Source organism: Corvus cornix, chromosome 1, assembly GCF_000738735.6.
Source record: "Corvus cornix cornix isolate S_Up_H32 chromosome 1, ASM73873v5, whole genome shotgun sequence".
NCBI classification, from domain to species: Eukaryota; Metazoa; Chordata; class Aves; order Passeriformes; family Corvidae; genus Corvus; species Corvus cornix.
In genome coordinates, this window is record NC_046332.1 from 2,565,099 (window position 1) to 2,853,456 (window position 288,358).

Genomic DNA, 288,358 nt, shown 5'->3' on the forward strand with positions numbered 1-288,358 from the left:
GCAGGAAGTCATTCTCACAAGTACCATTTGTCATACCCCAAGCTCTAAAATAGTCTTGAAACCTCTCAAGACATGAAAAAGGGAGAAATGAAGCAATACTATGAGACAAAATTTTCAAAGAAACAGCAAATGCTTAAAAATGGAAAGTCAGATATATCCATAACTTCAGTGAAATTCTCTATATCAACATTATTTAACATTGCAGCCTCAAATGCTAAATAACTGTTTACAAAACCTGGTGAAAAAACCCAAACCAAACCATCCCATCATCCTATATATGAGAAATGCTTTCTTCAAAATCTGTGCATAAAAAAGATATTTGCCATAATTTAGAGGAACTGAAAAAAAAGTATTCCAGAAAAAGTGATTCCTCTTAAAGTAAATTAGGCTGGGAATTTCCTAATTTTTTAATCTTCCTGTAAACTACAGAAATGAATATTCTCTCCCTGCATCAGGAAAGCTTTTCTTGTTTTTCAGTTTTCTCAGCAAGGTCTTGTACGGAGACATCTTTTTGAAATGAAGTTATACAATTAAATTTAAGGGGTAAGCATTCAAAAATTTTGTATTATAGAAATCTGGGAATTGAAATCACTGGAGAAGACCTGGCATAATTTTAAAAGTAAAAGAGTTCCTGCAGCTCGGTTTTGTAGGTGGAATAATCTCTTATTAGCCAATTAAACAAACGACTGATATTGAGTGCACAAGGTACAAGCTCCTTTTTCACTGATGAGGGAAATACTTTATCACCCAATTGATTGTGACTGAATGGATGAGGTTGTGCATTGAGCAACTGCTAAAAGGAGGAAAGATGATTACACCACTTGAACCAGGCTCCATTTGCAAAAATCAATTCTACCACGAGAAAAAAATATTTGTAGCTTTTTTATCCTGGTGAAGGATTGATGCTTAATATTGCAGAAAGCATCCAGCCCCTGGCTGGCACTCAGAAAATATGCTACATTTGCTTAAGCTGTTGTGCCATTACAATATTGCATGTAAACAGAAACAAATTATGCACATTAATTTCTTAGAGGTGAGAAATTATAACACAGGATGATGATTACTCTGCTAATGTGTATTTTTTTATTAGCCATGTCAGAACATACTCACAAGTGATAGCAGCAGGTAAAAATATTTTGTGTACCTAAAATGCAAGGCTGCTAAAGGCAGTACATCTCCCTGTTTAAGCTGGTTTTGGAGTCTACTATAAGAAAATTTTCCGGTTATACAATTTGTGGGCAGGAATTGTGGCCTTGCTTGGTAAGATTTCAGTGTTTTCTTTAGTGTTACACTCACTATTCAGTATTTTATCCTGCAGTAAATGCAAGATAAATATATTTTTGTTACAGTTAAGGGGCAGGGTGTTAAAATCATCTTGCATGGTGATTGAAAAGTCAGTTAATTAGGGTAGTCTGAACTCCTGTGCTTTGAAACCACTTGTTACTGACTAAATCAGCACTAAAGTGTAATCAAATCAAAATTTTCAAGCCCCAAGCTATTAAGTGAACAAACACTGCAAATAGTGCTGGACCCTGCACTGTGCTTTTGCTCATTCACCTGTCAGATAATCGGAAGAGTAATCACACCTTTTCAGTCTCTTCAAAACAAGCAAACGGAACTCTCTCAGGCAGCAAACATACAGAGCATTTCCCCTCCTTTCTGGCTGAACACTAAGCAGTATCTTCTTCACAGACTTCTTGAAACAGTAGGGGAGTTTCTGGTGTGTTAAAAGGCAGTAGCCAGCCTTGGACTGGCTCACCTTTTCCCCTTCCAAATAGTTTTGATCCACCTCTAACCCCACCCCAGCACTCAGGAGTGTGGATATCTCTAAGCTCTCCTCCTCCAGATGTAACAGCCAGACTGGGTTTTCCTTCCCTGCTTCCCCAAAAATAAAACCCAAGGTTGTTTCCTAAGTACCAGCAGGGATAACTCTCCCTTCTCCCACCTCTGGAGCTTAGAGCAACAAATAGAAGAGACAGAAAACCAAGTGGGATAAAGAGAAAGGCCAGGAATACCTGGGGTGAGAAGATTTTTTATTTCTTGTAGGGAAAAACTGCTAACACAGTCAACAAACGTAATAGTTGTTTTCTACTGTGGGCAAGTTAAATGTGTTTAACTCTGAAGCACTTTATAGTCATGTGTGTTTAGTATATTTGAACTGGAAGGTGCTATTATACTTGGCCATAATACAAAAGTAAATTTGAACTTTTTTAATTCCGTAAAACAGCTTGAGCTATTAATACTGGTCTTTATGGACCCCAGCAGAGGTGTGGAAATCTCATCAGGAATGTAAATGTCAGGTAGGACACTTAAAAATCTCATTATGGAGAAGAACCCAAGTAGCAAAAGTGACATAAATTACTGCCCAACCCAAGTATTGCAGAAGAGAAATCCTGCAGAGCTTTATTATGTGGTTTGATTGGAAGGACAATTACTACCAGCTTTATCTTGATATAATGAAGATTAAATGCACATTTAACTAGATTTGTGCTTAAACTGACTGACTAAAAAGAAAGTAAGGTAGAGAAAGGTAATAAGTCTCTTTAAATATTGAATAAATCTCTTAGGGCAATAAAACACTTTGTAGGAGTTTTGTGTACTTTAATGGTTTACCTGTTAATGGTAATGCTTCAGATTGACGTGTGGTATAAAATGACATAGATATGTCTATTTCAGATCTGAAATTTAGGTTACTCAGCAATAATTCCTTTCCTAATATAAAGTTAGCCATTAATTCCATTGGTCTCCATATTTTTGGTTGTCCAATACTGCCCTTGACTTTGTGATGGAGAAGATGGGCTCTACCTGGCAAGAGCATGAACCAATGTCAGGTGAGAGTCACAATGTATTGTCACTGTGCAGAGAGTTGGGCTGGGACCATGGCCCATCTTTAAGTGATTTCAAAGCCAAATTTGAAGAAATTAGATATTGGTGTTGGAAGATGAACACTCATGACCTGCTGCTGTAGTGATGGAGCTTGGATGGTTTGGCAGGAGGAAAGATAAAATTAGGAATTCACAGAGGGTATGAATTCAACACAGACAAAACTGCTTTTGACTGCTCTGTACCTTTCAGCTTTGTCCTTGCTCTGTCTTTCTCTCTTTTCACACCTTTCCCCATCACCATTTCCCCATTAAGGAATCTTTGGAGTACAGTAGGATTGGCCCTTTGCTTTGATGTAAACAAAATGAAACTGGACTGCTTGCAGGTGATCAGTTTTGATTATTTTGATTTCTCTTTATTTAAAACACATCCAGAACTCTGATCATGTCAGAGACTGATCAGAATAAGGGGCTTTATTTACCCCACCATATCAAGAGTAGCCACAAGGCGATAAGGAAGAACCTACCCAGATTCAAGATTTCTGCCTAATAGAGGCATAAATATCCAGGAAGAATCTTTGCACCTTCAGCAGCTGAGCTGCTTTGTACAATCAATGGCATGTACTTATTTTTTTGATTTTAAGCTGGTGACAGAAAATCTGTCCAAACAAGGCATAATGGATATGTTTGGTGGAGGATGTTGTGTTTGGTTTTGTGCTTGTTTTTTTTTTGTGTGTGTGAGTGTGTGGTGTTGTTTTTGTGGGTTTTTTAGGAAAGAAAGCAGAACCACCCAGAGATGTAAGTAATGAAAGTACTGGGTTGAGTTTGTTATACCCGTAAAGCATAAATTAGTCTGGATTTAGCTTTAAATCTCCATTGGATTTGCTCATTCACTGCTGTCCATATAAACCCATCACATTGTTTAGCACAATTAGGCTTGATTGTTTAAACAGTCTGGACTGAAATAGCATTAATTAGCTATGTCATGCTATTATTCATTGTCCATAAACTTGCTGTTGCTATTCAGATCATGCTTGGATTTACTGGCAGAGCAGAACCTGGAAAAACATAGCAGACAGTAGACTTTATAAAGCTGTTTTATTTTTTTTTCTTATTCTGTTTTCTGAGGGAGGACATATTGCAATGTTAGGAAAAGATCTTTAAACCTAAAATGGAGAGAGAATTGGAGATGGGACCTCGTTTTATCTATTTTTGTTAATACGTAGCTTCACAATCAGGAAGCCTTCCTATTTTTCCTTGTTCAATAGTCCATATTAAAATTTCAAAACTGACTTTCTGGGTGCACAGAGTTGGCCTTTGCCTTTTCCAAAGATCCCAATCCAGCAATTTACAGACACAAGATTTATGTTCCTTCTCACAGATGTTTTGTTTGCCTTGCTTTTACATTCACTTTTTTTTTTAACACTTGTAATGAGCACATGTACTCAGGCAACACAAAATAAATTAAGATTTAACCAGTTCATTTGAAGCAACACAAAGTCAAGCACAGAGGAATAAGTGCGCCATGCTTCAGGTTCCTTTAGAAAAACCAAAGCTGAACAAAACCACCAGCATTTATATTTGCTTACACACACAAGTGCCTGTTTGTTTACAGTATGCTTTTTTTTTTTTCTTTTTAAACTTAAATGAAAGGTAATTTTCTAGTAGTAAAACCCAAGCATTATCAGATCCCTACCCTCATCTAATGGCAACATCTCTTTGTGGATGGAGCACCAGCTCGCTCCTTTGGTGTGAGCAATTACTGTCATAAGCCATAAATCTGCCTCAAGAAGTGACAGTTTAAGCTCAGGATCCTTAATGCTGGCTCTCTTAGAATAATGGTTGCTTAACATAACACTTGGAGCATTACCCATGTGGCTCAAAAAGAGGGTTTTGAGTGAAAAAAATTGTTCGTCTTCCAGATGAGTCTTTGGCATTATGCTGCATATAAACTGCGTTTATTTCACTCAGTACTGAAACTTCAACTGAGCTCACATCAGGATTTCACTTAAAGACACCAAGAAGACAGGAAAGAAGGAATGTCTGTAGTTTAAGACTGTCTTCTCCTCTCTCACAATGTTTTCATATAGAAAATCCCCAGCCAACAATGGAGAGGCATAATGGCAAAGAGTTAATTCCTCCTTTAAGGAATGAGCCTTCTGCATTTGCTGGGAAAGCCTTCTTGTGTTGATACACTTAAAGAATATGTTCATTTATGCTGGAATTCTCTAATATTTCACTGTGGGGGGACAAAAATTCAAAAGACCCCTATCAAAAATTAGGCATTGTTGAGAAACTTCATCAGTCCTTATGCAGATGGTGCAGTGAGGGCAGATGGAGTGTTTACTGCTCTTTTTTTTTTTGTCAGAACTCTGACATTATTGAGTCCTGTGGAAATTTCCAGCTGACTGGTTGTCATAGTCCTCAAATTCTAGTCCCAGTTTATTTTTTGACTTTCTGATAAGCTTGGCAACCTTCACTGTCCTTCCCTAATCACACAGGAGAAATATTGGCCTCTTGAGTAGCTGGTAGAATTAATGCCTGATGATTTCACGATTAATGTAATCTTTATGCAGCAATTTCCACTGTTGTCCAATATCCACAATGAATCTCTTCACAGCAGCCATGAAATGTTTTAGAGAAATTGTAACTTAGTGGAGAACATGAGATACACATCTAATCAGAACTTTCTGAATGTAAATCATATTCATGCAACGGAGGGAGATTTTATTGGTAGGAGAAGTCAATAACACTAACGAGGGAAAATTCATTCTGTTGAATTTTAGTACTTTCAATGTGCCCAATTTTTGCTGGGTGCTCTTAGGCTGCCTTTTTAATTTAGATTTCCAGACACATCTAAACCACATCCTGGATGCAAAGCCTGCCACAGCTATATATAATTTTAAATCAGAAAAATCCCTCACAACCATAAAGTGCTACATGGATATACTTTTTAAAATTTCCTTTCAATACTATTGACAACCAAGTAAGTCTCAGCAAATGTGGTTTAGTCAATAACTCCTACTGGCATTACTGGTATGATTTAGAAGAGAGAGTGAGTACCCTACCAGACATAATAACTGTGTTAGGAAGGATGCTATTTGTCACACTGGACTTTGCCTGCCAGCACAGCAGGAGATGACAAGGCAGCTTGCCTGATTTGGGGATTTTTGATTTTTTTCTTTTTCTCTGGTTTTTCTAAGTCTAGTTCTACTGAAGGCAGTGGAAACACTCTGCTCTTCACATAGTCTTCACTCATGTAACCTTGCACAATTGTCTGTTTTATTTCTGTATCTAGGACTTATTTTCATTCAAGAATCCCAGAAAATATTGTAAAATCCCTAGAATTTGAACTCATTTTTAAGGGAAACCCTCCAGCACCTCAAAATCCTTCAAAGCCTGTAATTAGTATTTGAATTACACGAAGCAACATCTCAGAAGGAGATTTTTGAAAATCTGGATGAGGACAAGGCTCAAAAATTGTAAGCTTGTGTTAAGGCTGATAACAAGAATGTGTTATTTTCTCCTCTCCACAGTCATCCCTGCTGGTTTGGTGTGGATTAGCTTCTCCAGGCTGGCATATAAATCCACAGCTTCATCTCATGGAGCGTTAATTTTTTTATATCTCTTGGATAATTTAAAATTAGAATCCTGAACTTTGTGCTCAAAGTCTTTTCTCGCGTTTGTACTTTTAGATTCCAAATCAACCACAAAAAAAAATCACCACAAACTCTTGCTTTGGTGAATCATCTTTTATCACCTTGATGTTGGAATATAGGATGGGTGAGATATACAATGGATGAGCTGCCATCATTTCTACAGCTGAACGTCAGTAGGACGGAGAATTTCCTGCCTCAAGGTCTCAGCATAAGCTAAAAAAGAAATTTCCTTTAAAGTCACAGAAGAGTTGGAGCAGTATAAACAGTGAGGCTGCCAATTCATTGCTCTTGACTCCTGTCAGGAATCTGAGTGAGCTTGGTACTTGATTTTGACATGGATGTTTATTTTACACCACAAGGTTTGCTTTTTCCAATCATACTTCTCCTCAGGGTTTATTTAGTTTTGCCAATACTAACAAAACTATTTGTGTGGTACCTGCTGAAATATTACTGAAGACATCTAGCAAGTCATTCTACACCCTCTTCTTAACGTATTTTTAACTCTACTGCATAAACAGTTAACTTATTCCTGAAGTAACTGCCTTCCAAATCCCAAGCCACTTAAGCATTCCCTGATTATGTATTTGCTGGATGTCACTTGTTAAATTCTGTTTTCTCAACATTATTAGAGCAAAATGCTCTGGCTATCAGAACATAGTGGTGTTTCATGTACTGCAGTCATCCTACACTTGTCTGGGCCTTTCATCCTTCTGGCACTGCTTTTCCTAGTCAAAATGTTGTTTGAAGGCAGTCATTTGCTAAATATTTCGTCTGGTGATTGCTCTTTGGGGTGGGTGTGTGAGTGGATTGATAACTGGCCACTAACTTTAACATATTTGAGGACTCCTGAGATGGACAAGCCGAATGTTCTTTCAGTTTGATAAAGCAGAAAGACTAGCTCAGTGCTGAGCCTCTCTGCATGCTCTTTCTGCTTTAGGGTACTCTAAATTTACCAGATCTGCAAAGTAATCTCATTTTGAGCTTAATATTCTTAACAGTTTATATTCTCTCTTCTTTCTTTTCTTCTGGCTATCATTGATCAGTGCTGAAAATTCCTGCAGACCCTTGTGTGCTTCAGCGTTTTTCTGCCATGACTGTTATTATGCATTGTGTTTTCCAGGGACAGATTTCACATGGTTTTGGTGAATCAATGTTTTCTGCCAAATTTCATGAGTGTTTGGCAAAGTGACAGTATTAATTGAAAAAACCTGCTGGTAGTTCAAGCCTGTTTATGTAAACAGGGGGCATTTTTTGTTTCCAACCATATATGTCATTTCACTGTGGGATTTTAGCTCCTGGCCACTTGAAAGCTCTCATTCTGAATGTCAGGTAAGTCTTTCTTCAGGAAGAATATTATTCTCATTCCAGGTGAAATCATTAACTTGAAACAGGCCAGCTGAAGTTATCCCCCTTCTCAAAAAGACTCCTTTTGATTCTTTTATTTGGAAGGAATCTCTGAGAAAGTATAGTAGGCAAGTTTTCCCTAGAGGTGGAATATCCCAGGAAAACGAAATAGGTGAGGAGATACATAATTTTTCATCACCAGTCTTATACAGGGATTTCCAAATCTTTGTATTTGCATTCCTGGATCATCTGCTCAGAGGACAAATGCGGGTCTATAAAATATTTTAGGCTTAAGTGATTTATGAGCTGTATGATACCAAATTGTAGGTGAAATTCACTTGAGTGAGTGAAAATGAAGTCTATCTTTAAGCTGATGAACAGAATTCTATTCTGCTGTAAAGCTGTGCTGTTTTTTTCTTTTTTTCTAATGGATAAAATATTTAATTCAGGTTTGAAAACATCAGAAGGCTGTTTATTGTGAGGAGCCCTGATCTTCACACAAGAATATTTAACTGAGAGCCTGTGTAAGTACTGTTGTACCTCCTTTGCTGCAAGGGTGAATTCTCATCTGTTAGGATCTGATGTGTTTTTGGGGACAGATGTTCAGTTCCAATGTGGTTTCTCACAATCACAACCTGGATGAGCCCAGAACATCCTTTTTTACCTGCTTTGGCTCTGATAACCTCCAGGCCCTGATGCTTGGACTCTGCCCTCCAGCTGAGCTGACTTTCTTGCAGTGAGCTGCAACATTTAGCTCCAAGCCACCTGGTCAGAATATTTTAATTAGCACTGAAAAGCTATTTCTAGCTCAGGGCAGGCTTCTAATTTAAAGTAGGCCTGCTGGTTTCGATGGGACATGGAAAACACTGAAGTCCTGCATCAATCCAGTCAGTCCAGATATCAACAAGGAGGTTCCAGCCGGGACTCAGGATAATTAGGCCACATATTTATGTGGTGGTGGTTTGTTTTCTTTTCTTTTCTCTTGCCAATACTTGAGCTAGATGTCTTCAATTTATCCATGTGAGGACGCATTTGCTGCACTCATGCTGCTGACTGTGGTGTAGACGTAGCCCGTGTCTCGTTTTGCAAGGGAAATAGGCAAGTTTTCCTGGCATAAATGGGATAAAAAAGCTAATGGCTGCATCTACTGTTGTTCATTATTTTCATCATTTTGCTGCTGCTCTTAGGGAACATGTCAGCATTTCTTCATAAACATCTCTGTAAAAAATGTGTGCTGACAAACATCACGTTATACTGCAAGTACACATCAGATTTCTGAGTGGGTTTTTATGGTTTTGGGGTGGGTTGGGGGTTTGTTTTGGCTTTGTTTGTTTTTTGGGTTTTTTGTTTGTTTTTGTTTTTGTTTGCTTGGTTCTGGTTTGGTTTGGGTTTTTTGGGTTTTTGTTTTTTCCATGGCTGCAGGATTTTTTCTGAGTGACATTACTCGCTGATCTCTATCCTTGCTTTTTTCTAATTTTACTTGTTGGCCTTTGCTTTAGAAGTAAATCAATCTGCACAGATTTGTTTTGGATATAAATAGTGGGGGTTTCTGGTAAAAAACGCTACTGGTTGTGAACTCAGGTACTCAAAAGGAAAGAAACACAGAGCTGGTATTTTGGCAATTTTATTTGATGGAACTAAATGTGAATACGAACTTTACTAAGACAAAAGCAAGACCACAAGGCTTGACTTGTTTGTATGAAATCCCTTTTTGTGGATAAATTCTCAAAAATTCGATCCTTTTTAATTAAGCTGCAACTTGGCAATTGAAAGGGGGAAAAAATGGTTTGGACTAAATTGATTAAAAACTTAGACAGGGTTCTTATGGAATTTTCCATGAATTTAAACCTCTTGATGTATTTGAGTCAAGTCATTATGTGCCACATTGACAATTTATACCAGCTGACTTTAAGGGTACTTCATTAGTGTAATGCCAGTGAGAATTTTCCACTTACTGAAAACCTAATGAATGCAGGAGATTTAACAACCTTTGAATCCCCATTAATCTAAAACATGAAGAATCAAAAATAACAATGAAATTTTCACTTATAATGCAATTGATCATGTTAGTGATCCACATAGGCTAGAATCCTTATATCCTTTTTTGATATCTTAGAAACAGTTAATGAAGGAAATACATATGCAATGTATTCCTTGCAGTTAGTAACTACTAGTTATGGCACATCTACTAAAATTAATCCTAAAAACAACAGCAAATTTATCTAAAATGAAATCTAGCTCTTCAGTACATCAGTCATTCAGATGAGTTTTACATGAGTCTGAATAAAATTTTGCTTTATAGAGGCCATGTGTCTTTTATGCAGTGCTAGTAGTAAGTTGTTTTTCCTGGAAAATGTGAATGGATTCAGAGTTTTTGTCTTATTGCTGCCTCTAGTAATGAATTGTTTGTTAATGGGAGCAGTTGGAAGACTTCTCAAACTGAAATTCTTAAGATGGAAGTTTCCTTGTAACATTTCTAGATAAATGATCTGATTCTGGTCTCATACTTTTTATCCTTGAGTGATTCCAATGCTGCTGCTTTGGTTTTTATGCCATCCAAAGTCATGACTTGGCTCATTGGGAAACCGAATACTTAAATATTCAGATAATTAGTACTAGCTGAACATTATTTGGGGGTAATATTCATAATTTTAATGTTTATATCCAATTAATTAAACTCTATTAAGAGTCATGATGACGGCAGGAGTAGTATTAGTCCTGTTACGTTAAGAATCTGCATCCAGTTTTAAAGCCAAGTTTGAAATTAATTCCTGTCTGCAACTTTTTGAGCAGTCAGACTGAGTTAAGATGGTTGAATAAACCCACAAATGTCAGTAAGCAATGATAGCTTACCATAATTTCTAAAAAGCCCCTAATATTGCCAAAAAGGAAAGTCATGTGCTGTGGTCACAGAAATCACAGAAATCAGTGCACTCTTCTAAAAGCCTCTAAAGTTTCTCTGCAGCTCTCACACTACAGCTCCATGAATATGTAATCAATTTTTCATTAACATAAATCTTTATGTATGATGATGTCAAATGAGTGAACGTTTCAGCACAAAAATTTTAAGCATTTTGGAAGGAGAGTGATTTTAAAAGGGATGGCAGAGACAGGAATCTCAGCCTCCACTCTATGCTCCATTAATCTTAGGCAGTAAAATAATATAAATATAGTGACAGGGAGAGCCAGATTTGGATTTCTGTTCCATGAAGGAATATTGAGAGGCTTCCATTGTTTTCTGTCATAAGCTAGGCTAAAATGTTGAAAATTTTGACTCTTAATTACGTTTCTAGGATATTGTATGGGCTTAAGATTTGTAGCACTACTGATTTTTATATATATATATATGTGTGTGTGTGTGCACACTTCTAAAAAATAATTAGACTTTTAAGGAGTGATTCAGCTGTCAAATCACACTGATCTGACATTTCTTTAGCAGCATTCAGGTGCTGCTCTGGAAGTGTGGGGGCCCTCAACCGTGTGTGCTGTCCCAATATACATCTTGGGATCATCTAAAATAGCATTAAATGCATCTATTTCGGCAGCTGAATGCCATTGTTGTAATCACATGCACAACACAGTTATCATTTCTATTGCTTTGCTTTTTTATCTTGTGGAAAGAATAAATTTTCAAGTCGTAAAATTAATTCTATGAAGAGCTTAATGAAGTAGAGCATTTAATTATTTAACTCAGTTGCTTTCACTTAGTTTGCTACAGAAAATTTCTTAATTTTTAGTAGTTCTTTGTAGTGCTTTAGATACTTCCAGTGGCAGACGGGATACCAAGTTAGGTGGTTTAAATTGCTGGGAATGTTAATACAACCAGTAGTTCAAGAAATTAAGTTCAGCCACAACAAATTGAGGAAAACTCTTGCTTAATTGTTTTCAGATATAAATTTTAGTGCTGTAGAAATGATACTCTGCACTGAGCAGGTAAGACACACAGATGTTTAGCTCCAAATAAGCAGGAAAATGAGGATGTTTGTGAAGAAAACTAACACTGAAAATTAGTAAAATAACTAAAATGCAATATGTGAAAAAGATCTAGCAGAGCTGTGGTCCTACAAAGAAGCAAGTGCAATAAACCATGAGGAAACCCAAGGAAGAAGAAAATTAAGGACTGGTTCTCCCCTGCAAGGAAGAGAAATGTTGACAGAAGGTGTGACAGCACAGGATGAGTCAGCAGTTATCAGTCATGAATCAAGGTTTTTTTCTAAAAGTTTGTGCACTGGTTTCCCCAATTTTCATAGTAAAAGCATTAAAATCAGAATGCAGTAAATGCAGAGCAAGTAAATATAGGGGTGTGTATATTTTCTCTCACATGGAGAACTCAAGAGGGGGAACAGAGTGTGAATATATTTTGTTGAGCATTACTGACAGAAGCTGAGCCAGCCAAAGCCAATAAATTTAACATGCAAATAGAGGCTCTCATGAATCAGCCCAGTGTCCTGTTTGCCAGTGTAGGGGAAATACAGTATGAGAGACATAGGAAATCAATTCAACTGGCACACCTTAAACACTCTGAGATTCTAAAGGTCAGACCAGTCTGGGTTTTCTGCATTCACTTCTGCTACAGTCCTCCCAGATGAGGTTGTCTTAAAAAAGGAGGAAATTCCTTAAGCTTTTACGATTTTAGTTTTGTAATTCTGCAAGTCATGGCAGCTCAACAAATAACTTTTTGTTCAGAAGGAAGTGATGCAATTATTTTTACAAAGAGGAATCTTAGTATGGGCAAAGGTATCTAGAAAGGAAAATTATGCTGTGCTAGAACAGAAAGCATAAGAAATATGATGTTAGCTTCCAGTTCACATATGAGACTGGTTCCATAATGGAAAATCCCAGAAACATTGAGTGGAAGGGACCTGTGCCAGTCCAGCCATATGCTCAGTTCAGGACTGTCACCAATGGGCAGACTAGCTCAGCTGTGGCTTTGTCTAGCTGAGCCTCAAAAACACCTGAGGAGGTTCCAACATCTTTCTGGACAGAAAAATGAAGAAAAAAGTTTGCCCATAAATCAAGCTGAAGGCAGGTGATGAGCTGCTCCTCATCAGCCATTTCTTTGTGTAGATCTGAGAGAACATGGACAGCTAAAAGTGATCATTTATTTATCCTGTTAAGTTTTCACAGATATGCAGATCCATATTATGTTGCTGAAGAGATGCATTATTTTGACACAACCCTGCCTCTTCACTGGGTGATTTATGCACAGCAGTAAAAGGCACTGTCAATAAGCCACAGGTACAATTTGGATGAGTAGGGGAAATTTTGGTAGAGAGTAATCCTTTATGCACTAAACTGCTATTTTTCAAAAGGGATTATTTTCATACATAGCTATGGGCTGCACAGAGTAGATGTCAATATACAGAAGAGAAATATGCCCATTTGCTTAAAAAATGTGACTTTACTTGTACCTTTCATCTGGGCAACAGACCTGAAGGGGCCAAGTACAGCAGGGTATGTTCCATATTGCAGCGCTGCTGGATCACTTCCCTCTTTTTCAGTGGTGAAGTTATCTGGGTGACTGAACACGTGCTGAGAGTGTAGCACTAAGACTTTAGTGATTGATGCTGCTGGGAAAAAGCAAAATGTGTCAGTTTTTTCCACACCTGGTGCAAAATAGATGCAGCATGAGTGCCTCTACAGAAACTTCTTGAGGACTTTAAAAATGTGAGGGGTAGAATAGGAACATGGATGCTGCAGTGTAACATAGCAAATATTTTTCAATCATATGATTCCTTTTCTCTCTTGGCCTGAGTGCTTGTTTCTGTTTGCTGTTTCTGAATGCTGTGGGATTTTGTTGCAGAACAAGCAAGTTCATTTAAATGGTGGTTAATATTTCTAAATAGTTGATTACAGGTTTTAAGATCTACGTGGATGCTGATTTCGCACCATTCATATAAGATGTGTGCAGTAAAAATGTGAAGCAAAATGTTTCCATGAGAGTAAAGCAGAGCTGTCAGAGCAAATTGATAAAGTTGGGGTTTCCCGTTGTGCACACTCTGCCCTGCTTTACTTTTGTAAACTTGTAAAAATACTTATTCAGGTGTGGATTCTGATGTTCACTAGAACAGAAACCATCTAATTTCCATAGGATTAGGATGATACACAAAGCAGAAAGAGACCAAATTATCACCAAGGAATTCAAATTCATGACTTGAGCCTTCTGTGCCATCACATCTTGCAAACACTACCAAGCAAACTACGGTAATATTTTGTAGCACGCACCCTAACCAGTCTTGTTAAGGTCTGGATAAAATAATCACCATAAAGTTATTTGTAAGTTTTCTCACATTTCTGAGTTTTTCAATACTCTCAAGACAGTTGTAGGAGGCCAGGAGAATTACTGAGTTATTAATGTTGTTAACAGCAACAGACACCACAATCAACAACAATAAAACCCCCTCATGTCCGTGGAGGATAGAAAATATTAATTCTGCTTTCTTGAGCATTTCTCTAATGTTTGTGAGTATCACAGGACATACAAAAATGGGAATGCTCTACATTCTCTTGCCTTGTATTAGTCAAGCCATCCTCAGCCTGGAGATCAAAACTGAGGTAAAGTACAGAAGCTGCTATTTGAACTGTATTTGGGTGGGGGTTTTTTATAGCTATGTTTTCAAACATTCAAGTCATAAGTGTATTTTGGAATTCCATTTTCAGTGTTTCTGGAGTTCCCTGTTTACAGTCCAAGTTATCCCTTGGTGCTTGCAATAGGAAGGGAAATTTTGTAAATATGAGGGTATTCCCACATCCCTGACTGCTTGCTGACTGAAGTATTTTTTAAAAAAATCTATTTTATGCAGTTAAAACTGGTGTCATTTTTACAGAATTGCTACTCTAGACTAGTTTGAAAGTTGCAATCTATCACTGGAGTAATATTCCCAAGTTGCTTTGTATTTGTTAATAGGATTTTATAGAAGTGAATACTTAGAGCTCAGCTCTGTGTTTGCTTCAGGTTGGACTAAAAGTCTCACATGAAAGGAAATGGATCTTCTCATGTTTTTTGGGGAGAAAAAAATGCATGTTTTTGCTTCATCTGGTTGCACTTAAGTTCATTAAGCTGAAAAAGAAATCTGTCAAAGAGAGTCATGTGTAGCTTTGTTTGTTTATTTGTCTTTTTCCCAAAAATGCCTGTAGCAGGAGTTTGTGTTCATCTGCAACTCTCTCCAAACTGGGGTCTCTCTAAAAAAGTGTGCAGAAGTTTTGTTATTTCTTTCTTGGTTTTAGTTCTTAAGGTTTTGCAACGTTATTTCTGTTTGAATAGCTGAATAGCAAAGCAGAAAGTCAGCCCTTTACAGCATGTAATCAAGCTTTTTATTAGCTGAGCATTTTTCATTAGTATAGGGAAAAAAATTTGCTTCTTTTGTGTGATGTTTTGAGAGTAAATACAGTGAATACATTTCTTTCATTATTCCAGGTAGATTTTTGAGGAACCAACACTTTAAGCAGAGATTTGCCTTTCTTTGGGAAGGGTATGGATGATGTATAACAGAAAATTAGAGGTGATCTCTAATGCAAGGGACATAACCAAAATCACATTTTCATTGCACATCCCTGCAGAAGTCTGTGTGTGACAATTTCTGACAATCAGTGCAAATCAAGCACCGTGCACCACGCTGAGCCTGGAATCAGCATTCACCACACAACCCTCAGGAGAGAAATAGGTGGTGCTGGTGGGGATGGAAACTGATGTGGATGAAAACTCTGAAAAGTAGAAAAATAGATCCCCTGACGACAAAATCACACCTGGTGTTAAAGCCTAGGCTCTGAATAAGTAATGATTATTGTCTGCTGTGTATAAAAATAGCCAACACAAATAGCAGAGCTTAGCAGTGCTAATTTAATAGCTGACTGTGCTTACGGGTGTTCAGTGGAGCAGAGAGAATAATCTGGCTAGAGTAGTGTATCGAGTTATTTTAGTCCCTCTTTTCTACTTCTGGAATCACCACAAACAGATCACAATTTCCTGGAGTTCATCTCTTCAAATATCTTTTATTAACAGCTTTTCCCAGATACAATTGGCTGGGTTGATTGATCATGAATATTCTCAATTCGAACCACCGTGCATACTTGTGGTTAATCAGATAACTCACATTTTATCATTTTTGTTGACTGGCTGGGTAAATTCACAACAGCTCTTGGGGAGCTGAACCCAGCCATATGTAAAAGGAAGCAAATGTACAAAAACCCACGTGCATCTAAAGTATGGTATTTACCAAAACATATCTGTGTTATTTACTTTCAAATTAAAGAGAAAAGGGTCTTCATTAAGAGTGGAATGAGACTTGCAACTTCATGAAAAGTTTTATTTTGTTATTGCAGATGTACGTTCTAGTGGGTAGTGTGTATGGTGTGTTTCCTTCACAATTTAAGGTGAGATAAGACTCATCCACTGCCTTTTCAATGTTGGAAGGAAATGTCATACTGAAAAGGCATAGAAGATTTAAATATTGTACCTTTAAAATGTGAAATGGTAACCAGGTGATGCCTGGTTATAGCACACCAAAATATGACCTTACAGATCATTTTAATGCCCTCATATGTTTTATGTATGGTCTGTATCACAGAGGAGCAAGACTTTTATTTATATTTATTTTGTGCCAGGGCTTGGGCGCCAATGGGGAAGCCTGGGAGGTGTTATCCTGTTGCAGATCCAATGTACCTCAAGTGTCTTTAACTTGCATAAAATTACTGCTGAATTTTGTCTCTTGAAGCTGCTACTTCAAAACTCATCAGATTCTATGATTCTACAGGTTATCCCATGGTCATGCTTTCATTTGTGGCTGCTGGAAGAAAATAAAGATGAAATAAGAAGTGAAAATAATATTGGAACATAGCTGGTATTTATTGCCTCATTTAAAGTTTTTCCAAATCTTTCTACATCTGGAACTTGCTGGTGATTTATGCTTACAAAAAACAGGAGTCAAATTAACAATGGTTTGGAAATAATAAATGAAAAGGATGCTTGAAAGAAGAAACGATCAGAATTTAAATACTAATTTATAAAACTGGAAATACTCACTCTGAAATGAAGCTAAACATCTTTTTCAGGGAGTAATTTTTTTATTGATGGTCTTTACTTACGCTTTTCTCCCTTTACTTTCCCTTCCTCCTTTTAAAAACAACAAAAAAACCCAACCCAACAAAATATAGCAAAAGAGCAGATGCATTTGCTGATCCAATTTGCTGAGGAGGTAACTGTCAGCCCAGCAGGAAAGAACAAGCAGGAGAGAATTCCTCTGCTGGCTTAAAGTTGTTCATGAGCCTTTCTCCCAGATCCATGGAACCACAGCTCTACCCCTCTGACATGAGGTAGCATAAGAAAGAGCACCATCAAATGAGTAATTGGGACAAAAATTGAATTTTTATACCCAGAGGTGCTAAGCATTTTCATCATTTAGTTATTCACTGACAAATACCTGCATTCCATGCTGCCTAATCCCAGGCTGCTTTTATTTGCATGTTTAAACTTGAACATAACATTTACTTTGCTGCAGAGATAAAAATTTACCCCAAAATAGATCTTCAGTTCCAATTATGGCAAGTGTGTCTTGAAAACCCATCTAATCAGGGCCTTCACTGCTTGGAGATGTAGTACTTCAACTTTATCTTGTTTATATGGAAAATGGTTTTCAAAATCTGGGTAACAAGGCACAGACACAGCTGACTTTGTTGTAACAGAAATGAAATGAAGGAGTCTCCAGATTTTTTTCTCTGTACCAAAGGTACTGTTTGACATAAATAATAAAATCCTGAGTTAAATAACAACAGAATTATTGCATGGTCTAAAATATAACCAGAGGTGTAGGAAAGCCTCTGTCTCAGTGAGCTCAGTTATATTCATGCATCATCTTTTTTTTCAGGTGTCCTCCAGTCTGTAGTTCCAGCTGGGTCTCCTTCAGCCAAATCTGCTCGGACCTTGAGGAGTGAACTGAAAAATGCTCTCTCCATTCCTATCCATCTCAACTGGAAATGCTTAAAACCTGTTTTATTCAGCAAAACTTGCTCTCTCTTTCACCCCTAGGAGGAGCATGTTTTCTAAGGATGGGTCTTTGATGATATAACTTATCTCCTGGGTTTGGAGAGACTTTTACTTTATTTACATAGCTTTCCTTGAAAGCAGAAACACATCCAGGGCTAGGTAGGTGCCTTTCTAAGTGAGTTCTGCAGAGGTAGATATTTGGTACAACTGGTCCTGGCAGGGTTTTTTTCTCCCTCAATCTTCTTTCCTTCTCCTTTACACACTTCTAAAATGTCCTCTACTTCACAGGTACTAAATAACTTTAACTTTACTCAGCAAAGTCCCAGCTTGTATCTCTCAGCTTTGTCTTGGCTCCTTCGACTTACATTTACCTCTGAATCTGTTGTGTTTATTAAAGACCAGAACCAACCTGCCTGATTTTCTGAACTGCACCTGTTGGCTTTATAAACCTTTTACTTCTATCTTCGAATGTGTTGAAGCAGTGAATTTATCCAGCAGAATTTGTGTCTGATTCATGTACTCTTCTTCTTCAGGAAGATAACATCAAGGTTAAAGACACATCTTTAAAACTTAATTACAAGTATCAGGAGGAAGACAGAGCGATCCTGTCTTTCATCTTGCCGAGCCATAGGTAAGATGTGATATATGACAAATATTGAAGCCAGAGCCACAGTTCACAGAGGAAGATTTAAACACTGTAGGGTGATGTATATACGAATGACTGTTTTCTAGAACCACAGGGGTGATTTATGAGGTCTATGATTTCTAAAATAAGAAATGAGAATGTTTCGTGGAAAGCTGTCTTCACTCCTCTAAATGAGTGACAAATGGAATAAGCCAGAGAGGTCCCCTGTCATCGCAGGTATGGGCTTGCCTGAACTTTTGCTCTGTGGGCATTCAAAAAAATTCCCAAACCCCTTCAATATTCTCTTAGAGTGCTTTATGTTACACTAGTTACATCACTACTGTTTAATTTTCCTGAGTTGAGAGCTTGTTGGTGAAGTCCTAAACCAGTGTTTCATTATATTTTCTAATTATCTATGTAGATAGCTGTTATTTGGCTAAAAAAAATAATTTCGGTGTATGTGGAGGAATAACATTAATAGCAAAAAAAATAACTGCTTTTTAGAAAAAGTTAGTAAATTTCCAGATTGGCTTAAGTGAATTAGGAAAAAAAATCTGAAAATAGAGCTTTGACTCGTTTTGCTTGATCTGAAATGATCAGTTCATCCAGCTTCATAGACTTTTTATAATTTGACCTTGAGGGAAAGAGCTTTCATTCCTGATAGAAACTAATTGTATATGTGGTGTTCAAACCATAGTGTTGAAATTAAATTAGTACAGCACAGGAGGGGATCATGCAAGGAAAAACACACTGTCTTAATGGGCTATAAACCTGAGTGAAGCACTGTTTTCAAACCAATGAAATAGCTATAAAGTCATCTTTGCTCTTTATGATTCAAATATACCCCTGAAAGTTATAATTTATACCTTAAATAGAAAACCCATAGAGACTGAAAAACTGCATGGTTCAGTAACATGACAATAAGCCCTCAGTTGAGTTAAGCTTTTTACCAAATATTTATGCTGAGAGTTGACATGAAAAGTTTTCTGTATGTTCTTTGAAGGAAAGTCAGGTTTCATTATATTAGCACGAGTCTCTGAACTGTGCTTCTCTTTCTTGGGAGCACGTGTTTTAAATTGATGCAGTTTCCATCTCCCTTTTTTTGCAGCACGCTTCTTCACTTTCTCAGTGTACACAGAGATCTGATCTCAGCTTGTTTGCTCTGAAGATAATGTAAGTTTTGCCAATGACTTTGACAAAGAAAAGCACTTTGCCCAGTAATTGCTTGTAATATGCAGATATAACTATCTCTAATAATACGTGCTGCATTGCAAAAATGGAAGGAACGAGAAGTGTAAAGCAAAAATGCTGAAGAACTCTGGGGCCTCACTACACCTCCCTTTTATACTAGTGAGCTCTAGCAATGTAAAGCACTCTTGAAATGGTGTCATTATGAATTTGGGTCACTTCAAGGTTGCTTTACACAATGTAAAGAAGCCTTTGTGTATCAGGGGAGTGGTGTTTGGCTATTGTCTTTGAACCCTCTTCTGTAAAGAGCAATGTGGTATTGAAGAGTGCTCCAGAGAAAGAAACTCAACACAGAAGCCCTTGTGACTGTGAATCTGTTCTGTATTCTTACATGTGGCTGGGATAGTCTGTGGTAGGGTGCAGTGAGCACCATCACCACATCCCACTGTATTTGAGCTGGATATCATCCTGGACAGTGCTCAAAGTCAGCTGAAAATAAGCACTGGCTGAGATGTTCATAAACCACTGGCAAGAGTTTGTAAACTGAAATTATTTTTTGTTAAAACCCATCAACGAGTATGAAAGCCTTCACTAGTTTAGGTGTGGGAGTAAGAACCTAAACTGATATGCCCTTTTTGCATTTTCCTTCCTTTGTTTTGGAAATATTACTCAGCAGACTGAAAGATGGTGAAGCTTTAAATGTTTCTGAAAACAAATTTACCTGTGCAGGGTGAATGTAGCTTTCTAGAAATGCTGAAATATCAGTTCTGATACCCTGCCTTCGAAGACATTTAGAAAGACACAAGAATTACCCCTGCTGCCACTACTGGGATACACATTTAGTGAGAATTCACACCTCACACAGCCATTTAAAGCCACATTTCTGAGTCTACTTGTTAAGTGGAAAAGTCTCAGCTTTTATTTAACCAAACTTCTGTCTGCAGAGGTAGAATTGTAAGTGTTAAATCAAACTGAAGGCAAGGAAAACAAACTTCTTATCTTGGCTTTTGTGTAGTTTAGTGAAGAAGGGAATTTGCTCACCACTGAAATGTTTGGATGCCCTGTTTTACTTAGGTAACATGGATTTGTTTTCTGAGAGTAAGAAAGCACAAAAAGTAAAAGAAAGAGCTTAAGGCATGACTTTAGATATCCACATTCACTCACAGCCACTTTTTAAAATAAATAAATCAAATCAGGATCCTCTTCTGCCCTGTAGTGAAATTCTGATGTTGCAAATGTATTTAAGAAAGAGATTTGAATAAGCTTTGCTTATCAAAAAAGCCCTGATCCTGCAAATTCTTGTGAATGGACAATCACCTGATCCTCTTGGGTTTCTTATAGCTGAATAAACTGAGTAAAAAAGGCTTAAAAAATGTAGTTTTTTAACTGTATACATTTCCATTCCTTTGGGTTTTGTAGCTGAGGGGATTTGTACAGAGATTTTGATGAAAACTGTAAAATATTTACTATTAACATACAATTTCTAACAGAAAAAATGTTACTGAAGTAAGAACTGTACCGGCTCACACCTCTGGATTCTCATTTCTAGTTTATTTCATGTCAACAGCACAAAATGGATTTGGCAGCTTTGTTTAACGTTCACACCTCTGGAACTGCTGCTGTGGCTCTTTCCAGCAGGCTCTGGAGTTACGCTCCAGTGGAATTAAAGGAATTTCATTTGCTTCTATCTTTGGCAACTGAACAAGGGAGTTGATAAGAGAAACTCTCTCCCAATTGTCTCCCAGCTCAGTAGTGATACAGGACAGTGTCTGTGAGGTGCTTCTGTGAATCAGGAAATGATTGAATAGATTATACTTGTCTGCATTAGAGAAAAATTAAACAACTGCATTAAAAAAAAATTCATAGAATTATACAGGATCTACTGGACAAAAATTCAATTCCATTTATGTGTTGTAATTGTCAGTTTACAGTGGAAGGACTGCTTGTTAGCAGTGACTAATAACTATACAAAAGAAATTTGGCAAATACAATGACATTTACTTTCTCTGTATTCAGTTGCTACTTCTCTAAAATCAAGGATTATTTTTTGGTTTACAGATGGAAAAGCATTGTTGTCAGTAACCAAATCATAAACATCAAATGTCACATTTTGAAAAGCCAGAAAAATCATGCATTCTTTGTTTCAAACTGAAGGTTTTCTTAACTTTCACACTGCTGCAAACTGTTGTTAACTCCAGTGGGATCTGAACGTATATTTTTGCTGTTGGTTCCTGTTTCAGAGTGTTTGAAGTGAACTGTGATCAGTGTTCATGTTGAGAGGAAAGTTGGCTGGAAGTGAGGATGTGACTGAACCACTGCATTTTCAGACCAAGTTGGGGGTTTTTCCATGGAAAGTACTGGAAGTCTGTAATATTTAATTACATGTAAGAAATATTTTCACTTTTTCATCAGATAAGGACTACTGTGAAACCATTTAGAGGCTTGAAAACTAAGATTGGCATTTTACAAAAAATATCTTTTAAGAAACATTTGGCAAACCCCCAGTCCTATTCCTTAAAAAACAAATGAACTACAAATATTGGGTTTGATGCAAATTGACAAATCACTTCAGCTGATCTGAGCATGAATATTGGTGTGGACAAACAGCTTGGCTGGATAAAAATAAAAATGTGCATATTTTCAATTTAAAATGAGATCTAGAGAATACAGATACCCTCCAGACTGAAGTGCACTAGCTGAAATTTGAAACACATTTATGGAAAAATGCAAATATTTTGCGCATGAATTATAATGTGGCTGCAACCCTGTTGTTTATAGCTGAGAAGGAAGATACACGATATACCCAAAGTGAAAACACTTGTGAGTTAACAGCAAATTTTTCTTCATTCTGCAAAAATATTACATAGATCCTGACAGTCCTTGAGTTTCCAATCCATGCCCAGAGCCCTTGGTCCAATTCAGGTTTCACTGGTCTGTTTTACCATGAGCAAGGGCCATGCAAAACGTCCCTTCCAACAAAGATTTCCATTGTATGGCTTCAGCCCAAGGGTAATGAATTGCAGCACCAAAAGCATGACCATGATTGGTGATGATTTTAGGAGGATCAAATCAATAGTACTTGAATTTAAAGGTGGGTTTGATATAGCAGAGAATTCGAGCCCTGTTATTTTACACAGTTAATTCTGAATTAGTTGAAGCCTTAGGGTGGTAGCACTTTGTTGGAGACCCACAAATAGCAATGCACAAAGAGTGGTTTTCTCCTTTTAGTTCAAACGCTGCTCTTGGCTAGAAATCTTAAAAAGAACAGCTCTACACTTTTAACACTGTATTTTGATTTTTTTTTTTTGGTTATGATCTGAGGGTAATCTGACATCTAGATTGGCTTCACACTTTTCTACAGGCAATCTGTGACAAGAGAGGAAACTGAGGAGATGGGAGCATTATCTAAATGATATGAGGAGAAGCAGCAAGACATCCTAATAAACCACATTTATCCATGTCAGAGCAGTAGCATTTACAATTGGCACAATGTTAACTCAGTCTCAGAGTGTAACTCAGCACATATTTTGCCTCTTTTCTAGAAGGAACAGAAAATCCTCACCAGCATTAATTTAGTTACAGCACTTTAGGAACTTTTAGGCAGGGAGACATGTCCAGAACTTGGTGAGAGTCCTCAAAAGGGAAGTATTCATGACAGTTGCAATTCTTTTTATATAATCCCATTATTTGAGAGGTTGCTGGAAACGTTTTCCCTTAAAGAGGAAAAACTGTAGTCACTTTCCCTTGCAGATGGGAGGTATCAGGGAAGCAGCTTTACCCATGGAAAGGGAATAGTTTTGCTGCAAGGAGTAACATAAATCAGATGCATCTTCAAAATTAATTCCACTACAATTTTTTTTTTTTTTTTGCCACTAGTTTCAGAATCTAGGGAAAACAGCACATAAATAAATGAAAATGTGGCTGCTTTTTACCTTAGGGATATAGAATGGATTAATTTAATTTAATTAGATGAATGTGCTGCTTAAGTGGAAAACATTTCCTTGGTGGAGTAAACACACAACAAGGCTGAACTTCTGAAACTTTGTTAAAGTCCAAGTTAAGCTCCCTCAAATAAGTTTCCATATGATTCCTTTAGAAAGAAGAAGAGGAAAAAAACCCCAACAAAACATATTATTCCTGATCAGAAGTGAAGGGATTTTTCCTAATTGTATAGAGCTGTTAACCTGTCACATCTTTTTGTTTTCAAGTTCAGAATGTATTCAGTTTTAGAATTTACTTTTTTCCCCATCACAGTCATATCAACTGTTTACTGTCCTTCTTTCCAGTAAAGACATGCAAGATGGTGATGAGTGTCAATATTTACCATGACTTCAAGTTTTTCAGACAGGAGAAAATGCTATCACAATATCTGTTATGCCCAGTTCATAAAAGTAGTAGTTTTTCACGAAAGCATATGGGAAAAAATGTGAATATAACAACAAAGACATTGCTTTCAGTATGTATGGGACCTTCCTCTTTGCAAAACCTAATTATTTCTTATTTCTGAAGTTAAGGCATCATCCAGAATAAGAGTCCCAGATTGGCTGTAACTGTGTGTAATTGTGATTTAAAGTTTCGAGTTCTTTTAGTACTAATGAAAAACAAATGACAAAAGAAGTTGTGTTCTCCCACACACACACATAAAGATTTTATCTCTGCAAGAAGCATTAGGGTGATTTTTCATTCTCTTACCTACTTTACATGTTTGATTTGTTTATGTAGTTGATTCTGGCTGCTTGAAACCAGCTCTAAAAGAAACTCACTGTGTTCTACCTTCCCTGTTAAATCTGGCACGGGGGATGGAATCAGTGCTGGGAAAGATTATTTCTTGCAGGAATAATGAAGCAATAGGAACATTGCTGCCTCTTTTTTTTCCTCACTTAAAGTGGATTTGGATATACCCAGTGGTTTGAAAAAATCATACTCTGAAATGTCCCATGAGGAATTACATGCTTATTCTTGGATTTATTTGAAAATACAAGCTCAAGTTCATAAATTCAGTCTGTGGATAAGAAATCTCATCAAAAGGGGAGTAATTCCACTCAGGGCAGCAGGAACTGTCCACCCCGACTCACTGCAGGTAACAGGAGTTACAAAAGAGAAAGGACAGAGAGAGATTCAAACGTACAATTTAGGGGTATTGATGGTACTGCCTGCTCAGGAAGAAGTTTTGAAACCTTTCTCTGAGAATCATTTCAGGTGTAATATTTCTTGATAGATTATTCACTGTATTAGTCACAGTCTCACTCCTGTTCCTGTGCCCATTATTTAATTTCTCTTGCCCCTTTTTTTTTTCTTTGGTTCTCTGAACAGGTTTCTCTTGGACTTCACTGTTCTAGTCAGAGACCATTTATGTTCAGAATAATTATATTATTCTATAAATTTATTTTAAATCACACCTGCCAAATCCCTGCCAGCTGGGTTTCAGGGTTTATAGTTAGTTATCTGAATCCACCTGAGGCTTTGCAGACCTTCATCTAAGACCTTATTGTGTTACTAAAAGTTACTTTTAAATTGATTATCACAGAATAATTAGCACTGCCACTGTGGGAATGCACATCTCATCTGTACTTCTGGCCAAAATGTCTTGACATAGCCACAAGTTTTAAATCTGAAATCAGTTATTGACCAGCTCTGTGTGACTTAAACTTGCTGCCCTGTGAACCCCTCACCAGTGTTGTTAGTTCATCATTATTCTAAGCTGCATGACTTGTGTGTGATAGGATTGGCCTGTGGTATCAGAAATAGCAACTAAACAACATTGTGATAACCTTTTCAAATGGGCTCATTTGGATTCACAGAGGAAAGAGCACCACTGCAGACACACTGCATCTCACATGGCTGGTGCTTTTCTGGCTGAGCCAAACAAATTATCAAAATAAACCATTTATCATACTTTCCTCAAAAATTCCAAGTGTTTTTTTGTATTTTTTCAAGTTCAACTTCTTGAAGTAAATTTATATTTAAAAAAAATGGTTGCTGGAAAAAAGTCTGGAAAATCATGTTCATATTTCCAGAGGTTACAAAACCCAGAGAGACGTGTTGCAAGCTTCCACTTTTATTTATGAAAATTTAAAAATTAGCTAAGGAGAATGTAGAACTTTTGGAAGGTGTCACTGTGGTTTAGGGAGGAACAAACCTCACAGTTGCCCAAAGCAGACAAGAAATTTTGCAAATTTGCTTCAAAAAAAAGTGGAATAGTAACACATAAAAGGTGTTTGACTTCTCTGTCTCAGAACAAACTGACATTTTCATCCTTCACAGTCTTCCTTGTTGGTATTATTTGGGTTAAGGCTATTTTAGGACAAGAAAGTTCCTTAACTACTCTCTTCCCTCTCCACATGGTGTGAAGATGTCAGAGCTAGTAAAAAATGTGGTGGCTCTCTGGCAGGCTCTAGGTGTAACATGTAAAATATGTGACATAATTATCTATATAGTATCTCCTAAGTCTATCTGCTTTCTAATTTCTCTCTTGGCAGTTCCTGATGTAATTTTGAGCAGTGGTGTAAGGAGTATAATCACCTTGGGGTCAGGGAAAATGTGCATTTGAGTGACTAAATGCCCCAATTGGGTCAGGACTTTATTTGGCTTCCCTGTCTGATCTATCCCGCGGTACACAAAGGCAAATGAGGGTCATTTGGTCACTCAGGGATCTTCAGTCCTGGTGGGAGGTGCTTGGCAGGAGCCCTAAGGGCGTATTTGGCTTCACTGGCATGGCCAAAAGGGTGGTGGCTGCCCTTGAATCAGCCTGGTTTCACAGGTACTCTGTCCATCTGTGTGAAGCAGGAAACAAAGCACTCTGCTTCCCAGTGTTCTGGACACAACAACAAACTCAGCTTTAAACAGACAAAAATTCAATCAATGTGTTTATGAAAAGACCGAAACAGCCATGATTAGAATTTAGAAGGTTAAAAAGGGTTTAGCCTCTGTTTAATCAGAAATGTATTTACCAATTTCTCTGCAAAGCAGTATGCAATCAAAATATTTCATCATTCTTGTCAGCTTGATGGGTTCTGTCATGTTGCTGATGAACAGTGACAAAACAAACCTCAGCTCCCTTAGAGACTCGGTGCATTTGAGCTTTTGCCTGCTTGAAAGGGCTAGGAGGACAAATCATATGGATCTTCTTCTAAACCTGGTTGCTGTGTCTCATAAAAAATATCTGTATCCTAATATACAAATGCGATAACTTGAGTTGCAGCTGATGGGAATTGCCACAGATGCACTGGCAAAGACAGCTGTGGGCCCAAGGCTTCAATTTTAACAGTGGATCCTGCCTTCATTGAACATAAAGTAACATATCTCTAGTTATCATTACATCTGCATCCAGACAGAAGATGCCCAGCTTTATGGCCACGTTTCAGAACATGAGAATTCCTTATTTCCCTTGGGGGCGTTGCAGAGGAAAGAGGAGACCCCAGACCAGGTGCTGCCTTGGAATAGGCCTGGCAGAGCATGCCAGGTTCCTATAGAAGAGTGAGAGTCAGCCTCGATCACCTGGCTGCTCACAGCCACATCCTCTAAAGCTGCAGCAGCCTCTGCAAAGCTTGGCAAGCAGCTCCTGCTTTTTTTGATGCTCTGGAGAAGCTGGGAGCCCTGATGGCCTCATGCAGCTGGGCTTCCCGAGAAAACCTGGGATCTGTGGAAGGTGAGCTGTGCAGCTCTGTCACCTCACTGTGCTGTCCTCTGTGTGAGTCAGTTCTATCTCCATGTAAGCACCTTTTCACCTCATGCCCTGCTAAGGAGATGGACATTGCAGTAACAGTGAATTGGGACTGCCAAGCTCTGTCACTTGCTTAAGGCAGGCAACTCCTTCGCCTAACAAAGCTTTCTACTGCAATCAAATGAAACAGGGAATTAAATGGCCAAGCAGTTTGTTAGCAAGTCAGGAGCAAACATGACATCTCTGCTTTATTCTAGAGAAGTTAATCCTGCTCAGAACTGCTATTCTACTGAGAAGCAGATCAGAAGAATAAGTGCAGCTGGTGGTTTGTTACCTGCCTGTGTTCTCTGGGAAATGTCACAGACACAAAGAAACAGGAGAGGGACATTGCAGGAGCATGAAGGAGAGGGAGAAGAAGCAGAGGACCTGATAACTGGAAACTAAAGAGCCTGGCAACTGCAGATAAGCAGATGCTTATTACTTAATCTGGTAAGAAGTATCATGAAACAGGTAGTGGGGCTAACATGCTACAGAATGTATTTAATGTGTCCTTTTTTGGTTTTCTTCTCATTCCTCTTTGGAGCTTGGAGTTATGTTTTTCCTGTTGGTATGGGAATGCAGTGGCTTAAGTGCACTGGTCCTACAAAGCTTCCAGGCTTTGCAGTTAGTGGGTTCTGTAACATCTGCAAATGAAACTGAAGGCACAAATGTTGTTTTTTCGGATGCAGAGGTATATGCTGAGCTACGACTTTTCAGTCAAAAGAATGGTCCTTGTTGAACAGATCTCAAGGAAGAAATTCCACTAATTTCTACAAACCTGACTTTTTTCAGGACAGCTGCAATGAGAACTGAAAAAGAAATATTTGTGCCATAGAATATTTTAAAAAACGTCTCTTATATTTGCTGTCCTTTAATAAATATAGTGATAACAATAGAAAAGCTTGATGTAATTATACTTGATCCTGTTCAAAGCTTCTTTCTGTTGACAGAAACATGAAGGACTTGGTAGCTATAAGAATGCAGAGGTTTAGAAGAGAAAGATTCTTTAAAAGACTCCAAAGGGGGAAAAATAAATGAATAAAAAGGAAGACACATTACGGATTTTAACCACAGAAGACACACTGGAGTATTCAGCCCCAGGAAATTCAAAGAAGGGGGGATTTACTGCAAATTTAAGAACAATGTGGTTACACTGTAGTTTGTATCTTGTGGCATTCAAGAAACATGGTTAGAAATTGTGTTTTCTGTGCTTAACGAGGAAAAAAGTTTTCTTTGTGCTTTGTAATGTTGAAAGCATTAAGATCCATAAACAACAGCATAGTTTAATCAAGTTTTACCATTAACTCCTAGAATTATTCCAGAAGTTCCCAGCATTCTGGCAGCGTTTCCCCTCTGTCATCTGCACCTACAATCCTCAATTCTCATCTGATGCTCACAAGGAGTCACCACAGAGGTTGCCATTTTCCTGATCACAGTTCTGCACTGGTGAAACTGCTTTTTAGTATGAACCAGTTTTAGCTACAGACTTTTGATACCAACATCATCACTGCCCTAAAGTAGATCTGGGATGGTATCTTTTAAACTTCTTGCAATCTTAAAGTCGTCCGTGTTTCTGCCTTTTATGGTTTTACTGTAAAGCAAATTTATGTTTCATGTACAACACATTTTATTCCTAAACAGTGGGTTCTCAAACTATCCACATTCTGAGGTCTGTAGTTTAGTTTAGTGCTGCTTTCATTTGTTCAGTTGCCTTTGTCATGCAGCATCTCTAGTGAGCACCTCTTCTGGAACCTTCTCAGGTCACTTGGAAACTTTGTTTGCACCACTGTCAAAAGCTCTGAGATTAAAGAAATGTCATTTCACTGGTGAAGTGTTGAGAAGTGTCCAAGATGCTGATGATAGTCTGTATTTTACTGATTTTTCTTTTGGGAGAGAAATTTACATTTATAAGTAAGGAATAAGAATGCTGGGGAACTCACTTAAGGCTTTGACGTGCAGCATTTGTGGAACATCCCTGTTTCAAGGTTTGAAAAAAGTCCGCTCTGAATTCTTTATCAAAGTTCTGACAGTCCATGTAAAATGCTTTGCATCTCTTTCTTGGTTACATGATTGGGTATTTTACATTTACATGTAAAACACATTTTCACAAGTGTGAAACTTTCCTAAAGAATCTGTCTACCAAAACAAACATATTATAGGGAAAAAAATAAAAATTTTGTACTTCTAGTAGAAAGGGTTTCTTTTTCACCTCAGTGTTTGCTTTATTATATCTCTGTTCTGGAGCAGGTGTTCCAAGAAGGTTTAATTCTTTGCTAAATGAGAATAGTAGTTTTTATCTGTCCAACCATAGCTTTAATTTTGCTGTGAGCACTGTAGTTAAATGCTTCTTAAATGTTTTCATTTAGAGAGCAATTTAAATATTATTGTTAGCAATTAGCAATTGCTTTTTGTTCTAAAAAGTATTATTCTTTGCATTCCTTTTTTTGAAGCAGTGAATACGAGATGATGATTTTGGACATGACCAAGAACTTGTATTTTATACTCAGGGTCAGAATAAGTTTGCTTTTGTGTTAATTCTGGGGTAGTTTCTTGGCTGGAGATATGAAAATAAGTATGATATTGAGATATAGGAACAAAGGTTTCTAAATCAGATTACTTTAGCATATGTATTCTTTTAATATTAGATGGAAAATATTTGAAAACCTTATTATCCAAAATACACAGAGACAGTCTGGATGCCTTCATTGCATCAAGTCCTTATATCTATGTCAGTGCATCCAGGAACTCCTTCCTTCCCAAATCAGCTTCCAGCATCAGAACAAAGCAGCAAATGCCTTCCCTCTCATCTTTGTTCTTGCCCCCACTGGTTTTAATAATGTCTGTCTGACATGCCAACAATCAGGCACATGCTCTGCCGCTGTTGTTGTCTCATCTCAGCTGCCTGAGAATGGCTTGAGAGGGATGAGGGGTGGAATTGCACATCAAGGGTCTCTTTTGTTGGTGGAGCAACCAGGAGAGCGTTTCCAATTTGCAGTTTGGCACTGGCACTTCAGAAGCACCACGGATGTTTGATACCCACTTGGTTGCCCGCCACTAAACTTGGGGATCAATCACTGTGTTGTGACAGGATGCAGAAGGGAAAAAAACCCACAAATCACACATGCACATAAAACAAACAAAAAAAAGGAAAGGAAAAAAGCAGGAAAACCCTGATTTTATTTTGAAGATAGTAGGACATCTCACAGATTGAGAATTTTATTGCAAATGGTGGAGGAGGAGCAAGTGTGCCTGTGAGTGTGAACATATACATCTGTATTTCTCTTTCATAATATCTCACAGACAAAATATTTCCTAATTTGATTCCACTGACAGTTTTTGAGTTAAACCAGGGATTGCACCGAGCCATTCTTAGGGAACTATTTCCAAGTTAGTCCAGGACTTCTTGTGGCAGGTCTGCATTCTTCTTAATCACTTGCAGTCAGTCAGATTGTAATTTGTCTTTGTCTTCAGCCCTGCAGAGTTTGGGCCTGAAATTTTTTCTGCTTCAAGGATCAAAGAGTGTTTTCCCTGTGTGTGTCAGGCACACTTATGGAATGCTCTCGTATGTTTATTTAGCTCCATAATTATTCCATATTAACAAAAGCAGATTGTTTCAGGAATGTTTTTCAGAAGAGCCTGTTTGAAATCAGGCTTTGTTGGAATTATGGCACCTCCAGTTCTGCAATTTTCCTTTGGAAATAGATTGTAGGAATTCACTAGAAAATCTATAACAACCCCATTCAGGGATGAATGGCTTATTCTGCTTCTTATCTTGTTAATCAATATTGTTAACTAGCTGTGATGGACATAATTAAGGGAATGACCCTAGCCCCTCCTAATTAGAGATAATTGCCTTGTTCAGTCACATTCACTCTCCAAAATATAAGCGTGTGAGCATAAATGTCATAATTTATTTTAGACTCTGCTGTGAGCATTATGCATTCTGTTTTCTTGTTAACAACTCATTTTAATTCTCGCTCACCCAGCAAAGTTGAAAGCCTTAAAGGGGCCCTCTTACCTCCCTGAGCTGGATGGCCAAATAACACATTATTATATTGCACACTTCCAGTCAGGGGGGTAAAATGAGGAGGGTAAAACCAGAATTCCACTACTTGGCTCTGGCTTCAATCCATTGCCCAACAGCTTCTCAAGATGTTGTCTGATGAGAAATGTCTGAGCTTGAAGTTAAATGGTGCTTGCATCAGAAAAAACCTGGATTTTGGTATGCATTTCATGTATCCTTTTATCAGCTTTATTATTTGTTATGCTTTTGCTGAGCTTCCTTGAAGAAGAACAAAAGGGTACACTTACTATGCAGCTATTTCATGAAAGCTATTTAAAATAACATTTGAGGAGGAAAAAACAAATCAAAATGAATAAAAGCCTGGCAAACATACGATGAAACGGAATGAATATCAGAGCTATTAAATTAATAAGCTTGCAAAGAATTATTTATGGTATCTCAATGGAACTTTAGAAATTGATAGTGACTTCTCCAAATTAATTGAGTACCTTTGTTGTATTTCAGGAATACAGACTCAAACTTGCTGTGCCTGTTCCTTGTGGGGAAAATTGTTCCACCTGCCAAGAACCTCAGGAGTTTCCTCTGATCTTCATCTTCTCAAGGTAAACAGTGGAGGTGTTGACTCAGGATGGCATTCATTCAGCAAAGCTGTGCACTCTGGGATTGTCTGCAGACAGTTGTCCTTGCTGTCACAAGCTGCCATTAAAAGAGTGTTTGAAGCAATAGCCTGAAACAGATTTGACCTCTCCGTGGCCAAATCTGCAGAACTGCAGACTGAGGCTTTGGTTTTAAGGACTGACAAACTTAGGATGGGCTCAACCTCCTGCCAGCTCGAAGGCCAGAGGTGTTACTCCTGTGAGGAGCATCTCACGTGCTTGGGGCTGGGGGACATCCCTCAGCTGTGTCCCCAGAGCCCAGTGACTTGCAGAGAAGCACAGGATCAGGCACATCTGCACAGAAGCTGATAGGACGGGAGGGGCAGATGGAATGAATGGTCATGGAGCCTCCAGGCACAGATTTCTTGGATATTACCTTTGCTGTATTGACTAATAGTCACTCGTGCAAGTCAGATGGAGATACAGGGGTCCACTTCTCCAAAAAAAAGGGTGTCTTCAGATCAGAGCTGTCTCCTCAGAGTTAGCTGGCTGCTTCCTGGTGGCTTTGAGTTGTGGTGAGTGGCTGAAATTCCAGTCCTTTTTGCTATGGCTGGGACATCTCCCTGAGGGCCCACATTTCACCATTAAAAGTACATCTGCTAATTCTTCCAGGATAAACATTTCTGTATGACACTAGTTTGCCCCAGATTTACTAAATTTGGTTATTTCTGTTATAGCTTCTTGTGCAGGAATGACAACTGGAGTGACCCACTGAGAAGTGAACAAGAAAGATAAAGGAGTACTGACAGAAACAATCCTACACCTGATGTTTCACTCTGCTACCCCATTTCTCTTCCCTCTTTCTTGCTTCTCCTTTTCCCTGATCAAGTTTCTCCTGGAGTTTAATTTTATTTCAGTGAGATCTTTTTTCTTCTCTTCAGAAAAATTCTCCTGTGTTACAAATTTTGTCCAAGCCATGTTTTCCAAGTCTCTAGCATCTGCACATCAAATTTTACAGTAAAATAAAAATCCCATGTATAGTCTGCTGAAGGTTTTAACTTTGTAGTAGTTCATTTTAAGGGTCCTTCTCTTGTAGTGTTCAGCTTGCAACTGGTGTAATTTTGCAGAGAACCAGGCTCCCCTAATGTGAACTTTAAACATGATATGGGATGAGAGCTCCTGATTTCCAGAAAACATTTAATGATATGTAAAAGAAGCAATAGATTGGACTGAATAATAGCACAGGAACAACCAGTTCTGCATCAAATCTTTCTTGCAAATCTACTTCTGCAAGTTGATGCTCTATTCTGCCATTTGCTGCAAATGTTGTTTGCCAGCACCCGGCATTAGCTCATGGTAAGCAGTAAAAATCTCTTGTTTATCAAGCTGGTTTTTTCCCCTCATTTTCCCACTTAGAACGATGATAGCTTAGCTAGAAATAGTAAAATTTCCAATCAGGATTTCAAAGTTTTGCTTCTTTGATTGGCAGTTGTCACCTGAAAGTTGTTTCCCACCACACAGTGAGCAGGGCCATCTCCCCATGTCCTTCCTGCTTAACTGCAGAACCTTGTGGAACCCTGCTAGAGATCACTATCATAGCTTTGGGCCTCATTCCTTTCTTCTGAGGTATTACCAAAGCAGTATTTTCCCTTTTCATATTGTCTATGTTGGCATTTTTGTTTCCATTGAAATGTTCCTAACTTGAGCTTCTGAGAGGAGCAAGTGTTTCATCTGCTTGGGGTTGTTCTCAGCAAGGGTGAAAGACCCAGTAATTTTTTGGACTGAAAGAGGCAGAGAATGAGTATTTCCTGATCCAGTTTCTATCTGTACATTAGGCTTCGTTTCTCTTGAATTCCTTGCATATCTTATTGGGTTAATACCAAGGACTTTATGGCTCAGGACTGTATTCTCATAGAGCTTTAGAGGACATTGTTCTTGGCTGGTATTTTCAGACACCACTATAATTCAAAAATAAAAACAAAAAAGGAAAGGAAAAAAAGGATAAGATTATATGTGGTGTTTATATTCATGTTTGTACCTGTAGGGATGTGTTGTTGGGGAGGTTTGGTGAAATGATAAAAAGGTTATGAAAGGCAGTTAATCCATCCTGCGAAATCAGGAACTTCTAACAGCACCAATTTAATTCTGGGAGTGCAATGAAAAGGGCCAGGATGATGTAAAGGTAGCACAAAAAAAGGAATTGAAAAATTATAATGGAAAAATCTATATTTCAAGCACTGTCAGGAATATATTTTTGCATGGAGAGTATTCAGTGAATGATCTGCAATAAAACTGAGTGAGACACAGAAACAACACAGAGATGTTTGTGTCACTCTGCAACTTCCACTGGAGATAAATATGAAATACACTCGTATTTCTTGGGAGATCTATTTTAAGCCTTCCTCCTTCCAATGCACCCTTAGTTTTGCAGTGGATTTGTAACGAATTTCTTGTTTCTGATGAAGTCATGTTCATCTTTTCAATCCATGAAATGGCTTCAGAGTTCTGTCCTCACTATTTAAATGGTTACCTTAAACCAAGAGCCCACAGTTCCCAAAATATATGTTGAGAGACAAGAGTCCTGATTTCTCTCAGTCAAATCTCTTTATCCCCTATTTTCTGTTACACAAAGAAAACCATCTGTCACGTTGTCATTAAACTTATTTTTCTATTAACCACAAAGTAGAAAAATGTCTGGTAAATTGAAGTTGCCTCAGTCTTTAACTGGGTTTATTCTTTGTTTAAGTAATTGGACTTGGTGATCTTAAAGGTACTTTCCAACCTTAATGGTTCTGTGAGTGCTGGGAGGTGGTGAGGGTTTATATTTTCTCATTATTAATATGCTTTTATTTGAATGCACAAAGAATTGACTGGAAAGAAGCACTGGAAAATATATTAAGCAAAACCACAAGGCTTCTGAAATGCAGAAACCCACTGTCAAAACTACCAACACATCTCCTCAGTTTGAAACACCAAAGTCACACTCCTGGCATCAAATTTTACATCACCTGCCTTGAATTTGACATCCTATGTCTCTTTAGGAAACTTAAAATATTACATTTCTTGGTACAGACTGGAACTCAATGTTATTTAGTTACAGTTGTTCTGATTAGCTGCAAAAAAAAAAAAAAAAAAAAAAGAAAAAGAAAAAGAAAAAACTGATTGGAACATATTATTTTCCTAAATTGGATTTTCCATTCAGGCTAAGGAGGATCAGGTCCAGAAATGAGTCACAGATCAAAGATAGCTTTGCATCTCTTATTTTTCAGGGCTTTATAAAGTTCTTTAGTGGGAAGAAATTAGGATAATTTTCAGCACATGGAAGAGCGAGGAGATTAAAGATCAGGAAAAAAAATCTTTCCATCCTATCTTTCATGGTTATCTGATATCAGTTCAGTAATACCAGTATTTTCTTTTTCATTTCAGAGCCTATAAAAAATTAATTTAAAAAAACCCAACAGAAATGGCCAGGTGAACTCAAGTGAGACTTGATATTTACACTAAAGATTGAAAGTCCAAAATGAAGAGCTGTGTAAGGTAGTAAATGGTATCCATGATTCGTTGCCCAAAATAACACCTTGCAAAGGAGATGATATCTGAGATCCCCCAGAGATAAAAGGAAAATCTTCTGTGATATGATTGGCCTCTGCCCCTAGAAAACAGCGTGATTTATAAAATACTTTTTGCATTAAGGCAAGTGATGGAAGAATCAGGTGAGACAGTGGTGAGGCTTTACGATAGAAATCTTATTTTCTGTCCTGACTTTTAAGATTAAGCCTCAAATTTTGTAACACTTGTGTCACAGCACCACATAACAACTTTCAGAGGAAACTGAGTAGTTGGCAATGCAGAAGGCAAGCTGAATTCCCTTCTGAGGATATGCAGAAGTCATTGGGGTGTCTGCAAGCTGATAGACACAGTGAGGAGAGTCTCCAGAATGAAGTATTAGTTTAAAACCTTACATTGACTGCATCATATTCTTTAAGATTCACAGATTTTTTTCAGCATTTGGAGGAAAAAAATCACAAATGAGATAATCGTCCCGCAATTATTGATAGAATGGGATGCTCAGCAGTAGCAAAACTAATCTGGAATTCAAGTCAGGGGAAGGGAAAGTCATTAGCTATGCTGTGTAAAGCAGACATATACAATCAATGCGTGAATGTCACGTTTGTCAGGCCAAAGTGATGGGAAAAGACTTCTACTAAAAGAGAGAAAATTGAACACATCTATAACAGTGCAAGATAGTTCATATCCTGTTGTAATTGCAGTGCACTTCAAGCAGAATGAGAATAGCAAGGCGGGGGGGGGGGGGGAAGGGGGGAAACCTCTCCTGAGCTTTAGAGCAGCCCTGGAATGTGTGACAAAGGTAAAGGGTTTGGGGAAGGTGATGTTGGGAAGAAACCTGAGGCCGAGCAAAAAGATCAGGAACGTGGTGGGGGGTGGGCGGGGAGGGGGAAAGCAAAAAAACAAAGCTGAGTTGAGCTGTAGGCAGGCAGGGAGAAAGTAACTGCAGAAGAACCCCAGATGGTGCCAGGGAGAACTGATGGTTCTGTTCCTTCTGTCTGTTAGAATGTGTCAAGTGTGCAAGATCAAAGTGCACATGGTGATTTGATGGCAAACAGAGACATGTTAAAAAATGAAGCTACTGTGGGAGTTTGGATATGCATTACTGATAGGCGTGTATTGGGTAAGATATTTAAATGTTGCTTATTTAGGTACTGCTGCTCGGTCTGGTGGTGCGAGGTGAATGATGTGCCACCAAGGGCAATCCTTCATGGAAAAAGCTGAAAAAAACCAAAATTGAAAATGGAAATAATATTACCTCATTACCAAGCCAGGAATCCCACATTTATTTCAGGCTGTGTCAGGTAAAATGTCCAAAAGCTTCTGAGCATGCACACAAGAAGGAAAGTTTAAAGGTGTGAAATAGTTATTGCTCGGATTCCCGAGGTACTCTAGGTGCTATAGTCTTAGTCAAAGATCCCATAATGCAGTAATAATAACGATGATAAATAAAAATTGTGAATTAAAACTCCAAAGCACTAGATCACTGCATATAAGGCAAGGGAAATAGCAGGTGCAGACTTGCCAGCTCTGTGCAGTACTTTGTGAGGGGACAGAGGTGGGGACAGTTTGCTCCAATGCTACCTTTAAGGCTGCTGTTCTCCCCCATCTCTGGGGCTGCTGTGGGTTAATGTAGATGCTAAAGGAGCTGAGAAGTGGTGCCAGAGAGAAGACAAGATGCCTGCATTTTGGCAGTCAGCTGGAGAAAACCTCTCCTTTTCATCTCACAGGGTACTCCAGAAACACAGGCAGCGGCTTCTGTGTGTTAAGGGATTGAAACAGTAAATTTTACAGCACAATTCATCAGTGGCGTCAGTCAGATTTGAGAGAGAGAGCAGGTTTTAGCAAAGCTGCACAGATTGCTGTAGCTGAGGTCAACAGCAAGCTCCTGGTGCTTTTAAAAATTGATTTTACTGAAATCTTACTCAATTTTCTTAGTAATAAAGGCCTCCAAGGATTTAAACTGCTGTAAGCAAGAGCAATGTTTGGCCCTGTTCTCTAAGTAGGTGTGGCTTAGCTCCATTACAACTCCAACTCAAATAATAAGATCCTTTAAAAATGGAGGGCCCTTCCTAATATTTGAGTGAGCAATTTTTTGTTTTCTCTTGTAAAAGTTGGGAGGTCATAAGCTTAAAACCCTAAAGTCTTCAAGAAACCTATTTACCTCCTTGGCAAAAAGGGTAAAATGAAATCAGACAGCGTATGTGGAAGGAATATAAATATATTTGCTTATCTGACAAGCCCAGTGCACACCACTTAATAAAAAAACCGTGAAAAACACAAAACCAACAAGAAACTTGGCAAAATCAGCATGGTTTGGTTATTTAATTGTAGACAAAACATTTGAGACTGTATAAAATAATAGAAAATTCTGTCTTTATTATTCTAGAGCTCACAAGAATCTTTTACAGTCATCTTAAGGAAAGCTGAAGGGAAGGTGGCCCAGCATGTATAGGTCTGAAATTGATATAACAGCAAATTCTTTAGAAGTAGGTGATGTTATAACTTGGATTTTAATTAAAAAAAAAAAAAGGTAAAAAAAATCCAAACCCAACCCAAAACAAACCAAACCCAAATACCCCAACAAACAAACAAAACTCCCAACCAACCCAACAATCAGGACCCTCTCTTCTGTCCCTTCTGGGTCACAGATCTCAGGCTTTTGCCCTTTTCTGGAGGTGTTTGCAAGGTTCTCCATCCTTAAGCAGAGATGGAGGTTCCATTCCTCCTTCCCCTTTCTGTGATTTATCTCAGGAGTTTTTACTTCTGTAAATGCTGCAGTTTTTGTTCTCTCCTGGGCAATGGTAATAATTCACTCAGCTTCCATCTTAAAGCAAAGTATTATTTGAAACAAAGTCCCATTGAAGGGAGCACCTCCATAAACCCAGCAGAGTACACTGTTTGCATAGATTGGGTTTCAGTAAAACCTTCCTTTCCACAAGGCCCTGAATTTTTTTCATTTTATGTAAGGCTCTCATTTTATGTCATTTTTGATGAGTGTCCTCTTTTCTCTAGAAATGGTCCTCGATTCTAATGGGTTTTGGATTTTTAGTTTTGCAGCTTGGCATGCCATTAGTGTAAGTTCAGCTTAGGAACTGAATGGGGACTATTTTCTACTAATTGTCTCCAGCTTTTCCAATAGTTTGGTGGTTTTTTTGGTTTTATTTTATTACAGTTCTTCTTCTCTATGCGTTTTCTACAGCTGCATTTTGAGCTAGAACCTTGCATTCATTTAGGAAAATCCTGCAACTCTTTGTAATAAATTTCCCCCACCATACTGTACAAATTATTTTATTGTTATTTCTTTCTTTTCATCCTGCTGCTACTTCCCAGTTCCAAAGCTGATGCATCCAAAGGAAATGATTGAGTACTGACTGGTTTATTTCTCTCATTAAAGTCTCTAGAGAGATGACTAATTTCAATGCTGGGAAACCTTTTCCAGGAACTTTAGTTTGGTAATACAAATGACAGAGGCTTTCTCCATTTCTGGTACCAAAAAAGTAACTCACACATTCTTCCAGGTTTTGGTGACAGCTCAAAGAAATGAGGGAATCTCTTTAAGCAAATGTTGAAGCCAACAGTCCCTTTAAATGAACTGTCTCATAAAAAATAACCCTGATGAATAAAGGGGTTTTAAAGATTGAAAATTTAGTGCAGACAAACCAAAACTGCTATTGCAGTGGGAAAAACTTTTTTTCATGTTCAAGAAAACAAGAAATCTTTGTAATACATTCTCCTGACATAGACAGCACATCTCCAGCTCAGAATAAGGAATGTTTGCATTTCCTTTGGTGAGTTAGAAAGGCCAGGGAGCTCCATCCTTCACTACAGAGCTGCAACTGGCCACAAGACTGGGGAGGAAAGAATAAAATATCATAAAATATCCTATTTAATGGATAAGGGCTGCTTGACCCAAGGTTGACAGACTGTCCTGCTATGGGCCATTTGGACTGGGAGAATACTAATGATGTATAATTATTTATTGCACGTGTTTTCTAATAATTATAAAGAATAATATTTAGATAGTGCTAGCTTAGCCTTCTGCAGAAACTGCAATTCTTCATTGCCCAAGTGGCCATGGAGATTAATAAAAAGCTACCTCGTGCTTTCTGGCAAAGTAATTAACTCATTATAATCAAGAAGAAAACACTGGAAGACTGGAGAGCTTCTCAGCACGCACAGGGTGAGCTGGGGTGATGGGTCAGGAGGATGGGGACTTTGTTCACAGAGCCTGAAGTCATCCAGCAGCACAGGTGTGACTGCTGAGAATGTGTTCTGCACCCAGCTGAGGGGTGAGTGCACCCAGCTGGCTGCAGCTGGGGAGAAGGATGGTTTGGGGAGCTGTAATTAGGGGCTACCTTGGCCCCTAATTATTATGTTGGGAGGCTGAGAAATGTTGGTACAAACTGGGCATGTGAGGAACTCGCCCATGGAGGAACTTCTGAAGGACCTGTGTACCCTGACAAATCCTGAGCTTATGTAGCTCCTAATTATTACCTATGATGCTGTTCTCAGTTTCCAAGTTAATTAATTTCCCCCCAAAGTCCCGAACGAAGCAGCTTTTGAAGCAAACAGGAACTCTCTGTCCACATGCAGGCATTAGAGTTGGGAACAAGCCTTTGGTAAAAGGCTGTCACCTTTTGCATTCTGATTTTCCTCTTGGGTGGTGGCATTCAGTTGGGAATTAGTAACCATATGTACAGCATGCAATCAAATATAAATCTTGCCATTATGAGCAAAGGTATGAAATTATTTCATGCTTTGATGCTGATGTGAAGTTGAGGGCTCTAAGATAATTCCACTTTATGGTCTTTTTCCCATCTTAGTCTATCCCCTGATGCTTCCTTGGATGTGGACAGAAGTCATGGTGCCAGTTCCATGAGACAGAAGAGGAGAAAACTTTGATTACCAGGGAGGAGGTGAGGTGATTTGAGAAAAAACAGCAAATGACCAGGAAATATAAAAGTACCTCAATCATTTGTGGAACCTCAGGTTTTCTTTACTGTAGCAAAAAAAAAAAAAAAAAAGATAGTCCACTGTTGAATGCAAAAAGTTCCCTGTGGAAATGAAACTGTTAAGGAGTTCTCACATGTTGTGAACACAGACTCCTCAGATTATTTGCATTCTGCTGTTTAAAATTGCAGCTGGCCATGAGTGTTCCTCTCTGTTTTTTAGCTGGCAAAAATAGACGACCTATTTTGCTGTCAGTGCTCAAGCCTGGCTCTGCAAAGAGGAGGGAATTCTTCCAATCCAGCTCAGCCAGATTACGGAATTTTGCCTGTGTGCTCTCCAAGTGCATTCCCTAGATTGGATGATGATCCCTGGCATTAGAAGTACTGTCATACTTATTTTAAAATGTGCCTGCCTATTTTTTGTCCAACACTGCCTTGCACTATCTTCTGGAAAAAAAAAAAAAAGTCAGTTAGTTGAAACACATGAGAATAAATAATTTCTTTTCTTGGTTGTCTTTTTTTTTTCTTATAACAGAAATTTCTGAACATTCTTTGTGACCGGCAAGAAGAAAAATAAACGAAACCAACTTATCATTATGCACCTTATTGGAGGTCTGCCAGTATCTCCATAATACAGTCTGGTTTTACTGGATTCATGGATTTCTACTGTAAGTGCTCCATCCTAAAGCTAAAATTTGGCAAGCTCTTTCATGATAGCAATACTCTCTCCTGCACATAAATGTTGCTTTTCTCTGAAAACTGGCAGTAATGCTGGTGAAGCTTTTCTTTTATGGCTTCTATAGATTTTTGTTTACAGATAGGTAAATTCAGTCTAAGTGCTTGGACTGTCACCTTTTTATTGCATATTTAACAAATTATTCAGACTTTATGGGGGAAACTTGCAGCTAAACTGAATTTGCATTTTGCTTTTCTACTCTTTTCCATCTCCGTGCTTTTTTCATTATGGGATTGGCGTGCACTTGCTTCATAATTACAAGTTCAGCTTTGTTGCTGCTTGAAGCTGAGTTTCTTACACTGTCTCGTTAATCCATTTTTCTGGATTTTCACATAATTATTATGTAAGTATTGATTGGAAAGGGCTATAGCTTAGCTTTAGATGACTTATTTAAAGTAACTTTTCACACTTCATTATCTTTTGTTTTTATTGCATCCTGCCTTTTACTCTTCCCCATCCTGCATTTCCTCATCTGCTTGCATTTTCAGGGTGACACTGTGCATTAGGAGACCTTTGAGTAATGCTGTAAAACCTCTCACAAAGAATATTTAAACCTAGTAAATCTACTTGGTGGCTCCTTTTTCCTCCTTGGTCACCATCTCCAAGACTCGCCCATGTCAGACTTAGGATGAATTCAAGCAGAAATGCTTCCATTTATAATATTTTCTACCTGAGCACTAGTTAATATTAAAACAGATGCATATAGATATGTATTATATATTCTCAGGTGGTTATTTGGAGGCCTAACTGATCACGGAACAATTTTAAAAAGCTGTCCCTGGTATGATTTATGTGGAAAAGTTCTGTCACAGCAGGTCTGTGTGAAGTTTGTGGTGTGTATCCACATCACAAACAAGAACCTTCATAAATAAATCCCAGAAACGGAGGGGGAAATGTTCTCACGCCTCCCAACAATCCTATGGAGGCACAGGCGAGGCATCACTTGGGGAGCATTGTTCTGCCTCCTTCCTGAATAAATGGGGGATTGTCCAGCCACCTTTCTTTATGAGTAGTGAACCTGTCATTAATTCTTTTTGTTTGTTTTTTAAGCAAAATACTTTAAATCTCTAAGATTAGAAGTTTCGTGCCATTCAATTAATTAAACGACACCACTCAAGAGCCATAAACATTAAAAAGCTTCTTGGAAGCAGGCTGTGGCCCAGTCTATTGGATAAATTGATTGATTACTTCTGTGGCTATTCCTAATAATCTGTAGCATTTTTTCATTAGGCAGAAAGTTGTGTTCCTATTTAGTATGCAAACGTGGGATTAGGAGCATTCTGCCCATGTGTTATGATTTCTTTTTTCCATTATACAATCACAGAATGTGTCACCTCCCTGTTTACAAAAGAAAAATGTAAGAGATAAAATTTGTGTTTAGTAAGGATTTTGATCTCCAATATATTAAAGAAATTAAAGCCCAGGCTTGGCAGAAAATCATAAATCATAGTTATGTGTTTCTCCAGAAGCATTTTATGGATGCTAGGGCAAAGATATTACCATGTGCACTCTGGTTATGTAGAAATGCCACTAGAGGCTATTTTCTTTCTTCAAAGGTGCCCTTTAAGCTCACAGAAAATTACTCTTAATAGAGTAAACACGCAATTTGCACAAAACTAACACAACGTGCGTCACAGAGAAAAAAGCCTAGTGAGAAATTTGTAACGAATTTAATCTTTCTTTCCTGCTGAGAATTTTCCCAGGTTGTTTTTTAGTTTTTAATAAGTTCTTTATTTCAAATTTTTCCAAGTATTTCTCCTATTCATTTTTTAGCTTGAGAGGTTTTCTTTTTTAGAAGTCTGACACTAAAATTTCCATTATATGGATTGTGTTGTTTAATATTCTTTTCTTCCTGGATGAGTTCACTGGTGCTGAGATATTTACAAATTCAGACAGAGATTGCAGTGAGGAACCTCAAAAACTCCTTTCTTTGGAAATATTTTTTTTCCACTAACTGAAAACAGAAGTTTGTTAGGTTTTGAGTTGACTGTTGTCTTCGCTCTTCCCCACCCCCTAGCCCCCAGATGTGTCATCTTTCTTCACCCTTTTAATTGCACCTTTTTCTCCACCCTTTTTCTTTACCCTTTTTCTTTCACCTTTTTCTCACACTGTAAAAAAAAATACCTACCTGAAATCAGGAAAGAAAGATGTGTCTTCAGAGAGACCAGAAATAGTAGTCCTGTAAACTCAGTAGGGTTTTAAAGATGTATCTCTGCTGTATGAAAGAACTCAATGAAAACAGTGGTGTATTCTAAAAAAGCTGAGGAAAATGTTGGCAAAAATCCCCTTCGAACAAAAGCAAAATAGTTTTTATTACTAGGGAAAATTATATTTTGGAGAAATCAGGGTATATTTCTGGCCTTTTTGCTGTGGAAAAGCATCTTTGTCTAATGAATGGAAAGGTGTAGTGAAATGAGCCTTGAGAAACACAAAGGAGGCCAGGAGACATTTTTTTCTGAGCCATACACTGTCAACTGCATGACCAGACCACGCTGCTCCTCCCTCTGCCCCTGGAGGTTTCCTGCTGAAGAGCTCTGGGCATCTTTTCGTTCTTTTGGAAGTTTGACCACAGAGGAAATAGTGTAGATGGTAAATATGAGGGAAAGGAAGGGTTGGAGACATGAAACAAATGGTATTAAATTTTCATGATTCCTTAATTTGGTTGATTGAATAATCAAGCCTGGAAACAGGAAAGATTAATGTCTTCATATTAATTTTTAGTGCTTATGTCCTCCACTGTGCTCTCCTGAAGCAGGAACCTGTCTGACTTCTCACGGGCTTCTCTCTCCTTTGCTTTGGCTTCCATACATTTCCAATCCCTCCAGTGCAGTGTAGACCTGGCAGAGTTAAACCAGATGTTTGGGGTGTGCAGGAGAGACCTTGGCACATGTCCTGGCTTGCAACCAGTCCAGCACCTCCTCTTCTGCTGCTGAGGGCAGGAATGCTGCATCACTGCTGAAGAGAGCTGGTGATTCTATACTGTTTGATAAACCTGGGGCTCAGGTGCTGCAGGCAGCAGTTCCCAGCTGTCCTGCTGGCACTGGTGATCCTGAGGACAGAAGGACACTCAGAACAATGAAGAAGGAGGTTGTTCAGATGTTTACCATACTGGTTTGAGAAACACTGGGGCTCAGTTTCTCTGCTGTCACAGATTTGGGATGTTAATTCTGCCACATAGTTCCACATCTGTTGCCAAAGGCTCCTCTCCTCCCATCCTGTTGCTTGCTATTGGTACAGACAGGACATGCATTCAGAGCTAGACTTTGTACTATGAGGATGCACAACTTTGGTTTGGAGTGAAATATTTATTTGACCTCAGTATTATTCAAATATTTTCCCATTTTCCACAGAACCACACTGGGTGGCTCTGGAGACCTGAGACAAGTCACTTGGGAAGAGAGATGTCCATATTCTGCAAAAATGATCTGCAGAAGGGGAAGCACTGCTCTGCAGTGATTCCCCCTGAGAGCAGTGGAATAGCAGCACTGCACGCCTGTTTCTCTGCTCTGTGTTCTGACAGGTACTCAGGGGCCTCTGATGGGCTGCAAGGACTGAAGGAAAGGTGCAGGCCATGAAGAGAACGCTTCTAAAAAATAGTCGTTTTACATGGCAACTTCTAGAGTAGAGCTACACACTCCTACAGAGAGCAGCTCTTGGGTGGAGGCCCCCGCTGCAGTTTGCTTTAGTGATGGCAAAGTCAGTCTGTTCTTTGGGGCCGGAGTTGTGGCCCCGCGTGGTGCAGGCTGGACCAGAGCAGCCAAGAGACGAACGATGTAGTTGGCGTTTCTCTGGCCAGCCAGCTACGGCTGCAGTCTGAAACTCCCAGGTTTTACCGCTACTTTGCCGTCGCCTCCCGCCCAGGAGAGCCCGGTAATTGGACACGACCGGATCGTAGCTGGCTGCAACACCCACCCGAGGCTCCCGAGTTACGTGACTCGTGTCACCCCCTATTGCAGAGCCCCCGCTCCGTGTCACGGGGCATCTCCCGGCGCTGGGGGCGGGCTCGGGGGCATCTCCCGGCGCTGGGGACGGGGTCGGGGGTATTTCACGGTGCTGGGGGCGGGCTCCGAAGCATCTCCGCGGGCCGGGGGCAGGCTCCGCGCTCTGCCCCAGGGGCGGGCGGGGCGGTGCGGTGGGCGGGGCGCGGAGCGGGGCGGGGGCTGCGCGGCGGCGGCGGCGGCGGCGGGGCCGGGCGGGGGCGGCCCCGCCCGGGCGCAGCGCGGAGGCGGGCGCGGGGCATGGTCCCGGCGCCGGGGCCGGTGGCGGCGGCGCGGAGCGGGCGCGGAGCGGTGGCATGCGGCGCGGAGACATGCGGCTGTGCCTGCGCTCTGCCCCGCCGACATGGACCGCCGCCGCCGCCTGCCGCCACCGCCGCCGCTGCTGCTGCTCCTGCTGCTGCTGCTCCGCGCCGCGCTCGGCGCTGCCGGCCGTCTGAGCGCCCGCCCCGGCAACGAAGGTGAGCCGCGGCACGGCCGGGTGACCCGTTTCTTCCTCGTTCTTTCTTTCCGCTATTCACACCTTCTCTATTCTTCTTTTCTTTTTTTTTTTTCCCCCCCCTCGTTATTCTCCCCCGCCTCGCTCCCCGTTAAGGTGGTCCCGTGCGGCAGCGGCTTCTCGCCCCGGGAGCGCAGGGCTCGCCCTGGCACTGCGCGGCCGTGCGGGGGGTGGGTGGGTGGGTGGATGGATGGACGGATGGATGGATGGATGGGTGGACAGCCGCCCCACCCGCCCCCGAGCAAAGTTGGCGGGGGCAGCGCAGCCTGTGCCACCCGCGGCCCTCCACCAGCGATGGGCAGCCAGGAGCCCAGCCCCGGGGCGAGGTGGCACCGGCGGGGACGCGAAGGGGCAGCGCCCCAGCCTCGGCAGGTGCCCGGGGCGAGCCGCCTCTGCCTCAGCCTCCGATGGCCCCGCCGCCTTCACCCCGCTGATAACTCTGAGCTCTTTCGCATGGGCACGGGTGCGTTAGTCGTCCTGTCTTTCAAAACTTTTAATTAATACGAGAAAGAAGCTAGTTCCCCTCCAAAACCTCCTTCTGGTTCCCTAGCGGATTTGTGTCGGATCGTGTCGTTTGTATCGGATGTGCATCAATGTGTTCAAGCCGTGTTGCGTGTGGATGTGGATGTGTGTAAATTTACGGATACAAAGCATGAATGGTTTGTTTTCTTTTGCTGCGTTAATTTTTAAGATGATATTGCTGAAAACCCATGCTAGGTTTCAGGGAAAAAAAGTAATGACAACTGGACTCTGAAAAAGTGATTGAAATACTTGAAAAAAAACCCCTAAAAGACCCCTGTCCTTCTCCTATTAAAAAAAAAAAAAAAAAAAAAAGGAGCTTTTTGCTTGCTCGCACAGTGAAGGCACTCGGCATGACCAGGATGTCCAGTGCAATTATCTTTAGGGATAAAATCCAGAGGCCAAAGGGTTGTGAAGAACTTCTAGCACCCAACAACCATGTAAAACTTGCACCTGCTTGAGTTACATGGCTGTGTAGAGAAGCTCTGAAAGCTGTCAGAGCAATTATTTTTCCGTTAGCAATAATGCTGATGTACTTACTGATATTCTGTGTGCTTGTGCGATAAGGCGGTGAGATAACAACTTTAAATGATTTCTGGAAGGGAAAAAGAAATATAATAAAAAAATAAATAAGGAGAGGTGCAAACTTTAGAAGTCCTGGGTAATCTTTAATCACTTGGTATCATTGCTAGGAAATAATTATAGTACATTATACAAGAAGAGCAATATGTCATCTGTTTGTATGTTTCATGTAAATTTGTTTTTTATGCAGTGCTTTATAGGTTTTTTTTAAATGAGTGTGCTTTCAACAGTCCCTTTTAAGCCTCCAGATAGAAGCTATTTTGTAAATATTATCGTCTCTCAAAAATCATTTTCAGAAATGAAAGCAAGAGTGTGAATAGGGGTTACTGTTGTCTTATTAAGAGCTCTTTGGGAATGGTTGTGGTTCTGTCAGTCAGCGGAGCAGCTCTGCCTCCATGGCGGTGGCAGGCAGACGCATTCTGCAAACTGACACTGACTGTGCCGGAGAGATATGGGAGCATTCCAGTTTGCAAAAAAACCCCACTTTTTGTGTCTTTGTTTCAAGTCGCTGGCGCTGAGAATTGAGAAAGGAGGGAAAATATGGGTATCATACGGAATGCATGTTAAGTACACTTTTTCAAGTCAGCTTTCAGCAAATGCTGCCTGCCTTCTCTCTTTTCAGCTTCAAGAGCTTGTACAAGATGAGCAATATTTGCAGAATTGTTAGTGAAAACAACAGTAAAAATGCAGTCACTGGAGTGTAACCTGATTTTGAGTGGCTTTTTTTTTTTTTCAAAGTATATGTTTTGCTATGCTTTTCAAAAACAGAAATACTGACAGTTTCTTTTAAAAAAAGAGATCAACTTTAAAGGGCTTTAAAATTTTTTTTAACCTCCCATTTAGGAAAGCTCAGTAATTCTTTTATTTATTTACACTATACAGATTGATCATGTGAGTTTAGAAATCTTAATTATTATAATTTGCTGACCCACTAATTTGATGAACAAGTGTTAGCATGCAGCTTTAAATTATGTCAGAAGATGATGTTTTTCTCTATTAAATAATCTTTTTCTAACCACTTCATTTACATTTCTGCTGTTGTTCCCATAAATTTCCTCCCAAAACTAGAGATAGACGTTTCTGCATTTCTCTGGAGTATTTACAAAAGTTTCCTTTTTCCACTACTGAGAATAAAAAAAGATGCGTTTTGGACAGCGTTTGTTAATGTAGGCAGGCAGACAAAAAGTCTACCTTTTTCCCTACGTTTTATATTAAAGCTACTGTTGAAATTCTCCCCATAAGTTGTTTTAGCAAAGGATGGAACTAATTTTTGGTGTGTTTATACAGCTTAATCTAACTTCTAGGGGATGTAAATGTTGCAGTGGGCACGTAACAAGAGTATGGGCAGAGCTATCAGAAAATATTTCCTAAATTTATTTAACTTTAAATAATTATTTCTCTTTTTTTTAAATCCAACTTCACTTAACGTTTGCAATTAATATTAAAGCTGACGACTGTTAGTGGTAATACTGCAATGGAAGTGGATGGGATGAAGGGAGAAAAGGATGAAAGAGGGGCTGAAGACAAACTGCTGGCTTACTGCACTTTGTGGTGTTCAATGCATTCCTTTTTTGTCTTTTTCTTGGAGAGCTCGACATTTTCTTAATTTGCTTCATCCCAGAGAAGTCTCATTTAGAGTTTTTTCTGGATAAAAAGTAAAATTTTTCCCTCAAGTTTGTTTTCAAACTCTCTGCCGTGCTCATGAGAAATCTGCCTGTGTTTTCCCTACGCAATCACAGGAACCCAAGGAGGTTCTCTGAAGCTCAGATTTATCTGTGTTGACTGATAAAAGGTGTGTGCCATTTTCTGCGGGGCAGGAAGGTGTCAGGAAGATTTAACATCCAACTTTTCCAGTTTGGAGTTCACAGACCGAACCCCGTAGGTGCACAGAAACCACAGGTTCTCCTGTTCCGTTCTGTTGGATATTTTCTGCTTGGTGAGGATTGTGTTTCTTTTTTTCTTAGAAGGATGCAATTCTCTTTCTGAATAATTCCTGTGGTATCAAGAAATCGAATGGGGAAATTTACTAATTTCTCCTCAGTCTCTTCTGTAACTATATTGCCTGCCTGGGGGTACCAGCCACCTTAATTTCACTGTTTTATAACCCACAACAGTTAACACTTGACCTAGGTCATTAACAGGATTATCAGCAAATTTGTTTAAGCTTTTACTGACAACCTGAATTGCTTCAATAATATTTTGACTGTGCAGACAGGAAACTTCTTGTAGCCTCTCAATCTAGCATAAAATTAATTTCTTGAGAACACAGCTACCAAAAGATCAATACGGGAAATCTGCTTACAGTACTTGGTTTCAAACAGTGCCTGTTTTGGGTTTACAGTAAGAAGATTCCTATCAGCCTCTCTTTTCAGTCCGTATTGGATTTGGAGATGCAGTTTCATCTTTTGAGCATTGATTACCATCTCAGAGCTTTGCATAACTGCGCAATTAAATGCACCATTTTTATCTGAGCTGGTCTCTGTTAACACTTAAAGTTGCTAAAGACAATTTACTGTGCCTTTGTAGTCGTGACAGCTCTTGGTGTGGTTTTGAAAAATCTGCTGCTTGCACACGGAGCAAAATACTTGCCCAAGTCTTGCATCTGATTTTGGGAAAGGCTGGCAATACTGGGAACTTCTCAATAGAATCAGAAGGGGAAAATGCTTTTTACAAATCTTACTTTGCTCTATGTCATGTATCATTAGGTCAGGGTAAGTCTTCATTTCTCGTGACACAATTCCTGCTGCTGCCCCTGGCTTGCAACTGAGTGTTTATCTGCGGAAGAAGCTAAAAGTGGGTTTGGAAGTCTGAATGTGATACCTTTTAAAATTTAGTTTCAGAAAGCTCAGAGTCATGGGGGACTAGAGGACTGTTTGTCATACAGCTGTGTCTTACTCAAAGCTTCTGTGCTTAACCCTGAGCTGTACAATTAGACAAATAATAAACATGTTTTAAAATTCACACCATGGTGGTTTTAAAACCCGGAGAAGTTGGGTAAATGCATCATTTTCTGACAACATTTTTGATAGTAGGCTCTAACACGTGGAATAACTTATTTTCTTTACTGTTTTTCTCTGGGCTTTTTCTTGACTTACTATTTCAGCATAGCGTATTAAAAAGTAAAATCTCTGAATTGGCTGTAGCAAACTTAAAGCAGGTGTTTGAAACACAGAGATGTGCAAAATACAACGTATTTGCTGCCCAGCGAAGCACTCAGGGCATAGAAATGGGTCAGAAGTCTTCTGTACCCTCAGCTTCAGCAAAGAGGCACCACCAGATGGGCAAGCACAAAACAGATAATAGGCACACCAAGTTTAACAGTTGTTTACACAAAATCTTTGCAAATCAGGAGTGTGTTCTGATTGAACTTTAAATTTTTCATTCCCATCTGGGAGGATGTACAAATTAGTTTTAATTTTTTTTTAATTATTCTCTGCTGGAGTTAGGTAAATTGCTATTAGTTTACTTTTTGATTCTTTTGGAGAATTTGCAAGTTTTCCTCTAGGAAAATGTCTATAATTGCTCTTGTTCTTGTAATCCCCACTTGATGAAAGTTTAGAAATACGGACGCAGGTGTTCATTTTCTTGTTTTCAGAGCTCTGGATTTTATCACCAGTGAGGGTCACTACAGAGCTGTTACCAAATACCACAGTCCTGTTTGTGAAGTTTTATACAGAGCCTGAGTTAGTGCCATAAGGTACCTGTAACTCGTGCAGCTTTGTAGCTGCTCTCTGATTTTTCTGTGAAAGAAAATAAAAGTAAGTAAGTAACTGGAGAGAAATCATGCCCTTATTTTGGTGAATTTCAAAGCTCTGCTCTGTGGAGCTGATATTGAAACCCAGAAGATAATTTTGATACCCTAGGGTGCAAAATGGGATGTTTCTAGAGTTGTTAGATAAATCTCCAGAAGTGGGGCAGAGGGCTTTCCCTAACCCACTGCCTTTCTAAAATGTAATTCCAGCATCCAAAGAGTGCTTTTTCTGGAATGAGACATTTCCTTTCTTTTGCATTGTTAGATTGGTTGAAGCATTGCTGAAAACACATTTGCAAGAAGGAAAAGATTTGCCATAAGAAATTATAGAGTGAAAGAGAATAATTTTTTTGTTTACAAAAGCATCTGACTACTGTTAAATGATCCTTTTTCCTAAATATTTACCACAGTGGGGTAACCCTTATTCCTATAAACATTTTATAGCAGTGGCTTTTTTTTTTTTTAAAAAAACCCCTATATTTAAATGGTTCTAGACAAGAAGTAAAACTTTTAAAAGAAAATAGGTTAATTCAGAAGATTAGATATGAAGTCCCAGGAGTGTAATTTTGGAAACAGAGCATGGTAGCAATTTGTGGGTTTAGGATTGTATTCCCCAGCAGTAGTCTTGTGTTTTTTCGTTTCTTAGGCGCTTGCTAAATCCAAGTGCAAGTACTCATTTTGCAGTGTGAAACAGATGCAAGATTAAAATTCAGTCCGTTAAATGGAAAGTTCCTTTCAAATTTCTGCAGTGAATCAATGAAAGAAATAAAGATGTAGAAGTAAAGATAATCCTGCCTGAAAGGAACCTTGTGATGGTGACAGAAAAGTTCCAGTCTGCAAGAGTGACAGGGAGCCAGAGTGAAACACCAGCACGTAAAGCCTTACATTTGCAGAGATGCTATTAAATCAGACACATTGTAAGCAGAAACGTTTGTACCACTCTCCGTTTTGGTGGTTTTTTGGTTTTTTTTGTTGTTGTTCATTTAACTACCATGTCCTGCTGTTTCAGGCAAAATATGGAGGAAAATCCCATTAATCTGCTGGAAAAATATTGATGAAAGAAGAATAGCGGACCAAACGAACAGTGCTTGAAACTTGCTAGCAATTAAGAGAACAATAGGTTGAATGTTAAGGTTCAGTCAGGGCAGTTTAGTGTAATATAGTGTGGGAATGGTGCTTTTTTTTAATTTCCATCTGGTTTCTCATAATGTTTTTATATCTATATTTGGATAGAAAGATTTGAATGGCATTGGTCTCTCTTTTTTTTTTTTATTTTCTTTTCAAGAGTGACTAAACCTGCTCAAGTATAGCTGCCTCGCATAAGAAGACAGTAATTAAAACCTGAAACTTTTAAATTGGTGACTAGGAATGGAGGGTTTTGTAGAAAATCTAGAATGACAAGTTACTCTTTAAATAAATTCCAATTAAAGCACAAAAATATGTTTTGGTCCGTGGTAGGCTTCCCACAAACTTTGTGCAGTAGCAAATAATAACAAGTGACATGGGATTTCTTAATTTAATTGCGGAGAAGTTAGAAGGCAGCTAGAGGGGGTTTGTTTGACTTTTTTTTGAGAGGCAAGGCTTTTTGAGAGATCCCTTTTGGAGAGGGAGAGAAGGATTAAAGGAAGGGAATAGGTAGGCAGAGATGAAGTGAAAGTTGGATCTGAATATTAAAAAAATCAGACCAAAATCCAAACTGTCTCTGATTAATGGCAAAGTTAGGAACCCAGAATTCAGCCCTGCCAGGGATCTGAACAGCGAGCAAAGCACAAATTAAGAAATTCCTTGCCTTCCTGCAAGTCTGAGCTGTGTTTACATTAGTAAGCATTGTGCCTCTGATTTACCAGTGGTGAATTTGAACAGAGGCTGCAGTTAAGAAAGGGTAGAGGCATTTTTACCATTCCATTTAATCTTGCTCTGACAGTGCTTTCTTTAAAAAAGGGAAAAAAAAAAAAAAAAAAAAAAAAGCAAAGCAAGTTATGTCTGCCCAGCCTTAATGTTCATGGAGAACACTGACTTGAGGCCTTTATATTCAGACAGGTTCTGAGATGGTGAGGGCCTTACCCTGCAAAAACTTTTCTCCCATGCGTGATTGACCTCAGAGAACAAATGTGCTAGCAATGCTTGAGAATTCAGCTTTCCTGGAGTACGTGGTTCCAGCTGTGGAAAATGTTCTGTGCTCACTGAAACTCTCTAAAGAAAACCCAGCTGTAGGGAAAACTCATCAGGTTCTTTATTCCCAGCTTACCTACCCACCCTTCCTCTCATGTCTGTGCCATTTTTTCCTGTCCCTTCCCTCCCAGAAATCAACATTCAGCCAGAAAGGATAGAAGGCAAAGCTCATCTTTTTCTGATTTTGAGGGCTGTGTGTCCAGTCCTTTTTTTACTAGAAGCTGTTTACCATAGAGGGGATACTTTGACCCTGTAGATGCCCAGAAGAAAAGACATGAGAAGAATTAAATGTTTAATGGCATTGCTTTTCCTGAAAGATGGGCTAGAGCTAGATAGAGGGTGTTTAAGAAATTAAAACAGAAGTTTTCCATGCAAACCAAGGAAAGAAACACTGGAGAAGAGGCGTGAGGAACATGGTTAGTTTGTAGAATAGAATGGAAACCTGAGCCCTTTGTGGTAAGGTGGTGGAAGCAGAAGAATAAGAAGATGACAGGGGTATGAAAAAGTGTCTTGTGGGTGGATGGGAATAGAGCAGTCATTCAGTCATTTACCTTTCTTATAAATATTTGTGTTTCTCACATATGGAAATAGTGAAAAAAGATGTTGGTGGGGTTTTGGTTGCAAAGGCAGCAGATGAAGTCGGGGCAATTCCATTTTTCATACAAATAGCTCGGCACACATGTTCTGCATTAATTACCTCCATAAATTCTGTTAACCTGGCAAACAATGAAAATATCATGTTGGTGACATCACTGTACTGGAATATAAAAACGGGTTCAGCATCTTGATTTTCTCAGCATGACATTTGAGGAGATTTCTTCTACTATTGGCATTTTACTCCTGTAGTTTGCACCGTGATGTTGAGTTGTTTGCTCTGTGGGTTTATTTTATCTGTGGGGCAGCCATGTAAGGGCCCAAGCATTCCATGTAAGCTGGAGCTCTTTATTTGTGGAGGTAGAGAAGAAAAGATTGACAAAATTACCAGGGCACTCTTGAGTACGTGGCTTTCCAACTGTAGTACTTCAGGATTCTCAGAATTGTTTTACGATTCTAGACTTCTCTGTTTTAAACTTAGAAAAGCAAAACTCAGCCAAGCCCAACCCAACTCTCTTTATTTTTGTTTGTCTGTGCCCCATGCAAGGAGTTCCTTAAAAGCAAAATTTTATGAGCTGTGGCATGCTGCCAGTTGGTTCACTTGGGGGATATCACAGCCTTTTTAACAAATGAATAGTCATTTCCTGGACTTATGCTCTGGTCCCTGTCTCAAAAATTTCTGTCCTCCAAAGGGGTATTGATCATTTGCTGTGGTTTTTGTTGATTTCAGGACCTTGAATAGGTTTGAACTGCAGTAAAATCTGTGGGAACCTTGGAACTTTTAGTTGTGGGTGTTATGCATGCCCGAGAGTCTCTTCTGTGACACTTTTTGGTGTCTAGAATTCTAGAAACTGAGCGTGTCGTAGTAGGTTTGGAATTCTCAGCTTACCTTAAGTGAACTTGGACACTGTGACTCAACATTTATTTTCCCCTTTAAGTTGCTAAAAGTCTTCCTAAGGAGGATCTTTGTCACGCTCCAAATCTACCAGACCTTCAGAGAGCTCAATTCTGTAAAACCAGTGAATACTGGAAATTACTTTTTTTTTTTTCCCCCAAGGGAATGTAAAAGTTAGATGTGCAGTGTGGTTAAACCTTTCTGAGAAGTGCTTTAGAACTTACTAAAATTATATGAGTAACGTTTTCTGTTGAGTTTTGGCTAGACATTTGGTGCCATTTTATGTGCCTCAGGGTTTGGGCACCCAGTGGGACTGATAAATATGACACATCCTACAAGAGACCCACTTCTGTTCTGGGCTGATAAAAGGCAGGGATTGGCAGGGTTTAGGTAACTGAATCTCATCTGTAGTTTCTGGGGTTTTTTTCCTCTGAGAGGGGAAGAAAACTTGGGTTTTAAAGGGAATTTAAACTCCCGTTCAACACAGTAGCCCCCATTTTGCATTTGCATGTTTAACGTGGTGCCTCAGTGATATCAGATTTAATGCCAGAGTGGTGGAGTGGAATGAGATCTGTAGGATTTGTATGTGAATGTGAGTTCAGCTAAACTCTAATTCAGGTATGCTGAAGCTTTATGCTTCTTGCTTTTTGTAGGAGGTACTGGAGAAGGACCAACTGGAACTGTTTAAAAAAAATGCAAAGAGGTGAAGGCGACACAGTAATTTGGAACCCATTAGGTTAATCCATTTTTAATTTTTATATCCTTGTCTTAATGAAAAGAACTGGCACATATCAACTTACAGGAAATAGCCTAATAAAACCAAAACCTTATTAGGCCCCTTTGATAAACAGTGCATTCCAGCCCACCACCAGTCATATGTTTTTGCATACTTGGAAATTGAGCTTTGTGCCACTTTAACAATATCAAGAGAATGCTCATGTTTCAAAGTAATAAAAAAGAAATAAAAATCTGCTTTGCCCGTGTTCATCACTGAGAGTGGGTGGATCATTGTCCCTTTTCCACAGGCAGGCTCCATACTTAGCAAAAGGAGGAGGACCACTGGAGAGCTTCCACTTAACATCAAGCGCAGGAGATATTTTTATTTATAGGGATTCCTGCACTGCTGATTGCTGTCCTGCATTCCCCCCTTCATGGCAGCCTTTTGAGAGGAACTTGCAGTGAGGTTGCTGCTTTGGCTGCTTCTGCTTCTTATTTTTCAGCTATAGGAAAAGCTGAGGTATCTAAATCTGGCCTCAGATGCTCTTGGGGAGAGTGTTTGATAAGAAAAGTAAAATCTGGGAGGAGGAAAATTAAATTCTTCCTCTTCAAAAGCCACAGGAAGCTGCCATAAAATTAGAATTTGCCAAATCATCCGAATTGATGGTGGAAGCTTTTATGGTCTGCAGAAGCAATAATCTCTAGGGTAACTTAAAATATTTTGCTAGTCTTTTGTCTTTTCATCTGATATTTGTAACAAAATCTCTTAATTTTGGAAAGTTTTTACTGAACGTTGAAATGAAAATAATGAAGGCTTGGTCTTTCCAGTCTTCTCTGAAGATTCCTGTGTTAAGTATTGCAGCAGCTGTTTTTAAATTCATTTTGGTTTTCGCTTGCTTGTTCATCCCTTGCCCCCACCCTGGTGGAGTCCTTCAGTCAGCAGTTTGACCAGAGATTGAACATGACAGTTGCCAAATTTGCACTGTTCTGCACAAAATCATATTTGTATTTACAGCGTCACAGTGCAGGCAAGGAGGGCTGGAAGTGCAGACCTCACAGGGCTGTGTCTCTCTCAGGCCTGCAGCCTGGCTTTGGGCTGCAGCAGAAATCTCAGGTTTGGAGAAGAGTTTTTTGGTAAATGGGCCGAACTCTTGGCATGTGGGTTGGGAAAGTGCTGTAAAGTTCTACTGGCTGTTTATAGATCATTTTCTTCTGAGCAGTGCTGACATCTTCACTCCAGTGTCTGAGGGGAAATGCAGGACCATAAAATCACAGGAGGCTTGACTTTTATTATTGGACAAGCAGCAAATTAGGCTACTTAAAACCAGGCTTCATTGTTGGGCACCCTTTTTTATTTGTTGTTCCTTCCCAAAGGTTTCTTGGTCTGCTTTAGCCATTTTCAGCATGATTTTGGCAACATCAGCATGATAGCTGATCCTAACTGGCAATTAAAATTTCATCAAAGTGCAACTCTGGCGTTGCCCGAGTTCTGCCAGTCTGTCTGTAAGTGTTGGTTCTAACCCCAGAATAATTTAAAGACACAAAGGTGCTCTACTGCCACTGCTGGGGCAGTAGAGAGTTGGGAAGACTCAGGTCTGTGCTCATAGGTGGGTGAAAATACGGGTGGAAGCTCCCTTTGCTGGGAAGGGTTCACCATTCCAAAAATGTACATCAGGCTTTGCGCTGACTCCGCTCTGTCCCACCCCAAAACCAAGTTCTGGCTGACTTCCTGCCGCAGAGTATTTTCTTTGCTGCTTGGGATTATATGGCACTTTTCAATTAGACATTCACCATTTTAGGTTTTTTTTTATGTTGCATAGGAAGTTTAATTTTCCCATTTGTTGGCATTTTTCTAACAACTAACTACAGTGTTTCTAAACTGGCAGTTTGATGCCAAACAGGAAAAGACAACGTGGTGGTGCGAGGTTTTTTTACGCAGTTTTTTTTAATATTAATGGGAAATGTTAATTAGTTGAAGAAAAAATATTTTGTCTATCTTTTGACATTGGCTATTGCTCTGTATTTTCTTTCTAAAGAAGACCATTTGGAAGTGGTTTCCAGTGGTGAAGTTGTTTGTAGGTGGTTCTCTAAATATTGTGAGTTGCAAGATAGTGTCTCCTAGCAGGCTTTCCTCATTTCTTAGGCAAGGAAGGGAATCTCAGAGTGATTCTACCTGGCACAACATTTGTTTGTTTATTTTTTCCTTGGGGGGGGATATTTATACTGCATTCAGTTCATTGTAGCAGTTATTACTCCACGTGTTTCTGGACATGCTGCAGCTTTCAGACTGTGCTCAGGAATCACTTTAGTTTCGGGTTCTTTTCTTTCCCTGACGTTACTCCTGATGGAACATGCTGTTAATGAGCCCTGAACCATCACTCCCCAATCTGGAAGCAGTTTCTGGTAGCACGAGTGCCATGTTCCACCCAAGCCTCCATTCATCTTCTGCTTGGTGCCATGAGAGGCAGAGTGAGGGAGCTTTGTGTTTCACATCCACATCCCTATTCCAGTTCTGGAAAGAGATTCATTTTTTCCCTGGAAATCTACATGGAGGGAGATGATAATTCTTTCTCTTGTGGTTGTGTGTGGGGAAGGCCAGGAGAGTCAGGCAGGAGAGAGCCTCTAGAAAGAGAACTTGTTCTTAATTGGCATTCTGGGGCTGTGCTGGATTGGCAGAAGTACTGCATTGTAGTATGGTGAGCAGGGCTGTTTTACAGGGGGACCGAATCACTGGTTTTCAGAGTCAGAAGTCATGGCTGCTCATCTTAATACCAGTAAATTCTCCCTCAGAATTACCACCAGCTTTAAGTCGAGTTAATTACGTGATGGGAACCAGTTCAGGACACTGAGATTATTAGACAGCACTTTACTTATTTATTTATTTAAAGTTGCCTTATGAGAGCTCCTCTGTGTCTCCTCAGCACAACCAGGAATCCTTTCCAAGGCATTCTGCTGGAAAGAATCAGTAGCAACAAAACTGTTCAGCTTTTTTAAGAGTTAGCCCTGGTAACTGCCAGGTCGACCTCGGAGATTTTTGTAGGAACCAGCTGAGTGATGATCACAGAGTTTTGCAGGAGGAGTTGATACAAGGAGAGCAAATCAGTTGTGTGAGAAGCTCAAAAACTTCGTTCATGTAGTAAATATGTGGCTATAGGCATTTGTAGGATATTTAACGATTGGCTTTCATTTAACTTTAATTGTATGGGGAAAAACAAATGAGGATCACACTGAAAAATGCCTGCCAGTGATGCTCTGACTTAATATATCTTCATGAAACACTTAATGAATTGGTTCACAAAATGAACCCGACCAAATGTTATATTTTGTTACACTAAAGGATCTATCAGAATTGAGAGGAGTTGTAATGAGTTAATGTAGGATAAAGTGCTTGTGTGAAGTTTTACTTTTTTACTTTTTACCTAACCATCCAAATCCATGAAAAAAGAAATAAATGAGACAATGAATTTCTAACCCATTCTTTATGTATTTCTTCAGTCTTGGTGTAGAAAAATGCTATTTTCTCCTCCAGTTTCCAGATTAGTATGTAGTAGTAGGACATACAATGACAAAATGTACTACTGCCTCTCCCCATCATTTTTGTCTAGAGACCAAGACTGCATCTTTGAAGTTCTGCATTAATTGTTTCCTCTCTATTGAGGTGTGCAACTCTCTCTTGAAGTCACAGGGGAAAATGAGTGTCCTAGAAGCTTTTATCAGGGAGAGGGAAATGTTTTTTGTCAGGTTACTACTTGAAAGGAAATATGTTTTTTGCATTTTAGATACTGTTAAAGAACAGCACACATCTGAACCAGAAGCCTCCTGTAGCCAGTGTGAAAGCCTCCCTTGCAAGGATTTCTAAAAGTTAGTGGTTCCAGTCTGAAGGAGATGAGGAAGGTGGAATGAAGGAGAGGAGGTGAAAAATTGTTCTTAACTTGATAGATTTGATCCTGATGATGTCAAGATGCCCCATGGCCGAGGTACCTGCCTGTCATGGGGAACTCTGAATATTTAATTGCCACCCATGTCCTGTTGTGATGCCTGTGAGGGCAAGCTGGACCTGCTGGGCAGGTCTAGAGAGGGGAAACTGCCACCTGGCCGTGGATCCATTGCCTGATAATGTTTTGCAGATGAAACTGGTGAGTTTGGTCTGAAGTCATCAATTTCAGAGTGGCTGCAATCATGCTTTCAAGAAGCTCGTTCTTAAAGAATAAATATGTCACTTAAGTTTACTCCTGAGTGATTTGCCTCAGCCACTTCTTGCCAAGTGATTTACCTCAGGAGCCACACTTCCTTCAGCACCATGCAGTGCAGGTGCACAGCAAACAGATCTGTCTCATCCCGGGAGATCTAGAATCTGTGGGAATTTCTACTAACAAAAATGAGAAGTGCACTTTTTCCTTTTGAGTTTTTATTACTGTTTCCTTTTTACAGATGCAAACCTTGCTGCAGAATAGCCTGCCTAGGGCCCTGTGCACTCAATAAAGGACTGACTGGTTTTTCTTTGTGTACGTGATTGAGGACTTGATTCAGAGCTAAGGAATATGTAGCACTGGATTATGTTCTTTCTGTCAGATTAGTAAAGATATTTTGTTTATTGATGTAGATAAAACAATGCTACTGTTTTCTTTGAAAGGGGAGTATAACTGCAGGGGGAAACATTTTTCCCACAGAGATGGCAGGGCAGCTCATTCATGGCAGTATAGCAGTGCATATATATCCATACAAAACACAAATATGTGTGCACACAAATGTAGAAAACATGTATATTTATGGTTCTTTATGACACAGTCTTATTTATAATCCCGTACACCCGTGTCTCCTTCTGTACATCCTAATTAACAGTAAAAATAATGCCTTCAGAGAGCCCTTTTTTTAATGTGGTGTCCAAAATTAAACATCAGTTAAAAGGAGAATGATGAAATAATACAAATATCTTAGCTGATATTCTCCTTCAGTTTTTTTGCTTCCCATTCTTCTGTTTACTTGGAGCACCAATGCTCAGGCTATCTGATTCTGTGGGCAGTGACAACCCTTTGGGTTAACAAATAGAAATTGAAGCTGCTCAGACTGCTACAGTGGCCACCTCTAACAGATCTGTCATTGTCAGGTGTTAAAATTTCCTAGCATATGGTGAGATTTATTTCATTTCTCATTATCATTAATTTCCATACTGAAGGGGGGAAAAAAAATAAAGGGGGTGTGGGGGCTGGTGAACACACCCAACAAGAGTAAGCCCAGACTGCAGATAATAAATATTACAGTGTTGCCATGTTGCGTATTAATACTTCATTAGTTTATATATATATAGAGGTTTTTTTGGTTTTTTTTTTGTACAGTATTTTGTATAAATTCACCTGTTCTGCTTCATGTTGATAAAGAAATGGTTACTTAGGGAAGTGTGTGATCTAGCACTTGGAGACTGTATGGCCAAGATGAGGAAGAGAATTTATTTTTGTGCTTGTATGAAATAAATAAGTAAATGCCAAAAGAAGAAAATCCTTTAATTTGAACGTATGTATTTATTTTAAATACCTGTTGTGTCTAAAAATAGGTATAAACCCACTGAGATCTGATTGACTGGAAAATGCCTGTCATACTGTTCACAAATAAAATCTTCCTTCTTACAGTGAAAATTATTGCATGGCACAAAAAAAAAGAGGTAACAGCAAGATTAGCAATCAGTTGATGGCCCTCTTTAAAAGTAGGCCTGTCTGAACTTGTAACGTTGTAAACAATTACTTTTGTATCTAATGTGTTACACATGACATTTAGAGAACGGTACTGCAAGACAATCTGAGAACAAATTAGATCAGAAGGAAGAAGGAACTGCAGGAAGGACTTTAATCAGCTTTCATTATTTATTCCTGTATTCTGAGAAAATTATAGATGCCAAATCAAATAAGGCCTTTAATCAAATAATGATTCAAGTATTCAGATCTCACCAGTGCAGTTAGATGCATTGACCCAAATTTCAGGCATCCAAGGGGAAAACGCTATGGTTTGTGCAGCTGATAGAAGAGTTCTGTTCCCACCCCCTGCTGCAATTAATTTAGCCAGTGATCCATTGTTTGTTTTTTGTCACTTTTCTGTTTTTCAGAAGTTCCCCTCTCTGCTGTTCATAGTGTTTTAAGCTAAACAAGACGATCCTTTTCATTTGTCTTGTCATTTTCTTCTGTGCAGCTTCACTGCCAGGCCACCTGAACAAATCAACGGCTCACAGGGTCCTCAGATAAACGCGGCTCTGGGTGTGGGTAGCTGAGGTTAACTGGGCAGAGGCAAACAAAACTCACTCCTCTTCGTTGTGTCTTCTTTTGTAGTTAATCTGCTGGATTCAAAAACAATTCAAGGGGAGCTGGGCTGGATCTCCTACCCGTCACATGGGGTGAGTTCACTAGAGTGTGAAATGGAAAAGTGCTGCTACAGACCAATGTGCTATTTAACCATTGTTTCCTCTTCAGAGGACACTGTGCAGTAATGCTGGGTCTTTGGAGCTGCAAAAATAGTCTGCTCTGAATGTGCAAAATATGGCTTACGTAGCTGTGGGGCCTTCTCTTTAGAACATGTATCCCACTGCAGGTAAACCCCAGGAAGGCCTCGCTCCTCATGGAGAAAAATGAAAGCAAGAGGTGCACTGAACAACAGCAGCAAAAAGTTATCTTTAGGTACTGCTCCTTCTTCTGTCATAAAGTGTATTTCTAAAAGAGATCATGGCTCTGCTTCATGGTATTAGTTGCTAATTTGTTCAGATGGAAGTAGCGGAAGGTGAAAAATGTGTGGACATAAGTGGCTGATGTAAGTACTTGTTTGTAAATTTGTGCTGAATTGTTGCTGAACTGTTCAAATTATGAGGTAAAATATTACTAAAGAAATGTCTAAATAATGTTCTAGTGGTGGTTGCTGGTTTTTTTGTTTGCCATGTATCCAGAGCTAATGAAACGAGGCATTGTATTGGAAGATTTAGAAGTGCAGTCCTGAAGCATCTGTACTTTCCAGTTTGCTAACTCCATCATTTGTACGCAGTTTCTGCCAGCAGCCTCTTTTAAAAAATTTTTTTTATAACATTATATTGATGACTAAATAGTGTGTATCTGTCTAGTGCTGCTGATATGTGTTCACTCCCCACCTTCATGTCCCTGTGGAAAGTGGGTGTGTGTAGGAACATCCCATGGCTCTCCTTCTGCATTACATCGTGCAGATATGCAGGGTGGCTCTTGCATTCTTGCATTCTGTTTCCTCAAACACAAAAAAACCCACCTGGTAAACTGAAACCCCTGTGTCCAGAGCTGCCCTTGCTCTCAGAGAAGGCTGGGCCATCAAGTCTTTGCTTAAAGAAGGCACCTGTGAGACTTTCTTTTGCTGTTCTTTCTTTTTTTTTGTACCTTTGGGCAAGCTGTTAATTCACCTTTATCACTTTTACAGAATCAGTGGTAACAGTGCCTTTGCATCTCTGCCTCATGGGATTCCTTTCCTAATGTTTAAGTTGTGCCTTCTTGATATTAAGCATTATGCAGGTGTTTAGCAGTATTTAAGGATGAAGGTTTGGTTTATTTTTTGAGTTTATGCATGGATTTCTCTCCATGTCTCTGGATAAAATTGTTCCATTCTCATGGGGAAGAAGTGGGAAGAGGGTTCATGTTTCCTCCCAGTGGCTTTTTCTGCTGACTTTTCCCAACAAGAAACGTCTCTAAACAGGATGTCCAAGAGGGAACTCTCCAGCAGTTTCTGGCTCATCAGGGTTGGTTTTTTTTTTGTTTTCACTTGCCTTTTTTTTTTTTTTTTTTTTTGTGAAGCCTTTCTCTCCCAGCTCCCGCTGCTCCTCTGCTTTGCTCTTCTGCTCTGTTCAGCTCCTTGCAGCTGTGCAGATCTGCTGCTCTGATCCCTGCAGCTGTGTCTCCCCTGCCTTGGATGCCTAAAGCAGTTGGTAGGGGATGATGCAGGGTATCATGGGGGCTATAAGTAAAACAGATGTGCTGTATTACCCCACCTAAAAGGGCCCCCAGATCTGTCAAAGCCGATTTTATTGGCTTCTGCAAGTTTTTGTCAGGTAAATCCAGCCCAACTTGTTGTTTGCGTGTGTTTGTACATGGTGTTCCTATTTGCTGCCATATCCATGGATATCGAAGCCAAAGTAAATCATGGAATTTCACTGATGTTCTTACAAGTTAATGAAATTCTTAGTTAAAAATCGCATGGCAGTAAATTAATGTAGATCATATGCTGTGACTGTTTTTGGAAGAGAACTGAAGCTCTAAACTGTAGTCTTCACAATACCCTGAAATTTTAAGCTTGCATATTGAAATATAAATGTAAAGTGTAGAAATAGCAATGTTTATCCTATCCCAATTGGCATTTTGCTGTAAGATGGTGACAACTTGAACATCGTGTGAGAGGCGCCTTCTTCTTACAGCCCTTTTATTTATAGTCAATTAATTAAACCTGGTAAATATGGCTGTGTCTGTCTCTGAGCTAACTAAAATATGAACTTAAACTTCAGTGGAAAAACATTATAATAAAGATGTCACATCATATTGAAAGATTGCTAATAGCAGAGCTGTGATTTACAAGGTAAAGCTGATAGAGCTGCTCTGGAGGCTGTGACTCACAAATGAGAATATTGGTGTTGTGCCAGTTCCTCTCGAGCGTGCAGCAGTGTTCACATAAAATGTCATTACACCGAAGCTGGTGACTTAGAGAGTTTTTAAAAATAATTTAACTGAAGTGTTTAACAAACCTCTTACTAGGTTAATAATTTTGTCCTGTTAATACATGATACTGATTGATTTCTGGCAAAATGACCCAAATCGATTGGCTCTTGTTTCCAGCATTCGAGCATTCTTTATTCCAAGTTGCCCTCGACTTGGGCATATGTAGTAATAGCTTTCCAGCAATTCCTGAATATTCATGTTATGGTTTGTAGCTCATTTGTATTCAGGAGTTTGTGTGATCCACATGAGCACACTGTGATGGCAGTGGTTTAGACTCTGGTGAGTAATATCACCGTGGAAGAATGGGATCTCTCCTTGAACCATCCCACACAGCCACAGCCTTGGCTCTAGGAACACTGATCTGGTCAAGCTCATTAAAGCCCCGTCAGCCCAAAGCGTTGGCCCCTCCAGAAAGCAAGGCACCAGAATTTAAAAAATATAATAGCAGGTTTTGCTGATGCTTGAGCATGATTGGCAGCAGCCACAAGGCCTCTATCCTGTGCCACCATCCCCAGCACCTGCCCAGGCAACCTTTTTGTGTTGCCAATCAGTCAAACAGCAGCACCATTTCTATAGGTTTCATTAAAGGGGAAAGAAAGAAGAGCTACTTAGTCTGTGCAGAGTATATTATTGATATGCTGATTAAGCATAATGCAAATGATCATTAACCGTAATTCACATAAATTACAGCAGCACAGATGTGGGGGTTGGGATAAAGCAAGTCACTTTAATAATATACAATAGAAATGTGATGGATAATTCACACAGGACAAAAGGAGTATAGTCTACAACCTGCTCTGCATATTCATGGAGGGAATTGTATTGGTTTCAGCATCATTTTTTAGGGAGAAAGATGTCTGACTCCTGCTCCATGGTTTTTTTCGGGAAATTTGAAAAAATAAATATATTCGTGACATAATCTCAATCCATCGTTCTGCACTCACCCAGCTTGTGACTCAATCTTTACATGTTTATCAGTCAAATTTATGGACTTGAAATTTTGGGCACAGTTTTTTCATGTAGTCAGTAGAAAAGTAACAGAGAAATCACTCTTATCTTGTTTTGCTTGTAGCTAGAGAAGGGAATGCTGTGGCATTTTTTTACTGTCATGTAAGAGATAATTGTTGAAAAAGAAACCAAACCAAGTCAGGAAAAACAAACCACAGCAGAAACAGCCCTAACAAAAAAAATACCTAACCGCAATGTGTTCTGTACACGGCTAAAGTTAGTAAAATGCAGGCAAAATTTAAAAGACTGATTGGAAAATAAAGATCCTATCTTTGATCTCAAAAGCTTCCTAAATCCCTGAGTTTCTTCACAAATATTGGATTTCTTTGAGAGCTGGCCATAGTCAGCACCTAAACTTTGGGCATGTAGTTTGAAATCTGGTGTGAATAACTTGGCGTTTTCTTGGTGGTAACTTTGGTGGTGATTTGAACAAATCAAGCTCATCATTTCAGTAATGGAAACTGGTTCATGAGTATTAGAGGAAAGAAGGATAGCATTCCCTGCTCCTGTAATAGTTGGTGGTGTGTTGGGCAGGCTAGAGCCTGCCTGACTGAGATTAATGAGAGTTTTTCCATCAACCAAAAATTGGGTTAGAATCAAAAAAAAATCCAAATGAAAGTGAGGAAAATGCCTCCTTTCTTATATTTCAAAAGCCTGAAAGTAGTTTGTCACATTAGCCTGCATCGCTGCCTACCCAGGCTGTTGGCAGCCTCTTTGGCTTCATTTGTTCTGCTTTCAATAGTTGGCTAATGTGTGGCACTGTAAAAACTTTTGGGTCTTTTCTTTTTGTGGGATATCATGGACAGAATGACTGCAGAAGAGCCTGACTTTTATAAGCAGTCCCTTGTGACTAGGTGAAGGTGGAGGAGAATTTGTGCAGAGTGATATCTGGGCTCTGATCAAGGTGCACTCAAATAAATGGCGTTCAAGAATCAGTTTCTCAGGCCACTGTGACTGGAAAGTTTCTCTGTTATGCAGAAGATGTTTTGCAGATTAATAAGTATTTCCACAAGGTTTGTTTTCCTGCAGCTTTGTGTCTTGATGTTAATTGCATCCTGTGCTGTGGAAGGTTTGGGTTTGGTTTTTTTCAGTAGGTCCTCAGTGCTAGTGGATTTCCTTGTGTCGTACTTCAGCCTTCCCTCTCAGCTGCGCACATGAACTTTCCCTTCCTTGCACAAGTCTCATATTTTCACACCACTGCAGAATCTCAGGGCAGCTGAGCTGTCAAAAAACCTTGAAACTGGCCAACAAAAATACAAAAATTTATCAGACACCTCATTTTAGTTTTCTTTTGATGCTGATTGATGTCTTAGCCTGTGTTCGTTTTTTGTCTGACACCAAACTTGACAACTTCTGCTGTATATAAAGTGGGCAGTGTTGCTGAAATCACTAAGTGGTTGTGAAAAGGAGTTTCAAAGTGAGTCCAGTGATATCAAAAAATTGGTATGAGACAAAAACCTGAAACTTAAAGATATCTTTGTAAAACAAAAAATTAAGTCCTTGTTTTAAAAACGAAAACAAACATGCTGTGCTTTATACTTTCTTTTTCCTATCCATTAGCAGTGGAATTTCCTCAGTACTTCTTAAAACAATGTGTTCTGTTAAAATCAAGATTTATCTGTTTTGCCTGAGCTCTGGTGTCCTTACAACCTCATACTGTTACCCTGCCTTCCACGAGTTGTGTATCATGTCTGAAATGCAGGCAGACTATTGTGACGTTTGCAAGTCAAAGGAACCACTTGGGATTCTGGTTTAGCGATTCACAGACTTTGTTTCGTCTTTCAGTGTGTGGCTGATTGGGAAAATAATTTTTTTTTGTTAATCTGCTTATTTTTTTCACTTCAGTAGGTCCTTTTGGGGTGCAGTGAAAGTGTATTTGTTTCATTTGATTCTTTTTTCGAAATAGTGAAAGCATTAAAAAATAAGAGTTTTTATAAGTTTTTCTCTTCATCTCAGTTTTCTGTAATCAAGCCTGCTCTTCCTCATTTTTAGACTTCTTGTTTTCTTTCTGCTAGAATAAAACTCTCTGAATGTATTGCTGTAAAGTGAATGATTTTGCTTTGGAGAGGGACATTTAAAAATCTGCCTGATTTTTGAATTTTTAAAAGTCTCTTCATTCACACTCAAGTCCTTGAATCAGAATGCAATGGTGGTTTCTTCAGTTTGTGGGTACTGCTTTTATACAAAATCTGAATGAGTAAAAAGAAAATTGTTTGTACTCTATTTTTTTCCCCTTTCTGATAGGTATTTCTGGTGACAATATAAAGCTATGAGATAGGCCAGATTAATATATTAATTCTATGAATGTTTTTATATCAACAACTGCTTTTTGAATAAATGTGAGTTTTGTTGATATTTTCAGAAGCAGTGTGTGAGTAGTCAATGACAAATTGTATTTTTGGTGTACTTTAGCTGGCTTTTACTTGTATTTCATCTGTACACTGTTTTTGCTATTTGGATGCATTTAAAAAGGAAGTTTAAATCAAAAAACTTCAGTGGAGTTGACTAAAGAAATAAGAGAAATGCTTTGGGGAAAAAAAAAAAAAACCATTAAGCATATTACTTCAGATTTTTATGCATCCCTGGTCTTGTTAGGAATTGTTACCAGAAAGAAATGCCTTGCTTTTTAAAATGTGGAGCACTGTGATACTCTTAAGACGTGGTTTTTTGATAATTGCAGTCTGCATTGCATTCATTTGAAAAATTCAGTGTGATCATAACGGTGCTGTGTTTTGGTACATTTTTGAAACAGCTTTGAAGTTGATCTAAAGTAGAAACTGTGCTAGTTTCAGTGATTATTATTAAGGGAGGGAGAAAGGCTTTCTCCCCCCCACTTTTTTACTATGTTACTTCAAATGATGAGATTTCTATTAAAAAAAAAAAAAGTTGCAACAACAAGAAAAAGTAAGGCCATGTCTTTATACCACACTTTATAAAAAAATACGTGGACACCCTCCCTGTATTTCATTAGTCTCATCAGTCCTTCTATTTACTGGTAATAAGTTGCTGAAGGTTGGGTATCAGTTTTCTGTGGTTTCAAATAAAAAAGAAAAAAAAAGGAAAGAGCAAGTTTTGGCTTCTATTCCAAGAGTTAAATAAAGATCTTACTTAAAATTGGAAATGCAGATACTTCAGCTTCCAATTTTCCCTTTTAACTTTCAAAGCTTAGAAGCAACATCATTCTCCTCATGGGCAGACTTTTATTTCTGTCAGCATAAATCCAGGCCATTTGTGAGAAGTTCTCTCAAATGGTCTCATCGCCATGAGGTATTTTCCATTTTGTAAGGAAAGGCTCACTTCATAATTTTATTCTTTTGTGCTGAATTTATTTGCATGAACCAGAACAGAGCAAAGTAAATACAGGAACTGTCATGAAATGCAATATTGTTTATCACAGGGGCACACTGCAGTCGGTTTTAAGACTGTTTGTATAACATCAAGTCCACAAGACAAGCAATTCACGTCTCCTGTTAAAATGCCCATAAATGTTTTCTCCTGATAGCTTTGCTGTGGTTCTATTTATGGTCTCAGTAGTTTGGGTAGGTGGTTTATTCTGGAGTTTCTTTCTTATTTCCCCGAATGTCTGTACGTATTCAGTGTGAGATTGTACTTCTAGAAGAGTGTTTTCTATGCTGTAAAGTCCTTTTAAAAGGAACTGGGAAGTGGGCACGAAGGGCACTGATGGCTGTGCAGGGTGAAGGAGCGAGACTCGCAGGTTGTTCCGAGGCAGGAGACACTCGTTGCTCGATTTCCCTCTTCCCCCAGTCTTTCAGAGTTGTTTGTGAAAATAGCCTGAGGACTGTGTTAATTAATTTCCTAATTTCGCCCGCTTTAACTTGCCCGGAGCGGCTCCCAAGGCTCGCTGCGAGCGGGAGCAGCGTCCAGTGCTGGCCCGGGAGGGGTCCCCGGCCAGAGGGACAGCGCCTTCCCTTCCTTCCCCGCCGTGCTCCGGCCACCCTCACCCCAGCCTGGGCATGGCCAGCCCTGGGGACACTGCGGGACGCGCAGGGACGGGCTGCGGCTCGCTCGGAGCCGTGTGTGATGATGATGAGTATGGTGGGAGCATGACCCACCTCGCTGTTCCCCTCCCAGCCGCCCGGCATCCTGCGGAGTGCCCTGCGGGGATGTTGGTGTTGGTGTCCTGCACCAGCGGGAGCGGCGGGGCTCAGCCGGCACAGCGCAGCCCGGCTCGCTCCGAGCGCAGCGTCCCGCCTCCCGTCCCCGCTGCTGCCCTCCCGTCCCCGCTCCTGCTTCCCAAGCCTCATCCCACTTCCCATCCCCGCTCCTGCTTCCCAAGCCCTATCCCGCCTGCCATTCCCGGGGTGTGTCCCGGCAGGTGGCGATGTTCCTGCGGCGGGCGGCGGGATGCTCTCCCGCACCTCCCCGCTCCCGCGTGGACAGGCTCGCCACGATTTAGGCAGCTGCTGTGGGTCCCTTGGGATAAACCATCCGACTCCAGATCACGTCCAGGCCCGGTGTTTCGGTTCTTGGTGCCCTCGGTTTGGTGTTTCACCCCAGCACCTTCTGCTCCAAACTCGTGTTTTGTACTCATGTTCTGCTTTTAATCAGTGGTTGAGCTCAGTGAAGGCTGTGCGGTGCGGAGGGCTCTCTGCACGGTGTGTAGATACCATCTTATACGTAATGAGGTGATGAAATCTCGGCGTTTTACTCTGACATTCGGCCACTGTGTCTGTGGCTTGGTTCTTCCTGCCTAACAGCGATTCCTCGAACTTTATTTCCAGCTGTTGGGTTTCCAGAGGCCCCAAAGGGCAGCTGGGACACGCGGAGTGATTTGATTGCTGGTTGTGTGTTAGCCCGAGGACGTGTGGATGAGTGCTGTGCTGCGATGTGGTTTGTGTGCTCTTGCAGTAGACGAGGAGGGGCAGTCAACACCATCCTTCCTCAAGAGCCTGACAATTGATTTTAGTTGGACTCCAGGGGAAAAAAAAAATGAATTGCTCTGTGTTCGTGTTTTTAAACAAAATAAAAGCCTAACCCCAAAGTGAATCTCTTAAATCTGGAGGAAAGTTTCTGTTTACAGCAGCTGAAACTTAGTTTCTAAATTGGATGTCGACGTTTATATGCTGCACTTTCTGAGTAGAAAGGTAGGAATTAGTATCCTGTATCAGTTGTTTATCTTGGAATGTTAAGGGTAGATTTGGACCACTAATCCTTTAATTAGTGCTTGTTCAGACTTCATTGATATCAACAGAAGCATTATAGTGAATTAAGTTGGTTTAAGTTAATTCTCCCAAAAGTTATGAGTGATGGGAGAGGGCGATAATGTTAGTACTGGTTATGACTCAGGCTGCAGAATGGCATAAATCAGAATCTACTTTTCAATCAGAATCGTCATTAAAATGTTGTGCTGAAATATGCCTTATTTTCAGAGATGTAGATTACCAGGGACATATTAAAATGTTGTTCAGGAGTGTTGCCAGGAGGCCATTTACTCCATCCAGTCTCCTGCTCGGAGCAGGATTATTGCTCAGGTTCTACCAGGTCAGCAGCTCTGGTTTTGGATAGTGGAGTCTGAGGATGGAGATACCACAGCCCTTCCAGGCAGCCTGTTTTAGTGCCACAAAGTCTGCTAGTGGGTAGAATTCTGCCTGATACCTAACGTGAATTTCTCAAGACACATTTTGTGGCTATTTTCTCTTCTTAGACCATCTGCTGTTACTGAGGAGAGTTTGTGTTAACTCCCTTTCAAGTTGTTGCAGTCTGTAATGAGATCATTCCTCAGCTTTTCCTTTTTACAGGACTGAACAATCCTTGTGTCTTTGCAACAGATTTGTCCTCGAAGTTGATATTGAACAATCCTGTTAGGTGTGATGCCATACTCACTGCTATCCTGGCTTCCTTAATGGGAAGGTTAATGTGGAAAACCTCTACTAGGATGGTGGAAAAATATCCAAGAATGGGATGAAGTAAGGATGTAGGTGCTTTATCTATGTAACTGGTTGAGTGTTTCAATCTAGAAACACTTCACAAGCAACACTGCAGTTTAGTTTACATTCCTTTTACAACCCAGGGATTTATGTAAGCTAAATGGGTTCTGGAGGGATTTCTTGAAAAGAAAGGTAACAGCATAGTGTGGCTTATTCCTTCACAGCTCCTAAAAATGAGAAGTTTGGCCTTAAACTAACTTGTGATCAATAGCTCTTGTAAAAGGAGACATGTTTGTCTAAAATCTGAATGTTTTCAAGACCTTTTCCAATCTTAAGAGCTTTTTCAATGATGGCAAAAATTCTTAAGATTGTATTTTCTACCCAGAAGGGAGATTTTGTTTGTTTAAGTTTCAGTAACAGAAATGCTTTTTGGAATTAAGTGTTTTGAGGTTTGCTTTTTTGGGCTGTATTTTTTGTTTTCCTTTTGGTTTTTCTGTGGTTTTGTTTGTTTGTATCTTTGTTTGTTTGTGGGGTTTTTGTTTGTTAAAAAAACCCAAACATTTTCTGTGGGTAAACAGGATACAAAAAAAGAGAGCTGAGTAAACAGTGGCAGCTGAACTGAAGGTGAGAGCTCTGAGTATGGTGACATTCAACATTCGGATCTGTGTGGAGAGGTGTCAGGTGTGAGGGTGAGTGAAGGCTCAAGATTGAAATCTCCAGAAAGCAACCTGGATTTAAATTGCTTATGGGGCTGTTTCTGCTGCCTTCCATCTGGAAGGCTTGGAGCTTCTCTCCCCTGTGACAATAGGGAATAAAGATGCCACAACAACCTTCATGTTCCAGAGAAAAGACAGAACCCTTTGGCTTCTTTGAGAGGGAGAGAGCTTGGGTTAACTCCTGGTTTCCCTGAGACTCTGACTTCGTATTTCAGAGATTGGTTCAGTGACATTTGTGCCTGTCACCTCTTCAAAACTCTGCACCTCTGTAAGCACTCACTCAAAGTCCAAACAAACAGGATTCTCACTTTTCTACTTTTCACAAGAATTAAAATCCCAACCAGAGCTTCAGAAGTTAATTTTCTTCCTGACTGTGCAGTTTGATGCATCATGTGCAGTGCATTCCATCAGACTTAGGGGATGTGTAACCTGGCAAAGCAAACACTGCTACTGGAACTTGAGCGTTTATGTTCCCTGATAGCCTTGTGTTACCTGTTTAACTTTCACTAATATTTCTGTGACACTTTATTAATAAACATAATGTATCCATGGTGGTAATTTAATTTTGCTGTGAAACCTGGTAATAAATGTTTGAACCGCAGAGCATTTCTGGAGAAGTGTTTTAGCCTGAAGAAATGTTTAGAGAAGAAGCCGAGCTGCGCTTCTCCTTATGGCACCGTAATTCAGCAGTGTGTATTCAGAAGTAAATGGTTTTCAGATTAGAACATCCTCTTACAATGAAAACATCCAGAGGGTGAATGTTAATCAGATCTTGTAGAAAAGTGCTGTGTGGATGAAGGACAGGCAGAGGTGATGAGGTAATGCACAAAATAAATGTGCAGCCCAGGTGGAAACTTTCCTTTTACCATGGGATTGATTTGCCAGAACCACAGGACTCCTGAATTCTTACTCCTGTAGACTGGGAACTAACTGAAGTATCTGAAAAATACCCATGTGACTAAAGGCAGGTGTTGGTTTTAAAGCACAGAGGGTAGGATGGGATGGCCAGATCTGGGAACAAACCCCTTATTGAACATCAGCACTGTCACATTTTTAATTTAAATAGTGTTTTAAGAGGAAGTTGGGCATTGTCCGTCTTGTGTGGCAGCAAGCAGAGGGTGGGTTGTGGGCTTCCCCACTCCCGACTTCCTGAAGGGTTTGGGATTTTTGTGTTTAAGTATTGATAAAGGAAATATAACAAGAAATTGAGAGAATGGAAGACATTTTGAAAATAGTAAATGCTGAATGTTGGCATTCTTAAAATTTTAGGAAAATTGACGTATCTTGCCCACTACATTTTGAAAATTCAGTTGTTGCATGTGACTGCACCAGTGCAATGTCTTGATGTAGAAGGTGGAGGGCAGCATTAAACCCATAGAGCTAATTTACTGGGGTAAACCACTATTAATAGAGACACAAAGTGAAAGGTCTGCAATCTGTGTCATACAGGCTGAAATGTGGTGACTTTGAAGACAGACCAGAGAAAATACAAAAAGTTTTACTTGACTCAGAGTTGTGTTTTAATCTGAAGAACGGCAGATTCCTATATAGAAGGTGTGAAAGAGCAATATAATCTGTTATTAAGTATATAATTTGCATTAAATATGTAATTTTTTGTGTTTATGTCCTTTGAAAAACAAAGGATTCAACAGTGGAGCAAGGAAGTGTCAGACCTGAATGTTCGTGGATTCTTGTAATGCTGATGTACAGAAAATTTGCAGGGTTATATCTGCCACCCTATTTTATGTTTACTAAAAAAAGTATATTTAATTGTCTCTGACATGTTTGGAAGTGAACTTTCCTTTAAACCATATGCCTTTTAACTGGTGCATGGTAGAGGTATTTACAAACACCGGCCAAATGTGATGTTGGTTTGTTCAACTTGCTTCCCTGGCTGAGTTCAAGGCAGTGCTGTGACCAAATGTAAACAGCTTTTGTCATGGCCACTTGCAATGTGTTGTGTTTAGGAATCAAGTTCATTTAGTAACTTAGGGCAGGGTTTTATTTCTCTTTTTCTATGCCTTGTTCATATTCAAATTGGAATTGTGCTGAATTTCCGTTGTAACTAAGAGTAAAATTTGACTTCATGTAGGTAATGCTCCTGCACTGAACATAACAAAGAGACAAGTTAATATAAGGGTTTTGTGTTTTGGAGTTTTTTTCCTTCCTCTGGCATCCTAAATGTGAGTAGTGTTTTGTAAATGCATGAACCAAAATGAATATAAATTATATTTTGGCATCACGTCCTGTGCCAGGCATTGTGAGACCAAGTCATGGCTGGAAAGGACAGAGGCGGAGTGAGTGTCTGAAGAGGAATCATTGGTTCAACGTGACTGTAAATGCCTTTGTTGTGAAAACATAATGAGTGCAAAAGTGTAATAAGTAACCACTGATGGCTGGTGTGAGCAATGAATATGGTATTCTGTGCTGCTGGAAAGGTTATGGAATGGCTAATGGCTTTATTAAAATGATAATAAAGTAAGAATGCTAAAAGGTCAAAATAAATAATAAGGATGTATTGTATTATCTGGGAGAGAATGGGCAAATAACAAGAAGAAAAAGTGAAGAATTTTAGAAGTAACCCAGACTAATTTGATTAATGTGGAGTTTGTCTAAAACCAAAATTAGGTTAAAAACATTGTTTCAGTGTGCACAAATCTCTGAAAATGTGTAAACCAGGAGTAATGCAAGAAAGATGATATTGGGCTAGCTGACACTGAGTATGGTTTGGTATTAGGTTTTTTGGTGCCACTTGACATTTTGTGCTCTGAAATGAACAGGGATGTAGGGGAAAACAGGAGATCACAATATAAGAGATAATAGCAAAAGGAGGTGGAACTAAGGAAGAGACCAAGAGGAAATTCAGGAAGGAGAAAAAAAAAAAAGAAAAATGAAGGATGCAATCTTTAAAATACATAATCATGTATGAACAAGCTGCAGACTGAGAAAGAGACACGCATGGTTTATAGGTTAATTCTTTTCCCTCTTGTTTGTTAAACCCAGAAGAGAATCCATGTTTGCTTCATGCTCTGGGGTCTGTAGGACAGCATTGTCCTTTCTCTCCACAGGGCTGTGTTCCTGAAGCAGTGACTCCAACCACAGCAGCATTTGTCCCTTTTTTCTTTTCTTTTTTTCTTTTTAAGTCTCCTTTTCCATGGTTCAGCAGATGCCTTAATGGATAGAATAAATACAGAGTCCTGTTCAAATTAAAGTATAAAGCAAAATTCTAATATTTGAATTAAAATTCAAATATTAAAATTTTATGGGCATAGTAGAAGCTCTCAGTGGTCATTTTTTTTTGTGAAGGTCACACAGCTGCAGAAATTTTTATAGCCATGCACACACTCTTGTCTGATAAAAAGTTAAAAAATAACTCTGCAAAATTATATACATTTAATGCTGTATGCAGCCTATTCTGTGCATTAAAACATTCACACCTATTTCATAACCTTACAGTAGATACTTATTATCTGTGAGTTGCATTAGGTCCTGCCAGTTCAAGGTTTTTTATCAGTCCTGCTATGCAAATCTCGTCTTTTCTTCATGCAAACAAGTTGGTATTTTTTAGTGTTTTCATGCTAATTTTAAAAGACTCATCTAAAAGAAACTTATATTTATTAAACTAGAACTTCTGTTGCTGGTGTATCAGAGCAGCCAAATGCAGTGTATGTAAAATGAGGGAAAGACTGTCATGGAAATCAGATTTTTATATTACTGGGAGTTAAAAAAACCCCAAACAACCGCAAACCAAAGAAGCCTTGCCATTCCCAAAGAAAACAGCCAGTATTGAAAGAATTCAGTTTAATTCAAATGAAGGCTATAGACCAGATCATTGTATTGATACCAAGTTCTTTGTGATTGATGGTACGAGAGTGAATATGAAATTAATTTGATACTCATTGATTTTGTACTGCAGTGTATTGACAACGTGCAGTGTGATATCTGCCTTACAGAACCTGACTGCTTTCTTATTGCTCTTAAAGGTTATTCCTTATTTCTCTACTTCCTGCCTTTTTTATTAACATGAAGAAGTGAACATTCCACCCTTGGCTGTTTTGGGCAACTTGTTTGGTTTCACAGACATGGGATGATTTGGCCTGGACTGCTTTCCTCCTTTTGAGAAATTAAGTCTTCACTAAATCTCTTGCTTCTGAAGTTTTCATAACAAAATAGGATTTAATGGATGACTACATGTATAAAATTTTACTGGGTATGCAGAGTTAAATTCCTCTTCCTTCTACCATTTAATTTTACTTTTTCTATGTCTCCTTTAAGCTCTGTTGCCTTTATTCTACAGCTCTGATTAGTTTCGAATAATTTCTTTGAAAAGTCATCAAACCACATCAATACAATTTATTGTATAAACTTTGGAACTTGGAAAGCATTTGGACATTAGCACAGTGTTCAGGTCAGTCACGGTTTTGATGATATTACCTCTGGAATTGGTGCTGTTAGGCATAGGAAAACTGTTGTAGATATTATTTGGAGCTTTTTGGGTATTTCTCTGATCCACTGAGATGTGCTTTAAGGGGTGGTTGCAAGTAGTAGTCATGTAAATATCCTCAAATATCACTTTTACAGAGAAATAGGAAAAAACACCCCATAATAGTATCTGTCAGAGGTGTAAAGAAAAGTAGTCACATACTACACAAAATCATTTTATGGTTAGAATGTCTTACTAGGAATAAGGGGTGTTATTTCAGACAACAGTTCCAGGGGAGACGTTCAGTCAGTTTTGTCAAGCTTAGAGTCACAGTATTTCTGATCCTGGCGGCTTAATTTGATGAGACAGTGAGTGATGTTCCCTATCACAAGCCTGATCCAATCCTGATTTATGGTAGGAAGATGCAGTAATACATCTCAGTATTTCTTGAGGGAGAAGAAGGAACTGTTGCACATCAGCAATTTGTGGTGAAATGTGATGTAAACTTGAGCAGCTCCAGTCTGAAATGATTCCTTATGCTACAGAATAGTTTTCCTTTAGATTTTTGTCTTAGTAAACGTGGAATAGTTACACTGCCCTTTGTGAGCTCATGCCATGAGGTGTTCCCATGGTGTTCAAGCACATCAAGTACATCCATTGTACTACTTTTTTTGTAGCACTAATATGCTGATTTCAGAGGAACAGCGCTTGTATTCTATGGTTATATCACCGTATTAGCAGAAAAAACGCTTTTTTAAAAACATTGTTAATGAAATCACATTTTCTTCCCAGACAATCACTGAATCTAAGGGGGTGAAATTGTAGTGACAACTAGAATCCTAGCTTAATGAAATTTTCCTGTTGCTTTGATACTAAAAGTAGAGCAGGACAATTTTACAGGTTTGATTATTTTTACAGCTAAGAACTGTCTTCCCTCCACCACCCTTCCGTATTCAACTAAATAGTTGGCTAATATGAAATATTGTTGTTTTCTGAAATGAAATTAATAATCTTTATTGTTTAGTGATAAATAGCAAGAGAAAATGTGTGCATTGCACAGATGCTGTATGTTTCACTGGCATAATCTCTTTGGAAATTAAGAAAAGGAAATGCTAGCTGGGGTTTGGAAGAAAAAGTGAAAGTTTTTTGGGGGTATGAGGAGGTGAATAAGACAGTAATTTTTAATGAGAAAATAGTTTGCTGTTTCCTGACCGTGGTTTGTGCCAGTTGCTGGAATATGAAGTAAAAGTTAACTTTAAACAAATGGTACAAAAAGTAAAATTACTGAGGTATGAGGTTTTCACCTAAGCTTTTAAAATTTGAATTTTGTTTTTTTTTTCTTTTTCTGTAGCATTAAACATGTCTCAAAAATACAGAGAGTCTTCATGTTTGGAGACCAACAATGTGTGTACCTGTTGTTGCTTTACTCCCTGGACTTGATTTTCAGATTTTCTGTGATGTACTTCTGAGCAGAAGTTCTTTAATCTCCCGTTAATATGGTGTGGCACATTCTAAAGTACAAGAGTTGCTCTTTTATTATGGTGGTCTTTGTAAAGAGCAAATTGGGTACCAGGAAAGAGCTTCAGGAGGGAATTTTTGTTGCTTAATTCAAAGTGTTCAAGAAATGCTTCACTATAATCATTAACTCAATTTAAGAGGGTATTGGACCTACAGTTGCAGCAGAGTTTTGTGTAAGATATGTCATTAGACCTCTCCAAAGGTCTGTCAAAAGTGTAACTTGCAGCAAAAAAAAAACCACATATTTGAGTTTTTGTGACAAATTGGGATCATTAATTGTGAGCATTGCGTAAGAGTGTGCCATGGAATTTGCATGGAGTGGAACACTGTGACAGGTGGAAAGCGGGGACATGAAAAGCAAGTTGCAATTTTCAAAAGACACCACACTACTTTAGCAGCTGGAAGTGTAGCTGGAATTGACCCAAGAGAGAGTGACAGTTCAGCAAATACAATCGTTTGAGTTCTGTGCAATTATCTGAGGAGAGAGCTGAAAATGTAGCAAAAATTAAACATTTCAATGGGTGAGTTGGATCATTTTAGAAAGAACTGCATTTTAACTTGGCGGATTACTGTGCTTTTTAAAATGTTATTATGTAACACCTCAACAAAACCATATTTAATTCTTATTTGTGGCATAGCATCTGTAGGCTGTTTATGGCTGATATATTTATATTTATGGCTGATATATTTATCAGCTGTAACAACGTCACATCACATTTTTGAGTTTTAGCATTTTAATTACATGTATTTGACTTGAATTGCTTATGCACCTCCTTTAATGATCAAGTCAATGTGCATTATAAATCAGAGGAAATCACAAAAAAATCATCATTGGTGTTGTGTCTTTTATGACCTGGAGTTTGAGACTAAAATAATTTTTTTCTGTTCTTAAATTTGCATGACCCACCTGTTGCTTCTGTGTCAGGAACAAGTGTGAGCCTCCCTAGAATATTTTTGTCGGAACAAAATAGTTGACATTGTATTTCAATCACTTCCAAAGCTGTTAAAGTTCATGTCATTTGAGAAATTTAGGGACAATGTATTACAGGGGAGGACTGCAGTGTGATAAGAGAGCACAGGGTATTAAAAGAGATGATAAATCTCAAAAAAAGGGAAAGATTTACTGTACTCAGGAACTGCAGCATGGATGGGGAAAAATGAGAACGGAAAATTAGCTCACAGATAAAAAACCCTAAACAGTTGGAGGTCAAACACTGACAAATTTTGCATTTGAGTGGGGTTTTGTCCCTTTGCCCAGTGTTCTCCTGCCCCTGTGCTTCCTGCGCAGGATGAACTCCCCCAGTCCCCTCTTGGGCACTCGGCAGCTACCTTGAGGTCTGGGCCGTGGTTCATAGAGGCAGCAGAGCCACACAGAATTGGAATGCAATTTTCCAGGCATTCCTAGGGAAGAAAATGGCAGTCTGCTGTCCCATTATGAAATAAAACAGCCGGGTGGGGTGAGGGGATAGTCTGCTTATTTGTTTCTTTTCACCCTGAATTATGTGTGTTTCACTGTGTGTAATTGACACCACAGTTCACAGCATCTCTGAATTTGTTCCACTTTGTCATAAATACCTGATACTTCATTGTCCTGTGGTTTTTTGCTTCCTTCTGCAAATGTAGTGAATAGGATTTTATCTTCTTTTTTTTTATCTCTAGATGCTGTTTTGCTCAAAGCAGATGTTTTATGACAAATAATTTAAGGGTGTAACATGGAAGAGACATGAAACAAAGCTGCTTGACTGCAGCATTGTCTGGAAAAAAAATAGAGGCATTGAGGGAAAAAATAATTCAACAGCCTCAGTGGAATCATAGTTGGAAAAATGAGTGTGCTTATTTTGATGAAATTTACTGAGAGAAATTTATTTAAGATGACCATGATGTTATCTACTGTTATACTACTGTTTGTAATATAATCCATTATATTAATTTGTTTCATGGTAAGATTTCATTAGTTTCTAAGCAATATCTGGATGTTGTTTATCTATTAGTTTTAGTTGTTCTGAAAACTTTGCTCGTAACAAGGCTTTCAATTCAAAGTTGTTCATAATAAAAATACTTGTGCTTTGAGGAGCATTTAGCAGTCTATACCTCACATAGAAGGGTTGTGGGGGTGTGTGATGGACAGAAAAGAGCTGAAAGATGAGTTTATGCCTTTGTTTTCTCCTTGTGGAAAATAGAAGTCAAGGAGGTCACTTGAATTCCTGAACTTGTATTAATTCAGTCTTGAAGGACCTGGAGATATCTATTCTAGAGTTATTTATTCTACAAGTAGTAAAGCACTTCCTTACTCCTTATGACCAACACAAGCAGACTGGTAAATAACAGACTTCAGTGGTAGAAGGTCCATAACAGTGAACTGACCGCAGGGAAGTTGGACACAGAATTGAGATGAGAGATTGCTGTCATTTTTTCTTCTCCTGCTGAGGAAACTTAATAAACACCAACTTAGGATGTGTTAGCTTGCTTTGTGTTCTGCCAGAAGTCTGGTGCTGATGCAGAACTGTGTGTGTCAGCTTCAGAGCTGATCATTCTGTGTAAAATTCACTAATGTTTTAGGAATATCTGATTTTAATAGCAGAGCTATTTTGCGACTGACGTTTTAGGAAGCTATCCAGAAGAAAGCTTGAATTCATCTTTTCCTCTGTGTGTTTTCTTTTTAATAACATCTTACATTTTAACTTTTTTTTTTTTTAAATCTCTGCTCTGATATTTTTTTGTTGCCTTGAATAAAGAAAGTATATAAACATATCCTCAGGTTCAAAGGGTTCAGAAGTTAGCTGGTCTGGTTCCTTCATGTCTTGCACTGTTTTTACTGAACAGTGGAATATTTTTGTCCCTGAGAGGTCTGATGTTTGGGTGCCTGAATGGAGGAATTTGTAGATGGTTTTTCATGAATAAGCAGCACTTGTAATTTTTTATTAATATCTCTGGCTACTGTTACACACTTTCTGTTGTCTCAAAATGCAGCATGTGCTGTGCTCCCAAACTGGAGAGTGCTTAGGAATTATATTATCATTGGTACATACACTTGGTTTTTTTATGAGATACATATTTCTTCTGCTGGAAATAGTCAGGGTGGGTTTTCCTTTTTTTTTTCAGCTGCTTTTATTTTAAACCTGTAATTTGAATAGTTAAAGCAGCACAAGAACGTAGGAGGTACATTCATTACAATGAATGGAATAAGGCTCTGCAAAACCATCTACAGCTTCACTTCAGATCCCATTGGAATTAATGAGTTTGCTATCTGTAAAATTAAACAGATACTTCTGCTTTCGGAGGAGCAAGTGTTTTATCAATTTGTTATGGTTGCTGTATGAAATATCAGTGTTGTGAAAGTTCTCTTCTTGCCTTAAGAAGGAGTCAGAACTGTAGTAGGGAAAGTTTTAGCGACTGAAACAGCTTTAGTTTTGGAGGATCAGGATTTACTTTGAGGTTGGGGAGGAGGAATTGTGCTTTTCCTAGAACCTTGTTTGGCAGCGTCTTAAATTGAGGTTGCTGACCTTGTCTCTGAAGTTTTTCCTGTTAGCAAACTTGTTGTCAGGCTGTGAAATACAAAGGCATTGTTAAAAAAGAAGAAACCTTGTTGACATTTTATTGGGAATTTTTAAAGCATCAGAAAACTTTTAATAGGAAGGTTAAATGTGGGCATTGTATTCGGGGGAAAAAAAAAAGCTGTCTTGAACTAATTTAAAGTCCACAATTAGTCGGGATCACAGGTGGCAAGAAGAAGTTTTAATGATAGCCTGGCCCAGGCCTTGAGGTAAATTATGCATAATTATTCATAACTGCTATTTTTGGCTTGCTTGCATTTGTCCTAGACCTCTGCCTGAGGAAACAATTTGAAATAATTAGTGTGCGAGTGCACTGACAATGATGAATGAATCAAATGCATCTGGTGCCAAACATGGATCTTGATAAGAAGCAGATAACTTTGGCAACTGTGGATTTTTTGTTTTTAGATTTCTGAGACTGGGAACAGTTTGTTCTTGTTGTTTTTTTTTTCCAAGTGACATGTTCAACATAGAAAATTACCACTCACTGGGCCATGATCAAAGGGCAGCAAGGAATTCCAGCATTGCGAACACGAAACAGGTCTGCACGCTGTGTGTGTAGCTATTTAGGGCCGAGAAAATGAAGGGGGTAGTAAGGTGGAACATTTTGAAAACTCAGGTCAGCAGAGCCTAAAGTTAATGTTAAAGCAGCAAGATGCATTGCTTATCTTACACAGGTTGGAGGCACGTTTTACGTCAATATTCAGCGGCATAAATACAGCTGTGTGTCATTATTAGAGCAAAGCTGAAGCAGAAACAAAAAGATTGTGTTCAGATTGCTGCATTGTAGCTTAGTTAATGCTTCTGAAGTCTTCAGAGGTGTTTGCTTCTTTCTCTGGCTTGAGTGATCATTTCTATCTATGTAATTCACTTTATATGAGCTTAGGTGCAGGTGGACGTGAGGCTCTTTTGAAATTAGATGTGTTTAATGAAGAGGGGAAAAAGTTGATTTTAAGTAATATGCTCTTATCTTCTGGACTTCTACACATTTTTATCTTGTTGGACTAGTGAACAAATGTTTACTAGTTTTCAACCTGTTCCTAATGAACTGATTAAAACAGAGCATACGATAGTGCTCTGGTCAGTGACTCCATAACTGAGCTGTGAGCAGCAGTCTCTCAATCCAGAGATTATTTGGCTTCTACTCACTACCTTGAAATTATAACATTGTGAGTGAAGTTCTCTGCAACAAATGTGGCTCTAAAGAAAGACTTTTGAGACCAAAATGCAAGATACAAATTTACTGGGAGAGCTGACAAACTGAGAGTTGATTTGTTCCTTCACTTCTGCATATGCTTCAGGTAAAATTGTTACAATGAGGATTTCAATTTTCGAGCTTGTCGACTGCTGCTGCATGTGTTGTGTTTTAAAGGTCTTTCTTGGTGACAGGCCTTTTATGCATTTGATTGGACCTTAAACTCTGTGCAAACTTGAACAGGAGGTGTATAGGACGTTCTCCTACTTGTAGCTAGTCTTTAACCTTCTACTTCTATAGGTAATTAATGTTTTTCTAAAGTGATTTTTTCCAATGCCAATCCTAATATTGCACCAGAAACTTACACCTCTTTGGGCAGTGAACTCTAATGTGTTGTGGATGCCATGGCAGAATATGGATCTAGAGGAGTTTTTAGCCTATCCAAGCAATATCCCTGTTCCTAAAAGAAGTTCTGCTGTGATAATATCTTTTCATGGTCACATTTTTTTCTTGTAAACATCTCTCAGGGCTGTCTCCTAGTCACCTAAAATCACTGAATGTTTTTGTTTGTTTGTTCTTTCATCTCAGTGGACTCTGGATTTGCTGCTTGGTGTTGATGTGGGAACAGGCTAGGGAAAGAAAACATGGGGAATAACTGTATGTTCAGAGTCTTTAGTCCAGAAACTTTAAATAAAGTAAATTCAAGTATTAAATGCTGAGTCACTGCCTGTGCATCTTGAAGGTTGTTCACTGAGGCAAAATATTTAACCAGCATGGCTCATTTTTATATTAAATCCCAAAGATGCCAGAAGCAAAGCTCTTCATAAGTCCTGAGGCTACCAGATAAAATGCCAAATGAATGAATGCCTGAGCAAAGGTTCTGTCGCAGTCAGACTACTCAGAGCCTCTCTTGTTGCCTTCCTCATTGTGGATTCTGCCTTTTCCCGTGGCTGGTGAGCTCCTGCAGCTGACCCAGGCGTTCTCTCTGCAGAACAGGCATCCTAACATAGATCTAAGAGGATGCTGCATTCCACTGTACAAAATCAAGGGGACCCTTCATCTGTGGCCAGAAGCTAGAATATAATTTTCAAACTGTCTGTCTCCAGAATCCAGACCAGATCTTGCCATTCATCAGGATTTCCCACTCTCCTAGAACTCAAAGGTTCTGTGGGAAAGAAGATGTATAATCATTGAATTAGGTGGTACCACCATGTGTGTGTACTCTGGAGCAGAGTTGGATTTGCACATCTCAAAGACCATACAGTTGTTTGATATTTCAGTGGCTTTGTGACAAATGATGTTAGTTTCTTCATTCCCATCTTTTTCTGAGGATTCTGTAGGTGCTACAAGCTTTTTAGTGAAGAGTTTGCAGCTCTGGAATTGCCTAACATTTGTTTGGTACCATCTCAAGAGCTTTTGACTTGTAGGGCAAACCCAGCCTCTTGACTTGTCCCTGCTTCCCATTTCTGCTGGATGTTCCATGGGAGATGGGGCAAGGGCAGTGTTTCCTGGGAGCTGAAGGTGTTAGCTGATAGTGCAGTAGTTTTTAAGCGATGATGATGATTGGAGCACTGGAGGAATGCCCTTTTTTCAAACGGGAAGAAGTAAAATAATTTCAGAAGCAGGTTGTGAGCTCTTGTAAGTTGTTCAAGCTGCACAGAATCACAAAGCCTGTTCCACAAGTGGCAGAAATAGGTGATTTTTATTTTCTCTGGTTTGACATCCTAACCACAGATTGCCCACAAATGTCCTGTGGCTTCTTGCCTTCAAAGCAATGCCATCAATCTAGTGTCCATTTTTTCTTTTAAAATCTGTTTTGCTCTGTTAACTTTGGGTTTGTAGCAGTTCAATTCTGCTGGTTTTTGTCCCAGCCCATAAAAAAGAAATATTTAAGAGATTTTTGATCATAGTCAAGTTCCTCTGTGCATGTGTTCATGGCAGGCTCACTTGCCACCCAAAGAGGTGAGTCTTGGTGAGAATTGAAATTTACCATAAGTGATGTTTCATTGTTTGGTTTGGGGGTTTTTTTCCCCTCACAGAAATAGCGATGCTGCAAAGATTTGAGAGCTTAGAGCTTTATAGGCCTAACTTGCTTTCTGGAGAAAAGAACTGAATCCTGAGCTCAGCAGAGAGAACTGTTTCTCTTCTGCAGCCATTTAGAAAAAATGCAGAATTTGCAATTTAATGAAATGAGAATCTTACCAGACTTAAATAAGTAAAGAATTTAGCTTGGAAAGACTCTTCAGTGGTCCTAAAACTAACTGGATTTTTATATGGTCATAGGAACAGGAGTAATTTACACTTTACATATAAAATTGCTCTTCAAGAGTCACATCAATATTTTTGATGTGAATTTTGTTTTGTGATATAAACTAGTCAGGGTGAAAGATGTTTTCTGAGGGAAAGAAGTGAGTGCTCTTATGCTAAGTAAGAAGAGGCAGAATGTTTGTTGGGGTGTTTTGCACGTTTTTTGAACAGTATTTCATGTGGGTTTTGTTTTGCGATGGGAAAATACTTTGTGGTAGATTTTCATGTAATTTGGAATCACTGCTTTTTTTTGGTATTATTTTTTTGCAGTGTAGTCCTTTCCCATAAAAAGCCAACTGAAAATTATAATTTCTCTGAGGCAAGAGGATTGACCAATGTACTGGTTCTTCCCAGATGGAAGCAGAGTGTAAATAAGAAGCCTTTTTGAGGAGAAGAACATGTTCTTTGAAGTGGATAAACTTATTTATTTTTAGTGTCTGAAGCTCTCACAGTCAGTCTATGGACTGAGTATGATAATAGCTGCCTCAGAGGTTATCTTCTTATGCATTTCAACATTTGCACAGAGGGTGGAGTGTGTGGGGGGGTGTTAGGTAATAGATTTTGTTTTGTTTGGGGTTTTTTGTTGTCTGGGGTTTTTTGTTTGTTTTGTTTGGGGATTGTTTGTTTTTTGGGTTTTTTTTGTTTGGTTGGGTTTTGTTTTGTGTTTTTTGGCTTTTTTTTCTGTTTATTTTGGTGGGTTTTTTAAAATGTTTTTTATATGACCTTAAGCAGATAAACCTGGTCGTTCATCCTGTATGCCCACTCTTCATTGCCATGCCAGGAGCTCGTTGTGGGGTTACCCATCCTCAGCTATTTTGAGTTACCGTGGCAAAGGTGGGATGCTGGGCAGGAGAGGGCTCTGGCACAGGTATTCAGGTGCTGTTGGCACTCAGGTAAATAAAATGGAATTATTTAAATTAACTCAGTGCTGCTCCTCAAGCCTGGACAGCAAAAATCACACGTGTGTCCTTCCTAAAGCTTCATGAACAGAGCAGAGAGTGCTACTTTGACACGTTAATTAGTTGCCATGCTTTCTTTTTCTCCAAGTTAACCTTTCCTTTGGCCACTTGATTGAAATTACTGATAATTGCAGGGCTGTTAGGGCTCTGTTTGTGCAGAGTGGACTCAAAGGGGCTTTGCTGTCCCAGTGAGCAGGCAAATGGTTCCTATCACCTGGGAGCTGCTGGATTGTGCTTGTCCCACACTCCTCTCCTTAAAACAAAAAGGGTGACCAAGCAGAAAAAAAGCAAAGATAAACCCAACAGAATATCACAAGAAGTTTGTCTTAAGGAAACCAGTTCTTCCTCACTGGAAAATGAATGGAACAGTGAGAGTGGCTGACACAAAATTAGCATAGGGAATATTTCTTTCCCTGTTTCCTGCATTATGTTGCAATGTGTTGTGCTCAGAAGTTACCAACTTTCAGGAGGATCAATACATTTTTAAATTTTTTCAACATGACTGCTGAATAATGTGTTGTACTCCTGCAGGAAAAGAGTAAGATTTTGGATTGTTTGAAACTTTTTGGCTAAGTAAAACCAAAAAATTGCATAGGCTAACTTAAACTGATATAGCTTCCTGGATCTCAGGGTTTTTTGTATAGATGTTTAACATTGTGCTATATTTTATATTTTCCTTTCCAGGTGTAAGACAAAAAAACCTCACCAAATATTTTTTTTTTCTAACAGACTTTCTTGGTTTTTTGTTTCTTAGCCAATGAAAGCCAAGAATGCTTTTCACTAAATGTTCTTATGACACTTTGTTTCAACTTTTCTCCCCTACTTCAGGCAAAGACTGAAATTTCTTTGAAGTTTTGATGGCCCTTTTCTTAGCTATGGTCTCTATTTCCAGAAAATAATGTCATTAAAGGATGGCTCAGTCCATCTGTATGCTCAGACATTTATATTTGAGTTTTACTGAAAAGTCCACTTGAACTTTCTGATTTGTAGTTATTTTAAGCCAGGGCATTACATATACTGTTTAGTTTGATAAAACATGAACTTCTGTTTTGAAAAATGTTGTATTCTTTCTGCCCTGATGATTCACTGTGGAGAAGCATGGGGCCCTGTCTCTCAAATCTGTGCTATAAAATAGCGTCCGGCATTCAAACAAAACTTTTTATGGGCAGAGATGAGTCATTCTAACCTATTCCTATTATGCCTTTCACAATGGAATTGGTCTTTCTCAGTACTACCACTTGTCAAGTAATAAAGATAACAGTAAAAATACTTTTCCCCTGAACTTGTCTGCTACAAAAAGAAGTGCCATTACCTCACTTTCAGGAACGTTAAACTTTTTTTTTTTCTTTAGGTGACCTACTTTGTAGGGTAGATATTTCTTAGAGTTCTTCCTTTTTCCACAGCTAATCTGCCTTTATTGTGTAAATCTCATTTTCTTTGTCATTTAGTGCATCCTAAATAATTTTAATGCTAGCTAAATCTTCGATTTTAAGTTAGTGCTGTGTTTTATGACCACATACCAGAAATACTTGCATGGATTTTAGGTTGTGTCTGTGACATAGGTTTGTTTGATCCCTCCTTGGATCACATGTGTGCAGTCACCCCAGAATTGCTGTCATGATTGAATTAACATTATTTAAATAATTGGCTGCTAGGTATAGCCTGGAAATAGTTAAGAGAAATCCTGTTCCTGCTCTGGAGTGAGGGGTACCTTCCCTGCTGATGGAGGAGACAGGGCCCTTGGGGTACAGGCTTCAGGAATAGCAAGTGTTGACTGGGTCTGAGGAATCACAGAAGGTGTCTGGGAAAGTGCTTTTATGTAGGAATAAAAGGCCTTGCACAGGTATTCAGGGCACACTCTGCTTTCTTATGCTTGGCTGAAATGGGAGTTCCCTCATCATAATTTAAAGAAGCTACTTTGTGACCGGTGTGCATGCTCAGATGCTGCAACGTGCAGCTACCAAGTTACCGATTTTACCTTAAATCACCTTCAGGCTGGGACTGTTTCACTGAGCTTTGTGCTGTGCTTGCTGCTGCTGCTGAGATGGACAATTTCACTTGCACAGTCAAATGGTTTGTGCCAGACATGGGGTGCTCTCCTGAGAACCACAATGAGGTGGCTGTAAATTATGCAGGAAAGCAGCAGTGCTGGTTCCGCTGCCAGCTCCTTGCTGCGGTGTATGGAGTGATACCACTATGGGAGGGGAAACAGTCTAGAAAGCAATTACGTGGCTCTAGCTGGCTCTTTACCAATGTGATCAGCTATTGTTTGGGTCATGGTGAGCTGATGATGTGGCACAGGAATGCAGTTTTGCCAAGTAAAAGTTCGAAGTGTGTTGTTCCTCCCACGCTTCAGGACTTTGCGCTTCCCTTGCCGAAGCCCTTGCAGTTCCTCTCAGCCCATTTCTCCATCCTGTCGAGGTGGTCCTGAGTAGCAGCACGATCCTCTGGTGTATTGGCCACTCCTCCCAGTTTTGTCTCCCAAACTTGCTGAGGGTGCATCAGCCCCATCATCCGGAGCATTGATGAAGCTGTTGAATAGGATTGGACTCTCGGGGTGCCTCCAGACAGACCTTGTGCCACTGTTCACAACCACCTGAACTTGGCTGTTCAGTTTCAGTTCACCTCCCTGTCTTCTCAACTTGTCTGTGTTTCATCAGATTCCCTGTAACTGTGTTGTGGGAGAACGTGGTGAAACTGTGCTGACTCTTCCTCATGGTTTCCTTGTCCTTTGTATGCTTAGCAATGATTCCCAGGATTACTTCTTCGATTAAGTTCACAGGGATGGAAGCTGACCAGACTGTGGTTCCTCAGGATTCCCCTACTCCCCATCCCTCTCTTCCTGTCCCAACCCAGTCATTAACTTCATGACTGTTGATCGTAGCAGCCACTTCTGTGTCTTTATTTAAGGCTGTTTGTTTGGGTTTTTTTTCTTTTGCTCTATTTTTGGTGTGTTTTTGCCAGGTTGACATGCAGATGGGTTTTTCCTCTCATCAGCTCTAAGTATGGGCACTTTAAAGCTGATGCAGGGAGCAGAAGAGGAGGTAGGAGTAGGGCAGAGCAGAATCAGCAGTTAAGCTGTGTAGGGCCATGACTTCACTCACTATGCAAGTTCAGTCAGTTTTCCATGTGGTGCCTAGAGGTCAGATGCACATTTCTGTACTCTTCACAAGAAAAAGACATCAGAGTATTTTGGCCAGGTATTTTGTTCGTGCTGTTTTGATTTGCCTTAGTCAGACAGTGTTTATTTCTCAAAGGCAGTGAGAGGAGTTTAATTTATGCCTTAGAACACTGTGTTAGACCATCTTGAATAATACAAGCTTGTGTCCAAAATATCCCGAGTGTTGTGAATTGTTGCTCTTATTTAAATTGTCATGCTCTGCATGTGGAGGTACCCAGTTTGCTGTAGTCAGAGTGCAGCTTGACTCCAAAAACATGATTATATTGCCTCTGTATTCTGTCACCTTCACAGCCTTCTGATTTAATTAGGAGTTGCCTTCCTAGCTTTTGGAAAGCTGCATGAATTTGCTTCACTCTCTCTCTCTGGCCTCTGTTATATCTACTTGCTGATCCTGACCTTCATCGTTCTGGTTCTTCCCCAAATTTCCAAGTGTCTGGGAATAGTTCTGGTACAGACTCCCACTTTTATGTTTACAGTGCCTGCTTTTTCCATTCTTTCTCATCTAGTAAGCTTCACATCATTTTGTCCCCACTTTTCCTCTCCCTCCGATGTTTCTGATACTTCAAACTTTTTTTTTTCTTTATATTTCCCTAAAAGCTGTATTTATTTTCTTTCTACTTGGAAAAATCTCCTTGCCTTTTAAGGCAGGGCAATAGAATTTATCGTTTTTCATAAAGTTCAAAAATGCTTTAATTAAAGAGAGAAATTACAATGCAAAATAAGTATATGTGGTATGTAGAGTAGGACTATTCCAATAAAAAATTATGCCTTATTATTTTAAAAAATGAGTTCTTATATTTTTAACTTCTTGGTCTCTCTGCCCACGTAATTATATTTAGCAGAAGTTCTAAGTCTAAGCAATTTCTTCTCAAACTGTGGTATAAGTAGGCATATAAATAGTATTTTATTATTTTCTTTCCAAAATCTCTGTAAATAGTGAATGAAATGTTAAATGTGCTCAAGTTGCATCCAGGCGTGTGAAGCATGATTTTTCAGGTTTTTCACTGACTTTTTGTATTCAGTTTAAGTAAAATAATTGCTGTCTTATCAGTAATGGAAACAAAATGCTTTTCCTGTTGGAAGTGTCCTTGTCTATGGTGTGAAATAGGTGCAGTGTAATTACAGTAGACAGAATTTCTGATTTAGTAGGAAATAACATTGTACCTAAAATTAGCAGTCTGGAATATTCCAGAATGTTTAATGTGTAAATTATGAAACTCCTGGGCATAAAGTGTGTATTTAATATCACCTGCATGAAATACTCCTGAGAGTTCAAAGGTATATTGTGGGGATTTTTTAGTTAAATTTTTTTTTCCTGACAATTGAAATGGCTAAACGAATTTGCATTTTTGGTATGTTTGGGGCAGAAGTTGCTATTTTCATGACAAAAGTGTTAGGCTTTACACATGAAATGTTGGTATATGAAATAGGAGTTTTGGTGCTGTCAAAGATAATGTTTATTTAACAGTTTATTTGTTTTCCTAACTCCTTTGCTTTGGGATGTAGCACCACTAAGGTTCATCAGCAATATTTTGTTCATTATCATTTCAAAAATGGAACTTTTCTTGTTATGTTTATCAGCCTCTTATGTTCTCCGTCTCCTTTTCTGCTGCTCTAAGTGGCATGTGGGTTCAGTTCAAGCTGGAGTTCTCATTTCCCAAAACATTCCCAGTTGGGATGCTGGCTCTGGGACATGTGAATATGAAACAACCCTGAAATGCACTTCTGAACTTTATTGCCTATCAGTAAATCTGTGTTACTGGCTGTATTTCATGGGTTATAAATCAGCAGTGATACTAGATTTTTCCTGTTTCCTGTGGCTTGAAGCACATTCCAAGTGTTTTCATGTCCTGGGTTTCTCTCTAGGTCCCATCCATCTTCTAGGGGAGAATTCTGATTCTAGTAATGGAAAGGATTCCTGACAGCTCAGGTTCTTTGTGGGCTTTGAATTTCACTCTCACAACGTGTTCAGTTGCACCCTGGGAAGCAAGTGACTGAAGCTGAAGATCTGAAAGAGTGTTGCATACACGTGGTAGCTTTTCTAACCAAGTATATTAAAATGTCATTTTTACCTCTGGTTTATGGGACTTCAAAGACTTAACTCACCCAGAAAGTCTGTGACGGCCTTATCTCAGAGTCTTGAAATTGAGTCTTTATCAGAAACATAAATAATTGGATGCAGTCCCTAGCTTTGGGGCAGGAAAAGACCAGGCGAATGAGATAGCGTGAAGGTTGGTTTGTGTCTCCTCCTTTAGGTTGTGATTCACCCATTCCTGTTGAGGTCATTGTCAGGACATCGTGGAAGACCCTGTGGTTACTCCTGCAAGGCTACCTGGATGGCAAATACAGGGGCTCATTGTATTCTGGTTCTGTGTAAAGTTTCACCTCTGGAGCCACAATTCAGCAAAATAAATAAAACACTGAAATCCTTGTCTGATTTTTTTTTTTTTCTCTCTCTGCAGTCCCAAATGCACAGAACTGAGTCAAACACACATTTATTGATGCACATTCCTAGCAGGCTTCTATTTAGTGTGTTATGTGTTAAAAAATAACAAACATCTCTGCTGTGCAGTTGTTTACATTTTGAGCTTTTCATGTGCATGTAATCAGTGTCTTACTGAGAGCAGCACAAGCTTAACTTTCTTTTTTAACCACAGGACCTAAAAGTGAGACAATTCTGAATGTTTGAATACAAAAATTACACTGCAGAACTCCCGTGTTTATATCCTACATTATGACAAAGAAATGAAGCATGAGTAAATAAATGTAAGCTATAGAAGTATTTTTGGCATTAATGAGCAGTCTTTAGGGTAATTCTCTGAACCATGTTTAATCTCTGCAGTAAGGTATTGATACCACTGATAATAATTAGTGTAGTGGATTTCCGGAAGCACTTTGTGCTCCACAGTAAGCTCAAAAATGAAATTTAAGCCTCATATTTACATGCAAGGCCTTATGGAGGAATTGGGTGGGTAGGATTATAGGTCAGGAGTTTCTGTTCCTGCTAATGTCTCTCAACCTCCCACAGAGCAAGTACACAAATATACCTATTTAATGAGATTTGAATTTGAGGTTGTTTGTGATGCTTCTCTCAAATATGACAATACCTTTTATATTGGATGTATCCTATTCCCAGAGACATTTGGCTCCTCTTTGGGCTTGCAGTGATCTGTGACCAGATTTATTATTTTCAAGTGTTTGTTTGTGCGTTTGTGAGCTGTTTTATCTAATGAGCTGCTGTTTACCCAGGACTGGAATTGATTTAACCTGACAGCTATAAAAGTATGATTAACTTTTTGGGGTTTTTTTATGGTTGGTTGCCTTTGGTTTATTTTTTGTTTGTTTGTTTCTACAGGTAAAGCGATGTATTTTTGTGGCATACTTTTTTGCAGTTCCCAGTGTGTACAATTTGTAAAATAACAGAGAGTGTTTAGAAAATGGTGTTTTTCCAGTTTACTGCTACAGTATAGAACTATGAAAATCAGTTAATGCCATTTCTCCTCAAGAGTCTTTGGTTAGAATCCTGGTTGAGTTACTTCTGTTTGTTTCTCTCATATTAAATTAGCCGTGAGTTCTTCTTGCATCCCTAGGTTGACACAGGAAAAGTAATTGTTTAATAATGTTTTAGAGCCTTGAGAAATCAAGAGCATCTCAGCCAGAGGTTGAGAAGATATCTGGACTATCTCCAGAATTCCCAGTCTAATTACTTTCTTCTTGTTCAACTGAAACAAATTTATCTTTAGAAAATATGAAATGTCAGTGAAATATGATTTCCTGTATTACACATATTTTTCAATTTAAATAACTGGAAATATGTGCACAGAACTAACTTTTCCTAATTGTATGGTGAGGAAATTAATTTCCATACAGTTACAGTAAAAATACAATAATTACCATTTCTCTTTTGACTCAGCAGTTGACAAAAGAATAATCACCTTTTTGGAGGTATTTTTAACTTAGCCTTTTAAGCATAATGACTCTTGTCTGATTTTAGCATGGGCTTAATTTTCAAGACCCTATATGATAGCTATATTTAAAAAGTAGTACGTGTGCTATTTTTATTTATTGCCCTTTTTTTGCAGCACTTCCCAAGCAAGGGATTGGAGGAAACAATATTATGAATATTGTGCTTTTCAGGTATATATCATAACTATTTTTGGCTTGCCCTCATTAAAGGGGAGGTATGATGGCTGAGACAGGATTTCAGATGCTGTTTTCTTTGAGGTGTGTTGCCTTCTACAGGAATAGAGGCAACCTCAGGAGGAAAAATGTGTTTTACTTAGAAGAATATCATAGTGTAATTTAAGTACCTGTACTGAAGAATGCAGTTTTCAATGAAAACATGAACTGATGAATGACAAGGAAGCCCCTTGTTATTAAGAAATTATGCTAAAGATGGAAGCATGGAGATATGTGAGTGCGTAACTGCCCAGCTAAAGGATATCAAAAAGGAACATTGCCATGTGAACAAAGTTAAAACCAAAACAACCCAAATACCTTTAAATTACAGTAATTACACTGAGCAACCTTTTATGGAATTGATTGTGGGCTCCAGCTGTCATGGAAGTTGTTTGAGTTTTCAAATTAAATTGTTCCCTCACATGAAGTTATGAAGCATTAACTGTGTTTCACTCACCCAAATTAAAGGTTTCCATTTCTAGATTAGTTCTACATCTGGGTCGTGCCAGGGAGTTGAAGATTTCGGTGGAATCAAGGTCTTTCAGAAGGGGCAGAGTCACAGTTCTTGCCTTTTTGTGCAGGATTGCATCCAGCGTTGTGATCTTAAAGGGTTTTTTTGTATTGGAGGCCAGAGCTCTTGGAGCTTTTCTCAGTCTGTGAAGATGGCTGTGAAAAAGCCCAGCTCCCTGGCCTTGGGGATCCTCTGGAGCTGGAGGGAGACTGCTCCATTCAGCAGGAACCTGCTGCAGTGTCACTTTGGTAATGCTGTGGTGGCCTTGCCATCATCAAATCTGCTGGAAAGCTGGAAATAGGGACACAAATCTTACAGCATGTCCACAGGGCAACTCTTATATCTGCATTCTCAGCTGCACTGTGCTCACTTCCCACTCAGTGCGGGGTTAATCTGCTCATGAGGGGTAAAATTTTCCTGCACAGAATTTGGAATAAGCCTCACTTCTGGATTGGCTGGTGTGGTGTGACTGTTTTCTGGATCCAGCATTGCTGTTTCTTGTTTTTCTACCTTGCCAATGTATCTTTATTCATGGTCTGTGCAGGGCACTGGTTGAAGGAAACATTGCTCCAGGAGCAGCTGGAGTAAAGGATGCCTGGGTTGGTTTTTGTCTCCTCAGTTTTGCACTTAGAAAACAAGCAAATATTGTTCAGATTAAAGAAAAAAAAAGGCTGCTATGTAAAATTTGCTCAGAACTCCATACCCCTCTTTGGTTTAATCATCTAAGAACAAATGAGATTTTCTGTTGGGAAGTAGTTTTATATGTATTTGTGTTCCTTGCCCTTGTGCAGTAGTACTGCCAATTATATTTATTAGCTCTAAATATTAAACAGCTGGAAGGATTCCATTGTATATAAATAAGACATTTGAGACCTGGAAGGATGCCATTTCTAATACAGCCAGCTGGTGCTTTTTACAGTTACATTCAGCACAACACTACTGAATTTCACTGTACACTGAGTGTTGTGTTAATGACAATAGGAGAATGTGGGGTGGTTTGGGATTCCTCTAGGAAAAGCCATTGTGTAAAAATACATTGTTTTGAAAGACTGGCTAGCAAGGAAATGCTATATAATGCACCTGTTTTGTGCATTTTGATGTAAATACTTTTTTTGTTTATGTGTTTTGCTGGCAAATACAAAGCAACAAACTGCAGGGGCTTTTTAAATGTGAATTTTTAAGTGTTCTGGTGCCACAGATGTTTTTCACTTTCTCTGTTGTGGTGCTGTTTTCCCATTTAAGTAAGAATTTCATGCTTAAAAATTCCTGTTTGCTGGTGGTTCTGAAAGCATTTGCTAATGCTTTGGGGTTTTTTTATGAAGGCATCATTGACTCTTTCTTACAGTACAAGAAATAACTAAAATAGTAACACAAATGTTGCCCTACCATTAATTTGTTCTATGTATTAGAAAACAGGGGCATAAATGTGGGCAAGGGATCCCTATTTGGGTAGCCAGCAAATAGTTTGGAGAAGTGGGTTCTTCCCATTTTTAATTGACTGTGTCCTGATTATTTCTTTGTAGAAGTTTGCCATCACTGCCTGTGTGGCTACATTCAGTTTTAGGTGCTAGGTAGTGCTTTAGGTGAACCAGAGGATGGTGTTGGATGACCTGATACTTTTTATTTGTGTTATTATTAAATATTTACAGAAGATTATTGTTATGAGTGAAATGTCATGTCTAACATTGTGTGAAATAACTTCTGATGATAATTACTCGAAGGCACATTTTTTTTCACCAGGTTGCCACATCCACAGCCGTGGGTGAGTTCCATTTTGGGTAAATTTCTATCTCTGAAACAACTACACTTAGAGGCTGAATCTTACCTAGTCTATTCAATGCTTGTGGAGAAAGGTGCTTTTATACAAATTATTGTTCAGTACAGATTTCAGCCATGGGGACTGTTATGTTGAGAACTTCCCAGAAAATCTGCTTCACCTGGGAGATAAATAAGACTGAAACCTGCTTCTCCAGGAGATATATAGCCTACGAAAAGAAAAAAAAAACCAAAGCTGTAAATGATTTGCTTGTCCAAGCTCTGAATGGGTGTTTGAATGCTGGATTCAAATGTCTGTTAGGAACTCAGATGTTATCCTCGTTGTGGTGACCTTTTTACCTCACTGTGGTTAAGAGGCTTTTGCTTGCTGAAGGGTGAGAATCAGCTGTCCTTAAAAATTTCATGATGAAGTACTCATCTGTCTGCCAATTAGAGATGGGGGGGAAAAGATGGCTTTCCTTGTCTTTCTGCAGTTTGGTTTAATTTATAGTTTAGTATTCCCATGATAAGGTATGTGCTCTTGCTTTCTCAATATTGTTTATTTGTGCTTAGCTGCTGTAAGGCAGTTATTTATTATAATATTTATTTTATTTTCCTTCCCACTTCTTTAAAAACTCAGAAGCATAACTGCATGGAACACAGATCTGACTGGTTTGGATAATTTGGGATAAATTTGGAGCTAGTTGTGTGGTAAAATGATAGACCTCAGTTTTTCTTGGGGAGGTTTAGTATCTGGATACTCCTAATAAGAGTTTCTCATCTCACCTGAGCACTCAACAGACAATATACTAATATTTTGTCTTGCTTGTAATTCTGAAACAGTTTTGCTTAGCTGTGAAGAAACCCAAGTTTTAGGTTGAAGCTATGAGTGTACCAAAGTCTGTGTCTTGGGAGGGTTTATGTGATGGAAATGATCCATTTCATTATGTGTATAACTTAATCAGAAAACTTGCAATGCGACTTATTCTTTCATTTGCAACTTAGAAAAAACTAAAAATAAAATCTGTGGCCAGAGCCAGTGACATGAGGAAATTTCATTGATTTTTGAATGTCAAATGTAGACAAAAAAAAATTCCGTGGTACTTTTAAAGTTTCTTAAACTCCCAAATCAGATCATTTTCTGTCCTCTGATCTCAGCCGTTGGTATTTATGGGCCTTGAATCAACATCTTTGGTGATGTTACGAGGAAAGTTTCCATACTGATGAGCTGCTCTGGAATGCATTCTCCTATAATATGGTCATTACAGGGTTTTTGTTAATAGCAACCTTTCAGAGCTCTTGCATCCTGCTACTATTTTGTTGAACTTTAAAATAGTATGTGGGAAGGTTCTGGTTTTTATTTAGACTTGAATTATTTTATTGCTCATCTCAAGTTGGAGTTTTATACTTTGTAGTTTAAGAGTTTTATAGCAACGTGATGCTGACAGAAAAAAATGGGTTTTTTTGCAATCACACAGTTGCATATATGTTGTATTGTAAGTCACAAACATCCTTCCGTTTCTTACTGTAATTCAGGTTGTTTTTTTTTTTTATTATGATGGATAAAAAGACACAAAAAGTGATTTCACAGGCAGGATGAAAGAATTGAGATCACTCGTGTCCTAGATTCCCACATTGAGAGGGAGCTTTTTATTGAGGCTGCTCATGACGTTATAGAAACGTCCTGCATTCACTGCTGTACATTTCCTTTTGTAAAGAAATTGGAAGAAATAAACCAAAGCCGTAAGTCCAGCACACTGCCAGATCTTGGAGAAGAAAATCCTTTTTGGCCCAACTCTGTCACTCAGAGACAGGAGTTAGACCCTCTCACTGGGGATCTGGAGATTTTTCTACACCACTGAAAGGAATCTCTTGTTTCCTGTCATTAACAGTATCCAACAAAGATTTTAAGAAGTGAAAAGCAAAAAGAAGAACATTTTCCAAAAGCCAAGTTACATGCTGAGAAGGGAGTGGTGCTATGGCACTTCTGGACATATTTCAGAAATATTGAAGGTGCCTGAAGGCATCAGGGGAGCATGATATAAATACTGTGTAATAATATGAATTCAGAAATTGTGCCCCACATCATTCTGACATAGAGTCCCTTTTTTATAAACACTTTTATAGAAACATCTTCCTAAAAAATTTTGCATTTATCATTCCTGTTGGTCTTGTAGGAGGATAGTCCTGTCATTTTTCCTGTCATTCCAGAATTCCAGGACTTGGCTATTAATTTCCTCTCTAACAGTAGCCAGGACTGATGAACATCCATTAGTTTTGTACAGTTTTGAAAGAAATTCCAGCTGGGACATCTCTGCAGTGTAATGCTCCATGGACCAGAGTTACCAAAGATTTAGTTTTTATTTGTCATTAACTTGATCTCATTTGATTGATAATAAATTAAGCCAGTTTCCCCAAGTTGGGACTGTTTTGTCCATGGCAGTAACGTGTGAGTGACCTCTCCCTCTCCTTATCTCGACCCATGAGTCTTTTTTTGTATTTTCTCTCCCCTTTCCATCTGTTTTACTATTTTCCCTGCATAATTTCATCCCTGGAATAAGAATTTCTCTCTATTTATTTTTTTAAAGAAATTTTGTAACTGTTTTAGCTTTACAGGACAAGTTGAACATGAGTTACAAGTACAGAAATAAAAATTAAAACAGGCGTAAATATAGGTGTTTGAGAAACATTAACAGAAGAAGCTCATGGGTCATGGAATGAAAATTGTCTCAATATCCTTGGTGATCTGTTTACCATGAAGATCACTTGGAGATGACAACACAGAGGCTTACTGGGAAGAGTTGCAATGCATGAGCAATGCAAATGTACTGCTTGCCTTTTACTTTGATCATAATAGCTATTGAATTTCCAAATGTATTTGAATCTGGTACATGTTGTGATTTGGGTGCTCTTCCTGTAGTTTTGGTGATTTATTTCATGTTTTTCTAATGCAATAGCTGCAATCTCCACAATTTTATGTGTTAAAATATTTTATTCAAGTTAGCACCCAGTGTGAGAGTGGCATTGCCCTTCAGCAATGCCTCAGCATTAAATGATAGATTTAAAACTTTATTGTTCATGAAGGTGGACTAACACAGACTTCCAGGCAATTTGATCTTCACTGAAAATTATTGAAGTGATAATTGCATGAAATTATTAATTGAAGCTTCTAGGTGAAGAGCATAGTGGTGATGCTACCTCTGTCATGCAAGTCCTACATCTACATTCGAACGTCTGTGTAAGCGTGTTGGATAAGAAACTTAGTCAAAAAAAATTACTATCAGGCTTGTTCAGAAAACTAACATCTTGCTGTGGAGATATTTTAAGCTCTACAAGTTCCTGGTTTTGTCTCTATCTCCCACTGGACATTTAAAATAGAACTGATTAGAAATGATAAGGAGAAGATAATCACTAGATGACTTCTGAATCAGTGTGAGCCGCTTAAAATGTCTGTAAAATTTAGTTTCATTATATAATCTTATCTAGTTTCATCCAGGTGTTGTTACTGAGTGGTTATTTGTCCAGGTAAGAGCTCCAGAGAACCAGTGCATCCAGTTTCTCTGGAGGCAGTTATGGCATCTGAGGGTCTCTTTGCAGCAGGGTTAGATCATTGGCTCAGGGCCTGTGCTTGTGCAAGGACATCTGCCAGAGGAGAGTCCTTCACTCATTTTTGGGAAGTTGACAGAGGCTGGGAGCCAGGGTCCAGCTGCCTCTTCTGCAGGCAGCAGCTCATCCTTGTATGGTTGGTGCCAAGCTCTCAAGTGGCCACGGGCTCCAGTGCGGTAATTTTGACTCAGAAAGTCCCTGCACTGCTGGCTCTTTTTGGCAATGGATCCTGCTGTGGCGTGCTGCAGCATATCAGCTGCTGTAGACACATCCAAGATAGTGTTTTAAACTCTGTTGAGCTAGTCAGGAAGAGATAAAACTTGTGTATAGTCAGGTCTGTAAAGTGAACTCCAGTAAACTTGGTTTCAATTAAAGAAAGAGTATTTACACTACTTTTATCTGCTGGTTTAATAATGTGATTTAAAATCACATCTTCAGTGGTGTGTGGACAATTTCATTGTGCAGACCAGCTCTTAGTCAGATCAAAACTTCCTTAAATCAGTGGGTGGAGACTGAGAACTCTCAGATGCTACTCTTGATATGGCCATGGGTTTTTTTTCCTTGCTTTGTATATGTGGGTTATATACATGCATTGTAAACCCAAGAAACTGTAAACACTTCTGCGCCACGATTTTTGTCTTTATAGTGGGAATAGTTCTTTCCTCTCCTACTGTCTGCACTACACTAAAGTCCTGCAGCAAAAGGTGCTTATGTAAAGCAAGTAATTAGTAAATTGAGATCTTAAATAGGAAATTGATGTGACTTGATTTTTGAGGGAAAATGTTTTTCTGGTAGAAGTTCTTCTTTGTCTCCATCCCCTAGGGGTGGCATTGATTTATGACAGCATACTTAATTCTCCAGTTTTTGTTGTGGGTTTTTTTTTTACTTTTTCCTGTGATTGGTAAATATTCCTTTCTAGACAGTGTGACTTTAGAAAATCAGGTAGGATTGGTACATGAGTAATTTACAAGTAGGAAGCCCCTTCCTTCGTGTTTTGGGTCAAGAGAATTTGTCAGCTGATGGCTGCTGTAAAAACAAATCATGGCCCTGTGTTCTTCAAAAACCATTCTAGTGTCGTGGCCTATGTAGTCCACAGAAGAACCAATTAATCAAGATATGGTAAATTGGTAGCAATTCTTAGTCCGGCTCAACGCAGTTTCCAGAGTTATTGTTTGTCCAGAGTGTATATATCCCAAGGAGAATCAATTGTTATGCTTTGAATAAATCTAAAACTGTAACATTTTATTGTGACTGTATGGAATTTCAGCTGGAGCCGTTGGCTTTTGTTTAATCTTCGAAATAAAACTGGTTCTAATAGTGTTAATGTGTGTTGTTCTTGAGGATCTCTTCTGTTTGAGGTGAGTGTAGTTCTTGTAAAGACATGGAATTGTGGTGGAAGGGACAGCACTGCTTATTGTTTAGGAAATCAGAGGGTTTTAATAATGCAAAACACCTTGAAGTAACTTGGTCAAAACTGACTTATTAATGGTGAATTCTGTGTTCATTTAAGATGTTTATGTGTTTTAATAAGAAAAAAGTAAGCACAAGTTCAACCAGACTTCATTGTTTATTTTATAGTGATGTCCAAGCAAAGTTATTCTTGCTTTTTCACAGCTTTTGCTCGAAATGTGATTTTTATTGGTATAATCATGAATCTTAAAACATTTCCTTTTCTTCTTTTTTATTTTTTAATCCAGTGGGAGGAGATTAGTGGTGTTGACGAGCATTACACTCCAATCAGAACTTACCAAGTGTGTAATGTCATGGATCACAGCCAGAACAATTGGCTGCGGACAAACTGGATCCCGCGCAACTCGGCTCAGAAGATCTATGTGGAGCTCAAGTTCACCCTGAGGGACTGCAACAGCATCCCCCTGGTCCTGGGCACTTGCAAGGAGACCTTCAACCTGTATTACATGGAGTCTGATGACGACCACTCGGTCAAGTTCAAGGAGCACCAGTTTACAAAGATCGACACCATCGCGGCCGACGAGAGCTTCACACAGATGGACCTCGGCGACCGAATTCTCAAGCTGAACACAGAAATCCGTGAGGTGGGGCCCATCAGCAGGAAAGGCTTTTACTTGGCTTTCCAGGACGTGGGCGCGTGCGTTGCCTTAGTGTCGGTGCGGGTGTACTTCAAGAAGTGCCCTTTCACCGTCAAGAACCTCGCCATGTTCCCGGACACGGTGCCCATGGACTCCCAGTCGCTGGTGGAGGTGCGGGGCTCCTGTGTCAACCATTCCAAGGAGGAGGAGCCCCCCAAGATGTACTGCAGCACGGAGGGAGAGTGGCTCGTGCCCATAGGGAAGTGCTTGTGCAACGCTGGCTATGAAGAGAGAGGCTTTGCGTGCCAAGGTAACGATGCCCTCCGTGTGCATAGCTCTGCTCTGAGCAGGGGCTTCCCCGCGTTTCCCTGCCCTCTGTGTTGGGTTGTGCTCATTTGCTCCAGGTTCTGGAGAGAAATCAATTAGGTGTTAAAATCACCATGGAAATGGGGTTTGTTAAAGCTGTGTAAATAACGTAATTTGCTAAAAATACTTGGTAAGAGTCAACAATTGATTTTTAGTAACATGTTCTGTAGCAAATCTAGGCTCTCTTACCACTTTTGGACTTTCTTCCAATCTACAATAGTTTTCTTAAATGCTTGTGTCAAAAAAATGATTTTTTTTTTTGGTGTCTCTTTTTCTTTTAAACTTTGTGGCTTGATGTATGACTTTTGCCACTGAGCTGTGTTGGTTAATTGGGATTGGCTGGAAAAAAAAAAGTAGTAATGTTCCTGTAGCATAATTACTAAATGCAGATGCATTTGAAAAATTGATAGTTGAACTTTATTCATAAATACTCATGTGTTTAACTCAATTTCCTCCAAAGTTTTGATTTCTGCAAACTGTGGTTATGTGAATGCTCCCAAGAACAACAGTACAGGGATTCGGGCTTTTTACAGAAATGGTCTTTTAAATCTTAGAGAACTGCATATTGTATTTACTAATTTTCATATCAACCAAGGTGATAGCAGCTAACATTTTTATGCTTTTTATAAAGTTACATTTGAAGTTTTGTGCTGATTCAGTCTTATCACAGAGTGCCTTGAAGGGTGCTGGCTGTGGGCAAAGGGTCTTCCATTAAATATGTAAGTAAAAGTTAGACAGTAGTATCTGGAAATCCCGTGGATGGAAGAAGAATAGCTGAGATGTTTACTGCAGGTGGTGTGTATGCATAGAACAGAAATTTAAAGTATTCTGAACCTTGTTGGGACAGTGCCTACTCCTTTTTATCAGTCCTGCAATAATACTTGTGTCAATCAAGTCCTGGGGAGATACTTAGAGCCCATCAAACTGTAGCCAGGTTGTTGTGAAAAGTATAATCCTAAATAGCATGAATTTTTCTCAGAAAATGCCAGGGAGATGTGTGGGGAAGGGGGTAAGAGTGTTCTTGCTTTGATTTTCTTTTAAGTAGATTTAAAATAATTTTTTACCCTTGAAAAAATTGAGTAGCCAGGTCTGAGGATGCTTTTTTGAGGTTAGGTACTGATATTAAGAAAAAAACCCAATTAAACTCTTCTGTTAAGAGCTGAATTCAGGGGAGGATATTTTATTGTTCAGAAATGCTTTATCCAGGGCCTCCTACAGCTGCACTTAGAAATGCTAAAACAGGAGCAATACTCTTTTATCCACTGCCTATGTTGTTGCTTGCCACAGAGCCTCTGGTCCTGTAAATGGTTGAAGGCTGTTGGTTTAGAGTTTCAGTTACACGTGAGCACAAAGAGACAAGCACTCCAGAAAGCGTCACTACAACTGAGCAAAAGGAAAGCTAAATAAATTAAACTAAACTTTTATTTAAAATGAGTTCTCAGATGCTTGGGGCAGGCAAGGTAGCTCCTACTGAGTTCTACAGAGAAAATCAGACCATAGAATGAAAATATTTTTCTGGTTTTTGTTGGTTTTTTTTCCTCCCATACCTTTTCTTTTTTCCTTTTTTTTTTTTTTTGCTTCCTTGCTCACTGTTGATCAAGGGGGTTATATATGATGAAGCTGTTAACAATAGTGACAGGTCCTTCTGGTTTATTCAGATTTAACATAGAATGTTCTACTGACTTTTCTTGGAAGTCATATTGATCAGATTCTTTCAGTGTGATTGAAGTGGCTCTCTGGAAGCAGGAACTCAAAACCTCCTGTTTGTCAGCATTGGTGATGCAGCAGGAGTTGGAAAACTCAGAAAACCAGTTCAGTTTTCACCTCAGCCTCAAGGCTGCTCCTGCATCTTTCCTTTTATTTTTTTTCTCTCCTTTTCTTGCTCCATCTTTTAGGGTGTTTAGGGATTTTTGTGTTTGTTTGGGTTTTTGTTTTTTGTTTTGTCACCAAAAGGGCAGTAGAATGGGGATTGTAGCAATGTAACACCAAAATGGTGTTATAAGCATGGGCTGGAATGAAGGCATAACTAAGGAGAAATAAGTTTTAGTTGAAGTCTAAGGAGCAATTAGTAACAGAGGTAATTGTCTTCCTAGTAGATGAAAACATTTAAGAGCTTAGTGTGCGTCACTACTTGATCCTGCTTTCAGACTGTTTCTGATTTTGTTTGTTTCCATAATGATGTTTTCGCAAACAGTGTCCTCTTGCATGAACCGGAGATCATCGCTGAGGATTAAAATGGAGGACCTTAATGGTATAAGGTCAGCCTATATAAACTTCATTCAGAACAGCTTTGCTTTGTACTTGGAAAACTTGGCCTCCCAAATAACACAAATTTCACCAATTTCCTTGACTGCTTTCTTTTCTCTGCATAACCAGGAAAAGTCAACATAAACTCAGACCATTTTTTGTTATTAGTGTATCTTTTTATAACACATTTTTATGTAAGCTGTGAAAAGCCAGCTCAGCTGATGGGTTCTCGCTGGATGGAATATTGTCCTGTTCTGGATCCTGTTGACTGATTTTACATGTCGAGCAGCAACATCCCTACCTGTAAGTCAGTGAAAGAACTTCACTGTGACCGTCCTTGTCCTCTTTTTTGTGTGTTTGTGGAGAAATGATTTCCCAAAAATGATTTGTAGACCTCACTTTGAGGAATTCTGATATTTGTGATACACTTTGGTTAACAGCTTAAGATTTAATTCCTCCTCTAGCAAAGGCTTGTGCTCCTGCTCAGTGTTTGGAGGGATTAGGTTTGTCTGAAGTAAAGTAAGATGTGTCAGGGAGCAAGTTGGAAAAGCTACCCTTTCATACCTGTTTTCCCCCTTAATTAATACATATGTTAGTTAATTAAAATGGTATATGTCATACACTGTAAGCTGTTTGTTATTACAGCTTTGTGAGTACCACAGGGATCCTATTTAATCTTATTCTAGTATTTCATGGTTGAACAGGACTTCTTCCTCACAAAGTCTTTTATAAATTATATTTTCCTGCCACTTTGACCAAGCTACATCTTTCTGGCATCTTCTCTCTTAGAATTAGTGTGTTTTAATTAGGGGGAAAAAAAGCCAGCTGTCTGGAACTACACACTAAGCTTAATGCTTTCTAATAATATCCATCCTGCTTCTCAGTCAACAAGGAAAAAAATCATCTTTTCAATTTGTTCCCCATCAAACAGGCAGAGTAGATCAGGTCAAAGGTTTGTCTGTCTTAATATTGTTTCTCTGACAGTGACTAATGGCCTTAAGTCTCTTTAAGGTTTTATGGCAATGGATGCCATGTCTTGCGTTGTGTGAAAAACATAATTCCTTGCTGTGTTTAAGCCTTCTCTTTTAGAGTCACTGGGATAAGTTTTTCCATGTCTTTGTATAGTGAGGGAATAACTTCTCCCTTTTCAGCTTCCATATTAACAAGTTTCAAGATCCCTTTCATGTCTAATATCTCATCTCTAATAAATACATTTGTTCTGAACTTTTCCTCTCTACTAGTGCCCTCTTTTTTAGAGGACAGACTAACTGCTCTGTACCTCGTCCTTTTTGACTGCCTCTTCAAAGTAAACAATGTGATTTTTATGAAAAGGGCAATGAGTCTTGTGTGCACTATTTAAGTTTCGAGTGCAGGAGGAATTTAGAAAGTGGCTTAGAGTTTGGAACAGCCCAGAGATTGAAAGAAAGCATTCACATCACCTGCCCAGTGAGGGATCTGTACATGGAAAAGCTTGACTCAGTTTTGTTTTGAACACAGTAGAAGAGATAGATCTCACTAGCTGAAGGTTGGTTAGTTGGTGTATTGGTGTCAAAATAAATGGGAAAATGTAGGCTAAGTGGTAGAAGAGCTATCTGTAGTTCTCTAATGGTCTAGAAGGCTCGGAAATAATGGAAGCCTCATTTCAGGAGCTGTTCTTAAAAATATTGCAGTAACCAGATGATAAAGGAAGTCCTGCACTGGCAGGTCTGGACTAATAAATCTTTTCCGTCCTGAATGTGTCTATCTGTTGTTGCTTTATTTCATGCACTTCAGAAAGACCAATTGGACATGGAGAAGGTTGTTTTTCATTGCAATATCCTTAATTAGCAAGCATGCAGTGGGCAATTGTTTATCCGTGTGGGACTATGAGTGAGCTTGAATGCTCTTTTGAATGCTTCCAACAGGTGACCTTTTAGACCAAAACCAAATTTTCTGGCTCTGGTTATCAAATGAAAAATTTAAATAGGTAGGCCTGAACAGAGTGACCCAAAAAGCACAGAATAACACTTTATGCATGGTATTGTTTCAAGGTGTAGTTCTAAATTTTTGTTGCTGGAATTGAGTAAGTCTGAACTGTAAACTTCCTCTGTAATACTTTGTAATAAAGTTGTAAGTCTTAATGATGAGTGACTGACACATTTTCTATAACAAAGCCAGAAGGAAAAAGAGAGTGGAACCCTATTACAGCTGGTGAGGGGTCAGTAGCTCTGACCGAGGAAGAGGTGGCCGGTCCGGAGAGATGGTCCCAAAAGGAATCGCCTTCCCGAGGCCCGGTGTGTTCCCTCAGCTGCTGGCAGGAGGGCCCGTGCAGAGGCTGTCAGCTCTTTAGTGATTGTCAGCTCGTGATTCCAGCTCAGCTCTGCAGGGCAGCCTCCAGGCCAGACCAGGGAGAGAGACGAGAGGCCCGTGTAGCTGTTCCACACGAGGCAGCTTTATTAGTCCGGCAAAGGGGAGCCAGGGACGGGCATCTCTCTGCCCTTGCAGGGGCAGGGGGCTAGCTTTATAGGGATACAGGGGGTGGGTGTCAGAGGGTAAAGGCCAGTGGGCTACAAAGGATCTGCATAGGGTCTCCCAGAGGGTTCTGGGTTTGTCGTCTTCTTGCCGTAACTGAAGAGTAGCTGCCTTCCCAGGGGAGTTCTGCTGGGGGATTGCTCAATCTCCTTATCTCAGCAGACGTCCCTCCGGGGCACTGGTTGGGCATACCCTACAGAACCCAACAGTCCTTCCTTATGTATTTAACTTTTGGCAATGCAAAGGTGCATTGAATGGGAGAAAAGGGAGTGAGGGGTAAAGGAGGGAGAGGTTAAGTTCACCCACTGTGCCTGGTTATCGCAAAAACTACTTCACAAAACTTTCCCTAACACTAAATTTTTCAGTGCTTCAAGTTGTGCAGTGAGTATGTCCTAAATCATATTTCTCTCTCTGAGTTTCTGGAGATATGAAAGGAATGCCATCTGTGGCTGCTAAATCTGAACCATCACATACATTGCTTAATTCTTTGAGTGGAATGACTGCTTCACTTGAGGTAAAAAAATATAAAACACCATTAATACCAAGGAAGCAGAGCATTTCTCCAGACTTCTTTTTTTTTCTCTAAGCTTTAAATAACTATTTTGTCTCTGCATAAGTAAATCTAATTTTTACTTTCCTAGATCAGTAGGAAAAAAATATGACTTTACATGTAAAGAGAAAAAAGATACTGTGAGGAACTACTTAATTTTGGGCAAGTGAAAACAGAAAGAAGGCACAAATGCTTTTTGCAACTGCAAAGTTTCCCTTGGAATTAATTGAGTGGCTTGGATGTGTTACTTACCCTGCAAAAATGTGTGGCCTTAACTCTTAGACTCTGCACAGGAGCAATTATATTTAATAAAATGTAGGCAGTGATCATATGGAGATCATACAATATAATAATGGAGCTATCAAGAAAGTTTCCTTTTACATGAAATCTGAAAAAAGCTGGGGATTCAAATTTTTTCAAGCAGAGGTCTGAGGGGTGTTTTTTACTCCTTTGGTTTGTGTTGTTTTGATTTTAAAAGGCAGGAGAGATGCTTTTTAAAAGGACTCTTAATCTTTCAAGCTGGTAAACTAAAATGACAGCAGCTATAAATTATGAATCACTTTATTTGTAAAATATTCATTGTTTTCATCCACTTTATATTCTATAAGTACATAAACAGAGCACAACAGGGAAGGATTTACCTTCCTGCTTAGAATTTATTTAACTCTTATGAAAGTTATGTAGAACCTGTCCAGATGCTTTTTATGGGAGAAGAATTATGTTGCACTCAATACTTCCTAAAGATCCCAGCCAACTTTTTATGTAATATTTTCTGACTGTCACAAATTTGGGAAACATTCTCCAATTTGTTCATCATAAGCAGTAGATATAAAAATGCAAGTTTTTAAGGCAAAACTTATTGGACACAATTTTATGGTTTTCATCCACATCTGTCACAAATCCTGAAGAAAAAAAAATCATTCTGAAATTATTGGAAAAGAGATTTTTTTGATACAATACTATGCACATTCTTATGTAAGAAAAGTGTTTGTTCAGCCCTTTTTAGTTTCTTGAAACAAATCTTTACTAAATTTCTTGGAGGTAGTGATAGAAGTATTTAAAAACATTATTATAAATATTACTATAAAGTTTTTCATGTTCAGTGATTAGGAGCTTAAATGTAACATTACTGTTAAGTGTTCTTAGTAAACTTAGCAATACATCTCTCCAAGTTGTTCAGTGCTGCAGTGCCAATATATGGCAGGACTAGATAATTTAGAATTAAATTTTTGTATTTAAAACCACTTGGGAAATGAAAAGGTTCACTCAGAAAAAATGGAAATATTTGCCAAAGTGTTAATGACTCACAAAATGCAACTTAGTATAGCTGTATGTTTGTTTAATCCAGATGTCTTGCCACTTTATAAGTGTTTGTTCTGCTACTTTGTGGGTGTGTTGACAATTCCTTCCTTGTCTTCCTTACCTGCTTTTCAAGCAACAAAATGACCAGCCCGGTCTAAACCCTACAAAAAAACCCCTCCACACCACACCCCACTGCCTGGAACCCAGACTCTCTACAATTTAACAAGTTTGTGACACATTTACTTGCTCTTCTTAATGCAGAAGTTCTTGCCTTAGTTCTCTGACACTCACGTGTTCAATACCCCTGAATTTGTGTGCAGGGTTTTCCTGCAGGAATCTTCTGGATGTCTGTCACTGAGAATCCTAAGGGATCTTGCTGGCATTTCCTTAACCTTTTCACTTTAATGGGTTCCCTTCTTAGGAGGCTTTCAAAAGATTAAAAACTAAATAATGAGTATCATCCTCGGCACGTTTCTCTCGCCGTGCCTTGAGTGATTTTTCAACCTTGGAGCTGCAGGAGGATTGCATTGTCAGTGGGAATTCAGGGAATGTTGCCCATCGGTTCCTCTGACACTGGCAGAGTGTAAAGAGCCGTTTGACAATCCCCTATTAGTTCCAGAGTGGGACTTATAAAGGCTAACAGGGGTTTGCATTGCCACTGACAGCTGGCACTAGGCTTTAAATAGAGAGCAATTGCAGCAAGAGCTGTGAGTTTTGATAACACACAACTCTGAAAATACTCTCAGAGTAAGGACCATCTTGAAAGATGAGTACGAGACGACGAGAATCTTCTCTGAGTCTGCTGCTCCTCAGCGTGAAGCGCAAGATGTTGTGAAAACATGCTGTTGGCAGACATCTAAATAACCAGCAATTGATAGCAGACTTTATTGAAACACTCAGGCTGTGGGAGAAGTATCAGCATTTGCTGTTTCTTGGATGACAAACTGAATAACATTCAGTTCATTTGTAGTGCTTCATCCTCCCTGAGTTTGAAGTTGCAGTTTTATTCTTTACAGCACGCCAGGAAAATAATAACTTGCACTTCACACAGCCGTTTAGGGAGAGAAGATGCAAAGTTCAAAGAATTTGTTGGTAGCTTCAGCTTTAAGTACCTGCATCAGGTACCGTGGCAATTAATGGGGGTGTTGTTCTGAGGCAGGGACAGACCTAAACAATGACAAATCCTTCACAGGTCAAGGAGGTGAACTATTTCACTGTCATGGCTCTGTGGGTTCAGTGGTTGTCTACTGTAAGGTTAAAATTTGATGTGATAATTTAGAACAGCTGCTCTTTGACAGGAAGATTCACTTTCAGCAAGGGAAGAGAAAGCCATATGGTAAAAGTTGACACTGTGCCAGACCTGAATAGCTGCAGAAGTGATACAGGACAGTTCTCTTCAACACTATGCTCAAAGTAAGGCATTTTACTTGCCATTGGTGTTTCCAATCTGTGTGCTTTTTTGAATCATAACTTAACTGACCTACAAGTATTTTTTCCTAGTTATTTTTATATAATACTTTTTATTAACAATGATGATTAATTGGCAGAAAAGGGTGGTGGGCTTTAAAAATACACGTTCATAGCCCTGTGCAGACCAGTCTTTGTGCTCTAAACACGTATCAAAGTTTCATAGAATGTTTGCTTCAAGATTTTCAAGCTATTTAACATTTATTGTTAGAGGATGTGTCCCACACTTTAATTCAGATGCTTTTAGCAAAGTAATTCACTTAAGTGATGCTGCCTTTATTCACATACTTAAATTTTAGTAAATTGATCATGTGAAATAGCATGAAATATCATGAAATTAGTAATTCCCAGTGCTCATCCTAAACAGTAGTGGTCAATAGGAATAAGGTGGTCATCAGGAGTTCAAAATCTTATGCAGAATTCATCTGTCCCCCAATTTGGAGGAGGGGAATCACTTGTCACAATAATTAGTTCTAGGTAAAAAAAACCCCAAAACATAGACTCCTTTTGATCTGGCGGAGATTTTTAAGGGAAGGAGAGTAACAGAATAAATTACTTAGAGTGCCCAGCTCTTACCTTTAAAAAGTGCCACTAAACAAGTGACCAAAACCTTCCACCAGCAGTGCACTTGCCTCTAGAAATACTTTTTTTTGGTGTGTCCCATTCCCCCATCTCCCCCCCGTAATGAGGATGGGACAAAAACCCGTTGTTTAAAGAAGAAAAAAATTCTTTCCTTCTCCAAGAAAAAGAAAATCTCTGAGGTGATTATAGTAAAGCAGTCAAATATATTGAAATGGTCATCTGTTACCCAGCTGAGCTTAGAAAAGACCTAAAGTGTGGCAAAAATTTTAAAGTCAAATATGAAACATGTTCTTTGATGTTCTGCAACCCTATACAGAGGTCATTTATGCAGAGTTTGACCTAGCCTGACCAGCCCCTTTATCTCTGTAAGAGGTAATTTTAAGATTAAGGTATGTACCTATAGAATTGTTCATTTATAAATGTCTTCTGTAGCATTTTTTTAATGCCACATTAATAGTAGGGTGCTGTAGAATCCAGTGAGTAAAAATTCCTCCTCTGTTTTGCTAATGAACAGCATAATGTAATTATTATTATTATTATTAAAAGATATACAAGTGAATTATTCAATAATATGTAATTCAGATTTAACAGGAGCACCTCCAGCTGCTGTAATGTGCCTCTTTAGATGCCAGAACAACTTGAACTCTGAAGATCTAACAGGATTTTTTTTCCTGATTTTGGTAATGTGATCCTAATACTGAGATGACAGCTATGGGCAGTTTATTTTAAGAAGCTACTCTTCAAATCTGTTCTAGGAATTTTCAGGTTTTGCTCCCAAAAGAATAATGTGGAAAACTAAAACAGGGCTGAGGGACTGTGACTTGAAGTGGAGTCAAAGTGTATTAAACACGAGTATGAGATCACTGTTGCAGCTGTGAGACTGGAGTTATCCTGGGGAGGAGGAGCCTGGGTAGGAACCAAGACTCAGATCAGCTGAAGAAGTAGCTGGTTAGAAATCTCAGGTAACCACAGCTAATGAACCTTCTGCTTCATTAATTAATGGATCATTCCTTCAGCTGCTACTTTTATGCAGTGTATAATGTCTCTGACTTTTTTGACTGTGTCCAGAGCTTTCACCTCGAGCTCATATGAATATACAGAGGATGGATATGAAATTTTTACGTGTGTGTGGCATTTAATAAGCAATGACAGTCCTGTTTCTCACACCATGTGAGCGGATGAACTGGCAGTGAAATTAACAGTAAAAGGGGAATCAGCTTCGGTGTCTCTTCTCTGCCCACACCAACCACAGCAGATGGTGGAAGAAAGCTAAAAGCATTTTTTCAGGAGGGTCAGAATAAGAAAAAGAGCTAGAGGAAAGAGAATAGAGAGAAAAAATCACCATAGTAAATAAAATATTGTTTCACTGAAACCTAAATGCTGCAATTAGTATTCTCAAAAAAGCCCCAAAACTAAGAGGCTCTCCTGAGAAAAGAAAGAATACTGATTTTAGTTCAGACAGGAGTCAATGGTGTCTTTAAAGGAAGATGTAAATCTCGTATGCAAGTTTGCTCTATGCCTAACTGCTAAAGATATTCATGTTTCAGGGGAAAAAAATATGGTGGCTGCTTCGAGTCCATGTTTGGGTATAAGGTAGATCTCACACAGAATTGGTCTGCAAATAATAATAATATCAGAACAGCAATAATGAGTGTGTTACACTGGGAGATTTAAAGCCAGTGTGAGGTACAGTAAGCAGGGACACATCTCCTGTGTCTCAGTGAGCCCTGTCTAAATGAACCTGCAGACTAGAAAGGTTTATTGTTTTCTTAAGAGCCTTCCTCTCAGAATTCTCTCTCTGAATTTTGTCTGGACAGCATTTTAAGAATGTTTCCTTGATGTTTCTTTGTGTCACTGAATTTTCAAGGGCTCTGATGAATATGTACCTAGCAGTTTCTCAGAAATTATGGAAATTACATGGGGGGGTTGGACTGGAAGATCTCCAGAGGTCCCTTCCAACCCTGTCAGTTCTGTTATTCTGTGAAATTGAAAGCCCAAAGACTGCACCTAGTTCTAAACTCAGTGGATTCGGGGTTTTTTGAGTTTGAAAAGCCTTGTGTCCAGTGGATTTAGCTCTGCTCTGCAGAGTTCTTAGCAGAGGGACATGAAATAAAGTGCTTGTCAGTGGCCATGTCCACATCCATGGTTTCTCTTTGCAGGGATGACTCAGAGGTGCAGTTTATCATCCTCATCCTTTGGGAACAGCTGCTTCATGCCATATTCATGGGCAAGCAGCTGCTGTGGCCAGGGAGGAGGTGTGTGTGCAGCACAGGGGAACTCAGAGTCCTCCTGCTCTCTGCTTTCTTTAGCTGCTTACAACAGGGGAGAGGAGGGTATCAGGTGATGGATCCCTCAGGGGGTTGGAGGAAGAGGGTGGCAGAGCTTTTTGGGCTGGGTAAAAGTTAATCCATGTTTGCCCTCACACTGCAACCATGCTACTGATCTGTTCTAATCCACAGCAAATCCGAAATGTGATGACAATAATACAGCTCGCAGGAGTTTTCACCCAATTGGATTTTGAGTTTTACCTCTGATCCACATCTGCAGTGTGATAGCAACCTAACCTTTTAATTTTTAATCTCTTTCCTGACCAAGTAGGCCCTGCTTCCCCCCAAAAGTTAAATACTAGTGTTTAATTGAAAAATACACAATGCACTGCCAAATCCTCTGGTAAAAGCAGGTGTTCAGGCACAAGCCTGTTTAGTAAAGAGCTTATTTAAACATGGATTAAAGGCTTCTTTGGAATGGAATACGTTGGTTTTTTCTGCGCAATAATTACTTTCCAGAGCCAGTGTGTCTAAATGACTGTCTTAAAACTTAGTATGCCCTCTATCCCAAATTCTCTTATAATTTGGAATTATCTTATAGCTTGTTAGTTATCCATCTGCTGGGAAGCTTCCTTGTCTGTTTTGCAGTCAGGACAGCCAAGCTATCACCTCCTGCTTGCCCCTTGGTATCAGATCCCCAGATGTGCATCCCCAGATTGCAGATCCATGAGGTTGAAGTGGTCATTCAACCTACAGGTGTTTTCTTGCTTTTGTATGGTTTGGAGAAAAAAAAAAAAGCTCAGGGGGGACCTTCTCTCTGCTCTACAAGTGCCTGAAAGGAGGCTGTTACAAGGTGTGGAGTGGCCTCTTCTCCCAGAGAACTGCAACAGGACAAGAGGACACAGCCCCAGGCTGTGCCAGGGAAGGTTCAGGTTGGCCATCAGGAAGAGTTTTTTCCCTGAAAGAGGGCTGCCCAGGGAGGTGGTGGAGTCCTGGCAGTGTTCCAGAAACAACTGGACATGTCAGCGCCATGCTTTGGTTGACACAATGGTGTTTGGTCACAAGTTGGACTGGATGATGTTGGAGATTTTCTCCAACCTTAGTGATTCCATGATTCTGTGCTCCTCTAAGTTATTTTTCTTAGGCACATCAGATTCCTTGCTGAGCTCCTGCCTTCTACATTAATCTGCTTGTTAGATTGGATGTTTGAAAGCAGGGAAGGAGTTTTATCCTGGATCAGTTTGGTCAAATCTATCAGATTCCCAAACACATGTGAACACAAGGTTATGCATTCATAACCTTGCTGTGGGATTCAGCTGATTTTGTGAGATCATGTGCAGGACTCTGAAAAAAGTTGCTGGGAGTGAGGACTTTAGAAATTCTCTTGAAATCTTAGAGGTGAAATGTTTTGATACAGTTAAGACTTTTGGTTTTCCTTGCAGACTGTAAATCTGCTTTGGGGCATTTCACCTTGTTTTGTGGTGTTTCCTGATGTGTTTGTTGACTTTCTATAGACTGTTTCCATTACTTGAGAATCTGTCTGTGTCCAAAGGTTGATTTAAAAACAAACCAAAGAATAAACAGTGTTGCATATTCTCTTTGCAAACAATTTAGAAACACCTACTGGTTTTGGATAACAGTCATGTCCTGCAGTAATTTGAGAAGGTTTCTAGCTGGGGGGAAAAAAGAAAATGTGTCATTTTTTCCTTCCTCTAGTAATTATGAAGATTTTTGGAGTGAGATGTACTTGACTGTTACGTACTGGAGACTCTTGGATGTGAGCAGAATCGTTCACACCAGGTTCCGTTAGGAATTCTCTTTATGTCAAGCTGACCACATGAAGAGATGTGACAACTGCCATTTTGTATAAAAGTTGAAAAAGAAAAAGATATTTATGAAGACAATTATTGATAGAGGTATTAAACATTCCCATTGGAGAGTCATCAAAATTGTGCTTGAGAGGCTTTTGTAACTTCCAGTGAAATGTTTCCTAACAAATAAAGGCTTGTTCGTTCTAGGGGAATTCGGTTGAAGAGAAATGAGTAAAAATGGCCAGTGGCTCTGGGAGTCCTTCTCCCTGAGGAGCAGGAGCACCTTCTGCACCAGCAGCCATCCATAACGTCAGAGCATTCATTTCTCCCTTTGTGGTTGTTAACATAACTTTCCACTTCACCTTCTCACGCTGTGATGGACCTGCAGACCTCTGCACAGGCTGCTTTTCCTGCCTGTGTGCTGTGTTCCTGTTTTGGTAAGAGGGAATGGGTGGATAGGCAGGGGCAGATTTCCCACCTCTGAGCTGGCGAGCTCTTGGGCTCAGGATTGATGCTCATGGCTGGCTCGCAGTGGGAGCCACTGGAACCAGTGACAGAGACAGATGATGGCACGCTGGAGCCTGTCAGTGGAAAATGGCAGGGGCCTGAAAGAGGAGGAATGCTTTCCTCATCAGCAAGGCTTGATTTTTTCCTCCTGTGAAGGTGGGACATGGGGGAATGGCTGCCTGGTGGACGATGTATTTTCCTTTGTCTTTACGTTTGAGATGCGGAGTCTCTAACCACATGCCAGGGTTGTTGCTTGTGCAGTCACTGAAATCAGTGGTGGAGTTCGCATTGATTTAATCGGAAGAAGTCAAGAATTTCAAACAATCAGCTCTTGGACAGATGTGAACATGTGGCTTTTTGATAAAATGCTGTGCCTCTTAAACAACAACATATCTCTCTACAGTTAAGAAAGCAGTGCAATATATTAGTGAATAAATTTTTGTATGTGTGAAATACAAAATCAAAATACAAATCAGGTCATGAAATTTGCAAAATTATTAGTTAATCAATTGTTTAGCTAATTTACCTAGAGAATATCTTTAGCTTTGTCAGTCACTCAAAATCACCTCTTTTTTGTATTTTATTTTATATTTTTGTATTGTGATTTAAGGTACAAGACAGTTGGTGTGCTAATAATATTAATCAAGTGGCATTCTTTTAAATTCCAGCCTCTGTAACTTAACATCAATGTGAACATTGAAACATTTCAATGAAGTATATAACATTTGTGTGACATTAATTCTAGTGAATGTGATCCAACTAGAAAACAAAAGTATTTGGCTGTGCGACTTTACTAATAGATGGAGTCCAACTTTCAAATGATCAATTTAATAAGCAAATACTTAGTTAAAGAGATGCTTTAGCACATATTTAATCTAAAAATAGTATCTCACAAAACAATAAAAAGGCAGCAGCTGAGCTTCACCAGCACAAGTATTTGCAATAATTTTGTGTGTTTAAATGTAATTTTGTCCAGCTGAAACTTAGGTTAGACTGTAGAAAGCTATGTACACTCTGGTGTTTTTACAGCTCTCGTTATTCAGGATCCAGCCCTGCCATCGAGAAACTTAATGCAATGTTTGTACATCAAGGCTTTGTAAAAAAATAAATGTTTTTTATCAGTTACAAAAAATATCACCAGTGGCCCACACATGTTTTGTTACAGAAGAATTATGATAACCTGAAGGCTTTGTTTTTATTGCTTTTGGGTTTGGATTTTACAGAGTCCTCGTGGTCCCAGTTTCATTACAGCTTTACGCATGAAAAATGCTCCAATTAGCAATATATGGAAATGGTTTGCAAATGGTTTGCTCGTTCCCTGTAATTTAGGAGTTTGCATAAATTACTGCATTCACAGGACTGAACTTCCAGCATGCCTGAGGGCTTTGGGTCTGGGCTTCTGGTTCAAGTCAGTCGATGCAATACCTTAAGAGAAAACCTGTCCTTTTCTGCCTTTTTTCTTGATGTGTATTTTCTTTTTGTCATATCTATATCTCTGTACAGATACGAGTATAGATACAGATATATATCTATATAAAATACATCGATACATCCCACAGAAAGAAGAACTGAAAGTCTATTCCCTCTGCATGCCTTGAGAGAGCAATTTGCAAAATACAGAATAGGGAGATTTATTTGAAAACATATGGAAACCGCAGGGGGGAAGCCTGAAGAGGCCACTTGCCCCAGCATGGGATGCTCCACCTTAACCTGACCAGAAGCTGCTGGATCAGGCTGGGTGACCCCATGCTGGGGCTGGCAGCCTGCAGGAGCTCAGTGACCAGGGAAATTTGCCTCTCAGGCCACTGCTGCCACGAAATATATTTCCCTGTCCATAAAGCCCAAACTTGCCAAAACATAGCGGAATTTTACCTAATGCAAGCTATGTGAAAAAGCAATGAATAACAGTTACACATTTCATCTAAAAAAACATAGTATGAAAGAAAAAAAAAATTGGCACGTATGTGAATTTAATTGAATTGGTGAATTGATTTGTTGGCATAAATAGTAATTGATGCTTTTAAATGTAGGAGGTCTGCTTTAAAGCTATTTTAAAGAACAAGCTACCAAGGCATGTGCAGTGAAAAGAAAACTTGGTGCAGAAATTAAGTATTAGAATTATTTAAAACCCCTAGAAGCTCTTGTGTCTGTAGCCAAAAAAATGTTTATTTGCTGGGCTCAAGCTGAACTGTGATTGGAATACTTAAATTTTAGCTTTTTTCGGCTGGTTTGCTATGAGTAAAGCTCATAATTCATTTAGAGCACTGTTGAGAAGTAATTATTCAACTAATGCAGTAAATTATTATGGTCTGAATGGGTGTTTTTTCTTAATGCTTTATAGTTTGTATCTTCTCAGCTTTGTCCATAATTGTTCTGTATTTTTTATGAGAGCCGAAATGTTCTTTTTTTAAGAGGCAGTCTCTGGCTCACTCTCTTTAATTCTGAATTATGAGTGATTTTAATCAGATGCCAGTTTCTGGCAGGTTTGTTGAGCTGAGGTGCTCAGTGTTGTCCTCTGCAGTTGTGTTTATATCTGTCTCCCTCCTCTCCCCATCTCTTTTCTTTTTTCAGTGTCCAGTGGTTGCACAGCTCACCCATATTCATATTTTTTTCTTCATCCTTGATACAATCTTTTCTTATCACCTGGATTCAAGTGAGCTCAGGACCTGTTTCAGTGCAGCTCATGCTCTTCACTCAGGACAATCATGGCTTCTAGAATTTCTGATAAATATCCCTCAGGGGCTTTTCTAGGGGAAGGTATCTCTCTAAGAATAGTATTGATTATCACTTCCTGACCTTCTTCACCGTGCCCTATTCTTGCTTCAAGTGTGTTAGAAGGATCACTGCTACAGAATCAGCCAGTCTGCTGTGTTTCAGACCTGATAGTTGCACACTGGAGAAGTCATTTCCCAGTTTTGGGAGCTCTTTTTTGATGTGCCGCCCTCCTGCACTGTCCTGGGTTGAGTTTGCCCTAGTCCCAGGCATGCTGGAGTGCTGTGCTGGGGACAGGGCTGGGGACTGTGGTGACACCAGTGTGACCACAGGATAGGGCAGGCAGCACTAGCACTGCACAGGTGCTGCTAAAGCAAAGCCATCCATGAGCTCGAAGGATTTGGGGTACTTGGCTACTCCAGGAGGAGTGGGCACAGTGCACCCAAAAAGGGTTGTGAGAGGTTAAATTCCTGTAAGGGCTCAAGTTATTTCTGTGTCTTTTCCTTTATTTCTCTATTTTGTAAAATTTGCCTGCCATATCAGGTCCACAAAATCTGGTGGTTTTAGAAAATGTATTTTTAGTGAAGGTGGACCAAGCTACAGCTTAATGTTATGGAAATACTTTGTTAAATGAGAGATTTCCTGCTTCCCCTGCGTCTCACTGGATAGTGTCTCATTCATATTTCATTGTGCTGATGATTATGTTTGCTAAGAAGCCTCTTTGTTTAATGATCAATCAGGGAATTTAATTCATTAATCTGAAAGCAGTCTGCGGCACAATAAAAAATCGTCTACAGATTACAAACAGAGTACTAAAATAGGAAGAGATGCAGTTGCTTGGTCACATAAATCTGTCACCCAGTGAGCAACAGAACCCAGCTTTCTTGAGTCTCATCTCTCTGCTTGCTTCATGAACCGTGGCCACCTCATCGCTGTTTGGGAATGATAAATGCCTCCCATTTATAGGCACATATGCATGTTCTGGTCATGCAGTAAACAAAGGAGCCTTTCAGTGTTAATGAAAGTATTCACAAGGGGCCAAGCCTGTGGTCCTCATGCAGACAAAACTCTTGTGGGCTCGAGTCAGAGTTCTGCTTTGAATGATTGCTAGACCAAGCTCATAATGTGTGTTTAAAGCTTCTCAGGGGAGGAAAAGAGCTAGCATGAAACAAATCAGAAGTGAGGGTTTGGTTTGCTTTTTCTTTTAGAATGAAAAAGAATAAATGTAGTATCACTATGCATGAGATCATATGAGAAAGCCCCTTGCAAGAGAAGTGAGGTGACTTTTGCTGTTCCTAAAATGGCTTTCCTTTAGGTCACTTCCTAAGTTTTAATTTTCATAATTCACCTGCCCAGTGACTTGCAGAAGAGGCATTGCTTTTGTTTGCTCAGAAATTGATGTAGGAATTGATGTAGGTTATGATTATCCTTAACATGAAAGTTTAGTGAAGGCTCTCACATTTTGTGTTCCTGCAGACACATTAACTGGGCTTTGGTTTTGAAATTTAAGTTTTGAATCAAATTTTTCAAAGCTGTTTTCCAACCGAAATGATTCTGTGTTGCTATGATTAATTCAGGTGCTGTGTTCTCCAGGCCACTTTAAACAAGTAGAGATGAAAAAAAGGACTGTGGACAGTTTTAAAAAACAACCCCACAGAACTCCCAGGCTTTGCCAGGAAATTGTTCTGGAGGTGAAGGCACCTCGGAGTGCTTTGATAACACAGAATTTAAGAATAATTATGTTCATCTCACCTCCTCCATCAAGTGGACGCTGCATTCTGAGGTGAAATAATCTCTTCCTCTCTTCCTCGTGGCAGGTTCATAGCTGCTTGAAAGGAACCATGGTGTTCACATATTTGTGTTTTCCTTTGGCAAATTCTCTGTCTTTCATTTCTATAATCTTTGTCTTTAACCATTCTAGGTTTATCTTTAGACGTTTTGTACAAAGCAGAATGAGCTATTCGAGAGCAAATGGAATAAAATAAAGTAAATTTGAAAATAAAAAATTGGGTCATGTACCATAAAGTACTTTCAAAGATGATATAGGGAAGGTTTTTCCTTATCTCTAGATTTTGGGTTTAGTTTGTTTTTTTGGTTGGTTGGTTGGTTGGGGTTTTTTGGTAATTTAAACACACTCAAAAAAATTAGTATTTTTGAAATACCAGGTGGTAGGCTTCCAATAACCTGATTTTTTAGGATGATATTTTTGGATTTCTATGCTCCAGCATAGGTGGCTCATTGACTTTCTCAGTCACCCAAATATTTATGCACATGCACACATCCTGTCAGTTTTGATGAGGGATTTCAGTCTTGATGGAGCAGTATTTTTGAGCAGAAAATTGTTTGGTGAAGGATTTTCCAATCAGCTCTAATCTTGCATGTCTGAGTAGCTTTGAAGTCATTCTGGTTTTGGAGAAGAAATACATGTCCTGCTTGAAATATAGAATGCTCCTACCGAAATCATCTCTGTGCAAAGGGGAATGGGAGCCAAATTCAACCAGGGATGACTTCCCTATTCCTAAAGGTATTATAGTTTTAAATTGGCATCACTGGTACCATTAGTAAAGGTACCAGTCACTGGTACTGATTTTTAAATTTTAAATACTAGTGCAAACAAAGATTGAGGTGAGAGTTTTGTCTCCTGGGAAGGAGAAAATTCCCACCTTTCCATTTCTGTTTCTGTTTCTATCCTAGGAGTACCAGGATTAAGGATACAATTCTTCAACTTCCTACTCCTACCAAGTAATTTAAATTATCCACAAAATGTTAGGGTATGAGATAGTGGTTTATATCCTCACAGTTCTAGAGGACATCTGTGGTTATTTCCTTACTTAAAGCTGTTTAATTATTGTCTAATTGCACTTTAAATTATGGCACTACTATCCTTGAGACACTGTGGATGCTGAAAATGCCATCAAAGATTATTAAATACAAAGGCACCTTCTCTGGAGCAGGAAATCGCTTTACCACAAATACCTGGAGTGTAGGGAAATATTCTGAGGAAGCATCAAACACTATTTGTCTTTTTTCTGTACTCTTTTCAGGCAGAGGCAGTTACAAAAATAGTCTCAAGTATAACAGTAGAGTCTCTGTGGATGTCTGGTCTTATTTTATGAAATACTTGTTGTAGTAGTTCTTACACTTGTAAAGGTATCGGTTCTGAAATATTACCCTTAAAGAAGAAAAATAGCTTTGCTTCAAAGTGCCATTGAGAGTAAGTAGATGTAAATGCAGAATGGGTGTTGAGTAGAGAAAGAAAAGTAGCACCAGGGGTGTCAAGTCCCAGTTTGTCTCTGAAATTAACTGGTATTTTACATGTTCAGTGCCGTGTTGCTTAGGCTATGCACCGGTGGTACCCAATATATGAATATTGAGAGGGTTATATTCAACTGCCTCAGGTTTATGATCTGAGTTTACTGAAATACTTACTCTTCCTTTACACCAGGTGCGAATTCATACTTCACACATAATAGATCTGAACTTCAAAAACTGGAAAGCAGCAACAGCCCCAGGAAGTCTCCCCCTATCCCCATCTTTTTTCATGACAGAAGGTTGTGGATCTCACATGAGAGTTAATTTTGGCGGAACTGAAACGTGCTCCTGTTGTATAGATGTATTTGATAAATAACTCTCATGTTAATAAAGCACCAGGGGCCAGGAAGGGGGATATCAAGTGAATCTTTATCAAACCTGTCAATATCTCAAAGTAAGATTATTTCCTTTTCCCTGGAGCTGTGGCAGAGAAGTCTGAGGACAGTGAGAGAAACATCTATGAGGAGCCTGGATATTGCTTTCCTAGATCCAGGTATGGTAATACTGTATATTATTTTTCATTATTTTTATTGTGTAAAATGGGTTTTACTCCTTCATTTGAAAAAAAACCCAACCAAACAAAAACAACAACAACAAAAAAATGGTTGAAAAAAAAAGAACTGGATTTTCCAGATGATTAAACCTTTTAAGTAGCTGCACTACCAGACCCAGACTTACAGAGCTCAGTACTGGTATAGCATCTTTTTCTTTTTGTGCCTTTTCTGAAACAGCATAACTAATCAAGGCACTACTTTCTAATTATTTCTGTGCAAAGTAATTTGCTTTGTTCTTGTCTCTCAAGTGCCAGATTGCTGAAGCTGAACCTCTGCTCAGGCGCCTCTTCCACAGACAGTTTCATATTTCAGTGAACCTTCTCCTGGCCTGGCTGACTTGATTTATAATAGCTGAGGTTAGTGGGAAATTAAAAATTAATTAATTTCAATGAATTTGTAATCAAGCAGAGTGGCCTGAGCCGTGGAGGTGCTAATAGGTCTCTCCTGGGTGTTCCTATCCAACCAGCTGAGCCTTTAGGGTGTGGAACATCCCAGTGTAGGCAGAGGGTCAGGGTTTTGGGGCTGTGTCTCTTCTTGGTGCTGCAGGTTAAGGAAGGAAGTTTGACAGCTTTTTAAACACATTGGTGGGACAGGGACATCTCAGTGAGTCATTGGAGTTAATTTTTGGGATCTGCTGTTGGCCTCTGGGATGCTGTGGGGTGCTCACTTCTATCCTGTGCAAGCTACAACGTCTTTCATAGGGAACAAATTGAAAGCAGCTCACTCAACAGTTCAAAAGACCCCTAAATGCTCAGGGATCTTAAGCTTTTGCAGAGGAATACATCATAAATTTGAAAAGACTGAATCCATCATCTAAAAAAGAAAAAAAAAATCCCCTCAATATAAATTTTTTTATGGTAGGGAGATCATTTCCTGTTAACTGCCCCTTTCAAATGGGAACATGGGGGACACGAAGCACTGGTTCTTCTCTCTGTTTTTCCTGTGAGAGAAGAAGATATTGATGGAAGGAATAACCTCAGTGCATTACTTACCTCAGTTTTGTGATATATTTCAATGCAAGATCAGAAATTAGATCCTGAAACAGTAAGATACAAAGTGTTTCCAACCTCCCCTAAAACATTGTGTTAAAAAGGCAAAAAGTTGTTATGTCAGCCTGACATCCCTTTCTTCCCTGGTGCTCTTCATCATCCTTTCACTTCTCTGGTGGCTTGGACTCTGATATTCTGATGATGTACAACTCAGCTCACTCTCTTCAAGAAAAAAAAAGTCAAGAAGAAATGGTTGTATTTTGTGGATACAAAACCTTCAGTGAAGCTGAGTTAAGCCTTGTGATCCCATGGAATATTTTTTAAATTTTTAATTTTAAAAGGAGAAAAAACAAAACCTTTTTTTTTTTGGATGGTTTAATTGAGGTGCTTAGAGAAGTTTTGAAGTTTGTTCCTGTCTGAAGACAAAACAGAAGGTTGAATTAATATGAGACTAATTTTAACTCTTTTCCAGCCTTAATGATGCATTGATTCAGTGATTCTAGCAGCACAGAGTTCCACAGTGTATTTCTGATCCAAATTGAAGTGCAAAGAGTCTCTCTCACTCACAGTGATGCTGAGCTTTCATTATTGGAGCTGTGGCTGGTGGGAATCCAACCACAGCTCCACCTGATCAGCTTTGAAGGTCACTGAGCCTTTGAAGGCTCAGAACAAATGGATGCATTATTAAAAATCTCTCCTGTCCTCACACTACGCTGCATTTGTTTATTTATTTAAGAATCTGGACAGAAAAGCAGAGGAATGGTCTCGTGGAGCATCCCTTCAGAATTCTCTTGATTGCCAAAATGTGATTTTTGTGTGCATGTGTGTGAGACTGCACATATGTAAAATATATATGCACAGATAAAAATTTCTCTAAAACAGTTGAGGGATTTCCTTGCTGTTGAAGGAAGGTAGGTTAGTTGGAGCAAAGCTGTGAACAAAGTTGTTTTACCTTTGCCAGAGCTGTTGCATGAAAACCATAAATAGCATTTTTCAAAATATCAGTGTGAAGTATTTTCTAACAGGTTGTACCCTATAACACTGATTCAGCTGTAATAAAACATGGCAAATATAAATCTGTGCATTTGAAAATTTATTGGAACTGAATACTCAATATGTAAATTTCACAGAGTATCTTAGAAGTGGTCCAAGAACTATTGCTTGAAAACAAAATACATAAAATATATGTACATTTTTTATTTTGGACCCTTCTTTCCAAAGGTTGATGGCTGACACTTGGATTGTGACACCCTTCAATTTTCACTGGATGTTTGTCATATATTCCTGAAATCAGAAATTTATTCTATTTTAAATAAAATGTGCTAAGTGAGAAGAATTCAAATAACTACCAGGATTTTTGCAGTGATTTCTCTCTGCATGGCCACTAGTGAAATACTCAGTCCATATGAATTACAATACTGTGGTTGTTGACTGCAGGACAGGGACAACTTTATATCTTTTTCCATTTCAAGAATGCTCTGAACATCAAATGAGTATATTTAAGATGAGCCTGACCATGATCGTTTGGATAAGCCTCTCAAATTCATCTGTTTTGAGGAAATGTGGGAGTCTTCAGGGGTTTTTTTCATCTCCAGTGCTGTTCCCAGGTGTCACTCAGGTATTCCCAGCGATAATGAAAGATTTATGCCTCGACAAGTGTGGAGGTGAAACTGTGGTTGAAGCAGTGCTGCAAGTGATACTCCTGATCCCAGCAGGAGCTGCTGCCATGCTTGCATTTTTTGGAAAGTTTTGCAGAGTTTCCCCTCGTGAATAACCATAAATTATTGCAGTGAGACTTTTCTTGTGGAAGCTAATGTCACCTCCTCTGGCCTGGAGATTCCTGAGCTGCATAATAGAAGTTAATCCAGTACATTTTTTGCTCAGAGGATCTGAAAGGCTTTTATTATATGGAAAAAAAAGAAGAGGATTTGCAGGCTTACGAAATAAGAACAATTACCATCAATTAACAGTTTGAGTACTTCTTATTCCTTTCTCCCACAACTTTTTTAACAAAGAAAGGAATGAAAAAACCCTACCCAAGCAAAGAAAGGGAGATGAAAAAAAACTCAAAACTTTTCAGGAGTCAGAGTAAGCCTTAGTTGCTCTGATTGTGCTGTAACAGCAGTTAATCTCTTGAGAGCTGTAACATGGATTGAATTCACCAAAAAGAGAATGTGTGTCAGAAATGACCCCGTGTATAATGGGCAGAGATCAGGTCCTGGTTTCATGGTGTATTAAAAACGAAAGGCCAGTTTCAGGTCCCACATATAAAGAAAAGAGGGGAGATTACTGAGTCAAGCAGGGATGTTATAAATAAGCACTTGCCTTGGTTAGCCCAGCACAGGCTGCACTTCCAAATATTTGGGGCTTCAAAAGCCTTTGCTGATAGCAGGGAGACTCTCAGAGGAAAAAAACCCCAAAACTAAAGTGCAACTCATAAAAGTTTGGTCTGTCTTTGCAGGGAATGAGGATCTAGTGGATAGCTTTAAGAAATTGTTGAATTTCAGCTGTTTTTTTCAGTAGCACTTAAAAACCAGTGGCCATCATCCTACCCTACATCTCAGTTGCTTCAAAGGCAAGACTATCTTCAAAGAGTGTCTGCACATAGTGCATGTATCTTCTTTGGTTTTAACAGCTGGGGAAATTGAATTTATGGTCATCTGAACTGCATGGGGACTTTCATCCACAGATTACATGGGCAATAAAAACAAAACAAAGAAACCTACAAACAAACAAAAACAAAACAAAAAAAAAAGGAAAAAAAGAGGAAATTTGTTGATTGTATGTGAAGATGGTTTAGATGCATTCAGGATATCTTTGAGATATTGAAGTATTTTGTATATGTGATTGTAAATAAGAGTTTTATTTTTCTTAACCTGCCACTGGCCTGTACCCAAAGCTATATACACAGCACTTTTCCTGCTACAAAACAGAAGTAAGACCAAGAGGTAGGTCAGTCAATATTTGTTCTTCTGTCAGTCTTTTTGGGGAAATTTTGGGTCCAACCCTAATTTACTGTCGGCTGTTTCTCCTTTGGAGACGTGAAGGGCACAGCAGAGGACACAGTCTGTAAAAAGTAGACAAATTAACAAATGGAGGTGCTTATTTTGGGAGACATCCTAAGAGGAATGTTGAGAACAGGCCTTTTTCCAGCATTACAGGAGCTGGTCCGTGAACCTACTGTCAGCCACTCCACTGTTGTCTTCCCCCTATTGTATTATGATTTGTTTCACAGTAATTTTATCTTGTGGGGATTAAAGAGTTCATAGATGAAGGAAATTGGTGTTTAGTGTTGAAAAGAGAATGAAAGATGCCTTCTCCAGAGCATCCTGATTACTTGTAGAGTCCCTCAGGTTGCTGGATCTTCCCCAGCATCTGTGCAAGTCTGTCCTGCGGTCCAGAGGTTATTTACTCCTCATTTCCTCAGAAGATGAATTGCAAGCTGAAATGGGAGAGAGGATGAGGTGGATATTAAATCTTGAAACTCCTTCATATCCTTCAGTTTACCTGATTGCTTTCCTGCTGCATGAGAGTTTAGGTTTGGGAGACTGGTGTGGAGGCAAAGACTGTCAGAGGAAATCATGGAAGAGAGACGAGGAGTGGAATGGTAATTGTGGGTTCCCTGTTAACCGCAGTTATTAACAGCTCAAGGTCAGCACTAATGAATCTGTTTCCCCAAGGTTGGAATGAAAATTGCCCAAACCACTAAAAAGCTTCTCTATGGCCAAAAGCAGGGCCTGGGCACATGTGGTTGGACATCGAAAAATGCATCAGTGCAGTTTGAGTCTTCTGGGGTCACCAAATAATGCCTTCACTGAGCACAGCATGCTGAAATCACAGGGCACAGGTAGGGGTTTGCTGCTTTGCTTATTTTGCAGTTGTTCTGTTGTACCTTTGAGAGGAAAAGTTGCCTCTTTCAAGAAAGATGGGGGTACCTCTGGGAGACAAAAGTATACTGTGGCTTTGGTATTGCTGACTTATAGGGTGGGGGGAGCACTGTATGTGGAGCAGCAACACAAACATGTTGAAGCATGAGAAAACTTGTGTGCTTTTTGTGATCTGGAGTGTCAATAGCAAGTGCAAAAATGAAGGAAGGGAAATATGGTGATTACTGACCTTGTAATTTGTCAAACTCCCCATCCATGACATTTTCGCACTGCTTCACTACCTTATGGATATTATATTTTGTTCAGATACTGAGATCTTCCTGCTCAACCTTTAAAGTCCTTCAAGAGTAGTTGACCTTTAAAAAATACTTAAAACAAAATGCCAGATGAGAGTTTTGTTAAGTGAAACTCTTGCCTACATCCTTTTCCTCAGATATTATTCATTGCTTAGATGTATTTTATGCTCTCTTGCTATTACAGTACAGCCAGGTTTGTTGGTAGAAGCTGAGGAGAAGAGGGGAAAAAAAAATACAACCCAGACCCCGAGACTGCTCTTTTTCTGTGGTAACTAAATTGCAAATGAAACCGAGTAAAACATGTAGCAGAAAATTAGTAGAAATCAAACTAGATCAGTGGGAAAAAGTAACCTTATCCTCAGAATGCCAAATTCTGAGTTAGAGAAAATGTTTCGAGGCCTCCAGAAGTAATTTAAGGAGCTGGTGAGCAACATTATTGTTTGCTTTGTAAATGAATTCAGTTGGCTGTTTGCTGGTGTGGGAGCTGGAGTTGTGGGGAGGCAGCGGGCTGTGCATTCACTGAAAGCATGTCATTAATTATCTGCGCTGATTTCATGCAGTGGATAAATCAGACATTACCAGGCCAGTAGGCAGGGAAGAAATACGTTGCAGGAAACAATCACACACCGGACAAATGGGGAAGGAGGGAGGGGAAGCAAAGACATGGATCACCTAGGTCCTTTCCATTTCCAGCTTCTATGAATCTGGGAAGTAGGCTTACTGGGGCCTTGGGATATTCTCATTAAAAAGAAAAAGAGAAGCCAGCAAATCCTCCATGAGCAACCACACTGCAATTCCCAGTGGAAATCATGGAGGAGAAGTGATGGAAGAGGAATTAAGGGTCAAGATCTGCTGGGCTTGGTGTGCCAGTCACAGGGAGGGGATCAGCAAGACAGTGCTGCTTGACCTGTGTTGGTTAAATTCTGGACACTTCCAAAGGTTTCTGTGACAAATAATGGGAAAATACACTGCACTTGTGATGTGGTGCCACAGCTGGAAGATCTGCTTTGGGGCTGATGTCTGTGTCTAGAAAGAATACCCTGGTCTGTTTGGCTCTGCCTGTTTTTATGGGCTCTGGTTCATCCTTTAGCAGCTTTGGTGAAACTTTCCATGCTGTTACCTCGGGCCTTGCATGAGGGTTTTTTAGTACCTGTTTTAGCTTCTTAGAGCTGACCTGTGACATGGGTTTTGTACCCATTTCTGATCAGGGAATGCTCTAAAATAGGGGAAGCAAAGCAGGTACCACACCGTGCTGGGGTGTTTCGTGTCCTTTCTGTCCCCTTTTGCCTCAGCCTTGCCTGCCTTTGGCTACCTCCCTTTTCTGGGACACAGAGTCATCCTTAACCCTCTTTCTGTCCCTCTGGGGGCCTCCTGGCTCCAGGGAGAAGGAGGCATCCTGCTTATCCAGAGGCAGCCTCCCGGCTACCTGTTGGACTGTGGCGCCTATGGATAAGGAAGGAGGGACTTAAGTGCAAAACCCAGGGGCTTTCTGGCTGCCAGCTGGTTTCTTTTTACAGATAAACTGAATTGCCCAAAGCCTCATCAGTCAGGAATGTGAAAAATCAAAGTGTTCAGGTTTCACTGCTTGTATGCATTGATTCTGCACCTCTTCTTAGTCTTCAGTGGTTTGCAGAAGCGTTGGTGTGAATGCAGGGCATAATTCTGGTATGAAGTCATTGATTACACCAGTTTCAAGATATTTTATAAATCTCATCCAAATCCTTGAATAAAACCAGAAATGAGGTTGGAGAAAATCTTTGATGGCTTGAGAGTTATGTGGTCTGCATTTTGACAGAAGAATTTCACCCCCCCTCTTATTTCTCACAGCTACTTGGGGCTGAATCTAGACCCTCCAAGTATCAGCCTGTCTTTGTTAAAATAAGTGAGGAATGTTCTTCAAAGGGATATATTTTACTGTGCTAAGAATTATCTAATGAACCATTCTCCATATTTTATTTTGGTTGTATGCATCTGTGGAGACTGTTTAGACATTTTACTGATCTCCTATATGGAATGAAGCTATAAAGTCTATTCAAAAACAGACCAGCGTCCTTATGGCATTTAGTATTTCACTTTCAATTGCTTCATAGTCATTCTAATAATTTAAAAAAAAAAAAAAAAAAGGAGAAGATAGGAAGGAAATCCATAGCAAAAATTTCTAATTACGAATTTAAAAATGTCTAAGCCAGAGATGAAGTAAGACCTACTTGTTCTGTCTTTCTCAGTGCTGATTGCTCCTACTTCCAGTGAGTTCCTGTGTAATTCATACACCCGAGGCTGGAATGGGGCAGCTTTAAGGCAGGAAGTTGTCTTCCTGCCTTTCTCTGCATCTAGAGCTTGGCAAAAATGCCAACATTTCTGCCAGCAGAATCACTGGAAGGAAAACACTTGAATCCCTTCCCACTGCTGGTATTAACTAGGCTGAGTCAGAAAAAGCCCTGCCAAACCCTGCTCTCTTTCACTCCCAGAATGGCACGGAATTATGCGGTTTTTCCTTGTGCTGAAATGCTAATGGCCAAGCTGCTGTTGTTTCAGAAGAAAAGTGCCTTATTGTCAAGGGTTTGAGCAACTCTACCAAATCCCCTTCCCATATTCTACAGATGGTTTTGGTGACTTTTTTTTGGCCCTCAGTATTCCATCTCTACAAAGGAGCTAATGTTCCCTATTGTGGTGAGAGCACTGCAGTTGCAATTTAGTTTCTCTTTGTGATGCCCAAATAACATGATGGGCTCACATAAGCGTAGAAAAAGGAAGGAGCTCTATCAAGCCTCTCAGTGAGGATGCTGTGCCTTGCATCATAACTTTTGCTGGTCCCTTTTGCAGCTGTTCTCTCCCTGGTTCATAGAATGTCTGTCTGCTGCTCCTTTTCCCTTTCTTTTTTCTGTACAAATATTTAAGTGTTAAGCATATCCATACATTAATAATGACTGAGATAACAGACGAAAGCTGTGTAATGTTCCTGGGCCTTGAATTCAAGAGAGGAAACCTATTTTTAATATTTTTGCAGGTGATTTCTTTAATTTTAACAAGTGGACCTTCCCCTGGAAGAAGAGTTTTCTTGCTAAAATGATGTTTTTCAAAAGGATGAACAAAGATTATGAATAGGCTTTGGCTGTGGCTATCCGTGAGGAATGACTTAATGATATTTTCTTTGTTCACACAGCCACATTTTCTATTCCTAAAAATACTGTAATCTGTCTTGGGGGGGTATGTGAGGGGAGGGGAAGTGTGGAATAAATAATCAGGATCCTTCTTTGGGAACATGACATTCTAAAGTAAAAGTTGTGCAGTCACTGATACTAAACAGTGAAAGCTTTAGCTCTGTCCAAGGTTTTCGAGAAACCTTTTGTGGAGCGAGAAGAAAAAAAACCATAAACAACTGTCTAACAGAAACAAATGAATTGCGTTTTCTTTGCTGGTTTTCTCCACAGTTTTTATAGAGCAATCCTTGGTATTGCTAAGTTAATGCTAAGTGAAATAGGAATATGAAAATCGTTCTAGATAGCTTTAGCCTTTGCACAGTGATGCTTGCAAACTTCAAAAAGTAACTTCAAAATCTGCTGTTTGAAGTCCCAAGAGGGCTTCCCAAGAGCTAATAGGATACTTTCACTGTTAAAACCAGGGCTATTGTAAATGGGATGTAATCTTACATGTAGTCACATGGAAATTCCCTTGAGAACCACTGGACATGAGGAGGAAAAGTCTCTTTTTCTTTCTTTCCCCCCTCCCGTCCCCTCCCCTCCCCTCCCCCCTTTGTTCTGGGTATTGTTTATAATGAGTTATAGATTACCTTTTTATTGAAGGGACTTGAGAAGCACAGCAAGGCTGCAAACTCTGCTTCATGCCTAATTTAGAGAGGATTAAACGCAGCACTGGAAATATGTTCTTGTGCATCCCTTCCAGCACTGAGCCCTGTTTAGGAGGCTGCCACTGGCTCGTGGACGCTGCCATTGTTTTGGGCAAAACCAATTTGAACCACTCGAAAGGAAAAAAGTTCTCTGACGCTCTCGCACGTTTTCTGTGCGCACTCGAATTGTTTCGCAGCACTCTGAGCTGGCTGCCATAAATTTCTTTCCTGATCCAGCCTCACTCCTGCAAATTCAAAGTCGCTCCTGCGGTCGGGCCACCTCTGTCCGAATTACAAGTGAGGAACAATGGGGTTTTGTGATGGTAATGCTGACCCCACCCGACCTACAGCCATGAGAGCACTCTGCTGCTTGAAAGGCTCTTTGATGAGGTTCGGCCGAGCCTCCAGTGCGAGCAGAGCCACGCGCCTTGCTGAGGCTTCACATCCAGCCCTCCTGGGTCATCCATCCTCCTACCTGCCCCTGGCTGGTACTTCCAGGGAGGGCAAGAGGGGAATGAATGGAAGAGATTTGTTTTAAATGGTTGCCTGCCAGTGAGGAGAGTGTTACTGTATGTCTTTTACAGCGTGTGATTAAAGCCTGAATAGCAACACACGCAAAGGTAACTTGTGCTCTTCTGTTTTCCATACCGTGGTTTCACATGTAAATTTAAAAGAAAAAAGCAGGAGCTGAAAGCAGCAGTGAAGGGTAGAGACCCAGCTGAACTGCTTGGATGTTGTTTTAAAAAAGCCTTATTTTATAAGTTTGATTAAGTAAGAGTGAATTTTCCTGAGCTTTCTGTGTTTGGTAGGAAGATTTATGAGAATAAGCTAAATGGTGCTCTCAAGAAGCCAAAGTTCCCACAGAATTCAGGAAATCATGTATTTTTTTTCTGCAACACTAAAGAGAGCATTCTGCATTAAAAGGCGTATCTGTAAGTCACTGATGTTCTGAGGGAGTGCAGCTGTGGTACTAATCCAGACCACTGTAATTTTACTCCCTGTTAGAAAAATGAAATGACCAAAGATGGATTTACATATATCTGGCAAATATTTTGCAATAAATAACTTTATTTATTTTAAACTGAAGAGTCAGTCAAGACAATTAATTTTAATCTGTAATCTTGAAATACTCCCCTTGTTGCTTCCCCACATATTGATCCCAAATAAGTGTTACAGTTCACATCCAGCATGAATATTTCAAAAGCCTTGTTGTTCTTCTCTTCTGTCATCTGGCAGGTCTTTGTTTCTTTCTCTTTTTTTTTTTTTTTTGGTCTGAAGTAAAATATTTGGTCTGAAATTTATTTCTTCTCTCAAGCAATTACGGCTGAGTTTTTACTGGGTGCACTTGTGATGTTGCTGCAGTTAATGGCCACGCTCTGTCCCTGACGTTTAACAAAGCGCAAGCACTTAAGTGAAATGGAAACTCTGATTTAAGAGATGTTATTTCAAGCTTGTTTTCATAGTTACTGTTTAATTTGCAAAATGTGAACATGGATTGTTGCAGGGATTCCAGGAGATCATGTTTTGGCTAAGGCTGTAACAGCAGCTTTTTTTTTCCATTATGTGCTCTCTCTGCTTATATTTAGTGAGCACTGCACTGAAGGATTAAACTTGCAGCTTTTAAGGCAACAACAGTTTTTAACTGATTGTCCTATGAACTGACCTTTCTTCCTCTGGAATTTTATAGGCTGGAATTTGTTGTACAGCGGGATATCAGCAGGCTTGGCAGCTGAGGGTCATCTCTTCCTGGGAAAAGCAGGCCCTTGTGTTCAAGTGAAGATCCCACTGTGGTTTTTCTAGCTGAGGTATTTTTGTCATTGAATGGAAGGCTAAAAATTGAAGTAATCCCTTAAGACAAAGTGGATAGAAAAAACTCAGGGGCGAGTTCATGAGCCACAAACCTGGGCTGTATTTCTTTCCAGACAGCTATGAAAGTGATGGTTTTACTCAAAAACCTCCAGAACGTCAAAGTTTCAGGTTGCTTAATTTTGAGCAAATAAGCAACACTTGTTTAATTTAGAAAGACACAGAACTGAACGCCCTAAAAATACGCAGACTTCCCATTTGTAGATGAGTATCCTTTGCTTCAGCAGAAGGGACAGGAGGAGCTGTTCAAAGTGGCATTGAACTCACATCAGAGGAGCAAAGCACTTGTCTGGGGGTTTGTATTTTCCTTAGCAGTGAGGTTATGATTAGATGATGAAATAAGAATATGAGCCAACGATTTCTCAAAGCAAGTGTTTGCATTAATGTGCCTGTCAGGATAACGGTTCTGAGGCTGTGGTTACATCTCAGAAAGTGATAATATTGCTAGCAAATAGTTGCATTTAAAATTATCACCTTCTCCTGACTCTTTTTAAATTATGGGAGCATTTCCACATACCTTGTAGATTTTCACACAGCGCTTTTTACTGTTTTGCTGTAATGAGCTGTCAGCTTTTTACAATTTCTTAGCACTTTGCATTTCAAATATGGCTCTTTATTGCTCCAGATTTTAGGGACCTAAGATCAAAAAGGGCTTCCTTTTTAATTTTATTCCTTTAATACCAGCAGCTCAGTGCTGTTTACCTTTTTTTTCCAACTGTGTAAGACCAGAAATTAAATACCTGTTTAGTTCATCTAGATTTAATACTAATTCACAGTAACAACATGATAAAAGACAGAAGTTTTTAAGCAGCAGGGGGTTTAGAATTGTCTTGATCCTGTCTGAATAAACGCTAAATTAGTTGGATTAACACAATTGGATCTGTGTTTCACCTGGTAAAGACCCTCCAGGGGATAAAAATGGCAGAGAGGAGGGAAAAAGGCATTCATCTAGAATAGCACTTGAATATATGCCTTGCCCCTTAGGATATAGGTACGTGCTTAAATTAAAGCATATTTTAAACACACTTCCTGAATCAGAGCTGTAGAGAGCGAGAGCTGCTGGAGTACATAAAATAAAGATGGAAAATATGGAGACAATAAAGTCAGGCAAGAAAGAGAGGAGAATTTAGAATTTTTTAAAACCATGAATAGTATCTGTTATAGAAAGAGCAACCAGTCATGCCAGTTCATATTTTCAAAGCTTTGATCTAATTTCAGGGCATGACACTTCTGTCTGTCCTTTCCTAATGGGGAAGAAAGTGACTTGTCAATGAAAAATGGTTTGGAGTTGAGGAGAAGGTTACAAACCTGAACTTCTGGTAAATCAAAACACAAATTGGAGAAAGAAATTCACAGCATCATTATTTTTCTTTTGCTAGCCTATTACAATTGATATTCAAACAGTGCTGTTTCTGGAAGTTTCAGCTCAGTTCACAAAGTTTTTAATCTTTATGTGAAGAGTAGCAGCACCTTACTTTTCTAGTTAGCTGTTTATGCTTCACTGTACAAACAACAACAACAAGAAGATTCACAAATGGTGCTTGGTTTTGCTTTTAGAAGCTTCATACTGGGTTTATACTTTTTACAATGTGTCTTTGTAATAACACCCTTTAATTCCCCTGAAACCTTTTAAAATGGACTATGTCAGCTTAGCTCCTGAATGAAGATTGCACTGAAGACAAATTTGTGGTAACTTTCCTTGGCCACCTGTCCCTTTTTGAAGGTGTGTTTCTAATCCCAAGCACACTGGAACACGATTCAAGACATACTGCCTGATTTTATTCCAGTGCTCTGCTGGTTCCCCAGCAGTATCCAGGCATGCCATACCTCTGGCATAAAGGCAGCAGTGAGCATGTGGTTGGCTCTGTAGGTGGTTTCAGGTTGAAGAAGCTGCCTTCTTTCAGGTGGGAAGTCAGCCTGTCAGGCTGAGTTATGGCAACACGATTAGTGTACCAAGTTCATTAAATGAAAACTTTTGCAGCTCTGGGTTCCCATTGCTCCCTGTGTTTGTTCCAGTGAAACAATCCAGTTTTTCATTCACTGAGTGCAATACCATGTGTAGGCCCAGCAGGAGGACATTCCAGATTCCCCATTGATTTCCTCTGCCAGAAAGTTATTTTGTGATTCTGGTTGGTGTCATGTATAGTATCTGTATTTTCTGTTGTCTTTTGCTGTGGTGGATATGAGCAAACTCATGTTTGGATAAAATGTGGAAGAACAGCATGTAATGACATAAGTAGCTCGTGTAATGACATGGATATCTCAACCAGACTATTACAGTTGCCCTTAAATATTCTGCTCAGTACACTTAAATATGGTATATTTGCAACCCAAAAGGTTGAGCCCCATCAAGTAATCTTTTGACACAGAATATGGTGCAAGATTTGATAAAGAAGGGATGCTCTGACTGCAGATGTTGCTGTCATTTGCTATTTTGAGCAGCTAAAGAGCTTCCCAGGTGAGACACAGGGATAAATTTCACATTCTGTCAGCAAGGAACTGAAATGTGGTACCTGTTTACTTGATCACTGCTATTTGCTGCCCTCATTCATAAATGAATCCTTCCTCAGTGATTGCAGTCACTTAGGGATAGAAAGGGCTGCAGGATCTGGCATCAGCCTTTGTGGGGCTCTGTGACGCAGAGAACACGGTCTGAGAGGTCATTCCTCCCACAAGTGCTGTCTTGTGTAGTTTGCGTATTTCCTTTTTTTTAAAAAGCAGTTTTACTAAAACTAAAACCAAACTAAGTGAAACTATTTATGCAGGCTTTCAGGGGCACTTTCAAGATGTTTATCTGACATCAATATTCATTAGGAGCGAGTTGCCTTCAGTCCATTTTGCGCCTCTTAAAAGTCAAAGCCTAAAAGGTTTTTGACGAGGGGCAAGATGCTTTCTGTTGTTATTTATTTATATGTTTGTAACTGGGAAGAGTGACCTTCTTCCTAATGAAATGTATCCCTTTCCGTTAGGATAAAAGTGGCCATTTCTGACTAAAAAGCAAACTGTTATCAGTCAGGTATAGATTCTTCTCCAAGCGGGGAGCAATATCCTTAAAAGGTTGTGCAGACCTGTCTGCTACAACAGCTACATTCTGCTTGTCTTTCAGGGATGAGATGGAAAAGGTCAATGAGGTACAACTGCTGTACTATAATATTTACAGATAAAGTACCAGATATGCCTAATTTAGAAATGAAACATCATGAGCTTTCCATCATTAATTCATTTTATATTCTCCTTTCAAACAGATCTCCACAGACGATTGGTTGAGGGCTTAAAGATTAGTTTAATAAATGCCTAGGCTAAATGGAGCTGAAAATTCGGAGGAATGGCTCAATTTGCTCCGTGTTCAGTGAAATAAGCTGGTGTGTCAGCCAGTTGTACAGAGAGGATTTTTGCTAATTGATCACAAGTGACATCCCACTGTTTCTTAAATGAGGGCATTCATCTTCAGGAGTGTCCTACAGAAATGCGGAGTTTTTTGTGCAAAAGGAACCTCCTCTACAGCATACCTGAGGCGTGTATTATGCCTTTTGGGTGCTGCTGGCTGTCCTCATTCATTTTTAGCTTAAGCTACAGTTAAAGGCTTTTAAAACCAGGTAAGATGCCAAGACACGAGTTCTGAGTACAGAGACAACTAGCAGTGCTGTTTAGCATCTCAAGCATAATCACCTGCAAGATGGAAAAAATAATCTCTTTTCAATCTCTGTGGGCATGGTTTAAAAGGAGAAGAATATATTGCTTTAATGCAGCAAGTATGCCTCATTCCTTTTAAATCAATGCAAGTGTTGTTTCTTGACAATAACACTTTTGCAGATTTAAATTACCTCTAGATTAATTTTTTTTCTGTCCTATTCTTACATTTGAGAATTAGAAATTACTAACCACTGGTGTTTTTCTCAAATTCCCTAAGGAATTTTTTTTTTTTTTCCTTCTCAGTATATATTACATCAACTTAATAAAATCCCCCTAAAGGATTTTATTATTATCTAGTAAGACAAGATATCTGGGTCTACTGTGTTACATTCTTTGGCTAGGACAGGGCAAACTAAGAGAAACCTAAAAGGTTCCCCGGACCTATAAATGCATGAAGTGGCATTAAATGCATCAATAAATAGCATTACTTATGCTATTTATTTATGCTATTTATAATTCAATCTCTCAAAATGTTTCTGGAATTCTTTCAGTACAACATTATATTTCACAGAAGTCTCACAAAAGTAAGTTATTCCACAGAAATGGAGACAAATATGTCTAGAAAGTCGAGAGCTTTGTAGAGAGGTGAGTGTTGCCTTAGACAGCACGTCTGCATCCTCACAACATCAGTGCAGGGAGAGCTGCTCAGATTTAATTCCAGATCAATATGAAGGCTGCCAGGTCTGGTGAAGCAGACCAGGGACACATTGTCATCTTGTCTCTGCTGCCTGTTGTACAGCTCACACAAATCAAAGCACTTCAGCAGAGACAAGTGATGTTTCTATCCCAATCGATCTCGGCTGAGGGAGCTGTCCTGGAGGGAGTGAGTGTTTTCCAGAGTGTGAGGTGCCTATGATTGGGTTTCAGATGTCTTTTGGATTTTTTTCTGAGTCCCATCAGAGGAGCTGTTAGGAATGGTTGCAGTTCAAGTCCATACCCACCTGCCTTGAGTGAGTGAATGTGGTTGAGAGCTCCCTGTATGTCTTTTATCCTTTTGATAAACAATCTGAAAGAGGAACCAAGTAAGATTATGTGGGAATTATTGGCTAGAAACAACAGGTGTATTTGCAGTGATGATGAACCTGATCCCTTGGTTCTTCTTCATGCCATAGGCAGCCAGCAGAACCAAATTTTTGAGAAGTTTAGCCTCAAAGCAACACATGCAAGTTGAAGACAAAAATTAAAGGTGGGAAAAATTAAAGGAAAAAGCTGTGTTGGTTTTGATAGTGTGCTGGCTGGTCATTTCATCACACACTGCTTTTTCAGCAGAGGTTTTCTGACTTATCATGGTCTTCCACACCAGTTAATAGACTCTTTCAGATCTTAAATAAGTGAGTACATCTCCTCCAGAACTTCTCCCAGAAGGAGAATGCACTGCAGCAGATCAGCCTCCAGGGATCAGTTTTTTCAGGAATTTAGGCATAACTTTTTTTTTTTCCTCCAAGTATCTTTCTTAAATAACCAAACATTACTTCAGGTGATTTTCTCAAATTTTGCTCTTTCTCAAACAAAAATTGAATGAAAGCAGCTTGAGTAAAATGGAGGTTAAACAGCAACAGAATCAAAAACTTATGGGAACAGTTACCTATTGTCAGCACTCCAAAGCAGTTGATTTGTATTGGGATTCAGATTTTAGTGTTGGAAATCTTTTGCAGCTTCAGGACCCAACAAAGGCAGCTAGGCCTTGATCTTGAGTTTCATCAAAGAGTTTCGAACTCACAGAATAAAAGCAGTCTATAATTGAATATTTACCTGCCATCTTAATATTTTTTATGTTTGAATTACTACCTGCTATTTTGATGTTCAGTTTCTAGTGTTTTAACTAAGGAAAGTATTGAGCGTTGTAATGTTAAGGGAAAAGGGAAAAAAATCTTATTAACCTATAGAGATCTAGGAGGGACTGTGATATTCACAGGCTGTGCATTTTATGCCATTTTAAACTCCAGGAAGGACAGAGAGGAGTGTGACAATGGTAACATTTTATGAACTGCTTTGCATTCATTTTGCACTGTTTTCAATAGCTATGTGTCAAAGAGCACAAGAAACCCAGCTGAGACCCCAGCAGCACGAGGCAGAAATGATCCTGCAGCGTGGAGTTTTGGAAACTGATCTCTAGCGAACTGATAGTCATATGCTGTGCAAGTTTTACAATAGCTGGAATGCAGGGTTTGATTGACACCATTTCTTCTTCACTCCCTATCATTGGAATTGCATGTAGGAACTGTTGGGTTTTGAAGTGTGTGAGGACATCTGTCATGGTAAATCTATTTTTGAACGAAGCCTCTGTGCCAAAACTGTACAAAATTCTGTCAAAAGTATACTTCTCGTAAGTTATGTGGGCTCTACCATTAATAGTGACTATTTGATGACATTGATGGGTAAATGTTGCCTTCAGGACACAGACACTAAAACCTTCATTGTTTTTTTTTTGTTTGTTTTTTTGTTTGGGGGTTTTTATACTGCCTTCCAGGGTCAGTATGTTAAAATTCCAGCCAGAATGAAGAGACATTCCTTTATTGATTTACTTAGTTACTGATTTTCTGCAAGCACTTAAATTCTTTTGGAGTCTGGGAATTAACTATTCTTTGGGTATTTCCAATTTGCAGCCAGCTGATTTCCGTGAGCTATTCAAACATCTGAAGTTAAGCTGCTGGCAGTGGTTAGAGCAGCCAGCTTTGAGCACATACAGAAACCCAGTTTTAGCTCTAGCATGTAGAAGTGATAAAAAGAAGGAGGTGGTGAAAAGAGAAGTTGCAGCTGGCAAGTGGAAATAGAGGCTTCCTGGATGCCCTGCTCCATCTTCGACTGAATGCATCACCTTAAAAGCATTTTTCATCCATGCAGGGTCTCAGCTACCACAGGTAGACAGCACAGCAAGTGCCCTCTTGTACAAATGTCTCTAAAAGAGTGACAGAAAATGCAAAGTGGCCTTCTTGCAGGTTTTAAAGCCTCATCCCAGCCCCAGGGTGCTCAGCATCCAAGAAATCTTGCTGCTACTTTGGTGAGCAGATTGTCTTCAGTGCTAAAGCGTTTATGAGAAGCTCGCTCTTCTCAACTCACAAGGAGCTAAAAATATCCCTTCTGCACTGATGGTCTGCAATGACAACTCAAATCATTCTCTGTCAGCCCTCCCTGTACCTTTAGTTGCCTTCAGATGTCTGTGCAGGCAGTGGAACTATTGTTTTTTTCAAAAGCTGAAGAAAAAAATGACTCTGTTGAGAGATTTGAGAGGGACAGGTGGTTGGCAGCATGTCCTGCATGGCACAAACTCAGAGTGCCTTAGAGGGAGCAGTGGGGATTTCATGGAGGTGGAGATGGCCCAGGGCTGCTGCTGGGGGCGTGCAAACCTTGTCTCCCGGGGCTTGCCTCAGCCCCATGTGTCTGAACATTGTTCTCTTGCAAGCATTCCTAAGCGTGTTACAGATGCTGATAAGGTGATATTTAGACATGCAAATACACTGCTTTATCTTTCTGAAATAAAGGGAAGAATACGAGAAACTTCTTTACAGTGCAGGTGACACTGGAACTGGTTGCCCAGAGAGGCTGTGGAGTGTCCCTCACTGGGGATATCCCAGAACCCTCTGGATGGAATCCTGTGCCCTGTGCTTTGGGATGGCCCTGCCTGAGCAGGAAGGCTGAACCCAATGTGGTCCTTTCCAACCTGACCCACTCTGGGATTAACTTGGTAGTAAATGGAGCTCCTAAGGATTATGACAATTTTTAAAAATTTTTATTTTAAAAGAAAATATCTACCCCAAAATTATACATGGAATCCAGTACTCCTATAAGTTATTTATTTGAAACTCTTTGCAAATCACTACTTATTTATGCAATAAGATGTGTTAGGATTTCAATATCCTAATAAATTTTCCATTAATGCCTTGTGAAGAGTGAATAAGATTGACTAGTAATTGATGCTTCATTTTAAAATTAGAAGCTTAAAAAGCTTAATTTGAGGACAATTTCCATTTTTGCATCCAATATACCATATTGGGAGAGATGTTTCTAGATGGAGTGTCAGCCTGACTTTGGCTTTTTTTTTGCTTTTTATAAAGAGGGTGGTTAGATTGGCTTGTGCTGTCTTGCATCAGAGTTGTTCTGCTTTAGAGGAAGTTTGATGACTAAACACAGTGAAAACTCAGGAGAAAGGGAGAGGAAACAGAATTGTTGCTTTTTATGGTAACTTGGTGTGCCAAGTTTAGTATTATTTTTTTGTTCTATTTTCCAGATTACCAATAAAAGGGAAGTCTCTTGTTCCTAAATCTCTAATTAGGCTCAATTTTACAAATTATGTTCTTTAGATAAAAGCTGTGAGATGACTCACATGGACATGAGAAGAATTGTTATGGACATGAGAGAATCCATAGTTTACTCCTCATGAATTTCTGAGTCCCCAGTGCATCTCCTTTATAGATATATAGAAGGTCTTTCCTGGACCTTCTCCAGTGATGTTCAGCAGTCTGTGATGGTTTGAAATTGAAAAATTAATTGACATAAGTGCTATTAAAATGTTTGTTTTTAAAGTTACAACTGCATTTGTAAACAAGAACATCTAAAACTACTTGGGAAATTTTAATCTCTAGTTCTTGGGAAACTTTCCTGTTGTCATTGAGTCATAACACTGATAAAATATTCCAGATGAGTGAGGAGGCTGCCTTGTAAGTCAGTGTTCAGTTGAGGTTTTGGTGTTGGTGTTTATTTTTCTGGTCAAGTCCTGGTTTTAGTTTTGCAATGGCTAAGCCACTGCAGTTGCAAATAATACTTGAGTTGAACAAAAATAGTTTTTAGTTGTATGGAAAGCATCAATATAGTTTATTTTCAACATGCATTCCAGAGTCTTCCCAATTTAGTTGCCAGGTTATCCTGCAGGAGAGCAAAAGAGAAAGCTTAGCAGAAAGTACTTTTTGCTGTAAACTTCTTAATGCTTTTCTTGATATGTGGAAAAGTTGTCTGAACATCTCCCTAGGTATTTTTATGATCAATTTAAATATTTGGTTCTGGCATCTTGCTTGATGTAAGAACATCCTTTGTAATTTAATATGGTTGGGATTAATATTTTCCACTTATCAAAGAGTAAAATCTTTTGGTTTTTATTTCTTTGAAGTGGCTTGTACTAGATTCTAATGTGAAGTGTGCCATAAGTGATGTTTTGGGGGAAAAAAACCCTTATTTTTATTATGGATATCTAGGTTATCTATTTAATAATGATTTTATTGTATTTTTCTTCTTTTTTTCTTTATTTTTCCTTTAAAAAGTGAGAATTAGAAGTCTCATGGATAAATCCATTGTGCGGTTGAGTTTCTGGCTCCCTGGGATCCTTTGGAGAGCTGAATCCCTCTGGCTCTTTCCCAGTTCCCTGACTGTGGTACCAAGCTCTTCTATGGTTGGATAGCAATGGCTTGGACATTAATAGCGGTGTGACTGAATGCCATGTAATGTGATCTGTACTGATGAGTTGTTTCTTTTCTCTGTTTTTGCCTTTTTTTTTTAGATGTGTGAGCATATTCTTAGCACAAGAGATTTGTATGAAATGCAAATGTGCCAGTTGTCCTGGCACTGGCTACCTTACATAACTCCATCAAATGGCCATGATTCAAGAAAAAGCTCTGTTTGTGCAGGTTTTAAGTGCATTTTCAGAAGCCAAAATGGGAAAGTGTTTGTTGTACTGTCGAGAAATCATTCTTTTAACTTGCAGTTGAGATGAATTATAGATTTCCAAACCATGCTGGTACTATTTATCATGCACCATCTGTATTCTTTTCAGCAAGTGTGGTGTGACTCTGGTACTGGTCAGTAGAGGTTTAAAGGCTCTACCTGTGGTAGCTGGGCTTCAAACAGGGATGATTTTTGTGATGTCAGGATCTTGAATTGGCAGCATCCCTGCTTTGGCTCTGACAGGAGCAGCCAAGCAGTTTGTTTTTCCTGGACCTGATAAACATGAGTAGAAGTTGTCAGATTAGAGGTGAGGGAGTGACCCCTCAGGTAAAATAATTTGGTATGGACCAGCTTTAGCAAGCTGGTAATTCTGTGGAACAGGGTTTAGGGCTTGCTGGGGGACAATGTGCTGGAGAGATCCAGCTGGAAGCATGCAGAGTTCATGCCCAAACCATAGCTCTGCGACACCAGGAGAGCACATCTTTCTCAAACCTTGATCAGAAACCAGAGTGGGGCATACTAGGATCCTTTCCTTTGCTCCCAGAGCTAAGAAATAACAGAGAATCTCTGGGCTTCAAGGGGCAAGGAACCCAACATTGATGTGGTTTTGTAGATTCCCATCCTTACAAAGGAGATAATACTCAAGAGCTGGTCAAAGATCCCAGACTTTCCCTGTGTAATTTATGGTGGTCAAGCAGCTTTCTAAGCCACCTCTAACCATAAACACGATTATAACTACTGCAGCATGCCCATATGCTTGCATGAATGCAAAGAGGCTTACAAAAGCAGTATTTTAGCAGTGAACTGTGGGACATTATTTCAGACTTGTGACACTGGAGCTTTGTTCCAGCCTTTGCCACTGCAACTGCACCAAGTGCAAGGTTTTGTTTGTCTCCCAGCTCCTTGCAGAATAAATGTTGCTGGTGCAGGCATTGAAGAATATAATTGTGAAAAGATGGTGCTCATCGTACAAAGATCACTGTGTTTGCCTGCTCTGTACATTACATTTCATTTTCTCCACAGCTTTTTAAGGTGGCCCATGGAAAGGGCTGTAAATGCCAACAGGGCACAGCACCACAGAGCTTCATTTCTGTCACAGAAATGGCATTTTATCAGTTAATCACTGAACATACCCAGAATTGTGTTTGGCATCCGTTTAGGCAGATGTTCAGAATGAAAAGCACATTATGAATGAGATGCCTCTCACTCCATGACCAGCTATGAAAAATGTGTTAATCATTAATGGAGGAAAATGCTGGTTTTTTTATAAATCTGGCAAAGTTAGGATGATGTTTTGGTATTAGGGTATGTACATGTCAGAGTGTGTGTGTGTGTGTGTGTGTGTATGGTATAATTTTAAGATCTGTGGCAGTGCAGTAGCAATAGAGACCTGAGGGGAAAAAGGAAAAAAAAAAATCAAACTTTTTGGGTGGTCTTTTTAATGTATATTCTGTCATTCCTTTCAGCATTAAAGCCTTTTTCTTTTCCCTCAGTGTCACTGAAACCTGACTACACTGTTTGGTGTACTGAATTGGCAGCCTTGCTGCTGTCACAGGTACAGGAGAAACAATGCAGTGCATTTTATCTGCTCACCGGACTACATCAATATAGAATGGATGTCCTCAGGTTTCAGTTTAGTGTGATTCCCTCAGAGTGGTCTAACTGGGAGAAAACTCTGTTTTAATAGCTGAGAATTAGTTGGAACATTCATGCATTTTCCATGAAGTTGTCACCATGTACCTTTTCCCAGGAAGATGATTTTTATGAAGAAAATTAATTTCCAAAAAGCGGCATGCGGTGCAAAAGGTGATTTTTAAAGCAGTGTTTCTGCAGCCTCCTTTGGGGGGAGAGAGCTGCTGATCTGGTTTCTCTGTGGACACTCAGAACACCCCACAACCACACACAGAAGTGGCATCACGCCCCAAGACAAAACTGTGAATATTTCTCCACCCAGAAATGAAATTGTGATGTTCCAGAAGCCTTTGAATGTGTGTTTTACATGGCCTTGCCCCAGCTGACCCTTCAGAGAGCCATGGGGTCTTTCTGGTGTAAATACTTGGTGGAAAATTAAGACCTCAGCTTAAACATCAGAAAACTTGTCATTACGTGAGATGTAAAATATGTGGTGTCAAGAGGTTTGGAGGAGTTTCTGCCACTGTCTGTGAACTGGGGAAAAGCTTTTAACCTCCTCTTTTATTTTAAAGGATGTACAAAAAATACAGTGACAGTTCACAGCTATCATCTTTGGAAGGTGTTCCTTAGAAAGAATTTGAAGGATTTTGATCAGTTCTTTTTATGAAGACATAAAGAAGTAAAAAGTTGTGCCTGTGCTGAACTGTGAGTCTTGTTGAGTTTGCTGGTAAAGGTTTGTATTTTAATACAGAAAAGCTCTGCCTTATCCCCAAGCAAAGCTGAATTCTGGAGTTGAATGAACTGGTCCTGTCATTTTTCAAGTTATTTCTTGGGGGAATGGGTAGTAGTTTTTTTTGTACTTGAGTATAATTTGCAACATTTTATCTGTAAATTTTTAAAAACACATTTCAGCATATTTTTGGAATATGTGTATGATTGAGTGGGTTTCAATAGAATTATTTTTATAAAAGGATAAATTTCTTCTCTTAAAGTTCATCTTCTGGCCACCTGAAGTTTATAAGGCTTTTGCTTTTAAGGGAATATGATGTGAGATAGGATGTAGCCTACCAGCCCAAGTTTTTGCTTTGGAAGCTAAATCTTTGGAGTCCTGGCTGATTTTCTGGATTGCTGCACATTTCGGTAACCTTTCAAAGTGACAAAAAGCAGAAGGCATAGATCCTTTTTGCATCATCTGTGAGAATATCCAATTGGTGGCATTTGACCACGTAAGAGAGTGTAATTCAGTGTATAAAGGCCTAGTAGAGTTAAAATAAATCAAACTACTTCTTGCAAATGTTTATAGATTAACAAGCACCTTAGGCACAAGAAGGATTTTTCACAGATAAACCCTTTCAGTGTTAGGAAAGCCTAAAGCTTTCTGCTAACAAGACAGGACATCTCAGAGGCATCTGAAGGCCTCGTTTCAAAGCTGGGAAAATGAATGAAATTAAGTGTCATGCTCAGAGACTCAGGCTAAAGTCAATGACCATGATGTGCTTGCTTTTGCTGCTGTTGGGTTTGTAGTTATTTATTTGGGAGGCAAAATATTTGGTGCAGTGAGCAAACCAATGCCTTAGGTCCTTTGTTGTGAGGAGATTGATTCCTTCAGCAGTTTATCTCTAATGTTCAATTATTGGCACTTGTCACTTCTGGGAACTCCAATCCTCACCTTTCCCCAAGGACAGAGCATTTGCAAACATCCCAGCTCCACAACAAACTGTTCCCTTTAGCATTCCTGAGGCACTCAAGGGATGCCTGGCTTGGAGAAAAAACATGATTTTCTAAACCCACAAAACTAATTGTGTGGAACAGTTTGGTGCATATTCAGAGATGTTAATGAAGGCACTTTTAGTCCTGAACAAAAGCCCAAGCCCGGAGGAAAGGGGAGGAAACAATAGAATTTTTCAAAGAATATTTGAATAATGAGATCAGTACGAGATTGCACGTTGAAGACACCTTTTAAGCAATTTAGGTACTTAGGCTGAAGAGCTGTTATTAAACCACTGAGGACCTAGAAGTGCAACGTTGCATGAGATTATGTGCAAGGATCATTTCCTGCACTTCATAACTCTTGTCACTTACTGGCAGCGAAGAGAAAGAAACTTTGTTGTGCATGGCTAAAAGTTTGGGCTGATTTATGTGACGTGGGTGCCCAGCTGGCATGATATATGAAAACATCTCTTCTCCTGATGAACTCCATGCTGTTTTGCAAGGGGTTTGATGTATTTTGAGCAGGTTTACAATCTGCCCTGTGACAGTTTCAGTGCCCAATCAGTGGAGATAAATTGGAGATGGCTGGCAGTGAAATCTTAAAAAATGTGCTGACATCCCAGCTGAACCACAGACGTATGATTTGATTGATTTTATTTTGGGGTGGGTTGTTTTTTTTTTTTGGTTCCTGGATGGATGTAGAGAGTTGCTGTCACTTGAGGTCCCTCTGCTTTTTAAGAGCCTCAGGAGATGAGGGTTTTTAATTGATGTATGCAGAAATAAATCAGAGTCCTCCTTTTCACTCAGCACTAATGCTTCTGTTACGAAGTTTGCTGGTTTTCTCTTGCTGGGCAGCTCTTTTGGTGTGGTGTGATCTCAGATGCTGTAATATGCAGTCAGCACTTTCTCATCTGTCTCTCTCTGGTGTTAATTACAAAGCCTTTGCAGCCTGCACCATTGCTTCTTTTCAACTGTGTTTAGTCAGGCTGATTTCTGAAACTAAATAAAGGAGAAGGAACTGAAGAATTAATACTGGCACCTGCCAGTGCTTGAGTTAATGAGCTGTATGAAGGAAAGCCTTGTGAAATTTCCCTTTTTTTTTTCCTTTTTTCTGTTTTAATTACTCTGGTTGTCCTATAGCACCAGTCAGCACTCCAAGTAGTGTTAATTTCCTTGCCACAAGAAATCCCATAAAAAGAGCTACTTCCCTGTGTAGTTTTAACCCTTAGATTTATCCTAACCTCAGATAGAAAGAAGGAGAAAGCCTAAGCATTTCTGCCTCTTAGAAATGCAGGTTTTCACCATGAGATGTTCCTCCACTGCACTGAGCTGGGATCTGTGAAGGCACGAACTTACTCTTCACTTTTTAACTGAATTTTGCAATTTGCAGAGTTTTTCTTTGGTTGTGGTCTTTTTTTTTCTAAAGATGACTTATATTTGAAATCTAATAATGGTTAAATGACACACAGCAAGTTGAGCTGCATTCCTGTCTTGCTGATCACTCACACTGAGTTTTTGTGCAGGGTGGGCAGTAATGGGCAGCAACTCATTACTGCTTCATGCAAGTGAGTGTCTCCCTTCAAAATACCCTTGCCTGGTACATGTAAGCAGCTTTTTGAAAGCCAGAGACCAGCACTGTGTCTGTGAAGCCTTTGATCTTAGATTAAAATAGTGCTCAGCGTGGGAGGGTGAAACTCAGAATGGTGGCCGGAGTTTGGGAACGGTGACATGGGAAACAAGAAATATCAAAAGAGTATTTTGGGCCAGATATTCATCAAATAATGGCTTCATCAATCCGAAGGCCATAAAGACAGAGAAATAGTCTCAAGAGGGTGCTACTTAGGAGAAAAACACCTAATTAATGGAAGATATCAGTATATTAAGAGTGCCAAAATGGCTGTTTATCTGAATTGCCAGCAGGTCCCTGCTAACTCTTCATAAATGTAAAAAAATCCAACTCCCCATTGTAGAATATTTGCCCAACGTTCCCTTTATAGAGGCAGAAAGTACAACTTCCAGACTGACTGTTTCTACAGCTTTAGTTCAGTTATGGTATGAGTACAACAAGATGTTCTTTTTCCCATGCCTGAAAAGTAAAATGCCTCCAATTTTTGGAACATTTGTTCATTTTTTAGTCCCACAAATAAGAAACTGCATAGGAAACAAGCTGTACCTTTGTCATGGGGCAGCATATAATGGCTTTAACACTTCGTTTTTAAAATGGGAATTACATCTTCAGCTTTCTAATAAATTTTTTTAATTGCTGAAGATTGCCCTTCTCTCCTTTGGGAATAGTTGAGTTTTTATCTTTTTTTTTTTTTTTTTTTTTGCTTTGACACTATTTCTTCTTCTGTTTGTGAGAATTGGACACAACGTTCTTATACATTAATGGTTCAAAAATAAACCTCATTTAGTAGTGTTGTCATGTCAGCGTCTTTCTAAAGTACAGTGGTATTGTAATAAGGAATTACAGCATCAAAAGGGAAATTAATTTTCTCTGTCTTTTTTGAGAGTGGTTAATTAAAAGGAAGGAATTTAACTGGTAAAGATTGGATTGTTTGTGATCTAGCTCTAAACAAAGGGCTTGGGGTTGCCTGTGCTGCTACCTTGACACCTTTTTTTAGGATTAACAAAGACATATAAAATAAATAATCAGAGAAAGGGACAGAATTTCTCCTAACTGTCCACAGCCACATAAAATATTTGTGCTATAATTCATGGGACTCTATCACAGCAGTTGTGTTATTCGTAGATTCTTTTTCTCTTGTTTTTATCTAATTTAATACTGGTAGTTAAAACTGAAACATCTCACTGTCCTCTCTGAAAACAGGAATAGTAGGTTGTAGATAAAGCACTGGTCAATCTGAAATCTGCCTTTAAAATCTTTCTCGTTTTTTCCACATATTAATTTTTTTTCAAGGAGTTGAAAGGATCTTATTTATGAGAATATTAGGATTAAAGGACATAATTGAAGGATTTTAACTTTCAGTGGAGTTGCATCACTTGGGCAAAAGGAGGGCCCCTTATCTCTGTGTGGATGCATGAATAGCACCAGTTCAGCATCTGCCACGTCTATTTAAAATAATAATGAATTTAGTCCTTAGGAAAGCAAAAGATTAACAACAACAGCAGCTCTTGCCAGGATTAGAGTAGGGAAGTGCTGCAACAGCGTTTCTCAGCCACTCTGCCAAGACACTTGAGTTTTAGCTGGTAAGAACAAAGCTGTTTGAGCCATTTAAATCCCACTTTGCCAGAGGAGGCTCCCAGGTCCCAGAACACGTGTTCTCAAGATGTGGGTCCTAACCATGGCTCCGTGCTCAGTGCTCACACTGATGGCTGATAGGGAGCAAAGTCTTTATGCTTCTTTGTTTATAATAAATTCATGTCATGGCAAGGGTTGAAAGTAAGATTCAGAGATATTAACGACTTAGAATGAGCTTTTGGAGTAATTTTGCACTTAGGTTTGTGTTATTGCATGATAGTGCTGCTGGTTTGCCACAGTGGCTCTTTGTCACATCCAACCCTGAGTCCTCTGCTTGAAATGATCTCAGAATCTCCTTTGCCAAATCATTACACTATTTGTTTTTAGTAGTTTCCTTTTCATCTTTTAAGATGTTAGCTTTAATTTCTTGACTTACAGGCATTTTTCTCTTGCACTTGCCTCACTTTTTTATGAACACTTCTTAGGCTCTTACGAATAATGTTAAATTTCAGCAGTGTTATTCCTCTGGGTAGCTGTTGAAACCACTTTTAAAAATTGAGACTTTCTACACAGATACAACATTTTGTTTAGTGGCATTTTCTGGAGGCTGTTCTGGTCAGAGTTGGTGTCATTTTTAATATAAACACTGCCCACATGAACTTCACCACCAGGTGCTGGGTAGGTGGACCAAATTCTCCCACTGGATGAAAGATTGGACGTCTGACAAGAACAGTCTTCAACTCAATACCAGGAATGTCACCATCTTCTCCCAAAGACAATGCTATTTTTTAAAGTTTGGAAAGGAATGTAAGATGTTCTGGTTGTAGCTTCACTATTTCTGTTTCACGAAGCAACTTATAATTTTATTATAACTGATCATCTTTCTCTCTCTTGTTCCTTGTAGTCTCTCTTTTTTTAATTTTTTTTTTTTTTTAATTCTCTCATCCATTATGAATCCCAAATTCACCAGCAAACTAAACCAGAGAATGTTGTAACTGTCTTTCTTCCATGCTGGGTCTTAATATTGGAGGCAGAAAATTAGTAGGAAGGATAATGAAGGGATTTCATTGCTTCTTTAGCTTAATTAAACAGCAGATAGCTAAAGGAGATCAACAGACTAATACTGAAAAAGATTGTGTTAACTTTCTCACAGTTAATGTTTAGGATTATAAAACAGTAAACAATGGAATATGTGCGTTCATTTTTCTCACTTTTATAAATTCCCCCAACTAATGTTACTGCATTAATTTATTGATTTTCATATATTTCTCCACATATATATATATATATATATATATATATATGTATGATTAATACAGCGTTAGGAAATCACAGAAAGTTGTTCTGGTGGTATAATTGCACAGGTAAAGGGAAAAGAGGAGCATAATGAGAACACAAATGTGATTTTTTGGTGTGGTTTATTCTGTACTCTAAGGTGCCCAGCTAGGAGAGACCAAATCTGGGAGAGCTGTCACAGGAGAAGAACACTCAATGCTCAGCTAAGAAAGCAAAGTGAAAAGATAGAGAAGTCCTGGGACTCTCTTGTGGAAAGACAATGAGAATGGAAAAATATGACAAGATGGGACTCAACAGTGCTGCCCTAAAATTTGAAAACTAAATAATCAAATCTAATGTAGAATTTGTGTGGGTTTGGCTTCTTTCCAGGGTTTGCTGGGATTTCCCCACAGAAATGTTAGAAATGCCAGAATCAGTCATTTTGCAATAGGTGTTTCAGCAGAGATTTTTATCTGTGTTTGTCAAGAAATCCTGTTGGCTCGTGTCAGTTTCCCTCTTAGATATGCTGCTGTCCATATTAGTGAGAACAGCTTCATTAGGTAAGTGCAAACACATATGGGGACATCATTCTGATTTAAGAAACTCTTGCTTGGATTTAGTGTCTATATTCTTGTTTAGCACATCAGCAAGCTGTCTAGCTTCAGATGAGGTTGTTGTTTGATATTGATTTATTTAAGTTACTGCTACTCTTGTATAGATCCTGGCTTCATTTCAGGGTAATTTGGTTTTAACTGGAATTCACGAAGCAGCTATTTAATATAAGCTGATAGAAATGACTGCTAAGCTAAAGATCTGCAAACCTCCAAATAAAACCTCCAAATAAAACCTCCAAAGACAGACACAGAAAAAGCTCAAAAAGCTTCTTATTATGTGTGTGTTAGAAGTAATGTTTTCAGCTGCTGCAAGGGGTGGGGTGTGTGGGGGGGTGATTTTATCTTATTGCCAACTATAAAAATACAAAGTTTCAGATTAAAGCGTGAAGGTATAACTGAGAAAAATATCAATACACAGAGATTTTTTGCTGAAAGACAAAACCAGACCTTGTCCAGTTACATTGGTGTAATTCTGTGAAACATAGGGACCACCACAGCTGGGGGGCCCTACCAGAATGGATGGGGACAAGTGGTTTTCTAGTCCTGTGTTCTCTTTCTGACAGTGAACAATCCTAGGTGCTTGTTTGTGATCTGCTTTTCTATTTGTGAATATTTAATGATTCAAAAGTATATTATATGGGTTTTAAAGGACCATCCAAGGAGTCCCTGGCCTCTGAGGTGCACCTTAAGGAAGGACCTTGCTGCAGAGCTCCAAAAGAGGGTAGGGAGGGATCTGGAGGGGACTCCCACTCTCTCTCCAGAGGCACGATCAACTTTAACTACTTTTCTCATGCTGCCTGGTTATTTATCATTTATAATCTGATTACGCTCCCTTTCACTGGTGTCACCCCTGGAAACAACCCTTGAATTTTTCCAGAGGAGATGGTTTTTATTTCCCCCGCTTCTTCTTTTATGTTTTCTGTTTTCTTTACCTCTGAACTTAGTCACTGCCTCAGTAGCTGAGGATCTCTTGGACTCAGAGTTGAATCCTTTTTTTCTGTATGTGGGCAACAAAAATGGCCTGTACAGCAACTTTTTAATACCTTTTTCCATTATTCTGTATACTAATTTTACCAGTCTCAAATATATAATTAGAGAGATAAAGCCTACAGATAAAGCCAAGCCCCTACTAATCTCTTTTCACTACTCAAAATTCCTGCAGTCAGAAGCAGGCTACGTAGAAGCAAATGCAATTCCAATTTATTTTAATGGGAATTCAGGATTTTCAGATCATGGCTGATTAAAACTGCTCCTGATACCAATTTGCTGTAAATTATTCTGGCTTTGCATAACCCCCAAACATATTAATTTGCTACTTAAAACTGCTGCTGCCTGCTGCTAACAATTAGATAACCAGGCTGGCACTGCAAGTTTTTCCCCCACTGAACTTGGCAGGGTTTAAGTGGCCCTTTTCTGCCTCACCTCTGGGAGTCCATCCCCAAAGAGCCAATGCTAAATTTAGCGAAAATGAAGACTGAATATTCACATGGATTCTGAACTGCTCATCCAGGCCAACTCTGCTCTTGTAAAGTTGGAACTGTTTCAGGAGCACTTATGAAACTGAGTTATTTTAGTAATCTGGAGTTCACAGAATATTTGGCTGTGAAAATAACATAGTAATTTTTTCCTGTATATTAGGAGGGACATTACTTCAGTATTGCACACAGCTTTTACTTTTTACCTGGACTGTGGTATCTTGGTGCAAATGAATGTTGAGGTAGGAGGCTTATTTGAAAATAACAGAAATTTGATGGATAAGATGCTAATTAAAAATTTTTAGACTCTCCTCCTATTGTTGTTTCATGATTATTTTCTGCTGTTTTCTTTATATCCTTAAATATTTCCTTCCCTCTATTGATGGTCCCATAGAAAATTCAACTTGATATTTGTTCACAGGCTTAATTTTCAAATTGTTTTGGTTGTACAAAGTTTTCCTGGGGCAGAAATTGCCTAATCAAAAGTAGCCCTTTCAAGGGCCACGAGTTTCTTTTTTAGACCTTTTTTCTGTGAAAGTTCTCTGTAAGAAAACCTGAATTAGTCGAAGGGTGGAAAAAAAAAACAGAGAGGCAGCTCCACTGCATCCTTTCCCACCTTTCAGATGCAAGGGGAAAATGGTTTGGGTTTATTTGGTGATTTCTACTGGTACAGCTTCCTTAAAATGGTTGATTATTAGCTATACACAAGGAATCCACCATGGATAAGCATTCCTAATTTCAGAGAGTTTTATTTTCCTTCCTCCTCTACTTTGGAAGTTTTGTGATGTAGTTGCAGAGGTTTGGGATCGTGTTGCCTCAAACTTGTAAACCAGGAGTTGTAGAAGAAAGAAGGGGGTTTTTTAATAGAAAGAAGAGTTGTTTTTTTTAAAATAGAATGCTGTCCTTTATTTTTAGATGAGCCCTAACTCCTATTCTGATTTTGTTGTGCCATAGATGTAAAAGGTGCAGAAATTACTGTAATAAGAATGAGGTAAAAATACCCATATCTTACTGGAGACTTTGGAGAGTGCATGGAACAGGGGGCAGCAGAGATTTTCAGTATTAAATACCAATCTGGGATTTTATAATATGATATAAAAACCTGATATTTTCAAGAGGGTCGAAAGAATTGCTAACAGCAATTTCAATCTTTAAGAAGTCATGTCTGTAAAACCAACTTTCTTTTCAGAGCTGGCATTACTGCAGATATACAAAGACTGATAGGTACAAACCGTCCTACAAGCCACAAGTCTGGAATTTCTGCCCCTGGATGCTAAGCAGCTTAATGTGAAATCTGAATTTTAGATAATTGTTTTGTCCTCTGCAGATTCAGAGTGGAAGAACTGCAGGGTGCACAGGAAGTGCTCCACGTGTCCCTCTGTACTTCTGGGAATTACTCTTCCTTCATGCCCATAATCATCCACTGAGTTTAGAATTTGCTTCTGCAGTTTGGGAGTGAACACCTATTAAGTTGGGTGTGAGTCTCACACTGAATTTATCACAGTAGTATCACTTTTTGAATAACTTCTGAGGGAGTTACCATTGCCACAGATAAATCAAAGCACAAGGAGGGTGCCACCAAGCAGGCAGGGTAATATTTTCCACTTGCAGGGTAACAGGGAGGATTAATCTGATTCAAGCCAAATTTACAAGCATTGCCTCACTTTTTCTAAGCTGGAGCTGTTGGCAGCTGTTAAATCAGTTGTAAGCATTACAGCTCTTAAGTTGCATTATTCATCAAGAATAACAAGCCTGCTTGCTGCTTGCCTCTTTCAGATGCTTGCTGCACACGCATTTAACCCAGTCTTCACTGCAGCCAACAGAAGAAGTGGGAAAAGAGCAAAACGTTCTTTAAGAGTGAATCCTAATGCAGAAGGAAAGGTTTCCTTGTTAGGGAATAGAAAGTGCAAATAAGTGTCCCAGTTCACAGCTGGACCTGAACACAGCAGCTCAGAATTCCTGTCCCAAGTGGCACAGAGCAGCAGAGAAAATTCTGATGGTACTGGAGGAATCTCCCTGTCCTTACCCCTTCCCTTGCACTGCTGGCCATGGCTTGCCCAGACAAGGGTATTATTTATCCCATCAGTGCTGAAGGCAGCCCAGAGGAGGTTCAGTGCACAGCCAATTCATAAGGAGGGACCAAGATAAAACTGAGGGCTGCGTGTGCCATTTCCTTGGCAGCAGGTGGGGATGTGAGTGCTTAATCAGCTGTTGTGGCATGGTGCTGGATCTGCAGGGCCAGGTTTGTAACTGTGGGGAGCTGTCACAGCCCCACTTCATGATGTCAGGGCAGCAGAGCACAGCACTGATGACATTCGTGTTAGTGGGAGATCATTTCAGATTAGCTGGGCTATAATAGGGCATTTTGCTGATGCATTTTGACAGTACCTTCAAAATACAGTTACACTTGCCTACCGTCATCACTTGTTGTGTATTTCTAATCTGACACACAGGACAGGCAGCAAGGAGAGGAGGAGGAAAAAAAGAAGTAAAAGCTTTAGTGACTTACATGGACATTATTACTATTACACTTTAACTGGATTCCTCTGTCTGAAGCACAGAGCCTTATATAGAAGAAAAACTGTACATGGGATGCTCACAGCTGAAATACACCATTATTCTGTGGGTTTGGTGGGGAAATGAGGGCTCATGATCCGCTGAACCATGGCTTTGCAGAAAGACACAGTTTAAGGAACCTCTTCTAGGTTTATCTAACTTCTTCTAGGTTATCCCAAGCTGAATTCTTGTCTGGCTGTGGTACACACTTCATCCCAGCACAGGGCTGGGAGCTTCAGCTGTGGTTGGAAAGCTTATATGGGATCTCACCAATCTGCGAAGCTTTTAGATCAGGTGTACAGTTTGATCCGTCCACCCTGGGCTCTCAGAAATGCACATGGTTAGCAGTGAATGTGAGATGTGTAGCCACTTAGTCAAGGACAAGCCCTTTTCCTGTTCTCCTCTCTCTATTGGCTTTTAAAATGTATTTAGTGAAAAAATATCTCGTTGCTGTGTGTGCTGGAAATCAGTTGTCCCAGTCAAAATTATATCAATAAGCAGGAAATTATGTCTATTTTAATGTTAGTTTTCAAGAACAGACTTTCTTGACTTGATTTATTGAAATTATTTGGGTTTATATGCTATTTTGTACCATTTGTACCAGTTTAATGTGTACAGCATCCTTTCTTCTGGATTCTTTCTTGCTCTTGAGACTCAGCCTACAAAGACGAAAACCTTTCTCATTGTCTTGAGATGTGGTCAGGAAGAGTAAAGCAGATCTTTTAGAAATAGATCTGTGGTCAGAGTTTTGCTAAGCAAAGTAACCAGGTGGAATTTGACTTCCTCGTTTCCAGGATAAAGCACAAAAATTATTTCAGCTCAATTGCAGAGCACATGGCTCACCTCTTAATCAACTCCAAAGAATTCTAGTGGGAGTAGTTGGAAATATTCCTAGTAGGGAAAAAACACCCACCCTACTCTGCATCAGTTGGTCCTGATAGATACAGAATGTCAAATCTCATGGTGGAATCCCTAAATACTTCCATCTTTCAAGGGTTTTGGATGTCCTTTCAGCCTCCTTGGTTTCTGCTTTTGAATGTTAACGCGAGAAGTGGGGGGAAAAAATGAATATAAACCCAATGTTGTAGTCAAATCCATGGTGTTTGCAATATTTATTGTTCCTTCATTCAGAAAATGGCATGATGTCTATATAGTGAAAGCCTTTGTGTAAAGCAGTGCAGAGTCACGAAAGGCATTGCAATGCTGTTTTTTCATTCTTTTCCCCATAAAGTCCAGTGGAATTGCAAGCTGTTAATTGAACATGTGGCCCTTGATGTCAGCACACTATTATTTGTTAGAGAAAGCACAGGGAACAATAATGCAAATGTAGTTTCCTGTCCCTTCTGATGAATTTTCTGCGTTGAGAAGTGAATTCTGTTGGAGAATATTGAGTTCTTGTTTCTGTTACTGATTGTAAGGAAGGATTTCATTCTGTAGCAAATACCCTGTAAAATGCAATACATCAGATTCTTTGTTTTCCAAACAGCTGAGGTTCTGTCCCCCTTGGATTCACACAGGTAGCAGGCAAGTGAATAAAAATGCTGACCTGTGGGATTTTTTTAAAATTTACATTTAATTGGGTTTTTGTTCAGTGGATAATTGCTTACCCTGCAAAGCCAGACATTTTTAATACATGCATACAAAATGAATGTTAAGTGATTAAGAATTTTCTTTAAAAAAGGAAAAATACCAAGGAAGAAGAGGCAAAAGCTAAAGCACACCATGTAGAAATGCACTTGAGTGTTCAGATAGTTTTGCAAAAGCCTTTCTTTTCAGCTGTGAGAAGATAGTCAGCTCACAGATGCCTCCAGGGGCTGTAACTGTTTAATTCTCAGGCTTTCTGCTGGAGGGATGAAAATACAGTCAGTGAAAAAGGACGTGAAGACAAGAGGATGTTCTGACAACAATGAAGCCATAATGTTTTGGGTCGTCTGTTTAAAGCTCTTCTTTAGCAATCACTGAAACCTCTGCACATGACAATATCTGTTTATATGTTTAATGGCTTTACATAAAATCATCCTCCTTTTTCCAGTGCCAGGTCTTTTTCCGTCTTTGTTCTTATGGAAACATCCAACAAATTTAGCAATTCTGACAGCATGGAGACATTTGAAGCGTGCATATTCCAGTATACCTGGAATATATATATTTGTGTGGTCTGGACACACTTTATGCTGTGAATCATATGACAAGAGGGGGAGAAATGGGATTTTGCTTTAGAAGTGTGGCTAAAATACTTTTATGGATGCAGCCATTAAGTGGCATTAACAGCATCCCTAGCAAAGCAGTGGCTGTTTCCTGTACACTGCTACAAATTACAGCCATTTTTTGATACACTAAATTAGATCCCAGACTTAATGACAGTGCCTTAAACCTTAGGGATTTTTTCCTACGGGTTTAAGTGCTTGCCATTGCAGCACCATTTCTCTTCTTAAGAGCTTCCCTTTCCCAGCACCAGTTCTCAGTGAATTCAAGAAGTGATATGTCAGTGGTTGGCAGTGACAGTAGCATTGAATGAGGCATAGGCACACAATTCTAGCTTCAATTTTAGCTTTTCAGCTCCTGTTCATGTCAATGCTTAAAAATGTGAACTTTGGGTTTGGTAGGGGTTTTTTGTTTTGGTTTGTTTTTTTTTTTTGGGTGGGTGGGTGGGTTTTAGAAGGGAGGACAGTAAAGTATTTCCAGTGTTTGCTTCCTGAACTTTATGTGCCTCTGGCCATATCTTGCGTCCAGTGGTTGAATTCAAAAATACGTTAAAATTGGGGAAAAGAACTAACTCTGAGGTATGAGAAAGTAGTGAGGGTTTGTGAAAAATGAATGTATAGATTCTAGTCGCTGGCCGTTAACTGGGCCTTTTTGTTCTTATTTTATCAGCATCTGGTATATTTAGTGTTAAAAAACTGCCATATTTAAGCCCAGCTGACAGCTAAGCCACTCACTCCCTCTTCCCTCATGGGATGTGGGAGGGAATCAAAGGAGCAAAGTGAGAAAACTTGTGAGTTGAGAGAAAGTTTAATAGGGAAAACAAAAACTACACACAAGGAAAACAAAACAAGGAGTTGATTCCCCACTCCCTGTCAGCAGGCAGGTGTTCAACCATCCCCAGGAAAGTTGGGATGGAATATCCCTTTGGCCAGACTGGGTCAGCTGTCCCAGATGTGTCCCCTCCCAATTCCTTGTGCACCCCCAGGTCACTCACTGGTGGGATGAGAGGCAGAAAAGACCTTGACACTTTGTAAGTTCTACTCAGCAGTAAAAAATAAAAACTTTGCTGAATTATCAACACTGTTTTCAGCACAAATCAAAAACACAGCCCCACAGCAGCTACTATGAAGAAAATTAATCCTAGCCCAGCCAAGAGCAGCATAAAAATAGGCTGTCTAATTTTTATGTCAGTGGGCTGCTTGTGACAGGTACCAAATTAACAGCCAAGAAACCAAAGTCCTCTCTGTTTTACCAAAATAAATAAGTTCAGCAAGGGTGTAAGCAACACAAGCTTCCCCCTCACTGCTCGAGCAATGTGCCTCAACCTCGACCTGAGAGCACACCTCTGAGGGAAAAGGTGTTTGTTAAATTTCTTTTCCAATTAATTTGACAGCTCTGCTGAGACTCCTAACAAAAGTACTAATTCATGCAAATTGCAGTAGTGGACTTGTGTCATCGGGGAGCTGGGCTGAGCTCTCTGAAACATCACACGAGCCACCAGGCAGCATTTTGATTAGGAGGTGACACTGGAGTTGGATCCTATTCTGCATTAATTTTCTCATAGGGACAGCAGCAGACTCCTGTATGTGCTAGCAGAGGTGGAAAGTTGCGAAAGAACATTCAGCCTGAGTAAATGCATCATCATCTTCCCTCCACCCCTGAGAGAAAATTTATACCTTTTATATGTCTGAATTAACTGTTTTGACTTGGAATATGTGCACTGACACACTGGGGGAGATGTTCCATGGATTGCTCAAAATAAAAAACAAAACAAACCAAAACAAAGGCCCAGATGTGTTAGAGACCAAGATATAAAATGTAGTCCAATATATAAATCAATTGGTTTCATCAGACATGTTATGGCAAGAATAAGAGCATTTTCCACGGGATAAATGACAGTGTAGAAACAGAGATGGGTATGATCAAAGGATCAGAAGGTATTCCTGTAAAAGCTGATTGAAAAGTTTGTATTTGTTCATCACAGAGAAGATGAGTTCATGATAGATCTTTGTAAGATGAGGAACGGCTTAGAGAGGGCACATCAGGAGCAGCTGGTCTTCCTGTCGTGTAATAGAAACCAAGGGTACATTGATTTGGCTAAAAACCTAACAAATTTGAAGGTAAAATGAAGGAAAGATTAATTTTTTTGCTTCACATCAACTACTTAGACAGGAGCAGAATGCACTGAGACCAATAATTTGCAAAAAAACCCCAGACATTGGGTAGTCTACATGAAGGACAGTACAATGAAGGTTAACATAATTAACTTTGTTAAAAAAATAAATTAGCAGCTAAATCTAACCTCATGTTTCCAGGTTTTTGAAATAACATCTGGGTTGTAGGTGTGAGGGTGAAATAGTGAGGGGTGGCAAATGGTGATTCCCTCTTGGCCTTCCTCTTGCACTTCCGCGTGGTCTTACTGTTAGATGCAAGATGGGTTCTGGATCTGCATGGAAATTAATTTCTTCTTCTTTATTTATAGTACCTTTCCTGTTCTGAACCTGCTCACCTGGCCTGCTTCGGGCACAGGGAAACTACATAAACACCCCCAAGTTAGGAAAGGTGGTTTGTTAATCATTAGCTAAATCTAGCCCATGAGGATTACCAGGCACTGTCTTGATTTTTCCATTGGGCTGGAGAGCAAACACCTTATCACGAGCTGGCAGCCTGTGGGACAGAGACTGCCAGGTCTGTTTGCTTTACTCTGGGGGGATTGGTTGTTCTTGTTTTGATTTTTCTTTAGAGTTCTGACATAGAGGTGGGAGGTTGAGCAAAGACTAAACCTGACCATTGCCATCGTTAATCCCTTTGTGGCAGTCTCGGCCTGAATTAATTTTTATTTAAAATTTACTGTCTGAGGCTATCACAATCCTATGTCTGGTTTGCCTTTGAGGAGTTCATAGTGTAAGTTCAGCTCAGGGAAAAAGCATTTCTTTGCTTTTTATCCTTGCCAACTGAGCATTTAAAATTCTTCATGCGTCTATTTGTACAACCTTTCCTTTTTCCTGTTTAAGTTGGTTCTGGTGGGTTTTTCTCTAGTATTTCTTTACTTTAGATTTTAAATTACAATGCTTCTTGAATTAGCAAGTTATTTTTCATCTATCTGTGGATTAAATCAAGTTTTTTGAAAAAGAACAAAACATGAAATTGCTTTGTTTGAAAAAATGATAGCATAATATATCTCAGAGTGTCCAGGTTTTGAGTTTAGGAACCCTCTTGTTTAGGGAAAGAGAAAGCTAGTGCTTATAAACATGGGTTTATTAAATTCCTGATTTAAATACTTGTTGAAGTAGAATTTCTTTCACCCAAAGCTGACTGCAGAGAAACCTCAATGCCTCACACATTTTGAAACCAGGCGCCCACAAGCGAGAACCTCTTTGCTGTAAAGCTGTTTTAGACCCGCTATCTTTGATACTGCACTTTAAACAACATTGCTGGCAGCAACCCTGGCTGTAATGCACTGCACAAAAAGAGATAGAGAAGCCCTGCAAGGCACAACGTGCAGCTATTATAGACTGTGGTTGAAAGGTGCAGTGTTATTCCCTCAGGACAACGCTATCTCTTATGTACATATAATTAATATGTCTGCCAGTAACAGTTATTAAACAAAGAACAGGAATTGTTTCTGCTGAATGACTTGACCTGGGAGTAAAGCCAATTTAAAAAGCATCTGATTAAAATATGTTAAGGTCACAGATCACTATAAAATAGGAAGCGGGGAGGAAAAAGCAGAAATTTACTCATGAGGAAGATTAAATACTACTGATTTTTTTTTTTCTTGTGCTAGCAGCAGCTTTCAGGTGTAAAAAATGAAAAGTGCTCATTCTAAAGCGTATTTTTCTAGAGACATTTCATTTTCATATTGCACTGAATCCTTGCCCCCTGCATATCCCACAGGTGATGTAAGAATACAAATACTAAGAACATTTTTAAGTTTTTATTTCTTCCACAGACAGAATGGAATCCTACAGGCAAGGAGAGAAAGTCAATATCCTTACTTCTTTCTGGGGATATTCTTACAGTAGTGGCAACAGGGTCCAATCACAACAAGAGCTTTTAACCCTCATTAGAGCCTTTCTCAGTCTTATTTGCCTCTTCCCTCAGGTCCCAGCACCACAGCCTTTCACAGAGAAAGCCTGCTCTGCATGTACAGCAATAGCATTTAGTTTTGAGAGCTGCTCACTGAAGTGGTGTCTTTTTATTCAGATCTGACGACAAAAAGTGTGCCTGAAGTTCAATGGAAATATGAATCAGAAATACTCTGTAATTTTTAGAAGCCTTTTTGGGCTGAGTTGGTATTCAAGAACTTACATAGAGGCTCAGGAGAGAGGGAGGATGACACAGACCTATAAAATGCTATAGATTATGTGGCTTTTCAGTACTAATAAACAGTGAGAGCTGCCGAAAGGTGGTTTCATTGTTGTGAGGGATTTTGAAGGAAGCCTGCATTATGAAGTGTTGTTTGCTGGTGAATGGGGTGCCATAGTGAACAAGGAAAGAGCTGTGTAAACACTTTTGAAAGGAGCTGGAGAACAGTTCAAAGATGCCAGGCTGTGTGTGGGCGTCGAGGTGAGCCAGTCAGTAGCATTTGAAGGAAAGATGCATTGCAGTGTTAGGTGGTAAGTTGGACTTGATGGTCTCAGAGGTCTTTTCCAACCTATTTGATTCTGTGATTCCCTTCGCAACATACCTTCCCAGCTGAAGGTCATCCTGTGGCCTCAGGTCCAGCTTCAGGACCTCTGCTGCTGCTCAGGTGACATTGGGAATAGTTTGTAATGCCTCTCTAAGAGTGACCACTTCCATGGGGAATGTTTCCCTGTCCTCTCAGCAGGGCACAGGAGGAATGCCCAGAGTTTCTCTCACCTGTCTCGTTAATGCACACTCTGAAGAGGTGTTGTCTGTGAGCTGTACAGGTTTGTGACTGAATTCCCTTCTTTTCTAAATGCTGTGGCTTAATGCCACCGTGCCATTTCACCCCTGGGCTGTTCTAATGAGGAGCAGAGGAACAAAGGCAGGGACCAATCAATTGGTGGGTGCTGGACACCCGATGTGGTTCCACTTCCAGCATGTTGTGGTGCTCCAGTCTTGCCTCAAAACACAAAAAGCAGAGCTCCTGCAGGGCTGGGGAGTGCCAGGCAGTTTGCAAATGAAGTTTCTGTGACCTTGTGCAGGGAGATGGGCCCTGTCAAGCCTGGAGTGCTGGGGCTGGGACGTCACCAGTGCAGGCTCCTGTCGTTCCTCGGTGTTTACAGCTGGGAATTGGTGAGATTGCTCTGCATGCAGGGGGCTGCAGGACCTGAATACTAAAATGCTCCTATTTACTAACAGATTTATGTTTTAATTTAAAATTAATTCCAATTTAAATTAATAATTTAACCCTTAATTAGGACCATGTTTTCATCTCAAGCCGATTACTCAAGCTGAGGCAAAATTCACTTTGCTGTAGAAAAGACAGTCACATTTCTTTAATCAGTAGCTACCACAGATTGTTACATACATTTGTTTTCCTCTCACTGAATTAACTTTCCCTGCTCTCTGTCAGCAGTTATAGCTTAAGGAAGTTCATTTTTGTTCAAGGACAAGGACAACCAGAGTCCTGAAATTCTTACCAGCAGGTGACTCAACAAAGTCACCTTGGCCTCACACTCAGATAAAAGAGACGGAAATCAGACTAAATACAGTTTTGAAATGCTGCAGTTGGGAGTTATCACAGGAATCACCAGGGCCAACAGGCTTGAGGAGAGCTTCCTAAAAAAGCAAAACCAGACAGTCTTGCTGTTCACTTTATATCATTTATGAGGAAATTTCCGAAGTTTCCTTTTCTCACTTTTAGTGTTCTAAGAGGTTTTTCTTCCTGGGCCATTGCATCTCCTTCCTTCTGCATTGCTCCCCATTGTGAGGGAAAGAAAAAATTCTTAGTTTTTGGAAGAAATTGCTGAGAAAAAGCCACTGCTGTTCACAGCTGGTTTCCATGCTAAAAGTAGATTCTGTGAAGACTTCATATACTAATTCATATGGTTTTTTTCAGCCTAACTGAAACTAAAGCCATGCTACTTGCCACAAAAAAGCCAAACCTTCTTCTATCAGTACATGTAATCCAATTTGTCTGACAGAGAAATTAATGCATTTTGAAGTAACAACTGTATATTTTCTCTCTTATATATCAGAATTAAAAAATTACTAGGAAAGGAATAATTATAGCAAGTACATCGACAACATTTTTCATTGGCACCTCCAGTTCTGAGCTTCAGTTTCAAGTGTAAATGCTTTTTTTTTTCCTTGGGGCTGCAGTTGTGAATAATCTTAAATTGGTCTGACAGACAAAGACAGAAAGTGCAATTCAACCTGAGGGGAAGACATGAGATTGGGATGCCCTTGCTAGGGCATATTGGGACAGCAGGAATCTCGCTGGCTCACACCTTCACTCTGACCATCACCACCTTTTCTTAAATGTGGTCCATGAGTTTTCACCTGAGGGATGAAAGAGACATTGATTAATAGAGCAGTTTCTCTTCTTCACCTCTCTGAATCTGCCTACTTCTTGTGCAAGCTTGTTTACTTATGTTACATTTGTTGCTTTATTAAATTAGTGGTGGTAGGGTTCTTTTTGATCATGACATTAAACTAGCATATAGATTTATTAAAAAATTCTACTGTACAGAACCATAAATACGTGTTTGCCTCATGTGTGACTGCCCATAAAGGTAAAGGTGTCTCTTCAAGGTGGTTAAACAAAATCATCAGAGTTTAATATCTGGAAACAGGTCCCCATGGGAAGTTTTGATGCAAGTTTTCTGTGTTAATTAGGCAGATGAAGTGTGATGTTCATTCCTTACTGTCTTTGCTTAGTTATTAGTGCTGGTAAGAACAGTCTTGGCATCCATTCTTTTCTGCCTGGCTTGTTGTCTTAGGGCTGGGAACAGAGGCAGGGAAATCACTGGAATTTCCTCTGTCACCCAGAGGGCCACCAAAGGGGCCTGCTCAAGGTACCTCATGGGGCAGCACGTGGGAGGGAATGGGTTTTGAGTTGTAAAAGGCTGCAAAATCAACAGCCAAACAAAAAAAGCCAGTTGTTTCCTGCTGCATTTCCTCCTAGTGGAAGGGAGTAAGAGGGACTTTGGTTTCCCTTATTTCCTCAAGTTGAATGGGAATCCCCAAACACCCTTGGCAGCCTTTGAGGACAGGGGATCACCAGAAATGCCAGCTGAGGGCGGACAGGCCGTGCCAGGTCGGGCGGGTCAGTGTTGGTCACACAAGGTCATTTTTGGCAATTCTGCTGTAACAGATTCCCTGCTGGGCTGCTGCCCCAGGGGCTCAGACTTGGGATTGCCTCCTCAGGGCTTGCAGGAGAAAACTTGGAGCAGGAGCTGTCTTTCCCAGCTGCTTTGCTGTAGCCTGGAAGTCAGAGGGAGCCGCTGCAGCCAAGTGCTTCTGTTTGCCAGGGCTGGGAAGTGCTGAAGGGTGGCTGAGATTGGCACTTCCCTGTGAAACCTGTGCTCCTCCTGCTGTGTGCAGTGCAGTGGGAGGAGGCCTTCCCTTATTAAGATGTTTCAGAGAAGAGCAGAGTAGCTGTTCTCTCACTATTCACCAGAGTGTTTCACTCAGGTGTTTGGCACCAGGAGTTAACCAGGCAAGGGTTTTGGTGATGGACAATAACAGTCCCTCCCTCCTCCATCACTTACAGAGATGCTGGAATGTTTATTCAGACTTTGTTCCACCTCAGGCTGCTCATCTAAAGACTTTGCTATTTTGGCAGTGCACGAATGAACACAAAAAGACCGCACAGTTTAGTATCTCAGATTTTAGACTATTTATGAATCAATTTGTGTCCACAAGCAAAACTGAGAAGTGTGTCCCTGGTTAGGCTTATCTCAAGAGTGGTGAAGCCATTCCTTTTGCTTCAAAGAAGCATTTAATTCTGTGACAGGTCTCAGGCAATTTTATCTAAGCTTAACCTAGGCTCCAGACATAAAATAGGGCATGTTTTCCTTTGTATTACCCTTCTTTTTAACATTATATTTGTAATGAGAATATCCTGGGGTTTTCCTAATGTGCTTGGGAGTTGGGGCAGTGTTTGCTGAGGAACCAAATTGCAGCAAAAGGTGAATGTGTTCTAAAATGTGGTCCTTTTCTTTTATGTTGAATTAATACAAAAATATCCTTCTTATACACATCACACAAGTTCCTGATAGTATCAGAAGGCGCTCATTGTCGTGATCATTCAAAATTGGATGAAATCTTTCCCTGTTCAGTTTATTTACTTGGTTTTGGCTTGCTTAGCCCTCACCTGATGAACTGAAGAGGCATAGTTTACAATCAGTGTGCCCTTGTAAGCAAATGTTAGCAGTAGGGAGAGGATAAAGTTAGTTTCCTGTTCAGGATAGGGCCAATGTTTTGGCAAATTAAGTAGAAGAGAAGAAAAAGGAGTGAAGTTCTCAAAATGGAGCATAGAAAATGTTTCTTCTTAGTGGTGCAATACGCTGTTTTGTTTTCCAGGCAAAATTAAATGCAAATCCAAGCTGATGCAAGAACTCCATTCTACCATGAGGTTTTATTTCTGTCAGCTCTCATTATGAGAAAAAATTGCAAATTTAGACCATAAATGTCTGCAAACTGTGATCCACATATGGGTAGGTTCCAGGGCAGTAGTCACATGTTAAAACCAAGATGTCCATGGAATTTAAAACTCTATCTCTGTTGCTTTGCAGCCTGTCGAGCTGGGTTCTACAAAGCCTCTGCTGGCAATGTGAAGTGTGCCAAATGCCCCCCTCACAGCTCCACCTATGAAGATGCATCTCTGAACTGCAGGTGTGAAAAGAATTACTTTCGCTCTGAGAAAGACCCTCCATCCATGGCTTGCACCAGTGAGTAGCATCATTCTGCTCGGGGCTGTCATTCTTGCTCCTCCATCTGTACCTCCACAACAGCTCGCTTGCTTGCTTCCTCTCATGCCCCACTGCAGTCAGCCATCCACTGCCTCACGTGTCTTCTTGAGTGTTGGACAGGCTGCTAAAAATTGGTGGGCTGGGTTTGTGTCTGTTTTCATTTTCTCCTTCTTGTTCCCTGTCAGACTCGAGAAGGAGAAATAGGATTTTTATATTGCTACCAGTACTTCCAGCCCTCAATCCTGAACTGCACCCTGAGGGGACTCTCTTTTTATAAGAAAACATGGTCCTTGATAGCCTAGGTCTGTAATCTAGTGAAATATTTCAGGAGTCTCCACAGGAAATAACCAGAAGAGTTTGGTTATTGATGCTTTTTACTTTTATACTTCTGTGCCCTTGTTACTCCCATTTTGGAGCCTCCTTAGGGAGAAAATCTCATTCCCCTGATTTCCCGTTTCCTTTCACAGGACCACCATCTGCCCCAAGAAATGTGATCTCTAACATCAACGAGACCTCTGTTATCCTGGACTGGAGCTGGCCTCTGGACACTGGAGGCAGGAAAGATGTCACCTTCAACATCATTTGCAAGAAATGTGGAGGGAACACCAAGATGTGCGAGCCTTGCAGCGACAACGTGCGGTTCCTGCCGCGGCAGAGCGGGCTCACCAACACCACGGTGACAGTGGTGGACCTTCTGGCACACACCAACTACACCTTCGAGATCGATGCAGTCAACGGGGTGTCTGACTTGAGCACCCTCTCCAGACAATTTGCTGCTGTCAGCATCACAACTAATCAGGCTGGTGAGTCTCTTTCTGCTCACCCTTCCTTTGTTCGAAGCTACTGAGTTTTGTGTACCTTTGTTTCCTCTCCCTGCCTTGCAGAATTTACTCTGTGCTGGGGTAACTAATTGAGTTGAATATTCCTATAAAAGTAAAAGCAGAAGCAAACCCAGTGCGTGTTTCTGTCAAAGAACCTGGCAGCGTGACTGTTATGATTAACTCCCAGTTCCCAGTTAATAGTCTCTAATAGCAGGCTCACATGATTCCTTAGCCAGAATGTGTTTTATTAATAAAACCAGATTTTAATAAAACACTCATTTCAATAATCTCCAACGTAAATTACTGTAGTAATCTTAGTGATTAATTTTGATTAAACAGACGTGAAAAAAGGCTTTGATGTTAGACACATAAAAAGCTAACATTAAATTAGAGAGGTTTAAAACACAGCTTTTTTTTTTCTCTCCTTTACAAGTTGTCTCACCAACTCTGAATTATTGCCAGCATGATGGGGATGTGGAGCTGAATACTGAATTAGATCACGGTGTCACAGTTGATGGGGTACAAAAGGACCTCTCTGCTTCTGTGGAGACTTATTAAAGCCTCTGAGGCCCTGCATGAGCACGGCAGTGTGCCCTGACTGTTGGATCAGAGCCTTTGTCATCGCTGCACTGTTCTGCCATTTGCTTCTCATTTGACATGGCTCCATTTATCTAAAAGTTGTGAAGAATCTAGAAAATCTAGGCTCTTCCCTGGCATTTGGTTAGGTGTAACTTTTTTTAGGAGCAGTGCTTGCCAGTGAAGAGAGAGACTAGATGCTGAAATTTCTGTCGTTGTGCTCCATGCAGCCTCCATCAGGAAGCTTGGTACTGAAAACATGCATGAGTTCAGTAAGCCTTCTCCCACGTCTTCCCATCCCACACCATGTCCCCAAAATACTTCCATTTCTGTCTTCCTTAAATCACTGGCAAGTTAACATTGTTCTAAGTAGGCATCCTCCTGGTGGGCTATGTTATTGCAATGTTTTTCACTGTAGAGGATGTATGTTTTCTCCTTAAATCACAGATCAGCTGTAGTGGGAGGCATAAAAATGTGAGAGCAGGCTATTTCCTGACACCAGTCACTACATTTCCAAATGCTCTCTGGGGCTGTCTAACTGTGCAGTAGGCAGACAGAGGTGAATCTACCCAATTCAGCTCTGGAACCTGAATTTTATGTCCATTCAATTTGTTACTGTTATAGTTTATTGTTTTGGATATTTGAGCATCCTTGTTGAGTTGCCCTCTTTTCTTCTCTTTCTTCTCTCAGAGATGTTGCCTTTCAGCCTGTTCATCACCACAGCAGTTAGAAATCACCTGGGGATGGTCCAAAAAATGAACTGTCCAGGATCAGGGAAGTTCTTTCTCTGCAGAGGCCTCCTGCTTTGCAGTGTGCTTCCCCAGGGCCCAGAGCCGCTGCCTTTGCACTGCAAGGTGGATTTTGATTTTGTTGTGGAACACACAGTGCCTGGGATGTACTGGCAAAGTCGAAGGATTTCTGGCAATAGCAGCTCTGTTTATTGCAACCCACGGGCAGCTTAAGCAGTTTGTTTATTTTCTACTTTCGTGCATAGCCCATTTTTTCTGTAAGTACATTTAGGTGATGTGGGTTAGTACAGGCTTAATTGTGCTATCTCTTGATCATGCCAATTGGTTTACTGTGTTAAAATTCCCTTAGAAACTCTGCAAGTTCCTAAAATTAGACTTCAGTTATGTATGTAAGCTGTCTCTTAAAGTATAATTACAAAAATGCAATTTGTCTTGCATTCCCTGACTGGTCAGATCACAAAAGGGATATATCAGAAGCACATTTTTAGCTCTGTAAGGTCTAGAATGCTGTCCCAAGACAGCTTTTCTACATTAATTTCCCTGTACCGTATCCAAATGGGTCTGGGTTGCTGTGAAGGGTCACAAGTCCAGGTTAGACCAGAGGGGCCATGAGGCAGAGCAAGCACAATGAGCAAAATGAAAACCCTGTAGAGGGTAGGTGGGAACAAGGGGGTCAAGTCTGTGACCCTCTTTTTGTGACATTTTCCTGGCTAGAGCAGCTGTTCCACGTCAATCTGAATATTTTGTCTCAAAACCCCAACTTTCCATGTGCATCTTCCTGAATTCTTACCCCTTCCATTATTTCTGATTATTATTCAGTGTTCACAGTTTCAGCAAAATAATTCTTAGCATTAAAGTTTAGTGAAAATAATTACATTTTCTGTATTTTCCCAATATACTCATGCCGATCCCCAAATATTTTGCTTTTTCCCCCGTACCTCAGTTCTTTATTGCATTGATAATAAAATAGATTGTTTTCTTTTGATCACCAAAAGCACACTGTAACAGCTTCAGATGGAGCTTAGCTCTTAAGTACTTAAGGCCTTTTAACCCAAGGTCCCAACAGTGCAGCTGAAAGAGGTGGTAGCAACTAAATTCAGGTACAATAAGACAATGCCAGCACTAAACCAATTCCAGAGAGTTTTGTGCTGTCACATATCCTGGCATCAGCAGAGGAACAAAGGGGACACGTTGTAACAAGAGACTTCTTCAAATTCTGTCCTCAGCTCACTACAGCTCTTCCACACAATTCAGGTAGGATTCAGATAGGTGCCAAAAGTAAATAAATTGGGGAATAAAGAGGAATCCCTGCAGAGGACACGTTGAAGGCTTTTTGTGAGCTAAATTTTGGCTAGAAACATCAGTGTTGTCCTAGTAACTGTAGAAAGTGATTATGCTTCTCAGCTGAGAGCCTATAAGTACCTAACCCTGACTTTTGGCCTCTCCACAGTTCAGCTGTGCACCTGTAAAATGTTGATTTCTTTCTCTGTCAGGGACTTTTCATAGAGGATGCTTAGAGAGTAACCACCCCTGCATCCAAACCGAGGCACCTCATGCACAGCTACATTATAAATAATAACAATGAAAATTATTCAAAAAAACCTTGAGAACAAGAGTAACCCCTAGGTAGAGAAATTAGAATCATCAGGAGTGTGAAAGGGCAGACATAGCTCATTTGCATTATCTTGGTCTCCCTGTGCCATTGAAAATTCCAAGCCATGTGTTAAGTTCAGCTTGGAGGGATAAACATATTTACAGTGGAGAAAGAACCAGTCAATTTTTTCAGTCCTATTTTAAGCAGAGATTTCTGTGGCTCCTTGGAAGGCTTGTTAAAACCTCCTCAGAACCAGAATTTTATTTCCCTGAGATCTGTGGCTTCAAGGGAATAAGTTCAGCCCCAAGTTTGTTTCACTGTATGTATTTGATTATTTGCAGGTACTTTGATGCTATTTATGTGCTCAGCCTGCACTGCACTGTCTTCAGCAGCTCACAAATGATGTGTGATGCTCCCTGTTTAAATAAAATCCACATTTAGAGAGTTTTGTGTGCACTTTACAATGTCTATCCCAAGGCAAGTCCCTTAAGTAGATCTGTCTTCTAAGAGAGACAATTTGAGAGAGGCACAGATGTTTGGGGGATGATATATTTCTTTCTTTCCCTATGGCCCTTATAAAAAGGACAAGAAGATAGACTTATTAAAAGTGAGCTAATGACATGATGTAGGGAGTCTCTGGTTCACTGACTGTTATTACAGCTGTGCCCCATTATGTACTGAATACCTAGGACATGCTTGTTTCTCTGAATGACATTTATCTTTTGAGTTTCAAACATTCCTGGCATAAATAAAGATTTTACGCTCTTCAAATGTGTTTTACAGTTCAGCCCAGAGGCTATTCAAGGATCGTTTTAACTCAATAAAACTCCTTCAGGGATATAAAAGGGAAGTGTTTTAACAATGTCACTCCATGCATAGCCTGTTATTAGCTAGAGATGTTCTGCCTGCAAAGTCTTTGATCCCTTTTCCCCTGAACGTCAAGGAAGCTCTGCCAAGGCTTCAAAGTCTGTGACACACATTGGGCTCTTCAGTGCTGCACAGTCCTCATGTGAACGCTCCTGACCTGACAGAAAGTTCGCAGGTGAACTTTGTGGCTCAGAGAGTTTTTCTTTTTCAAAGCTTTCAGTTGGCTTTTCCACACATCATGGTGAAGTTTTATTCAGCAGTTGGTGGACAATGGTTTTCTTTCCTTGCTTCTGTTGGTCCTTCTCATTTAATATCTTGGTTTGGTAAAAGAGTGAAAATAAAGAAGTGTAGGTAAACATTAATCCTCTGTTAAATAATAAACCCTAGACTTATGTCTCTCTCTGTTATCTGTGCTGGCGTTCTCAGTGATCACTGAGGGAAATTGTGTTCCTCTTGACTGTAAACAGAGCTATCACTTTGCTTTTTGAAGCAATTCCCTCTAGGCAATTTGCAGGCTGGAGACAGATGGGAAAAAAAATGTTTCTTTGTGTTTGGGGACTACTCCTGCAATGGGAATTGTGAATGTAAGAAGTGTCAGCTTCTAGAGCAAAAAGAGCCTTCTTTCTAGCGTTCCTTTTAGTAACCTATGCCTCTATGTACATTAAAAAAAAATGTTTTAAATCAAACAAAAATATTAAATCATCCCCAAATCTAAAAGCATGTGAAAGATGTCAGCATCTTTCAAGTCCTTTCTGTTAGAGGCTCTTTCCTGGTTAACCTTCACAAAAGCAATTGCTCCAAACAACAGGACAAAAAGTCTGAGAAATGTTGTTTCTTTTCATAGTGTGTTCTGACCAGGTGGAAAAGACTTACTGACAGACCAGTTCAGGAGCTCTTGGTGATTACTTAAAAGGAGGGGAATATTTTATTTCATAAATTACTTATTTGAGGGCAATTGTCTTCTCCAGTTTTAGATAATGGCATTTTCAGAGGTAGTTCTTGAGTATATTCTTACCTTATGAATGGGATTTCTCTGGTTGAGGAAATAATCAAATGACCACAGAAAGGGAAAGCCTGCTCAGCACTTGAACATTGATGTTGTGAGCATGGTGAATAAATTCTTCTTTCTAAAAACTTCACACCAGGAAATGGGAGGCTCTAACATCCTCTAAGGTAATGTAACAAAGGGAAGGAAGGCAAAGAAAAACAGTTTATTTAAACTGATACGGTCTTAACACGTTCAGTGAAAAATAGGAACTATTGCAAAGCTCCCACCATCACCACCTCAACGGAGAGCAGAAAGAATAACATTTGTGTTGTGAGTACCTTTGGGATGAATTCTTATGAAAGCACATCCAGCATTTGTCTCCTCTCTGAAATAACAGCTGGGAATGCCACGGCACCATAATTTCCAGTTTCTGAAGTGAGTGCCTTGTGCAGCCTGATCCTTCCCAAATGGACGTGGCATTTCCATGACTTATTGTGCATGTGTTAAACACATGAGCAAATCAAACGTTTTGTTTGCTCTGGGGAAGGCATTTGCTATCTCTTTTAATAAAAAAGAGAAGCAAGAACACGATTGTGCTACACTTAATGACGTTTTCTTTTAATTTAGAATTTATTTGTAAAAGTGAGAAATGATCTCTGATAATCACTTGTCCAGTGACAGCTGCTGCCCAGAAGGTTGCCTTTCTCTGCAGTTGAGAGGGAAATCAAGCAGCTGCCTTTTGGTGTAATTCCTGCTGAAGCTGCTTGTTTCCCCCTTTCCAGTTCCCTGCAGTCTTTCTTCCACAGCACCTGTGAAATGCCTGCAGCCACTCTGGAGTCTGTAACCACAGGCTGGAGCCTTTTACAGATGCATTTGGGTACCTCTGCCATAATGCAGGCAGTCATCCATTAGAACAGCCATGAACAAACCGGTTTTTAATTTTTTTCTGTTTCTGGGAGAAATGTGCCCAGCTTTATTTCATCCAAAGGCAGCCTGCTTGTATTTGCCTTTGAAGTTTTGTCCTATTTCTTGCCTTCCACATTTTGACGTGTGATCTTGATAGCCACCTCCCAGAAACTGTGAGCCTTTTCACCGCCTTCCTTATGATTGAGTCCTACTAGGATCCAGCCTGGGGCTGGTGTGAGGGGCATTTTGCTGGTGTGGGATGAGTGGAGTCCCTGATGCCTCGTTCCTGGCGACAGGGAAGGCACGTCACCTTCAGGCCGATGGTCACCTGGTGATGTTACAGAATCAGGTGACAGTTTACAGCCCAAGTCATAAAAATAGATTGAGCCTGCTCCAGCTCAAGGAAAAGGTGCAGGAGGACAAACACAGGCACTGTGCTGGTTTAACTACGTGTCCTGGAGATTAAAGGGCAAAGGACTGAGCCTGCACGCACCTTGAAGTGGTGTGGAATTGTATCTGGAGGAGCAGTGTGTAGGATTTAGCAGGTTTCCAAAGTGTTGTTAAAGTGGGACTGTTTCTTCCTCCTGCCTCCTGGGAGCCACCTGGGGACCTTCTTGGAATGTGCCTGTGGGATGGGGCTTGCTTGCTTCAGCACATCACTGCTCTTAATAGAGAAAGTGAATAGGAGTGCAGCCAGAGGAGGGCTAGAACAGGGCAGGTCCTGCTTTCTGTGAGCAGGCTTCTGTCATAAACCCCTTTACACTGATCCACAGAATAGATGCTGGAAATGTTAAAGAATCCAAGTACAAGCACAGCTGTTCATGTTAATGTGAGCATGCCATGGAGGTGTGACATCATTATACCGATTTGCAAGTCAGTACTTGCGACTCTGTTAGGAATTGAATGCTGATGGGCAGTGGAACTGATGGAGAAACCTAAAGTTCTCAAAACCCCCAGATGCTGGGTGGTTTTGCATAAATCAAAATGTGTGTGTGGAGCATTATGAGCAGTGCCAGACCCAGCCATGCACCAGGGTTGGTTCTCTCGTGTCCTGACACTGTGGGTGTGGGTCCAGTGTCCCAGAGAAACTGCCTCCAAGTGAGAGATCAGTTTGTTCATTCAAACACTGGTATTTCTACTTTGGATTGTATGATAGTTTTGTGGTTTGTATGCTGGTCCTCTAAGACTGATTTAGGTTTGAGTCCCTATGGATTCTACTGTCAGAGAACACAGATTTAATTTTCAGGTTATGATTTTTATTTACTGCTCTTGTTCCACATTACCTCCTAGGGGCTTCATAGACATTAAAGAAAATTTATAGGTTATATCAGATTACAGTATTATGATTAGATAATAACAGCATCAGTTTTCTAAAGAAAGAAAAAGGAACAAGTTCATTTGTTCAGGAGGGCAGAAGTTGAAAATTGAGTAATACAGTCAATTCTGCTTGGTCACCATCTTTCAGCATAGTTTGGAACATCCTAGGCAAAGCATATTTTACTCTCGTTTGCAAGCAAAAGCTGGAAGTGAGCTGTGAGTCATTTTAGAATTAAATCCTTTCCTAAAATTTAATTTGTGATCTCAAAGCCTAAGCCAGAAACAATAGGGCTCTAAATGTTTCAGCAGTTGTACACACGTGCCTTCCCAGAGTTAATACTGAGTTCTCCCTGTCACAGGACAGGGAATTTTCTTCCAGTGCATTTATACATCTGTAGGCCAGTCACATATGAAAACAATAACCAAGGAATAAGGAAAAAGTCAATAAGGAAATTTATATATAGCTGCTATTAAACTGGAGGAAAACAAATCATCTGTTGGGGTCAGTTTCAGTGGGAAATCAATTTGAGCAGAGTTTTATTGTCGTCTCTGCAGATCCTTCATGTTATTTGCTTGCACCTTTAATAGTCATGACTGAGGAGTTTTTTACACTTGAGCCTAAGCTCCCTGAATCATTGTGTTTGTTACCTTTTCAACATCCACATTCCCAGTTGTCACAAATGCTACCTAACAACACAGAGTGCTCAAAGTACATTTCCCCTCTTAACTCCAGGGAGTTTTCAAGGCTCCTATTAAGTGCTTAAAGCAGTTAGGCTGCAGTGCCAGACAAATTCTAACCATGTGATGTGTAAAAATGCCTCTCTGTGCATTGTATGGGACTCCTGAGACTAAAACTCTTCATGTATGTCCATACGAGCCTAAAGTTAATCATAAAAAGCCAGCTCTTATTCAAGTGAAGAAGTGACTACTAATACATTAATCAAAATATCGATAAAAATGGAAATACATAGAGGCATACAAGACATGGGATTAATTTAAAAAATCACTGAAACAGCATTAATTCATGTTCTTAGTCTAAAAAAGTATTGTCCTTAAGTTTCACCTTTGCATGCATGTTTTCTAAATGATAAACTAATTTAGCCTTTGCATTGCTAATGAGACTTTAATATAGTTTTTAAAACTTCAACTAATCCTAAAAAGCTTCATAATGGTCTCATTATTTGCTAACCCAGAATGCAAACTTTATTTTGTCAGTGGGAGCTGCAGATTTGAGGCAGAAATGTCATTTTAAATTTTCAGTTTAAGATAGAAAAATCATGGCGATTCAATGAAAAATGGCTGTTCTAAATATCACGTATTTCTCTTTCTTTTTGTAGCCTGATTTTGAATTTGGTTTCATCCTACTGTGGTTATTTAATTCTTTTCAGGAAACTCTTGGTTCTCTCTTCCTCATGTGGAAGACTAAAGACTGCATTGCTGAGTATGATGATGCCTTCACTGTTAATTGCCTTTAACTTCGATTTTTCTCTCTGCTGGATTTTCAGACTCTTCCAATTAAATAGTAAAATACAGTAACCAAGTTGCTCTGGTATTACAAAATGGAAATTAAGGCTGACTTCTGCTTAGACACTATTTAGAACAGAGTTTATTAAGTTTTACAATGTATTCTGGGGATGCGTACAAAAAGAAATTAATTAAATGGTCCAAATGTCAAATTATTTCTCCCAGCTACAACCCAGGCCTGGGTTGGGGCCATATTCAGGTTACCTTAACTCTTACTGTATCTAAAATTCATTGATGGCAGTAGGTTTAAGCATAAACTTGGAAATTATCTCAACAAGATATTTCCTTTAATTGGGTTCAAGATTTGGAACACTTTCCAAACCCACCTATCCGACAGGTATAGCAAAAAAATCCTAAAAGAATGCATTAAAATTTAAAACTCTGACTGTCCAGCTTCTCAGTGACCAGCAAAGAAAGGTTATAAGCTGGGAATTTTTTCCATTTTATCTCAGCTTGGTGTGGAATTAAAGGAGGCTGAAACATTATGTTCCCCTGATTATTTATCTCCCCTCCCTCTGCCCTTGCAGTGGGATGCTGACTCTTCCAGACACTCTGGATGTCTCATTTCTGAGCAGCTTTGGGAACCCTAGGGATTAGGGAAGGTATATGAATGTTTTATGATGTTATTGATAACTGCAGAGCAGATGTTTTCTAATAAACTGCTGGGAGATAAGTTACTGGGAGCATCTGCAGAGATGTGTGCAAATGAGCTCAAAATAATTAATACTGCGTTAGAAGAAAGCTTTTGTTTTTTTTAAAGTATATCTGTATTGGAGCATGCAAGATTGTTTCAGCCTGCCCTGAGAATCTGTTAGAGCAAAATTACCATAATTTATTAGGGGAAAAGCTGTTTCTGTTAATCATATATTAATTATTCATAAAATCAGTATTAATTTTACCTTAATGGGAAGTGTTAACAGCTGGGTACTGGGCTTGACAATCTACTCACATACCAAGAAAAAAAAAAAAAAAAATAAATAGCTTGACTTAAAAAGAAGACATAAAAATGACTTAGGAGAGCATAAAAGCAGCAAGTATGGATATATGAGTTCACATGGAGCTGGCTACAGCAGGGAAGTTCAGCCTGCTAAGCACTTTTGTGTTTTGGCTCTGGCACTGGTTTGTGGAATTCAAGTGGAATTGCTGAAGGATGTTTGTTGCACACAAATCCTGTCTACTTCCCCTAAATGCTTTTCACCTCCTTTTCACCAAGCATAGCTCTGGTGAGGCTGAGTAAAATAGACAGACTCTTTCGCGTTCTACTTGAAATAAGTAAACCTTACCAAAAAAAAAAAAGCCCTACAGCAATTTATATTAGTAGTTTAAATACAGGATAAATTTGTCCTGCTGATGAAACAAAAATTGCAACTTTTTAATCTTTTGTGAACCATGTGAAATGTGAAAATGCTGTTCAGGGGATGCGTTCAGCCTGGAATGAACATGACAAGGTGGATCCTCCACTCCATTAAAGGAGGATTTCACTACTTAGATTATGACTCAGGACTGGAAGGTATATTTTGCTGGAATGAATTTTCCAAAATTTATTTTAATTAAAACATTTCTTTTTTTCTTTTTTTTTCTTCTTTTTTTCCTCCCCTTTTTTTTTTTCTCCTGGCTATTGAAAGTTCCTTTGCAGAAATGAAAACCCAGACAGAAAGGGTACTGGCTAAAGCATGTAAATATGTAATGCCTGTAAAGTGCAGCTGGTTTTATATGAACAATAAAAGCTTCAGAGGATTCAGCTGATACTAAATTGCTGAGATAGCTCTAGAACCTTTTTATTAGGATAGCAAATGTTGAACTTATAAACACATTTTATTTACATGTTAAGATAAAAGGCTGTTTATTAGTAAAAGATTTTTTTTGAAATGGCAGTTACAACCTTCAGTGTGTGATCTGTAAGATATAATCTGATTAATTTTGGCCAAAATCATGGAAGAGAAGCATTTGAAGTGGGAAGCCAACCCAAAAGAAACAAAACAAAATAATTTTTAAAAAAGTTGCACGGCTTTTAGTGAGTCCAGGAAACCCAGACCTGGTCTTGGAACAACTTATGGATCTGGGTGGTCTAAAACTGGACCAGTGTTCAAGAATCTTAAGTAATTATGATTTTTTTATGTGTTTGTTTAACATTGATATTATTTCCAAGTCGTGGGTGGTGGGTGAATCTGTGGCATGCAATCAGTTGTCACGCCTAACCCTGATCAATGCATGTAAAAAAAATACGTTATTTTACAGTTTAGATTTTTCTTTTTCATTCAAATTTCATTTTCAAAGAAACGTGGTGAAGGAGAAGTGTGTATGGGAGCAATTTTAATCTGGAGAGCTTACCAAATCATGATGCCAAAGAGGCTGAATTGTGCTGATGGTTATTCCCAGCCATGAATACCAGGAGCTCCTTGTACTTAATGCATCCCAGCACCCTTTTAGACTTTCATATCAAAATGTTATCAGAGTTCTGCAGTCTGGTAATGATAATACCTCAGCATTATAACAAATAGGTAGTGCTGCTATTTTGCTCCGTATTTTCATCCATTGAATGTATTTCATTGCTTACACTGTAGTAGCAGATCAAAACCATCTGCTGCCTTGCCACCAGTCCTCCAGTCGAGGAGAAAAATCTCAGCTCATTTTCCATGAGACCAGGGTGCTCCAAGGCATGAGTAGCACGGCTGCAGTCCAGCTGCTCGCTGTTGATGCGGGGCCAGACCTTTGCTCGGGAGTCGTTTAAATGGAAAGCGCGCTCTTTGCCAAGAACTGGAACGGAGATAAACTCGGTTTGCTTCTCTCCCTCCCCTCCCCCCCACCCTTCTGCAGCTCCATCCCCCATCACAGTCATAAGGAAGGACAGGACGTCCAGGAACAGCGTGTCCCTCTCTTGGCAAGAGCCCGAGCATCCCAACGGGATCATATTGGACTACGAGGTCAAATACTATGAAAAGGTGGGAAGATCAAAGGGGAGGGGTTTTCCTCAGCAGTACTGTGATGAAATCATTGCATCTTGCCCCTGTGTTAATGATTCAGAAGCACTCAGGTTTACTCAGTCTGCCACAATGGCACTAAGTGTTGGAATTGCTCGATTTTTGGTAATGAGAACATCAGGAAATACAAAGTGAAATCATTGTGTTGTCTACCAAATTCGTCCCCAAGCACATCAGAACAAACACAAAGTAATGCAGTCAATACGTAATTCCTTTTTTTTCCTATTCTCCTGACTAAAATTTTCTTATTATGCTGTTCTATCATGCTGTCAGTGTTCATACATTTATCTATCAGCACCCATGTGCTGGTGCTTCCCTTTGGCACAAGCATCTTTTACATGAAAATTATTTGGAAAATGTTGGCTGATCTTCTGGGCTACTTTGCACTGTGAAAGTTCTTTTTATTAATAACTGAATTCTTCATAAATTATAAGCAAATGACTACAAATGACAGAAAATCTGCCATGAAATATGTTCTGCTTTTTATTGACATTTTCTTTTATTTACAACTCTTTATTTATACATCCTCCTATAGTGATCTGTATTTAGAAAAAAGAAAAATTGTAATAGGAGCTTTTTAGGAGGTGTTGCTGGTAGAATTGAAAAGGTCCTAAATTGCTGTGGAGATTGAGAAGTGTGGTATTAGCCATTTTTTGATAGATCTATTTGATACATTGCTACTGACTTTAACAAACTTTGAATAAAATGCCAGAATTCTGGTTTAATTGAGCATTTGCTAACGCTCTTCATATCTAATAATCAGGCTTATATTTCATACATACCAGAGAAGATGTAGTGATAATATCCTCTAAGAAAATGTTGTTAAAATACTCTGTAAGTATTCAGTTAATCTTTAGAATTTTTTTTTTTCATGGAGCTTTACAGTGGGACAGTGTGGTGCTGATAGTTCATGCCTGATCTTCAGCTGAAGAAAGAGGATCAGAAGGCTGTATGCTGAAAAGATTTCTCCCAAATTCATGTAATCTGATTTTGGGAAGAGTTTTTTGGTGAGAACTTGAACCTTCAAAAACCCTAGTGAAAATCTAAACATACCTCGTGCTAGTGATAAAGGGAGAAAAAGAAATCATCTGAAACATTTCAGCTCAGTCTCACATAATGGAGCAGCATTCTGTGGACTTCCACTCTTGGTTTTTTTTTTTTTTTCATTTCAGTGAGGACAGGATCAGTTTCAGATCCTGAGCCTGAGAAGCAAAGAAGAACCAGCTCACAGACCAGATTGTTTTGATTTGTACAACCTTAGTACAAAAAGGATGCAGGAATTATTTCCGGTCTCTTACTTCCAAATTTCTTTTAAGGGAAGAGACACTTTTATTGGCTTTTAGCAAGGCTTGAAGTATCCATTTACATCACAAAGAACCTACACCTGAAAGATGCCAGAACTTCAGCTTGCTTTGCACAGGCCAGGTTGTTTTTCCAGATGATCAACTTGTGCTTGATTTGAGACCTACCTCTGACTGCTCTTGCTGCCACTGGCCCTACCTTTGTTTTCCAAGAGCTGTGGCAGCTCCAGCTCCAGTCTCCCCAGGTGGAAGCCCTTGCCTGGGGAATTTTGTGCCGCAGGGTAAAGGCTGTGGCACACAGCTCTCTCTTCTGCATCTTGGAATTAGGGTGATGTTGTGGTTTAATCCCAGCTGGCAGCTAAACCCCGCGCAGCCACTCTCACTCCTGTCCCTGTGGGATGAGGAGAGAACTGTCAGAGTAAAAGTGATAAAGCTCATCGTTTGAGATAAGACACTTTACCAGGTAAAGCAAAACAAGGAATTCATTTGCCACTTCCCATGTTCAGCCATCCCCAGGAAAGAGAGCTCCATCACATGTAACAGGGACTTGGGAAGACAAATGCCATCGCTCCAAGTATCCCCCTCTTCCTTCTTCTTCCCAAGCTTTACATGCTGAGCATGGTGCCATGTGGGATGGGATGTTCTTGTGTTCAGCTGGAATCAACTGTTCTGGCTGTGTCACCTTCCAAATCCTTGTTCACCCCCAGCCTCCTCATTGGAAAGGTGTAAGAGGCCTTTGCACTGTCAGCACTGTTCAGCAATAATAAAAATATCTCTGTATTATCAAACCTGTCTGTTTTCAGCGCAATTCCCAAAGCCACAGCTAGCTGCCGTGTAGAAAATTAGTTCTACCACAGCCAAAAACAGCACAGGTGATCTCTTGAGTTTTACTTGCTCCAAAGGGAGAGATTTTTTTCCCCGCTGTGTGCATTCAGTTAATTTTAATTAAATCACCAATAAGTTTTATTTGTGTTGGTTTGGGATGTTGTGATCATCTTTCTACACCGAAATTGGGGTTTTCTGTTCAAGAAAACTGTCATCCCGTGCTGTTGTGTGCACAGACAGAGCATGCAGCTCCTATTCCCACTGGGTGCACTCTCAGGGAGCAATTGGTTGTCATAAGACAGCTTTATAAGACAACCCGCGGTCTTAGGAGGCTGATCTTGCACATGTGTTTCGCCCCTTTGAAGTCTGTGATCAAGAGTTCATATGCACCAGACAGTTTTCTTAAACCAGGGAGCCAAGTGCTTGACAATGGGAGCCAGACCATTTAGAGCAAAAGGCTTTTGAAAAGCCAACCTTCTGGCACCAGCACTTTTAATGTGTATCCTGCAGGCCCTTGGGGAGTCAGAGGCCTATTCCTCAGGGTTTATGAGGGGGAAAAAAATTTAAAAAGCAAATCTGTTGTCAGGAGACTTGAATCTATGTATTTTTAAGCAAATTATAATAGGTTCAAAACTAATGCTGTGATAAACTTACCTGAGGCCAGAGCAGCTCATGTTGGATTGTTACTCTTCATTCCTCCACGAAACACCTTTGAAAGATGCTGCTTTTCAATCTGAGATCTCTAAGCATGCTTCATTCCCTCCTCTTTTAAAAGGAGAGATTTCTTTTCAAACTGGTCCCTTCCATTTGCTTTCCTGCTTCAGAAATCGTCTTGGTTGTGCTCATCAGAAACCCCACCACTGTTAGATGGAAATAAACCCTTCAGAGTTAGCATATCTGAGTATTTCTCCTGGCAGTCATCTACCTGATTGCTGGTAGATGATTTATGTTGAGCCATCCTTTTTCATCCTGCTTGTTTTCAGCTGATATGTGTTTTGTCATCCCTTAGAAATTAAAAACCAGAGCATTAATAGAGCAATACAGGTCAGCCCAATTCTGTCATACCTCTTGTTTGTGACATTATTTTGCTAAGCTGTTCTTAAGGTATTTAGGATGTTACAAGAGATTTGGAATAAAAAATAGAATGTCATGTGTCCACATTATAATATCGTGTAGTTTTTCTAATTCATTATTGTCATAAAAATGTGTGGAATATATTCATTTTCCCAAGGCTAGTTAATTAACCCATTTGTTTTTGGGTTTTTTCAGCAGTTATTGCCCTTGTGTAGCCAAAAGACCAGAGCTTTATATGTGTCTAAAGAAATTAGTAGCTACAGCTTTAGGAAACTATTCTAACTTTTTGGAATGAATCAGAATGGCTTGGACTGGAAAGGACGTTAAGATCATCTAGTTCCAACCCCCTGCTATAGGCAGGGATTATTTCCACTATCCCAGGTTGTCCAAAGCCCCATCCAGCCTGGCTTTGAACACTTCATAGCATTATGGACTGAGTTGCAGTTTTTCAGGAGCAGCGGTTGGAATAGAATTGTACTTTTTGTAAAAAATTTTAGAGCTTGATTATGAAGCCCCAATCAATACTTATTCAAAACATTTAAAAGAAACAAAATCCTCTTTTAGAGGGAGACCATATGGAATTTTTAGGCATTTCTTTTATGGTAAGGCATAACAGTTTATGTTGAGTTAATGGTACTAAATGACACCTCAGTTTAGTTCATCCATATAATGCTGTCCTGAATTTTAAGTGCCTCAGCCATCAAAGTGCATAAATAACAAAGCCATGTTGCTTTCATGCACAAGTCCTATTCTTTGTTTCCTCCTTGTCCTTGTTCACATAATAATGTTCTCTTGAAGGAGTACATCATTTCATGTGAAGGTACAGAAAAAAGCCATCTCTTAAATACCACTCATAAACTATTAATTGTTTCAATTAAATATGTGGCTTTTGTTTCAATTAAATATGTGGCTTACAATTAAATTATGTGCACTTTATTTAGATGGAGTCTTCTGCAAACAGTGAGTGAAATTCAGCTGCAGTCTCACATTGCTAAAATAGATTTGCTTTGGTGTCATAGGAATTGTGTGATCAGTGGTTACAGCCAACACATAACTCTGCACTTTGTACTCTCTCTGAGGCTGAAAAAGTGCATTCAAATGCACCCTGTTGCTTTTAAACTCTTATTATTCTGGCTTTGAGTGTAGGTAGGCCATGAATACTCCACGAGACTTGGAGGAAATGTCATATCCATGAAGAGTTCACTTTGGCAATAAAGGAAGCAGTATCAGGCCGTGGCCTCCCAGAAATGTGTAGCCAGGTTTTGGCCTCTCAAGTGCACATGAAGCCAATGGAAAAAATATTTTTCCTTATATGATATAAGTACTCTCTGGGCTTATCTGGAAAAGAACAGATCATTCTCCCTTACTGGTGCTGCCACTGTCAATTTAAAATGTCTCCAAAATATGTTTTTTGTAAAACAAAGTATAAAATTAGAAAATGTCACTTGCAAACGAGACACCAACAGTAGTGGGATTTGCTTCCCAGCAAAGATTGTGTCTGGTAAACTATGCAGAAATATTCAGGAAGAAATTGCTTTGTGCCTCCAAGTTCAAATTTATCCTCAGGCAGAGTGTTTGGTTAAAGTTCTGCTTGGCAGACTGGCTCTCCTTTTTGTGTATTCCTGCTTATGGTGCTGTATCTCTGAAGTTTTGCTTTATCCCCAAGAAAGATAAACTTGGGCTTTTATGTGGTGTTGCACTGATTTGATTACTAGTAACATAAAAAATGACTTACAAAATATGTGTGTAAAAAGCTTCCCATAAACTGAGATACCATTACATCCTCCATACCATTGTTTTAGAGGTTTATTTTCCAAGTTCCAATGTGGATTATTAACAGACAGGGCCATGACTATATTTTCCCTTGCACGTATGTATCTGCACCAGAAGGAAATGTTTGCATTTCATAAAAGCAGCCTAAAGTGAGATCAAAATGAATGTCCAGTCATAGCATACACAAAAGATGTTGTGTTTTAAAGACAAGATTATTATGTCTTTGAAATTAAAATAGTTCCCTACATCCAACTGAATGACAAGATAAGGAAAGCCTGCAAATTATAGTGCTAGGCCTTTGTTGGTTCTAAAATAAATAATTTTACACAAGCCTGTTAGCTTTTTAGAGTGTCTTCCTGTAAATTTGCTCCCCTGAATTTAGAACAGAGAACGTTTTAGAGAAGTACAGGGAAACTCTGAGGAGGTCCAACGCTGATTTCCTTTTATTTTTACTGGGCAAAGAAAATGGGCCATGGTAAACATTTTTATGGTCATTCTTTGAAGACTGGGTCCAGCTCACCCTGTCTGAGGTTTGGATTCTGGATGGTAACTTTTAGGCACGGGCTTAGCTGCGTTTTCTGGTTGGTGTTTTTGGTTTTTTGGTTTTTGTTTTTTTTTTGGTGGTTTTTTTTTTGGTTGGTGTTTTTTTGGTTTTTTTTTTCCTTTTTTTCTTTCTTTGTTTCCTTTCACTGTTCTTTCTCATGAGCATAATGTTGAATATTACGTGGAGATTCTGGCAATTCCCCTAACTATGGTGTAAATGTTTCTGTTGCTCTATATCAAAGACTGCCAAGAACAGGGCACTTAGGCTTCTTTAGCACACCAAAGTGAACAGTTTCTGATGTTCACCTACTAACCTAGAATATCCTGACTCTATTCCTGCAGACAGCACAGCAGAGTAAACACGCTAAAACAACTCCAGTCACTTGAACTTTACACGTGGAGGTGAAATGGCCTTGGCAGTGAGCGTGTTGAGTATTTTCCAACCCCTGTGCTCGTGCATTGGCACTCCAGTGTTGTCAGAGTTGAAATGTCAGCCCCTCACCAGCTAATGCAATGCCATAAAACATGATGAGAATTAGGTGAGATTCTCTGCATCCGACGTGCATTTGCTCGGTTTCTGCTTTCAACCCGGCAAAATTCAATGGGTGCAGTGTTTTGCAGAGTGTTCAAAGTAAAAGGACATCACATGAAACCCCCACCACCTCCAGAATAAAAAATGTTCATGGTGGGGAACCTAAACAATTGAGATTCTCACAATTTCCCACATGTGTGGCTGCTGGCCAAGAGGTTTTTTTCCTGAGACAGTTCCAGCTGCCATATTTAGGAAGCCAAAAATGCTCTTTTGGTACAAGATGGCTTTAGTAAAATAAGCACTACCTCAGGCTCCAAATGCATGCTTAAATGTTAAGATTATGTGCTTACAGGGGGACTGAGACATACTTTTTTCAGAGTTAGCTTTTCACATGGTGTGAAGTGTATCCAAACTTACCAAATTACAAACCAGTCCTCCTCTTATTTTATATAAAAAACATTATGTCAGACTTAGGTGACTATTAAGCAGAGTGGGGTTATGAACGTAGTCCAGGACTGAGTTCAGGTTTTGTCCAAATGAGGATGGACACAACTATCTCATAGTTTTTATAGCATAGTAGAAAACCAGCTAAATCTGCCTCTTTTCTGGGCTGAGGAGCCCAAGTGGGGTTTCTCTTGACTGTTATAAAGGTAACCACTGTCTTGTAAAATGTGAGGCAGTAAAAACTGCATCCTGAAACAGCTCTGCACGGCCCTAAAATGTCTAAGTTGGCCTGTTGTGCACTTCCAGTTCAGTGCAGTAGGCAAACCTGATTTACGTTTTTTAAATAATCTTTTAATAATTTTCTTCCTGTATTACAGACCACGGACAAAATGTTGCAAAGCCATTTAATAAAATGTCATATACTCAGCGTGTCTAGTATTCAATTTACAGCACAATACCATAGAAAATCTGATGATTTAAGATATCTTGTTAAAAGATGATTGAAAATGAATGTTTGTACAAGCATTTGTCAGGCTATAAATATTTAATATGCCAGTCCTCTCCAGGATGTTTGTAGTAATTTAGTACCTATCGTTTCTGTTTTTTAGGGTGTGGTTTTAATCCGATCAATTCTTTTTTCAAAAGCAGGAACAAGAGACAAGCTATACTATTCTGAGAGCCAAGGGCACCAACGTTACCATCAGTGGCCTCAAGCCTGATACCACCTATATCTTCCAAATCCGAGCCCGAACTGCAGCTGGATATGGGACAAGCAGCCGCAAGTTTGAGTTTGAAACCAGCCCAGACTGTATGTATTTGTTCAAAGGGTTTATACTGACATCCTGCCCAGTTTCTGACTGATCTGAATGGTTGCTTTCACTCCTTCTCTAGCTGAGGAAACGCGTCTCATAACTATTTATGATGTGTCTTTCTTGGTAGCATTGCTGTATAACTTTATATTTTATCATTAAACTTGAAACAGGCTATAAAAGAGTATCCCATAACTATCACAGATGGTGTTTTGTTCCATTCCTTGCCCTGCTTCTACCTCAGGCCAGAATCGATGCCTTGCTAGGCCATGGCTCTTGCTGAGGGAGGATGTTTGATAGGAAAACAAAGAGTAGTGTCAAGCAAATTTTTCACTTGGCTTCCATGTATATTTGAGATATTTTATGTATTTCATCCCCACTTCTTCCTTCTCCACCCCAGCTCTTATTGTGAAAGGCAAACAAGCTTCCTGTTTAAAAAACAGAGTTACAAATTGCTGTTATGGTGACTTGGCATACTAGTTGAAACTAGAGCTCAAGGTAGGACAATTATAACAAGGAGAAAAAAATCAGTTGCAGAAATAAAAAAATTAGCAATTTAGAGGTAAATGAGTTTTCTCTGCAAAGTAATGTTACCAAAAGAAGGGGAAAAAGAAAAAGTAGAAATGTGGAAGGAGACAGTGGTGCACATCTCAATAATGAGTGTACAAATTACACAGATGACCAACAAATGGCATAAGTTGATTCCTGTGCCAAGTTATCACAACTGAGTGCAGTTGCAGGTGTGTAATAGGTGGAGATGGGAATGATGTGACCCTAAACAGAAGCTCTCTAACCTGTGTGAGCCAGGAGTGGTAGCTCTCAGCTTGGTTTGGACAGCTGACTTAAAGCACAGTGCTGAGGAGTTCAGTCCTGCTGTGTTCAGGGAAGCTCAGGAGGTCTCTGCTGGAAACTGGTCCTCACACCAAAGGTCTAAAGTCATCCTGTCATTATAGAACAGTCTAAAGCTCCATGCTTAGGGACCACAGGGGGATACCCAACATAAGGCAGAAAACCGCCCTTATTTTCCCTGTAGACATCTGTGTCTGCATGCCCTGGCTTTCCACAACCTTCATGTGGATATTGTCAGGCTTAACTGGGAAACTCAGCTCCTAAAAGCACTTTCCATCATACAGAAGGGAAAGTGAAGGTGATGATTATGGGATTTCTTGCCAAGGAAAAGTTCCTTACTGAGCATGACACAAAGTATGTATGGCATACACGACATGTGTGCTACTTAAGTATATGTTTGTATATAAGTATCAGTTTGCCAGCAGGTTGCTACAATTAGCAAGAGTAAAAATTAAGAGTAGCAGAAACAACTTTGGTAAATTGGCAAAGATAGCTGTAGTCTTATGTTTTCTTCCCTTGTATTTATTTGCTTGATGAAAAATTCTGTACTGGATTAAATACTGCCAGGACACCAAATGCTATATAATGATCTCTGTCCCCTTTATGCATGTCAGTTGTGATATCATCAGTGTGATGTGCGTGTGTAAGGTTATTTATATATTTTTGTGTTGACTTTGCAGCGTTCTCCATCTCCAGTGAGAACAGCCAGGTGGTGATGATTGCCATTTCAGCAGCAGTGGCCATCATTCTCCTCACAGTGGTGGTGTACATCTTGATTGGGAGGTGAGTCTGGTGTCTGATTTGCGCATTTTCTCCTGTTTCCACGTCCCAGAGGGGCCCTGATGACTGTGGCACATCGGGTGTTGTGGTGTGGCTGGTTTTCAATCCTTTATCTGCTGCCCGGGAGCTCCAAACACTGCCTCACAGTCAGTAATGAGCCCGCTAACGTTAGCAGCCCAAATCATGCAGCAGTTGTTAAAAAACGCTATAAACACATTCTCAGGCAATTGTAAAATTAAACTGTAGGGGTCAAAAATCAACAAATCCTCTCATTAGCCAATTTCCTCAAATTCCCTGAGAACATCACATGCCTCTATAGGGCACAGAGAATGTAAATATCATTAAACTTTCAAACAGCCATTTAATTGTGCAGGGAGAACATTTTATTCTGTTTCCACCTGCAGTTAACACATAAAATTCTCTATATTTTTTTTTTTGTCTGTTGCTTGTAGATTCTGTGGATACAAGAAGTCTAAACATGGCACTGATGAGAAAAGGCTGCATTTTGGGAACGGCCATTGTAAGTTACTGATGCCTTATTTTAATGCTTCCAGAACTGTTGAATTCATCCCCTAGGTAACTGATATTTTTCAATTAAAAAAAAAAAAAAAGAGAGCCATACCTCACTTAAACCAAGGTGAAATTAGGAAGAGAATTATCCCTTCTCTTGTGGGTAAGGAGATTTTCCCCGAACAATTATTCTTTGTTTCAACTTCTTTCATCTGTGTTCAGGTTAGTAATGAGCAAAACATCGCTGTCTATGTTCGAACAATGCATGTGGTTGGAATTGTGATATTGGTTCTGCTGTGCATCACTGAAATCCAGAGTGTAACTGCAACTTCCTCATCATATAAAGTCTAAGAAATATATACTTTTTTTTTTCCCCAAAGCAAAATATAAATCAATTAAACCTGTCTTGATGAACACTAAAGGAACTGTGAAAATTGTTTGCTTGACAAAGTTCACCTACAAATAATGGTAATAATCTGATCCTGGATTCTCTCTGCAATGTGCATAACTATGTTACACTTTTCCACACTAGAGCTGTGGATCCTGAAGATTGGATCACACCCATACACCCTTTAAAACAGGAATAAATTAGTTTTGGAGCCGGAGAAGCTGAGGGGAAAAGAAGGAGATAGCCTAATTCCTGAATGGGGGGATTACTTGTTTGGTTTTTTTAAAATCATTGTACTTTGGATTTTTATATCCTTACAGGCAAAGATAATGCCTCTCTTAGACACCAAGACCAGAATAATTTTTTTCACCCACATAATTCTTGATATTAGTGAGGATTTGTTAAATAAGAAGCAGTAGTTCATCTTTGCAACTGTTTCAGCTCCAGATGAGTGTCGTGCTGCACCGTGTAAACCATGTTGAACCAGATATTTCTGCTGCTTAGCATGTTGTAATGTTAATATATGTGGGGGTTTTTTGCACACAACATTGGCACTCTGCTATTTGCAAGGAAAGAGCTGCTGGTACCATAATCAGGTGCCTCCTCCCCAAATATAAAAGAATTAACATTTTAATGAGGGATTTTCCAGCAGTAGCTGGAAATTAGAACTGCTTCCCAATCCTCGTGACAATGGAATAACTGTTCTCTGACTGTTCAAATTATTATTATTTTAAGTTCCCAGCCCCTCCTTATCTCCAGAGAGCCAAGAGCATGAATATCCACAGTTTCTGCCTCCTTCCCCAGCACTGTCAGGCGATACACAAGCTGTAGCAGTGGGTTTGCTTCGTGCAGCCCAACAACTGCAAACCAACTATTCTCAAAAAAATGTCTACGGTTACATGTGGCCCATAGAATTAATGCTTCATCATCCAAATTTAATGAGGTTATAAAATAAAAGCAGCCAGTAAAATAAGTGTCACAGACAAATAACAGGTCAGAATTTGCTCTCCTTACTCCCACACAATGGAAAGTTGCAATCACTATTCTTAAACATGTCGGTGCTGTTAAATTCCTGTGGATTAAATTGCTTTTAATTTGACTTTAGATATTTATGTACTGTTTTCTGAGTAGTGCCATGCTGATTCACTGTGCAGTAAGAACAGAGCCAATCATGGGCCTGGTACTTCTGTTAGAAGTTCTTAAAAATTAGTTATTTTAGATTTTGCAGATATTTATCTGTTAGAATTTGTAAGTGCATACGTGTGTGGCTGTTGAAACTTTTAATCTACCAAATTGCGGTCTTTCCCAAAAAATAACAAAATTGCTCCTATGAACTAAAATAGGATAAAGTAACTTCCATGGCTGTCGTAAACTTTCAGCATCTTAAATACAGCAGCTGGTTTATTTCAGTCAGTTTACTCTGAATTACTTTTAAAAAGGCTCCAGCCATGAACTATTCCCTGCAGCCTTATTACAAATCCTATAATATTACTTCAAAGGAACAAAAATGTTTCACCTCCTCAGATCCTCTCCCTTTGCCTTCTCTGGCTGGGCCTTTTTTATTTTTTTGCTACCTTTAGGGCAATTTGTGCTGTTAAAATGAAAATGTAAATTATTATGTTTGCACAGAATGAGCTGTAAAGTAGTGCAGCTTAACACATGTGCACGTGTTTATTATCTGTATTTCATGACAGAACCCAGTTCCTACACAGGCTGCCCTTAATTATTGGTGTGAAGGGATTATTCTCCTTGCAGCCACCATCACCTGATCTCGGGAACCTCTGGGGTCAGCATTAAAATCCGAAGCCCAAAACCCCACAGTGCAGAAGCTTTTAATTGTTATTTTTATTGGGGATATGGGGGGGCCTGTAATGTGCATTCAGCATGGACGGGAAGGAGCATTTACAAGATTTTTAACCAACGGCAATATACAGCCAATTACTTTTTGTTTTACTTGCAGGTAATTCTGTACTCATCAGGCTCTTGAAGGAAACACAGTCGGCCTTTAACGCTGTGCACATGCAGCCCTTGTGTTGAGAGCACGGCTCTTGCTTTGCATTGTTTTCAAGGCAATTAGCTTGGGAACTCAGTTTTATCCTGTTCTTGTCAATTCTGAGGCAAATAAATCTCCATAAAATTGATTTTTTTTTCCTTTTTTATGTACGGTTTGCATTGTTTGATATGTGCTCTCATGGTCCAAAGGTATTTTTTCCCATCTGTGCAACCCCAGCAAAAAAAGGTTTAACTGTTTTAGCGCAGTGAAAAAATTGCTGCAGTATAATAATGCTAAGCTGGAAAGGATATTCCTGAGTGGGTTAAAGCAGTGTTTGTAGAAGGAGTTAATATTTTTTACAAGACCAACTGGTACAGTTAGGGAAGCTGGAATACATGTCTGGGAATGTAGAGTTTGTGTCAGAAGCAGAAAACTTCAAGCTGGGTATTTCACTTTTTGTTAATAAAATATATTCCTGTTGTAAAATGAATACAGAGGCAGGAACAGAAAGTACTGGGTGCAAACACAGGCAAGGCTTTGAGCTGGGGAGGGGGAATGAGGCTGTGCTTTGCCTTCAGCATTTTTGTTGGAGGCAAAGGTTGGGAATGATCTCTTCCAGCAATCCCTAGCCAGGAAACTGTAGAGGGGGCCAAAATAGTAACATGGGTGTAAGGGGAACAGAGCTCTAGAACCAGTTTTTATTAAGAACAATTGTCTACCATCCTTGTATGTTCTGGTAGAGGGATTGAGGCAGGGATGCATTTTTTCATGTATAAGTTTCTTATTATGCATCTTGTTGATGGACTTGGGGAAAAAAAAGTTGGAGTTAATCGGCTTTCTTAGTGTATTCCTAAGAACTTTTCAGGCTGACTGTAGCAACACATTTTGTTCCTTGCCCCTTTGTTGTTACTTTGGAAGGGTCAGTATAAGGCAGCATCTAAACGTAGCAGCCCGGGAGGGGTGAGTGGTATTTTAATATTTGAAAAGCAGTTAAATACTACATGTGCAGATATTTGAAATGGGTTGTCAAGACTTCTCTGCAGTACATCAGTGTCTGGTTTCACTCTGTACAAAGGTTCTGAAGACCTGTAAAAACCAGTTTGATTTGAAGAATACCTTTTCCTTCTGTTGATTTGTTTTCTATTGTCTCGTAAGTTTTCTTTAGAAGGATTACTCAAGCCTAAGTAACATTTTCTCTCTGAATATGTTTTTACACAGTAAAACTCCCAGGCCTGAGGACTTACGTAGATCCACACACATATGAGGATCCCAACCAAGCTGTGCATGAATTTGCCAAGGAACTGGATGCTTCCAATATATCCATTGATAAAGTAGTTGGAGCAGGTAATGACCACCAGATATGTTGAACTAAAGATGGCTTTTTCCTGTAAATGCTGTTTTATATCTTTGGGTTCATAGTTGTGACTGGAAAGAAAATGTTCTAGAAAGTCTTCAAATTGGTAGGTCATATTTACAGCTGATTTCAGTACGGAGTTAAGGGCACACAACATTATATTTCTTTTTTTCCTCAAAGAAAGCAGACAGCAAGACAGTTTTTCAAAGGACACCAAGCCCATAGTTGAGTGCACCACTGTTGGAAGGGTCATTCAGCCTCACTTCTATGTTTCTCTTTAAAACCTGTCAGCGCAGCACAGAGAATGTTATCAGCTGTGAAGATGTTTTTTTCTTTTTCTTTTTTTCCCCCATAAAAGGGCTCTTGACTATTGTGCCTTGAGTGAAACCACAAACTCATTTCATACCAGTCACCACGCATCCATCAGACTGCAGTGACCTTTGGTCGTTGGATTGATTTTGGTCACTGCTTTGGATTTGAATTATCGATTTAGGAGGAGAGGGTTGTCTGTCCAATAACTGACTGTCTGAGCCATACAGGTGCCACAGATTGTTGGATTTACAGGAAACAAGCTGGTGAAATGATCAGATTTTGTAACAGAGGAGCCAGATTTCAGAAAGTCCCATTACCCTGAGTGTTGCAATGCAGCATGTAGCTCCTGAGAGGATGTGTGCTTCCTCCCTCAAGTGAAGTGGCAGATTGTCTCATTGAGCCAGAAGATCATGGAGTGTTACCTTTCCTCCTATATTAAAGCATTTATGAGGAGTACTATTGATTTTTAATCCATTGAAAAATACTTGTTCCTTTACTGTTGATTGGTTTAGCTTCTCTCTAAATACACGGTTTCAATTAAAACCGTGAGATGTGAGAGGCAGACTTCGAGTGCACAGCAAAAGATTTTCAACTGGAAAAAGTGTAGAACCCAAGCTACTGTACTCAGTGCACCTCCTGAATCACCCAGCAAAAAAAAAGGAACTGTTTTCATCCTGTCTGACTGAAGCTACTCAGCTTTTTTTGGTTGAAGTTTTTTTATGGACAGGTAGAATCTGTGTTCCTTGCTGGTTTTAATTTTGCCCCACAAGAGTGCACTGTTCTCCATCATCTTCAGTCAAGGCAGCAAAAGCCTGCTTACTGCACGTAATAGGGAATTAGTGTGGGCATGGAGAAGGAGGATACTCAAAATTTAAGTCCAGGGACAATGTGTTTGTTTCCTTGTAAGACTTTCAGGAGCCCTTGTTTGCAAGTTGAAGCTTTCTAAATTTGGGCTGTATGCAGTATATGAATCTAGAAAAGAACTTCCTAAGGATCATGCCATGTTTTACAGCTTGGTTGTTCTGACCTATTTTTAGTCAAGATACACGTTAGAGTAAGAGGTAATCCAAAGTTTGTCAAATATGGCCTCTGAAAACAGAGGAAGAGTTTTTTGAGAGGCTCCAAAAAAGGACTATGTCCTAAAGGAGTCAGGTGTTTTAAAAGAAAGTCTTTCTGTTCCACTGCAGTGAATTCTGAGTTGGAAGGGACCCCCACAGATCATGGAGTCTAGCTCTTAAGTGAATGGTCCACACAGGGATTGAACCTGGACCTTGGCATTATCAGTACCCTGCTCAAACCAACAGAGCTAAGTGGCAGAGGGTTCCTGCAAACTTTTTGCATTAAACCTTGGGCTCAAGATATCATAACACCTTTTTCTGGGCACCATAACTCAATTCATGTATCCTGAAGTACATCAGGCATTACAGTTAACATTTCCTCTTAGCCGTTGCTTGAGATGCCAACAGGAGGAGCCAGGAGGGGAAGAACAGATGAAAATCAGGCCACAGAGTGCTGGGAGCTTCCAAACTGGGTTTGTGGCATCACTTTACACTGCTGTCACTCTCAGCACGTGGTGGCTTTTACATTCAGAGTGCCTCTGAGGCAACTTCTTCAGGAACACTTCTCCCCAAAACCAGAAAGGCATTTCCTGGCTCTTACTGAGTCAATGACTTACTTGAGTGAATGGCTTGGTCTCTTCCTGCCCTTGTCCTTTGCAAGGCAAGTGTGAATGAAATTATGAAAAAGACAGGGATTTGAGAAGAAGGGATTCATTTAACTGCCTTGAAGTGTGACGTAAGTAATGAGACCTTCAAGTCAGGCAAGCAGTCTCAATATTCTGAAGTACACCAAGCAGTTTTTCACAGCTTTTGCCAGGAGTCTCTGAGAAGAGAGGGGCTTTCAGAGCTTACATAGCTTTGAAAACATGCAATGCAATAAGGAAATATTCTTGTCCAAAAGAACCTCAAGAAAAACACAAGGGATTTTAGTGGGAGGCTAAGCATAGGAAAATTGAGGTCAGGAGCCACTTTTTCAGATTTTTCTTTACGCTAATTCTTTCTTTTAAAATAACTCACTTATTTTTATGGATTCAGTTCAACAAACCACTTCAGAAGTTTAAATCCAACTGGGCAGTAGGAGAACACTACAGAAAGTACTTTCTTGATTTGGGGTAGATTTAACTGTATGCTTTGCTGAACAAGAAAGCATTTGCTTTTCTTTTGAAGTTGAAATACACTTGTAGCATAACACCTTGTCGATCAAAGTATTGCTAAAATTCAGGACCTACCTGTCCATGAACTTATTGTGAAGGTTTGCAGTGTCTCAGTGAGGGCTAGAACATTGCTGATGTTCCCAAGGTTTATGAAATGTTGAGCTTTGGTGCCTCTCCAAATCTGAGGGAGTTGTGTGCACAACAGTACAATCATGATTTAAAAGTAAAGGGAGGAGCGGATTTCACAGACTCTTTGTTTACTAATCCCCTGAGTCTAAATGCACAGCAAATACCATCCCCTGATGTACTAAATAGCCTACATAAAAAGAATTTAGGATTTTGAAGAGAGATCTTTGCATCATGAACAGCCCTCCTAAATAATCCTTATCAGCTTTTCATGTGGGAATAGACACACCAGTCTGCAGGGCAGGTTATACAGTCTTTGTGTGTGTGACATAATTAAAAATAAACACCTCAGGAAGGCTTTGCATGAAAAGCCATCATCCTCATATCTTACAATCAGTTCCAGGTCCTCCACTCAAACACAAGTCTTTATTCCTCCTAAATAGTGTCGATCCAATCAATTTCTTAATGGGACCATATTAATAATAATTTGCAGGAAAAATTGTAGTATTGCTGCATGGGTCACTATGGGTGTTGACCATGTAGATGTATTTAGCATCCATGCTGCTCTGGATATAAATAATCATAGGTTAATGTTACTGGGATGCCTGGGGAGCTCTTTCCAATGAAATAATTTCCAAGAAGGTAAACCTGCTTTATATCCATAGACAACAGCAAACTTCATTGCTAGAAAGAGCCCAAGTTTTATTCTCTTGCAGCATCCGCTGGCCTTGAGGTACTTTTGGAATCTGATTAATCACTCAAGTTCTGAATTGTTCAGCCATGGCTAAATGGGACTGTGTTGATGGACGTTAACCATAACCTTTTCCTTCCCAGAAGTTAAACAAATATCAGATACATGATTCCAGCTTGAAAATGAAGGATTGATTGCTGGGCTGCTGGCTGAAATCATAGCTAAAGTCTCCATTGACAGTAACTGTAAAATAGTTCTAAGAGCTTAGCTTGTTATAGCTTTTTGGACCATTAAAACATCAAGAAAATGGAGCTGGAAGCTGGGCACTACAAGATTTATTTCAAGCATTTTTTTCCCCTTCCTTCTGTTCTCAAGATGTGCTTTGGTCTTCCTATTTTGTGGTGCTCTGACAGTATTGAGCTGGGGTTGGTGTTTGAACTCTTAGTAGTCATTTGGGCTTGCAGAAGTTGAATGCTTTTAATTAAGTTTGAAAAGAACTCAACTCTCATTAGTTACTAGTGATAGCTTTTAAAGTTTGTTTTCTGAGCTGCTGCATGTCTTGGCAGCCTGAAATACAAACAGTGTTAGAATCAGAGGATGTAATGTCAGTGCTTTTTAGCAATGTGAATGTACATAAAGATATATCTTCCTTTTAGTGGTTATTACCTTGATAGTACAGTTCTATGCCTAGAGGATGAAGCAGCTGGTGGTAAGATATGGTGACATTCATTTCTATGTTGTTGACTCAAATCCAGCCTGGGTTAGCAAAAGAGAAAGGTCATTGCCCTACCACACATTTATTCAGGGTCTTTTTTGATTAACTTGGCTGTCTAAAAACAAAACTTGGAAAATACAGCTGAAAAGGGGCTTTGAAATCAGTTGCTGCTCAAATATTAACTTATTTTATTAACATACTGGAACTTCCTTATGTGATTTGTGTAAAAATTAGTTAACTGAAAAAATTTTCAAGTGAGATGTCTTCTTCCAACAGTTTTCTACACATTTAATACTTCCTCTTTTGAATGCTAAGATGATTTTCCTTGTGCTCTGCTCTTGCATATTGCAAAAGGTTAAACCAGAATACACCACACTCCAGGGGCTTTTTTGAGTGCTGATTCTTCTTTCTTGAATCCCTACGAAATAACCACATTTCAGCCTTTGTCCCTTTTCCACTCTTTTTTTCAGGGGAGTTTGGAGAAGTTTGCAGTGGACGCCTGAAGCTGCCTTCTAAGAAGGAAATTTCTGTGGCCATCAAAACCCTGAAAGTTGGCTACACAGAAAAGCAGAGGAGGGACTTCCTGGGAGAAGCAAGCATCATGGGCCAGTTTGACCACCCCAACATCATCCGACTGGAGGGAGTCGTCACTAAAAGTAAGATATGACAGGGACATCTGTGCATGGAAAGTCATGGAGGAACCTTCCAGGCTAAATAATTCTCTGATTTGCTGATGATTCAAAGGAGAGCAAAAGTGAATTATAAATTAAGTAATCCAGGTTTATGCTCTGCAAAAGCTCAATAATAAATTGGCACCTTTAATAAACTCCAGAGCTACAAATTGCTCCACAGTGGCCAAGAGGCACTGGGTGATATAATCTGGTAGGAGTCATGGAGTCTGATGTGCTGAGGCTTCTTAATTGCACTGAATTGCACTGTGTTCTGCTTTCAACTGAATCATTAGATTTGTCGTTAGCACTAATTAATGAACAGCCTACCTGGTACAACAACTGGTTCTAGTGAATTATTAAATAAGACCAAATTTTTTGCCTACATAGTTTCCATGCAGGTGAAATACTCCATGGGATATTCAGTATGTACCAGCATGAGGCATTTTAAAGGTCCAGAATTCCAGAATTCACACATCTTGGTAAAAATATTGAAAAAAAAGTCTTGAGGATTTAATCTTTCAGCAGTAAAACTAATTTTATTTCTGTGATTTTATATATATTTACTTAAATGCATTTTCTAAATCTGACTTTGGGTGCTTTTGTTATGGGTTTGGTTGGTTTTTCTTTTCTTTTTTTTCTTGTTAAAGCATATTCTTGGTCTTTGTTTATGATAACAAATCACCTACTCCTTTTGAGACCAAAAAAATTAACTGAAACCTCCATGTACATGTGGTACCTTCCTGGAAAAGTAATATATTTCAACAACCCTCTTCAGCTACACTTTCTTATATTTCCACAGCAGAATGAAGTGATAAATTTAGTAATCAAATTTATCTAGCTACATTAGTTTTTAAGTGGGAGATCAGTAAGATTTTATGTGAGGCAATCAAAAAAAAAAAAAAAAATCAGGAATGCTCCAAGATTTTTCAGGGGAGTGGAAAAAATTGGTAGGATATTTTCTTGTTCATCCTAGAGGACCCTGCTGGAGAAGCAGCTCTTTGCCATTTCAGTGATCAGCTTGGAATTTGCTGAGGATGTTTCCAGTTTAACTGGATAGAAACATACCAAATACTTTGGGTTTAAGTAGATGGTTTAAGAATTTTGTTTTTTTAAATTGTGTGACTAAGGGTTCACAAACATATGTCTGAAAAAATTTCATAGCACACTGCAGGACAGTGTAAGAAATTTAAACCCCACCAGAATATGTCTAAAAGTCGCTAGTGACAGGTATGTAAAACACTATATGTTATGAAGACACATAATTATAATAATAATAATGCCTTCTCCATGTGTGATTCATGAAAATCTATTTTGCTGATTTCAATAACAAAGAAATGATTGTTTTTCTTGGGTCTCACAGTCCCATTAGGAAAGGTCTGCCTGCATAAATCGAGGTTTATCTCCTGCCTTGTAGTGACACACACTTTGTACAGTCAGAATAAAGATTTGCAGTCACAAAATCACATGAAATGCCAGCATCAGTCTGCACACAGCTGAGCTAAATCTATTTTGTTACATTTTGTATTCCTGGAGCACTTGAGACAATAAATTAATTGCTGTACTGGCAGGAATTTGCGCATTGCTCTTGCCATGTGCATTACTAATTCTCTCTGTATTCTGTATAAGTGACTTCTTTGAGTTTGCTGCTCAGGTGTATTCACACCTCTGCTGTCTGCTTTTAGGGGCTGGAGGGAGGTCAGGAGTGCCAGCTGCCCATCAGGTCGGTGTATGAGAGAACAAATTCTGAATATTCCCAGCTGAAGGCAATAAAAGCCTCAGGGGTTCAACACCCTCTCCAGATAGCTCCAACACAGGAATTGAGAAATCTGCTCTGGAGCTATTTGTCTCCATTTTACTGGGCAAAAGTACATGGCCCAAAGTAAATAAACTAGGAAATATAATCATTTGTTTTATTTAATATTCTACAGGGTGATAGAAGGACAAGAAGCTTTTGGGTTTGGGGGTTTTTGTGTTTGCTTTGGTTTTTTTTTAACAAATCAATCACCACCTCAGGCTTCCAGCCTTGCTCCAGTGCAGAGTTGTTCCTCTGCTCCTCATGGATTTCTGTCCTGCTTTTCCCAGCTGCTGCCCTACCCTTCTGGGCACACTATAGGCAGCAATCTTAATAACCAGCATGCATGTTCTGCTTAGTTTACTAATAATTTACAGCAATTTGTAGCCTGTTATTATAATAAACCTGGGCAACACTGTTGACACAACTTGTTATCATTTATAAATGGCCATGCTTTGATAAATGGATGCAGGGGGTTCTTTTAAAACTTCAGAGCATGTGCTTCTTGTTATGGGCACGTTTCCAACAGAATGAGAGTGAGACCCTGCACTTAAGGTAAGGAAGGCAGGAAGATGCTGCTGTAATAATTTGGAAGACATATTTCTTACTCTAATTTAAGTTCTTCTGATAAGTCTTGTAAAATTGCCTGAGTCTGTACAGAAGCCAGGCACTTGTCTCTTGGATTCAAAGTGCATGGCAAAGCACATGGATTTATCATAGAAAGTTTTTGATAGCTCTGTACTTGAAAGGTCCAGCAGCATCTTGTGTGTGTTACCAGAAATGCCTTCGTATTCATGTTACACACAGAATGTAATTAAGGTACTTTATCTGTGTATTTCTTGCTAACAAGACTAAGCATAAATAGAGGTTTTTCAAGTTTTTCCATTGTTAGATCTTGTGTCTGTATCATCTTCTGTATCATTCAATATTATTATTGTGCATACAGTATTTCCTCCTGGTCTTTGGATGACAGTCAATTACTCATTAGTGTGACTCCCACAGTGTAACACACCGTTATTGCCACAGAAAGAAGACATTTGAAGCCATTAATGCATAATTTTCTTCTCATACTAAACTCATTCTTTGAAATTACTATTTCTCCTCTAAGATTTCCATTTGGTAGAAGCTGTATTTTTTTGAAAAGCAAACAAAAAAGGAGTTGTTACCATTTACTTGGCTTTTTTAATGACTTTCTTGTTCTTAATTAAACCAGGTGCCTTTATCAAGCCCCATGCTGTTCAATTTTAAAAGCTAAAATTTCACCGTGCCCACTATACAATATGCAGGCCTTCGTCCTACTTTTATGGTCAGATGCCTTCCTGCATTTTATATGCAATAATAATTCATCTCCCTAAATAACTTCATGCTCTTACCCAACTTTACCACAAAGAGAAAAGAAGCAAAGCTTTAGTAAATATTATGAAATAATAAAATCCATATGATGGTAAAATACTCGCAGGGCAATGACCTTGGTCTGAAAACTTCGCCATCATCACGTTAATTTTTGCATTTGTTTCTCTCCAGCATGTCAGAGCTGCATATAAAATCTTGATTGTGTCACAAAATACTCTGGGGTGGAAGGAATGGTTTCAAGAACTGGGCTGAATATGTGTGGATGAGTTTTGGATGATATTAAAGGCTTTTCAAGGGCTGTTTCCTTAGAGTGTGCTTTTGCCCCGTGAGTGCAGCATGTTCAGGTCCCAGCTGTGTCCAGGTTTGTGCTGTCGGTGATCCCAGCAGAGAGGGAGGCAGGACTGCCTGGAAAGAGGGAATGCCCATCTTACAGCTCTGCTTCTCTTCCCAGTGCCCTGCGTTTTACTGTGCATTTGCCATCTTTGTCTGCACCCAGCCTTGGTTTGCCTGTGCATCTTTTGCTTCCTTTCTAAATGCAAAAATTATTCTTGGGGTTAGGAAGATTTGGACACATTCCTGAAATGCCTGGGTTTGCTGATTGTATTCCAATGTATTCCTTTAAAAAACCTGACCCCTGTGCTCTGTTTGCAGGTAAACCAGTTATGATTGTTACTGAATATATGGAAAATGGTTCCTTGGACAGCTTCCTACGAGTAAGTGCAATAGGAAAGTAAATGGGGCTGAACTGGCTCTTGTTCTGAACTTGTTAGCGATTTTCTGCCACTCTACACTGATTCATCATCAGCTCTTGTTGCTTGATAATTCTGTATTTCCATTTGCGTTTGTGTGTATCGTGATGTGCCCAGAAAGCCACGTAGGGATCTGCTGGTCCATTTGCAGTAAGCATTTTTCCAAAATTAAGACAATTTTGGTCTCATTAGTATGTCACATCTACTAAAAATGAACAAAACAAAACATTCTGGAGCATAAAAATGAGAATTGTTTTTCTGGAGGCTGAATTGTGACTGTAATGCAGTTACGCTTATTAGTTGGCATCCTCTATGTCTAAGCAAGAGATTTTTTAAGTGGATGGATTTGTGGAAATTTTATCAGTAATGAAAACGTGAGAGAATAGCCCCATACCTGAGGATGTTAGAAATGTTTAGCTAGCAAAGTCTACTGGCCTGTTTTCTTTTCCCAACCTTAGACATACTAATGCTGTGGCTGATTTATCTTTGTTTTCTGTCAAAGTTGGTAGTGAGCCTAAAAAAATTAAAACGCTCCCTGTGTCACCAAGATTTACTTGTGGCAAAACAAGGAGTGCAGGAGAAATGAAATCCCATCTGAGGGGAAACACTGGTTTAATTTTAATTTGTTAGGGCAAACTCAGCTTTGGCTGGGAGACTGCTTTGGTTCTGCCATGGTTGAATGACATTATCCCCCAAATTCATAACATTGAGCTAGACATTTAACCCCAAAAGGGGATATATTGTCAACCTTAGTTTCACTATGTACTATATATGTTATGGTGTCTACTGGAGCATGTAAAATACATATAAATAATGTGTCAGTAGAGCTGAATGAAATATCTCTGTACTGAACTATATATATTTTTTGTTTAGGCTTGAAATCCTTGAGGAGAGCTCTGAGGAAAGGAGAATAATTTCTGACTGCACAGAGCAGTTGTTCAGCTTGTTCTTTCACTTTAGTGTGATTTTGGTTTTTTTTTTTACTACTCTTGTGTGGAAACATAGATAAGAACCTTGTGACTCATTAATATCACAGGCAACTTGGGCCATATAACCCCTTCTATAAATGCCTTTGAAAACTACTTTGTTTGCTTTCCCCATTGCTATTGAAAGGCTCTCTGAGCATCTGATTCTGTTCGTGGTTAGAAACCTTCTGGTTTTTAGCTAAATCTTTTCCAGAATCTATGTAAATTCTCTTGGGTTGGCTCTAATAAAAAAAGAGGGACAGAAAACTGCTAAGAATCTTTTAAAATAATTAATTTCTTCATGAAGGGGAATTCTGAGAAACTGTTCAAGCATCCACTGTGCCGTATATTTGTCTAATGTTTACAGTGCTAATATCACCCCCAAGTACCCTAATCAAAAACGAAAAATGGATTCAATCAGTCTGGCAGACTGATTCATGTCAGATCACCTCATGTGGCAGAGCCAGCTCCCCTGCATTTAATAAAATTCCAGAAGCAGCAGCATGAGGAGTTGGAGAGCTGCCCATGAGGATACATTTACAGCACTGGGGAATTCGTTTGGGAGCTGCACTACAACAAACTGCTGTCCTATTGTCTGTATATCCATATATCAATATCAAAAGTAGATGTTAACAAAAAGGATTAGTAAGAGTTGGGAGATGTAAATTATGCCCGGAAGTAGATGATTAGAAATATATGCAACCAGTGGTTTCGAGGCTAAGTCACAGTGTGTTTCAGTAATTTCTGTGTTCCTGAAGTTGAGGAAAATTTTAAGGAATTAGTTTAAAACTAATGGAATTTGAAAGCCACTGACTCAGATCAGCATTTGCTTTTGTTAAATCAATTTCTTGTGTAATAGAAAACTTTCATTAGGCCATTGGGGAAGGCTTGGATTTTCACTAAAAAATCCTGTGGCCTTTCAGGGAAGTTGGACATCTGTTTCTCTAATGTTCTGACACTCTAGTCTCAGGAGCACACACAACTTAAATTTATGTGCTGCTTTCACACATGTCCCATCTAGGAAATTAAAAATCTGCTGACAGCAAGAGGGGAAAAATGAATTTTTATCTGAATTGCAAATCTGTCCCCTTCCCTCAGCTGATTGGGAGATCAACATGGTTCCACGTGTGGCATGTAAATCACAATGCCTGACTCACGAGCTCTTCATTTGAGGAGCTTCCAGGGTATTTATAGAAAAGTCTGTGCAAGGAGGAACATGAGCAATCCCTGACATGACATTTCCAATGTTTTCCAGAAGCACGATGCCCAGTTCACAGTGATCCAGCTGGTGGGCATGCTTCGAGGGATCGCATCTGGCATGAAGTACCTGTCGGATATGGGTTATGTCCATCGGGATTTAGCTGCTCGTAACATCCTCATCAACAGTAACCTGGTATGCAAAGTCTCTGATTTTGGTCTCTCTCGTGTGCTGGAGGATGACCCAGAAGCTGCTTACACCACAAGGGTGAGTTCCTGTGTTTCTTTACCCTTTTAAAATTCTTGTTGGTTGTGACAAAGGCTGAAATCTGGTGATCCCTGAGGCTGTGTTGCAGTCTTGTATGGCCAGAGATGTTCAATAAACCAGAAGCTCATCACAGTTATTTTTTAATTCACGTCTCAGAGAAAATAGAAGGCAGAAAGTATGGTTTGTGTTGGTAGATTACTTTTCTTAAACTATGCAAAATCCTTGGCTCAGTTTCTTTCTTCTGGATGTGTAAAGGAGTGAATATCACAATTAAGCCCTGAGTTCTTTTGGCACACAATAATTTAAGACCTCATGTGTACTTTGAGAAGTTTTAGTTGCACTGCTGGTTTAGCTCCCACACAGGAAAAAAAAAATTATCCTACCCATCAAATTTTTGTGTGTTTTCTAGTATGACAGGACACATGTATGGTTGCAGCATACTGATATCACTGTTCTGCAAGGCTGTATGATTTATACCTGCTCTTGTACCTCTAACTGAGTAAAAACTTGATTAAAACAAAAAAATGCACACCTGATTATCACCCTGAATAACACTTCCATTTTTTTGTGGAAGCCTTTGGCTGTTTGTATATATGTGTATTACACTTGGAGATCTGGTTGTTCATTTGAATTCTGTTTAAAGGGAATTTTGTTAACTTTAGACAAAGTGACATTAATATCCAGTATCTTAGTCAAGCGTAATTTGCTTTGCTCATAGTAATCACCTCATCTTCACTGGTACAAACCAGATTACAATGTATCAGCACAACCTTCATGTGGGTTTTCTAAGTTTTCCTTCATTCCTGAGCACTGACAGATGCAATCAATAATTTTAGTAGTTTACATGCTGCCTTCTCCATGATTGAAATAAAATAACATGTGAGAAATGAGTAAAGAAATCCCGGCAGTTTTCTGACACATTATATACACATACATTAATAGATACGTATTTATCAATCATACCTTCATAACTTACCAGGCATAAAGACTCTATTCTTTACTTGACCTTTCAGTGTTTTCTTTGCCCTCTGATAAACTTTGTCATGTAGTTAGAAATAGGCAATATATACCACTTTAGAAAACTGTCTGCAGAGATCTCTCATGGTTAACATAAAGAGAAATCAGTAGGAGAAAGCAATTTTCATTCTCAGTAGAGTCACAGCATTAACAAAGAAATATTCCTGGAATGCAAGAGTTCCTCAATAGAAAACGGTCCACTCTTTTATTTTCTAAGAATTTTTCCCAAACTTACTGTTCTTGCTGGTCTCCTTCAGATTATTTTCAACTTCACTACATTTCCCTTAAATGAGATGCCCAAACAGGATCCTAATCCACAGCACTAGGCATAGCATATTTATCTCATGTTTCTTACACATGACCTTTCTGTTAACATCTCCTTTCTCAATTTCTCATCCCACCCCCAACACGTGTTCTTTGCTTGGGCACACACCTCTGACAGGCTTCAAAGTTCAATTCTCTTATTTCAAAATTGATCTGGGCATGCAAATCATCTATAATTCAGTAAAGGCATTTTGTGTGCTTGCATTAAGAGCTGAGAATTCAAGTCCTACTTAATTCCTAGTTAACTTAGGATAGAAAAAATTCTGTCTCCCCATCAAACTGCAGAGCTTTTTATTAGGAAAGTGCACCTCCCTGAAAACGAAGCCATCACATCAGTGACATGTCTGTGGGTGGCTTGGACAAGCCAGGGTGCACAGATGTTTTCTGCGAGTGTTCCACATGAATTTGCTCTTACTCTCCTCCTGCCACCTATCTTCTGAGCCTACCTGCCTATTTGCAGTTAGATAGTGAAATCAGATGGAAAGAAACTATTTTGTAATCATCTGTGTTCAGTAAACTCCATCTGGCGTTTGTGGTGTGTGTGCAAACTGCTGCAGGAAGATGCTCACATAACTTAAACTTTCAAATACAACTTAGGACAAAGCTAAATTTTTTTCAAGAGTTGTTGCTGTGAATATTCCTCTGCCACATGTTGGCTCTGAGAGAACAAGAAGGCTATGTGATAGTCATCTTTTTTTGCTCACTTTTTCTTCAAAATGAATCTTATGCTCATGTCAAGGGAGTGTTTCCAGGTGTGATGCTTGATCCCCAGCTGAAAAAAATGGGGACCACAGATGTGAAACAGAGCTTCAGTCCACTGGCAGAGAGCTGAGCAGTTCATGCTCCTGCTGCTTGGCCATTTCACAAAACACAGGACCATTTCCTAGGCTGCTCTTAGCACTAATTACAGGACAAAGCCAAGACAAAGATAATGCCACTTTTTAAAATAATGGCATCATCTCAAACTGTTTCATGCCTAATAATGGCATTGTCCCCAAACTATTTCATGTCTTTAAAACTAAAGGATGACAACTGCTTTATAAGCTATTTTAAAAGACCCAAAAAAATCTAAATTATAACTGCAAGTTCAAACATTACAGAATGTGTATTATATTGATGTCCTCCTGTCCTCCATCTCCTCCTACTCCCAGTTCTCCATGTAGTAGTATCCATGGTACTAGGGAAATTTACAGAGTTAGCTGCAAAGATTAGAGTTAGCTTTATCTATTTAGGCTCCTTTTCTACCTCTATTTTCCACCTGTAAATGTCAAAGCCTGAGAATGATTACACTGCTTTAAATCATAGTTGCAAGTCAGGCTTGATCTACTACCCTCAAGAAGCCCAGCGAGGCTTTCAGTGCTCACCACTGCCTGGGTGAAATTTTACGTTGTGCTGTTCTCAGAAGCCGTGTCTGAAGCTTTGCATAAAGGCTATGAACGTGTATCCTTTTATATATCAATAATTTATGTATCCCTTTATATATCAATGCATAATCTGTGATATTCCTGCTATTGTACAAGAAGCCTGAAGGACAATGCAAAGATCACAACTGCATGTGTGAAATACGGCGAATCAGGAGTTGTAAGGAACTTTCCTGCCTGACAGGGTCATTTTTTTACCTCCTGAATTATTGTCACTGCCTTGATACCACAAAAGGCCTTTGGCAGCCTAGGGGCTCTGCCTGCTTACAGAAGCAGAAGCCAGTATGTGAATCAGGCTGACTGGCTGTTGGGATTTTTTTGTTTTTTACAGAGTCTCTGTGCCTGAGGGGATGTGCTGTAATTATCTACATTCTCCATATCTATTCACTTCTAATTGAAGCACCGAGATTGTATTACGATTGTCATTGTCAAATGGATCTGGTTTATCCTTATTATTTTTTCAATGTCTGTATGACAAGTGGGTGGACTAACGACACGGTATGAAGTGGAAGTGAATTTAAGCCATCACAGTTGTAGAGGGACTGTAATTGTATCTCTCAAAGACAATATTTGGGTAATCAGTAGATGAACTTTGACTATTTAAGCACATAGATACATCACCAGTGTTCATGGCATTTTAATGTAAATGCAGCCCATGCTGGACAAAAATCAGCTGTGTTTACCCTATATATGCAAAAGCACAGTGATGCATTCTGAGTGTATTGAAGGGTGTGGCAAGAAAGGAAACAAAACCCCATAAATTCTCTTGCCTGATAAGGGAGAGGAACAGTGTTCTGTCATCACTGACTACTCTAGGAGGAGATAATTTCAATATAAAAATATTCATTAGTAAGGGACTGACAAGCAGCATCAGATAATTTTCAGGTGTGTAAGAAGGTAAGTCAGGCTCATCTCACTCACATGAAACTGTCTTGTTCTGTAGCAGTAAGATATCTCCTGAACTCTCCTAAGTTCTGGCATAATGAATGGATGTCAGACTTTTATCTTCAGCTTTTTCTGCAAAGTCCTTCTAGTCATTCCGTTAGAGTCCATTTTTCTTGATTCTCTTCTCCCCGGGCCTGTGGCTTAGGTGCCTGTGGCTGTCACCCTGTAACAGATTATAAATCAGAATATTGGAATGGGTTCTGAAGTCCTGGAAACAGCTGCCTTGTGCTGGAGTGCCAGACGTGCTGGAAATAAATTGAGGACTTCATTGACCTTAGATGAATTATACTGCAGGAATAGCAGCTCCATCCACAGAAGATAAAACTTTGGTTACTGCTGGCTCACTGATTTCAAACCCTGAGAGAGGTTCTCTGACCTAGACTGCCTGGGATTTTCAGCTGTAATAACAAACCCCTACAATTTCTAGCACCAAAGCTGTCTTTCTACTCAAATTCAGGGAGCTTGGCTTTATGATAAGCACACCCTTGAAGGGAGACCATGAAAAAAATATATTAAAACTGTATTTGTCTTCAGAAAATAGTCAGTAAATATATCGTTGTTCTTGTTCTTAAACTATTCCAAAAAAAGAGTCAGCAAAATCTCTTTTTAAAAATAATTATAAGACATTTTTATGACAAACTGGGGAGCAGAATACCAAAAATACACTTTTAGACTCTATTCAGTGGCAGTTGATGTCTTTTTTTAATTACATTTTAATTAATATTTTTGTCCTATTTATGGTAATGCTATGTGTATCTGCAGGTATATAGGATTACAGCTGAGGCTTAGCAAAGAAAATTGGAGAGGCACTGATACACACTCATTGTAATGCGGATCTGGGGTTGCTGTACCTTCCTTTTTCAGTAAAGCAAAGCTTTAAAAACTTGTTTCATTGAGTTTCTAATCTTCCTGCAATAAAGCAGTCCCAAAATGTTAGGAGAGGAATTAATTACCTTTTCTTTTTTTTTGCAAATCTATTTCTCCAATTGCATAAATGACTTTTTACATAAGATTATAAAGACCTTCTATCAAATATGAAATTCCTGCCCTTGTCTAAAGTGCTCATAGTCTAGCCATGAGCACATTTTTCTGTGTGGCACCTGGCCATTATTTCTCTAGGGTTCAGCAAGAAGGGCTGCATTTCCCTATCTTGACATGAAACTACAAAAGTGACCCATGGAAATTCAGATTTTTAGGGAGCAATATTCTGAAAACTCAAAAATGTTACTATTTATGTGGGTCTGCTGGGCAGGCCTTGGGCACCTTGGCTTTGCAGCTGTGTCAGTCTGCTGAGCCTGTGGGACAAGTGGGAGATGCCTGATTAGGAAGTTCTTTCTCTTTGTGGTGGTGGGGTTTGTGTTGGTGTAGATTTAGGACACAGCTTTCCCCCAGGATTGACATTCTTTATTGAAAACCAAAGTTCACTACTAGCATAGAAAACAGAGAGATTGATTTCTTTATCAGCCTCACATCTAAAAATGTAAGTGGATTTGTTGTGAAAACACAAGGCTACAGGAGAGCTTTCCTTGTTTCTTGGCTGGGCCTTGGACTCGCTGAGGGCCCCTGGACACTTGTAAAGGGAGTATAGTATTGCTTATTAATTGAGTATGAGAAAAACAAAGTCAATTTTATGTTCTTGGTGCTGTTCTGGAGCAGCACTGGGAATTGTGAATAAAGTTATAATGCATGGAAAATACAATGTACTTTTTGTGACTAAAGAACATCATCTAATGGATTAAATTTCCAAGAGAGAGACAGAGAGACTCTTCATCTGGCTTCAGTGATAAAACAGTGGTTTCAAATACTCCAGTTTATTTTCTGTGTCCTCTTTGCTGGTCCACAAGTGATACGTTAATTCGGTGTTTACCTAATTTTAAGGGTTGTGTGGAAAATGAAGGTTTGTCTTTTGGTAGGGAGCTCTGCTAAATAGAATGGGATCCATGAAAACCACATGCCAAGATAATTCCCTCCCTGACCTTTGGCAAGCCTCTAAGACATATCTGGTGACATTTTGGAGGTCTAAATTGTAGTCTGAGTCAGGCCTGCCTGTGTTGTTTATACTTAATTTAATTTGTGCAATATTAGCCATGAAAATGAAGATGCTTCAGTGTTTTTAGACTGTATTTAGGTTTCTAATTAACACGAATGCCTGCATTTCTATTGTTAACCAAGATAGTCAGTCTAAAGCTGGTGACTGTATAGCTACCTTCAGGGCAGGAACAGTTTATGGAAGTGTAGGCAAAGCAGTAATATATTTAAATCTTTTTTTCTTGCTGGTTACTCAGTGGAAGTAAGAGCACTCTTCCCACACGGTGGTTGTGAGGAGAGGTGTGTGACTGGAGTATAATGAGGGTGTCAGAAGCACTGCAAAGAGCTGGTCTGGTGTGAAATCTTCAGAATATATTCTGTATGTGTTGTGCATAACTGGAAATAACTTTAAACTCTCACAGTTTTCTGTACCGAAACACATTCACTCCAGAATTGTCTTCAGGAACAAGTTTTGCAGCACTCTCTTTTAGAACTTTATTTTCTCATGTGTGACTCTCAAAAACCTCTGTCAAAGATGGTATCACCAGGAATTGTCTCTTGCCTCTAATTCTCTCATTTTAGAAACTCAGCCTGTGGTTCTTTGTGTGCATTTTACTAATTTGACCTACAGCACCAGGTGGTGGCCATGACCAGAGAGAGATGTTCCCCTAACTACCATGTTAATTGTACTGGTAGCTTCACTTCTCTTCAAGTTTGTCATTTAACGATAGCTTGCTTCTCTTATGACTGTAAAAAATGTCCGAGGCCGCTCTCCCGACTGACATATGTGCACTCTTCCCTCTGCACAGATGACCCCATCTGCATCTGACTTTCTGTGACTGTCTCAGGGAGCTTTGGAATGGGAAATTTGTGCTTGTGGTCACAGTCACTGCCTTGAGCAGCTGGAGGCTTGGCTTTGGTGAAACAGAGCAGCATCATGGCCCCTCATTTTCCTTGAATGTCCTAGAAAACATGGGGTGAAAAGAGGTGAAGCCATGCAGGTTCCACACCAACAGGGAATTCACTTCAGTGCCTTAAAATCAGCCAAAGCCAGCCCTCCTGTGGTGTGCAAAAGGACCTTGGGTTATAAGCAAGGACCTTGGACTGGGTTTTTCACCTTTAATGCTGCATGACTGTTGTGCCAGTTTCCAAACATTTTATTACTGAAAATCAACCAGTCTTGATTTACCATTCACTCTTATCTGTGCATATTATGCTACACATTTTAGATATATATATATATATATATATATATATATATATATATGTATATATGTATGTATGTGTATAAAGTATGTATCCTGTCCTGGATATCTATACTGTATATAGATAAATCTGTGGTAAACCTACTAGATATCAGAAGATTTTGCACTGAAATGTATTTTACTCTCCCTTTTGCTCCCATGGTAAATGGCAGCAACGTTTTCCAGCTTACACTGGGGCTTTTTTTCACACCAATATCACGATAACTGAGAATCTCAGAGATAAAATAATCAACCACACAAAATCATATTTGTTGCAGGACAGTCAGATGGACTCTTTGGTTTTGTTTTGCTCCCAGGGGGGCAAGATTCCCATCCGATGGACGTCTCCAGAAGCCATTTCCTATCGGAAGTTCACGTCAGCCAGTGATGCCTGGAGCTATGGGATTGTCCTCTGGGAGGTGATGTCTTATGGGGAGAGACCCTACTGGGAGATGTCCAACCAGGATGTGAGTAAACTGTTATCTGAGTTAGGTTCTCAGATTAAGGAAGTTCTCAGAGTAAGGAATCAAGCTGTGGAAGGAAGCCAAGCATGATGAGACTGAGTGGCTCTGAGTTTTTGATGGTGACATTGAATAAGGTGGAGAGATGAAAATCTCTGCATCTCCCTGGTTAAGTAAAAGTTCATTGGAACTTAACAAATCCACCATCTTTATAGCAGAGTGCTTTGGACCTCTGAAGGAGCAGAGTAGAGAATTTTATCCCATTGGTGGTTTCCTGTAAGATGATGCAAACAATTCCACTGCAGTGAGGTCACTGCCTTTTACATTCCTTAGTTCATTTTTAGAAAACCCTCCTAAATTTCTGTTGATCCCCTTTGGTTCCACTGGTATAATATTCTATAGAAATTTTCTGTAAATGTCAAATCCACTGAATAAATTGCTCTTGGCACTTGTGAAAAAGAGAAGCAAAGAATTTCTGCTAAGAGTTTAATGAAACCAAAATGCTTCTGGAAGTAATCAATGGATAATTTAGAGAAGGAGAGTGATCTGATTAGACTTCCAATACAGGTTTCTTTGTAACATTAGTAAACTGTCCAAGCCTGCGATCCAAATGATTAATGGAGGTCTCCCCATTTTTTAAAGAAGCATAACATTTCTCCAAAGAAGATTTTCATTATATCTGTTTTGGGTTCTTCTTCTGTTGTTTTATTAATTTTAGATTCATTCCACAGGAGTTACTTATGAACCAAATTTTATGGAGTGCAGTCGCTCACACAAATAGATTTTCCAAGGAACTGATATATATTTTTACAAGTCCTGAATTAAAATAAATAAGTCAGTAACACAGTTGTAGTTAAACATTTTCTGTACTACTTTATGTTAAACAAGGAAAAGGAGAAGAAAACTTCCTTTAAATTGGTACCTCTGCAACCCAAGTCTCTGCAGAAAACAATGCATTTCTTTTAATTGGTAATGAATGTTTTTTCTATTGTTTGTGGAGGTTAATGTATCCTGTCGTGCAGACTGATATGTTAGTGGAATGCCTTTAATAATATCCCATTAAAATCAGAAACAGAAGGATTAACCTATTTATGTGCCTCTCCTTCATGGCTGCTTAAACCATTAACTGTTCTCTTGTCCTTGTTCTGATTCAGAATAGTTTGTTCTGCTTTTCAATTAATTGATCCAGATAAAAAGGACAGATTAACAGAGTACGGCTTTGTAATTTTCTACTTTGAATGCATTGGAGTTTTTTATTCATGGTGCAATAGATCCTGTAGGCCTGATCAAGAGGTGTTAGACTCTAGTGAAAAGGCTGGATTAAACAGCTTCTGGACAACGTAAATTCTAAACTGTTCTTGTTTATGTGTGTGTCAATCTGGAAAAATTATAGACAATCTAGACAAATTTTATCAATCTAAGCAAGTTATACAAGAATTGTATAACACTAACAGAAAGTGTATAGGTGTCTGTGATGTAAGTTTTAAAAACATTTTGTGGCCCTGTGAGATCATCCACGAGACCTTTCGTCTGTTGGTTCAGGATGTCCCGTTAGTGGGCAGGTTGATTTTTCAGCAGGGTAGGTTGTTTTTTCTGTTGTTTTTTTGAGTTGTGTCCACTGGAGGATGTGGAAAGGTGTTTTTTCTGTTGTTTTACGAGTTCAGTGTCCACTGGAGGATGTGGAAAGGTTGCTTTTTTCTGACTTTTTTTGGACTCCAGTGTCCACTGGAGGATGTGGAAAGCATGTGTTGCTAAGGATGATCAGAGGAGGGATATTCAAGACCTTTTGAAGGTTGGCATACTTAAGCAAGCACTTTCTAACTGTGGCTTTTGTTTATGGATTCAGTTGAACGGAGTGTGAGTTTTTGAGATCCTTTCCACACACTCACCTTCTTCAAAGTCACACACTGCATCTTAACTCCCTTTTCTGCATGCCTAATCTACTGCCTGGTTTACTTTGCAGATAAACGAGAGGCATTGCATGACAAGGCAATTAGTGAATAAACACGTTTGTTTAAACTCAGAATGTCCACGTTAATGCTCACAGAGCTGATAAAAACCAAGTTGGTGTAAAGTGCCTTTAAGTTTCCACAAACTTTTCTCCTTGTGCAGGTGATTAAGGCTGTGGATGAAGGGTACCGCTTGCCACCTCCCATGGACTGCCCAGCTGCCTTGTATCAGCTGATGCTGGACTGCTGGCAGAAAGACAGAAACAACAGACCCAAGTTTGAGCAGATTGTCAGCATCCTGGATAAGCTGATCCGTAACCCCAGCAGTCTGAAAATCATCACCAACGCGGCGGCAAGGTGACATAGTAGATCTTACATTGCTCATGAACCTCTTTGATTCCTTCATCTCCTGTAATTAGGATTTGTTTGCTCTCTTTGCTGCCTCTTCACCCTTTAACTGTAGCTGTTTGTAATCTTTAAGGATACAGAATGCTTCCGGACTATCCCTTTGGGAGAAGGATTTAATATTACTGGTTTTATTATTGCTGTTGTTTTTATTAACTATTTGCTATTATTTATCCAATTTGTGAAAGATTTTTATTCTAAGGTTTTGAAACCCATTGTAGAATTGAGCAGAGTTTTATGAGAAAAGCACAGCTGGCAGATTTGGCCATCATGTGATCTTCCTTTTCCTTCTGCTCTTTTGGTGGTGTTTTAAGTGCTTAGTGTTTCATAGGTTACAGCCAGCCACGTTCCTAAGTATCTTTCTGAATGGGGTCCAAATACACTTGTGCTCTTCTCTGACAAGTCACGTTAACTTTAATCATATGAATAATGTTTCTTTGCTTTCTGTAGTGCTCACAGACTTAAAAATGCACTTACGCTCCCTCTTAGATCAATGTGTTAACTAGGAATTAATTTTCAACCTGTGCAATATTCCTAATTGCATTAAAAACTTTCATTTTTAATCCTGCGTTTTCAACACGCTCTGAAACATCATCACTATGATGAGATAAGAATTATCTCATTGAGAGTGAGCAGCTGAAGAGTGTGTTGACACCTAGGGGCATAATGAGGATGTGGTGAAAGAAGAGCTTTAGTTAAGTAGGGTTAAAGAGAATTCGTTTGTACAATGCACAAAATGTCATACTCTTACTGGAGGGGTGCAAAAGATGTAAAATTATTTTTAGCATGAATGCTAGTGCCAAATCCTGTCAGCAAAGCAGGCAGAGTCAGGAAGAAATGCACTCTGCTTCTCTGCTGCTTCAGACCCACGCCTTGGAGGTTGTTCTGTGTTTCACTGGGCAAGAGACCAGAGCCTGACACGAGGCAAGTTTCAAAAGGGAACACAGAAGACCTTCCTGTTAGACCTTTACTTGAGATGCAGCATGCTTCCCACCATGGCAATTGAATGGGAAGGCACAGAAGGAGCAAAGGCAGTGGAAAGAACTGCATTGATCCTGCAGCCTGCTGTGCGACTGCCATGGACCTTGCCTCCTTCTTCTTGGCCCCAGCTTTGTGCTGCACCCTCAGCTAGAGACTGACCACTCTAATTACCTCCTACTGCCACGCCAGAGAGGAGAAAAAGAAAGTAGAGATGGGAGGAGAAAGGCAGTCATACTAATGGGCTTTGCTTTTAAATTTATATATTGAGAGAAGATGGCTTGCACACTAGTTATGTTTCAATAATTTGCTTCGTGAGTCTTTAACACATAGGAAACCACATGCTTACAGAAGCAATTATGTCTAGGAGTTGACAGAAAAAAACAACCAAACAAACAAAACACCACCACACATTTTTGGGAAAAACACCAAACTGTTTAAACACCATTTTCTCAGTCAAGTACATTCCTTCCAAACACCTTGCACCCCTATTTGGCAAACAATTGGTGCAAATAATTATTTTATAGGGATATGCTGCAGCAATCTGCTGAATAGGGGAGTTGGGAATCGTAACTATCTTGTCTGAGTTTGGAGGCTTGATTGCAGAAACCGGTGCTGCATATTTTGCATTCCAAACAGAAGCAAAATGCTCCCTGTTTGCTGTCCTTCCAGTTCCAGATTTGAACCACAGCAGAGCTGAAAACAACATGAAACCATCATTTCCAGTTACCTGTTCATAGCCAGTAGAAGCTGATATCCTCTAATGGAGACCAAATTCAGTCTGAGCACTGTTTCCACCTGCTGGGCTCTGTGCAGGAGCTCCGCAGTGGGATATTGCTCCCCTCTGTCTCTCTCATGCTCTCTTTGCTCCTGATCCATTCTGTGCTGGTGCAGAGGGGTGGCAGAGACTGCACATCCCTAACACAGTGCCATGCTCTCTGCTCATGGGGAGGGAAGGAGGGAAGGAGGCTGCCTGCATGGTAGGGGACTTCTCACAGCTGCTTTAGGTGAGCTCTCAGTAAAATGCTCCTCCTGCTGCTGCTTTCACTTTGATACAGAGCGCATTTCTGAGGAGGGTGGCATCAAAGGGGATTTTATTCCTTGCTTCCTTCCCAATTACCCTTCCACTGCCACATCCCTGCACATTCCCAAGCAGTGCAGTCTCTCTGCCTTTCTGCAGCTCCTCACTCCCTGCTGACAGACAGGGCACTGTGGGGTCCCAGCATGGACGAGCCCAAGCCCTTCCCCTCTAGGAAGGAACTTGTTGCAGTTCAGGGAATGTGTGATCCGTGATCTCTCCATCTCACACTCTGTCAGTGTCTGCAGGCCAACCCAGGCTGTCCTTAAACACAACCATGTAAAAACACAAATGAGGGGTCGCCTGTGCCAGGTAACCATTGTCAAAGCAGACTAATCTCAAACCTTAGACTAATCTCAAACCGTGGACACGGCTGAAAATCTGCAGCCAGCTCCGCACCCCCTTGGTGTCCTGCAGAGAGGCACTGGTGGCAGGTAACAGCCACTGGTGCTGCTGGCCAGGGACTGAGCCCGGAGGTTCAGCACCGCTTTTTTGACAGGCTGACAGAGAAAAATGAGGCTGAAAAATGAGAAGCAAGAGTTAAAATGGGCTTGGGGCTTGCCATAGCCTTGTGTGCAGGAATACGCAACTGATATTGAAGGGCTGTGAGTCAGAGCAGCTCCTGGAGAAGGGGACACAGTGGGATCCCTGCCAGTGCTCCTCTGCTGTCAGCAGCCAGAGAGGGACAGACATCACTGCAGAGGGAAAGAACTCAGGGACTCGGACCCGAGGGCTCCAGGGACTCCATCTGCTCAGATGGCTGCTCTCAGTTGTTACTTGAGGCTGCAGCACTCCCACACCACCTCTCCTCCTACCCATAATAAGCAATTAATCTAAATTATAGAGGTCCCAGCTCTCTTTTAGCCATGTCTGTGGTGCTACTGGAGGAATGCTAAAGCTTGATGCCCACCATATGCTTGTAGGTGTTCAGAATATCCTCGGTCAGGGAAAAATGTTTAACCTGACGACGTCTGCTGCAGCTGCAAAACCTGTCTCTTCTTACAGATTTTAGGGCTGATGTTTGTTTAAAATAGTCACAGCACTGTTGTATCCTATTTAAAAAACATATTTCTGGAGGTGCATAGGACATCCCTGTCCTCTGGGTGCTGGTTGCTGTTAACTGACCTCCACTGGAGGATGTGCTTGGCTGTACATCTGATTCCAGGCCACAGCCCAGGCATGTTTTACACTAATACCTCACAGAAGAGGAGTCAAAGCCTTCAATTCTCTCTTTCCTTTAAAGTTTTCTATCCCTTCAGGCCACTCCATGGCATCTAATAATTTCTTGATGCCCGAGGGGATGTTTTTATCCTTATTGATCATTGCTTTGCAGACGATTCTACGTGCTTTTGAACCTTACACTGACAAAAGGTTTTTGTAGCCTCAGCACAGCAAACGTTTCATAATACCTTTCCTGGTGTTGTGTTTCATCTCAGATTCACGTGAAAGCTCCATTTCTATTCCTTGTAAAGTACAGAGTAGGGCTGATTTCTTTCTTACCTGTCAAAATTCACTTTTTAATCAGGTGGCCACCTTGAGCTCTTGCTAACAAGACCTGCACTGGTTCTGGACGCATGGGTTTTTGTGTCCCTTAGGCTGCCTGGAGTTAACCAGCTCTGTAAGGGGTTGTAGGAACAGAACTCAGTACAAGCCATGTGGTTTTCTAAAGCTCAACCTCATGATATTTTTATTTGATTTATGTCTTGCTGTTCTTTCCTGTTTTCTGAACATGATGTTCATTTTTCTAATGGAGTCCTTAGGTTGTTTGGGTATCTTTAGGGTGGAAGTGAGTTCATCGTTCTTCCAGTTTTGATCAAGTTCATTATTTTTCCTCTCTAGCTTATTTTTTTTTAGTCCACTGTGTATTACTTCACATTTGTGAGCATTTCATACAGATACAAAGCAGATGGAAACTTTTCTCAACTTGGGTTGGGGAGTCAGAATCACTTCACCCACCTGTGAGTAAGTTGGTGAGGCTGAAATGGCTCTTTAGCTGTTGTTTCATTTGCGAGGGGAAAACATGTAACCCAAGTCATGCAACTGGAAACACTTTGTGTGGACTACAAATCTGAAATGCACTTGTGAAAATGATTTTTATCCATTTCACTTTTTTCACTTATTTATATTTATGATTTTTTTTATTCTTACTTATATTCCTGATTCTGAATTTTTATATATATATATATATATTTACAATGTATATTACCTTTTTATGTATATGAATCTTACTTTTACATGGCCATTTCAAAAAATATATTTAAAACATGGAGTGTAATTTAATATATCTAAAGCATTTCTGTGTCCCAAAGCTGTCATAATATAGTGTGATCTTGAGGTATCAGGGTTGTGACACGGGATTCAGGCAGCTCAAACGTTGTGGCAGCTTTCCCATATTTGCTGTGATGTAGGGGGAACTGAAGCCCTTTAGTCTTCATGAACCTATGAAACAAGGAGTAGCCAAGTTAGTGCACAGACCTCTGCCAAAAAAAAAAAAAAGGCACTTGAAAAAAAATTGAAATTTGTTTCTAATTCCAACATATGACTTTCAGAAATTCTGGATTTCTGCCAGGCCTCTGATTGACTGCAAAACTGATGCGGAGTCTGCACAAAAAAATCCCAGCCTGCTTCTGTGTTTGCTTTTGGTAGAGTGAAAGTGTCAGGTATTGCTGCTGTTGTTTCTTTACACTGCAAGCACATGTTTAGGAGACGAGGAAATAATTGTGCTGCAAGGATGGGGAGAAGAACACCTGAGAATTCAGGATATTTCAGAAAAATCGTACCTGAAATTCTTTTCATATAGCCCAGAAAACTTAAGGAGTGAGGGTCAGGTATTCTTCCTGATGAAAAACCGTGTATGAATAATTAGTTCCTCATACATTCTTTTACGTATTAGCAAGTTGTTTACAATCCTAGCTTGACTTTCTTAAATTTGATGTGTTGTTTGAAATACTGGTTGAGGTAATTTCCTTGAGCAGTCTTTGGAAGCTGTTATTTGTGAGTAATTGATTTTAAGGGCTCACTGCTAAACATGTGCTTTGTTGTCTCTCATTGTGCTGCTCTCACTGGTGTCATCCTGAGACATCCAGGGGCAGTGTTTACAATTTGAAGTTTGCTCCTCACAAAGTTTATTTCCACTTAAAACCTGATAATTTGGTGGAAACACTCTACCTTCTAGCTTGGTAGGATTTTTATGAAAATCAAGCTCAAAAGGAGCAGTGAACAGGGCAAAGAAAAAATTCAGACTTGCTCCTTTTTGCAGCCTAATTCCAGCTCTGTTTTTACAAAAATATTTGCAATGAAATTACTGTTTAGATTGGCTGAACATTTTGTTGAGAAGTTCTCTTTTTTTACCATTCAGGTCAGAAGGCCTCAGATGCTTGACATATATTGCTGACCTGCTGTAATATTGTTTGTTTGCTTCTCCTTGTTAGGAACTTCCAGGGTGGAAGAGAGAAGGAGATTTCAGTTTTCCTTGGATGTTGTCAGGGTCTTAACAAAGGGGTTTGAGTTTGGCCAAATGCTGTGTAGAGCAAGATTCTGTGTGGATTTTAAGCTTCGTTTAAAATCCAGCAACAACATAATCTGTGTCCTAAACCCAGACTGTTCGCCCTAAAAGAATTCAAGTAATGTAAACCTAAAACTCCAGCTCTCTCTCTCTCTGAAGCCTGCTAAACATAAAATAGTGACTTTATGGAGGGGGGGGAAGAAACTGAACTACAAATCACAAAATGGAATACAGTAAATTCTACTTCTTGGTGTCTGAACATAGTTTGGACTGTGCAGGAGTTAAACTGAGGAAATTTTTAGAGACTTCATTCAGCTAGAGACAGAAAAGCCCTGTTTTCACCCAATTTCCCCAGCAGTCATTATTACTGAGCCTGGGGCAGGCACAGCTCACCCATTGTCCCTTCGAAGTGAGTAGATGGAAGTGAGCTGGGTTCCCTGTTAACAGGGACAGTAAAACATCTATTGGCACTTTTGCACCTCTAATTTGGTGAAACTCGGGCAGGAATTTGCAGCAGGCCAGTTTGGGTACTGTGTAATTTAAAGAGAAATGCAGCTGGACCAGCGGGTGGCCTGGTGGGGAAGGGAGGCTTTGCTGTTCAGTGACTCCCGAGGTGTTTTCTTCTGCTGCTCTCAGCTCGTGGAGCCCTCGTTAGTGGGGGTGGCAATTCCACACTGGGAGTGCTGGAGAGAGGAGCTGCATGGAGCCATGGCCGCGCTTCTTGTGGCAAAAGTAGAAATTCACGGTGCTGCCTGAGCTTTTTATGTGTTTCTCATGTATTTGTAGCTGTGTAGATGGCTGTAGCTCCAGTACTTTTCCTGCCCTTTCCCCCTAGATTTTGGAACAATAAGCTGACCTTCTAAACACATCCCTGAAATATTGTTTAGATTAATAAATAATATTTATTCCAAGCAGGGGACCTACAGTAAGAAGTGGGTCAGAGAACCCCTTGGACCAACTCCAAGGGGCTGACCTGAGGGTGGGTTAGTGGGGCAGCTGAATCTCCTATTGGATGTGCCTGTTAGATATCCTAATTAATTAACCTTATAAAATTGCAGAAATTTGATTTCAGGGTGTGCCCATCAGCACTGGGACACCTGGAAGCTTCCAGATAAAGGTCTGCTTTTTACTTTGCTATTCTAACACTGCTGCAAGGGTTGGTTCTCTTTTGATTATAGGCAACAACAGTGCAGCCAAAAGTGAGACGTAAAGGGAAACTCTCCACAGCAAATGCTAGATTTTAAGCATTTTAAGAGTTTTATATAGCATTTTTCTCTCCTTCTTCTGAGGAGCCTACAGACTGTCCTAACAATAATAACTGGTTGGCATTGAGGGTCTGTCAGGCAGCTACACATCCCAGGAAATGTGTCTGTATTTCCTTAAAAGCACAGCTTAAGCAGGGTTATGAAAGGAAAAAAAAAAATTCAGCAGCATGCTGGTATTTTTTGTCTTTAGTGGTTTGGTGTTGGGAAAAAGTAAATGTAGAAGCATTGACACACCCAGGCATATGATTTATTATCCCACCAAGATGCTGAGAAGATAAAGTATATTGAAAATCATGTTCTGAGAGGCAGCTAAAGGAGTAGGGAAGACTGAAGGACTGACTTTTGTTGAAATTTTATTTGCTTATTATCCTAGAGGAAGCTGTGGTAAGTTCGGGACTTTTTAGCAACAATGGAGCTAGGAAACAAGAAATATTGACATTTAGAGAGGTGCACCATTTTTTCAGCCTCAACTGCACTGTTTTTCCCTTTGGTTATTTGTATGGCCCCTCTCCATTTCTCCAGCTCTCCTTTCACTCCAAGGAGCAGCCCAAGACCTGCTTATTTGGAGAGTATGAAAACATCACATGAAAGCCCTGGGGAAATGCAAATGTGCCCCCTTAAGAGGTGAATTGTACTTTAGGGACTGAATTACAGCCTGCTAAGAGCATGTTAAGAATGGGCATGAAGAGTTGGAACTCTGAAGATTTTTATCTTTAAGGTCCAGGGATAATCAAGTAAACAGAATAACTCTACTGCTCCTTGGCATGGCATTTATTTACTGGTTTCCTGCTATATACATTTGTGCATATGACTCTGATTGCTGTAGAAGATAAAACTGAAATTTGCTTTCCGTGCCACCTGATGGTTTTGAGTTATTTTGCTCTTGAAAGAGAATTCTTGTTAGACTTGAATTCTGTGCTTCAGCTTGCCATAATCATAAAGCCCATAGGAGTTGTGTTCCAACCAGGCTCATAGGGAGCAATTTCACTTTACAAAATCAGCTTTTAATTACCTAAAATTTGCTACAGGAAATTACTTTATGGGGTTTTTTTTGGTTTTAAAAAATGCTTTCCTCTTTAAAAGAAATTGACTGTGGAAAGGAAAGTCCAGATTTTAAAAACTGAAGGTTGGTTGTGCTGTTTGGAGGAAGGGATGGAAGGAGAGAGGCTCCTACAGTACAAAGTCTGGCATTGTGTGTGCACAGCTCCTCTGTGTATTTGCAGAAGAAGTGGCAGGACATTTTCATATTCTTTGTCTCAATTCCTGGATTTTACAAGTAGGTGTATCTCCTTGTCTCCCCACACAGCAGCCAACCAGAGGTGAGATTTTCAATGCTGTAGTGGGCCAGGTTGTAATGATGTTTTCTGTGTTTTTTCTTGTTAGTAAAGCAAGTTTTTCCTGTGTTGTGACAAAAAGCTGTGCTAATGACAATGCACCATAGTTCTCCTCACTGCTGATGGCTCAAAGGTTAATTCCAACTGTTAAAGTAATGGACACATCCAGAGAAAGCTTCCAGCCACAGGATGTTTTGTAACTGGCATCTCACTGTTCAATTTGTGTCTCCAAACTGAGTCTTCCTGATTTTTTTTTTCGGGGCACCACATGTCAGTAAATACAACTTTGTAGATGGGGCCCACAGTCAGGGTGAACAGGATAGAAAATCAGGGTGAACCCGATAGAAAATCTTGCCATGACTGTCAGAAGATGACATGAGAGGGTGTATCATAGTCAAGGCAACAAAGTAAAAAGAGTTAAAAAAACAAAAAAAAAAAAAAAAGGAAAAAGAAAGAGGAGGGGAGCGAAGAAAAGATGGAGAGAAATGTTCTATTTCACTTCCCCTGAGCAAACATGTAATTTCCATGATTTCTTTTTAATGACTCTCTTCTGAAACTGGTAGGTACTGATTTATGAAAAGCTGTAAAGGATCAGGTGGAACCCTGCAGGACGTCGTTTACAGCTGCACAGACTGCAGCCCGTCTAATTTGTCTGCTAAAGTGTGAGCTCATGGCGCACATCACCCAGACCATAAATTTCGTGCTCAGCCCTTCTGTCTAGGGGCTGGGTCAGGGGGAAAAAGCCTGCCAGGGTGTGCAGATGCTCTGCAAGCCCAGCTTTCCCCTGGTGCACATGAGGAGACATCACAGACTCTTTGCAGCGAGGCAAATTCCTGCTCATTGATAAACAGTCCAGATGTCCTCTCTGAGGAGGAAAGTAACTAATTTTTGTTTGGAATCCTGCACGAAGAAAAATGATACTTTACAGTGCTGGTTACTCTGAGGTCACTCACATTAAAATTAGGTCATATTTTTTATCATAATGATACTTTGATCCAAGTAATAAACATAAAGGCTCTTTTGGGCCATTCTAATTCCTAATCCTAGAGACCTGTTCTGTTTCAACTTGTTTATACTTTTTTTTTTCATTAGTGATTCTTCAGTCGGACCTTGTTTTATTAGACTTAAGTTAAAAAGGCATACTAGGCTGGGGAAAAAAAATAATCCATGCTTTATCACTAAGAACACTTCATAAATACTCTTAATTAATATCTTGGGATTCCAGACACTATACCCAGAAAACTATAAATAAAAACCATTGGCTCTTCATGGGACAAACAGTAGTCAGTGAAATTCAGGCCTTACAGCTACTGATTAAAATTATCTTGGGCCTGATTATCAAATTGAGGGAATTTAAAGCTGAGTATCATGTAGGTGTCTAAGCTGGTGTTTTGAAGACAGACCAGGTTTTTGGTGTCTTCTGTTGCTTTTCTTTCCATGGATGGCTGTTCCCAGCATGTGAGGTCCAGAGTTGTTGCCAGTGATCACAGCCCTGGCTGGGCTCTGGAGGGAAGGTAGCCAGGCAAAAGCTGCCCCATCAGGGACATCACAGCTCTGGGACCTGGGGAAAACTGTGTTTTGGAGTTAAGATTTTCAAGGGTCCAAGTAGCTCTTTAATTATGCCCTGCATTCCCAGAAGGGGAAAAAAAATTGTATTAACTTCCTGAGCCTGAAAGAAATCAGCTGATTGATAACAATCGGGAAAACATCAGAAGTAAAAAGAGCTGTTTAATGTGTGGCCGTACCAAAAATCATTGTTCTTTTCTTCAAAAAGATGTAACTGTAATGTTACTTCTGTAACTGATGAGGTATCTCCTGATTCCAGGGTAAGTCAGGTGCTGTTGTAGTGCTGCTGAACTTGATGGAATTTAAGACATGCTGGAATTGAGAAGGATTTGGATTTTCTGGGCTTTTTATGAGGTCAAAAGCACTGATATTTAGATACGTGGTTCTCTTGGTGCCTTTAAAATCTCCTCCTATTTATGTTTGTTCCTGTGCTCAGAGATGACTTGGGTATGGAGTGAAGAGAGTATTTTACAACCCAGATCAGTTCTCCAGTTCCAGTAGCTGTCACCTACCTGTTACACTGTGTAATCACTGCCTTTAAATTATGCTGTCAGTCCAGCCACCTCTCATTTTCAATGCTTTCAGTGACAAAAGTCACTTCAAATGGGTTCAGCAGCAGTAGTCAGACTCCTGTGCAGGTTATAGAGGGAAAAAGAATTATGGGGCAGAAAATAGGCTGTGAAGTTGCAGAGATAACTGCTTTGAACATTCTCTAGTTCAGTCTCAAGTGCAGCACAGCAAAGCACATGCTTGGCTTTAAGCCTGCAATAAAACAATAAAAATAAGGTACTTTACTTATTGTTGAGGCTTCTAACTTAGTAGCAACATTTAGGGTTTTTCAGTGGGCCACAATATTCTGAATATTTGACATGACCAAATCCTACCAACACGCTCGACTTGGAGCCTGGAGTGTGCATCGTTTGTGTGATGTTTGGGACTGGGTGAATCCCATAAATATAATCTGATTTAGTCTTTGTAAATGCTTTGCACATTAAACTGGGAGGTGACAATATGCTTTGTGAATGCTGCAATGATTTAAACATGGGCATGGGGAGCTGCTGCTCTTCAGCAGGATGATTACACAGCATTTGTCAGAGCCACCAGCATCAGCCCCTGTGGTGGCCTCGGCAGCTGAGAACTCCCACAGACCAACAGCAAAGCCACATCCAGCCTGGGTGCTCCTGCCGCTGCTAAGTTTAGATACAAAGTAAATCTGTTTCTCCCTCTGTTCCCTAACTTGCATTGCGTTATTCTGTCGTTTCAGGCCGTCAAATCTCCTCCTGGACCAAAGCAGCATCGACATTTCAGCCTTCCGCACCACGGGTGATTGGCTCAATGGGTTCCGGACAGGGCAGTGCAAGGACATTTTCACGGGTGTGGAGTACAGCTCCTGTGACACAATAGCCAAGATTTCCACAGAGTAAGTTGGAATCTGCTGTGGATTTTCCTCACAGGTACAAGTTCAGGCATAAGCATGAAGGTAGCACTTTTATATGGTGTTTCCAGTTCTTAGCTAAAATTTTCTTACATTTAAAGAGACAAATGGGAGCTATTTGTTGTAGTTGAAATACTTGTGAAGGAAATCTATGTCTGCTGACTGTGTTAAGGCCATGGTCCCACAGCTTTTTCTCACTAAGTACAAGGAAATTCCCTGTTTATTCCAATACGGTAGCACCGTGCATCCTCTGGTACACTAGCGTCACTTTCTTCCACTGAAGTTTCTCTGTTGATTCTTTGTATTCTGTATTTTATATGGGAGTTTCTCTACAGCTGGCACATTACCAATCTTTCCCTTTTTTGCCCAGCCTATATGTCACCAAACCAGGTGAGGGTGCAAACTCTTTGTTGCTGTTTCCCTCCTCCATGCTAATAATTACTCAGGGGCTGAACTCCCTCCTGCTATGCTTGGAAGTGAGCAAATGGCAAGTTTATTACATTTTAAATGCAATCCATCTTTGTTCTAGTGACAAGTAAGAGTAGGATAAATGTTCTCTCTGCACCTGAAAAGGCATCAAGTGCAGATAAAATTTTAATGTCAAAGGAAATCTTAATTCCCAGTTGGGCTGGCTGGATACACTATGAGTTACGGAGAAGTATTCAGCAGCTGTGCTACCAACAATTAAACACATCAATGCCACTAATTAGTGTGTTATTGCATCTATTAAAAGGGTGCTAATGGCTTATTGTAACAATTACCCTTTGGGGACAGTGTAGAAATCCTGTAGGAATGCCCAATTTCCTGTGAGCCCCTGGTTAATTAGCCCTTCACAGGTGTCAAACCACCTCTGTGTTGCACAAGGAACAATGGGACTGGAGATCCTGGACAAACGAGGTGAAAACCAGGGCAGACCCTGCAAGCTTGGCCATGGAGTCCTTCACCTCAATGCTGATAGCAGAGTTCAGAGGGCCATTCAGAGGGCAGTGATGTGTCAGCACTGCCCAGGAAAAACCATCAGTTTCATAGGCGATAGAGATGTTAGAGAGGCTCAGCTGATCCACCAGTGATCCCCTTGCCCCAAAACCCCGGTGCTGTATCACTGGAGAACAGTTTCCATCCAGGAGAGCAAACACAACGAGGCTAAATGAGCTTTCACTCTATTTTTTGCAGCCCCCTTTTGTTTTCAGACAGTGGCTGTCAGTATTTTTTGCACCAGGGCTTGTGTTTCAGCAATATCCCTGTACCTGGAGGCTCCTGCAGTGCAGCATTATGAGATGGACAAGTTCTTTGCTGTTTGCTGAGGTCAGTGCCAGGAAACTCAGCGTCCTCACTCACACATCTTCTCTTTTTTCCAGTGACATGAAGAAAGTTGGCGTTACAGTGGTGGGCCCACAGAAGAAGATTGTCAGCAGTATCAAAGCTCTCGAAACTCATACAAAGAACAGCCCCGTTCCTGTGTAAGCTACCAAAATGATGTTGCTCAGGAGAGGGAAAAAAAAAAGGAGAAAAGTTGCATCACAGGTCAGAAGTGATGGCTGATAAACGGCAGAATTTAAAGGATTTCTTTGCAACAGCTTTGGAAATGTAATGGCTGAGATTTCAAACCCACAAGACACTCAAATATTGAGTATAAATGCCTTAAAATAGGAGCAAACTTGTTTTCTATCTATTAATCCTAAAGGGTGGGTGCTCTTGACTGACTGTTAATGCAGATGGTAAATTTCAAAAGGAAAAAGAATATGTGAAAAAATCCTTCCAAGTAAAAACCAGTGTTACTAAAACCTAGAGCCATTTGAATATTAAGTGACTGAATAACAGAAAAAAAACCCCATGGACATAAAAGCTGTGTATTTGATCTATACAGCAAACAAGAAGAAAGAAAGACTTGCAGTATTTTTATACAGAAGAGATCTGTAACAGGTATTTTATTTCTTTAAAAGCAAGGAAAATGGAGGACTATACCTCACAACCTGTCTGGCCATATTTACTATAATGTCATTGTAACATGCTATTTCAACTTCAGGAAGGAACACACAAATAAAGTTTGTAGTGACTTTGAGTTAGTTGACAGAAGATTTTCACCATTATGTTAGCTTCCCTGTGTTCATTTAAACAGAAACAAGTCTTAATTTTTAAAAGGCTTATTTATTTTCTTGGTTTGTTTTTTTGGTTTTGGTTTTTTTTTTTTTTCATTATTGTTTATATTTATGCTTAAATACCTTAACCTGGCTGTATTATTGCCAAGTGCCAAATGTTATCAAAACTTCTTTGGTTCAACCTGAGATGTTGTCTGAGGGTTAGTTACTAGATTATTTTACACTCATAGCGTCCTGCATGAAGTACAGAAGGAAAGAAAGGTGGTCTTTTTTTCAGCACTGACACTATGAAAAGCATCTGGACTTGTTGAGATTTCTTCCACTTGCTGTGAGTGGTATTTTCAACCAGGCTGGGGTTTTGACAGTGGTGTGTACATTGATCTTTAGATCAGTATCTGCCCCAAACTGCACTTCCCATTTCCTTCCCCAAGGCTGCTTTCCTGTCACAACAAGGACCCCTATTCTTGGGCGGTGTTCAGGTGAGAGAGCTGCCAAGAAAATCTTAAAAAGGGCCAGGGTTCTTGCATCCTGCATTAACTGATGATACTTTTTGAGTTCCCTGGGAAGTGGCCCCTGTTTAAAAGGATGACTTAAGCTGTGAAGTGGGGCTTTGGTGTGGAAGTTTACACATGCCTGAGCTAGAAAGCCCCTGTACAGACACTGCCACCCTGCAGAGGACCTGAATTCTTGGCACAGCTTCTGTGGTTACCTGTTCCTTGAAAGAAAGCGGGAGGGAGCCCAAGTCTAGGAGAGTGTTCACATCTCCCCGTGGAAAAAGGAGACTGGAAGTGGATTTTGAGGGCCCTCCACCATTTCCAGCATCTTCCAAAGAGCTTCCCAACTCCTAAGCTGTTGCTCTGGAGCACATCAATCCCAGTTCTGAGCAGACACAACTCTTTGCTCTGAAAAGGAGTGGTTTAAAACACAGTGTGAGCCACTTCTTGTGCTTCTTAACGCTCTAGATGTGATGCCAGGCACACAGACAGCAGGCCTTGGTCACCAGGGGAAACCATTCTGTTTCCCAGCTTGCCATTCTAGAATATAGACCTGATTCTGATGAATAAGAGTGAATCCCTAAAAGTCCAAGACTGTGTGAGAGGCAGATGAGTAAATGGCACGCTGTGTTTGCCCTGTGCATGCAAAACCAGGTAACCAGTTGTGCTTTCTTCTGTTGGCTTGGGTGTTGAAACTCCTTGGTATATAAGTAAGGAAAGAATCAGTTTCTAGGGTCTGTGGGGCTGAAATTGTTCTCCATGAGTCCAGGACTTATAAAATGTCCAGGCATGACATTTATCACACATTGCTAAAGAGAAGCAGTTAGAGGTTTTTTCATGAGTGCTGGCAGTGAACATGCTATAAAGGACTGGATTTGAAACACGCTCACAGCATAATAATTAGTAATTCTTTCTGAAAGAATAGGGAATGGGTTTTAAAGTTGAAATTAAAAAAAAAAAAAAGTGGAAGAAAGTTAAACTAAAGCATTTAAGATGTGAAGAATCTTCTCCGTATCTGCCCCAATCTCTCATGAAATGCAGCATGCTCTGTTGCTCAGTTCATCCAGAATCTTTGTTTTCTTCGAGCTGAGATTGCTCTGAATCAGACACTATTAGTGAATTTAAGCCACCAAAATCCAGTGGCAGACATTGACTGTGTGGGGACAGCTTTTTGTGACATTTCTCCTCAGCCTCATTCTGCTGCGGGAGAGTGGGGTGAGGGGCTGGGGTGGGGGGCTGACCTCTGGGAAGTTCTTAGAGTTTTAGACACTTGAAAACTTTGCACCAACTACCCTCAGTTTCCTCCTGTCATGTGTCCTGTCGTGTTCCTTGCCCACTGTTCAGGCATGCTCAGCATAGAAGATTCAATCTCACTGGGAAAAAAAAGCAGCTCAGTTTTGCTTTTCTTTGCTGTTAGGAGTAGAGAGTTTTTAAAACCCGTTTGGTTTTCTCTCCCTGTCAGAAGTTGATTTGTACTGTTAAGTGGCCTCTGTTGCAAGCATCCTGTACTCCCTGTCCCCCTGTACATATGTAAACATAGCAGTGTACAATTCTTCAGTGTGGAGTAGAGAAATAGAGGTCGTGTGGCCATCTGCCTGTACAGGTTATGGACATCAAGCAAAATGCAAACTGCTCATAAAATGCCATGCCATATTATTGGGTTTGTACCTTTCAATATAGTTTCCATTTTATTTATTTCTGTTAACATAACCTAGTTTTTGTGCTGTAACTTAGCATCCAATAAGCAATGTATAGATGTGATTTGATTGACAATATGTATTTACTTTAACTTGTATTTCGAAAGCATTACTTACTCATTTAGATTATATATTGTGCAATTGTAGATGGCCTCTTACTAATGTAAAATGATTTGTAGTGGAAACATTTATATTTTTATAATAAACATAATGAAAGTATTTTTTACATACTGAAATACTGAGGTGATTGCTTGGAGGACAAAGTAAATTTATTTGATTAGTGTGATAAAATTGTAATTAAATATGGATAAATTCTGAGTGTTAAAGCATGGGTCTGGAGTGAAAGCTAGATATTACCTATATTATCTATTAAAAGAAACAAGCAGTGCAGGTTTTAACTAAACAGACCAGCATTTGTGCAAAACTGACTTACATCAGTCAAAGACTTTACTTTCTCCATGGATACTGGAAAACATCATCTTCTACAGCCTGCCTATGGGATATCGAAAAAAGCTGTCATTTATTTTAGTTGTGTCAAGTACTTCCAAACTTTTGCTTTTTTTCCTCCCTCACCAGTGGACCTCTTTTCATCTTAATACTATGTTGAATCCAGTCAAAGATGTACTTTTCAACAAAATAAAATAGCCCACCGCGTACTGTAATTTCACCCCATGATCATTTCTTGCCTCTGAGTATCTGTATTAGATAATATTTTGCCCCTGTTTTGTTATGTCCCTGCCCCATTGTTTCTGTGTGCTTCACCCAAGTACAGGGTCTTTGAAAATGCCAACATACACAACTCAGGAATCCTCTTCCTATCAAAATAGGAATGGTTTTGATGCTTGCCAGTTTCTTGAATTTCGCAGGTTCTTTCTGTACCATACCTGATCTTGCATGCTTTTGTATACTACTCTGCTTACTGGTGCAAAACAATGAATGATATACCTGTCCTGGAGTCTGTAAGTTGATAAACTTTATGAATGTGGATGTAGCATACTTTTTTTTTTGGCGGGGGGGCAGGGGGGAAGTGGCATTTTATCTTGATGTGTTCAACAGAAAGGGGAATCACAGAAAAGAGTCACCCAGAGCTGGACTTGTCCTTAAATGACAACAGCTGGACTGAAAGCTGCTTTTTCTTCCTGCTGTAGTGGGTAAATGGTGCCATTTTAGCTTCCAAGCAGGGGGGGTTTGATGCTGTGTATGAGCACCAGGGAGGCGGCTCTGACGGGGTCTAATCCATGCAGTGTGCAAAGCATTTGCTCTGTAGTAGGTTTCACTTCAGGAATTGCTTTACCCTGATTTGTGTCTGTCCCTTTGGCATTGCTGGTACATCATATTTGCTCTGGATCCTAGAGGGCACAATGGCTATTGGTGTTTTTATTGCTTTTACTGTAAAATGGTGCTTATTCAGCCAGTCCTGAAAGGGCAGCAGGATGCATTCAGTTAAGAGCAGCAGGACAAGGAACTGCCTGGCAGCCCCCACCACCACAGAATCTCAGAATGTGCTGATTTGGAAGGGACCCATCAGGATCCTCGAGTCTGGAGAGGTAAATTGCTGATAATCTGTTCCATAAATTCAATATGTCTGTGGGATTTTCTAGTGCTGCCCAAGTGGTGTTTTTCCACTTCGCATTTCTTCTCAAGGATGATGCCCAGACCCAGATATCTGTATCATTAAAAGCCCAAGCAATGCCAAGTGAAATCAGACCACTAGTTCTGCTGTCTCATGTGCCACTCCTGTTAATTCATACAGATATCCAGACTATTGACTTCCTTTCATTTTCTGAGCTGCTCTAATTCCTCAGATCCTTTCCAAACTATCACTGCCTGGTCAGTAATTCCCTGTTTAATAGGTGTGCACTCAGATCCTTTCTCAGTCCTTGGTTCAATCCTTTGGTATTTCTTAATGAATTTTACTTTTCCTATTTAAAAATATTTATTCTAGAGGTATTTCTCTCAGCTTTGATTCATTCCCACGTACAAACAGGCACATGGTCTTCATCTAGGTTACTCATGCAAAGGTGAACAGCACAAAACACAAAACCCCAGCTTTCTCTTGGCTTCCTCATTATCCTTTTCAGATGGCCAGAGAACCTCTGGTAAGTGAAGAGTGCTGAGTACATGGGATTTTTCAGCTCACTCTGCTTTCACATTAAAATGGTTTCATGATAGCCCATATTTCCCCAGTTAGCTCATAAGAATGTCATGGGGGACAGCACCAGAAGTCTTAGTAAAGACAAGATAAATCACATCCACTACTTTTTAGATTATGCTGTCACAGAAACAAATTAGATGAGTTTGACAGGATTTGTTTATTCTTGACAAATCTGAGTTGGTTTCTTAAGACCTTGTAATCCTCCAGCTGCTTAGAAATGTATTGTGTGAGATATATGTATTTATATATCTCTCTATATATATGTATATCTTTCTGGGTGTTTGAGGTTAGCATAACTGCTCTGGAATTGCCTGGCTCTGCTTTTCTCCTCTTTTTAAAGCCCAGGATGATCTTTGTTCCTCTCCAGTTGCCTGGGCTCCAGGACTTCTGCAGGACTCTTTGCTCTGAAAAGGAGTTGTTTAAAACATAGTGTGAGCCACTTCTTGTGCTTCTTAAGAGTCATCATTAAGGGAGCATTTGGTTAGCAAATTTCATTATTTGCTCTTAATTAGATTCAGTAACTAAGGTTCGTCACTGCTATATCACTTTGAAGGTAGTTGAGGTGTGGGTTCATTAGAAATCTTCCAGTTCACTTTATTGGTCTCCACTAGAGGAGAAATATCCTGTATCTCCACTCCCCTTTTATCCAGTATTCTCAGGAAGCTCAATTTTTTAGTTTCTTCAGTAAAGTGAGTGTTTACTCACCATGCATTTGTAATTAATACTGAGTTTAGCTTCCAGCCCTTTAAGAAGTGTACGTTTGCAAGAGATTGTGAAATAACCAGAGCTTTTTATTCCTAATATTTGGGGATTTAGGGAAGCAGGCTTTTGGCTTCTTCTCCTGCCTCAAGGCCTGCGTGGACAGAAAAAATGAGCGTTTAGTCTCACTGTGTTCATGGGAGCATAGAGTAAAACATTTTATTTTAAGGCACTGAGATGAAATGAAGCCTGTAAAGAAACCCCACATATAAATGCTAAAACCTATTTTTTTTAATGAAAAAAAAAAAATTAAGTGGAGGTCTGGTAGTTTTGCACCATAGTCTGACCAGGGATTCGAATAAGCATCTCTGATGTCAATTTTCCTGTCATTCCCCCTCCCCACTCAGCAGGAAATAGTTCTTGGGTATGGTTTACATTTTATTTGAAGCATTTTGTTTTCACAGGGTGCTCCTCTCCTTTCACTTTCATTGCTCTCAGAGCTTGTGCAGTTCAAAAGAGGCTAAAATTAGGCTCAAACCACAGAAGTTTTGTGTCGCAGAGCCCCTTCCTCCTGCAGGCTTTCCCTGGTACCTGCTGTCCCCTGCTGTCCCCACCAAGCATCGCCCTGACCCCTCCTCCCTCTGCTGGCAACAGGGGCTCCCCATCTGCTGTGTCTTACAGCCCAATCCACCAGAAAACCCAAAAATAAGGATGGGAGATGACTTGAGGAGGTATTTTAGAGTCGAAGCAGTGTTTCAGTAGCTGCACTATTGATTGTTGGCCTTGCTGCACTTTCCCTTTCTGTGCCATATGAGTTTAACTCTGTGAACCCCACCAGACATTTAGATTTGCCTGGGATTCTTCCCCCCATAAATCACATTCGGTGTAGACATTTTGTCCCCATCTTTTCTGCATTATCTGGGTGGCTTTTTGCAGATCCAGCTGGGTATTTGCTGGCAGGTTTTTTGACCACTGCTAAGACATGCAGCTTCCCCCCAGGCTGGTTGTCAGCTAACCACCAGTAATGATTCCCATTTTTAGTGTGCCCCTTTCAAGTTGCATCACCTTTTATTATTTAGCTATTTGTAATCTCTTTCTTTCACTTTCATAAAGGTTTTTTGGGGGGCTTTAGTTGAGGACTAAGTCACAATTCCCACTTGTATATACTTTTAAAAAAAGTTGTGCCTCATTAACTGAGTTAATTCTTGCCTAATTGTAATAGCAAAGCAATAAAATTCAATCCCTACAACAATGTGATGCTGTAACTTCCTTTCCTCTCTCTGATGGAGCACTGGGCTACCTGCCAAGGAAGTTAAATGAAAATAGGAAACAATTGGAACAAATAAAATCTATTTCTGAGATTTAGATATAGTTTTCTTGAGTTTTTTGCTTGGTTTTCGGTTTTTGGGTTTGGTTTTTTTTTTATATTCTGTTATTACTCGATTCAATTTTTTACTTTCTGTTCCCAGCTTCTCTTGTGCATGTGGGTTTTTGGAGACAGAGGAGTTGGCACACTGAGAAATTATTTTTCTGCCCCTTTTTACCTCTTCTTCATATATAAGCAGTCCTCTTCATATAAGGTTCTATAGGGTTTTTGTGAAAAATCAGGTATATCAGATACCACCAAAAATCTGTATGGGAGCACCTCCCCAGCATGGACTATCTAAATAACCAATTAAGCCAAAAAAAAAATCAAATTCCTTCAAACAAATATAAAATAAAGATCAAATTAAAGTAAACCTCTGTCCCAGCCATCAGAATTGTAACACAGCTTTATCAATCTCCTGCTGCAAGGTAAGAGATCCCATCAGAAGAAGAACAGAAGGAAAACACTGAAGCTGAAGAAGTCAGAGACCTTTGCTAGTCTTAACCTCCAAAACTAGGTGCATTCTTTTTCCCTTCTCTTGTGATTTCTATTCAATATATCCTCTTTCTATCAATATATCCTCTGCTGAAGCATAACTGGCTAAGCTAAGCATTTAGACTGAAAAAAAAGAGATTTAGTAGCACCCGCACGCTAAGCAGCTCCTCCACGCTTAAGATAATGTTGGCTGATGGGGATGCAGCTCTGCTGTGTACACCAGGTTCCACCATCTCAACAAGTGTTTGGAGGCATTATGTGTATAAACATCATGAACACAAGCAGCTCTTTGGCCTGTTCTCTCTGCCTGCCACGACACCTACTGCTGTTTGGGTTTTAGGTGCTCTGTCTGGACTGCATTTTTGTGTGTCCAGTCTGTTTTTAACCATGACAAGCACAGCACCAAAAGAACCCTTTTCCCCACTCTATCTGCTTCAGTGTTTTCACTGGGATCTGTTCTGTGCCTTTTCAGAGGAACCTCTTTCACAGGATTTCTTCCCAAGCCCAAATCTTTACCTTTAGTACAGGTAATTACTGGCTGTTAAATGACCTCCTCCTGAGTCCTTGCAAGGATTTTGGCTATGGCCTTTTGTGGCTAAGTGCCTGCTAGAAGAGTGCTAAAATTACAGATTAAATAATTTGCTGCTCTCAACAGGAAGATCCCATGGGTCACGGTAGACTGTGCTCCTCCAGAAGACAGAACAAAAGTTTTCCATCTTGTGGGAAACCAGTGGAACAACCAACTTGGATATTTTTCTCCTAATCCTTTGGAATTTACAATCTGAAATTTAGATCACACACTCTTTTCATCCGTGTCCTTGATGTCTGTGCAGGATCTGACTCAAACAGGCACAGAGCCAAATGAACCAATGGTCAAAAATGTCTTAGTGGCTTCCCAAAAGGGAAACTTTCAGACTTATCTGCTACTATCCTATCATTTTATCAACAGGAATTCTTTCTCCAAGTAACCATTCTTGTCACTCTGTAAAACATATTGAGTTTGCTGTGACAGGTCTGGCTGTGTGTAGTTACTGTGATACTGAAAGTATAAAACTTTTAAAATATCCTTGAAATATTTTTAAAATATTTAACAAGTAAAAGTTTTATGGGCTTGGATCACCAGATATATGAAATCTACTTGATGTTTTAGGCTAAATGTTAGTCCTATATCTTGAGAGAGAGGTTGCCACTACTATGCAGAGAAAAGCTCTATCTTCCAGTGCAAAGGAATCTGAAAAAGCTCAGAGGGTTGTCAGAAATTTCACCTACAGTTTGTGAAAAGCTGATTAATTTTCCAGTGGGAGAGTGAGAGAAAAAAAAATTTAAAATATCTGGTTTAGTCCCAGAAATACCAAGCTCAGTAATATCGGAGGCAGGAGTAGAGGACTCAGGGGAAGCATTCCTGTTTCCTTCATTTAGCCTTAGCAGGGTTTGGACACAGGGTAAAGTTACCCCTCTCTCCAGAGATGCTGTGCAGGGGCTTGGATGTGGAATGGGAGCAGTGCATTATAAATCTCTTTGCAGAACATGAGAGTGTAAGATTCTTGGAAGAAAAATACACCGGCTCTTGTGTCATTTAAGGGTTGTGGCATTTCCAACCCCTCAGTAATTGCCTAGCTCTTTGCATTTGTGAGAAACCAGAATGAGATGCCTTAAAAGGGGGTTCTGCATATTGTAAAAGTCCAACTGCAGCTCGGAGAAACACCCCTGAGACTTATTGCTACCATTAGAAGCTTAGAGTAATGTGCACATATTTTTCTTTTTAGGCCATGCACACTTTATCCAACTCTCAGAGGTAAAAGAAGAAATGTAAGAAAGAAAGGAGAAGAAAAAATGCTCTGTTAGGTACGGGGTGGGTTTTCTTCCTTGCTTTGATCTTGCCACCACGTCCCTGGCATCACACCCCATGGTGCCACAGTCCCTGGGGATCTCCTGAAGGCCAGAATTTCCCTGTGGGGCTGTGATTTCCAGCTCTGCTTCTCAGCTGCAGAAGGGTCTGAAGCAGCAGGTGTGGGTGGAGACAGCAAGGGAGGGGATTTCATTCAGGCTGGAGACCCCAAAACTCAGCTCCAGGCTTCCCTGTGGGATACCAACACCTGCACAGCCACTGCCCAGCCCTTGCTGGGGCACTGCTGGTATTGGCAAGGCTAAATGGAGGATGGTGGTGGAATACTTCATGAAGGAAAGTGCTCATCATTTAAAACTCGTTACATTTCATTCTCTGTGTGTATCTGTTGTGCCTCAGCAACAGGGGAGAGCCAAGATAGAAGCACGACTTTGTTAAATGCCTCGTTGGCTTTGGTTCTTGTTGGGTTTTTTGTTTCATTTTAGAAGATCTCAGGTCTACTTTGTAACCTAACAACTGGAAAATTTCTTCTTTCTGCTGAAACTTCCTAATGTGCCTTATGCAAAACAGTGGGAATGATTAAATCACAGCAGAGGAAAACAAATACAATGAGGGGTGTAGCTGTGGAATAATTCAGATGTTTTCACTTGGACACTAGCTATGCTCCAAAGTCAGCAGCAAAAGCAGGTTTGAAACCTCTGTCACCAAAGTCTTTCAAGAAAATAATAGTCTGACATCTCACAGAAATCATTTGGTATGGTCTGAGGCAGAAAAACCTCTCTGTGTTTTCGGCTTCAGAGTTCATGACTCACCTGGAGTCACATAGCTCTTCCCATCCCTACACTTGAAAAATCTTTGGCCTAAGAGACAAATCCTATTTTTCCCATCTCCCTGGTGTGCTGGGCACAGAGAGATGACAACCCTTGCTGGCTGTGTCTGAGGCAGACATTAATATTGCTGCAGCCTGGATCAGGGCTGATTCCCACCCAGCGTGGTCCCTCTGCCCCCAGGCTGCTCAGCCCTGCCTGTTTGTTGTCACAAAATCCTGACACCCTCTGAGAACCACAAAGTGGGGGGAAAACCCAAACTGCACACGGCTCTCCTGCTGCTCATCACCCCGTGGCTTTTCTCTAGCTCTGCACCACTCCTCCACCCTCAGCATTACAGTAACAAGAGAACAACCTGTGCAATCTGTTCGGCGGGAGAACAGCTCATACGAGGACAATTTCCTCTTCTCTGTTGTTGAATATAACTTCCCTTGGGTGGGGGGGGGTTTTGGCAGTCTGTACAAAGGCTAACAGAGACCGGAGCAGAAGCTGTAATAGAGCTGTTATGACTTGACAGCCCTGTTGTGTAATGCACCGGGGGATTTTGTTACAAGTCAATTGTAGCTTCAAGAAATTTAAGAGTATGGCATCAGCTTGTATGAATTTTTTTTTTTTTATGTTTAATAAATGAAATTGCAGTAGGTTTTAACATGAAGATTATGGCTGCAGCAGGCCTGGATGACTTAATAAAAACTAAAATCAATCAGACAACTTGATTTTGTTGGCGAGTTTTTGCTCTGTAAGTGGAAATAAATGTTTTTGCAACCCTGATAATTTCCGTCTCATTCTTCAGGCTGTGCCAAAGCACTGGGTTTATACTGTTTGCTGAGTGGTGTTTTGTTTTGGTTTGGATTTTTTTGCTAAATTTGTGTTTAAAGAACATTCTGTTAAAGATCATTTAATGTAACCTTTGTCACTGCAGTGTCTATCAATGATGACCAAAAGCTTGAAGGAGTCCTGTGGCTTGAGAAAAGACTTTTCTCCTATCCACTCACTGTAACCTTTATTTTTCTTGAATTAACTAAGGGGCATGATGAAGGCAATTAAAGCTGCTGATCACTGACTCCATGTGGTCACAATAGAGCTTATTTTTGTTGTAAGATAACGATTCCCAGTGAGGGAAGCAAAAGGAATAAGATTTTGAACAAAAAGATGCAAGGACGGGTCCCTGTTTGATTTTAGTGGGATCATGAGGTTGAATTAAGTTACATAAATTATATAAAACTATCTGGTGTTTACTCCTTGGCAGAGTAATGGGAGGTAATCAATGGCCTGTAATTGGAAGAATATTTGGTTTGCTTTTACTCTCAGCCCTTCCCTGGGCTGAAAGACCCCATCCTTCAAAACCAGGTAGCTACAACACGCATAACAATCTCATTTTAGTGCTGCATGTTGAGCTCTCTACCCTGATGTGCTCCCACAGAATTTAGCTCAGTCCCCAAGCCGGGCTTAGTACATATGTGCTCATAGAACTTCTGAAAATTGCACTCAAAAAAATCTCACTTCAAAAAAAAAAAAAAACCAAAAAGAAAAAGGAAAAAAGAAAAAAGCCAAGGAAGTGTTTCATTTTGATTGTCCTGTTTGGAGAAAACAAAGTCTCTGCATGTATTTGGGAACTCGGAGTCGATTTTAATGATAATTTAGACATCACAAGAGCAAAACAAAGAGTTTAAAATAAACCCTGCGTTTGTTTTGGGTTTTTTTGTTTTTTTGTTTTTTGGTTTTTTTTTTTTTTTGCTACAGGTAGAAACAGGACCTCTTTAGTAGATACAACCTTAAAATATGTTATACTCCTGTTGGCAGTGGTTATATTCCTTTTCTTAGGATATGATTTTTAACCACCATTTTAGATAACCTGTTGAAGCAGTTGTTCAAAGAATGTGAAAATTAGAGGTGGTGGCATCTCCAAGGCCTGAAAGTTGCCATCCAGATAAAATAAATTGGAAGGAGGCCACCTGTGCTGTGGCTGGAGGTGGAAGAAAGATGCCAAGCAGGACCCAGAGCACTGCAGGATGCACAGCTGGAGGGCACAACCACCCCACCAAGGGCACTGCTAAAGCCAAAGGGAGGTGAAATCCCAGCCTCTTATATTTTTTCCATTGTTAAATGAATGATTACATCTAGCTGTGGAGTCCGTAGCATTACCCTTGGAGGACTTTTTTTGGACAATCCTGATTCTTAAGGCTTTGGGGGCTTTCTGGTCCACAGAGCATAAAATCCTGAGGAGAGCAGAAAAAACCAGGATTTACAACCCCGCTGGAGGCTTGGAAAGACCTTCTGGGATGCCTGCCCCCACACACAACTCCCAGAAGCCCAGAAGAGGAGAGTCTGGATATCTGTGCCCACCTGCCAAGAAATGGGAAATTTCTAGGATCAAGCCAGATGTGTAGCTGGAGTTTATATGACTTCCTCTGCTGTCTCAAATCCATGGCTTTCTGCTCTGAGACAGTCCTCACAGCAGAAAAATGGAGTTTAGGACATCTGTGGACTTATTAGCTGCTTATCAGGTTGCTTTGGGGATAAATATTTTTAGATTTTTCGTAGATTATTGGAATTTCCACAAAAGAACATTTTTCTAATGAGAAAGTACTTTCTCAATGCCAGCAGTCCTGAGCAGTGCAGGTGCAGCCAGTGGAGAACTGATATTTTAAAATAACTTTTTAATGGGTCAGCCAACAAGCTCAACAAATCCAATCCATTTTCCTAGGTGGGCATCTTAGGGAGAATTTTATTCTCTCCTGGATGAAGTGTGCAGGAAAACATTGGTCTTGTTAAAGCCTCTTGCTGGACAGAAGAGCATGAAGGCTTTTGTGTCACCTGTGCAAGCTTTGATGTCATGCCCTGACCCTTTTCTTTTTCTCCAAAAAAGGAATTTCATGAGCTTCAAGCAGCATAAAATTTATCCAGAGGCAAAACATTTCTCATATAGCCTTGTACTCATCTGCTCCTCTGGAGTTTTCTGACCAGGGGGCTGTGAATCCTTTGCATCACAGTAGCCCTTGGGCACAGAGTGGCCTCTGAGAGGTGGGCAGAAAGCCACCAGAAACACCATCTGTAGTGTACTCAGACTGCAGGTGTTTCTCTGAAGGTGTTGTGAAATCCCAGTTTTGGATCTTCATGGTCTGGATTGCATTCCAGTTCTACCTGAGCTGCAGTTTCTCAGGGAAAATCAGCATCTTGTTTGTCATCTGTGAGGGGCTGGGGCACGGCAGCACCCTTCAGGACGCTGCACAGCAACAGGGATGGTGAAATCATGAGCTTCTATTTATTAACTGAGTGATACCACATGTGGAGTCACTGGATGTTTACAAAACTGCCTGGGTGGGTTGATCAAACTAGTGAGGCCTTTCCTTTGGTTTAATTCCTGTTAACTGATGAGAGTGAAAAAAACCCCCCAACAAATCAAATCAAAACTAACGGGGCTGCAGCCAAACGAGAAAATGAAAACAAAAGATGATCAAGTTGTATCGTGCTTGTACCTCGGTTTTTTGAGGCTTAAATAGGAAGAGGCCTGTCCCCTTTCTTACTATTCCAATCCTGGAAGGAGCACTGCCTTTCAGCCTGGCACAGCTGGAGCCCCGTGTCCCCCTGAGATGCCTAATGACTTGCAGATTTATTCCAAGGCAGTTAAGGGATTTACCTCCTTCCAGAAACTGCCGAGGAAATGATCATCTGATACAGAAGAAGTGGTTTAATGTAATGACATGCAGGAGAGAAATATGTCATATCCTCAGGGGCCCAAAATGCATCTCCCAGTCATCCAGATGGATCATCCCTGGTGCAGGATGTGCTCTTGTCCTGGACTCTGTGGTCATCAGGGAGCAACAGTGGAGACCCAAGCAACCAGAAACTTGCCCTACTGTCACAGGAACCTCTCTTTTTGTTGAAGAAACTTAACCTTTGACCTGTGCAGCTTTGACCTTTTCCTTTTAGCATCCACACATCTTTAGGGGAAACTGTGTAGCTGAGTTTTTAAATGGGATCAGTAGCAACTACCTGCACCTGCATCCATCTGCAGTGAGTTAATAAAGAGAGCTTGCATTTAGATGTCAAAGTGTGTATTTTCCCATGCTGTAACTTGATTGTCTTCCACAGAGTTACACAAGGGACAGATTTGGATAAAAGTAAATCCAGTCCAAACTTTTACTCAGGGCAAAACTTATGTTGGGATTAAAAGGCTACTCTGGTGTTCTGTCCTGCAGAATCAATTAAAACCACTTATAAAGGAAAAAACAAACCACCCCTGGGGTTAGTGCACCTATTTTTTTATGGCCTTTTATCATGTACAGTCCTCAGCACCTGTTTAAAATGCTGTGTAATCTGAAGAGAGCCTCTCTGCTTGGGTGTAAATGGAGGTTCCCCTGTCACAGCTGTGCATACTTAAAGCAGTGCTTAAAGCAACTCATGGCAAGTGTGTCTGGTTCTTTCTGATGACCAAGCACACCAGGACTTCCTGAGGGCTGCTCTCTGCTGGCTGGCAAAAGGTAAAATAACTACTGATATTGTCATTTTTGGCATTTTCACATTTGAGGTAAACCTAGAGCTGTCTTGTGTTGGATGACATGGGTTAGTTTGTAGGCTGTCACTGGTTAAAATGTGGCTGGAAAGAGTTTTATGGGGTAGCTGAGAGGGGGTTCCTGGCATGGCTGCTCTGCTACAGGTGAACTGCAAGGCCCTGAGATAGAGAAGGAACCTATTTCCATGGAAAGCCCCTTGGTGTGGGTGCCTGGCCTCGTGACCTTGGGGTGCTGCATGGGCTGGGAGCAAGCTCTGCTATGCCTTGGGGTGATGCAGAGATTTTTTTTTTGTAGCTTGAGAAGTGGAAGTTGGTGGACTGAAACCAGGAATGGTGGTAGCCTTGGTTTGTGTCCCTGCCCAGCTGGACAGATGTGCCTTAAGATGGATGCTTGGCTCTTCTCTAGTGTTAGATACACCCAGTGTATTTGAGCTGCAAATCTTTTGCTGAAACAGGAATTTTCCTTTCTGAGTTGATATAGATTGATTTATTTTTGTTTTATATTGGTTTTTTACTCGGGGTTGGGGAAAGGAGGTGATTGCAGTGGAAAGGCAGTGACGTCTGTAGTTCCTCTAAAGCAGCACTTTGCCTAAACCACCCTTGTGACCAGGGAGTGTTGTCTGCTTTATGCTCTGTGTGTGTGTCCGAGCTGTGGATGCCAGACACAGCGATAAGTAAAGAGATCACACAGTTAATTATCCTGGCAGACAGCAGGAGCAGCTCTGTGGTGCTCAGACACAGGAGGCATTCTCTGTGGAGGGTGTGTGGGATAATCGCGCCGCTGCTCTGTCGCAGGCTCGCGGAGGATTGCTTTCCCTGCCTGCAGAAGGCACCGGCGCTACCTCTTGTCAGGATGCTGAAATGTGAACTACATTCCAGGCCTGAAACTCAACCTCCCACCTTGACAAATTGGCTGTGAGCTGAACATGATTTGAAGCACTCCAGCGTGGCTTCGCTCGGTGTCACCCCTTGGTGCCCTATTAATAGGACGTGTTAGCATCAGACAGCTTGGCAAAAGGGTAAATATTGCAGAGCACATGGCCAGACTGTCTCCTTGATGGTAAATAGATGGTGAATAATTGAATAATGCTATAATAGTGAGGAGGATCTGCCTAACATAAGGCACAAATTATGCTTCTCTCTCTCCCTCTGCCCCAGCTCAAATGTTTCAGAATCCTTTTTCTTTGCCATAATTGGACATAATCAGCAACACAGTCAGTGGCTACAGGCTGTCTGGTATCAATTCCCGTATTCAGCAACCACAACATCTAGATTTTGAAAGAGTTAATGTTCTCTATTAGTTGATTAGTTCAGTTAATTTGTTGTGTCCCATGGTGATTGTAAAGTAAATACAAAAGGGAGCTCTGTTTCAAATGTCTTCCTGCAGCTCTGTGTGTGTTATGTACGTGTGATACATGCATGTGTGTATATCTGCAAGTAATATCTGCTGAAGGTGTTGAGAAGCTGCAGTTTTCCCTGGCTTCAGAGCAAGCTTCTGGCTCAGCGTCTCCTGAAGAAAAGTTGTCCCAAGAACATTTCCTCTGGTTCAAAGTGAAAGATGTTCCATGGAGCAATTCAGAGAGAGAAATGTGTGTGACTTAGAAGACTTTATCTCAATTTTACTTCTAGGTATAGCCTGTATGTCTTGCCTTGTTTTCCAATGGAAATTCTTTGGGCAGAACTCCTTCAGGAATGTGACCTTGTGATTAATTAATAAGTTTAATACAAATCATCCTTCCCCTTCTCCCCACATAAAGCTTACACATTTCTGCTCCTGCAGAAGCAAATGTGACTTTTTTAAAGTGTAGACCATGGATAGACAATTAGATATTTTCTCATGACTTAGTGGATTTGTTATGGAGCTCTGAAGTAGTTCTTTATGTCCATCTGTGATAGACAGTGCATGTCACTGGAGAAATGCTTTAGTTACCATTAACAAACTGATGCTGAAAACAGCAGAGAGTTTTTGTGGTTACAGACTCTATGGATGTGGCAGGTAGGAAGGTATCCTGTTGACAAACAGCTTCCTAAGGTAAAATTTTATTTTGCTGAGGAGTCAGACTGAACTAGACAGAGAACCTGTGAGCTTTGTATCATGGAGATCCCCATGCCAGCAGTTCTGGATCTTCAGAGCAAGCTGAAACCTGCTGGTGGTGGGGCTGCTTGGATATCTGTGCTCCAGGACCATTTGCTTCCTCCTCTGTCCTGGTAGGCCCCAGCAACTCCCAGTGGCTTCTATATTAATCTTTATTCTTGAAAAAGGCAGAGATGGCATTTTCCACTCTGATGATGAGGCTCATCATGACAGGCCCAAGTGCAAAAGGCGTTTTCAGCTTGGTGGGGAACAGCAGCTTGTAACAGTGCCATGATTAAAGTGTCAGGTTGCTGCTCTTTTGTATTATATGTAGACTGCAAAAGATTGATGCAGGGTGATTTGTCTTCTGTTGGATTTGCTTGACAGTGAATGAGACTGTAACCAATTTGCCTGGAGCAGGGGAGCTCAGAATGAACCCTGATGGTTTAGGGGGGTGGCTTGCAAGAGGGAAGGACTGGACAGCCCTCTGTGCCCTTCCTTGTCTCGGGGAAGTCACTTATGGAAACCTGGAGCATTATGTGGTCACTCTAACTTTTGAACCTTAGCATTCTGAAGCTTCAAATCACCTTTTCCACAGGGTTGTCTCAGAGAAGCAGGTCCCAGACCAGACTTCAGTTTGCCCACACTTCTGCAGCTCCTCTGTTTCCTGCATTTTTTATCACTGAAACTTTCTGAATGAAAACTGCTTGTTTTGCTTTCAGTTTGTGTGGTTTCTTGGATTCTTGGGCTAAAAATTTCCTTTACTCCTATGAGGTGTGGAGTGTGGTGGAATTTTTTTCCTTCTGGGCACTTGCAATCTCTAGCAGTGCTGGGGGGAATATCCTAAACCTCTCTCGTGAGCAATTGTCAGCGCTGCCGTCTGCCTGCTGTGCCTGTTTTGTACTCCTGGTTGTTAAATAAGGATGTACAAACGCAGCTGCTGAGTGGGGGAAGCACTGCTGATTGGCAACCAGCATTAGCCAAAGGTCAGTGCTAATTACTCTGCCTCGTTTGCATGAGAAGCTTTGAAAGGTACAGAAGAAAGTGTCTGTGGCATTTTCTGCCAACAAATTACTTGGCTGACAGGAGGATGTCAGTGCTCATCAGTGCTGATACACTGCAAGTTGATCCTTGTGCAATTAAGCAGGGTAGAAATATTGCCTCAGAGAGTTAACTTTCTGGGAGTAATTACTGAAGGTGCCAACACATGCCCATGGAAAGGAAGAGGATGTATTTACTAAATATGAGAATCCAGATTATGAATGATTAGTTAGTTGTTTAAGATGATCACCTCTGTCTCCAGCCCATCCTTTCTTCCTCTTGTTTTTGCATGTTTTACTGCCAATTACACCAGGGAGGGAGGGATAGAGGGCCACGTCTACACTAATTAGGCTCTGCTGATCAGAGTTTTGCCTGTTTCTCATCTAATTGAACCTTGTGAGCTTTAGTGTGAAAGATTAAGGCATTTTTTAAGCCCTACTATATAGACATACCCTGCAGCTCTGGTAAAGAACTGAGCAGAGCTGAGGTTGAAGTGACTGAAAGAGTAACGCAAGGGAGGTCTGGAGGACCTAAAGGAAAATCTGACTTTTGGAAGAAATCTGAAGGCAGGAGGCCCTTAATTAACAAGACCAGTGGCTTTGAAGGATTTGGGTTCTGCATGTCAATTTTCCATTACCAGAATTTTAGTGGGGGCAAGGAAACTGGGCAGTGGAAACAAAATCCCTAAGGAGTCTCTGTTGATACCTGGGGGTAAAGTTGATCAAGAACAATTTTAGGATGTAAAAACATTACTTCAGATGAAAGTGTTACTTCAGATGAAAGCTTTTATTCAATAACATTGGTAGGATGATGAAACTTGGCTCCAGCAATTAAAATATTGCCAGAGATATGTCCTAGAACGAGCCAGGTCTGGTCTATGTCTGTGTCACCTCTGTCTATCTGTGACTCTGGGAAAACACTGCTGAACCTTTACCATTGAAGAGCCAGCACTTCCATTGGTGTGAATTGGGCAAATTCAGTTATTTAAATCTATATGCTCTTTTTATTTTCCCTGAATAAATCAAAGTAGAAAATAGCAGTAGCTCCTTGAACTTGTCAGCTGAGCTGACATAATTTTTCCAACCCTGTCCCTTGCTTTTCTCTGTTATTGTTACATATTTAAACTAGATGCACAGGGCTTCCAACAGCCTGCCTACCTACTTATTAAGTTAGAGACTTAAAGTTCTGCAGAAGCCAAGTGCCCAAGCTCTGCTGTCACTGAGTGACAGACCAGCACGAGTCATTTACGCTCCTTTGAACTTCACCACCTTCGTGCTCGTCCTGTGCACAGGACACGAACACCAAGCCTAAAACAAACACCAAAAACCCTCTCACAGAACAAAGCAGTGGCTGTAACCTCACATAAATCAGGGCTTTGACTTACCCTTTGCATAACAGAAAAATACTCTGAGACAAAGGGCTGCATGTTGTCCTGTGAGACAGGACAATTTATCATGCCTTGGGATCCTGTGTGTGGCCAAGGGCAATGCTCAGTGGAGCAGGGTGATAAAAACTACTCCTGCTGTCCTCTTGTGGCACCTGTATCCCCATCTACTGGCATTGCTCTGTGGATTTTTATCCCGTCCTTCTGGGTGAGATGGGGCAGGTGTGACATTTCCTCTAGAGATGTTTTGAGGTCCTGCTGTGGCAGCACATGAGAAGGGTTTGCTGCCCCTGAGACCCTGCACCTTTTTTTTCTGGCGCAGCAGCAGCACTTTTCCTCTCAAAAAAAGTCAAAAGAGCCCAGTTCTGCTATGGAGAAGCACTTGCTTCCTTGGAGGAAGTCTCAAAGCTTATTTAAATCACATTTCAATGCCCAAATAAGCCCTCTTCTGAGAGGAGCGAGACAAAAGTTGCCGTCCCCTGCAAACCATCCTTTGCTTGGTTGCATAAACTCTCTTGAATGTTTTGTTTCATAGTTATGGTTATCAGACACCACTTGTGTTTAGAAATGGAATTCATACAAGGTTTGAATTGCAGGGCAATGGGGTGATCTGAATGGTTAATTAATATAAAAAATCATCAGATGGTAGAGGGTAAATAATGGGAGTCCTGAGATTTAAGCTTGGAGCTGGGTCAGAAGTAGGAGGACACCGTTATTGTCACCACTGTGGTGATAAACTGTGAGTAAATAAAATGTCAGAAATAGGAGGCTGAGGACAAGTCTTGAAAGGAGTACTAGGGTTAGAGAGGAGTACCTTGATAGAGTTAAGGAACTTTACACCCCTAGTTTACATATTGACTGTGCTAAGGCTTGCTAAAGACTTCCAAAAATCCCGTTTAGCCTTTTATGTTTGGCTTTCTGATAAACATAAAAGTGAAAGAGAGAAATTTACAGCAAGAGAGAATCTCCAGATGGAAAACCTTCCTAGCTCAACTGCCTGAGAGGTCTGTGAGGTTTTAGTTCAAGTCCCTTCGTAAACTAAAAGGTGCTGCTTATTTTCATATCTGATTAGTAAGCACACTAGAAATGCAGTAAAGAGCAGGACTCTGCAGGGAGGCCATTTCTCTCCATGCTGTGCTATCATTTGTCACTCAGTGCTGTTAAATTAAAAGCAGTGTGGCTGCAGCTCAGCTATTACCTACAGCCACTTAAAGGCCAGCAGTTTCAATTTTAAAATGTTTCACATTTCTGTGAGTCTCAGTAACACATCTTCATCCATGACTGCTCAGCTTTTTACGGACTCTGAATGAAAGAGACAAGTGAAACCATTTCTGCTGTGTGCCTTGCAGTGTTCCCAGAAAAAGGGAACGTGCCAGCATGTCAGGTTTAGGTCTGGTTTTTGGCATCTGTGGGGATTTAAGTTTTTTCTTTCTTTTTATTTGGAGTAGAAGTAGGGATGTAGCAGTGCATGGAGTACCCAGGAAACTGTTCCCTGGTGAAAATGTGATGCTGGAAGCAGCCTGAGGTGTCTGCTACAGCTACCTGTAATATCATGCAACCACTTTGATTTCTTTCCTTCTGTATGTGCAGCTATACTTTTAAATACATGGATTAATAAAGTTAGGGTGCTGGTAGGGACAAAAAAACTTAATTAAAGGGAGATCTACAGAAAGCTGATATCACTCTTTATCCTACCTTTTCTATTTTTCAGCTTATGTAATAAATCTCAGTTAATTTTAAACAGTGAGAGCTGATGGGGTCTATGGGTGCGAGGTTGTCCACCCAAAACCTTGGTTGCCTGTATTTAATGAGGGCTAGAGAGGGGAAGAAAGATAGAAATCCTTTTCCTATTCTTCCATATGTCCTTAGTCTCTCATGGCTCCCACTGAACAACCACAACAGCCAACAGAATAATTCTTTATTGAGCAGAAACTATTGCATTTGAAATGTCTCATGGCATGGACAATTTTAATGTGCCACAATGAAGTTTATGAAGAGTTCATTGCGCTGGCAATTGAGAGGACACAATGAGGAAATATTTGATATTTGTATATTTAAGGACAGAAAGCAATTTGCAGACACATAGCTTAAAAGAGATCAGATTCCTGGGCAAGGAGATCTCCCGGAGTTTTACACTTCCAGTGGTGGGGAGACCTCTCAAGGTAAACAATTTTCATAAGTTACCAAGTCCCAAAATATTTGAATAGCAACAGACATAGAACTCAGCGGAGGGAAGACTAATCCATCTGGCCTTCAGACAATTGTGCAGGGATGCACAACTTTTCTATTAAGAACAAATAAACCTTCAAGGAAAGGGGTACTGGCAATGCTTTTGCTAGTGGAATTGGGGAAAGCAGAAAGAGGGTAAAATCTCAGACATGGTTTGATAGAAACAGTTGTTCAGCCCAGTGTCCTGATGCAAGACTTTAACTTTTTTTTCCCTGATGTGTATTCTATGAGAACAAGAAAGATCTAAAAAAACCCCCAAAAGCTCCTATTAAAGCAGTTACCTCGGGGTGGATGTGAATTACTTTGTTTATCTAAATAGCAGTAAAGGAGTGTCTGAGAGCTGCTGCTACATTCAACTTAGAGACTTTGTAGGTTTGCTCTGTGAAGAAACATTCTTTGCTATTTCTCGTGTGCTTTGCTCTCTTGAAAGATGATCCAGCTGATCCCTGAACCTGGCCATTGGTTGGTTGCAGTGAGAACTGATCCTGGCAGAGGAGAAATACCTGAGGACAGTAAAGGTCTCTAGGAATTTAGACAGAAGGATAAAGCTTAATGTTTACATCTTCCCCTGTCAGGAATATGTGTCTGAAGGAGGCTGTTACCATCCTGTGCCCCCAAATTTATCCTTACTGAAATATTAGGAGAACAGCATTCATCCTGACAGGGAAAGGGGAGCTTGAGGGTAACTTCACAATTCAACAAATGAGAAGTGGTCAGAGACAAAAATTAATGTATCAAACTATTAATTAGCCATGTATTAGAAAGCAGACCTATCTAGATGCTGGAGCTTTCTTCACTGACAGCAGGCACCTGGTAGCTGAACTGCTGGAAGACAAAATTTGAAATTAATTTGAACTGTGTTTGTATCCTCTTGTTAGCTGTAGAGCTCCCAGCCTGCTGAGAGGGTTTCTGCAGGTTTTGTGACATCTTCTGGAGTTAATCCTGGCTTTCTGGTGGTGCTGGCTGCCCAGCCTGGAGCCACTCCTTCAGACAGAAAGCTAGAAACACAAATTGTAAAAGTGCCAATTAGTATTTGAATGTTAAGAAAGCTTAATATAATTGAGAAACTCATTCAGCATAACTTTAGACACCTTATAGCTACACTGCTCTCAGTTAAGAAGAACTTGTGCATGGCAAAATAGTAAAAATGAAAATTTTTCATTGAAGGCTACTTTAGTTTTGTATGGGTTTGGTTTTTTGTTGGTTGTGTTGGGGGTTTTTTGTTTTTTTTTTTTTTTTTTTTTTTTTTTTTTTATTGAGAAAGTGAAATGTCAGTGATGTGGAAACAAGTTAGCAAAACAAAACTTGGGACAATAAAGGGGCTTCTTGGGCCCTCCTTGCTGTGATAGGGATCCTCCCCACCACAGCCCCGGGAGTTCTAACTGGAAACCAGAGCCTCTCAAAGGTGACAAAGACACTGAATTGCCTTTAAAATAGGCATTGCATGGTCCAAAGTGTGCGTGTTTGAGGGAGGGGGAAGCAGTGAGGACTCCTGCTTTGAGAGAGAATTCATGTTGTTTTCATAAACCACTGGGCTGGCAAATTTGAAATGGTTGCAGAGATTCCTGAATTGCCTTTAAATTGGGATTTAATGTCACTATGTTCAAAACAAACATCTTCCTTTTTTCTTTTTTTTCTCCCTTTTGTTTTCCCCAGCCTCAGAGTTTGATTTCCTGAATGTTTTTTTATCAGCTCGAGCTGTTGTGCTTTTGGCTTCGCTGCCCCTGAGGCTGCAGAAATCTCTTTCACTGTGGGGAACATGAAGCCCTGAGTACTGTGGTGGGTTAGAGTTGCCTCTGCTTCCTCAGACTTTGGGATAAAACAGGAAAAGCCATTGAAAACAACCCTAAACCCACACACACACAAAAAAATCCTAATGCAAAATTCTCTCCTTTTTGAGTAGTGGTATGCATAGGCTTTCTGTAAATCAGTATATAAGTAGTTCAGAAGCCAAAGTTAGTTGAGGGTTGATGAGAACTGTGGAAGGAGGCTCACTAAGCCACATTCTGCTTGCTCCCGTCACCTTCCCCCTCAAGAAAACCACCTGAAAAATCTTTCTCAGTGCTTCTTCCTTCTGGGAGATTTATTTTTGCTGCGTTTTACTGGATCATTCGGGCTAGAGCTACACCAATCACTAATGTTTTCAAGCCTCTAATTATCTGAAAAAAAAGAAAAAGAAGGTATTTAACTCCTACTGAAAAATTCTAGTGGAATGGCCCTGGTGCTTTTGTGATACATTCCATATGAAGGGAAAAAGAAAAGTGAATTTCTGAGACATGAACAATGTAGCATCCTGTCACCATTTGCAGGGCAAGAATCTGATGTTAACACGTCTTAGATGGAGAAACCAAGGGGAAAACAAATTCTTTTGGCTGCTCTGCAGTGATGTGAGCGCTTTTACTTCCTTTCAGCTTGATAGTGTTAAAGCCTACAATATTCAGGAAAAAAACCCCAAAACCCAATAAAACCCCTGAAAAACCTAGAGAACCCAGCCCTAAACCACAACAATAAAAATAATTATTAGTGAGCTTCCATATAAATATATATGTACTCTGAGAACATTGACAGGGAACCTTAATTTGATTTCCAGCTAAAAACTCATGCCCTTGCAACTACGTCAAATACCTGTATTTCATTTTTAAAACTTCTTGCAAGGCCTGTTAGGGCAATGCCTTTAAAACAAGCACACTGCAACTTAAAACTGCTTTTTTACATACTGGGGAGGGGCAAAAGAGACAGAGAGGGGGATAATCCTACTGTTACAAAAGCAGGTGTGGTGGGAATGCATGTGTTTAATCCTAGAGGAGTGCAGGTCTTTTGTGATGCTTTGGCTTTTGGAAAAACGGAGCTAAAATCCAAATGGCAACATTTTGAGATATGTGATGAAAAACACAAAGCGGAGATTAAGAATAGTGAATATTTATAACACTGATGCTCTCAGTATAGCCCCAGGCAGTTATTAAATAGCAGATCTTCCTTCTCAAAGTCAAAAAAATTGGATTTTTTTCATCTGTGTGATAATACCATAAGTAATGGATTTTAGCCTACACAACTTCAGTGTTTAATGCAACATTTTCATTAAGTTTCATAAAACGTGTTTGTGTCCTGTGTGTGACTGACAGCATTTAGTGAGATAAACAAAGAAATCTCACATTGTCATATCCCCACATCACATTCAGGTGGGGATGCTGGACGAGCCTGAATAATTAGATCCAACATCCAGAGGCCACACTGCACCTTGAAAGGATATTGGAGCAACCTATGAATTTTGTGTCCTGTTGATGTGCAATCACACTTCAGTTCTTTGGGAACAGATTGCAAAGTGCTTCAATTCTCTGCAAAGCCAAAACTACCAGGAAAGTTCATGAAATCATATGATTCATCTACAGTGACTTCCTCCAGGCACCATTTTGGTGTCACTCATCTGGAAAAGGTGATGCCCGCATTCGGTCTTTCCTAAGCACAGGGTCTTGATCCAAGTGCTGGGAAGCAGGAGTTCCATTGACTGGAGCAGGAGTCTGTGACCAAACCAGAATGCTATCAGCAATCTCTTCCTGATAAGTTCACAACCACTTTAATTGTGCATTTTCAGAGACATGTGTTCGATAAATATAGAACTTTCTAAAATAAATGAGATTGCTGATCAGGTTGCACATCAGCGTAATGCAAATACAAGCCCCGAAAGAGCAGCATTCAAACATTTCACTTTTGAAGGATGAGAGACTGTAAGTGCCCTCCCTGAAGATTTTTTTTTCTTTTTTTGCCCCATGATTAATTCTCTTGCGTTCTTTAATCTGTTGCCATGTGCAGCAAAAAGACAAATTGTATTTACATTACCTTGGTCCTTCCCTTCATTTCCAAAACAACTGCCTTTATGCACTCCATGCAGCTCGAATCAGGCCTAATTACCAAGCCCTACATCTGCTTTCAATCTGTGGGCTAGCACACAAGGTTGCTCTTGTTTTGAGGCTTGCACAGTGGTTTCACTTGTTTGTTTATGTTTTGATTTAGAAATGTATATCTCTAAACATCCACGAGGACAACAGCATCCTAATATTTGACAGCCATCATACAACAGTGAGAGAGGATTTCTTCTTGGGTGCTTTGCTGTCTCCTCAGGTCAGGCACAATGCTGTAGACTAACCAAGCTCACTGAAGCCACATTGGGGCTTGTTATTATCCTCTTCTTGTTCCATTTCCATCAGCTGTCTGTGATTAACAAGCTTCTTAAAGACTTTCATAAAAACTTCCATCTCTACCCTTTAGGTTGGTTCCCTCCATGATGCAAAAAGTTTTGCTGAAATAAAAGGTACCATCTAATGGCTGTAGAGGAAAGAGTTTCATTCTGCTTTGTGTTGCATCCATCTCAATTTTCCTTAAAATGGTCATGCATGAAACAGTAGAAAGCTGGTTCTGACAATTTTTATATTAAATTTTAGAGTAGATGGATGGCAGAATTAGCTTTAAAAGGAAACAATTACTTAGAAGGTCATTCTTGCTACAAGCCACAGCATGTGGGTCCATGTTAACTTTATTTTGTGCATGAGAACAAATATAGAAGCTGTTTAATAGAAAAGCAAGATTATGTGATATACCTTGCATAGCAGGCAGTGGTGGGGAAGCCCAGGAAAATACCAAAAAAAAGAACCAATGAAATCTCAAATTTCATGTGTTATCCAGATCATGATATGGAACTACTGCTGATTTTTGATAAACTATTTTTTTGCTGGGGCACCAAAAATGATGTGGGATGAATCTGGGTTGAAATACTTTATCTTGTCTCCTACAAACAGAGGAGAAAGGAGCAAGCAGTAAGCCCAAGGTGAGGTTTCTGCCATAAAATGCTGTAAGCTCTTCGTGTGCTACCAGTATCCAGACCAGTTGTGTGCCTAATGAAATATGTATACATTGCATACAGGTGCACTCTCAAACTGTAAATGAGCAACCATTTATTTGTCAAATGTTCTAATATTTTTTTTCTCTTCATCCTTGAAGGTGTGAAGCCTTTTAGGGCGTTTAAATGTTAGTTTTGATCTCATTTGATTCTTTGATGTATTTGTGACCAACAGTGCCAGTATTCTTCTGCCTTTATGAGCCATTTATGTTAGTTTTTTTAAGTGCCTGTAATTATTAAGATTATTATTATTACAGAGAGCATCTGCTATAGGACAAATCTCTATCTGTTTTATGTTGTGGGGTAGCTTTCACTATGCAATAAGACTGAATAAATTTGAGAAGGCTCCTTTGCTCCATTTAAATTACTCTCTGTCTTAACATCACATTCTTCATTTCCTTCATTTCCTCAATGACTTAATAAGTACTTAAATTAAACAAGAAAGGTGTTCTAACACAGAGGTGAGGAAATCCAGAGTTAAAGCTGCTACTCTGCTCTTAATTCACCTGGTGGTGCATAGGCACTCTATTAAGAAAGCCACAGAACAGCAGGTGAGCTTTTATCTCCAGTTTCTGCAATGTCTATACCATATGTGCTGCACAGGTCACTGCATATGCTGTGTATGATCACCCACTGCTCTGGACCCCTGCTGCACCGGGGTACAGCCAGGTGATGTAAGAGGATGAGGAATGACTGCCTGATTAATATATTCCTGTTTTGCTTGATGATCTCTCTGCTCAGAGCACATTCTTTTAGAGGAATGGGACCCAAAACCATTTTCCCCTCCACTCCCTCTGTAGCCTCCTGTTCTTTCCCTCCTTAACTTGTGTAATGTGTGGAACCTCTTGTTGTGGTCTTCGGCTTATTAGAAACAGAGGTTCTGTCCTCAAGTAATAAAAGCTTGGGAGCCTTTTTGGTTTCCCAAATTACTCTTATGACTGAAAAAATGAGTCCTGGGGTGTGCCAGCTTTCATGTGCCTGCAATGACATGGACAGGGAGCGTCCAGAGCTGTCTCACTTCTCCTCTTGCCAAGTACCACAGCATTTTACACTCTGGGTGAAGCTGATGCTTTCCATGCAATATCTTCTGTAAGTTATTACACATCTAATGCTTAGTAGTTGATTAATGTAATTCATTCAGAGGGAGCTTGACAGGATAGAGGGCCTTAATCTTCAGTAATGCTTTCCTTACACTCTTGTTTAGACCACAATAATTTAAATTTAAATTTAAACCACAATAAGCCTGATTCTCCAGCCTTGACTCCCCATGAGTCTGGACCAGCTGACCAAGTGTGTTCTCTCTCCTGCTGCCCCATCCCCAAGGCTGTAAAATGCCCTGAGGCACACGAGGGAAGGCTTGACTCCCTGCTGCATGCAGGGGACCAGCAAAGCTGTTAAGCATCTGTGGTGCTCTGTGTTGCTCGTTCCTGGGTCCCTGGCTATCTTCTGAGACAGCAAAAGAAAAGGGGAGAGGAGGGTGAAGTCAGAGTAATTTCTCTGGCTGCACACTTTGGGAACTGGCTGCGAAATCTGTGTAGACACACTGCAAACTGCAGCTCCCCTCGTCCTGGAAATGCACGGATCAAAGGGACTCTGTCAGTATCTGATTAAGAGCCATGTAAGAGCACTGAAGACATTTCCTTCTGGCTAACAGCTCTGATTACAGGGGGCTCCTGCAGTGAATTTCCCTGCTAGCAGACAGCCTTGTCTCCAGGCTCCACCTGACGCTATAGGGTTTCTCAATGCCATGGCTTCCTGTTGTTGAAGGCTACTATTCATTCACAGCTTGTAAATCAGTGGCTTGTAAATCAGTGGATGAAAAAACTACTGTTAGAGAAAAGTTCCTCAGCAAATTCCTGTCCCTCCCCCAGATATTTGTTTTCCCAGGGCGTACAGTCCATGATCATGGAAAAATATTTTAAAATTCGACATCTGTAACTAATGATAGAGGTGGAAATGAAGGACCATACCTTCTTCATTACCTAGGAAATTTGCTGTAACAACTTTAATGTGATTTTTATATATTTTTTTTAAAGTTAGTACTGAGTTTATTTTATAGAAGAGCCAAATTAACATTTTTATTGCTAACAACCCATAGACTCTCATCTTTACAGTAAGCTTCAGAGCAGCTGAAAGCTTCATATAAGCAAGAAGCAGAGGAGAGATTTGGGGTTGTTTAGCACAGATTTTCCTGCAAAAATGATTGAAATAGTGTTAAGGAGCTCTACCCTGATGAATGCGTCCAGGTGAACACCAGCAGCTGCTACTCCTGCAAAGAGCACAATACATCCAGTGAGGGTCTGTCTCAGGGGCTGGAGAACTCCAGGAAGCAATGATAATTAGAGCACAACATTTGGTAGCCAAACCTCAAGAAACACACACCCTCAGAAACAGAACGGGCTCAAACTGAATGACTGCCAGACATGCTGCTTATCTGGTGTAACACTGAGAAATGTGCTGTGCATGTAATTTTTAGTGTTAGCTCCTCTCTGTGTCAGCAGGCAGCGTTGCCTGCTGGCCTGTGTGGCTTGTGGTGTGCTTGCAGGGATTTTACTGAGGCAGATTTGAAGTGATCTTAGTATTTAATCCAAACTGGCACCTACAAAGTCGAGTTTAGGGCCTCCCTGCCCCTCAGCTCAATGTGCTCCTACCCTTCCTCTCCCATGTGCCTCAGGCCAGAGAACGTGGACCTCTGTGCCATGCTCACCTCAGGCACGGTGCAGATGCAATCCTCTGCAGGGCTTGAATAAACTCTGCAGCTGGTGCTCCCTGCTTCCCGTTGCTTTTTAGCCATAGTGGCCTATTCCAGCCACAAAACAAAAGTAATTTTCAATCTAAGCTTGTTTAATGTGTACCAGATGGTTCTTTCTGCACTGAGCCTTAGAACAAGGCAGTGACTGGAGGAGGGCCATCAGAGAGATAAAGAGAGAACTGCTGCAGCCACAGTTCTGAAGTAATCCATGGGATTTTGTAGGGGAAAGATGGGATAAAGATGGCATAGAGATCTAGTGAAGGAGCTGAGGAAAGAATGGAGGTAACATATGAAAAGTAGCAAGAGCTGGTGTAAGAAAAGAGAAAATTTTGAAAAGAAATATAATTTCTAATTCATTGACAAGCTAAAATATGTGACCTAACTTCCCAAAGGACAGGGTGGTGATGGGGGATAAGGTCTACAATTCTTGTTCCTGCTGGGTGCCAAGGAGTCTCTTTGTGACATATTTTTCTGCATCAGAATTTTCCAGATTATTCTTTAAAAATGAAATGAAATTGAATAAATACTTCCATGGGAAGTAGTTTGTTTTTTAAAAATAATCTCATTCAGTTGAAATCACAATGTATGACAGACTACTCAAGTTCCAAAATCCTATATATCCTCAGCTGGATTTGAGTATGAGGTATTTATGTTTGCATTAATGACTAGGAGAGTAGACTCCTTTTTCTATGAAACTGGGTGACACAGCAGCCAAAAATCATCTGAAAACGTGTGGGGCTGGAGTAGAAAAGTTATGATCAAGAGATAAAAAGAAAAAAAAATTAATTCTGCTTTTATTTTGACTCTAATCATCACATCATTAATTTTGAACTTAAAAACTGCTTGCTGTGTTATTACTTTTGATGATGTGGTTAGTTGGTTATGCATGTTGTGTTACTTGTTGCCATGAGAAAAATCTGTGAGTGTGCTTTGAACTAAGAGCTGAGATGCAAGAAAATGTGTTTCCTAAAATGTACTGACAGCTTGCAGAAGAGACTGGGCCAGGAAGAAAACCTCAGCTACGGAAAGAATAATGTGCTTAATTTCACAGTTCCTGGAAGTGTTGTCTCCAAAAGAGCTTGGTCTGTGCACAAGGATAAGCCATATAGCATACGAATAAACCTCTTTGGATTCATGTTCCTAATAAAAACAAGTCAAAATTATTAAGTGAAATCAGAATTGAACTTGACATATAAAATAGTTGCATGAGATTTTTCTGTTCCCTATAACTTAATTTTTATGCTCATTTCCATTTCTTGGTTTTAATGGAAAATAAATACAAAATGCTGAAATGTCTTAAATTAAGGGTTGCATTTGCATTAGAAAAAAGCTAGAAATCTGGTGGCCTATCCAGTTCTGTGTAACCAGGAGGGTGTCTCAGCTTCTGGGTCTCCACATACAAAAAAATCCCAGACTGAGGTTTTCCAGCAACTAAAAATTGAGCAAATTACTGTTTTCTAGTTTTCTCCCCTTAGCTTCTCAGAACTTCTGAAAACAGTTCCTTTTATTGCTTTTACATTTAGAAGTAAAATTTCCTGAAGCTGGATGTTTAAAAATGCAGTTGTAGACGAGTTAACCATAAATTCTGTGTGAGATTGTTCAGATGAGCTCAGACTGCAAGCCCTGTGGCACTTCTGACCCTTCAAAATCTGCTTATTCACCTAAAAATGCTGACTTGGAACCAAGCCCTTTTTTTTCTCCTGTGTTTTGCTGTCCCAGTGAAATGCTTTGCTCTTCTCAGGAATGCTGCAACTTGTACCTGAAGCTTCTATTACCTTTCAGAATTGAACTTCTGGACATAAATTCATGTAGAAGTAATTTATTTTGAAGCCATTTTAATAGGCTTAGGTACTAATTAGTTTCGATTTCTTGATTACTGTCTTTAATCATTTTGTGGCTGGTCACTTGACCCTAATGACTCAATCTTTCTAATTTGATTAGGAAACTATGGGCACTGCTACAGTGAGTTGCCTGGATATAAACTGTTTCTGGAAGAACCTTTAGCAGGAATGTCAAAAGAATAACTGCTCAGATCCATCATTTCCCTCTTATTTGTGCTTGGTGCTTTCTCAATTTTGTAACCAAGTGCTTGTAGGAGACATGTTGGGTGCTCCTTCCTTTTTGATGTTGTCTGGCCATGGCTGGAACTTCATCACTGAGAAGGAGACCTGCCTGTAATTACTGGGCCTGTCCTCAGGATGAAACTTGTCCCTAGAAAGGGGCCTTAAAACAATAAGGATAACTTTACATCAGTGAGCAGATCTGGGATGTCCGTTTTATTCTGAGTCATGACCCAAACTTTGCTCTACTCTGTGTGGCTGGGGAAGGATTGAGGATTTACTATTCCCCTGATTCCTGCTGCATCTCTTATTTGTGTAGATAAAAGGCACAAGAAAGCCCAGTACATAACATTTTTTTGTATCAAGTCAATTGATTTTTCATTTGCGTGTGTTTCATTTGTATTTTTTCAGCTTCCTCGTGCATGTGTGTCTTTTGGTTTTTCATACCTCTGCTTTTGACTCTTTTATTTTCTTTTTCTTCAGTCAAATAGCAGTTTTTTGATTTATGTCACATTTCCTTCTCCCTCCTTTCCTGCCCTCTGAAGTCTTCACTGCTTTTAACCAGGGTCTTGTTTAATCATTGCATTACTCTCTGCTAAAAACTTTCATAAGTGGAGATGATCTGTAACATTAATGGTAGAAAAATCCTGTGGTGTATCCCACTTTCCTTTTCTTTTGCTATTGGAGCTTGGATGTGCAGGGTTTAGAAGGCATTTGCTCCAGAACATCTTATGCTGACCTTGCAGAAGTTTGATGAACTTAACTGTATTAGGAAGTGCTTAAATCCAGGCAAAGCTGTGGAATCTAAGCACTGATTATAGACGTAAAGAGTACTAAAGCCTTAAAGCCTTTCAGAAATTGCCTTTTTTTTTTAAATAATATCTCTGGAATGTGATTGATTAGAGTCTCAATAATAATTTAATAAGTCATTTTGAAGCCTTAAGTGGCTGAAGATTTTTTTCAGGGGTACCAATTGCCTTAATTTTTGTCCAAATCTCTGTTTAAAATGTTAGTGAAGAACCTGAAAACTGTAGATGGAGACGTTTGATTTCTTTGCTTCTAGCTGGCGTGGGGGCAGTAATCTCTGAAAGCAGGGTCGAGGAATTATTCCACACTATAACTAAGCTTAACATCTCCCCAGTTTTATAAGGAGAGAAAAGATACAACCATTAATTAGCTAGTGATCTTTGTGGTGTAATAGCCAAGATGAAAACCTGATTGTAACTGCAAATTGGTGTTGGGAGCGACTGGGAGGTAAAAAACACATCAAGTGTTTTCCAAGGTGCACAAGGGTGTTTGGGCAAGGTGTGTGTCTATATCTATTTATCTTTATATTTTGTCCTCTGTCTTTTTCTGTCTGGACCTGAATCAGAAATGGTGATAAGAATGTGAAGAAGAAAATTAATCAGTGTTCGCAGAGTAGAGTTTAGACCATTGGGACTCTGGGCACTGGGTTTTAGTTTTGGTTAAACGCAGCACCAATTGGGACAGATCTTTGTGTCCTGTAGGAAGCTTTAGGAAAAGATGACATAGGGAAGTATTTGCAAAATAATTGGTACATGATAAGGGATGTCTCCAAAAATCTCTGCTGTGCACCAAAGAGAAAACCTGTGAGGGGAGCAGGGACACTTTGACTCACCTTGAATGTGTGAAATATTAATGCCTGATGCATAAGGACACTGTAAACCTTGATAAGAATTCATGAAGGCAATAAGTTTTCCTTTTCTATCATATTCTATCTAGAGAAAGAAAAAGCATTGTTAGATTGACAACAGTGTTTCCTCTATAGCTTCTTCATGCTCTTTTTGGTGCACAATGCTTATCTCTGCAGTTGCTCGAGCAACAATCTCTTGGATGCATCACTCAGGGTTCTCCCCTCTCTGGAGCCTGCGAGTCCCTGCACAGCAATATTTGTTCTTCAGGTTCACTCTTTTCACACCACTTCTTCCTGTTCCCAAAGGCTTCTTGGCCTTTTTTCCTCACCCTTTCCCTTGTATCCCCTCGTGACCTGCATATCTTGTGATAGTTGATTGATTTTCTTTTTTTTTTTTTTAAGTGGGACCAAAACTCTTATTCAACCTATTTCTAAATCAGATTCTTGAGGGAGGAGGAGAAGGAATTTCCAGCTGCCTATTCCCAACTGAAGTGTCTTTCTTTTTTTTTTTTTTTTTTTTGGGGTGTGTGTGTAAATTTAAATGTCATTTATCTGTGGGGGATTACAAGAAATTTATTATGAGAGGGCAGCTCCATCTCTAGAGATTAAAGCGAAGATTTAAAGTATTTTCTATTTTTTTTAATGTAACTTGTATTTTTTCTGCATTTTATTAATTAGTTGAAACCCTTATAAAGAGAGCAGACCAATGAAGAAATCAGTAGAGTTAGGTCTTGGGTATGTGAAGTTTCCTGGATTGGCTATAACCTGCTTCTCACAATTTATTTTGCTTCCTTGTGCATATTAGAATCACCATTTCACAGTCTTTTAAGGTTTCCTTCTGAAAGTAGTGTAGAACACCTGAGTGTTGTTATAAGAGAAAGAGAGGGAGAAAGACCCTCAGTGGGAGCAATTTGGGTCAGCATCCTCTTTTCACAGAAGGACTGGGCAGCTATTTGTATAAATTGTTTTGGTTTTGTTTTCTATGTATGCATGTTGTCCATTGTATATTGCCAAATTTAAAATATACCATCAGCTTTGTTTCTGAATGCACTGATAGCAGTGCTTTCAGTTGTGGTTTGTTTGTTTGACTTGTGGGTGAAACAACAGGGAGCCCACAGATGGCATGTAATATTTAGGCAGGAAGAAGTCAGCAGCAATGTCACTGAGGAAAGTGTTATAAATAGAAAATGTGTCTGTAGAAGAGCTAATTAATTTACAGTGAAGACACTAAGCAAGATAACTGGTGCCAAATTCACACAGGAATATTTTAAACTGACATTTTTCTCAGTCTTCAGAATAACTTCCATTCTGCTCCAGCATGAGGGAAGTGTAAAGAAGCTGAGGGAAGTCTGATGGGGTGCTGCAAGCTTTCTGAACACGGGTTCTGCCAAGTGAAACTCTGCCTCAGTTGTACAGCAAGTGCTGGCAAGGGAGAAAATATGTTCAGCTATCTCCTAGCTTTCAGTGGCAGAAAGCATTCCCCCAGCTCCTGGGGAAGTGCAGGATGCAGTCCTGGTGAGAAGTTGTGCAGCACCCTGTAATTCCTGCAGCGCTGAGGTGGGGCTGCAATTGAGTTAACCAACAACAACAGATGGGTTTGTTCACTTGTTGGTTGGTTGTGGGTTTTTTTCCCTTGGCACACTTTAAGACCTGGATTTAACATCTCTGGTTAAATGATACTTCACCTTCCCTCCCACATCTGGCCCTTCCCTTTTGTGCCCTGGGTGCAAGTGAATAGCTTGTCTGTTCCCTGTGCCTCGCCTTAAACCTGAGATCTGTGGCATAATTTGGCCCCAGTTTGATAAGATGCAGGCATGAATTCAATCTGCTGTAACTAAACCTTGCCACTTATAAATCTCTTGATGATACTGAGGCTTTAAGCAATTTTTCTTCTCTCTCTGATATATGGGGCAGAGACAGGTCTGGTGTGAATGCCAGCTAAACTGTGAGAATGCAGCACAATACCTTGGGCTGCTTGATCACTTATTTTTTTATATTTAAATTGAATCAAGAGAAATTTCTTTCATTTTGCCAGTGCTCCTCATTTTTATGCAGTTAAATAATTCTTTTTCATGCTTACTTGAAGTAATCAGCTTTAATATCTAGAATTTTTAAATTCCCTATTTGGCAGTGGGAGGCTCTCAACACTTATTCAAGGTACGGGTTACATGATTTTGGAATATCTGGGGAAACTTTCCAGGGCAATAAATCTCTTTCTGCTTGGAATAAATTCACTCATGGTATATTGTTCAGGGTCTTGCAAAAATGCAATATGGTAGCTCGTGAAAAATAGCTGTGTGAAATATACAAATAATGAGACTAAAAGACTTTGAAACTAAATCTTCCCAATTTTGACTTCAATGATTTTTTTTTTTATTGTTTAATTTGCATGCTCATCTGACTTCTTCAGCCACTCTAGCGAGCAGAGTAAATGCAGTACCAAGTGTGCTGACAGTCTTCCTCTCCCTCTTTTAGCACTTGAAAAGTTGCTGTCTGTTGGACTTATCTCTGGAAGTATCATTCAGGCCTCCTTATGCAATACTCTTGTTCAAATATACATTTTCTCTCATAGTCTTTGGCCTCACTGAAATTTTCCCCCTTCATCCCCCTCCTTTGCCTCTTCCCCCTGTTCCAGTCTAAAGCCATATGGACTCCTTCACTCTGAGCACTAACCTTTGATGAATATGCCCTTTATTGCCACTCACTCCCAGAGTCTGCAAGGAGCAAGACTGATTTTGCAACTGGTTTATTTCATATCCTAAAATCATCCTGGGTAAGGAAGGATCACAGAAGTTCTGCATCTGAAAGCTGTTTTTCACCCGATGAACAAGTTCAGCAAAGTTAATCTCTTCATAAAGCCCAAACCATTCCTTACTAACAAGAACCACGTGCACATCAAATAGCACAGGTCTTGGAGAAAATACTTTGATGCTCCAAATACAGAACATCTTCAGGTTAAATGTTCCAGGAGACCCAGGGTGGTGGGAGAAAGTGGAGGTGAGCAATGGAAATGGGGTTTTGGGGATCAGCATCAAAGTTCTGTATGGGGAGACAGAAGCAGGTGACGGCTCAGGCCATTGTGTAGGGGCTTTGTGCTGAATACAGCTCCAAGCTATCACCAGAGCAAAGATCTCCAGAACTCCTGTGAAGTGTATCTTTTCTTGGCCAACATGTTGCAATTGGAGGCCAGGAAAAATACCAGGGGCTTGGGGAATTGTTGGAGAAATGTTTCATGCGTAATCTAAGTTTTGAGGAGCTGTTAAAGCTGATCACTTGTGGTGTCACTCAGCTCTATTTCCCATTCTGAGAGTAAAGCAGAAAAAAACTTGCCTTCAAAAATTGTTTGGAAGAGTTCAACCACCTATCTGTGTTTTAGCGGGACTGACCAGGGATGGGGGGGAAGGATGAAACAACATCCATTGTGACCAGGAGCACTGGGGGGAGGAAATCAGCCCTGCAAGCAGACCATATGCTGTGGCTGGCGGGTAAATGTGCAGGCTTTTTGTGCATTTCTAACCAAGGTTACTTACCTCTGCTCTATTACTCTCTGCAGCATTGCAATGAGCACACGGCTTCACAAGTTCACCGTTTGTGCATCTGTGTGTTTACAGGAAATGTTTCAGCTTTATTTCTTGCAATAATTGTTCTTTCACTTCTAAGGATAGCTCTGACATTTATGTCTGTGTAAAAGGATGCACTCCCATTTTCTTTCACTTCCAATAGTTGAACCAGTAGCTGATCCATGTCAAATGGTTCCCTGCAAACGGATCACTTTTCTGCTTGTGTCCTTAGCTTTGCACGAGTGAGTTCTGAAGTTCCTGTCCTCACCTATCAAAGACTGACTGTGTGGGTAAAAATGACGTATTAGGGCTGAATCCTCAGATATATTAGAATAGAAGATGCACATAGGATTTAAAGGTGTTTTTCCACTCCTGCAGGTAGTGAGAAGCCATTAGACCCCTGCATCAATGTTGCTGGTGGTTTTTTTTCGGTGTACTGTCACTCTGAAGGCTCTGTCCAGCAGCGTGGGGTTACCAGCACACACCCTGTCTGGCTCAGCTGTGCCTCGTTCTGCAGAGGGAGATGTGAGGAATATGTGCCGTGCTGGTTTTTTGGACTACATCGACCTTGGAGTCACTTTTGCTTGCTGAAGGGTTGCAATGTGCAGTTAGCCCAGGTCAGGGCATGGCTGATGCTGTTCCTGCAAGTCCCTTCCACCCTCCTCCTCCTCCCTGCCTCCTGCTGCTATCAGTCCACTTAAGGGAAAGAATTCTGTTAACTACAGATTCCTAACCAGAACCTGCCCTTCTGCCATGTCATAGATCTTACTTTTATTCGTGCTGTGTGCATCTGTAGCTTTTTTTTTTTAATCAAAAATTGAGGGATATTTTTCTCTCCTGATCCCTTGCTATGTGTCCCCTCCTCGGCTGGAGACAGTTCAGGTTCCAGAAGCTCCACCTGGAAGCCATCCTGCTGCTGCTCCCCCTGCCTGCCCCGCAGGGAGTGATAGCCTAATAGTTTACACGTGTATTTCAATTATCTGCTCCTTGCTTTCAAGCTCTGTTACCTGCCATGCATCCATCATTGTGCACCAGCAGCTTTGGGTGTACCATCCAGGCTGCATTAAAGCCCTGCTTGATGGATTCCTTATAAAGATTAAGGTTGCTGACATTTTTTTGCCCTAGCTCAGATAGTGCACACTGGCTTTGATTATTCTCTGTTCCACCCCCATATAAATCTGAATCGGTGGACTTATGCAGATGCAAATGGAAAATCAGATGTGCTGCCCAGGCCTTTTGATGTCACCAGCTGCCTGCTCTGATCTGCATCTATTGCTGCAGAAGGAAAACAGGAGCTCACCTTGTAACCAATCACCTCAATTCAATAATTAATCTAAGAGTGCACAGTCTATGTCATAGCTGGAATTATTGTGCCAGGTTTCATCACTCTGCCTTCATTTCTATCTCCCTGCTAACTGGCTGTGTCAGGGAAAACACCACTGGGTTTGCTTAGCCAAAATGTTAAAATGGAAAACACATTAGGTGCTAAAAAGGTTTCTAGGGTGAGATGGGGAGGAGAAAGGGTGTGGAAGCCTTGAACCAGTGATGTTCACTTTGACAGTATTTGTACCAGCAAAGCCCTCCCAAACTCATTCAATTTTGTGGTTTTCTGCCACTACAAGGAACACATTTCTTTTTCTGTCGCTTCCCTGTGCTACAGAAGGACTTGTTCTCCAGCTGTGAGAAAGCAAAGCACGTTTTATTGAGCACCTCATTTCAAACCCTCTGCAGTGCTGGCCCAAATGCCACGTGGGCTCTGGATCAGAGGCAGAATACTTCCATTGGTATTTTCCCCTTACACGGTAAAGGAGGTCACCTTGCTTTCCTTTTGTGGCCCACAGAAGATCTTAAGGAGCCAAAGAAGCTGAGGGTTTGAACCACTGGGAAGCTCAGGCACTGTACCACTGACACTCCTGGTTTGAGCTCTGGTGTGGCTGTGATGTCTCCTGGGGACTTGCAGAGCTACCTGCAGTTAGGAGGGCTCTAAAATGACCCTGTGGTCTAAAGAGGAACAATACTGTTGAAAGGTTAGGGAGAAGAGGTGAAGGTCTGGTCTAGGACTCAGTATTTCTGGTCCACTCTTTCTGTTGATTCAAATATTTCACTTTTAAATGACAAAAACCTAGTGTCTGCATCATGGGGGTTTTTTTGGTAGTTTTTGCTGGTTTGTTGGTTGGTTGTTTGTTTGGTAAGTTTGTTGGTTTTTTTTTTTTAAATAAAGAAGTAGCAAGGGGCCCACCTGTAGCAAGACTGTGACAATTCTGTACGTGCCCAAAGGTATAAACCTAAGCCTTTACAGGATTTCAGATAAACCTAGAAAAGGCTGGGGAACTCAAACTCTGGTAAGTTGAGCCACGTAACTATGAACTTTTAGACCCATGACTTAAATTTGATTTGTGAGTATTCAGAATATGATTTATTTTGAAACCCAGGTCCTGAGGGTTGGAGGACCTTGTGATATTGTGACTGGTAAGTGAGCAGAGGAAAGTCTGCCTCCTCGCTCAGCTCTCCCTCCTCAGGTACCTTTCTCCTCTGTCTTTTGTGATTCATGTTTCAAACCACAAATCATGCAGAAAGATGCCCTCTGTAGGTCACTTTATACAGTAGTGATTTACTTGCAGATGCTGCCCCAGGTACTTTTCTGTCAGTGTGTCTTAAAAATCTCATCCCTGTAGGAGCTGCAAGCTTGCAGCTCGCTAGTTCCCTGCCATGGGCACATCTGGGGCTTCTGATTATAAACCTGCATTACCATATTCTGTGTAGTAGTTGCTTTTCATTATCTCTTTGAAATTTTCCAGCCCTCTACCCACCAAGAAAAAAAAAGAAAAAAATCAGGTCTTCATAAATTGTGAATAAGCCCCTGTCACTTGTGATCCATTGGTTCATAGAAAACTATTAATTGTGATTCCTCCTCATTAATTCTGGCTATGAAGATCATGCAGAGCCCAGTGTTGCATTAAGCTTTTTATTGTTGAGAGACAGCAGTAAGCCATGACCTTATTAAGCCTAGCAGTCTGTATTTTTATTAGTATATAAGATATGATGCATTATACCTGCCATTTCTGCTATTTTCATGGATGGTGCATAGTTCCTAGGAACTTAGTACTTGACATTTAAGATGGATACAGCACCAATTAATTAAAAACCACAAACTTCATGGCTACTCTCATTATTGAATTAGCACAGTATTGTGAACCACTCGTCTCCTGTGTGTGACAAACATTTCATAAGCAGGACATCAACGTTAATGCTGTTTTAACCTTTGCTGGCTTGCTTAGGGATAGAACACTTGATGAGATGCTCATGTCTTCTGGAGAAACTGCTCATTTCAGCCAGCTGAATTGACCTGCTTGTTGGTACAGTGATGGGGAAAATGTTATAACCTGGACACTGTGGGATTTACACTCTCTTGGAAAAATCAGGAGCCTGGTAGCAAGAATGGGGTCAGGGTAAAATCTACCCCTAGCCCCAGCAGCTGGAGGTTAGTGTCAATTAAAAGAATTATTCTGTTGCTTAGAGAACATACTTAGAAGTGTAATGAAAACTCTCAGGTGAGCTGGTGTAGCCCAGTCATTTTTTAAAAGTCACTACTCTTCCAGTTTTGCCCCAAAATCTGTAGGATTCTGTTATTGTTCCCACTCATGTCTGGGTATGAAAAGTTCTCAGTATTGAATTATGTCCCCTCAGAGAAGACAAGCAGCTGCATAAGATACCAAACAGCCAAGAAGTTTTCCCTCTCTGTACTGTGCAAGAGAGAAAACAGCTTTGACGTACAATAGATAAGAGAGAGACTGGTTATTTTAGTGCCTGTGTTTATCTTTGAAACTGTATCAGCAGCCCAAGAAAACTTGCCTCTGCTCTCACAGTGAGCCCTGCAGCTGCAGGCTTCATTCTTGGAAACCATTATGGGTTTTACCTTCTCTGTAGCTGCTTGTTTGAACTTCCTAGAAATATATGAAGGTGTTGGAGGGGGATCTGGTGCAGAATTTCACAAGCTGACCTCAGCATCTGGAAAGCTGTCTGGAACTGGAGGAGGAGCAGCAAAATTTTCAGACCTACATTTAATTGTGTTTACTTTGTAGTACCTTTATCAGGAATGAGACCCATTTTAAAGAATGAAGCTCCATTATCAATCATTTGGATGAGGTTTTCAAGGTCAGTGATCTGAATGCTGAAAGAGCTATAATGATGAACTACTGTTCAGATTTGGGTAACAGGAGCACAAACTGCTGTGGAAATTGTCTGGTTTCAACTGATCAGGACACAAACACTGTTAATTTGAAAACTAAATAAAGGTTAAAAAAGCGTACGCTGAGCCACCAAGCAGGAGTAACAATCATAAAGTGGTATTCAGATATCCCTGTTGGGGGAAACTGCTAATTGTTCCTCTCGGGTAAATAGGCAAAAGAAGACAGCAGCCTCAGGCTACAAAATTACAGCCTTAAGCCAGACAGAGAGAGACCTTCTGGGTGTCTCAGCAGCTGCTGTAGGTTTGGATTCAGCAGTGCCAAAAGAGTGCCTTTCCTGAGTATTCTCTGCCCCAGGAGGTCGAGGCTGTTCCTTCCACCCAGCTCGGTGTGTTGTCAGCCCCGGACTGGCCTGCCCTGAGGCAGTGTGCAAGGAGAAGGGAGAAGGGATAGAGATTTTGCTGTGGTTTTCCTCATCCCCTTTATCTCTGCTGTCCCATCCACAGGCTCAGACACCGAGCTGGGTAGGGGCTGCCAAGAGAGGGAAGTGAGGACAGGTGCCTTGAGGAGAAGCACTCTGGGCAAGAGACAATTCTGATGTCAAACTACAAATAACTTGAGAGATCCTGCTTCTTGACAGCAGGCTGCTCCTCAAAATTGGCAAATAAACGGAGTTAACTTTATCAGGTTAAAATATAAGCTTTCTGTCATCTTCTGTGTCTCAAAACCCTTTTTCCTTTTATTTTAAAAGGAAGACAAGGGAAGAAATAACTCCTAAGAGATTTTGCACCGTCTGTGTTGAGCAATGTAGAAGTGCAAGGTCTATTATATCAAGACTGTAAGTTTGGCCTGTAATTTCTCTGCCTTAAAAGTCAGTCTAATCAGATGTGATGTATTCCCTAGATCCCATATGAAAAATGAAGAATTTGCCTCTTTAGAAACTGCTTCAGTTTCTAAAGCCAAATATAAGCCAGAATATCCATAAAGCGGCAGCTACTGTTTATCCACTTGCACAGAAACATCCACGATGTTTTACACTTTTTTGGATCCAGTTACAACAAATGTCACAAGCTGAATACAAACCTCATTCCCAGAGATCTGCCTTCATTATTGATGGTCTTTTAACAAAGAGGAAAACAAGTAAAGAGAGGGTGAGAGTCCAACCTCTGCTTTGTTCTCAGCGTGCAGTGGGAAAAAGCGTCAGCCAAGCAGAGGGATGGAGGAGGACATTGGCAGGACAGCTTCTGACCTTGTGTCCAAAGACTGCCAAAACTCCACACAGTTTTTTGTTGATAAATTCAATAGCTTTTTAATACACTTCTATTGCCATTTATTCCCCTTGCTCTTGCCTCACACCAGAATTGTGGCAGCTTCCAGATGATTTCTCTCAAGCACCAGAGGGGAATTCTCTGCTGAGAGGGAATTCTCTGCACTGATTCATTCATGGTGATATTAATACCCTTCTGATCCTCAGGACTTAAATGAACCTTTACCGGCTCTTCAGCCACAGTTTACTGTGTTAATTTGTCAATCTAATTAGTTCTCTGTACGTCTACTGGAGATCCTCTTTGGGAATGAGGAATGGAGCTGCAAACAAGGTGATGTGGGAGTTGGACACAGAGCTCTTTCTGACAGCAGAAACCAAGCTTTGTCTGTCCAGGCAATATCCTCAAACACCCTAAGATATGTATATGAGACTTGGTTCATTTCAAACCATACTGCTCTGGCTTGGAGAGCAGCAGGTGCAGTGATTGCTATTCCTGAAAAACCTGACGAAAATGTAGATTAGTCTGATTTCATCTGAGAAGATGATGCCTGACCCTGTGAGGGTTAATTTCTTTCCTCTAGGAGGAGGTTTCTACTGTAAAGGTGTAGGGTTGGCTTAGCACTATGTGCTCTTACTCTTCTGGGCCATCTCTCTGTATTACTGGAACCTTTTGGGTTGGGAAGTGTTGCAAAAGCCATGAAGCTCTTTATGGCCTAGAGCAAGCTGCTGATTTGCTTCTTCTGTTCCAGCCAGTGCTGTCTCTGCAGTGTCTACCAAGAATATTTGAACATAAAAGAGTTGTTTCTTCTATTTGTTGCAGGAACAGGCAATTGAAAGACTGAAATAAATGTAATATTCTCAAAATAACTCTGGGGAAAACCAAGAGCCTATCTTCAGCATTCTGGCAGCCAGTGCTGTATTTATTTTTCTGTACTCTGAGTCAAACTGTGACTTCTCTCAGCAGAAGGAAGCCAAAAGCATGTATTGGGGTGGTTCTGTGAATAGCTGAAGCATTTATGGCATTCAAATAAGCATGTTTTGCCCAGCTGTTTGGGGGAATATGCTGCATAATTGGTGTACCATAAACAAAGTGACTATTGGTGAGCACAGCTGTCATTTCTATAGTCACACTTGATGGAGAATCTGGGAGTCACTTGTTATGAAAATCTGGTGGCTCTGTTTTGTCATTCTTAATTTGTAAGCTTCCAGAAGAATCTAGAAGATTTCTCAAACAAACATAATGTGCTTTTTTTTGTGCAGGGAAAGCCGTAATCACTTTGCTCATTGAGATACAGCACTGTTTCTTTGTGGGTGCAAAGGGAAGCAATTAAAGCAAAGTTAATCAGGGCTTTTGAATGCGGGCTGGGGGTTTTTGTGGGTTATTTTGATTGTTTTGTTGTCTGGGGTTTTTTTTAAATGATGATAGAAAGTAATTTTTAAATCAAGCAGCTTTTTTTTTCAAAAAAATGAGTCATATTCAATAATGAAATTTTTAAAACTTAATGTGCTGAAAGGACTGGGAAATAACTTCTTGGGTCATATCATTGCCAGACATGAGCTACTTTGCTGAAGCTGTGAAATAATAAGAAGCTTGTTTAGAGTAGGAATCTGTGCAGTTGCAGGAGCTCCCTAAACAGATATGCTGTAGAAATCATAATGAACTACTTCTCTTGGTGTTGAGATTTTCCAGCCAGAAAAAAGGGAGAGAATTTCTTGACAGATAGACCTCTTCCACCTGCAGGGATGGGTGGAAGAGAACTGACTGCTCAGTTATTGGTATGAGGGTGGTTCTGTCCTCAATAAAGTCATGTATGTACCACTAACGCACCTGGGCAAGGAAATTTGGGGATAGCACACCCCCCTCTCCCTTCCCTGAGTTACCAGTTGGTAGGATCACTTCTCCCCACAGGAGAAGGTGGGGCTGGAAGAGGGAGGTGACAATAAAAGGACAGGGTCTCTCTGGAGAGATTTGGTCCTTAAGGGATGCAGTGTAGGAGGTAGCTTTGTGTAGAAGTAGCTCTGCTTGGAGTAATCAGTAAGGTTTTTCTCAGTGAAGGCTGATACAGGACACAAAACCAGTGTAATACTGGTTCTCTGGTCTCTTCAAGAGTCTCCCAATTACACAGGTTTATTTTTTGAGTAAGTGTTGCGGGGCTTGAGCTCTATTAGCTGGATGTGCCTGAGTGCTCTCTTGCTGTGAACTCCCCAGGGCTTCCAAAAGTGAAGAGGGAAAGATAAGGCTTAACACTCCTTGTAACTCCTTGCCATGGTCCCTTTGCGTCCAGCTCAGAGCTGTTACTCTGCTGGCTCCAAAGCTACAAATAAGTGACCAGGGAAAAAGGGAAAAATAATCTTCTCAGAACAGCACTAGACATTGTCTAGCACAGTAAGAAATCCCAAATGAGGATTGTCTTTAGCTTGGGAAGATGGCTGGGGGCTTTTTTGTTGTTTTTTGTTTTTGTTTTGGGTTTTTTTTTTTTAAGCAAAGACTAGAAGAACTTGTAACATGAAGCTAATCTACAACTTTTGTTTAAAAAACCAAAACGAAATAAAAAGAAAACAAAACACACACACCCCCCTAAACCCCCTGAAAATTGGGAATAGGCCTGTGAAGATTTTTTTTATGTATTAGTCTTCCCTTGAAAGCCCACAGGCAGCATCCTAGGTAGCTGTGGAGGAGACCTGATGAGAAACACGTGAGGTGAAGCTCTTTGAATAATGATGCCATCTGCAGGAGTTTCCCAGCCATCAGCCCTTGTCCCTGAAGACCATTTGTACTTCACAGCATTAATATTCATTAGGTGTAACACCATATGTTGCACAGCAGGATGCATTGCCAGCAGACTGTTTGTCATAAAGCCAGATTTAATAAAGCATTGTAAAACAAACATTATGATGATAAATACAAAATGACAGGCTAATTAAGAGAATCTTAATTGCTATTTTTCCATAATAACATTTGTTTAGTGTGTATCTGTCTTGTGCTGGTACCTTCCTTGTACAGCTTTTCACTTTGTATTAGTTCCATAAGGGAATCTATGCCCTGGATGTTTTAAGGCACTTAATGTTCTGTTGCAAGGAATAAATTCAAGATTAATGGATTGTTGCTAGACTATAGATGCGCATAATCATCGCTCTCCAATCTTGACAAGTGCAAAGACGTTTAGCCCTGAAATGTAGATTTCAGAGGGGTGTGAGTTTGTTGGGGACAACTTAATGCCCCCTTTTGAGGGGATAATTTGACAATGCTGCAGTTGCGTTTCTTTAGACAGGCACTGTGCAAGCCTTTTACAGGAGGAGTGCTTTTCAGGGAACAACTTAGATATAAATTTCAGTTTTCACATTTCATTGTGGGGACTGAAAGGCCTCTTTTTCCCTCCTTCACTAGAGCAGAATTTCATTATTGCTTCAGTGCCCTGCAGTAGCGACTTCATGGGAGAGGAAGGGACTTAAAGAATATGAAACCATATTATGAATTAATGCAGGGAAGCGACACCTATTTTTCTTCTTGCTATTACCTTTTTATCAGAGCAGTTGCTGCCAGAGTGTCAGGAAATTAATATATCTATCTTCAAACCTGTCAAGGTGGTGAGTTACAAAACTTTCAGAAACTCTCATAAAAGGAACATGGAGAAATAAAATCCTAAACCATAGAATGTGTATATTCAGACAGTTGCCTGACTCTGTTACGTGAAGAAGACAAAAAATTGTGATCAGAGAAAGCTGCAGCAAAACTCATGTGGGAGGCTTGCCCATCGTAGTTGGGGCTGTTAACTGGATGTTAGGGTTGATCTTAGTGACGTTTGCTCTTCCTCAGGTGTCATTTTGAGTACAGTGACCTATTTTGAGTTTTACCACCACATCTTTTTGCCTGGATACCTTAAACCTGTCACACGTTTCACAAAACAAAAGATTCTTAGGGACAAAAAAGAGTGGAAAGGGTCTAAAAGCTTAAAATTCATTAATACATCTTAGAATTTTCTTTTCTGTTTTTGTACCTCAGATGGAATTTTTAATCTACCTTGACTTGTAGATTTTGAAATAGTAGTGTTTCAGAAACAGGATGGTGCTAGCTTTTCTGTTTGAGGTTTGGTTTGGGGTTTTTTTGCCTGTGCTGTTAGCCTTTTGTTTTTTCCTATTTTACTTAATTTGTGATAAAACTGCATCTGAAACACAGAATAAACTTGATAAGTCTTAAGTTATAAAAGAAATTTTGTTTGTTTGGTAATGTGGGTTGTTTTGGTCTTTGGGGGGGTTTTGTGCTGTTGGTTGGTTGGTTTGGAGGTTTTTTCAATAGGAATAAGTGAAAAAGATTTTATTCCTTCTGTGAACACTTCCTGGACTGTAATTTACAGTCCTAGCCAGTCTCCCACCTGGATCATCTCCCAGCAGTACCTTATATAGTGTTTTATTCTTGGTTTTCTCACTGAGTACAACTTCTTGCTGTACCCTTGGGTTTTGACCACACTGCTCAGGTTTCAACGTTCTCTCCTTAGCACACATAAATTATCAGTGAAGGATTTTCTAGCTTTATTCTGGTTTTGGGGGGTTTTTAAACTACTTTCACTCTAGGTTTTAACCTTATTGCAGCTATTACTTTCTTGCTGTGCTATTTTCAGGTGGCTGTTGGGTGTTTGACATTGCTTGTGATGATCAATACACTTTATATCTTCCAGAGGATGAAGAGAACAAAATATCCACCTCTACCTTGTGTAGTCTCATTAGATCTCATCAAAAAGGAAGAAAAATTCTCAAAAAGAAAAAAAAAATTCTAAAAAACAACAACAAAAAATCCCACTGGATGTCAAATTTGTACTACTAGAAAAAAAATATGTATAGGCTTTACTTGAAACTCTTCTGCAAGGGGCATTGAATGGCAAAGAAACAAATCATGATAGTAAAATCACCTAGGGATTGAGGAGAGAAGTGGGATGTCCAGGACAGATTAATAACTAATGAGTTCTTTCCCTGCCTCTAAAGCATGGCCAGGACAGTTGTACTGAGGAACGCATCATCCTCTGGAGCAGGGAGGATGGGGTAACTGCAGTGAGGTACTGAAGTGGAGTGATTTTTAGGAAACTGGAGATGGAATCTCAAGGCACATAATGAGCCATCTGATCCTACTCAGAAATGGGGAATGCTGTCTTTAAAATCAGCATCTTCACCTGACAGCTATAAGGATTTTAAAATATTTGTGTTGCACTGTTTTTATGCGCATCTTTTATCCTTTATGACATCAAAATTTTCATGACCAAGGGGCGAAAATGATCAATTCAGAGACTTTGCTTTAGGAGAGTGGTTCAGCACCTTGGGAGTTGAGTGGTGAATAAATATACCGAGTTCCTCATGTGTTTTATGCAGTTATGCTACTCGAATTTATTCCAAGTAGAAACCATACTTTTTTCTGTCCTCACACTTTCCTCTAGTGATGTGATCAAAACATGAGAGGCAGATGTTGGATTTAAGGTGCTATTCTGGCCCTTCTGACGTCAGTGGGAGCTTTTATTCAGAGAAGGGAATGTCTACTCATATATTGTGGGCTGGAAACTTGTTTGTGGTTTTGGCCCATTTGTGTTTCGTGTGTGTTTTCAGTAGTTTCCTATTGAGAAATCCCAGTGTGAGTTTCCTCTGTGCAGAAGATTATCTGTCTGTGAGTGGTGACTTAGCAAAACCTTCTCAATTCTTACCCTGTTCAGTAATACCATGTTAAGAAGAAACGTGTGGTGTATGCTAAGAATGGATTCCTGAGAGCTTTGATACAAAATATTTGCAGTAGATCAGTGTTTCTTGTTTGTTGTGACACCTTTGTCATCTTAATCTCCTGAATAAGTAACAGCAAGTACAGCTGATTTTTTCGTACTTTACACACTAAAGCTTTCAAAACATTGATGACAAAAGGAAAAAAATAGGTATTTGCCTTTCTATAATAAGCAAGTAAAGTCGTGCTCATTGCTGAATCTGTCTTTGGCAAATAGATTTTTGACAGGCTTTTCAATGAGTGACTGAGGACAATTAAAAAATTAAGAACTGGGTACATGCAAGCATGTAGGGCCAGGGCAATAAATAGCAGTAAAGAAATGAGGGAACTCTGCAGCAGTGACCCTGTTCTTTGATTTGTGGCCTCAAAGTTCAGTTGATGTGATTAAAAAAAAAAACAAAAAAACAAACAAAAAAAAAAAACAAAAAACAAAAAGCCCAAACAAATAAAAGCCCAGATAAAGATCAGAGCTGAATTCTATTGAAGTGTTGTGCATGTCTTTCAAAAAGAGTTAACCTTGTTTCCCTCATAATACTAATGTGTGTTGTCATCTGGGTGGCTCTGAGGATCACAGAAATGTCACCTCTCTTCCTCCTCGCTGCTGCAATGTCTGTAACATCCAGGCCTCACACCAGCACAGGCCTTGCTTCCAGACAATGCGGAAGCTAAATGGTTTTTTTTGTTAAAAGGCATCCAGGAAAATTGATATAAAATGCAATTTGTTAAGTCAGACTTGGAAAGTCTGAGTTGCAAACAGATGGAAGCTACAAGAATTATTTGGGAGACAGGAGAAGTGGCTGGACCCTTATTTTGACTTGGTGCTGCTGCTCTGACTCTGATTAATTGTGTTGGAGAGCTGTTAGATGGCCATGGCTGGCTGAGCTGGTGCTTCAAAAGCTCATTTGCCTCCTAACTGGAGTTTTTGAATGGAGGAAGAGTGGTCCTTGCTGACCAAGTCCTCAGGGATCACCAAGAAGGGATGCCCTGATCACTGGACAGACCTTGTTGGCCAGAGGGGAGTCCCTTCCACCTTTCACTGCCAGCTTTTGGCTCAGCACAGCTTCTGAAACACCTGGCAGCATAAACAGACAGTGAGCTGTACTGCAGATTGTTATTTCCAAGGGTTCAAAATACAAATCACCTTTGCCAACCAAGATCCAAGTGAAACATGACAAAATGGAGCAGCAGGTATCTGAAAACATTTAATAAAGATCTTTGGGTTAGATGTTGACAAGCCAGCTGAGGAAACTGAGAGTAAAGAATCCATCTGAGAAGGCTAAGAGAATAAAGCATCCAGAAATCAGGCTTAAGGTTCGTAAACATTTTCTGCTGTAATGAGTTTAATCCTAAAAAAAAAAAAAAAAAAGATCTTGAGTGTTAATGAGGGATTTGCACCCAGAAAAGAGAAGTAGTGCTGTAAGAAAGCTTTTCTGAGCTGTACTAAACACATCTTACCACCAGGAAGAAATGCCATCAATTTGTGACTAGCTTTCTAAATTATTCAGGAACAGCCATGGGTATTTGGATTAAGGTTTATACACAGTGACATTCTGTGCTAAGTCTCAGTCTTGGAGGAACACGTTAAAAACAAGCACTGTGTCATGTGATTATAGGGCATGAAGATATGTGGTAGAAAAGGAATGAGAGCTAGAAAGATAAAAATGGTGATTAACTTCAGGAAATAACTCTGAGCCTCAGTGTCTACATGCAAGAAATGAGGTTAGGAAGGAACTCAGAGAAGAGGTGTAAAATGGTTAGATGCAATTATAAATTAATGTTAAATGAAAATATTTAGGACCTCAAACACTACCAGTGAGATCCAGACTATTCTGTTTCATTAATCTAAAATTACTTATGCTTTATACACATAGTGGACAGTTGCTTCATTTTGAATTTCATCTTAATCTGGTGACTTTCTGCAGCAAGCAAACAGCAAGTCTGCATTCTAAGCAGATCAGTAAACTAACTCATTACAAACAAAAAACTCAGAATAAAATAGCCTAAATCCTAAATGGACATTATTCTTAAATTTAGCTGTGATTACTTATGCTCTCAGCATCCTCTTGTGCATTGGCTGGAGAATATCTGGCTAGGTGTTTTCACATCTGTCAGTAAAGCCAACCCCAAATGTGGAGTGCAGCACTTGGGAACACTTTGCAATGATCCCCAGAGGACCTTTGGCCTGTAAAAAGCAAAGAAAGGATTAAATGGACCCACAAATGCATTACTCTATTTTCATCTGCAAGAGGAACAGCATTGCTCCAACTTGATCCCACGTGTTCCATCACTTTGGACAATGATCTTGCCAGACTGTAACTACTGCTGCATTTGAGAGGTAGAAGTGTTATATTTAGAAATCCTCAAGGCAAAGTCAGAACTTGGAGATATACTGTGAATTATTTTAGTAAATACTTTTCTTCTGTTGTAATAAATGGAAAAAAAAAAACCAAAAAACCAAAACAATAAACAAAAATCCTTTAATAACTGGCTTGGAAAAGAAAAATGCACTGCAGAAAAGAGAGGCATGTTAGCATGGGTGGTGCTACAAGGGATAGAGAAAGATTTAGCAGAACTGGAGAGGTAAGGAGACCCTAAAATAATCATCATATGATTTAGTATGTGGGAACTTTTAGGAGTTATTTCTAATAATTTTGTCATTACCTATATCTGGTGTAGTGCTGTATGAGCCAAGAGTTTCCTACAGTGGGACAACTTTCATTGTTAAAAACATGAAGTGACTTAGATCACAGTCAGATCCTCAGGAGGTAATTAAGTCTTTCTGAATTGAAATATGGTAATGAAAATGAAGACGTCTCCAGACTACAGTTTTAGTTGGAGATTGGTTCTCCTTATTGTTTCCCCACTCTGGATGTCTTTGGAGACTTCCAGATAAAAGTTCAGTGTTTCTGCCTAGACAATTGTTCCTTAAATGAGCTACTGGAGATGCTTTGTTTTGAACACTGCTGGGACTGTGGTGCATGTGTGTGATTTCAAACAGTGAGATAGGAAAAGTTAGCAAATATGAGCTTAGTGTGATGGCAGTAACTGGGGGAAGCTTTTGACTTGCTGACTTACAATACTTGTTCTTTATTTATCCATCCATATAAATATTATGTTTAGTGTCTATTTGAAAACACTGTGTTAGTCTGAAATAAAGTTGAAATATTTTTAAGGCCTGTGACCTTCTCCATAATCAAAAGAATAAGGTTTGGGTTTGATTTTTAATGGGAGGAAGGGGAATCCTCAGGAACTCCCCCACATTTACACACTGAGTCTGAGTTCCTGGTGGGGACCTGAACTGTAAGGGCACTTGGTCACCTGAACAGGGAAGACACTCAGCTAGGTGATTGCTTTTCTGTAAGCTCTGGCAGGCCTAATTGCTCTCGTTTGCAGTTTAGTTGTGAATTCTTCACCTATTTGTTGCCACTAACACCAGCTGTGTCTTTTTATGAAGGCATGAGGGCACCTTTTCAACTAAAAAGAGAAAATTCTGGATTTCTCTTTCTGTTTTTGTTTGGTTGTGGTTTTTCATTGGGTGTTTTGTGTGTACGTGTGTAGGAATTGTCTGGTTGTTGTTGGGGTTTTTTCCCCCCTTTTTTTGTGTATTACTGAAAAATTGCACTACTTAAAAGCACCCCGGTAATTATAAATTTCAGCCTTTTCCTTCCTGTGGCAGAAAAGAATGAAATACAAGTCCACAGGTAACAAAACGTGCTGGTAACTTGTCAATGCACAACACTTACAGGTTTCATGGGGTAAGTGCCTTGTAAATAGTGACAGAGTGCTTGAATGAATTCATCACTTCTGAGAAGTATTGACTTGATTAGATAATTATCTAGTTTCTTTCATGCTAAAGGGCATTTCACCTTTAGTCTTTAGCTGTTGGCTTCTGGAGAGAATTATAAATGACTGGACTGTGATGTGATCACATTCATTGTGATCCCTGAAAAATATTTCTGAACCTCCTTAATTTCCTATCTGGCCTCGGGTATGCTTCTTTTCCATGAAAATCCTCAAAACTACCATTTTCTTTGTGAAAATGAAAGGGAGAAGCAGAATGAGCAGCAGTGATGCAACATCTCTTTCCCTGTCAGCCATGTCCTGCAGGTCCCAGCTGGAAGAGGCAGCCTGGGCACAGTGTTTGTCCCTTGTTCTCAAGGTGCCTCTGGACCATTTGAAGCTGAGATTTATTGCTGAATGGGTGGACTCAGGTCCAGGGACTCAGCTTGAAGAGTTACTTATCCAGGAATACTGTTCAGTGCCTGGGGAATAGTGGAGGGAACCAGATTGTTTTCCCAAGCACGTCCCTTTTGACCACAAAGCCAGGCCCAAGGGGACTTGTTGCTCTCATATCTTGTGCTAAAACTCTGGAAAGTTTGCCAGACAAAAGAGGTAATAATTTTTATCTGTGAGAGCTGCCTGGAAACTCTGCTCTTTATTTCTGCTCTGTACCCCTCTAGGCAAAGCAAATCAGTGTAGTATTGTGGGAGGAAGAGACTTCTGCAGCTCAAAGCCTTATCCCTTGGCTGATTTTCCCAGGAAAAGAGCCAGGGAGTGTAATCCCACATCTGCAGTGGGGACAGTGACTTGAAACCCCTTTACAAGTGATGCTGCTGCTGCAGAGGGTAGAGCCTTAGGGAGGGAGTGGTTTCCAGAAAATATTGGGCTTTGAGGGGTGGGGTAGAGGGCTTGGATGAAGCGGGAACCTCTGAGGTTCTGTAACCTGGGAGGTATTTTAGGGAATTTGGGTGGTGGGTACAAGGGATGTACACTGTAGTACTGCTCCATCCCTCGATTCCTGGAGGCTGCAATATCATCTGTTGTCATCCATGTGGGCTCTGCTACTTTCCACCAGTAGAAATTATAATTCCTCTAGGTTTGCTTTTTGGGATTGCTTTGCCATCAAAAGATTTCCTCCAAAATCCTCTCAGTTGTTGACTGAGACTTGTCTATCCCCCTCATGTCTGCAGTGAGTTTGGCAAATGAATCCCATACCTCCAGTTTCCAGTAAAACCTGATGTATCAATAAATAATGATCTGTCCCTGAAACCAGTTAAAATAAATACATCTTAAAATGTCTAATTAAAAATCAATCAAGCAGCTCATACCTGTATTTATTTCTTTCCAATAGATCCAGGTTTAATCTCTAGAACATAAATAATCTTTCCTCTGATGACATTAATAGCAGGGAATTATGTATCTTTTCTGTGAACTATGTTTCAAATATCCCCAATATCCAAATATTGTGTGGCTGCATCATCAGCAAAGGTAGCAGCAAGCAAAGTTCATATATTTAAGGAAGTAATTTTTGGGTTTTTTTCCTTTAAATGTAATTCACATTGTCCAGTATTACTAAAACAAATGGGCTATAACTCCTGACAGAGGGGCATGTTTTTAGCATTTGGCTTTCGTGGAGGCTCCCAAGCGCTTTCACATGAAGTCAGCATCTCACCCTCAGCTTTTACAGATGGAAAAGCTGGGATCCAGAATGGGAAGTGGCTGGCCTAAGGTTTCTCCAAAACCCTTGGAAAGTCCCTCAGTTCCCCTCCAGCCCATTAATTTCAGGCAGCTGCCAAGCACCAGATCCTTATTTGTGTTGTAAGAGCACTTAGCAACCCTGGCTGGGGTCAGGGCCGTGGTGCTGCCCCAGCCAGCAGTGACCATCCCTGATCTGTGCGCCTTGAAACCCAAGCAGCTGCAGCCAGGAGTCGAAGGAGGATGGAGAAGTGTTGAAGTGACATATCTAAAAGCAGACCTCAGGGAAGCAAGCAACTTCAGGGGGAAGTTCTTGAATTTCAGCCACTGGACGATGATTTCTGCTTTGCTGTTAGGAAAATATCCCGCAGTTCCCAGGGGGTGAGCCTGCAGCTCTCAGGGGGCTGGGGGAGGCAGAACAAACCACTGGTTGAGCTCTGTGCGTGCTGCTGGCAAGAGGGTGTTTGTTCTGGTCATAAATTGCCTCAGGAATTGGGTGTCATGTTTCACTTTATCACAGCATATTGGAGCATTTTGCCCTCTTTCAGTGGTCCATAGGTATTGTATGTGCTAAGCTGAAAATTGTACCTTAGAAGAAATTCAGCGATGCTTCAGCCACACAACAGGCGCCAAATGCTGGCTGTAAGAGAAACTCCCTGGTTTATTCCATCTCACTATTTCCACCAGCTGTTTTCTTTTCTTTCTACTGTCACAAGATAGTAACTTATGTACACTGAAAATACAGCTCAGCTCAGTTGTTACAATCCTTTCCTTGTAATTTTTAAACAGTAACTGATCCAGTCTGATAAAAATTCTCCATGTTCTAATTAGTCAAAAATAGTCCTCTCAGCAGATATGTATTTTTGGAGAGCTCTAATCATGAGTGACTTGATCAGATGTCTAACTGTTAATTTAAATAGAACCATGTCCTTTCAACATCCAAAGTGCAGTAAGTCACTAAAAGGGAAAAAAAAAAGAATCTCTCTTGAGTGCTTTTCAATAAAAATAACAAGTTGAAAAATTTAACTGTCTTACATTTCCTCATGGAGTCAGACAGCAAAATCCTCTGGCCCAGAATTTGGTAACTTTTTAAAAATTCTTTGTATACACTTTCCTAAAATCAGCTGTGGTTTTATTCTCTGAACTGGTGACAATCACTTGAAGTTAACAAGAAAACAGACATGTTCTATGGGTTTTATGTATCTGTGATGTGGGTATTTGCAGTGGAAATGAAATAATGAAAACTCTGCCCAGATATTGTTCCATCATTTGATAAGAGTCATTGCTTTGCTGCTTTGAGGGGAGGTCAGGTTGCTTTAACACACAGCAAGGAGGGTTGGCCAGGAGCAGAATAGTGTTTGCCAGGTCAGGTTCAGGCTGACCTCTCTGGCAAGGTGCAAGCACCATGCTGGTGCCTATTTGTACCAACAAGAAGTGCAGGTTAGGCAATAGGAGTGGTCAGAAGGAAGAAAAAGGTTCTTTTCCAGCTCTGTGACTGAGGACAGCCTGTCCTTTACAGATCTCACTCTCCCCACCTGCATCCCCTTACAGCACTCAATTACCCATTAAGGTTTTTAAGAGAAACAGAATGGCAATTAAGCCCAGTACAGCAGTGAGAAAGCAGTGGAAGCCGTGGGCTTGCTGAGAAATCTATCCATAAATGAATTAACTGCACAAATAATTCCATCTAATTAGAGGTGTACATTCCTCGAATAACTGTATTCTCTCATTTACTTAATTGAGTTGATGGTTGCTCTGGGATGGAACAACAAACTGTGCAGTGGCTATTACAGTAAATATCACTTAGACTAAACCTTTTCAAGTAGTTCAGGATTTTTCTGTTAGTTTGGAATTTGCCACAGAATCAACAAAACTGTTGCTCTGGGGTTTTTTAAATTACCTCTTTGTGTTCAATATTTTAAAGATGAATGTAAGCTAAATTTCATTTAAAATTCCCAAGTTTAGGTGAAAAGTAGGGGCTGTAAATAAAGGTTGTTGATCAGAGAAGTAGGGTCTGTATTTCGCACTTCAGAGAAACGCTCACAGGACTGACAACTTTCCAAACGATGACACAGATAAAACTGCCATGCTTAGATAACAAATCCAGGTATTGCCTAAGCTCTAAGCAAGGTTCTTTTGAATTTACACAATTTAGGATCGTTCCCTAGATGGAAAAAATGGAAGAGAACCAGCAAGCTCTGTTGGTGAGATGATTTCTCCCTAAATGATGAGAGAGAGGCTTCAAACAGCCTCATATTTATCAGCATATTTGACCTTGTCCCTCCTCTTTTTTTTTTTTTTTTTTTTTTTTCTCTCTTCCCCCCGGCTATTTTGTAGTCTTCAGATGAAAATCCTCACTTATCTCTTTGGGATAGAGAAGTGAACATTCAATCTCAGTGTCCAACTTTTTTGTTCCATGTTCTTAACAACCCTTGAGGAGGGCCACACCAACCACTGAGCATCAGTAAAACATCTTTTTGGTTTTTTTTTTTTTTGTTTTCTTAATTATATTAAAGAATAAGCATGAAAGTACTGCTGGCACTGAAAGCATCCCTTTTCAAGAAGAATAAATTCCAATTCCTTTTTTGTGTTAGGAGCAAGTGAGAGGAGATTTGACAAAGATTTTTGTTCTCTAGTGTAATGCTTGCTGGTCAAGGATTTCCATTTTGGCACTCAAGGATTAGGGATGTTAATGAACACTTAAAAAAAGAGAGAAATTAAAATATGAGCAAAAAACCTGAAAAAATAAACAGATGGCAGATACCTTTTTCTTTAAAGTTAAAAACTTGTTCCTGCTCTCTCTTTCCTTAGAATCATTAAGTGTACTGGTCTTTTGCTAAGGCAGTAATTTAAGCACAAGGTAATAGCCACAGTGCTGTTTGTCATTAGCCTGTACCTGCTAATAAATGGGGAAATACATCTGTTTTGGAGTCACTTTCCTAATGGACCTTCAAAGACATATTCCACATGTCAGTGTTCACAGGGAAAACAAGGAAGGAGATTGCCAGGCCACCCAAGCCCTTTGCAAATAGGAGATTTGTTCAAAGAGACCTTGAAAAGGTCCAACACAGTTTCTCCCTATTGTGTTATTACTTCACCAGCAAAACCTTCCGTCTGTTATTCTGATTCTCACCCTCTCTCAGCATTGCAACTTAATGGAAATTATATTTCTGCTTTGTTCTGCACTTATTTTTCTTCCCCTTGTTGTTCTTCTACTGTTTATTTTTCTTTTCACTGTTATATTTCCTACTGGCACCAGTGACGTAAATCAGTGGATGGGTTTGAGGCAGGGCCATTTTGTATTCTCATGGACATGGAAACATTTCTCTTCAAGCAAAAAAACAGTGTCCCTAATTTGGTACGTTGCTGAGACTTTAGTTATTTTCCAGATTTTTTTTTTTTTTATTGGATTTGAGCTTCAGCAGATTCAGCAGATGTTGCAAAGCAAATAAACCGTATGCAATGGTTGTTAGACATTACTCATGGTGTAATCCCTTTATCCAAATACAAAAGTTAAACACATGAAACCATATCCTTAGATAACTGGAGAAGTTCAGCACATACTCAGAAAGCCACCTCCAAGTAATTCACTTCATTATTTGGTGCAGCACGTCCTCTCTTTAGGAAGGTGGGCAGACAGGGGGAAGATGGATTCATGACTGTGCTTTAAAATAAATGTCAGCTAACCACAAAGGGTCAAATTCATTGCTGATGTAGCATTGCTGACTTCAGTGGATTTACACTGGGGATTAATGTAGTCCTTCCTCTAATATATATGTTCAGGGGGGAGGGAGATAGTTTTTATATAGGTTCAGCACAAGATCTGCTGGCATATAAACAACCCAAACAGAATTGTTCCCTTCTCAAACATCTGTTAGCATGAGTGTCCAAATCCTGTGTATCTGCCACAGGTTGTTATAATCGAGCTGCATTACATTAGCAAAAATACAATAACCATTTGGTCTCTACTTTAAACAAGAGCTTATGAAAATGGCTTTCAGGTGGAGGGAGTGGTGATTTGGCAGCCTTCTCTTGGCAGGGCTGTGGATTGCACATGAGGGAAAGTTGTTTGGTGGTAGAGCAGACAAATTGCTCAATAATTAATAAAAATAATGCCTTGTGTTTCTACATGACAAGGTGCTGTGTAGGAATTCTCTTCTCCCCAGCTGCTCTCCACTAATAAAACGTAGTCAGCTCTGTAGGTTTTTACACTGCACACAGGGAAGAGGAACAGTGCTTTAAAATGGGGTAATGTGGTGCTGATTTGCACAAGTAAAACTGGAGCTACATGGGTTACAACTGTAATTTCTCTATTCTCCCTGCTTTTAAAAGTCTTTGCAGCCCCACACCAGTCAGCACTGTTGCTTTTGGGTTTCTTCTGTCTTATTTGAGTTTCTAAGAATTTTCTCCTATGTACTTGAACAATATGACAGGGTGTGTAGAAAATAATTACAAAAATCAGCTGCATCCTTTTAGGAATTACATGGGTATATTTTCATCAGAATCAGAGAAGATTTAATACCTTAAACCTTATTTTATGAGGCAACTGAGACTTCACAAGCCAAAGTGTGATGCAAAGTGATAAAAGGCTCTTGAGTATCTCCTTGAAATCACAGAGGTCTATTTGAAAATGTTCTTTTTCTGTTTGAACACATGATGGGGTCTTAAATCTAAGGTTTGTTGCTTTTGTAACAGATAAACTTTGTCAGCCAGACTGCAAATCAGATTGGAAAAATTTTGTTTTCTGGAAAGCAGTGCTTGGGTTTATTCTGCTGACAGTTCCACGACCAAATCTCCTTCTGGGAGAATGTCACAGCAGCTGCTCTGGGGTTGTTTGCTTTTCACGCTCTTGGCCCCACTGGGCCTCTACAATGTCCTCTCTGAAGCACAACCAACCAGTTTGATTCTCTTACCAAGAAAATTTCTATGTTTTACTGAGTCCTGAAAGTTTTCCTTCCCAAATTTTTGGACCCAGTTTTGAAAGAAGAGATTGTTTTCCTTGGGAGAAAACAGAAATTTCTTGGAATTGCTGCACTGTTGGCAGATGTCAGCTTTTTAGAGCAGAAATCCAGGTTCCTGGACGTAATTTTTCTTTAGTGTAGTGTGTGTGAGTCTCGTAGCACTGGTGATGTTTTATCAGTGGTAATTAAAAGCAAGATCCTGTGCGAGGATTTCCTCTTTTTGTAAGATATAATTGAATATTTGTACAATTCAGCCAGCATTTTCCCGGAATTAATCCCCAGTGTTTCACATTTGAGACCATCTTGTTCAAACAGCTACTTTCAACTTGAAACACGTAGGTTTGGGGTAAGATGTATTATTTTGCTCAGAGTGCAAAGCCAGTTCAAACTTAAGCTCTAGAAATGTGCTGGAAATCTGAGATTGGACTCAGCACAGAGCAGAAGCTGATGTGACATGTGATTTGGATAAGGATTTTTTTGTCTTCTGTAGCATTTGAAATCAATAGGACTGGGATAAATTCTCTTATTGGTGCATAAATATAAAATAATTACTTTTGGTTCTGTTTTTCCCGGATACTCATTGGTTGTCTTGTTTAGAATTATTGACTTGAGTTTGGTAAATTAAATAATTTTATCCATTACTTTAAAAGATGCCTTATTTGCACCTATATCAGCAAAGACTGAATACTTCTATTTTGAGTTTATAGACCCTCCTAACTGCAGCATTTTGTCTGTCTGGAGAGAAAACATAAGATAAATCTTGGATGATGGTCTAGTAAAGCTCATATAAGTGATGGCTGAGAAAGTTTGAGGGAAAATAATAAAAATCACTTTTAGGGTGGATTAATGTAGGAATTAATATGTCTCCAATTAGTTAACAGATTTGTATCCAGAAAGGATGAATTACATTTTGTTAAAGTGAGATATATATATATAAATATACATATATAAAAATATAAATTTATATATATGTATATATATATATAAATATAAATTTTTGGGGAAGTTTTTTATGTTTAAAGCAATACTAACAAACACAAGTGTTTGCTAGTAAGGATGCAGATAGTCAGAAGTTGTCAATGTGGTCTTGATTTCCTGCTGCTGGGGTTCAACATGGTGTGCTCAGGTGATGTGTTAAAGAAATCTGTGTGGTTTGATTTGTTTTTTTTAATTAAATTCAAGTTTTAATCTCCTCAGATGCTTCCTTATTAAGACTCTTGTAAATGGAAACATTTAGGTGTCTACTAATCACCAATAGCAGCCAATATCTTTCTCAATTAATCAAGTAAAGCCTGTTAAATGCAGTTTAAGGACCGTTTTATGGGGATTCTCAGTGACACCTCTGCAAATGTACTTGAGTAAACTTTATTTGAGATCTTACCAGGGCTCCTGGGCAAACAAAGCTTAACTCCTCCAACTAATAACTGATTGCATTGAGGGCTGTGCAGCATTCAGAAGCAGTGAACCTGTAAACCTATTAAATTTACTGTGTTCTGCGGCATAGAATATTCACGCCTTCTGCGGTTTCCTAACTGGTGATAGGGAAATGCAAAGAGGTGGGGCAGAGGGGCACTACTACAAATCCCCATTCCTAAAACTCTGTAGAGATACTCAGATCCAAAGGGGGATACAATTTATTTTAGTTAATTCTTCTTTAATGCAGTTCTTAACCAAACTAATGGTGTTGCTGAGCATAGCAATAAAGTCCATCTTTCACAAGGATGGAATTTCCCAGTTCTCTGTCCCAGAGATATTCCCATAAGATGCTCTCTGTGCAGTTAGTGTGTATTTTTTGGGGGGCTATAAATCCTCAGAAGTATTTTTAATGGTGTATTAGCTGCGACTTATGGAGGGGACCTGGGTTTCATTTACCTAGGAGCTTTCATTACAGGTGCCTTTGGAAGGCTGATGGCTGGAGATAGAATCAAAAATAGAGGTGAAAAGGAGTTATTACTTGTCAGACACCCTTATCTTCCCTGCTGCTCTACAGGGCTCTGTGAAATGGCACAGACTACAGATCAATAGGGGAGTGCTTGCACTCAGCTAAAACCAAAACCCTATAAACTTTAAAACACAGAATCAGTGCTTGTCTGGGAGCTTGCTGAGAGCTGATCTTTACTGCTTTGCTCATCCAACTGAGATCTGGGGAATATTTATCTTCTCAGTGGTATCAGTAGAAGGTGAGCTGGCTGCTCTGGTGCCACGCTTCTGCAGTGACATTAGTTAAAACGCTCCAAAGGATTCCGCAAATGCACTGCCTTCCTTCCAATTACTGGAGCTGCTAAAGGGCTCAACAGTGTCTTCCAAGGGAATAATAGCACCTCAGAAAATGTGTTCCTCTGCTAATGCCTGCCTTACCTTTTTGAACTTTGCAGAGGACACATTTTCTTGTTGGTGAGATTAGTGCCGTGTCTGGACAACAGTGCACATCTATTTTTTTAAATTCTGCTTTTACTGGAGTGGTCATAAGTGGGGCAGATGTTTCAGGTTCTGAGGAGTTCATGTATGACGGTTCTTCCAGAGATGGTGTCTTACTCTCCTGATTATTCTCCCTTGGAGCTGTTTAGGAAACCTGCATCCATGAGACAGCAGAAGCCAGAAAATGGATTGTGCCTCAGCACAGTCTGTGCCCTCCCCAGCCTGGATAAATGCTGGATGGACAGAGAGGGGTGATGATGATGGGGTCCATCCACAGCTCCTGGATCAGTGAGGGGTGAACCAGGGTTCATCTCCTTCCAGGAGCTGAAGATGAGGCTGCAGTGTCTGTCCAGCCTGAGCAGAAATGAGCTCAGAGTGCCCAGGTGTGGGTCCTGGTGCAGTAAATTAAGGGTTTGCAGGTGTCCCAGAGGCCCAAAATGCTACATCACACAGAAATCTTGCCTTTTACACCCCCTTCTGCAATATTTATTCTTTTTATCACAGCTTTACATGGTACTGTGGCTGCTGTACTTTCTCTGTATTTATTAGGTTTGAGTGAATACCTTTTCTTAGCCCTTTTTAAGTGCTCCCTTTTCCCTGTCTTTGATTGTCCCTGCAGGTGTATTAACACAGAATTTGTACCTTGATACTTTCTCGCTGCAAGGTGTGTGTGAAAATCTCAGAGGATAGATGATGACCTCTTTGCATTGCTAAGTGGTGACAGCAGGACTTCAGGATCATAGGGGAACCAGCAAGAGGCCACTGTAATATTTTTATAATGCTTTCTTAAAAGCTCTGTGAAGCTTGGAAAAGTCATGAGAGAAACACCTGAGGGGCAAACATGAATTTTCATGGGATCAGAGGGCAACTGAGTTTGCAAGGGAGCTAGAGAAGCCTCTAATCCAACTTCCTGCTCAGAGCAGGGTCAGCCATGGGTTCAGCCCAGGTTGCTCAGGGCTTGATCCAGCCAGATCTTGAAATACATCAAGGCTGGAGACTGCACTGGGCAGGAACTGTTCCAGTGTCTCACTGATCTTATGGGGGAAAGGTTTTTCTGTATTTCCAGCATGAACTACTTGTTTCAGCTTCTGCCTGCTGTCTGCCATCATCCTGCTGCGCACCCCTGGGCAGGGCCTGCCTCTGTCTCGTGATGACCTCCCTGTAGGCAGTGGGGGCAGCTGCTGGGTGCCCTCAAAGCCATCCATTCTCCAGCCTGAACCAGCCCCAGACCCTCAGCCTTTCCTCCTAGAACAGGTCCTTCAGCCCCTGCTCATCCTGGTACCTCTCTTATGACCTTGTCATAAGTCTTGTTTTGTCTTGGGGACCGAGGAGGTGGGGATGGGATGCAGTGTTCCAGATTCAACCTCACAGGTGCTTAGTGTGAGGGATCCCCTGACCACCTTCCTCAGCTTTTGTTCCTGCTGCTCTTGGCCCTTTCCTGTTTCACACCTTTCCTTTTGAATTGCAACAAGTCTAGACTTGAAGAGAGTCCCTTGTCTTCATTCTCTGAAGGATTTTCCCTGCTTCTAGGGTTCATTTCCCCTCACAACAAATTAAAAACTGTCTGGGAGGTTTTGTTCACTCTCACCAACTACTCCTAAAATCATAGTGTGTCTGGAGCACCACTGAGTGTTCACAGCACAGCTCCAGAAAGGAGCTGGATAAAGCTAAAGAAAAAAGGAAAAAATATGACTGACAGTAAAAGGTCAATAAAATTGTGAACATAAGATTCAGGGAAAGTCTTTAATGGTTAAAGGATTTCCTCTATAAAAATACATAAAGAATTATTAGATAAAACCCTAACTTTTTTTAAAAAAATACATGTATTAGTTCTGCTCTGAAAAAGCTTGCTAGAGAGAAGTCACATCCTAAAGGAAATGTTTCCAGCTTTGGTGTTTTTAAAAGCTGAAAGTTTATTTTTTGAGCAGAAGAACAGGCCACAAACATCAATACCCACTGTTAGACTAAAAAGTAGGCAGCCATGAATCTGTAAAAATAGATGAGTCTTCATCAGTCATCTGAAATATTTTGATTCATTTTGTTATAGATTCAGGTTTTAAGGGGACCTTTGCAGTGTGAACATCAAGTGGGTGAGGTTTGTTCATGAAGGGATGAAGTGCTAATCCTTCTACACTGATAACAGCCATGTATTTGGGGCCCTGTAATGCTTTGGCATTACTTTTTTATGTCCAGAGGATTTCTGAAAATGGAAGTAACTGGAAATGGTTCTCGTATTTCAGGTCTCCCAAGCGAGAGTTAAAGCTGCAGGTGATGTTTCGATAGCTATGAATTAGAGAGTTCCATTTAATTCATTTAAGGTCGCCATGAACTCATAGCCTTTGGTAAGAAGACATGAGCCAGCCAGAAAAAGATTGAATTACTTGTCTCATGGGAGGCCCTTCTCTTTTGCTGGAGACTTCAGGCACTTGGGGGTCAATGTGGAACAGCTTCGACATTCTCCTCTTGGCTGAGCCCCAAACTATCAAACCCTTTTCACTGGTTTTCTTTGCCAGCACTTGCTTCACCTTCACCAGTCCCAAGATGTGAAAAGCCAAATAAAAAAAGAAAAAAAAGAGTCCAGATGGGAAAAGATGACCAGATGTTTTGGTGAGGTTGGGATGATCCATTACGAAAGAATTCTGTTTTGTTGCCACAAACATAAAGACTGTTCTTGTGCATTGAAATCCAGAGCTTTCATTATCCCAGGCTTTTGTTCTTCCCTTTCAGACAGACATTTCTGAACCTGCACTCTACTTGTCTCTGCATCATGGGTATAATGGAAAAAAATGGCTTTTTCACCTGCCCGTAGAAATCATTTCTAGAAAATATTTTCCTAAGGAACAGCAAGTTCCTGATAATGTTCCTCTGAAAGGATTTAGCCACCGTAGGACCGCTCCCGAATGATCTGAATTGCGATTCTTACGGAACTCCTGACCTCAACATGAGTGTTCATACATTCTCAGCAAATATCTGTGTAAGTTATGGTTTCTTTTTAATCAAATAAAACTTATAAATAAGCTGGAGAATCCATAACCCTTGGACATGAGTGGTTTTAACTCAGTTAACGTGAGGTATGGCTGTGGTGCTTAGTGAGAATGAGAGTCTCAGACTATGCAAATACATAGACATAAAGAAGTTCCTGGGGAAAAAAAAAAGCCTTAGGTGTCATAACCTTCAATTTCACTTTTGTGAATAAATGATAATTCAGCCTGAGGGGAAAAAAAAATGTCATTTGTAAAGTCTCTTGTTCTGAACTGTCAGGCCCTCAAAATACAAAGTTAAGAATGTAACAAATAATTCAAGAACAACAGGCAGGATATGTTTGCATCCAGAGTATCCAAATTTGCTTGAAGAGCAAACTTGACACAAAGAAGGCTTCAGTTAATTCACAATTAATTGAAGGTAAGGAGACTAATTTGTAAAATAAAATAAATTTTCTTCCCTGGGATTACTTTCAGATTCCACTGATCTGTTGAGGAACCTTCCCTGAATTGTAGTGGTTGGACACATTTAAGAACAATGTGAGAAAAAACAGGTTTTTGAAATAGATGACTGACTGAAATTGTGGCTGGACACTCTCAGCTTCACTGTGTTCTTTCACACAGGTTAAAGAACCTGTGTGTGGTTTGCGTACTTTTTATTTTTATTTTTTTTGGACAGATAGTTGGCTATGCATATTTTCCTTTGGTGGGATTAGGCACATACTGGAATAGGAATTATGTCAGGTTCTTGGGAGCCAAGTGCAAAACTGCTGTGTTGGCAAATAGGAGAGTCCCATTTTAACCTAAAAACACCTCGCTGATATTAAAAGTTAAAGAGATAAGTGCACTAACCAGAGGTGATGGTGAACTGGACGTGGGATGATCCTGCAGGTGGTCATGTAGGTAGAGAAACAAAGTTGGGATTTTTCCTCTGAATGCTTGTGTAAGTGCACCAAATTGGGGTTTGCTTCCTTTTGGTTACATTTGAAATTTCACCTGTAATGTTAAGCCTTTAATTCTTAGTTTAACAAAAACTTTGCCTATCTGTCATCAGAACCCTATTATTTCCATGAGGTTTTGACTACTTCCATAAATAATTGCATATTCTAAGAACTGCCCTGCTGCCAGAGAAGTGGGGAGGGCTCCAAGCTCAGATCACCAGGGCTCCACAGAGTACTGGGTCTGTTCCAGTTCTCAGAGATTTACAGGACTGGGAGTTTTAAACAGTTCATGGTCACAGAAAAAATGCTCTTCTCATGACTGAAACTTGCTGTGAACCTCCAGAAAAAGTGCGAGTTGAGTGTATTTTATTGACTTGCTTCAATATTGGGTAAGTGCAACTTCAGTTTTTTTTAACAATCCCACACCAAAGAAAGTGGAATAGCTGATACCCACCTTGTTCGCATTCCAGATTAGTTTGAACAGGAGCCTAGTGGCTTCTTGATGCATCCATCCATCTCTAGAGTCCAAGAAAAACAATCCATCCTGTAGATCAAGGGTGTAGCAGATGTGCTCAGTC

At 39.9% G+C, this 288,358-nt stretch overlaps 1 protein-coding gene and 1 long non-coding RNA gene across 7 annotated transcripts in view; both read left to right on the forward strand.

Moving 5' to 3' along the window:
* Nucleotides 1–16,657, forward strand: part of LOC120410035 — a 17,186-nt gene extending 529 nt beyond the window's left edge. The window contains exons 2-3 of the long non-coding RNA XR_005601956.1: nucleotides 8,275–8,349; nucleotides 16,579–16,657. This is a non-coding gene — a long non-coding RNA (uncharacterized LOC120410035). The remainder of the gene's footprint in view (nucleotides 1–8,274; nucleotides 8,350–16,578) is intronic.
* A 24,444-nt stretch (nucleotides 16,658–41,101) lies between these two features.
* EPHA3 (EPH receptor A3) lies at nucleotides 41,102–227,225 on the forward strand. 6 transcript variants are annotated; one of them, XM_019285940.3, is made up of 17 exons: nucleotides 41,102–41,129; nucleotides 61,239–61,303; nucleotides 100,124–100,784; nucleotides 164,270–164,425; nucleotides 164,914–165,249; nucleotides 176,606–176,730; nucleotides 183,907–184,069; nucleotides 185,600–185,702; nucleotides 186,152–186,219; nucleotides 189,809–189,934; nucleotides 194,471–194,656; nucleotides 198,468–198,529; nucleotides 200,786–200,995; nucleotides 208,253–208,441; nucleotides 210,548–210,741; nucleotides 221,780–221,935; nucleotides 223,309–227,225. In XM_019285940.3, the coding sequence occupies exons 1-17, from the start codon at nucleotides 41,117–41,119 to the stop codon at nucleotides 223,412–223,414; spliced, it is 2,919 nt and encodes a 972-aa protein (XP_019141485.1). In that variant the 5' UTR covers nucleotides 41,102–41,116; the 3' UTR covers nucleotides 223,415–227,225. The 6 variants fall into 6 exon arrangements, with proteins under 6 accessions (XP_019141485.1, XP_039411006.1, XP_039410977.1 ...); XM_039555043.1 differs by lacking the exon at nucleotides 41,102–41,129 and adding an exon at nucleotides 45,464–45,653; XM_039555052.1 differs by lacking the exon at nucleotides 41,102–41,129 and adding an exon at nucleotides 45,464–45,653 and having other exon boundaries at nucleotides 183,910–184,069.
* The last annotated feature ends 61,133 nt before the right edge of the window (nucleotides 227,226–288,358 follow it).

Bases quoted from the DNA above. Each gene is read 5' to 3' on its own strand.
- EPHA3 (XM_039555043.1), top strand. From the start codon at position 45,539: ATGGACCGCCGCCGCCGCCTGCCGCCACCGCCGCCGCTGCTGCTGCTC. The intron at 184,070-185,599 runs GTATGTATTTGT...TTGACTTTGCAG, and splicing joins GTTTGAAACCAGCCCAGACT to CGTTCTCCATCTCCAGTGAG. The intron at 185,703-186,151 runs GTGAGTCTGGTG...TGTTGCTTGTAG, and splicing joins GTGTACATCTTGATTGGGAG to ATTCTGTGGATACAAGAAGT.